The sequence below is a fragment of the Symphodus melops genome (genome assembly GCF_947650265.1).
Source record: "Symphodus melops genome assembly, chromosome: 1".
Classification (NCBI taxonomy): domain Eukaryota; kingdom Metazoa; phylum Chordata; class Actinopteri; order Labriformes; family Labridae; genus Symphodus; species Symphodus melops.
Genome location: NC_136691.1, coordinates 36,919,003 through 37,172,955, shown reverse-complemented (window position 1 = coordinate 37,172,955; position 253,953 = coordinate 36,919,003). Strand labels below are relative to the sequence as shown.

Here is a 253,953-nt window from a genome sequence, read left to right as displayed (position 1 = left end):
GAAAAACAGAATTCTTTTGACTTCACAACATTGGCTTTCTCAAAATTAACCTGAGAGAGAATTATTGTAAGTTTTACAGCGAACCAGGAAGTGACACTGAAAAATCCCTGAGTACATTTATAAATTCATAAAAAAACCTCTTAAGACAGTTCACATTCCTCTGCAATAAGCCTCACAGTTGTTAAGGAATCACCTCAGAAAGCATTTTAACCAGAGTGGTTGCTATGTTGATCTGTGCTACAATCTGCACCATTGTGCTGCATAATTTATTTTATTGCACGAGAAGTAAACCCCGATCACTCTTCCACACAATCCCAGCCTCAGTAAATGTGTTTATCTTGTTTACTCCCCCTCCCTCACTTTCTCCCTCTCTCTCCCTCTCCCTCTCCCTCTCTCTCTCTCTCTCTCTCTCTCTTTCTCTCAGGGTCTCTGGGGTCCGTGTGGCCCCTGTCTGCTTCCTGGTGGTGTCTGGGAGCCCAGGTCTGTGAGGCACCAGGATCATTTTCCCTCTGTTGCTGTTGTCACTAGCATGGACCCAGCTAATTCATCTTGCTAATGGCAGGTGGGTCAGTTGAGCGCTATAATTGTGATTTCCGCTTTTTTCCCTCTCCCTCTCTTTTGCGTCTGTAGCTCCTTGATCTAATAAAAATAGCAGAGCCAGCTTTTAAAGACATGTTAATGCTGTCGTTTCACCAAATCATTGGGGGGGAACTGTAAATTCAATTGTGTTTTCAGATAAAAGCAAAACTCTGTCAACATTCAGAGTTCAGTGTCTTTAAATGCCATACACAATTCATTGAACCAGTTTGTTTGATTCATGATAACTTCTTTAATCCAAAATTAAAATGCACTCGTGTTTTTAAGAACCTACATTTGATGAAATATGGGTTAGGATTTTAGCTGATTTAGGCCCCTCATTCTTACTTAGATTGTATTTATATACTCCTGGTTATGGGCTCAAAAATACAAGATATCCTTTTAACAGAGAGGATATGATTAAGTGTATGCTTTCTATAGAGAGGACACACTTTTTTTTTTCTTCCTCAGAATGAAGTCAGCAGTCAGTTGGAGTCACCGGGGCATGAATCTCTAGAGAGCGGCGGACATGGAATGAGCCGGGGCTGATTTCAGTCAGGAGGAAGGTCGTCACCACACAAATGAAAAACATGAGAAGTGGTTCAAGGTCTAATCAAGTCCTCAGACTGCACTCGCTGGGAGCAATTAAGTTCCTCCCTCTGCCGCAACATAGGTAACCAGATCCTCCTATTGACATTCTCAATAAAAGGTCATTTACTATATGGATAAAATGATCACCCTCCATTGCCTTAGAAGCTCAACGCTGAAAATGGGTCCTTGGAAGTGGTGGTCAAAGCTGCAAATAAATGTAGCATGTTGTTTACCAAATTGAAAATGACATAAAATCAAAGACATGATATAGAAGACAAATAATAAAACATATTTGAAATGAAAGCCTCAGCCGTGTATTCAGAATCTACATGGAGGATCTTCACTGCATGAATTTGAAAACCTTGGCACAGACTCCGACCAAACCGCAAGAATTCATTAGCATCATTGCTACTCTGACACAAATGAAGTCCTGCTACTTTCCGTCCTGCCTCTCTAACCACAATACTTCATCATAAGTCATCCTTAATTTGTATGGTTGTCGCCAGCACTTGTTGTCAAGTCTGTTAGCTCGCAGCTCCCTTTGTCAACCTGTCAGGACGGCACAGGCTGGGAGAGTGAGCACGAGCGACACAATTTCCACACTCTGATCCCACCTAAATCCCACTGAACTCCTCTGAGGAAGAATGTAAAATATAGTCTAAGGGCTTGGGTTTTTCTCTGTTCATAAACATTTTATACTCTCAATATAATTCTACACGGTGCAAACGACACAATGATGCGGTTTCAGAACAGGATTTTACTCTTAGTGAGAACATATTTCCTTCTCCATTTTTCTACCCCCTGGAGGAATCAACCTGTCTCCATTTCTTCTCCGAGCATCTGGCTTTTACAGCACAGCGTCATTTAAATTAAAAGCAACTTTGATGCTAGTAAAACTGAAGAAGGGGTAAAAATGCTAACTGCTACTGAAGAGTTGTGATTAAGCTTTTAGACGAAGAAAATGCACACACTGAGGTTCACTTTTATGTATTTTGACCAAAGAACTGATGCACTACATGCTAAACTGAAAATATTAACAGTGTAGTCTTGTGGGATCTAAAAACAACCTACACATGACAACATTCAGAGAAACCACCAGAAAGCAGCAGCACAAAAGGGACAAACTTAGGGGATGGTGAGGATCAAGTCTTTACTCCAAATTCTTCTGCTGCCATTCCTCCATCTCTGTTAATTATGTCCACAGGATTATACTACATACACAAATAATAAATGGTCGCTCACACTGCTTCACCAGTTTGCAAAAAACAAAGCAATAAAAATAACCAATTAAACAACTACAAACATTGGCCCTGGCTGTTAACACTTAAACTTCTTATAATAAGAGCATCTTACAATTGTTTAGTTTATTCATAAACATAAAATGTTAGGCATTGATAGTTGGTAGTGGTTTGTTAAATCAATAAGGTTATGTTTGAGAAAAAAACACCCTTCTTTCTCTGGATTGAGTGATGCCCCTCTCTGTTTGCATACAACAAGAAGCTACAGTACAATATGAGCAGTTGTTGAGTAGATTAGCTCAAAAAGGAGGACCAGGTAAAGTGAAGTTTTTCTATTTATAGAACATAAATATGTTCCATGGTATGTTTTAGAGGTGCTCTACAAGAAGTTTGTTACCTTTAGACAGGAACAGGTGAGCGATTTACTTTTGTGAAACAACTAAGTATCTGATAACTGTATAATAAACAAACTAAATCTCTGTGGGGGAATAGCTTTAATCTTTATAAAAAGGTCCTTTTGTAGTCTTAAAAACAGGGTTTACCCTTAATTTTAAAGTTCATTCGTTTACCAAAATGGCAATATTTCTTTAAGGTCCCAAATTATGCAGTTTTGGAGTACAAATATCTATTCTATCTGTCTCTTTAAGTACGTTCACAATCGCTAATGTTTGAAAAAAAGTGTCTGCTTTCATGATCTGCCGCTCAATGCAGCGTCTCATCTGCCTGCGTTTGCAACGCTCTGAATCCCCCATGATCAGGGTCCCCTCATTCCGCTCTGCTGCAATTGGTCAGTCGCTGAGCAGGGATGTCACATAGGTGTTCAGCACGAGCTTGGTCTGGCTACAACCTGCCAATGGGTTTGGATCAGTGATATCACACTGGCAAATTTCATTCGGGGGGTAGGGACCAAGCATTACATGCAGTTACTGCTACAGCTAACATCAGGACGCAGGAGAAGAAGAGCTTTCGAGAACTATGCATATAAAAACAGAAAAAGCCAAATATGGGCATCGTATGTGGCATGTAACCAAGTCTAGAGTCTGTAGAGGACAATTATCATGTTTTCTATACCGAGTTGCGTTTCCTCAACTGCTACTTATTATTCACTGTTTATTACTGTTTCATCTAAGAATTAGGTAATTTCATAAAGAAAACCTGAGATATTTTTTTTTACATAGCACAACACATTTTGGCACTCTGAATTGCAGTGTTCAAAATGTCACAAAGCACTTATTAGAGAAAATGGTTTCCTGAGTAATATTACAAATTCAATGTTGTATCTGTCTTCACTTTTTGAATTGTTTGCCTTCTTCACCTTAACTTGAGGAGAAAATTCACCATAATACAAACAGGCTTGATTGAACAATGAAACCAAGCAGACATACAGCCATGTAAAATCAGAGCACAAAGACCTGGGCTGTGACAGAGTTTTCTTCATTGTTTTCCGATAATTTCAAAACACAGCCAGCTGCCCAGCAGGCATTGTGTGGGGACTAATACAGAGAATATTGTGTACTTTGGTCAGTAAGTGAATTTGGTCCAACTTCAATGTGAAACACACACTGCTCTGGCTGGGTTTGCTGTGGTAGCACAGTAGCAGAGAAATGAATGCCAAGCTGTCTGTTAACAAGTTAGCGCTTATGGCCTCACATTTTCAGTCCAGTATATTAAAAAATATGACAATTGTGTTTGTGAGTTGTGAAAAACGTCAGGTCATAATGAAGGGGCATAATGTCCTGTCAGGTTTGTGATGGTAATAAAAGCAAATCTCTGGGAGAGTGCTGTGAGAGTTTTCAGCTTTAGCGAGACATGTTTTACACAACGTCCCACAGAAGCTATTTAACACGCTACTGAATCATTTATACTTTCAAAACACATCTTTACCATAAATATTTAGCTAGGGCTAGCAACTTGCTAGTTTAGCCTAGCATAAAAGCTAACAAGGTAAAACAGCTGGCCTGCCTCAGTCCACAGGTTAAAAACACCTACCAGCTGCTCTGCAACTCTTTAATATGTAACATTTTTGTCAAGCAGTAATAAAGTGTTAGATTTTTGAAGGGTGTGAAACCTCTTTTCAGAAAGAAGTTTTTTTTGTTTTCTTTTTGACTTTTTCACTGGTTGGTGGTGGGACTGTATTATTAAATTGTTAACCTTGGTAAGGTGGTAGTGGGCATATTCTGTTAAATTAAGACAAAGAAAGCTAGCCATTTTCTTCTGTTTTCTGACATTTAAAGCAAAACTAAATTACACTAAAAGTTAGCTCAACTAGTTTAGCTCAAGGTTACACCATGTAGCCATGTTGTTTATCGAACATCTACAACCCATGAACATGAATAAGCGTGTTTACCACATTTTTACCTCATGGTTCACATGTAGGCAGTCATAATGCCATGATGTCTGCTGTATTCAGCTGACAAAACAACATAGCCTGGCCTTTTACTTAGAAAAGACTAAACACATTCCTGTTGGCACTACCAGCGATGAATCACTGATGTGGTGAATGACTGTATCATTTAAGAACAGTATAGGGAAGTGAAGAGGGTAAGCAACAGTTTGAGTTTCACACATCCACCCACACACACTGAACACGTGTACGAATGTAAGAACAGCAACTAGCAAGAAATGTTTGAAAAATGATCATCCTGTAAAATTGATGGAATAATGCATTTAAAGTAATTACTAAGGTGTGCCCACTACACATGGCCGTGAGGTTTTGATGAATTTATTGTCTGCCTCAACTGGTTTGTTTTGAACGGCTGAAGTGGAAATGTGCATTTCAGCAGAAGGTGTCACCCCATACATCTTGTTATGTGGTCATAGTGCTTAGTTGCAAAGTGCCATTCTTATTCATGTCTGAGTGGGCATATGCCACATAAAGGACACCCCACACAGAGTGGAGTCTTGTGTGACTGAGGGCTCACTCTAAGTAGAAGTAAAGTAGTCGTACTGATGCATTGACATGACATCAAAGCAAACATCAACACATAGCTGGCTATCTTTGGAAAGTGATGATGATCTTAGCTGTGCCTCTCATCAACGCTGAGAAAGATTGCAATGTACAGCTGTCTGCACGCTGCACCCATTTGACATGTTGACACAGTAGGTCCTTAAAAGTGCATGTGTCAGGAACTCGGAACTAATAGTGCAACGTCTAACTTCAGAAGATTAGCCAAGCAACGGCATAAGCTGTGGCTGCTCTGGTGTTTAGGAGCCCGGTTTGAAAAATGTGCGTGGCACTCTTACGTGAGGTGAGAGAAATGAAGGAGACGGAGGAAAAAGGCTCTGCAGTCTGCAAGAGTGGAAAAAAGTGAAATGTAAGTCACAGGTAGCAATATTTTGATAAAGTAATCACGCTTCAGGAGCAAAGCTCGGACTCCGATATCAGCCTTTGGTGATTCCACAGAGCACCTGCGAACGTAGCAGCATCAGATTTACAAATTGAAAATCATTAATAATTCTAACCAGGATGTGATAAATCTGGAATCACTCCCGATGAACCTGGACACACTTTCATAAATCAAAAAGATTACTTGGAAATTTTTTAAAATCTGATGTCAAAGTGTCAGGCTTACTAATGGTTTTTGTAGATCCCGCACCGTGATATATCATTAATCTGAGATACATTTGAAGTGTGTCACCGGGCCGATATGTGATCCCTCTAATATTTGGAATATGCTGGTCTGTGTCAATATGGCAGAGAGGGAGGATAAAAGTGGGAGGGGGTTCTGTGGGTTACATTTTGATAAGGTGGTGCAATGAATATTTTAACTGACCATACAAAGAAGGAAATATGAACAGTGTGTGGTGGTGTATCATGATTACAAAGATAATAATTATTAGGGGTGGGAATCAAAAGGCAACTCACCATATGAAGCAATAGGATAAACGATATGTGGCCCACAATGATAATATCAGTGATTCTGAGTACATTGATGTATCGCAAGACAATCATATAATGATACATCACAATATAGATTTAACTGACGAATACAACTGCCATCAGCTTCTATGCTAAACCGTATTCAGTGGTGTCCCATATTATCCCACAGTCATCGTCTTTTATCCTGCTGTTTTCCTCTTCTCTTGTCAATTAACTCCAGTCACTCTCATTTGTGTCACAAACGCCACATTAGGTGCCATTAGAATTAGTGACGAGGTGAGATTTGGAAGACAAATCTGCTTAGAGTGCCAGAATTAAAAAAAAAAAAAAAAGTGAGGATAAAAGTATGGTGGCGGTTTGGCACCAGAAATGTCATTGTTGTGTCAGATGACAATATATCATGATATGGATATTATGTGCCACCGGTAACAGTTAACATCAGCAATCAAAACAGATTAGCTAGAGGAGAAATGATAAAGGAGAAACTCTGCAGTGTTTCCTTACTTAATCCTGAGAATATCCACAGTCCACTCTGTAAAAAACCGTCCTTTATTCTGAAAGCAGTATTGCTGAGACTTAGGAGTGCTATTGTGAAGAAGGAGGTATTGACCGTGATGGTGAACAGGGCACCTCTGTAATCTAAATGTCATTCCCTGAAAAGCATCTCCCACACAGCCAATGGCTTTCATCTGAATGTGCCTCCAAAAGATTCAATTACTTTTTCTCTCCTTCTATTTCTCTCGCCCTCTGATCTGCACCCTCCTTCCCATGCACTAGTTGCTTATCTGCTGTGATTATAGTCATTATGAAGCGGCTGTGTCTGTGCTAAGATTTCATCAGGAGCCGACATGCTCAGCCAGCTGCCTCTGCAACCAGCTCCTGTTTAGTAAAGGAGCGATGTAATACTGGATATTTCAACTACACTACCCAGTATACCGTAGACTTGTCTCGTCGGGGCATAACATTTGAATGAATTACTGAAATGTACGCTATGTTGTATATTCTGTAAATATCATTCACATAAACATGAGTGGTAATGCACAGCTCTGACTTTTATTTCTGTTGAGGTGAGGGAAGATGTACGGCAGCCTGAGGATAAAGGGCCGTATCAGACAACACAGCTGCTCTTTTCATGTTCAAAAATCTGCTTCACGCACGTCTCCGTCTAGGTTTCTGCCGAGGGGGTGGAGTTTAAACGTGATGGAACAAAAACTCATTTTTTGACAATGACATCAAAGGCGACGGCTGCTTTTGTGTTTGAAGTGGAGCATGTTTGAAGTGTTCTGAAGACAGTGGAGTGGTAGGGCAAGTTCATTGTTGCTTCGCTCTGGGGATGATTATCAGCTGCTATCGGCGTGAATCGCTGAAACAACTGTCAGCGTGACATGTGAATAATGATCTCCCTTTTTCACCTGCTGACGCCTAACCGACTCTGACACCCGAATACCTACAGTACTACTAGAGCTCAGACATCATTTCCTTCTTCTTTTCTTTGGCTTCACTTCGAGATAATTCTTCAAAACGACTGGAATTACACCCATTCTCCTTTGTACTCACACGCGCCTAATGAACAACTACCTGATGAAAGACTTTATAATGAAGTTATGACCAGATATAAGGAAGGGTTTTCATTGAAGTCCTGTAATCATAACTTTATCATAAAGACATGTATGACTGAGTCGTAAACAGTCAGTGCATGCTTTATAGCAAAGTGACAGTTATCACATACTATCATACGTTTGAATGGTTTATAAGTAGCTTTAATTCTGCTGTTCTTTGTTTCATTATACTGTCACAATATTAAATAAGATAATTGTATCTATGCATATATATTATGCGAGGTCCTGAACCTTGTTGGTTTGAGAAAAAATAAAAGAATCAGTACAGTCATTTATTTCTATACATTGATTTCCATGCATACTGCTTGAAGTGATGATAGTCAGCTGCTCTTTTTCCTATCTTTCAGTGTGCAGCATGCAGGTGAGCGAGTAACCATGGTGACTGTTTGTCAATCAACGATGTTCCGCCCCCTCTATGAATGAAACTCTTCTCACAGTAAAACTCTGTGTGTCGCAGAATGAACATAGAACATTTGAAGTGCACATGTTTGTAAATGAATGCTAACTGTGTGAGAATGTACCTGAACACTAAAATAGAATTAAAGACACGAAAGAGGACACAATGCTAAATCATTGTTTTAAAGTGGAGCAGAAAAGCCTCAAATTGTGCATAACAAATGATCAGAATGTAGGAAAGACATTGATTGATGTTAAAAAATGTTCTGGGGGAAACCTTCAGACCCCCTACAAAGACATTTTTAAACAAAGTAAACTTATCAGCACATTGTTTGTGCATTTAAAACAATTAGGCATGCATAGACAGAGAAGGCATTATATGGCCTCCGTATTTATGGGGTCAGCGGTGGGTTGGAAAGGGTTTGGAACCAGAAAGAAAGATGATTTTGTTTTCATGGTTATTGGAAGTCAAAATCGTGTTTGAAACTGAAACTTGATTAACTGTCCAGCACTAACAATCTACTGCTTATCAGCACTTGAAGGGACACCTCGCACAAGCCTTTAAAATGGACTTCCTGTATATTCCTTTGTTTTATATAATATACATGCACTTTCTTGTGGATGGAAGGATGACTTCTTTCACTAAGCAATGGTATGAAGGTGCTGAATAAAAAAAAAACACAAATTGGTAATTCAAAGAAACATTTGTTTGCCAAAAACAACTTAAGAGGCTTTTCAAAAGTTCAAAAAGAAGAATCGACTGTAGAAAAACAATTTAATACATTTTTATGTATGATATTGTGTACTGTATTAAACATTCAGGTTTCATTCACAAGTGCTGCAGAGTTAATAAACAGTTTAATATGTTCTTAGATTTCTAAACAGCATAATTCTATTAGTGGCAATATTGTTTTATTTTACATAATGATGCGTTTTAATTTTTAATATACTGCTCAACTAAACTATACTGGACACTGGTGGCCTAGTGGTTAGTTTACACGCTCTATGGAGCCTTAGCCCTTAAAGCAGGCAATCTGGGTTAAAATCTAATCTGTGTCTTTTTTTCTACATGTCATTCTATGCTCTCTCCCCAGTTTCCAAATGTATTCACTGTCCTGTCTGGTAGAACCATTTATACATGAGAGTGTGGTCGACATCTTTTGTTTTCTTCAGAGTTTGATCTGCTCACGCCAGTAGCATGCTTAATTGAAGGCAATTACTGTAAGACTGCAGTCAACCCTTGCTACTGATTGGTTGAAGCTCACAGCATGTAGCCGGTGCTGGATTGACTGTTTGATTGGAAGCTGTGGAGCTGCAGTCGCACACCGGTTTTTGAACGTGGTTTACATTTAGTTGATTTAAAGCTGCTTATTTTTATTTTGTATCTATAATAACAACCTGGACTGGAGTTTTTAAATGAAGCACGTGTCAGCATTATGTTTCCAGCTCTTGAGTTTGTGTGCGCATTTTTTTGGAAATAAGACGGAGCCACAGTGGTACTGTCCATCTAAAAAAGGCATAAAATTAACCCCCCAAAAAACATCCCCTTAAAACAAATCATATTCTGCTTCTGTATGAACAAACCAGTGTAACACTATCTTACTCCAACTTAAAGTAAACCATGAACGATGTACAATAAACTGGCTAACGTTTAAATAAAGACAGATAATTGTATTAAAATTGTTGTCTAAAACATGAATCATACTTTAAACATTGATATGATGACAGTACATGTCATAGTAACATACAGTAGGACATGCTATGTTTTCCTCTTCTCCACAATGGTTAAAGCCAGAGAGTAATGGCTGACACTGCCCTTGGATATAAACCAGTCTGTAATATAAGCTATCATATAACTGTGGGCTCTTAATGGTTACATTAACCTAGTAAAAGAGACAAGTTAACAGTCCTCCCAATACGTGTAGTGAGCTTTAGATTTAGTTGGGCCTCTAAAATCCTCCTCCGCTAACTATTATTGTACATGGGTTGGCAGTCTATAGTCCAGCCTGTAAAATCTTTCAGGAAGGGTCATTAAGGATATTTCATTATCTCCATATTGCCAAGGTCAGGTTGTCCATATATCCACTTTACTGCTGCTAGGGGAATATGCTGCGACTGTAGTATAATAGACCAGAAAATGTCCACACCAGGAATGATGGGAAATCAATATTGGGCCTAGCTCATCAATACAAACCCCATTTTCACAAGCAGGAAGAAGGTACTCTGGAAAAAAACGTGGAGGGAAATAGATTGAATCAGAGCGAGAAAATGAAATAAAGCAATGTTTTATTGTTAATAAAATGTTTGTTTTTCGGTGCACAGTATGCTGCCAGTCTCGTCACAGAAGAGGTTTAAACTGGTTTGGCTTGATTTTGTTTTAATCTGCCAGCAGTGGATCAGGCAGTCCATAAATGTCCCGGCACAGTCGTGTAACCACGTTAAAGCACAAAGAAACATGGCTCGTGACAATGATTTGCCCCATTTGTTACAGCACTGGCAGGGGCCCCAATCTGCCTTTGGTTTGTTAGAGGAATGTTGATGCTCTCGGTTTATTGCGGGGTAATGGCAGGAAGAAATGTAGAATGCCGACAAACAAAGGAACATTTTTATTCTTACAACCTAGAGTGGAACCCATCTATCAAACAATCCCACTATCATTCTCGACAGATTTTTATATTTCCCCTGTTTTGATTAATTATTTAAACTCAAAAACAAAATAACAAACATAGCTCTCTTCTGAGGTGTAAATATTATAAAGGTGAAATATTTATTCCATGTAGGCTATTTGTTGAATAAACGTGGCAGAGCATGGTGTGGTCCAACAAGGAATTTACAATGGGCTCTGGTGGAGAAAAGAGAAAACAGCCTGTGGTTGTTTAACCAGCCAGTGGTAGCCTTGGGCGTTGTTTGTTTATGCAGCACAGCTTCCAACAAATGAATATCACACTGGCAAACTGATGTTGGGGAAAAAAAGAACTGTGCATACAAAAGCTTGTTGGTTTCTTTTCAAATGAAAACTGGTATAATAATAAAAAAAAAGTCCAAGTCAGGCCTCAGCGTTCTTTGTCTTCGTGTTGTAAAGATGCGTGTTTGGCTTTGAATTATTGTATTGTGGCTCACTACTGTTACTGTACAGTAGAGACATCGTCTTTGTCTGAACATTATATTGTCTGCTGCATGTTAATGGCTTATTGACCATGTATGGTGTAATGAGACCTTGGGTGCAGGGGCAGCCATGATGTATGAGGGTGAAAATTGGCCTCTGCTGCACTGATGACCTAATTTCAATATTCAGGGACTTGGGGATGGGAATGACACTTTTCACATTTAAGTGCTTTGTATTAGCCCCTGGCTTTTACTGTACCCCTGCCTAATCCCAGTCCACAGACACAACCTGCACAGAGACAGTGTACACTGGCAGGTATGAACCCACCGAAATTCAACCATTCATTGCAGACACAGCAAGGTGTACGGCATGAAAGAGAGAGAGAGAGAGAGAGAGAGAGAGAGACGGCGCATTCGGCTCGCTCTAGGAGTCACCTTCATCTTTTCTGTTCAGCTGACTTGATGCATGCATTGAAGAAAATAAAGCAGAGGCAGATTCCAAAAGGGCTCCGTCTTCGGAGATAACCTTGAGGATGTATGGCATTTAGCATTCCGCTCAACCCCGGTCATGGCTTCCTGAAAGCGGTCACGGCTTCCCTTAAGCACACATTTTGATCCCCAGCCTTACGTGGGGGAACATTAATACCTTTTCATGCTAAATGGGACACTTTCCTTATATTTTTCTTCTAGGGAAGAGTGGCTTCAAAGGGAAATTTAAAGACTGTCATTGCATGTTAGGGCAAAAGGGGGATGAAGCTCAATGACCTATTTGCATTTCTGTCTGGGAGAGGAGGAGAACAGGAGGCTGAGGTGTGGAGCAGAAAGGCTGGGGAAAAATGCAGACTTATTCATCATTCAGCCTTTATTTCTCTTGTATTAGTGAGTGGAGGTGTCATGTTTGGCACGTCCAAACTCTGTGTTCTGCCAAGGAGATGTGAGGCCAAGAGAAATAGGTGTTGTTTTAACCTTGAGCCTGATTTAAGCAAACATGAATATATTACGTGCAGTATCCCTCATCCCCCAACTGACGTGCTCACACTGTATTCTTGCTCTGCTACTGTATATTAAGAGCAGTTTTTTTTTTTTTTTACTGCAGACAGGAATAGGAGGTGTCAGGTGCTACACAAAGGACAGGTGAACCGCAGCATGACAGCTTAGCTTTTCTTCACTGACAAGAGAAACTCCTGAAAGACGCTCTGTAAACTATCACACAAAGTATCGAAAGAGTGATAGAGGTAGGAATAAAGATATGTAAATTTTAAGAGATAAAAAAAAATAGAGATATAGAGAAAGAGAAACAGTGAGAGATGGAGAAGGACAGATACATAGAATAAAATCTGGAGATCAAGAGATAGAGATTATATGCAGCATAGATAGGTGGCCAAAAAGGAGGGATACTGGAGAAACAGCAGACAGAGAGAGATTATAAGAGACAGGAACAAAAATGGGGGGGGGGGGAGTATTAATAACAAATACTGAAAAAGAAAGAAATCAAAATACAAAGAGGAAAAATGGAGTTGGAAAATAGAAAGGTAAATACAGAGAGAGGTAAATAGGTGAGATAGAAATAGAGATAGATAGAGAGAGAGTGATAAAGAAAAGCAGATAAAGACACAGAGAGAGAGAGAGAGAGAGAGAGAGAGAGAGAGAGAGAGAGAGAGAGAGAGAGCGACATACAGATATGTTCCCTCACCTGTGGTTTCTTAACAGAGGAGATAGGACAGTTTTCTGGCCACCACTTCTGTTTTTAGTGTGTGTGTGTGTGTGTGTGTGTGTGTGTGTGTGTGTGTGTTTGTGTGTGTGTGTGTGTGTGTGTGGGTGTGTGTGTGTGTGTGTGTGTGTGTGTGTGTGTGTGTGTGGGTGTGTGTGTGTGTGTGTGTACGTGTGTATTTTTTGTGAGAGTGTGTTTGCATGTGCCATGGGGACAGCGCAGTAGCTCACAGCGCTCCGACAGGTCCACCGTGTGTGGCGTTCTGCAGCATCAGCAGCCGGACAGGGGCCAGACGGTGGATTTATGATGCCAGCGAGCGGAAATGACCTGCTTCTGTCATTGGGTGTGTGCCCCATCACGAGAGGCCCTAAACTATATTGGCACAGCGCTGACAGACATGTTTGTCATCCAGTCACTTTTGAAGATACCGAGCAAGGAGTATTAGTCGTTTGACAAGCCCTTCCACTCAATCTGAGTTTGTGCGTATGAGCATGTGAACGTGTGTGTGGGTTTGTTGTCTGTTGTGTCCGTCTTTCTGCTCCGTCTGCTCTTTCTGTTTTTAACATTTAGAGCTGTTGTTTAGGACACATTTTTGACCATTAGTCAGATCACACTGAAGTTATAAGGATGAGCAACATTAACACAATGACGTAAGATGTGAGCAGATCAAATCTGATGATAGCTTAAAATGCTATATTTATTTTTACATAAAGTATTGGGACACCATCTTAAAAAGTCGAGTAAGTTTTTGTTTGTTTTAACATACCAATAAAAAGGCTAATCATTTACCTCTAAACAGTGTAGCCACCAGGATTATATTCTTAACTATTCTTGTGCACAGTCTTAAACTGTTTCCAGAGGCTGCTTTGCTGTGTTGCATGAACAGTGACACCTTCTGGCTCGTTGGAAAGCTAAATATGGCTGGATTTTAAATTCCACTTATCCATTTCATCTTAAAACTCACAAAACACATGAAGTATTTAAGGACGTATGTAAGGACCATAGGTGCCGATTCCATGGGTGCTCAGACCCCGAAGCAAAGCTGAGCACTCACGTGTGCCAGCATACACTAATCCCTGATTCACTCTCCCTTACCATACGTGTGGGGAAAATAGAGAAATCAGATTGGACATATTTATGGCTTGACTTTTTTTTAATGTAAAAAAACATCTAGCAGTGTCACAGTTTCCTTCAGTGCCACTGCTTCCAATGAGTCAGCTAACACAAGTGACTTATAATAGCCTACATCTCTGTGGACTTGTTGTGTTTTCTCACTTGAGCGTTTGGCTTTAATGCGTAGCATTATTACTTGCTATGATTTTTACTTTCAATGAAGTGAAGTGTGTGTGTGTGTGTGTGTGTGCACGTTCATACTGTACAGTCTATATAAAAGGTTTCCAAATGCATGCTTTTAATTGCTTTAAAAAAAGTCACATTTTGTGTTGGACACCCACCTGCATGAACTTAAATCGTCGCCTATGGGAAGGAGCATGTGCAAAACACAACCTAACCAGCCACTTGCACCCTTCTGTTATTGCTTATTATTTTAATGGAGCGCAATTCTTATAAGCTCATCAAAGAAACTCGGACTTGTAACTGGGAACAGATTCTGTTATTTGCAATTTCAAACAACATTCATTGGCTGGTTAAAAACAAAGAGGGATGAATGCATGTCCATTTAGGTGATATAACTGGCAGTGTAGTCATGCTCTATAAAGTGGCTTTCATCATTCAGAAATAAAGTTTCACAGGTTGTTGGGACTAGAAAAATACTCCATGGTTATTACTATTATTATTTCCATGCATCTTATGGAGACCATAGTTTTTTTTATCGATAGCTTAGGATACCAAGGTGAAAATGTGCTAAAGCAATGAATTGTTGCATATCTACAGTTTTAAGCAGAGATATACTGAGGCTGCATATCCATGCCAAAAAAACAATTAGCATCCTGGACTCCTGAGAGGACAGCAGCTAATTGCCTTTGCGTTTGTGTTTTAAAACCTCATTACTCACCATTCATTTTGTCTGCCAATTATCAGATCAACAATCTGTATGGAGCCCAATTTGTTTTGTTTTTTTTTGTGTAAAATTGTAAAGGTTTAAATGGAGGAGTTAAAGCCTCTCGTGTAAGAATAGTCTATTGTTGTAAACGTGTGATCATTTCAGCTATTGCAGGGCATTTTAAGAAAGCGCCAACTATTGAGCACCACAGATCACAGACTGGCAAGTGTGTAATAAAAGATCCAGCTGTAATTTAATCATGATCATATCTTAAATCAATCTTTTGTCAGCGTGAAATGGATGAAAGATGCTGTAACAAAAGCCATCGCACCACACTAAATCACTTGATCAGCTCATTTACTTGATGCACACCATTTATTAAAGCACAAAAAAGGCTCTTTGTTTAATTCCTTGGACCAAATCTTTGATGAAAGGACTCAAATTTATAGCGTTTTTTTTTTCTTTTAAATGTCTGACCTACTTATGTGATTTACACAGCAGACACCACAGTCTTTTTTTTATACACTTGAACTTCCAAAGATTTCCTCCATCACCAAGCAACCATCTACAGAGCCCTGCCTAACCCATCCACTCCAATGAATATTTTATAAAGATGCAAAGATTTCCTTCTTCTCACTGTGTAATCAAATGCACACAGTGCTGCAGGGATTTAAAAAAGAGATATAAAGTCACATCTTAAGGAAGAAATCCATTTTTCTCGAGCCTTGCATTCATTTAGGAATCAATGCGCCTCTCAAGAGACCGGCTACTTAAATCACAAGCACGCACACACACACACACACACACACACACAGGAAATCACTTTTTGTTATTATTCTGATCTTCTGGGCTTTTAAGGCGACTAAACAATTAAACAGAATGACCCTCGCTAGTCAGCTCTAGTTACTAGTCAGTTAAACTGATTTTTAAATTTTTTATTTATTCAGGCCAGCAATGCCGGTCAAAAATGGTTCCTTAGCAGCGGCCTATTACTACTGTAGCTGGGGCTATAGCTCCAGTTAATTGCTACTGTCATACAGCCGTAATGCTCTCATACCTGGATGTAAACCAGCACAGTGGATGGATAGTGTCTTGTAGCGTGGAACTGTTTGGCACTTTGAGAGACAAAATGGAGATAAAGCTTTGGCTGGGTTAAATTTGAATGTAAACAATTGATTGTAGCAATACGTAACCAGCACAAGCATATGGAGGTAAACCTGTAAGTCTTGAGGTGCTAGCACTGATAATGTTGGCACAATCTGCAAACCAATGTGACATGTATTACCTGCAGATGCTGTGAATGCGTCTTTTGCCTTTCTAAATAAATTGTGCTCAATTCGGACAGTTTTTTTTTTTTTTGAATTTGAATTTGGCTTTCGATCAGTCTGACTTTAAAATGTATTCTTTGGAGACTTTGGAAATAGTCGCCTGAGAACTTCCCTAAGGTCAAGGAACTTAAAACCAAACTTTACAGTGAAACACTGAATCTATACACTTACATGTTTATATCATCCATAAAACAGACTACGACATGATAAATTAAACTGACTTCTGTGTTGTGTGTGATTCAATCTAACTATTGGTTTTTGTTTTACAGCTTGCGTAGAGAAACAAAGACAAAAAAGAAAATGCTGAGGAACAATTAATTCAATACACATATTCTTCTATAATTACATTTTTTTTCTGCTCAGCCACATTTTCATTAGAGTGAATTCAATGCCCTTTGAATATCTGATACAGTGTTTTCTGTGCAGCTATTGGCACAGTGTGTAATCCATTTGGGTCCTCTTGTTATTTTTATTGTCATGTTTGAAATGCTGTAAAGCTGAACTGTTTTAATTAGTACTCTGCACTTTATGGAGATCATTGTTCACGCTTGCCTAATTATGTTTGGATGGCCCAAATCTCCATCAAAGGAAGCCATTATCCTCCATCGATGGTAAAGCGACGGGATTCCATCTTCACCCCCTCGACAAGCCTATTACTGCTCTGCCTGGGCTTGGACACGCTAAATAAACACATCAATTTCATAGGTCTGGAAAGTTAGAGATTGTTGTTATCAGCTGCTTATGGCTGATGATAGAGATACAGTACTATACATCACAAGTGTTTCTCACTGGCAGGATCAACCAGCACAGAGAAGTTCCTCAATCCACTCTAAAACCCCAAAGCTGCTTTCTGATGGGAAACCACAGAAACAAATGAAATACTTTCCTTACGTACATATTCCTTTGTAATACCTTCCTAATGGTGGTGTTTAAGAGCATCGGGGGAGGGTTATGATTGCCGATGTCATTTTATTCCTCCTTTTTTTGCATGCATCCTTGCCTGAGAGCCCTGTGAACGTGATGGTTTCAGATTTGATTAGGCAGCCCAGGGGCCTCAGCAGTCCAGCCCTGCAATAGGCCAGCAGGGGCCTTGTACAGGCGTCTCATTGCTCACCATGCCTCAGTGGTGATGTACACATCGAGTGTGACCGCCCGCTTGATTTAAACAGCAGTCCAGCCTCGGTGTGGGAGTGCACTCACTCAGTGCAATATTGTGGCCCATTCATCCAGTAACCACCGGACATTGGTCTCTGCCAAATGCAGCAGGCTTGCCTCCACATTTGTGTTTGGAGTGAGAGAATCGATGGAGTACGAGCGCCTTGAGACTCTTTGCTTGTGTGCCATGTTCCCTTAACACTGCATGAAACAAATCTTAGCACATGTATTGACAAGAGCAGATTGAGTGTAGTGTCACTGTGTTAAACCCAATGAATTCAAACTTCGAAGAATAAGCTTGCTCCCCTTCTCTTTTTTTGATATTTTGCATGTTTTTGTCTTTTCATGTTTCATGTTTTTGTCTTTTCATTTGCTTCCTGTATGCCCGTATGTAGCAAATGTAAACAGCTGCAAGCATGTGAGACACTAATATTTAGTGAAACAACTACCTACTTTAGATTTTTCTGAAAAATTAAATGTCGTATTGGTAAGCAATCAAACCCACATAAGCTCACGATGCAAATAGGGAGATTTTTGGAATAAGCTTTTCTTTGTCCGTTGTCACCAGGAGATTAAGTTTGAAGTATGAGCTGATGTTTGCTGACCCTACAGTATGTAACACGGAGGGAATCACAAAAATTGACAATGAAAACCAACTGTAAAACGCGGAACATCATTTAATTTGCCAAAATGTGGGTGTGATTTATAAAAATGTAAGATATTTCCTACCATTACGTTTTGAGCGTGTTTGTTGTAGCCGCAGTGCTTTACTCCTGATCCAGTCAGTTTGACTTTTTCTCCATGCAATCTCACCATGTCTTCATTTATCAACAGTAACTTAATGATATAAATGCCTACCTCACAGCCTGCTGCAGTCTGAATTTATCCACACTGACTCTGTTGAACAGTGGTGTGTTATATCGAAACACTGAACATACAGGGCAGGCTCCCCTTCACCCTCACTTGTACTGTAAACAGGGGCGGATACAGAGGGGAACAGGGGTGGCCTGGGTACTGCTACCTACAAAAAAAGAAAAGTTAAGAAAATATATATTTTTTTCATTTCTTAATCTCCTTAATCTGATAAAAATGATCCATGACTTAAATCCAGGTCAAATTACACAATTGAAATACATGTGAAGTACATTTTGATCAAACACTGTTTCTATTTTCAGCCTGCAGTCTGTTCTTAACATGAGTTTATACCCAAGTGGTCGTCCAAGTCGTTTATATCCAAGTGGTTTTTGTAAAAGTTGTCAATGTTCACAGCTCTGTTGAAAAATGAGCCTCCTGTAGCGCCTGATAAACACTGTAGAGAAGTCAAGGTAAGTTCTGAAAAAGTTCTTTAAGGAAACTTTTTTGCAAGGCCATCCTATCAGGATATATAAACACAAGTATCCAACTGTGTTTTTTTTTCACTCTTAGTGCAAAATTATGAAGGTGTAGCCAGACCTTTCTCAACAGCTTGTTTAGTATATTTGGAGGTAAGGCTGCAAACAACATGTGTAATCAGTATAATAAATGAGTCTGCTGACTCATCGCTATGTGTGCAATATCCACACTCTGTTGTAGCATTCGCTTTTTCTCTGCAGGCCTGGACTCAGCTACCCATGTTCAGCAATGGTTACATAGTGCCAGCTTACTTTATTATTATCAACTGAGTAGTCTTAGAACAAAGATGCACTATAATACATTGAAGACCTGTACTATTCATTTAAAGTGAAAAGAGAAATTCAAAAGGGTTGCAAACTAAAAAATTCCACCACATAAAATTGTAATATTGAGATATTATACTTACATTAGAAACACTCTGGAGACTTAAGATGAAGCCACAAAGACAATATCTGTTCTGAGTCCCCTTCTACTAAATAATGCAAAACATTTATTTCACAATAAAACTTTGGCGCTCCAAGGTCCATGCAAAATGACATTCACTACAGACTGATGTGACATGGTCCTTTGCACTGAGGATCATGGGAGCTTTTCATTGTTAATATAAGACTTTGAGTGTAGACCTCTCTCAAAGTAATTAAAGTGCTAGGAAGCCCTTTGAATTGCCTTGTTGATAAAATGTGCCAAATAAAGAAACTTGCCTTGATATACACTGAAGTTAAAGTAACCTGCAAGCCAGCCCAGATCACCAGGCGTCACTTCCATATCCCTTTCCTATCCTCCCACCTGGAGAGTCATGCACAGAAGCTTGTGTTGGATTCATGAACAGGAAACGTGGAAATGCACGATTGTTTGTATTTAAACTTAAATCTCTTATTCATTGCACTTATTCAAGAAACAATTATTCTATTTGAAATGTAGTCTCCTTGTAAAGTAGCCCATCAAACTATTTCTGTATGCGAGAGCAAAGCAGCCTGTGAGCGCTGACGTTCCACTTAGAAAAACAATTCTTTACTCAGACCCTCAGCCTTAAGGCCCCCTTTATTTTTTGCACAAAATGAGCAAAGTTATTTTCATTTCCTAATGGTCACCACAGCCGAGCAGTAATAAGCAGGACCGAGGAGGATTGTTATTTTCTTAAGGACCAAATTAAAAAAAGAAAGAAGAAAAGAGAAAACCCTGAGTAGTTCCATCATTACAAAGGGAAGCCTGGAGGAGTTGTTTGCAGTTCATTAGTCTCCACGCTCTGTCCTCCTGGTCCAACAGGGTGAGGGAATATGGGTGATAAATTGTGCATCCATTCACTTCCACTATGTAAGTTGTCATTAAAGGCCCAATCTGGAGTTGGAGTATAGTGCCACCTTTGAGATCCACCTGCTGCTATGGATGTGTTTGTATTTACTCTGTAGGGCTGGAGACTTTTATAGTTCCCCCAGAGATGGCTGAGGTCCTGAAATAAAGACAACCAGCTCTGTAATGACCTTTAAAAGTATTTTGAATCTGGAGTGATTCAGATTTGTAAGGTTTATAAACACAAGGAAATGTGTTTCCTGCTACTACTGTTTATATCTGAGTAACAGGCAGATTTCTTTATATCATAAAATCTGATGTATTGTATTTATACATCCCAAGAAACTGAATACACTTTACATTCTGCTACTGGCTCTGATTCAGTGCAGTGATTCTTTGTTTTCAGATACAGCACCTCAGGTGAAGCTCATCTGTTTGCATATAAAAGGTAAAAGCTGCCAAGTACTCTCTGTAGTTTTTTTTTTTTTTTTTTTACAGTTTCAGACCCTTAACTGCATGGCTGTGATGAGGGTTGACATGTGAAGTATGACATCATGCCACTGGGCAGCTTTTTTTGAGCGCTGCACCAGTGAGGTCACCGGTCTGCTAATGACTTCCTCGGGGTTCAACTCCAGCCTCCTTCTGTGCTGCCCATGGGGTCTCCCCCCTTCACCCAGAGCACGGCTCACCCAACACGGGCAGCTCAACGCTTGGCTAGCCTCCTTGCTCATTGTTCTTAATCAAGAAATGTGAGGCATAAAGACGTAGCCCAAGTCAGTCCATGCATGCCCAGTGGGGTCCGCTTTGTCAGGCGGTCAGATGAAGCCGAGCAGAAAGCGCCGCTTATACTGTTGGAAACAGACAGAGGAAATGCTTAGGGAAACAATGGCTTCTACTGGGTGTCTTGTGTGTGAGATGATCACATGTTCAGTTTAAATGAACACAAGCTCTTTCACATCATCCCGTATTGGATACAGTTGTCCATTGTAAGATAACAACAGCACATCCTCAGATCTTCAAAGCTATGAATTTTCAGCACACTGTGTTTTTATCTTGGTCCAAGTAATGGACCACAGGCCTGGAGTGATTTTTTTTTCTTACTACTTGTGCATCTAAAGGCAGGATGAGAGGCATGTAAATCAGGCAGCCCATGTACTTCTTTAATATTTAACATAGGTTATTAGACAGGGCAAAGATTTGACCCCCGAGCGCTTTTGCACATCACATGAATAACTAATGCAGGCTGATTATGTTAATCAGCAGTGGTAGGCAGTGATGACCAGGAACGCAGCAGCACTGCTGCAGGAGAGAGCTATAATCTTAGACGCATCACAAAAACACAGCCCGAGCCCATCATTAGCTCAGAAACACAGTCACCGCTTACTGTGTGCAGCACGGGGTGATTTACACTTCACATGCTCAGCTTGAATTTTTTCCTTTAATATGTATACTGGAGATAAACATGCTGCATTCGTGAAGCTACTAGCTGTGATCTTCTTTAACAGATAATCAAATATTTGCATAATGATAAGGACAGTCAAGCAACACCAGGCAACTCGGCATGTCAGCAGACTTTGACAGCAAACAAAACAGAAAAATCTCTCACTTGTAGAAATCCTGGAATGTGACTGCTACTTAAACACTCCAGCTTATATTATTATCAGAATGAGAATCCCTTTTTATAAGCCACATTCGAAGGCTTATTTTACTAAATATTCAAGAAAAATTAAAGCTTGTATATGGAGACACACATTTTGCACTTATACACACATATTAGTTAAAAACACATGTACACATTCCCTTACATTAAATCTGACTGACCTGTCAACGATACAAGAATAAAGACCGAACACAAAAGAAAAGTTAGATTTGCACTTTTGAAACGACATTCGTTCAATTATTTAGGTAAATGTGTACAAGTACGGGGGACCGTCCTAGTGACTCATTCAGGTAGATAAAAAAACAAACATTTTAAACCACTGAAATCACCAGAGCAAGTACAGAGATCAAACAGTTAGGTATGAGTCAAACATTTGAACGTGGCTTACAGGAATTAATCTATATAAAAATGCACAAAGACCCACAAAAACCATCATGACAGCTTTTCAAACTAGTCTCGGCAGTGTGTATCTTGGGTCCAATGAAGTCAAACGATTCTTTGAAACCGTCTGTCTCGACTGCTTTAATCAGCATTTTATCTTTTCCTATGCAATTGGTGACTGTGTTTGTTGTGCTCTTCCTGCTGAATGACTACGCCCCGTTTGCTGAGTGTGTTTGTGAGGTACCTCACTACCTTAGCACTGCTCACTACCGAAGCTGATGAAACAAGTTAATTGTCCACCAGTCTGATCACTGTCTTGTACAGCTACCTGCAGGTAACATCTGTCTTTTTAAAGCCAAACCATTCTGGTGAGCCACGTCAGGCAACCAAAGCTAACGACGTTCATTCTGAGGTTGGTGTTGTGATTGACGTACTCGATATTATCATTTCGCTCATCAGTAAAATAAGAGCTAAAATATCTTATAACTTAAATATAAATATCCCACACTCCCGGTTCCAACTAGCAAAGGGCACAACGTTTGATTGTTCAGTAATCTAACCCATCCACAGCCCCAACAGGAAGCGCAGCAGCAATATCTGGGTTTTGAGCAGATACTTCTGTTAATGAATAATCAATGTGTTTCCGAGTAGATTCCCCAGCTCTTACATGTGCACTTTAGGCGGGTTAGTTCAAAACGCCTACATTTATTTTCAAATACGACAGTGCTGATTTTAAAAGCTTACTGCTGCGTCACAAAGCAAGCGCCTGTCTGCTCTCCTGTTTGCTTTGAGCCAAAGATAAAAACATACTCTTGGAAAGCCATTTAGAGGTAGAAGCAGCGTGGTCGTGGCTATATTCCAACCCCATCACCAGAGTTCTTTGGCCTCCACCATAAAGAATTCCAACGAGACAATTTTGCGCAGTGTGGGGTGAGCTGACAGCGAGTGTTATTAAAGCGCAGGGTGCTGACCGCTCTCAAAGTTATTAAAGTGCTGTGAGATTGTGTCTGTGATAGCCCTGCCGGTCGGGGTGTCCTTCACACACACAGGTACATTACGGCGGGGATGCGGTCATCGCAGGGAGACTGGGGGAGGGGAGGGTGAGGGAGGGCCTAGATAGACACAACAAGACCCACTTTGGAGCACTGTCATTTTCTTCATTTGTCCATTATTGATAGCTATAGTTAACCCCCAGCTGGACATTCTCACTGTATACCAGTGTAAACAATTAGGACTTGTAGTTGTGCAGAAATGCAGTTGACAACAGGAGACCTATTGGGAATTAAAATGGATTCACAGAAATGCCCCATATTGCATATTCATTAAGGCAAATGTACTAAATGGACAATACGTGTTGTTTTGGTCAAATGAAAGACGCAATCCTCACCACACGCTGTTAGTACATCGGATAAGACGTTTTTTGTGCTGGTGGTATAAAGTTTGCACACGTTTTAAGACACACAAACAATTAGAGTATAAAAACCTACAAATGTGCATTTTCTCTCCAGAAGCAGTAAAGACTGCAAAACATGGTTATACATTTAAAAAAACACAGTTGCATACAATATGAAAATAAAATCAATCAGATTCATGTTAAAAATGCCAATGAGTCTTCTTTTGAGGGAATATTTTAAAATTGAACTGTTCTCTTTATGTATTTGGTTGAGCACCTTAGTGAGTTTGAGATTTGAACTTGGGGGCAGCTGTCTGTGTAAAATAATAGTCAAATGGGAGGAGGGCTAATGGACTGATTCTGTGGGTTTTAAAGGAGAGGGAAGAAGCCTGCAACATCAATCTGCTGTCAGCTCCCTCTCAATCTGTTTCAGCTCCACTCTGACATGACAGCATGGGGGACTCCAGCCTGCGATTCATCACCAGGTCTGGAAATAACAGGACACCTCCAGTTTGTCATACTAGATTAGTCTGTGGCCCGTAACCACTGTCCTTAATAGAGTCTCCAGTGTTTCATCTGAGGTGTCCACTAGACCACCACTGTAGACCTTAGGGGGAACATGGGGACTGTATCGACATCCTTTGTCCTGGCTTTCATGTAGCGACTGCTACAATGTTTCTCTCTCTGACTCTATAACTGAAGGCAGGAAACCAAATCCATGTGCAGTCTCTGCCATTTGAACGAAAAAGCATTCTTTACAATGAGGATTTGAAAGGATCATATCACAACTGACCTGCATACAGCTAACCATATTTCAACTCTGCAGCTTCACGAAGAATTCTCCAGAGTCCATACCATGCACATAAAACCAATTGATTGTAATCCATAATATCTCTTAATTGGTGATTATCTGTTACTTGGTGGAGCACAGGTCCTGGCAGTGGAATTAGCTTCACTCTTTAATAAGTGCTTGACCAGCCAATGGGGGAGTATAATGGACAGTGCAGGGTTAGACTGGGACGCTGATGCAGTAGCTCCTCACTGCTTCCCCTCCTGACCTTGACTGGCAGTATGGCTCTTTGAAAATCTAAGTGCCCATCTTACAGTATGCCTGAAGCAATTTAGGAGTCCATATACATTCATATAAGTCTCACTTATTGATTCTTTTGCTGCTGTTCACACGCAGTCTGGCAATGTAGAGTTTCAATTATCGCGATGTGACCTGCCATCGTCTGTGAAAATGTGATCTATAGGCAGGGGAACTGAGAGTATGAAGAGAAAACCCAAAACAGTAAAACCTGAATGACATCTGCATGAATCAACCAAGAGATGTTATTTTTAACTTGTAGATACAATGTAATACAACGGACTGTGTTCATGTTGGTGAACCAGGTTATTAGACATCTTTGGTTTGAATCTTTGGTTCAAAATTGAAGAAAATGGAAGGCTTCAAAGGTGCTATCAATTGGCCAGCAGTGGGAGACTTCCCTTGTGCAAAAAGAAAATTGATTGCACTGAACTTCATCAGTCTCTACAAATCAGTCGGCGAGGAATACAATTTTAGTTGTTCGGCCGTGTGAAGAAGGCCATGAAACGAGCAAAAAGAGCCCCTACCTCTCAGCTGCTTCATTGCCTTTGAAAGATTTCCTAAATGTTTACAGTCTATGGCTAGCTTGAAGTCTTCGACAGTCCATCATCATGTACATTTTGTAAACAATGGACCTGTTTGAAGAGTAATTGATTAAATTAGCAGCTCAGTGTCTGTGTTTGAGAAGTAGCTACCAATGCGGGCTGTAACAGAGATTGGGGATGTGGCAAATTTGATGGAAAATCTGAGAAGGCACCAGATCCCAAATGCAATGGTTCACTTAAATTAAGTGGCCATCTCCACGTCTTTTATAAATTAGTTGCATTAAAAAAGCTAAATAGCTTAAGTTAGCGAGAAAAACCTTTATGAAACAAACATGTATCATCTGTAATCATTTCTCCATGTTTCTTTGTCAGTATTGTCTGCAGACATAATCAGGTGACAGTCAGGGCCCCTGACAGATACAGGACTTTGGGTGGGTTGCTTATTGGGCCTGGAATGATGCGTGCTGTCTCTGGCTCCAGAGGCTGCCCCTCTTCCTGTTTACCTGGGAGTCCTTTGGGGTGAGGTTTGAGCTGAAAAGCCCAGTCGCAGCCAGTCAAAGGGAGCATGGCGCAGTCTTGACCCTGGCGCTCCACTCATTGTGTAGTGCAGCGGTGTAATGAGGCCCTGTGTGGATATTGATATGACAGAACAAAAGGCCAAGGTGCAGTAAGGACAGCAATCCACACGTTTCACACCATTTGTTTTTCACACCGTATCCATCACATTAATGGGTCACCTTTCTGTGACAGCTCATGATTACCTGCTTACCCATGGAGAGAGAAGGGGGAGAGAGAGGGAAAGAGAGCCTGGTTCAAACAGAGAGAGAGAGAGAGAGAGAGAGAGAGAGAGAGAGAGAGAGAGAGAGAAAGAGAGATAGGCAGGAAGATAGGGAGCGAGGGTGCTCCAGTACTGAGGGTAAAGGGTGAGTTGGGGTGGGAAGGGGGCTCAGGGAATGGGGGAGGGGAATCTGGTGCCATTTTTTTTTATTCTTTCATGAAGATTGGCTTCGGCCCTGTCATCATCCCCACAGAGGGAATTTATGACAGGTCAGCTCTCCATGTAGTCAACTGATGGATGGAGAACATCCAAGTTTATTTGGGGCATAGTGGAAATGGCCGAACAATTCCCCCAAGCACCCACAGATTTCTTATTTCTTTCTCAGAGAGCGAAACACTTAGTATGACCAAAAGATTTCATGAAAAAAAATTCATTCAGTGTACAATCTTTTGTACTCTGTTTGTTCACCTTCCTGAAGGACCTTTTTTTTTTTAATTGTCCAGTTTATAAGGAATCATAAGAGCAGAATGCATCTATAATGTCCGGTAAGTGAATCATTACTAGCAATAAAGTCCAAGAGAGAGCCAAGCTTTTTCTCCCATTGATCACATTTCTTGATATGAAGTTCCATTAAATATGAATGTTGTTTTTTATTCTCAGTCTCTCTGTTGATTATTGCTCATGCATGGCTCGTTTGCTGTAATGTCCAGCAATTCCAAATGCAGAAACTCTCAGACTCTGGATTTTTTTTATTGCTACAACAACGAGTCTGCTGCAACAATGAGTCTGCTGCTGATACTTTGGAAGGAAGAATCCTACAAAATATGTTTTTTTTTTTTCTGATGACGGATGTTCTGGCAATCGCATTGGCCTCACTTGGACGTTATAATCAAATATAGAAGTGTACTTAGGTTTAATTTCAATAAGTCAAAGCAATGTTTGGCTTCAGAGGCTAAAATGAAAACAAATCAGCAGTTGTTTTCATCCAGCCTTATTATTTCAGTGTTTTCATTGATGTTCACATCTTGCAGAATATGCTAGGTTCTGCTTAGCTCAACAGCTATTGATGATTCCATTTCCACAGCTCCCCCACCGGTGTCATCTACGAAATCTTAAGTCACTAAAGACAAGCGTTTCAACATCCAGTCATCGCTTTGAAATAGCAAGATCCCATTTTATGATAAAATAAGACTAGAGCCATGCATCTTAGGAAAGGCCTGAGCTCAGCACATCAGGTGAGAGGAAGAGGAGAATGAAGGAGGGGAGAGAGATATCATTTTGTCCCAAATTAAAAGTCAGAGTGCCTGGAACCATTATTGGCCACTGCAAAAAAAATTGTGTCTGCATATGCATTTATTTTGTAATCCATTGATGTACGTCAAGCTGAGCGTGGTCTACGGGGCCCAAACCCCCCGGCATGCAAACATGCTCTTTTTGTATGAATGAGGGAAGGATTGCAGTGCATACTGCAGAGAGACAGTTTGCCATAAGTCATAGCACCCAGCAGATATGAGGTGATGGTGTCAATACATCTTGCGTCTGCCCAGTGGAGGCTCACTCTGCATTACACTAAAACATGAATTATACAAGTGGAACAACGCTGTGTTGGTCCGCCACGTAAATCAGAAGGGAGAGAAATTGCTGACAAGTTTTGCTATTAAAAGATAATTGTAATCAAGGTGCAAGACGAGCAATGAAGTGGTGATAGCAGATAGATAGACAGCTGCAAAAGATGGATTGTTTTAATTTGCACCAATTAAATTGAAGTTCACTGGATCATCTTCCTCAATCTTCATGAATACTTGATTTTCTGGCCGCTACAAAGCTATTAAAAAGAGTGATTGGACTTTAACACTTGCTATAGCATATTTTATGCTATACTATGATGAACCCTCAGTAATAACACTGTTTTAATAAGAGAAACTAAAAGACAAACTACTAAGCACAATGTCGTAGCTTAGAATGTGAGGATTATGTGTATTGTCTGCGAATGTATCCTGTCATAGGAACAACTGATGACTAAGACTGAATATTTCTTTTATCACTTTTTGTGTTTGGGAATTCAGTTTGACTCAGTTTTTTCTCTTTCTGGCCACAGCAAGTATCAGTCAAGTTTGATTGACATTTTGAAGTAAATACTGGGTATAAAACTGCCTCTGAGGTTATCTGGTTTTCACCATTTCTGTAAAATCTGAAAAGTTGCCAATTATAGTACTTCTAAAATGCTTTCTTTTGGTAACAAAATGTGTTCCAACCTTGAAGAACCTGGAAGAGTGCCCAGTGTGAAAACGTACAGTTGAAAAAGTGAAAGATAACATTACCTGACATAAAATGTCTAAAGACTATGTGTATAAAAAGAAAAGACAAGACAGATTTCTCGGTGTGTTTGCGTGGTGAAAATTGTGTAGTATCACATAAAATGAAAAATGGTCCAAGTTCAACCATCCACTCAATGGAAGGCATTCAGGATGTGGTCAAAATAAACTGCAATTCTCTAACTTGGTCAGATTGTGAATCTTAAGGCTCACAAAAATGAGATACATATTTATGGGTGAGTTATTGAAATTTAATAACTAGTTAATGCTTTCAAAAAATAACTTCCTGAATTCTAAAGGCAACGAGTTGCTTTGAAACTTCACTCAAACAGGACGTCCTTTCGCTTCAATACTCATTAATGTTAACATATTTAGTGGCAGTCTGCAAGGAAACAACTCAAATCCATAATACTGAGGGCATTTCCAATATGAAGGCATTTTGCTAATTAGTTCTCTGAAAGTAACAGACTCAACAGTTTATATGGCTGACAGATCGTGGAGCTGGCTGTGATTTAAAATCAAACCTCGTCTGTTGGGAAGGATCCTCCTTCGTCTGCAGAAGTTAAAGTGAACTTCAGTCATGTCTCAGTGTTTCACAGCGCCTGGCTCTCTGGCAGTTTGGTAGAAGCATGTTGTTTGTTCAGGTGCTTCGTGAGATTAAAAGGACTATTAGACAAAGTTTTCCTTCCCCTGCATTGACCCACAACTATCGTCTTCTCCTTTGCCAAGAAGAGTGAATAAATTGATGGTGGTATTTCCAAGACTTTATTATAGTCAGCCACTTTCTTCGTGTTACTTTCTTTTCCCAGGATGCTACTGGGGTGACGTTATTGTAACCTTAACTGCCCAATTGGATGTCAACAAACTTTAATCTTATGTAGTTATTGACTACTTCAGGGAAAGCAACGAGTGACAAGAGATTTTACATTTTTAATGGCGTTTAATTAGAAAAGTATCTCGATACAAAACCAGTCAGAGCAAATAGTGTAGAAGTCAGAGTCATGAATGAATAAGTAATGAGTTGCTCCAAACACTGGATATATTAACTGGATATTTTGCATTGTAATGAGTGACAAATGGAGAACTATAGACCACCAGGTTAGCTGTGTTAGTTTCAACACCATACTGAACTAATTTCAACCCTCATCAGTCTCTGAGAACATCGCTGAACGGAGAATGTAAGTGGTCACAATAATACCTTCCTTATGGCTGGAACACAGAACAACTTATTGCTGAGCACAAGCACACACATATCACATGTCATACATGATAATCACAGTACACAACTCAGAATATATGGCAGACAGTAATCTGTTGTTTCTGCCCTCTCATGAAGCTGTCGAAGACATTCATATGCCAGGGTCAAATACTTTATTATTATTATTTTTTTTTACACGTCAGTCCTTTAGTTGGTAAAGAACCCTTCTTTACATGAACAATGGTGACGTGTGTATTTCCCTGTCTGAGATGTTTCTGTGTAGGTGGATGCTGATCCTCTGCTGATGGTAATGTTGCAGTTTATAAAGGTCAGTGAGCTCCATTTTTTTCTTAGGTCTTCTATATATACAGTACACAGTCTCAGTGTGTTTTAAACTACCTCAGAGGAAGAATACAAACCCTCTAGAGCAGAAACTTGATGTATTTAAGGAAAAGATATTTGGTATTGGCAGATGTAAATTGATGTTGTAAATCACAATTTCATACACAGGACAAGCGGTGTGTGTGTGTGTGCGTGTGTGTGTGTGCGTGTGTGTGCGCGTGCGTGTGTGTGGTGAGGCGTTCAGCGGGGGCTGGGAGCGATGTTCCACAGTGTTTGCATCTGAGCCAGACTCGCTCCGAGGCAGGGGTGATTAGTGCTCGTTGGTAATTTGGCAACCTTGACCATGTAACCTTGCTAAAGCTGGATTAACATTTTAGCCTGGAAAAGCCAGAGATGCCTTAAAACATGTTCCCATTTTTTTTTTTTCCCCCCATCTTTTCTTCTGCTGCTTGTTACGAGACAACAGTCCACAGAGGCTATTCAAATAAGTGCCCACAGTGCACTGCATGGGCACTCAAGGAGAAACTCTTATTAGACTTAAGCATGCTAAGTGTCAGAAAAATGTTGACATATCCATCTGATCACTCACTGCAAACATCACATGCAGATCACTTTACATATTGTGAGCCCTTGAGTTGTTGGGGTTAACAGTGGGGATGACTAAACACAGCTTAAAGATTTATTGAACACACAGCAGAGATACACTTCGAACCATGATGATGATGCAATATGAACATCACATTTCTCCAGGTATTACCACACACACTTGCTATTCTTCTGCAGATTTCCAGGCACACTTTATTCAAGTCACTTTGAAAAGGCACTGTTAAAGAGTAACGTTTGTGAGGAGGAGGATGAGCAACTTTAAGAAAGAATTGGCATCATTTCTTTGGACGTTTTGATGATTTCACCAAAAATTGTAAAACCGTGTCGCAAATTTACAACGAATGAAGAATTAAAAAATGAAATGAAAAGAATACGTAATAGGTAAGACTTGAATTTAACCTGGATGATTTTGTATGTTTGCCTGATGTGTGGTTTTTCAATAAGCCACACCGACATATATCATTCTTTTCTAAATGTTTGTGCGGGGGGAAAAAACTGAAGTCAATGAAGTTAAAGTTATTGACTTTGTACACTGATCAAAAGTTTCACTTACTTTGACAAGGATAATATAAAGTTTGCAAAGATATAAATACTAAAAATGATTTTACCAATAACACACAGAACCTGTGAAAGAAATGGTCCCATGGTGGCAAACATAAGTCGCCCAGAGTTCCTGTCCAACACAGCGTCCGTGTGTTGTTGAACACCTCTGCCTGATAAGATGCACAATCAAAGTCAAGGTGGACACTGCTAAACCACAGAAACAAATGTTGTGCTCTCTAAACAGATTGTGTTCACTCTGACCTTCCTCCCTCTCTCCCAAAAACAGTAGACCCCCCCCTGTACTACTCTTTATTCAGTCCCCTTTAGTAACACTTTTACCACACGCCTTTTGGTATTAATTGTTCTCTATTTTGCTTACAGCCTTTCTTTTTCATTAAAATACAAGGTTGTTTGCTCATTTCTAAGTCTGCCTCCTGTGTTTAGTGACATTGGCGTATCTTTGGTAGGTGGTACATTGCCCTCCTACCAAAAGCTCAGGCTTATTATTGAGCCTCTTTATCTTTACAGTAGCTAAGTTGTTAATTAGCTAGACCTTGAATTAGATTATTTGCATGTCTGAACAAGGGCTAAGGTATTAATGCTCCCTAAGGACAAACTGTAATAACCTCTTCGGTGGCTCTGAGCTCCCTGTGGAGGGGGCTGCATGGACGCCAGGCCCTGGAAGGAGGGAGCGAGCACAGCCATTTCATCCAATTAGCTGTGGATTATACTGCTCCTCTCCCTTTGAATCCTATTTGCTGTGATAAGGTGTTCTCCTACAGGGACAGAGCTGAGCTTCGCTATCAGGAAAAATGATTAATTCACAACCCAATATTAAAATGCAGTGCCTTCCATTTCACACCGTCTGACATAGGAGGAAGAAACAGCTCAGGAATCAATACAGGCACTAAACAACCGCTCCGGAGAAGGGGAGGTTGACTTCGTGCGGAAAAAAAAAAAAAAATCCCCCCAAGAATCTGTGAAAAAGAAAGCTGCATTTCATTCAACAACATCACACTTGCACCGCTCTCCATGGTGTGGTGTGTCCTTGAATTATTCAGAAGCCGCTAAACTGTGGGAATGGTTTTAAGACTAATGTGGCACAATATCATGGTGGCTATTGTTATTGCATTGTACTGTGCAATTCTCGCCAATATTTATCTCTTTCTTCTGATCTTCCCAAGGGCATGTGTTTTAATGCTACAATCCCACGCTGCTCGCAGCTCTCTAAATAACCAACATGGTCACGTATAGGAAGGAATCAAAGGGACATTTTTTTTTCTTTTTTCTTTTTTTTTTTTACAGTTTTTAATGTCTTTCCTGGTCTGTAACTGGGATAAGTGTGGAGAATCAGGAGTCCAGATTTCTATTTTCCAAGCCCTCCGACGCCGCACAAATGATGTTTAAACACCCAGCACCTAGGGTTTAATTAAGTCCCTCTAATCGTGTTCCAATCAGAAGCTTGGACTGATGGGCTGGAATTCCTGATGTGCATTTCTGTCAGTCTTAATTGGATAATTGATTGCCAATTTGAACCTGGCCACACACTGCATACACAATAAAGCGCCTGGCCATGTTCCTCGAGGATTCATTTTCCATCCGAATAAAGATGCTGCTTCGATAGGCACAACTCCAACTATTGGTCTCTGTGAAAAATACACCCCGCCTGCTGATGGAGATTGGGAATCCACTTATGAATGCCTTTTGAATTTTCAGTGCATGGACATGGTTTTTGTTTGTGTGGATGCTGCTTGTATTGTCTCCTGCCTCTTCACACTCCCTTCTGCATGGATGTGAGCGTCGACGTCTATCTGTTCCCGTTTGTTGTTTTAAGTCTCATCAGAGTGAGGACAAACTCAACCTTCAAGTTTCATCATTTACAGCAACTTCAGAAAGATGTAAAGCTACTGTGAGGAGTTTTCGACTGGTGGTTATAAAACAGACTGAAATCAATACCGATGTCTATGTTTGACATTAAAAATAACTATGTAGGGAAAATCCATCATCTTACTAATGAGTTTTTATTAATTGTGTTTCTCTCCTGCCAACTGGTCGGTGTCAGATGAAGCGACTTACAGTGCCAAGAGCGGAAAAGCTTTTGTTTTTTATTTGCCAAGGAACAGAGCCACAGTGAGTGCTCAGTTAAACAGAGACTGTTCAAAAACAGCAGCTATGACCGACCCACTGATGTCCACACAACCGTGCACGGGCCAGCCGCCCAGGTGTGGTTGGTATGGAGTTTGGGAGTTCGCTATAGACACTCATGTGCAAGTGCACATAGGCAGATGGAAAAGGCGCTGGGCTGCTGGAGACGGGTACAAGACTGCGAGCAGAAGTTTGAAGAAGTTGCAGTTCTTTGTTGGGTCATAGTTCCTTCAGGAGTCAGACAGAATGCAGATGAAGAGAGTGAAGCAGGTTTGACTTCGTTAGAGAATGACAGATGGGTTTAGAACCTGCTGCAGTTTTGATTTTCTCTTTAATGAACGGCAAGTTTAATTTGCTGTCAATTATAATTCTTTAAAGAAAGAAAAAACAGAATCAGCCAAAAGCAGAATCAGCAGTTCAAACCTTCAGACTGTTATCAGTGCATCTTAACTATCTACACCGATATCAACAGGAAACTGAAACCCTTGACTGACGGATTTGCAAGTATAGCTTGAACATTATTGTCCAATTTGTGACAGCGTGTCATGTAAGCGTGTACCGTTGATCCTCACTGACCTCTGAACCCCCCCCCCCCCCCCCCCCCCCCAGCTGTATCACATCCTTGACTGCTCTATATCCCGTGTGTAAAGGAAGTGGAGGACGTATCATTACCACATGCAAAATGAAGACGAGAGATAAAGCGACATCAAAAGTCCAGCCTCTGTAAAGTTAACACATAATTAGAGTGAGGAAGTATTCACCGCAGGACTTCTGTGTTGCACTGCATTGCATCAGAACAGGTGTTCCTTTTTTTTTCTTTCTTTTTCTGGAGCTCAGTGTGTTTTGTTGTTGTATTTGTGTGTTTTGTTAACGTAGCAATAGCTCGGGCACAATCAAAAGGTGATGATGGAAGGGGCAATAGGTGATAAAGACAAGGATATAAATATTTATCAGGTGAATACAGGATGGCCGTGAAGGGCTTTGTGGAACCAGACATGGATATATGCCATCATTTGTCCATGCAGGCTTTTGTTAGAAAAGTTCTTTTTAACGTGAACTTTAATCTGGAGTATTTAAACAGGAAAACTCATAATTGTCTTGTGTAATAATTTATTTTTATTGGTGAGAACAAAGCAAACGTCACAAAAAGACTAGAAGGTGACAGGACAATAAACAAACATTCAAACAATAAACATTACAGTAATGGATGATGCAAGGCAGTGAGGCAATGGATCACTCTGAACAGTTTGGACCACATGTACAAATAACTGTCCAGGCGTTAAATCCCTGTGCAGACTATCAGTGGCGAGAAGGTGTGCGTATCGGTGCCATGGAGATCTGCTGCACAAATAGGAAGACAATATATTATCTTGTGTCATTTCTTGTGGATTTTCATGCTGAAAAAAAAAAAGCAGTGGTAAATTGTTGATGTCTCATTGCGTATGGCTACTTTTATTCAAACGCCGCGTTTCTCTTCACTCTCATTGTGTCGTCCGTTCATCGTGCAGGTTCATTCAAAAATGCTTAAAAACTCGAGCTTTTCCAAAGAAATGAGTCTGACCTTTGTGCTGCCTGCACATACAAAAAAGGAAGTGGCAACAACTGGAGGGGTTTTTAAATTAAATCTTTGAAACTGAAGTGTAAGAACTGTAGTTGTGATCACGAAGACGGAGCTGTTCCTTGGCTTCTGGAAACTTTCAGTTCAGTCTGAAGTGAGACCACAAGCTGAGACCGTTTAAAGTGTTCCTGATCGGTGATGTGGATCGGCGCCATAAGTCAGATATATGATCTCTAAATTAGTTCAATATTGGACCCGATACCCATGTTAAATGAGTTCTGTCCCATTTCAACAAACGTTACTGAGAGTGAGCGTGTTTTTGGTTTTACTCTGTTCATCCATGCTGTTCTGAACCAAACACATTCAAAAGCTAACTATCTGTTGAGTCGTCAGCAAATTAAAGTATTTTTTAATAAAATAAAAGTGCAAATTTTATTGTCACCCTGTTGAAGGTCAAGAAAAAAAATCCAGAGATTTTTGAGGGATTGATAATTGTGTGAGAATTGCAGTGCTTTGGTCGAGAAAGACAAAAACTGAGACACATTTGTGCGTCATATACCACCATGATTACACACTTTGGTAATGGTGAGCAGATTTCTAACTATCTTTATGCAGTTATGCACATTTTCCTTGTCAGTGGAGATTTCTCTGGAGGATCTGAAGCACAATGGTTTGATGGGAAACAGATTTGAGGAGTCTCCTCTGATCTCTCTCATCAGTGACTACAACGCTCTCTTTTGGGACATTTGGTTCCATTTAACCTTCCCTGCTCGAGTGCATGTTGGGCGGCGTCCTTCACGATCAAGATGTCACCAAACGCAGCACAATTTAATAATTTTATAGAATAACATTTTCACAGCTTTGTTCTGCGGAGAGAAATTCTTTAAGTTGAAGGTGCCAAAATGTTTTGACATGTCAAGGCTGAAGACTCTGGAGGCTTAATTTTGTTTGGACAGCACCGGCTGCCTTTGAGTCCCAGTCCTGGTGGGTTCACCGAGTCGTTCTAGTCTCCCTCATCTACTCTACATTTTCGGCTCTGTTTTCTCACAAGAAATTCCTTTTTTTCTCTCTAAATAAAAACTCTTCCACAGAACAAAAAGAGAGAATTCTCTCTTTATAAATGGCCTTTCTCAGCCCTGTAACCTCGCTGCAAGTTTTAGCTCGAAAGTGCAGCCCTTGGTGGGATTAGATATTTTGGCCACCATTTGTACAGAGTGAAGTTTCTTTGGAGTCTCCTTGAGACAAGTGACCAGTGCAGGGCTAAGTGAAGGCCTTATCAGTCACCCCACAATGGTGCCACCCCATGAATTATATTAGGGACGGATGTGGCTCGCCAAGCCACTGCATTGTAGACCATCTGGGTGACAATAAACATGTCGCCACATGGTTTCCTCCATCACTCAAGTCCAGATAGCAGATCTGGACCTTAACTATAGCTCACTATCTCCTGGATCTCGGCGTGACCTGTTAGAGAGATGGAGGTGAGGCTCAAGGATATCTCTCAGAGAGTCTGCTCCAACACCAGGAGGTTATTATAGCCATGCTGGGGGGAGCCAGTCCTTCTGTCTACTGTGTTCTCCTTCCTCTCTTTCTCTCTCTGTTTGAGTCAATATATTTCACAGAGAGAGGAAGAATGAAAACAAGTTCAAGAAATAAATGCTAGCATGACTATTTATATATATATATATATATATATATATATATATATATATATATATATATATATATATATGTATATTAATAGTCATACATATTTGCTGTTTTAATGGGAGCTTTTGGAGTGTCAGCGTACCTGCTGGCTATCTGTTAATACAAACTGATGGATCAAAAAAACATTTATTTCACAATTTATTTCACGCTTTAATAAAATCTGTTCTTTAAAGTACAAAAAAAAGAGACAAGAAAAGCTTGAACATCATGAAGCACTCTATCAATATGCAAAAACATTAGCCTGTAGGGGGCAGCATAGGAAAATAACACATTATTGTCTTTAAACGGTGTAATTAATTCAGAGCTGCCTTAAGTCCACTTCTCACTATGTTTACACTCCTTTTAAATCAGTCCTTTATCAATAACATGACTTTGTAGCCGTGAAATGCTACGTTATTTTCATCGGCTAGTTGCTAACTTTAGCAGTTGGTTGTTTTCTGCTAGCTCAGTATCAAATATATTTTTACAGCTTCTATCCTGATAAAGAAATTAGAACAGTAAGTGTTAAAGTTTAGGGCTGAAAATAGCTAAAGGATAAAGAAAGCTCAGGGATTAGCCATAAATTATTGTTTGACTGTATTTGATATAATCTGGTCAATATAACGTTTGAACACTGATATCCATGACAGAGGTACAAATGTGTAAACAATAGATCATTTATTTGATCAGTGAGTCTTTTCATGTAAAAAGAAGAATTTTTCTGATGCACAATTAAAAAGCAAAAGTTCAGACCTGAAGGCGGTAAGGTTATAATCATTGATGCTTTGCATTTAACTTCAGCAACTGGAGCTGTAAAAATAAAGTCCTCTTTTCTCTCTGCTTAAAAGTTTGTCATATGTGAGCCTACAATTGGATTGTTCTGCAGGCTTACATGAAGAGAAATTTTAAAGTACTAGTCCTTACTGTGAAAAATCCACCTGATTGAGCAAAGTTCTTTACTGGAGCTCCTTCTGCTCTGCTGTGTTTACTGATAGAGAAGCAGACTAATTAATCACACAAGCAAAAGCAAATTCAGTGGGCATAGAAAAGGCGAGGTTCCACGCATGTGGCATGAGGAAAGATTGCTTAATTTGACTGAACATGCTAACGCCTTGATGACGAAACCTGAAGTGAGACTCAAATGAAGCGTGCTAAGGGCGGACAAACCGAAGAAAAGAAAACAGACTAAAAAGAGCATAGAGGAAGTGAAAAGTGAGGCATAAACAATGGCATTTAATACGATTTCATGAAAGCACTTATAGCACATGACAGGGTCTCACATATAATCACTGTAAGTGGAGGCGAGGACGGGGGCCGCGGTGTCGTCGTCACGATGCCAGGACACTTCTCCATGACACGTCCCCTGCTTCTTCTCATTAATCCCTTAAGCTACATTCATTAACGGTCACTCCCTCCACTCCACACCCCGCTGAAGTCACACTGGCCATCACAAAAATAACCTGCTGTTGAAATGCAATAAGATCATTTGTTTAAGCTTTCCAATCTTAATACTTCCATTTTAATTAATTATTACACACCGTTACTGTTTTCATTACTACGACTGAAATGGAAATGCGTATTAAGCACGGCTGGGATACAGCTCAGTTCAGAATGAGCACTTTAGATGAGTTGGAAAAAAAAAAGTGCTGGGAGAGAAAGTTATGTCTCGGTATTTCAGCAGACAAACGGTGAAATCGGGGTAAGCGCTGACACTGAAGGACAGTTGTGTAAGGGCAGCAGTCAGCAGGGAGAGGTACAAGAGGAGATGATAAATACAGGAGATTTACAGGTCCGGGGAGTGTCAGATGCACTGTGGAAATAGTGCTGGCTGTGCTGTTATCGAGATGGGCCGGTTAGTGGCATTTGGTGAATCCCCAGTTCTGAATGGGGGCTGGAGTTTGGGAGGGCAGCCTTTATGGCTCACCAGTGCACTGACCACAGCCCATTAACTCAAAGAGCCTCCACAGGAGCACTGGAGCAGGGAAAGGGGGCCGTGACCTGCCCGAGACCATCTTATTACTTTAACACATTATGTCTCCCACTGCGATCTTTTTATTTAAGTGACTTCAGCAGAACGCATCATCTCGGGCCAAGTGCGGGACAGACAGGGGCTTCCAGACAAGAGGCGAGAGGAGGGGGTCAAATGATTTATTGGAAACGTCTGCTGTTCACTACGACCAAAAGGGAGAGCAAGGATGGACAGTGAGAAAAAAAAGTGTGAGGGGGGGGTGGGGGTGGGGGGGTGGGAACAGTAAGTGATGAACATGACTGAGAGCTGTTTATGACGCTGGAGGGGCCGAGCTGACCCCAGAACAGCTCCACAGAGGATTCTCAAGTTCTCACTGATGAGCTTTTGCAGCCCCCTGATGGCCACACGGCTCAGACAGTAAGGAGGAGGGTTGAGGGGAAAGGGGAGGTATGTGTGTGTGTGTGTGTGTGTGTGTGTGTCGGGGGGGGGGGGTCTGTGGTCGGGGTAATGATTTATTTTACCACCATGTCACTCTTTATGGGCCACACTACTAGAGATGGCCTCAAATGTTACTGTCCTCAGGAGGAAGATCAGCACGTTTTTGCGTAAGTGTTACAGCAGCTCACAGACACTCTTAATGTGCACTCCTTCTGGATTTGTGAGTTTGTGTCAGACACAGTTCACCATTTAAGGGCACAATGTGTAACAGAGATATGTATGAGGGTCGTCAAATTCTGAACTGCAAAACAGGGTGAGAAATCCTACTTACTGACGTCATGTTACTTCTTTCTTTAAAAGTACAATGTGTAGGATTTTTACAGTTCATAAAAAATAAAATAAACAATTATCTATATATATATATATATATATATATATATATATATATATTATTTATTTATTTATTTTTTGATCACTTACATTACCTAAAAATTATTCCAACAGTTATCAAAAGCCAGAGAAAGACCGCCAAGACAGACATGAATATCGTTGCCGTGGAAACACCAGATGTTCCATCAAGGACCGCTAAATAAGTAAAGGCCGGTTCACACGGCAGGATTTTAAAATTGTCGGCCGATTTCCCAAACTTCAGAGAGCACACACGGGGCGATAAATAATCGGAGGTTTTACAGTTTTGGTCGTACAGTGTGTGGTGTGCGGCCACACGGCACCATCAACACACCACACACGAACCGATTTCACTCGCGAACGTCCCCCGATCAGACAGGAAATCTCGCAAAACCTCACGAGATTAAACGTGATTCCAGAGTTCCTCTACATCACCTCGCTTTCTGATTGGCTACACATCAACCGTCAACAGGCTCGTGCTAGTTTTCTCCTCGGGGAACACCACACATGATGAGAGATCGGGCCAAAACAATCCAACATGTTGAATATCCCCGATTTGAGATCGGAGCGGTCCCGACATTCTTCCGACCAGACGAGAGCGGTCTGAACACACCACACACGGCAGGATGATCTTATAAGATTATTTTATGATGATCGGGGCGTCCTTAAGATAATCGGAAGGAGAGAATCGGGGCCAAAATCGGCGCAATTATCCTGCCGTGTGAACCAGGCTTAAGCTGAAACCACCACTGAGAGCGACTGTACTGCAGCTGTGTGTGCTGCTGTGATATATAAACATCATGTAAATTATATTTGGATACATCGTCTGTGAACATATTCTCTTCTTCAGGATCGTTTCGCCGCTTGATCTCGACTACAGTTAACTCGAAGTTCATTCTTATCGGGGTAAGAGCGGAGTAGCAGAAAGAATCACTTCCATGATTCCCCGCCATCCTCATGTGTTTGTTTAGTTATTGATTTGAGAGAGAGCTCCCTGGTGGTGAAATGTATATACTGTGAGGTTAAGTGATTGTTCATTCAACATTGATGACATACAGTTTGAAAACAGTTTAGCTTTATTAGCCTGCTATCTTTTGAAATGACTGAAGATATGTTTCTAAAACATCAAAGTCCAGTGCTTCAAGCTCAGGGCTAACGCGGGAAGGAGGGCACTCCTTTAGTATCAAAGCATATCCGACTTCTTTAAATTTACTAATGTAACCCATGACTTAACTGTAGTATATCAGCCAACCTGACATTAAGTTGGTCATATTACAACAAAAGTCACAGTTACATAGCATGTCAACAGGAGCAACTGGCTACTTCTTTTCGCTCTGTCACTAAATTCAACAGATTAGTTTTCAGAAATTGTCTTTTTGGAGACAAACTTTATTTGTACCACTGCGCTAGCATAAATGTTGACAAAAAGTCATTCACTGAAAATACTTCTCAACGAAATCCTTTTAGCTCATGTTCTGCCAGTTAAGTGTCTTTCATGTGAGGCACTAGCCGGAGGAAACATTGTGTTTAGCATTAACTTGGCACAGATTATCACAGTCGAGATTAATGCTGGAGTCATGTAATGTTAGCTATGAATCCATTCTACGTAGGTGAAAAATGTGAATCCTCTGTGGAAATGGTGGACTCCTTTTCCAACAATGTAAATAGCTTTGTCGGTAGGTTACTACTGAAATAAAATTTAGTGGATTGCTTCAAACACAAATAAATGGTGTAAAAAAAAAAGGGGAAATCAGGTTTATTCAGTTATCGAGCAGAGATATTCTAGATAGGAACCTCCTGAGTATTGATACATAAACATCTTGCTTTGAGAATATATGTTAAAAACAGCACAAACATGGCTAATTACATCGTGAGATTTCCATGATATCAAAAACGAATATTTTCACTAACGTTACTGCTACACTCCTAAAGAACATCTTCCATTATTTTCCTTTTTCTGCTCAGGATCTTACAAGGCCCCTCAGGTTCATGACATGGGTCATGGACATTCCAGCATGGCTGATTTATGTCAGCCCATTACGATTTCAGAGACAAATCTGTAATCCTCCCATTTTCAGGCGCCGTCCCCTCTTTCTCACTCAGCCTCTCCCGACAAGTCACACATCAAAAGTACCATTACGTTCTTGTTAGTTCACACTGTCGATTAGAGAAGGGCAACATAGATTCATGCCAAGGGCTAAATGTGTTTATTCTAATTCCTCCCCCGTCTCTGCTTTGTCAGAGACAGACACCCACAAACACAGAGCATCTGAGCGGCTCACATCACAAGGACTCAATCCTTCAGGAAGTGGAAGTAACCGATTAGATTATGTCATTGCCACAATCTGTTACGAAAAATAAACACTGGGCCTTTTCATTAACCTAATGAAGACGAAGCACGTTGATGAGCTCTTAAGTCAATTAACGATATTTAAAAACAGGCGGTGCAGCCCCAAGGTAAATTACCATGCAGAGAGTGAGGAGGACCCAGGTTCAAACAAATTGTGCGTGGAACCCTCTGGTTCAAGCCGCTTGACTCTCTCCCCTAATGTACACCCCCTCCTCTTCTGCTCAAACAAGCTTTCATTAGCCGTAATTAACTGCACGCTTTCTGTCTTTGCAATACCAAGAGAGTTCAAGTTGCGACCGAGGGAAAGGATGTGGAGGAGAGAAGTGAGCACAGACGCTTCTTCCTATACGAACCAAACTCTTCATTCTAAGAACGGGGAAGATACGGGGAAATGATGCACTTTTCTGTCCCTCTACGATTTTGCAGTTCTTTGATTGTTTCGCCTAAAATGAAAGAAAGAAATCGCAATGCACATACATTATGAGCCTGTTATGTGTAAAACATTTATCATCCACTCTGTGTGACTGGCTCGTTCTGTTTGTCTTGTGGTCAAGTTTCATGTCAGGATCACAAACCAGATGTGTCCCAACTGACTGAAACTAAAGGAAATAGCCATCGAATGCTAAATTTACATGATGACTCCATATTATAATTCTAGACAAATTCATGCTCTGTATTACATTAAAGCTGTTCTACTCATTATTACAGCTGCTGTGTTGCTATAAATCCATTTACAAGAGACAGGAGACGACCATCACACTAAACTCTTTTAAAACTAAAAGAATCTGCATCTGATTGGCTGACAGACTCCATCCAAGGCATTATGTGATTGCTAAGCAGCTACCTCCGGTGTTGAAAAAAAAATGAAGCAAAAGTAGAGGTGCAAAAAAACGACAGTCTCTTAAGTGTCTGCTTTAAGCTGGCTGCAAAAGACGTGGAAGTTACATAAACACCCCATTTAAAAATGCCCATCTTCACAGCAGGAGGTAATGCCTGAACAAAAAAAAAAAAAAAGATCAGACACACTGTAAGGGCATTTACTTAGAAAATCTGTAAGAGTATCAAGGGTGTCCAACTATTTGCCTGCCAGCAGCATATATTTCCTGCAAAATTATTTTGATCGTGACTAAATCTATTTTATTGTTTTTTTTGTTTTTTTTAAATCAACAACATGAAAGTCAATGACAGGAACAAACAACCAAACGAAACACTGTGTCCGTAAGCGTCATTCATTTTCGCTGTTACCACAACAGCCAGAGCTGACGTCTACTCACCTGCACTCAGTGAGTCAACGATTCAACTAAATGGTCAAAGTGGTCGGATGTTAGTGTGCGGGGAAACCTCGACACTAACTGAAAACTCACTAAAACAAATCTCTTGATGCATACCATTCTGTATTTTGTGAATGTGTCGAAGACAGTGAACACTGAGATGTGTCTTTGTGTTTTTTCTGCCTGAATGTGGGGGCTGCTGCTTTGATGTAATTGCGATGTCTACACTAAATTATACTCTATTAGAGCGAATTATGGAGTATAAAATGCATTACTCTATAATGTAGACTAAGGGGGGTTGAAAGTGGGAAGAAGTATGTTTATGATGGACATGACAAACAGCAGGGAGGATGTAGGAGGAAGTAATTATCTACATTTGTGTAAAACAAGACGAACAAATGCCAAGGTCACACAGAAGACACGTAAATAAGGTTTTTATAAATGCAATAGTGCCACTGCAACTTCCTGAAGAGAAACAAGGTTATCTTTTGGATAACAAATAACTCACAGTACATTTGAAATAAGAGCATCTTGACTCAGAGGTTTGCTTTCTTTGTTTCCATGGCTTTCCTCCTTCTTTCGTTTTCTTCCAGTAAACTTATTTGAAATCCTCCTGGGCTTTAAACCTCTCCGCCTCTCTCTCACTTGGTCTCTTAGCTGCAACAAGGTCTGAAAAGATTGCAGTTCATTTCGACCCACGCTGGATGGAGGCCTCATTTAGTGGCTGCTGGCAACTCAATCAGCCTGCCTCACACTGATGAGTGAGTGACTACTTTCAGAGCGCCAGTCAATATGTGTCTGCTGTGATAGAATGTCAGCAGCCGTGCCCTGTGTTCTCCTGACCCAATGTTATGGCTTTTTTATTTTGTCTAATCAATGATATATGAAAGAACACAGACACATTTCAACCATACATCTTTTCTTTCTTCTGTTCTCTTCACATACCAAAGTGATTTCTGTTCACCAACTGCTGTGATAAGCTTTTTATTCCTATTTGTGGAGCTTTACCCTTGTGCCTTTCTTTGAAATGTTAACAATACCTAAAGTACCGTTCAGTCCCATATATGTCCCATTACACATTCACATCATTAAACCAAACAATCTGTCAGTGACCATTCTGTGTAACCTTTTTTAGTCCAATCATTGAACACTTTTCAAATTTTAACTATCGCCATTTTCCCACCTTTAAGGCTTGATCATCTAACTCACCTCCTTAGCATAAATATTCTTCCACTAGGTGGGCCTTACTATATCAAAAGTAAGGTCCCGTGTCCACCTAGCATTTTTTTGTTGTTGTTTTCAACGGGTAGAGGGCATTTTCAGCAGAAAGCGGCCGCCTGGATGAAAAGCGCAGCGCCCAGCGTCTTTCTGCTCAGGTTAAAAAACTTTTCAAAAAGGCACTGCTGATGTCACCAGTGCTTTTTTAAACGAACCAATCACGAGGTTGAAGGGCCAGTAGTCGTCACCTTGGCAACCAAAAACAATGGAGGAGAAGTTGTTCTTGGCCGATTCAGTTTGATAAGTCGGAAACATGAGGAATGAACCAGACTTCATCCAGTAACAACTACCTGACAAGGCGGTGATATTCCCCATATTGTTGTCTCCTCATGTTGTACCCACATCCTCCTCGTTCCGAGGCAGCCATTATGAAGCTCCTCATCCAGGCAAAGTAGGAAGGCAAGACTATCCTGATTAATGCTCATAGTAAAGAGAACAATCTCAAATACAATAAAACATGCAGTAAAAAGTAACAGAGCCATGTCGTTCATACAGCGACCGTTGTCAACAAACTGTTGTCATGGAGACAGGGCTTCCTCTGTAGGCACACAAAACGCTCATGCGAGCGCTTCCAAGCGCACAGCCAGTGCTTTTGTTCCCGGTGAACACAGGGCCTTAGAAGACATTGTCAACTATATATTTTTTTTTTTTTGGCGGTGAAGCCGACCACTCTGGCGTTCTAACCATGGCTAATCAAGAACTTGACATCCAATGACTATTACTCAATTCTTCTGTGAAAACTGTTAGCCACACCATGAATCAACTCTCTAAAACCTTGTGTTGAATCAGTTGCCCAAGAGTCATCATAGAGTGACGTGGAGGACAGACTACACCTTCTTCTGTCTGTTACGATGGTCACTGTGTCAGATCAGGTGAGTGCAGGGCCGTACATTCGTGCCGTGACTTGACCAACAAACATGAAAGACTACACGGTGGTTTCCCAAATAACCACCACAGCTTCTTGAGTAGCCAACACCAAAGATGTTGTTGCTGAAAGATCAACAAACTTTTCCTCTCTCCTCATCTCCCAGCACAAACATGAGTCTTCTTACTCTTGTCACTTTTTGCACATGCATGCAGAACGCTCTGTGCTCTCATTGGTCAACACCTCTGACTCAACAGAACACGTCATAGAGACTGTAAATCACCCGTTCTCTTAACAGTTTAACACAGGCGTGATAATACAGCTTTAGTAGGATGAAAATGGTGATTTTCCATGTTCATATGGATCACATTACAATGTTTACTATGATGCCAATGAGCATTTGATGGGTATTTATTCCAGATTTTCAAATTTAATTTGTCTTTATTTGTCTACGTGGAAAGTCTCCAGCATTGATGTCAGTGATAAAACAGCTGGCTCAGCTAAGAGATGGCGCCGCGCATATTAGTCTTTGCTTATTCTGTGTTTATTGTTGATAGTTCATGTTATACCTTTGTCCGTGGAGAGCACAGTTCACCAAGGTGTAATTTCTTGGGTGTTTAAGTGCACCAGGCCAATAAAGCTGATTTCACAGCTGCTTTCTACACTGGTTTGTCATTTAAATGTTGAATGTCATAAACAAAATAAAAGCTAGAAAACATAACTCGCTTTGCATCATTTTTTTTTTAAGCAACAGTCAAAAGCCTGCTACTTCTAGGAGGGCCTGACTGTCTGTGTTAATGTAATAAGAACTACTGCATATCCTTCATCCTTTAAGACCTTTTGTCTGTTTCTTGTCGCACCAAGTGAAAAACAGTGTGTAGGTATTTTCCTCCCAGCTTTGTTTATAGTGTTTCCTGTGCTGTGAGTAAAAGAACAGCCCACATTCTGAGTGTGCTCAGATGAGCCGGGCTCTCTGTCCCCTGTGTCCTTTATTTCACACAGCTCGCTGCACATGCTCTGCAGTCTGCCGACCTCTTGACCCGCCTGTCACTGTGATGGCCTCTGTTATCTGGAAGTACTTATTTCATATAGATGCTCTCCCTCACTGCTGCTCTTTTATTGAAAATAGTCATTAGAGCGATTACCCGAGGAGGAGTTTAAGCAATGTAATATTGTGCGTTCTATAGATATGATCTCAATCAGGATCTAAACACCCTCATAAATCCATTAACGGACGATTATCACTACAGATGGACATTTGACTTTTCCTCTAAGTTTACAGACGTCATTAGATAGTCGGTGTCTTGCTTAAATGAAATCTAGCTTTTCAAGGTTTGGTCATTAATCGTTGAAAACGTTCCTGACACACAGATGATCTTTACTTCTGTGTGGTGTGATTGGCTGCTTTTAGGTCAAATATATGAAGTATGAAAAAAGTGTTTAAACTGGCTGTTAAATAAATGTATTAAATTCATGCAGGGCAGAGGTGGAAATGACATAACTTGCAGTTCAAATATCCCCCCCCCCCCCCCCCCCTTCCCTGTCTGCTTCGTCCTGTAGACCTTTAGGTTTAATTGGGTATTACCAGTGCTGGTGAGCGATGATGAGTGCAGACATGCAGGATAAATCAGAGGAGAAGTCACAGGTCAGAAAACCTGCACAAGGGAGACATATGTACAGGAAGAGAGCATAGGACCAGTGGAGCTGAGATCAATGTCCAGAGAATCTTCAGATTACAACCAAAATTAGACGTTTGGACACCGTGGACCTCTAAACGACCACAAATTGGCGTTTTATATGACTGTTTGAAAAAGTAGCACAGACACTTGACATTTAGAGGCCATCACTTGAATTATTTTAGAATGTATAAAGTGTTATATTAAAGAGCAAATAGAGTGTATAATGTGCATGTGTGAAGCAGGTTATTAAGATAGTGATTGAGAAAAAAACATTAATAGATAGTAAATCAATCAACTTCTCCACGTCCTGCCTTCCTTGCCCGTCTCCTTTAGTGTGTCTATCCGTAGATGCGTTCGGCAGAGATTTTCAATTTATTTCCAATCAAGCTTTATCTAATATTCTCCAGACAGGCAATTAAAAATTCAAACTACCCTGAACAGCCATTGCTCACTTTTCACTCTCTCCCAGTGTTCATCTAAGGATGTTATTTCATTAAAAGCTCTTGTTGATGAGTTTCATGTCATTTGTGAGCACATTTGATTATCAGATTGTTTAGCCGCCATTAGCATGATCCAGGTTTTCTTTTTCGTTTTTGTATTTTGTAAAAAAGAACTCATCGCATTTCTAATGTGCTGAATAACCTGAGCTCAAACTGCATTAAAAGGTGTAATATGTAGAATTTTCTACAGATATCTGAATTTATTAAATATTGACTAAACTTATGTTATACTTTTTTTTGGTTTGTTGAGTACTCACATTGGCTTAAATATTTTCAACAGTTAGGAAAGACATACAAATCTTTATTTGTATGCTTGTAAGGCCCTGTGTCTTTAGTGGCGGCCGACATGACAGAGCTGCCACAACAGGCACGATATTTATTGTTGCCATGGAAACACTCAATGTTACATCAATGGCCGCTACATAAAGAAGCCTGAACTACCACTAAAAGTCACAGTACTGTGCCTATATGTGCCTATATGTGCCTCTGTGCGCTTTACCACGGTCAAATTGAAGTTTATTATTATTTGTTTTCATCGAGGATGGGGGGGCGGAGTAGCAGAGAGGACTCCCATGATTCCCTGATAGCCCCCACGTCATCCCCCCCTGGTGGAGGGATCTACATCCTGTGCCTTTAAAGCATGCTGCAAGTGATTTGTAGGGTCACTAATGTTGACTCACTAGGGTCCCATGTTGTTGATTTGCTTTCTCTCTGCCTCACCAGCTTTATAGCCAACATTACAATACCTATAGATGGAGCTTTGAAAAGACAGCTACTGTAATTATTGAAAGGGTGAATTTTTTGAGTCATAATGAGATTCTCCTGCTGAGAGAGGCTTTGTGAGCTGGTGTAAGAAGCTGCTCTGTCTTAAACCCTTACAGACAAAGTGACACAATGTGCTTTTTTCTACCTTCAAACATCAGCTGTAGACGTATGTGCTCTATACATCATCCCAACTTGTTCAATTAAACAATACATGTGCTTTTGTTTCTGCTCTATGGAGTTAAATTGGTTTAACTGGATCAACAGTAAGTCTAAAGTGTTGGATTGTAATAGTAATCAGTGGATGTTAGACCAGATTTCGTAAGCTATTACTGGAGTTGTTGGATGGGCTAATAAACTTAATAACAGAGTATGTGCTATGTGCATACAGGATCCATATGTTGTCCATCTATGTTCCAAAAATACACAAACTAAATGATGTAATGATCTTCAATGAGTTATTATGTTTGCTAAATCTAGTAGGAAGCGAACCCATGAGAACGTTTACTCCTCTTCTAAATCTGAGCTTCTTGGGTTGCTACGAATAAGAGATACATTCTTCTGTTCAAGATTTTCTTCTCTGTGAGTTGATATGAAATAATGACTTCTAAGAGCAGAATGATAAGACACTGTTTGCCTGCAGTTATCAATTAAAACACATTAATTAAAGTGGAGTGTTGTTAGATGACAGAGGGTTTAAGTGGGGGGGGGGGGGGGGGGGGGAGAGAGAGAGAGATGAAATGAGGGAAAGGAGCCACAGGTGGAACTCAAACCCGGGCCACCTGCTTAGAGGAACACAGCCTCTGAGTTCACACACTGAACTCACCACTATCACACCAGGGCCACAAAATCTGATCTTTTTTCTTTTGTTTGCAGAATATGCTGCATACTGTATATAGATTTTTCTGAAAGTAGTCATTAGATTACCTTCTAATGCACATGTTTGAATATGTGTCATAGAAGGAGTTCCATAAAGACATCATGTTTGTTCAGAGGGATCATCGACACACATCCTGGTAATCATAGCTGAGTTAGCAGCATTGTGTACAATGTTTGACTTATTTGAGTTTTTAAATCATAATAATACCAGATAGTGTTTTTTTTTATATGTATACAGTTCCAATAGATCTAAAGGTGAATAGATAGATTGGAGCAGTCTTTCCACTTGGTAGCTTATAATCACTTGGCTGCTTTGGTTTTCCTGCTCTGCTCCACTCAGCTGTGATGCTGATGGTACGGGAGTGGGGGAATGTGAAATAAATGCCTGGAAGGGCCTTGATCAGTATGTGCTGGAGGTGCTTGAAAGAAGGAGAAGAAGAAAAAAAAAAACACATGGAAGACAAACCACCCTTGAGTGCTGCACGCTCTGCGCTTATTTAGGGCAGCCATGTCCAGCAGTGGATTTGAATATGCATGACGATCCCAGCTACCCTCGCAGCACTGCTCTGTGTCCAGGCACCAGCCTTTTCACAGAAAGAATACCCATGCATCACATTTGAATATGTTACAGTCCCTGTCATACACAATAAATACATGTCTGGGACTTATTTGTTTTTATTTTGGGTGTAAAAGGGGGTGAAGAACCCCTCAAAAAACAGATTCAGTGTATTTACAGCGTCCTAGTGGTTGATTGCTATGATTAACAAACACATTTTATGTCGGCTGAAGATGTCAACCACTATCTAAATATTATTAACAAGTGTCATTCTCGATAACACGTTTGCGTACTTTAAAGACATTACATAATGGTCTTGTAAGCATACAATAAATGAAGCCTAGCAGGTTAGCTTACAGTAACATGAACCTATAGTGTGGACAGGTTGCTGTTACAAGCAGTCTAAAAAAAAAGAAAAAAAAGAATGAATAGACAACTTCATTAGAAACAACATTAAGATATGTATGTCAGTTATCTTCAGACAGAGGTGCATGTTCCTTTATTTGTACCCGTAGCTAGATTTGGTTTCATTCAGAGCCAAGCTAGCTTCCTGTTTCCAAGTTAAAGCTAAGCTAAGCTAGGTGAGCCGACCAGTGCACAGTGTGCATGTTGAAATCATGTTCTACATTGTTCAAGCTCATACAAGAAATTAGAAAGAATTAGAAAATAGATTTTTGTTTTTTTGGGGGGTTTTTGCAGACTGCAACAGACATGTTATCCACAACAAAATGACGTCTGCATTGTGATTGGTTGTGCTGTTTAAAGACACAGTTATGAGTCACGGTGAAGTGAAGAGTGAAAGGATCGCATTGCACCTAACAGCTACAGAGTCTTCGTTGTCAAGCAACAAGTTTTCATGTATAATACAGGGGTGGAGAGCCATGGCAGCAGGAGACCTCCACTTTCCATGTTGGAGACTTAGAAGGTGGCAACATGGTGGATGTGCAGCTATCTTCCTTGGTCCCCATGCTAGAGCAGCTAATTAAATACTAAGGAAGGAATAAAATCTTAATGAGAAACACAAGCTTGTTGTGGTGTTTGGCACTGACCAGCTCCCTCGTATTACGTGTACTTGCCCATATGTGCTTGGGTGAAGTGCCCATTAGAGCCTTCCCTAATGGATCTTCATCCGTGGCACTGAGATGCTGGTGGAATGTACATTTCTGAACTTGGCAGACGAGCGGGGGGGGGGGGGGGCGATGAAATTTCTTCGCCACAATAAATATTTTATGCAAATGAAAATTAAATTCTTTGCTTAGTTGAAGCAATTTCTCCTGTAAGTAGTGTATCTGTGAAGGAGATTACAACATTTGCCGGTTTGTTTATAATTTAATTTTTTATGTTGTGGCTGGCGGTGGGGAAAGACAGAACACCTGTGAGTGTTTATAATGTCCCATCTCCCTCACAGCTGCTCCTTTTCAAAACACCTCACTGGTGCAATAATTTCATAAAATTTCATGATTTACCATCTGGTAGACTGAGCTATAAGCACATGCAATAAGCATTTGTATGGCGCCGGTCCCAGAAAGGTACAATAACTGTATATTTTAACTTAATGGCTTTTCGGGGCATGCAAATTTCCAGCGAGCAGATTGCAGAGATGCTACAATGTAAGTCTAGTCCCGTCTGTCTGCCTCTGTGTCCCCCCCCCCCTCTCTCTCCCTCCTATACAGTGCGTGCTTCCCCTATCTTCTGCTATAAAACATCCTCGTGCAACAGCTCTGTACTGCGTTTGTCTTCGACTGTGAAGCAGCCCATGTCACAATCTAGATATCAAACTAAGGAGAATGAGAGCCACGGTAGGAGGTACAAGCAGATTATTTCCCTTTTAGCATCTAATGTCTCCGCATTTGGGTAATTAAAATGATTACTACAACAATTACACCAAGTAATTAGAAACTAATTACACTGGCATTTTTTGTGATTACAGGAGCAGATGAAAATAGTGTTCAAAATTAAATTCATTGCATATTCATGGAAATGAAATTAAATAGTGCTGTGTGGATGAGATAATAGAAGCTATGGGAGGATGGTGTTCGGAGGGGTTTTCGGGGGAACCGTCTGTGGCTAATGCTCCAAACAGGCATTCTGTTAAATCAGTGATAATCTTTTAATGGCCTTAAAAGAAGTTCATATTTAGAATACTGTCAGAAGCACTAAAGACTGTGCAGTTATTTCTCTTTCTGCCTGCTCTCTGTACGGCTCGGGGAATGATTAAAGCTTTCAGCTGTACGGCACAAGAGAAAACATTTCATCATTATCTTCTCAAATGAAGGAAGAAGCAGGACTCTTTATGCCTCCTTTATGTTGCTTTACGCGCAATGATTAAATTAAATATCCATCCCTGAATTCGTTTTTTTTTCCTCTCTCTCCGTGCATCATCTTCTTTTCTCTGCAAACGCCTTCCTTTTCTCCCCACCCCCCCGACCCCCGCCTACCTCCCATCTATCGACAACAGTCGGGGCTTTAGCTGCTGCCATGATCGTGTAATGAGATTCTTCAGATTAAATAGATTTCCTGTTAAACTTGGGGCTTGGTAGATAGGGTGTCAGGAATGAATGGTTATTAACATTTAAATATATCACAGAATAAGAGAGAGCAGGAGGTGAGTGAGTGAGTGAGAGGAAGGGGAAAGAGGGGCAGAGACAGAGAAAGATGGGGGGGGAAACAACAATATGAATTTTTCATTGTTATCGAGTATGGATTTTCCTCTTCACCAGATTTCTGTAGTACCTGATGAAACCAAAGTAATTAGATCGACACAAGTGGGGCACCTCGGAGCCATTACAGCAAAGACAGCCCATTGTTTATGGAGGAAAGCCAATACTGGTTAGAAAAGCCAAAAGTCCGCTCTTGTTTTATCTGCCATCCCATGCCTGTGCTGTAGATCATTACACAATATTAACTATGTAAACGTCTCTCTCTGGCCTGCCTGTGAAGAGGACTCGTGGTGAAAATGGATGGTGTTGTGATCCATCACCGGCCTGTCGGCCGTTTTCATATTTCACTAATCTTCAAAGAGACGATGAACCCCGAGAAGGAAGCGAGAGTGATTGTAGTTCAGCATCAAAAACTGGACTTTGATGGAGAATGACAGCATTTGTCTTCGTTAAAGGTATAGTGGAACGCTAATCGAGATTATTACAGCTGCACAGAGTGTGGATGAATTCAAGCAGGGACACTAGACGTGACATGCCAATCATATGCTGCTTTGAATGAATGGTGGAATGTTAACAATGAAAATGAAGTGCAATACCAATAAGGCAGCTCAACCTGTGTACTCTATACTTAGAAAAACTATGGCAACAAAGTGAGCTCTGATAAGATCGAATGGATTAAAAAAAAAAAAAAAAACGATAAATAAGAGAAGCAAAGACTCCTGAGAATGTGAGTTAGCATAATTTACTTACCGAGTATATTTGACTCACTTTCATGAAGATATTTAGTTGTTATAAATTCATTTTCTCGGCTAAGCAGCCAATAGAAATCAGTATCCTTGTTAATGTTATTTGGATCTGCTTCTTGTTTTTTGGCTACAATGCTCGTTATTTGACATTTTCTAATTAAAATCCACTGTGTTCATTCTTTAATTTTTTTTTACTTCTGGGTTGACCATGTTCTTAAAACATACTACACAAAGACCAACAGCCCTGATCATTTCCATACAGTCTGGGTCTGCCTGGAAAACTCACAGATGCTCTGCTTATACAATATTTCCATCCCAAAAGGCAGATTTTCCATAAGCCGACCCGTCAGCGAGCGGACAGGTGTGCTATTTACATAACACTGTGACTGGCCACACTCTCTGTAAGTAAATGTCACATATCGGCTTTTGAGCTGAAGTCGAGCAGTCCCGGCTGACATCCATCAAAATTTAGTCCAGTCCAGTCTGTGATGTGTCCGCAGCTGCTGACATTGTTCACTGAGTAAATAGCAGGTTTTGGTATTTTTTCCAAAATGGTCAAAAGTAAATGTTGCCTCTCATATTTTCATCTGTCATCTGAACAAGGCCTTGAATTAGTTTTTTTTCTCAATAAGCAGGAAGAACTGTGTGAGGAATATCTAGTTTATTTTGTTGTTGTTAAACTGTTTACCGTGATGTCACTCAGAATAAAACTCCTGAGACCTGCAAGACTTAAAGCAGCATGGTAAAACTTACGCTGCAAGTACCAGTGCACTGAGATGAGTTTGAGTCAAATCAAGTTACATTTTTAGCTAAGTGAAGTAACTTACAACAATAGCCTTATTTAGACTGCTGTTTCCTGAGATATGTATGCCCTGGTCTGGACTCGCCTTGTTGCAGAGCCATGATGGGAGGACAAAAGGAGCAGTTACAGAGGGGTTAGAGGGCACAATGGTTTAGGCTATTTGGTAAGTATTTGTAATAATTCTGTACACTGAGATTATATAGCTAATACACTAGCTAATTGTTAAAATGTGTATGTAATGTTGTTTGTTTTACAATTTAAAATATAAAGTGTTTATATTTGTATTTTTTCTCAGAGGTTTGGTCTTAAGAGACAAATAAAGAATAATCTGAATCAGACAGCCAATAACAAAGTTAACCAATGATGTTAAGTGTCAACATTCATATAAGCATCCGTATTATGCTGCAAGCTAAAGTGTAAGAACCTCCTCATTAAGCCCCATGTTTGTGTAGTGTTGAGACTGATGAAGACAAAGCTGAATTCGGCTGGTTTTGTGCTCCTGAGCTGTACACTGTTGTCAGAAACTCTCCAATTTTCAAACAAACAAGACAAGGGAAGTGGCTGGCTTTCCCTGGAGTTCAGCACACTACAAGTCATCCTTCATGCAGGGGGCTGGCCTGGCTCTGTGAATGTGGAAGCAGGTGTGGTGGCAGGACAGTGGAAGGCCCCTCTCCGGCTTTGCCTTCACCGCTGCCCACTTGTTAATGACCGGGCTGTGGGAAGCGAGTCCTTTGTGTACACTGTTATAAAGCACTCAAAGCCTCCAGGATGGCAGCAAGCTCACTCCTTGGCCCCAGGGCACTCTATGGAGAATAAGACACACCTCATGCTTTGTTTTCCTGCTCCACGGGATCCCACACCAGAGGAGAGACAGAGTATAAAAAGGGCAGCAGCTCAGTACTTTCTATTAAAGTACACCGCTGCTTGCACAATGTCTCTCAGCTCGAGAAACTATTTTCTGTTCATGCACCGCTTTAGATGAATGAAACAATTCAATATAAAAAAGGTGATATTCAGACATTTTTAGATCAGATTTTATTAAAACATAAAAGATGATTCCCGGTAGCAGCTGCCTGTAAATGTAGATGTGCCCAGACAAGCCACAATCGATCAAATCCTTAAATAAATGATTTAGTCCTTTCCCAGAGATCCCAAAAAAGGCAGATTGTGAAGAATGTAAGTTTTGTCACATTAACTTCAGTAGTATTTTAACATTAAAGGTGCGCTAAGTGATATCTCTTTCAGTTATATTTCATAAACTGCCAACACGAGCTAGTTTTGAACATTGAGCACAAGTTAAAAAGAAAAACTAACCGCTGTTTGGCCATGACCCATCCACCAGCAACCACCCAAACAGAGTTTACACATACGAGTAAAACACTTGACAAAATTGTCCTTTGCTCTAGCTGCTTTTGGCCTGCATCGTTGTATTAGCTGACGTTAGCGCTCTTTAATTAGCTTTCAGCTTAACATAGCATGTACATATACGCAGAAAGGTCATGATCTAAAAAGTGTTTTGTGACATTAAAGTAAGCAGACAGTATGTTTTTCTTTGTTTCTCTAGTCCTTGACTAATACAGTTTTTATATGTATGGGGAGGAGCCAATGGTGTCTTTGTGAATCTGATCCAAACACAGCTGGGACAACGCAGCCAGCAGGTCCTCACAGCCCTCACTCGTTGGCAGTCATGACTCAGAGAGACATTTACAGACGATACCCTTGATTTCTGCTTCATGTATGTGTAAATGTTTCACAAACTTCTTTCACATTCAAGTTAATTTGCTAAATCAACCAACTATGCTCGAGCGCCTTTGCTATGCTAAGCTAAACATGTTAGCTCCTGATGGCCTAACATAAAAATGTAGAGGTGTGAGTCTCTTCTTGCTGATGGTGAGGGATGTTTATGTTACTGTCATACAAATCGTTGTCAGAACCAAGGACATCCAGATCAAAGACGGCAAATTTCAGGACAAACTTGGACATTGTCATGTTAGCTTGGCACCGAACAATGGAAAGTCAGCGGCTAACTGAAGTGCAGCAAGTATCTGCTTCACAGCCAAATGTTTCAACCAGGAGATGGTCGAGACCACAGCAGAGCTCAATAAATGTGAATATCTCACAGACATTTGTCATCGACTCAATCACAAACCAGAGACTGAGGTCAAAGTCTGGGAGTCCATAAGAGCAGATTACCCGACATGATGGTCGGGTAGAGTGGCTCTGTGGTGCTGGGTTTATATAAAATCTGATCCCATGTGATTTCAAAACTTCATGTGCCTCTCAAATGTTCTCATTTTCAGTGGATCGATAGGAGCTGCTGTACAAGTTCATCACATTAAGTTCTGGTTTGGTTTGTTAACCTCCCGCTTTTCCATCTCACACGGTCCATACAGAGTTTATTCAATTTATATTTAGGCTCTCAGAATTACACCCATACATTCCTTTGACATTGTTATCCATATTTATCGCATTTATCACGCCAACATACAGGATTTCACTGGTCAGTTACAGAGACAATAAGACTGCAGACCGAGAACTCATAATATTTTGGTTCCAATTACTATTGATTTTACAATTGGTTTGCAGCAGGATGTTGTTTTATTACTAATATATTTAATGTGCAAATCAATAAGAACACTTGCTTGGCTCATTCAAAGGGAAGGTTGTAAAATCAGAAATGTGGACTTCAAACAGCTGTGGACGCCTCAAGTCAAAGACTGCAGCAGACGCTTGATTCAACAGCTAACTCCTACTCTACAGCAGGTAGAAAAAAGGTGAACTTGGCTTCTGGTCGGTAAGTTTTCGCATCATTGAGAGCATTGTTACTCTATTGGCTCGTAGCTGGGGCTAACACAGAGCCAAGCTGTGCGGTTTATCCCAACAAAAGACCATCAAATGTAAGTGCAATTACTGCCACAAGCAATAAAACAGCCGCTGCATTCCAACGCAACGGTGAGAGGGCGCCCAGGAACCTTAGCGCTCTGCCGGCCTTCCCGTGTGGGCCTCACTTTGAGTGATGACAGCCCAACATGATGGAGTAAGGTACGCAGGAGCAGGCCGTGTGGACTACATTTATAATGTGTAATTGATAATGTAATGAAGACTGTGAATAGGTTTATGTGACTTCTCTCTGTTTGCAGTCTCAGTCATGGTGGAGCTCGTGTTTTTCATGCCCAGGTGGAGCTTGCTTGACAATGTTGGCTCAATTCCCCCCCAAAAAATTACCAGTGTTTCTCTCCATCCCTCCTTTGCTCTGCTTTCTGTCAGCTCGCTCCTTATCATCGACCACCTCTACCTCTTTTCTCGCTCCGCGGACTGTGTGACACGGAATTGACATGTAGGTTCTGAGGCAACGTGATGCTATTGAGCTGTGATGTAAAGGTAGCTACCAGGCTTCCTAAATGCATCCATGCTAGAGCGGGCATGCAGGAGCACGGGGGAGCAAGGGAGGCCTCACCGCTGGGTTTCAACTCAGCTGTAGGCCTGTTAGATCAAATGAGCCGCTCCGTGCTTCTACACCAGCAAGGTCAGGCCGGGGATCCGAAGTGGAGGAGGTCACGTGACCGTGAGGGATTTGAGGCTGCCGAGATGGAAGTCAACAGTTATGAAAGCTGACAATGATTAACCACACAGGGGTGTTGTCACATAGAAGAGAAAATATGGACTTTCAAAGGCTCCACTGGAGTGACACAATACATGGGGCTGTTATTGGAGACATTTGGGTAGGATGCCTGGGACATATAAATGATCATTAAAAAGAAATGGCGCACAGCTGTGAGAGTGAGTGGCACACGCTGCCAGTGGACTCTTCAGAGGCTGCTTGCTACCTGACAGTGTGTCTCGCTAAAGTGTTGGGGTTGGGGGGGGGGGGGTGTTGGCTGTGGGGCTCTAAAGTGAGATGGAGGTGCACGCTGGTCAAATGGAAGGGTAAAGTGGTGGCTTTGGCTGCACTGCTTCCCTAATGCCCTACGGCACCTCCACCATTAGCATTCCCCGTTGCGACTTGAGTTCATAAGACTAATGGAGTTGCTACCTGGGGACATTAATTGTGCGTGACACCACTCGGGGGGCTTTTGTGCACTCACACTAATATCACCGCGTCTGCCTGACAAAGCGCCCGAAAAGATTACAAACAAACCCCAAATAAATGCCAGTGTAGTGTTGCTGTTTGACAGCAGAGTGTGTGTGTGTGTGTGTGTGTGTTCATAGTGAGAGTTTTGGGGTTGGAGGAGGCTCACACGTTCACTTACAGGATGTTGTACAACCTTTGGAGCAAAGTGATACGTTAACCGAAAAATAAGTCCGTCGCAGAGTCTATGCATGACTTCATCGTCTTCACGACTCCCTGACAGTGTTACAGCTCGCGTCAGACTTCTCCTTTCTCTGTGACATGTGCATGACATCATCCAATAAAAATGCAGGAACGGGCTGTAAGCAGAGGCTGCGAGTGAAACCCCCCCCCCCAAGAGTGTCTTCAATCCACAGGGCCCAGCAGGCAGAGTGTAATGGAGGGGAAGTGCAGAGGTGTGCCTCAGTGTCTGTGAAAGTTAAAGTATATTAATGTACACACAGCTCTCAGTATATTAGGACTACCTGTACAACTTAATGCGATCCATGATGGCTGCCCTGCAATAAATCCTACTGAGCCTTTGTAATGCTGATGCTGCTATTACGTGCTGATACTCAGTCGACTCTCTGGTTTTAATGCATTCATGGCATCTTTGAACTGGAACTTTTTTTTTTGTCCTGGTGGAAAATATTTAAATGGTTTACAAGTTTACATGTTAACTGTTAATAAATAGTTTATAATGAAGTATTTATAAGAGTTTAAAACTGAAATGAAATGATTACACAAGTCTTTTTTTTTATTGCATCACCAATACAAAGTGATGTTATCAAAATAAAACGTTTTTTTAATCAGACTGGTATGATGGCATTCACATTTATAAAAGTAAAGACTGAGCATATAACTCTACACAGAATACCTACGACATGTGGAGGTGAACATTCAGCTGAAGCTACTTTCAAATGTGATGAAAAATGTCGATCATTTTACTGAGAACAAACGTCACTGCACAGAATGGTAGAAGCAGCTCTATTTGAAAAGTTACCGTCTGGTTTCGGCTTCATTTCGTTGGACTTTTGATACACTGAATGTTACCAGAGTAAAGTTTGGAGAACACTGGCATAATAACAATGGACAAAGTGTTGAACAGGGACATGTATGAATAAATGAATATCAGCCTGTTGGTGGTCTGATAGTTTTGATGTTTGAAGGTTCACGTTGACGTCTTGGACAAGAGAAATGTGAAAAAAAAGATGTGCACATGGAGCTGAATGAAATCATTCAAGTGTTGGGCGAACCTGAGGAAGCTACAGGCGGAACGCGTTGTACTGTCATTTAGAGTTGGGATTTATTCACCATGGCATGTTCTTATAACCGTGCGTACCTGAGAGCGTATAGGCTGTGCAGAGAGGACCCTGTTTAACATTTCATCGCTTACATCCATGTCTAAAGTTTCCCAGCCTCTGAACTTCTAAAAATGTAAAGACGACTTTAATCACTGAAGACAAAGATGGTGAAAGTGAACGAGTGCTGTCATAAATACAAACAGTAATGGTTGTAATTATTATTATGGGCTGGTCAAGAAGGAGTTGATGACAGTGATTAGAAAACGTTTGATTACATCTCTGCCTCTGAGAAATACAAAAATTCATCCGTTTTTCATCAGATTTCTGTAAAGTTATTTTTCCTTTGAAAAGTCACATTTGGGATGAATCTGCGGAGAAGAAAGGGACAAAGAGCAGCGGCCTCTCTCCAGAGAGTCAAAGCAATTTACACTTCCATAATTACATTTGTGTTTACATTGAGGACGCTGAGAGTTGATTTGTCATCTCTGATCCACTTCTTCTCTCTCTACATCCATTCTCTTCGTCGCTGGCACCGAAAAAAAAAAAAAATCATTATCCTCCTTTTGTCAAAGCATGTACTGGCACGCCACAATAAAGCAAGAGTCATGTAATGAGTGTCAAAACTATTTCCATCACAGATTGTGAAATATGGGTTCAGAAGAGCCATTCACAGAGATAATATGATAATTTGATTTCTCAGATAGGCTGAACGGAAATGCCTTGTCTGGACATTTTGAAACGCAGAATCCATTACTTCTTCTTAATTCAGCCTGGCATAAATTAAAGGATTTCTGCAGGCCATTAACTCATCCATTAATACCCAGGGTCAAGATTATTGAAGCCCCGGGTAAGGCAATATGAAGGGCTATTTCTTCAGGATGTGTCATCTAATGATTACAGTAGGGTTCTGAATCCTTCGCCATTAATTGTAAAATTATCTCCTGCTATCGCTGCAGATAAACAGCAGGGGAAGATAATAGTCACACGGGCAGATAATCCTGTTGCAAAAAAAAAAAAAAAAAATTAATTTCCATTTCATTTGTTTCGTTATGTTTGAGGCAATTTCAGGGCCTGCTGTTGATTGTTTGGGAGGATATGAAGTGTAAAAACAGGGGAAACTACTGAAAGGAGGTGTAAAATGAGGTTTGCGTCAGCACAAAATTGGAACCCGCTGAGCTATTTTTAATTTGGAGAGTTGGAGTGTGTGAGGAAGGTGGCAGCAGATGCAGAGGGGCATGAAGAGATATAAACAAAGAGCAGAGGCTTCGGCACGAGCACAAAATTGCCGTCCCCGCTTGCCGTTGACGTAATAAAAGCGTGCCCTAATTTGTTTCCTGCGTCCCCGCAGTGAAAGCTAATTGTGACACAACGTGCTCCTCGCTCAGAGTTTTGTGAGGATGGATCCAAACGGAAAGGGGGGGGGGGAAGGAGCTCAGGTGCTCGGCAGCTCTCTACCGATTTGGGACCGGTGTAAAAGAAGATGAAATTAACGCAAATAAAAATCATGTTAAAGAATATTACAGCCTAACAGCCATTAGTCTGTGGCTTCCTGTCAGCTTTTGATGGATTCCTCACTTAGTTCAATGAATGGTCTAATGACGTTGATAAAATCACTCGCAACCAAACAGAAAGCCGCCTAATCCACTGATGCGCGCGCGATACGGATCGCGAAATTCACTTAAAATGTCGACAATTATTCATGCTTTCCAAATTTTTACACAATATTTACATGTGAGGAGAGCATTTTAAAAGACAGCACAACCCGCACAGAAGCAGAAAGCTGCTTTAAAGCCGCTTATACCCCCCCACCCCACCACCACCAAACTGCTCAGCCACTCTCTTGACATACTAAGGGGAATTAATTTTACAAGCAGGGGAGTTCCTCCTTATTGCTTCCTGCTGGTGCTGAGGCGTCTGGCTTCAGAAATGATCCTGACACACACATGCACAATAGATGAGCTGTACGGTACGCTCACGAGCACATGAATACAAAGCCGACCTGCAGCCACAGAGCCGAGCCCCACCCCCCCTCCACCCCCCCTCCGTGCCATGAGTGGAAATTCTTCAGTATTCACTGACCTCTCCGCTGTTTCATCCTCTCGCAACTATTTTTCTAGTTTGGGGAAAACACTTTCTATCACTGTCAGCTCGTGCAAGGATAAAAACTCTTGGACGAGTGGATTAGCTGTCTGCCTGCTCTCGCCGCTGTACCGCAGCAATAAAACACTGGCTTCTTGCACCGCTCCCTTTACCTTTAGTTTGAAAGCTGAATAGGGAATTGGATTTATTCAGTTTCATAATTTTAGCAGACAATGAACCCCCCCTTGCCCCCCCTGTGATTAAGTATCACATTGTGGACAGTAGGAAAACAAGTCAGCACACGGCTGAAGACGAGATGGTCTTTTTTTTTTAGAGGTTTGAGTTTTGGATGGCTTCAGTTCTGACAGCCCGGGTTGTTGGAGTGTTTATGAGTACTCCACTCTGAGCAGTTGAAGACACATTAAAACAAGGCCTTCAGGAAACAAAGCCAAGTCTCCTTCTTTATTTATCTTTTAAGCCAAACAACTTTTCCATTTCTACACATCTCTGCTGTGTTATGGCGTTTGTCTCAGTTAAAAGAAGGCAGAGTGTAAATAGCGACTGTGGACGTGCTGTAAGACATTTCAGTAATCTAAAGTATATTTCAATGTGTTTTGTGGTTTTGAACACAGAAAGTGGTGGGAAAGTGTTGACAGTTTATCTTGTACGGTAACTCAGTTTCCAAACGCTGCCTCGTCTTCTCTCCGTTCACTCTCACCTCGTCTGCGTGGTGCAGGAAGCAGCCGGTGTGACTGCTCGTGTCAACAGTCAGAGGCTTCATGTTGCGTCGCGTCACAGCCTGCTGTCGTCTGCTTTCGTAACCTCGGACAAACTCGTCGTCGAACACGTTTAAAAGGACGTCTCCTCACTTTCATTATATGTGTGTGTATTCTGTTCCAGTGTTGTTAACTTTTTAGAGCTTAGTGATTGGATGTTTACTCAAGGGGAGGAGCTTCATTCACCCAACGCGATGACTCACAGCCAAACACAAATGCAACGCATGGAAGAGAGCTGTACGCAAAACCGAAAAATACCTCAAACTCACGTGAGCGGACAAAAGGTTCAAGATCATACTGAGAATTGTTGCGTCTCTATTACACAGATGAATTATTGTGCTAGTTCAGATCGACAGGCGGAAAGCTTCACTTTCCCTTTAATGCACGTTATCTGTGAACAAGTCTCGCCTTTTCTGTCCTCAAAAAGTTGTTGTAAAAACGTGCCGATAAGACGGCTTCTGCACCCTGTGACGTGACAGTGCAAAAAAAAAAAAAAAAAAAAAAAGGATATGAAAGCGTTCAATCTCTTTAATTAAGACAGCTTAGTAGTGGCACCCAGTTGCAGGGTGTTTAAGCTAATTACAGTATTAATTACAACATTAATTAAATGACATAATTGCCTTTCAAAACAATGACTCCTGTATCCCTGGTAAGGTAAAGGGTTAATTTACTGTGGAAAGCGGGCATGCATTATTTACATGCTCGGATGAATAATACATTGAAGAAGAGGGCTTATAAATTCAGTGGCACAAAGAAAAGCAAAGCTTAGTGGCTAAGAAAGGCTGATTTAAATATGTGTCTTAAATGAATATTTCTTTGAGTTATGGTCACAACACACGCGGGTAAATCTGTGTGCTCGCTATCTGTGGACACTCGGGGGAATAAACTTCACTGTGTGAAGAAATCAAATGTGTTATCTCATTATTCCCAATGCTGTGTGTTTACATTCTGCGTTCTGTGATACATGGAAATATAGTTTGTAGATGTAATAATAGATATAACTTCTGCTCTTCTGTCGAATTTCATTGTTTCTGACCGTGTTTCAGTTATGCCTTACCTCCATTTGTCTGATTTTCTTTTTTTTTTTTTTTTGCAAAGTATACACTTATCCAGAATCATCCTGAAGTCCCTGCAGTTTTACGTGTTTTAATTGAATTTGACACCAGGCGTCTTTGAGGTAATATACGCTGAAAATCTTCAGATGTGTGGAAGTTGAAAGCCACAGAGGCGGACTGTAGAGCTCACACAAATAAGAAGGGGGGAAAAAGAAAAAAAAGGTAGAGCTGCTGTGAAGGTGCCACGCTGAGCCACAAACACTTTCCATTTCCGTGTCACAGACATACCAAGGAAAAAAAAAATAAAAATTACATCTCAGTCTGACGAGTGACTAATCAAGGCGAGCGAAATGGTGCTGCAATAAATTACTCCAGTGTGAAATAAACCACACAAACAGACTGATGATAATAAATGTAAATTATTTCTGGGGAGAAATTTCCCTGCTACATGAGTAATATGAACCATCAGGAAGGAGTCTTCCTTAACATTAATTACAGAAAATGACAAGTGAGCTGACAAGCAGGAAGGCTCATTATCTGAAAACATATTCACAACTTCGCAATTTGCGCAAGATGGACTCCAGCTAAATTAATCTCCTTTTTTTTTGCATGAGCCCCTTCTAATTTTCATGTTATTAACAGGTTTGCAGTATCACTCAGTGCTTGTCACCCTAATCAGGTTTTTTCGGCGTGTTCGGGAAACCGTGGTGTCATTTGAAAAGGATCAGGCCTCATAATGTGCTCTCCATCACGCGTCTGCATCTACAAGGTTGCTTTTAATAAGGTTCCTTAATCATTTCTCCTTCTTCGCTCAACTTTTGGTCTGCTTGGCTGCTATTATCACTCTTTTCATGGTGAGGGGCCATTAAAAGAAGAGCAGGCTTATCTGAGAACAGCAGGACTGGAGAAGGAGCTCAATGGGTCATTATAGGATGGAAATTTCATAATAAGACCCCCTGTAAGCTGCACATACACTTCACATGCATGGCTTCATGTTGTATTGTGCTGTTCAACAAATACGCTGGATTGATTTCAGGAATACTGTAAACCAGAGAAACTCTGCTTTAAACGAGCAATAATCATCCAACGTTGTTCAAAAACATGAAGCTGCTTTAAAAACCTCGACTTTAATGAAATACATCACAGACACAAAAACACTACTGCAAAGTCAAGCTGATCCATTTGTTACACTGCGTTTGTCTAAATCCCAGTTTGTAAACTAAACTAAATGACAAATCAGTCAACATAGAGTTGGATATTTTCAACCAATGTGAAAAACAGACAAAGCTCCAGAGTATATCTGTGTATACACACACACACACACACACACACACACACACACACACGGCTCCGACCGATGTGTTCTTTTTCTGGCCTACATTGATATTGGCAAGAAGAAATATCACATCAATATGGCAGCTGATATCTGTCTTAGATCTCTGCTCACTCTGTATTCAGATCAACACATTGGTTGCAGTTCTCAAACACTTGCTCAAAGGATACGTGGTAAGGCCCTGATGGTCACCCTGTGACACTCGGGAGAGTGATCGTGCTTGTTAAATCATAAAGGCACACTCTGCTGGTGAAAGAGAACTGCTAATGTAAAACAAAGAAACTCTAATGAAATGCTCTTTGACTGGTGAATCATGTCGGCACATATCTGGGATTAAAGTTGTTGACATGAATAGTGACTGCAAATGCTGATATCGGCTGATATTATCAGCTGGATGACTAATCGGTTGGGTTCTTGTACGTTTATATATTTGAAGTTATTCTGTTGTCTTTATCAGATAGGACAGCTAAAAAAAGAGAGACAGGGAATGTTGGGAGGAGAGAACAGTGGACGACATGCATCAAAGAGAGGTTGGATTCGAACCCATGGCCGCTCTGACGGCTGTGCGACATAACCACTGGCCCCTCAAGTGCTCCATATACACTTCTTTTTAAAGTAACAGCATCAACAAAAATGTTTTGGACTGAGTAACAAACGACTTTCCCTTCAGATGAGATGATTTTAATGACATGATGAGATGTTACCATTTACCACACATGCAAAATGTCTGGTAACATTTTTCCACCATATTTTAATTGACTTCCCACAAAATTAGCATGAAATGAAATAAATCAGTCATGTTAGGCGTGTGCCCACCTTCTTCAATTCATGGAAAAGATGAATTATGTTTTGTTGTTAGAAATTAAAATATTTTTTTACTTCAAAACTGAAGGAGTGAAGATAAAAAAAAAAAAACAAGTCTAGAGTAAGAGTTGTGCACTCTATAGGCCCACCAGCTCCATACAGCAGCTTGCCTGCACTTACATGTATACATACAATGTAATACTTTCTACACAAAAGGAAAATGTTGCCAGGGAACAAGATCTACACAGCAGTGAAGATACTGAAAACTGGCGAAAGCAATTAGTGTTCTGTGCAGAAGTCAAAACTAATTATATACGTCTGATGTGCTGTGTAGTGGTCTGTAACTAAGGTGACCCGTGCACGACTTAGGTGTGCTATTTCTTTTTTTCATTAAGTGTAGGAATGACCTGGGTTTATAAATAAATGCACAGAACGTAGGAACACTTGTGTTTGGTAGATTTTTCTTGTCTGGTTGTAACAACAGATCTTCTAGCGTTAGCGTTGTAAAGTCTGTTTATTTCCTTTTTAAATGGTCATTTCTAAGGAACATGCGTTCGTGGGATAAGCAGCAGAGCCGAGTATTTGTGGTGGGGCCAAACAGCTTCTTCTGCTTTTGACTCTTGAAACAAGACTTAATAGTAATTGAACAGTTTACTAATTTAACAAACGGGAGCATGTAGCAAGTGAACGCCGTTGTATTGGTCACTCTAATCTCTGGTAGAGCCTGCTCTGTTCGGAAATGGCAGAAAAGATTTGACACATGGGCGCAACCCACATACTAAGCTCTGCTGCTTATCCCACTCATGCATGTTCCTTACAAATGTGGCTCCCTCTAAAAAAGGGAAATACATGTGCGATGTTTACTTGAAGGTAGTGAGAGACAACAAAGTAAACCTCTCATCTGGGACATTTTTGATTCTTCTCAGTGCCATATTCCTCCTGTTTGATACCGATGTATTCAATCCTAGTTCTGCTGATGCATCTGCGCAAACGAGCGCGAGACTACGCACAAAACGTGCAGTCAGTTATCACGTTTTCATTTGCATTTAAATCAAAGAAGAATATTTTCTGATTCTGAAGGAAGGTACATTTGAAACATTTTCTATTGACAGATCAGCATACTGTCTCCATCGAGCCGACACATCTTCACCTCTCTATCGCTCTCATAACAAACACACAGAGCATCTGCAATAGCTGCTGTAAGTAATATTGTGTTTTGTCTGCTTTGAATGAATAAATCGTTAAATGTGTGTGATATCTGCATGAGCCAAAACGTAAAGTGGGAAATGTGCTGTTCACAGGTAGCCTCATGATAGCTGAAGCAGAAATGTAATATGTCGTGCAAAATTAGTTCGGAGAGAATAAGTTTCACAGGGAAGCAAAAATGTTATGAGTGAGTCCATAATGGCAGAGGCAGCTTTATCTGCGCTCTCTCTCTCTCTCTCTCTCTCTTACACACACTCTAATTACATTTCACAGATTGTGCCACAATAGCTGCTGGTAACCTTTAGTGGATAGGCTTTTCAATAATGCAAAGTACACATTTTCATATCTATTTTTTCCCTCTGTGCTTCCCATTTATTAATTTGCTGAACACAATAAAACAAAGACTCGCTGTAATGTGCTCCTTTGCTCAAAAGGCACCCAACAAGATAAAAAAACACAAAGCCATCCCCCTCTGTAATGAAGAATGGGCTCGCATGCAAACCAGCAGCGTTAATGTCGGACGTTTCCAGTCTGGAGGGCCATTTGGACTGCAAGTGTAAAAAAAACAACAAAAAAACTATGTTTGGTTTGTATTTATCAGGTTCCAAATCATTAATTTTGTTTGCCTTATTTTAACATGTGAACCAGTTTGTAATATCTTCATATACAGATAATAGTCCAGCATACATTTATATTCTGAAAGAATGATTTGGTTTTAGTTTATTGATTTGTTCTACGCTGTCAAGTAGCTCTGTATTTATGAAACAGAAACTGGACACATCTGCTCACTGATAATATTCAGCAGAACTTCAGACCACTGTGCACTGTTGAAAGTCGATCATTCAAAATACAAAAGGTGATGGCTTTGAAAGACTGGACAATCTCTATTTACAGGTTTGGTATAAAAATCTAGAGTAGATCTGGATTTTCAGAGCAGGAAGTAGTCTGTCAGACATGTGAGCGCCCATCGGCAGTATTCTGATGACCATTTCTTTATTTCTTCCAACACATCTCTGCATTAAAGTGCAGTTTTAATGCAACAGTCAGCCGAGGAACAAATTCTTCATAAATGCCTTCTTCAGCCTTCTCTGTGGTAGACTGAGCGAGTCAGCCAGCAAACACGCTAATCATGTTTGTTCAGGATCGAAAATATCCAAAGCTGGGAGTATGAACGATTACTAAACTCTGGAAAAGCTCTTGGAATCAAATATTTAATGAGTTAAGTTTAAATAGATATTTGCATCCAGCATGAAATAAACTCTCTTACAGTAAGAAGTGTTCTCCATGTTTGCTTGGCCTAAGATGTAAAGCTAACTATTATGATGAGCATTTTTATTTTGCTGCATTCTGCAGGTGGACTTACACTACACTGTGCTGAAAGACCTCATTGGGGCCTTTGGTTAAACGATTTGCTCATACCACAAATAACATGTTCCCTTTGATCCAAATCAGCCGTGGCAGCTGCTACAAGGGATTTTTAATTGAATGATTATTGTATTAAATAGTTGCTTTTAATGGAGCGTGCACCTCTGCAATTATTTCCGCTTTAAGAACGTGAACCCTGGGCAGGTCTTTACAGCCACGGGCGCTCTGTTTGCTTCCAAGTGAGTGGTCGCTGTTGGTGTGAAGCCAGCCCTCCATCTACAACAGGAAACAGACAGCAGACCAACACTGACACACACAGACACACTGAGATAACCATTTCTCTATACATATACTGTACACAATCATTTATAGGCACAGTTTGTCCACAAAAGCTTGGCTGTGACTGGAGCCTGGCAGCAGCAGCAGTGAACAGATTCACAGCACAGACGGCCCCGTTCATGTTTTTTATCTTTGTCTTCTTCTTTCTACATGTTTTTTTTATTTAAAAAAAAAGAAAAAAGAATCCAATAACCACGAATAGAACAAATCTGACTAACTTTCTCTAATCCTGTGATATTTCTATCTGATAGGATCAATATTTGCCAGATGAGTTCTCTTATCCTCACAGTGTGATGAAATATTGAATGTAGAAAAGAGGTGATGATGTTAGAGTCTTTTTGTAAAGCCCAGATTATGGGATCACTGATGAGAGATTCACATGTTGTTTGAGATTATATTTCCTCTGACGTTAGAAAGATGGAAAGTCCACATGAACAAATGTTTGAAAGAGACTCTTAGACATTTCTGAAAAAGCATTAAAGGATGTTTTAGAGTTGAATTTGTCTTTATTTGGACTTTTTCCTTTATTTTATTTTTTTTAATTTCTAATTATAATTTTATTTGATTGTATTGATCCTCTAAAGGGAAATTCGGTGTTTACACACAGGCTGAAATATACTCCTGCACAAACAGGCTTCTGTAGACCTGCACTGACGGAGAGACGTCAGAGTGACGGAGCTGCCACCGGCAGGCGCTCGGTGCTTGGTTCACACCGGGACTCAAACCAGCGACCCTTCTGTTCCCAACCCTTGTCCCTGCAGATTTGAGTTGGAAAGCACACAGTCTAAAGCAGTGTGTCCGAGTACGTCTTTTTAAGAGTCCACAAGGGCAAGAGTGTCCAGGACACTTTTCTTGTCCGGGACACCCTTGAAAAAGAGATTTTTAATCTCAATGAGTTTTTTCTTCCTGGTTAAATGGAGGTTAAACAAAAAGTCAAGCTGCAGGCTGCCATGTTGTTATTTACATGGGTTTCAGTTTTCATTCTTAGACAGATAAAAAAAAAAACTCTGGCCGGCTCATGTGTGCTTTTTAGTGAGTGTAAGCTAAACTTTTGATTGGATGCTGTGATTTGCTGTGATCCTCTTCTTTTAACTGTGTTGCTTGCTGCTTGATGATGTTCCATCTGCAGAGAGCAGCAGACGAGTACAACACCTACCGGACAGTATCATTCTCACACAGGTTAGTCATGAACAATTCATGTTGCTGAACCCAAATGTACATGACTCCACAAACATCAGAAAATAAGAAGCAGTCCACAGTTGTTGGAACTGAAGTCGAATGTACTGCCAGCACTCTATGGAGCAGTGAGACGCTCAGCCTGTCTTGGTTTTTATTGTGGCAAACTTTGGACTCAATCCCCTGGACAAGAGGAAGCTCGACTTTGCAAGCTCTGTAAAATGAAAGTGAAGTTCTTCGGGAACGAGCCAAATGCCTGAGTTCAGATCATATGCCTCCACCCATGATGGAAATAAGTGATCTGCCAGCTGAATCTGAACAGAGTTTCCTTTAAAGACCTGCTTCCCCACAGCGTTGTCGACGATGAGGTTTCAGATTTAGGATCATGTCTTATTTCACTACAAGTTTCTGATAAATATTACGTCATAGTACTTAAGCCCCCCAAAAATGTATTCACATTAAAGTATTCAGTAGTAACGCACATAGGATCTTTGTTTTAGGCAAAGTTTATTTACGAGGGATGTAACCATTCACTCAATACCCGATACGATTTGTGATATTATTCTCTCTTTATTTTACAAATACGAGACTGAAGACAAATGACTAAAAAAGGTTCCTTTAATTTGTTTAAGACATCAGTTCACCTCTTAATCTCTTCGACTCTCACACTCGTTTGGGTGAGCGAGGCTATAAACCCGCTTGTCAGTGTGGTTTGGCGTTGCAGCTGCCATGGTAACGCCTGCTTTTTACAACCTGCTGACATTCACCATATCACTGTATTATAAAGGCCAAAATAACAAATTGTGTTTTACATATGACATGTAATACAATACCTTTAATTGAGAAAGCATTACGTTCAGTTGAATAAGGGCATGGACATGTGAAGGAGATGGGTATTGACTTTGGATTCTACATATAAACAGAGACCACATCATATCAAGACCAAGACGAGGAAAATACAAAGCTAACAAGGAATCTATTTTAAACACGAGGGAAAGAAGTTGATCCAGAAGATTTTGAAATTCAGATTCTAGAGATAAAAACCCCAAATATCAGATTATTTAGTTTTGAGTTTCATATTTAAATCCGGTGGCCAAGTAGCCGTGTCAGGTAGAGTGCTGGCTGGTGGAGCAGGGGGTAACGTTAAGCACAGACAATATTATTTCCTTCCTACACATCTCGGGGTGAGACAGGAACCATTTCTCATTTCACTGTCTTTGATTTCATAACGCAGCCATTCTCTGGAAAATGAGAAGCACGAGTGATCGCTTTTTTTACTTTTCTCTGAAGTTAGCTTGTCATCGCTCTCGTTCTCCTCTTTAACAGTCCTACCCAAACTTAAGTCCACCCTCTTCCCCCAGCCGCTCCAAAAATCCATCACCACACATCTCTGTCAGCGCCGCAGAGACTCCCGAGTCGGGTGCACTGAGTTGTCCACGCTCGCCCAGGCACCAGCGGACCTCCGATGTAGAAGGAGGAGGGGGGGGGGGGGGGAGCTGCAGAGAAACCTGCACGAAATTAAATTCTCCACTTGGCTGACTAGGGTGACTCGTCCTGGTCTGCCGGCCTGTTCCTTCATTATTCCTGGGCTGATAACTGACTGAACGGGATGTCTTGTCTGTTTAATGCCAGCTCAGCTGCTTCATGGGAGGAACAGGCTTGTCACTCTCCGCTATAACACACTGTATTACCATCTCCACTTCATTTATTTGACTCACATTCCCTGCGCCCGTCAAGGCCCCCCCCCCCCCAAGACACTTGCAATTCACCACTGCTCAACCTCCTGCATCTTTTAGGAAACTATTCAAAATAACCTGTCGAAAATTTTCATTAAAGTGTCATTTAGATGTCACACATGCGATTTAGATTGGAAACAATAAAGGTTACCTTAATTGTACTTTTTTCACAGCCAATCTGCCTCTCAGTGGAAAGCACGGGACGGCTGAGTGTTCCTGATGTGCACCCCGTTATTCCACACTTGTGTTATGATTTGGTGCGATATAAATAAAATTGACTTGGCTTGACCTTTTATCGGCAGATGGGAAAAACACTTTCGTCTTGCATTAAGCACAAAAGCAGAGCCGTGAAAAATACCCACTGACCACAACAAACACAGGCGCGTTGGGGGGGGGGGGGGCTTGCAGACAGGAGGCTCTGCTCGCCCGCATTTATGAGCATTGAGTTAAAGGTTTCTGCATGAGGGCCCGGCGTGATTGAACGTTGTGATATGGAAACGCAGGCAGGCAGCCACTGTCAAAGACACGACTTGCACTTGACCCCGCGAGCACTCAGCCCCCTGTCCCAGGCCCCCCCCCATGCCACTTCAAGAAATGACTCTCTCTCTTTCTCAGCCAGCTTTGTGGAATTAGCAGAATTAGAATGAAAATGTCTGGTCCTAATGCACTGGCGAGTATATTACAGCACAACCGTCATAATTCATGCGCTTGATGCAGGCTTTTAAGTCTGCACGCTGGCGTTGAGTCCTTGGTGCTCATTACGTCTAATCAATGGCTGATGCGATTGTCTTATTGGCACAAGGTCTCTCAACAAAGAGCATCGAACATAATCGAAGGCTTGCTTCAGAGCAAAAACCATCTCAGTGTGAATAGTAATAAGCGTTTGAAAAAAAAGAAAAAAGAAAGAAAGAAGGCAGTGTTTGGAAGTCATTAAACATCCAACGCCCACTCCTTCTGTGTAACCACAAAGCCAATACCACTGTGGGACAAAATGCTTTCCAATGTGACAATTGATTGCTGTTTGAGCTAGTTGTTGGTTGATTTCATAATTGGTATAATTTTTCACGAGTACATGAGTGTCATGCCATGATGGGCTTTGGAATCCTGGTAATGCAATGGCCCGTAGTTCAACCTTAAGATCAATAATGTATTAAAACGGAGAGCTCATTGAAATAATAGACGGGCTTTTTGCCAGGGAAGAAAGGCAGGGAAGAGAAAAATGCATCAAAGAAGGAGCGCTTGATTCCACGCCAGGCCTTTCGCTGTGAGGAGCATTGTTTTAATGCCAGCGCTTTTAACTCCGAGAAAGAAAAAAAAGAAAAGGACAGAGAAAGTTTTTTTGTGATGTGAAAACTCTGGACGCGGTGTTATTGACTTACAAGAACAACGTGCGAAATGACGTGAAAGGAAAAAAAAAAAAAAGCAGCACTTAACTCAAGAGTCCAAATGAACTGCAACACCAAAGCTGTGAACACAAACTGTTCTTTTTTTTTTTTTTTCTTATTTGGAAAGCAGTCGGCGTGTTGATGAAGCAAAAATGATCCCCGAGCGTTTTTTGCCTACGCAGGTCATCGTTCGCAGCGCCTGATCAATGTGTAACATTTGGCAATCTGTGGCTCCCTGCTGCTATCTCCTCCCGTTGGAGCTGCGTGTTTTGACAGTGTTGGAGAGAGGAACACTCTGTGAGATGTGTCAGGTGAAGACTATATGTGACAGATTTGGAGGGGGGGGAAAAAATCAAGAGAAGACAAACAGGCAGCTAAATGCCCGGGAAATGTCTCGGCGCTCAGACGTGAGGGCGATAAGTGCTGTTGACGTGGACATGACAAGCTAGCAACAGTAAACCTCAGGACACGCAGTCCCACCGGAGGCCTGCGAGTGGACACGATTCTCCAGGAGTGCTGAATGTGCTCAACAGATCTTATGAAGACAATTAACAAGAAGTAGGAACCCCCCCTCCCCCCAACACAGCCAAACACACCAAACTTCAACCAACCTGCCTTTCTACTGCTAGCTCTTTGATGTTTCTCTGTTCCTCCTCGACAGTCAGCGTTGGTTTTGATCAATGTTTGATTTCCTCTGACATATCTGATACTTAATATGAAAGCCAAACAAGCCCTCACAGTGAGGCAGGGTGTCTCTAAACTTTAACAGTGGCAGAGTTTGATGCCAAAACAGGGCAATGACAGAAACACATCTCCTTTCAAACGAAATCCCCAAAAAATGAAAAAAAATAAATAAATAAAATAAAGCTGCCTAAGAAGTCGTACAAAGTAATGTGAGTGTGTAAAGTTTTGTTGATTTCTTTTCAAAGTGGCTGTAGACTGTCATGAGAGCCTGACAGAGGAAGGAGAACACTGAGGCGCGCTTTCATTCTGAAACATCAGAACACCTGGCTTTTCTATTCGAAAAACACACGAGTACAATGCACAATCAGGTGCTTTCAAAGACATGAGAATATATGAAGTAGACTATCGCTTGTAAGAAGTCATCAGTGTTCAGGTCAATGTATTTCCATCAAAATGTCAACTTACTAAAAGTCATGCGTCATGCGTTTTATTGTTTGATAAAACGTACTTCATTTGACTTTACTGCATTTATCTATTCCTTGGTTGTCATTAGTGATGAACTGTTGTGTAATGAAATTGCTGTCATTGTTACTATAAGTTATACTAACACTAACATTAATATGACTAACCTGACCACCACCTGTTTAACACCGTCTTTGACTGTCTCTATCTTACATAACGCTAGTATGAATCAAGATGTTCACCAGCTGAACTTGTCGTAGACTTCTTTCCAACGACTTGTCCTACCAAGGATTTATTTGTCCAGGATCAAAATATATCCAGGTACAGGTGTTGTATTATCGTTAATGTTTCACTGTAACTGCTCTAACATAAGAACGAGGGGTGGGACTTGATTAAAAATAAATATGTTATTAACTCAGGGCTTTCTAATTAATTAATCAAAATTAATCACATCCATTTAACGAGTAAATTTGTGAGTTGGTCGAGTTTTGGCTGCAAACATCTCTTGTTTATACTGGTAGCTGTATGCTAGCTAGCCGCTAGTGCTAGTAGCTCCAGTGGTTTGTGTGCACTGAGGTGGTACCGGAGGGTTGAAATGTTTCTGTGGTTACACAGCCATGAGATGATATACTTCAGTTAATGAGTTGTAGCTGTAATACATTGGGGTCTATTGGGTAATTTAATGTTTGATCACCTTTAAGTTGATATTGCTTATTTTTAAGCAAATAGTTCCTTTAAACTGTTATGGAGCAGCATTATTATTAGTTTGGTGAAATGTTTCTGGAATAAAATCCAATGTTAACAGTCTTTTGAGCTCCGTACCACTACTAATTCAAATATCAGTGTCTTCACATGTTCCACTGAGTTCATGGTTTTATTGGAGTGAAATTAGCTCCCCAATTTGATGAGGTATTTTTCATCCTGTTTTTTTTTTTACCTTCGTTTGAAGTTTTTTTGGCGAATACTGGGAAAAAAACTTCACTCGCAAAACTTGATGAATGGGGTGTTTCATTGTTAAACTCAGGACTGGGACAAACTGACAGAGCACACATTTTGGACCAGATGTGACCAACATGTACGCTATAAGATCAAGTAACTTGTTCCAACAGTTTAAAAGTCTCCTCTGTTCTAAATCACTGACAAATAAACACACCTCATGGCAGAAAAAACATTTGTTCAAAACCAACAATTTGAACAATTTTTTTTTTCATGGAGAGCACTGCTAAAAAGAGACAGGAAGTGTTGGTTAGATAGAAATCAAGCTAACCTGGCCCCCTCCGGCTCGCGGTTTAGCATGAACTGGACAGTTGGCCTTGGCAGAGCTCTGGCCTACAGCGATCTGTTGGTTCATTAATACAACAGTGGAGCATAGTAGAGGTCAGGATATAGAATACATTATATCCACTTTAAGTAGAACTGGACGCTACAAGCTAAGACAGATCCAAGATGACTAACAGTAGTCTGATCTTGCTTAATCTGTGAGCATCCTGATCACTTTTCAATAACTTTTCAATAACGTTTATATTTGTCTCCTCAGATGCCTCCGCTCCATCCAAATAAGCAATGCCATGAACAAACAAACAAAAAAAACCGGATGCCTACTTTGGTTCAAAATGTCTGCCCAGAATTGTACGGCGAATCAAAATTGGAATAAAACATTTGAATTACAGAACACAACTGTGATTTCTGCCCTCCTGGACTGCCAGATCATGAATATATATTGCATTATGAAGATGTGATGACATTTAGCGCAATCACATTTAACCCTCTCCTCTTGTGCCTCTGTGTCTCCTCTCTCCACTAATGCATTTTGCAGCCAGGGATGCATCTTAAAAGATTCAGGGAGAAATGTCAGCCAAAGCAGACACTGCCTGAGAGCCGGGGTCATTTCGGAGCAGTTTCTGAATTCTGGAGAGCATACACAAACACGCGCACACACAAGGGTACTCTATCCTTCACGTCCCTCTTCTCCCCCCCTCACACTTTTTTTTTTTTCCCTATTCCTTCTCTGTCTCAGCCCCCTTTCCACTCTAAATATTTCTGTTTCTTGGTTTACCCTTGTCTGTGTTAGAGGGTCTGGCTGAGAGAGAGCGAGAGAGAGAGAGAGAGAGGCTTGACCAGTTGGGCGCTGTCTCCCACCTCATTACCAGATGCAAATGAAACGGGTACACATGTTTAATATTTAGTGGCAGCAGAAATGTCAGGCTGGCATAAGATGGAATTAAACAGCACTGTCAGCGCAAGTGAACTCAAGGCTTTCTCAGCTATTTCACTTCATATTGAGTTACTGTCACAATTTATTTCACAGCGGCAGGACGACTAGTGTGAAAATGTTCTGTGATGCCTTTAAGGACGGAGGGGGAATCAAGGAAGAAGTGTGAAGGGTATTGTTGGGATGAGGCTTTGTGTTGATTTCAGAGCTCTGTGACAAAGCTTTATTGTCTTAACAAAGAGCTGCTATTCATCACTTTGGGTTTTTTTTAGATCATCGAGTAGACATTTCAGTTTTTTTTTTTGTCGTTTTCACTGGATAGTATCCTGAGAAGTGGCAAACTCACAATAATGTAACGTACAGTTGTATTCTACACGTTGGACTTCTTAGCCACAGACCTCCCAAGAGAAGGCTTTGGTTTAACTAATCCTGATGATCCATACCCGCATCGAATGTGTCATCCAGGCCACACCGAGGGAAGCATGAGGGATTTAAAGCTCTGTGCTTCTGCCTTCTGCTATAACTCACAGAAATATTAATGCTCAAAAACAGCAGACACTAAAAATATGTCCAGCCTTATTTTAGCACTCTTGTCACCACGCGCAGATGCACGATATCAGACTGAGGGCTAAAGCAAGTTAATGTTCAGTCTAATCAGCATGGCAGATAACACCGGGACCCACAGGGACCTAATTAAAGATACTGTATGTGAGAGGTTTATCTGTGCAGCTCTGCTCCCCACATCATTTCATCCAGGCCTCAAAGTAGGTTTCCGGATTTGTACTGTGTGTTTTTTTTTTTAAAAATTTTTTAAAGTGATTCTTCTTCTTTGGCATGTATTTGAAGCGCTCTAAGCCAAGTTTGAATGTAATTTGTAAATTCCGCTATTGTGTTGTCTGTTTTGCTCAGGGACTACGACATGTAAAATGAGCTTATAGCTAACTCTGGGACAGCTAATAGGCTGTATACTGGGTCTATCAAAGTAAATAAATAGAATTGTAAAAAGTAGAGCTGCAAGGATGCATTAAAAAAAAAAACCTTTAAAGAAAATTAATTGCCGAAAATGTTGATTATCAATGAAAACTTTAATGTAAAGATCTGCTGCTTTTATGTGATTTTGTCAAATTTAAAGACTTTGGTTTTGAACTTTTGGTTTTATTAAAGTGGTAATTCAAGGGTGGGAGGGCTCTTTGCTTTAAGATTGTCAAATACTAAATGAGGATAAAACAACTGAACTATATCGTTCATACGATAAGTGTTTCTGTCTAACTGTTTTCATGTTAGCTTGCTGGGACAGCCAGGAATCACTTCTTAAGGAGGCTCCAAGGACAGAGGTTAGGAAGCACCGACACAGGTGATAAAGACGACATAGTGAATCACTTATTTGCACAAGTAATCAACAGATGAATTGATTATTAGATGTTGTGCTGCAGCTCTAACTTAAAGGGCTCAACAAAGAGGAGTGGGATAATACTCACGCAGCTTCAGAGTCAAGAGAAAGGGACTTTGGATTTTTAATTAACTGAAAGTATTGTACTATATTGTAAGAGTGACGGGGAAATGGAAAAGTTTTGCCGTGGACAGGCAGTCAATGAACTCCCACTGCCTTCTTATAAGAAAAAAAAAACTGCAGTGTTTCATTATTCCAAGGTGAGGGCTTTAAAACAGCATTTTAAATGTTACCCCGCTGTTCAAGATCATGAAAACCTTTAATTTCATGCAAATGAACAGCAAGGAGCAGGGAGCTTAATGTAAACGAATGCTTCTTTTGTGCCGCCACGGAAGTGAGCCGGGGAGAGCGAGAGAGAGAGAGCAAGAGAGAGAGAGGCCAGGAAGAAAATTCCCAAGGATTCTTTAATTGCTATCTGAAATTATGTAAATCCCTCTGCTAGGCTGAGTGCAATTATCCAGCGCCTCTCGCTGCCAGCTTTACTAATGTCTAACAAAATATCGGTGGCTGACATTTAGACGTGGTAATGCAAATGAGAATTAATTTTTCTTCCAAGACAAAGGGCAGTGGAAAGATCACACCATTTTATACAATAAAGGCTGCAAAAAGCAGGGTTTGCAAGATGACAAAAAAAATGTTGATCAAGAAATGAGCCAAAGCATTGAAAGCCATTTTCTCTCAGTGCATCGTGATACTGATTAAGATTGTTCTCTCTATTCTGCATTATTAATCAATTTCTATTGCCACAGAGAGGTATGCTGCAAGCACAAGACATTCATTTAGGCGCGGAATTAATTGCAGTGTGTGGCTCATTTTTAGTAATGATATGGGAAACCCCTCCCCGCTCTCCATTGTTAGAACTTGCTCCTGCCATGGCTCTGATGTTGGACTGTTTGGGTCACATTTTCTCATTCATCTCCCCAGGTACAGAGATGGATGTAGGCCAGGCGCTGCAGCCTGGTGAGACTCCCCCCCCCTATGTTCAGCGCAGAACAGCTGTCCCGCTGTGTGTGCCCCCCCCACCACCACCACCCCCACAATCTTTACCGGGCCAAGGAGGAGCACCATCTCTCTCCATAACGCTTTCCCCAAGCAAACGTCTCGTGGGAGCCTGAAGGAGCAAGAAGAGGAGGAATCTAGGGACCGGGGGTGTTGACTGGGAGATCCGCCGCCCAAAAACTGCATTTCTGCAATCAAATCACAACCTGCTGACATAGAGGGAAAAGTGGCGATTAATATGTTAGTATGGATACTGTGTGCGAGACACATGCAAGTGTGAGGAGGAGGAGGGACGAGAACATGAAGATACACCAACAAGTGTGTTTAAACCCAGCAGCAGAGTGATGGTGCACACATGGAGTGGAGCGGGTTCCATGTAGCGATGCTGCTGAGGAAGGGAAAGCCATGACTATTGTAATAACTTGTCAAAATTCATGTTTCTCCAAATGTAGTGACACTTTTTCTATTTCAGAAAACGCGTCTTGATTATACGTCCCTTCACGGATTGAGAAAATATTCCCCTCTTGTGAAGTTAAATAAGCCATTTAAATCCCCGATGGATTAGCCGAAGCATAATTTGTCACAAAGCTGAAAACAAGGCTGTTTTTCTTCACTGTAAAAAGTCACATTTTAGGGTCAGCAGAATTTCTTTTCTTTTTTTTTTACAGGAATGTGACAAATTAGCTGCTGCTAACTTTGTTTAAGAGGCTTTGCTAAAACAATTCTCTCATTTAGCCGTTAAGAACAAAGAACAGAGATAAAGTGTCCAGTGTTCCTCACACATTGATGATACTTTGGGGTCCCAGCTAGTTTCATGGCCGACGTATACTTTTTCAGAGAGAGAGAGAGAGAGACTGACTGTACATCTCCTCCAAATTCACTCATTGAGCGTTGTCTTATTTTTAAACTTTAGATTTTTAAGCCATTGTTTCAATCATTTTCTGCAGCTGTCGCGTCACACACAATATCATAAAGAAATATCCAGTGAGACCTTTTAAAACTAATGTCATGTTATTTGAGTGTCTTTAATGTTCTGTTAATGAATCTGGTCCAAAATACACAAGAAAAAACAAAGCTATGGAAGGAGGCACGCTGCTGTGTGTGTGTGTGTGTGTGGATAAGAGACGTGCAGCGATGTATAAGATGAGCAGAGTGAGTCGTTTGTTAGAGAATGAGAAAATAAAGCACAATTAACACACATTAAACCTCTTTTTAAAATATAACTCTGAGCTGGTAAAATAAAAGTTACACCTCCTGTCAGCTCTTTTTCACAGGTACTACAGTACAGAGTGATTCTGTTCTGTTAACGTGTTTTAAAGCTTCTATCTGCTTATGAAACAGACTGAAATCCACACTGACGCCTGTGACTGAGTTACAGCACAATTCCATTTTAACGTCAGAAAACCCTACGTGTTCTACACGACCTGCAAAGACACAAAAGGGACAAAAAGCTGCAACATGATGAATTGTACAGGGAAACATTCAAACTATTTGTGTTAGGAAGGATTTGACCGACACAACGTCACCGTATTCAGCCATTTGTTTCCCAATATGTCTAACCTATGTTACGTAACATCATTTGTCAACTTGATGCACAGATATTTTGTTTTCCTGTTATCATCACTCTGTTTCATATAGAGAACAAATAATCACAGGTCATAAGGAACAGGCTTTGAAAATTCACCACACAGGGCTTTTATTTTGTTTCAGAGACGGCCTGTCCAATCGAAAGCTGTATAGTGCATACTAATGCTACCTCGGGCTCTGCGCCTACTACTAATGTGCTGCCTTTGTAGGTATTTACTATAGTATATAACCACCGCCGCACCTCATATCAGCCTCCTTCACGTCCTCATCTCCAGCTTTCTAACCTCCATCTTCCCTGCCCCTCCACCACCTGTACATCCATCAGAGCGCTGTCATGGCAGAGGGGCTTCAACGCCGCTTCCTGATGCGGCCATCAAGGCCCTCCATCTAACACAAGCCGACACATCATAATAACAGTAAGAGGCCTTTCCTGTCCAGTGTCATGCTTGGAGAGATTAGTTCCCCTCCACAAAACCCAGGTAATTTGCTTTTGCTCAAACACATTTGTAGATGGTATTCTTTTCGGGTTAACTAGTTCATGAGAGGAGTACGAGACACTGGCTGCACACTGTTTGCTTCTTTTACGCCACGATTCCCCTCAGCTGTTTTATGTGCAAAGCAAACAGCATTTTTTTTGTTCTTTTTTTCTCTTGCATGTTCATGGCGTGCGTCTGTGTGGAGGTGAATGCACGTACCGCAGGTCATCCTGTGGTTGTGGATTTTATCACGTGCACAATAAGGCTGCATGATCAGAGAAAAATACATTGTTCAATAATTTGATAACAGGTTGTTTTTTTTTATTTTTCATCACACTGTGCATGAGATTTTCTGTTTCTCTTGAATCCAAAAAAAATATTTTTCAACACTAAATTGGCACCAATTAATGTAAGTGTAGCTTTAGCTTCACCTGTCTGTATCAGGAGCTCAGCCTCCATAATACAAGGCTGAGTGAGAAAGCATTGCTTCCTCACATTACATTATTTATATTTTTTTTGCAGTGCATTTATTGCTAAAGCTCATATGAGAACAATGAAAGTGCACTTTATTGTGCAGCCTTAATAACACATGCTATAACACATCCCGAGTGTAGAACAGCAAGTTGATCGATGTAAATTGTAAAAGATGACAACAACATTGTGTAGCTCTTTATTCTTCAAATATAAAACGGTCAAATCATTATAATGTTTCACTTTTTAGCATATTAGAAGATGACCACCGGTCATATTTGTTTTACAGCTGTCAATGAAGTAGCCCCTTGAATACGTCTGTGATTTGATAGGAAATAATCAGACTCTGACTCGTCATGTCAGATTCATTTAAATATATATATATATATATATATATATATGTGTGTGTGTGTGTGTGTGTGTGTGTGTGTGTGTGTGTGTGTGTAAGGGAGTTTATGTTTTGAATAAAATGTCCTGAGTTTCTAAAAGCACAAGTCTTAATTCCTGTGGGTGTAATGTCTACCTCATCCTTTATTAATCACAGAGGAGGGCTCTAAATCCCCCCCGTGTATGAATGGGCTGTGCTCTGTGTCTTCTCACATTTGCTGCATGATCATATTTCATAAACACTGCATTTGAATTTTTATGTACAGAGTATGCAATATTCATGATAAACTGAATATGTAAATAGGTAACCTTTATTTATGAGTCCCTGCCACACTCGTGCTCTTAAGTATTACTTTGGATGATAAGATGGATGGACATTAGTGTTAGTTAGGGGAATACTTGCGTGGCTGTGGGATGATTGATAATTAGCAGCTTCATCGAAACACGCTGGATTCTCTGCCTTCCCTCCCACTACTTTTCTTCTAAAGTGAATAATAAATGATATTTCACATACTGGATATAACTTCACACAATGGAGTCAAATCTACTTTTAATATTTGCACTGATAGAGGGACACAAAGATGTGCTTTTATGCTGCTTGCTGACTTCTATGAGGATGTATCGTGGGGCTGTGCCGAGCAGAGAATATCCCCACATTTATTCGCATGAATCACCCAGGAAAGAGCCCAAAACTAGTCAAGTCTGTATCCTTTAGTCACACATTTAATCCTAATGCTACATTCCATTACATTTGCAGCCTGTAAGTGCCTTAGAATTACACGTCCCGTCCTGAAGGACTCCTTTTTCCCCCCATTGTTTAGAGAGCGGTTAGCAAGCCAGGGGATGCTCCAAATACGATTTTACATCCACTTATGGAAATCCATTGTTCCTCCAACATTTCCACATACAAACCAATATATGCTTTTCTAAGAGGTCTAAGACCTCAATTACATCAAAGGCAGTTTGTCCTGCTGCTGTGCTGCCGGCTGAGGGGCTTAAACAACTGTGTCAATGCTACCCCCTTGTGACCGCACTGCGGCACCAGCTTTTTCCAACAGCTATCTCTCAGAGCAGGAAATTCAGGGGAAACGGTCCACTCAAAAACACAAATCATGAACATTATACTGAAAGACAAATCTCAAAACAACCTGTCCGATGCAAAGAGCTGTGCTGAAACATGAATGTACATGTTTCTATGTTACACACCTTTATTAGGATGGAATCTGTTTATCGGGGCAGCGGTCTGATGTCTTCACTGTGGTTTGAAATGTGAAGCGGCGTATAGCAGTGATTAAAAGAATGTGTCAGAGAACGTATTTGCACAATGGAATTGAAATGTGTCATCCCAGCACTTACTGCATTTGCTCCCACATCTCTATCATTAAAAACCAAAGACGAGGAGGAAGTCGCCTGCTGACGCGCAGACAGATGTGCGTGTCAGAGGATTGAGAGGGAATGTTTCGGAGGGCACTCCTCCCGCTGTCCTCACCACGGGAAAGAAGAAGAACAAAAAAAGAAAAAGGCGTGCAGTCTCATATTGTATAGACTTAAAAAGACATAATTAGACGCACACAGCTATATTCTTCTGCAGAGCTGCGAGGCTCGCTCATCACAAGTGGCAGATAGAAGAAGGAAGCTGAAATCTCTGAAGTGCAGTTTGCCACAGGCCGCCACTTTTATTTCCCGAGTTTGCTCTTCCTTCAAAGACACCGAACTGTTCTGGGAAGTTTGAGCACATTGGTATTTATTTTGTTACTTTAGGGGAGGTCTTGGGAAGCAGAAAATGGGATGATTGATCAAATATTAGCATTTTATTCAAATATTAGGTACTTTAAAAAAACTCATTTAATTCAGAGCTGGGGAAAATTTATTTAGTAGGCAGCTCGCTGTATTAAAGTGTAAAATATGACCCGGAATAGATTTTATTTTTTAATGATAATTTTTGATCAATTAAAAGCAGTAGAATCATAAAAAGGTTTTTAAGTACGATGTTCAATTGAAATAATTATTTCCCATTAAGATCTATGAGATCTTAAAGCCGGGTAGCTCATCATCACATGTCAGTATAAACAAGCAGTGGTCCTGCACTGTTCTTTAAAGAAGGCTCGGGGAAATGTCTCCATATAAAATGACACAAAAGAGACAATGAGACTTTATAATGTAACATTTCTCAAACATATTTTTATTCACGTTCAAATCAAATCAATTAAGGGAAGAAAAAAAAAAGCACACCCAAGTTATTGAATGCCTGTGATTGGCCCGTAAAACAACAGTAAAAGAGGTTGGGTCACGTCAGCTACTGTACACTTTCGACCGATAACTCACTGTGCTCCTATGAGGAGACGCCGACAGACGCCCTGCAGAGAGGCCGCCGCCCCCCCCAGGTTAGGCCATGTCAATCACAGGACATGTGATTGCACGAATCCCCGCCTGCCCTCTCATTGACACCTCCCATTGACTTTCCTTCACGCAGATCAGTGAGCCTAAACCATTTCACTCAGGGTGACCCACCGCCCTCCCTCACACACACACACACACACACACACACACACCCACACACTCAAACCCTCGCTGGACAGGTTGATTTGTGCCTCTCATGCTCCTCTACAGCTATAACTTTGATCCACTTAAGTATTTATATTTTACCTGACTCGATGGTTCCATTTCTCATTAATAGTCTGTGCACATCACAAAGCACTGCTCCTAGCACCATGTATGCCAAACAATGCTCACTTCAAAAGCTGTGAAATAGAGTTTGAATTATTTTCTCCCCTGACCTTAGGTCCATGTATGTAAACATGTGACCTAATATCATGCTACAGCGCTGTTATTTATGTCATATAATCATCTCGACTCCCTCAGGACGCCGTCAACACACAAACATGACCAAAATACATATTTAGATTTATTTGTCTGCAACTGTCCAATAAAACATATCCTTTGCTTTTCCATCTCTGGGCTGTGGTCCCAGTGGGAGTTTGCTGGCTGAGAAATGTTGTGCTTTCAAGCTTCAGGGAACAGCGATGTGAGCAATGTTCAGCGTGGAGAGAGAAGAAGAAAGAAAAAAAAGAAAAAAAAGTGGTACGCTGCCTAAGTGTTGTACTATAAAAGGGAGAAGAAGTAGGTTTTCACGTTCCAAAAGCCTCCAAGGGTTTTTAGCTCTGCAGAGGAATGTGGCTGCAATCATCAGACTCATCTCAGGAGAGACTCCAGCAGCCTCTCCAGCGCTCACTCACTCTCTCTTTTGTTTCATTTTGCTTTTATTTCTCCGTCTGCCGCGTCGTTTTGTGGCTCCTCCAAGTTTGTCCACCCTCTAATAGTCTCCCTCTCTTAAAATGAGCCATCTTTACGGCATGTTTTCTATCAAGGGAGAGCATTTGGAAATGCCCAAATGAGCCTTGGTCGTGTCGTTCCTACCCGTGGAAATAAAATGCACAGCTTTGTAATGAAACAAGTCGATTGTAAAAGGCCGAATGAAATATTTTATGGCGTGCTTATAAAGAAAAAAAAAAAGAAAAAAAGAAGAGGAATGTCTTGATGAGATGTGCCCTTGTGTGCATTGTTGATTTTCATCCTCATGCCACTCACATGTTTGAGGGTGTTTGCGGCAGGACAGGCATCCCCCTCTGTGACCAGAGTCTTAAATGAATTACGATAAAAAGGGTTACATAAGGACTGAATGGCTTTTACGTAATTGTGTGGCGGTGAAAGGGGGTAAGGGTGTTCCCATAAAATTTCAATAAACTGTGCATTTTCTTAATGACTTGTTGCCCCAGTGAATGCTACAGTTAGAATAGTAGACTGGGGGGAAACATGGGGTGTAAATATGCTGGCACAGGGGCGGGTCATTTTGAAATGTTAAAACTAGAGCAATATGCTTTGATTGTATGTGCGTACTTAGACTTATTTCAAATGTCGGTAGAGGTCGTCTGCATACGTGACACCTGTGTACAAATTAAGTGCTCAGTGCACTTCATACACTCAGAGAACATTACAGGGCTAAATGAAATTCATGAGCAGACGGCCAATCTCCCCCGAGTAAATCAAATGCCTTTCTTATTTAACCCGCGTTGAAGTCTAACATGGATTTAACTGTGTTCCAATAACAAGACATTTGTAGCTCAAATTCTATCGTTTAACCCTGGATATGTGTCGGTGCAAGGATTCAAGCACAGGTGGATCTGAACTCATACACAGACCTGGTCTCAGTGAAGCCACCCATTGGTTTCTGAAGCCATCGTTGAACCCCACCATATTGGAAAACGCCGTCTCAAGTCAATCTTTGGTCGGCCCACAAACGGGCAAAGAGCTGGAGGCGGAGCTTAGCCACGCCCCCTTCCTATGAATAACTCTTATCCTTTAGTAAATCAAAACTGATGACTTGAGAAAAAAAAAAAACATGAACAAGGCTGTAAACATGATTTGTTTCAGGGACTTGAGAATCTTTTGAGCCTCAGGTGGACACTCGAGGAACTGCGATTCATTACACTCCCACAAACCGCTCGCTCTGACATGACATGCGGGAAAGGAGCCACAGGCCGGACTTAAACCCTGGGCCGCCCACCCGGAGGACCACAGCCTCATACGGGACTAACCACTAGGCTATGGACGCCTCCTGGTTGATTTTATTTATTTTTTGTAAGTTGCTGTCGGATACTTCCTGTAACAATACAAAGATCATGAAGATAAAGAGCCATGTGTTTTAAAGACACAATGCATGTCATTTTTCAGTCTAACTGATCGCGTCCTTCCTCCCTGGAATGGTTGGCAGCTGCTCTCAGGCGATCTGGAATATTGGGTTCTCCCACTTTCTGTAATTAGCAATGATCAAGAGGAATTATAAGCGGCGGCTAACAACATTGGACTCCTCAATGACCCTGATAGATGGTCAATTATAATGATCAGGTCGTGTCGTTTATTGGATTTAAAGTGGCAGTGATGGGCCCTTTTGCCCTAGTGTGGGTAATTATCACATTTATGCATGATTTAAGGCGACAGTGTAGAACGAGGAAGACTTGACTTAAATTTAATCATTTTCTTATCTATGTATTTATGCAAGAGTTAACAATGGAGGGGCCATGAGTGGAATAATGCAATGAGACTGGGATTAGTGTGATATGCACGTAGTGTGAGTCTGCTGTGCAGGACATGTCATATCTGAGGCTGCACGGAAATGTAACGCCGCCGACAACTTGTGCCAAAAACAGGGTTGTTTACTGAGCATGTCATGTTCACTTTTTTTCCCCCCCACATGGCGACTGCATTAAATTTACCTCAACGTAACAGAAATCTGTTCTTTGAATATTCTAACTATGTCTCCAGCTTCGTTTTTTCCTGCATTTGATTGTGACATCCACGAGGAGCTCTGGTTCGAAAGAAAACTCGGACTGAAACAGCTCATGGTCAACAGCCTGTAGTGTAGCCAGCAGGGGGAGAATATGCCAATACACACACGCGTCAATAAATGTTTCTCCTCCTCCCCATCATCCATTATGCTCTGCTTGTTCCACAGGAGAAAAAAAAAAAAAAAAAAAAGCCTTCTTGCAGCTCTTTCTTCGGCGTCCACAGACAGCTTGGTGAATCCACACACCTGAATATGATCAAGTGAAAGGCTGCTGCTCAGCTCCTCTGGTAACGCAGGGAATACATCAGTGCCTTGTTTATTTACTTTTCCCCACATGCCAGAAAAGGTCAGAGTCTCAGGATTATACTGCACGGACCGAGTAGAACTCAATAAAAGCCCGGCAATGAAAACAATATCATCCATATTTTAAACAGCTGGCACCAAGCTGAGGGAGCCTTACACTAGGGTGCCAATTATTCTACTTCTCAGGGTTCTTTTTGCTGCAAACCACAAATGCTCAGGTGTACCTCAAAAGTAAAACCATTATTTCAAATATAGTTTGTGAAAAATCTGGGACAAGTCACCAAATGTGATAGCTATCACTTACACTTCGGTGTGTTTGAATTACAAAGCACTAAATAATACTTGCGAGCGAGGAGGAAACTGTGCAGATTTATTGGTGTTTAAATGCAGATGTTTTTCAGGCAGTGAGTGTGGTTGTTTTCATAGTCTGGGTTTGTTTTGCCTCCATGGACTTATTAAAGTCAGTGCAGCACAGTCTGTGCTCTATAATCCTGATGTATTATTAATCATGTCTTCCATTGCAACTTGGAAAAAAAAGAAGAAAAAAAAAAGTCCCTTTTTTGATTTTGAACGTGAAAGCGCACCAAATTTGAAACGGAGCCAAGTCCAGGGTGACAGGATGCTTTATTTTTCCTCCTGTGGAAGATTCCGTAAGCGAGGAAACACAATGGCAGCATTGTTTGCTGTTGGAAGTCATATTTGGCACAGTGTATAAGCCTTGTCTGTGTATAGTAGAACATGTGCATGGAGCATTGTGTTCCTAGCTTCTAGTGTTGTAAGCTCAACAGAGCTGTCATGCTATAGAGATAACTGTGACAGGTCAGAAAATATTGTGCATAAACAACAAGAATCACAGCCGATCCTTCTGCTTATGTCACCAGTTTCTAGTTTCTTTTTTATTAAACTGTCATGTAAACAAAAGTTTGCTTCTAATAAGGCCTCTCTGATTCCACAGGACTAATGACTTGTTTCATTCATATCTTGTCATATTTTCCTCATGGGAACTTTTCAAATGCCATCTGCTGTGATGCTAAAAGCCCATAGTTTGCTCCCACAATACCCTAAAGCATAGATCTTTGTGAGAGATGAAGGAAATCGTGTCTGTTTGATGCTTCAAGCTTTGTCAAAATAAAGAGAGAGCAGCGCCTTTAGAAGCGAACCACTCACAAACAGGTTTTTATACGACAGACAGTCTCAGTGACATTCTGTCAGGGAGATTTCTTCTTTTAATAAAGACTATACACTAATGATACACGTGTCAAATCTACTGAAAATATTTGGTCTGAGTGATAATTGTGTCTCCTTTTGTCATTGTTTGGTGAAATCTTTAACAACAACGGGAATGCAATCTTTTTGAACATGTGTGTGTATTAATGTTGGGATTTTAAAATTGTGTGTGTTCCCTGAAAGATGAGAAAAAAAAAATGGCTGCGAATATTTTAAACCCTTTCAAACATCTTTCGTTGTCTTTTCATCTTTAGTTTTCTAACATTTTTTTTCATTCAACACATTAAAAAGGAAGAAAGTGTGATTTCTTGATCGAGTGCGTCGCCCCTTCAGCACCAGTTTGAAACCAAAACAAGCTGTTTGGAGACCCCCCCCCCACTCTTGTGAAGCCTGCACTCTCCTCCAGTGACACACCTCCAAACCCTCATCATATAGAATGCCCCTCTATGAAGCACCGTCGAGAGCAAGCGGCCGACGAAATTCTCCTTCACTCGATCTGCTATGGCCTGTGGCCTGCACTGTTGTGTTAGCAGGCTAAAGCTAGCACGCGTTGGTTAACTCTCATAGCTTCATATAGCTCATACATTTACACGATATTACCGAGATCTTAACACACTGACACGACACCTGAATAAGCAGTTGAGTAAGCTTTGACACTCTTCTTTTCTCTGCTCCTCGACTCAATCAGCTTTATAGGCGAGGCTGGCCCGTCCACCTGAACGTGATGTAAACACAGCTCTAAGGGGACTCACACTTCTCACTCATTGAGGACAGTCAGGACTCAGACAGACACACAGAGGATGAACTGGATTTATATGTACAATGTCCTTTAACACTGAGGAAGTGTAAACGACTCAAACCGAAACCAACTCAAATCAACATTGTGAGGCCTGTTTGTTAATTTACCTTCAGATTTTTTTTTTTTTTAAAACATCAGAGTCAGTCAGAAACCAAATACAATCATTCCAGCTCATAATGATTGACGGACCACAGACAAAGGACTGGATGAGTTGAATTCACATTTTGTAGGTCAGCAGTCACTCATGTTACTCAAATAGATGCTCTCAAACTCTGTCAAAGTGGACATCTCACGATACGTCTACTTTAAGGCCCGTCCCAATGAGACACCTATCCCAAATACATAATAATAATTTTAATAATGGAAGTAAATAAAAGCCTGGGTTATTAATTGAAGTTTAAACTATTTGTCTTTGTCTTCCCAGAACTCACTTTGCTGACCTTTTGTTAAAGTCCATGTGACAGTACAACAACAGTTCTGTGACTGCACTTCTTTTAGCTTCCAATCCCAAAACTCCTGAGGCTTGGTCACTGAAAGTTAATGCTCGGTCTTAATATGACGCTTACCGCATCATGTTGTTAGCATTACAGACGGCATCATCAGGACAACTCCATGACAATCTAAACTTTACCCGGGTGTGGTCGTACTTCCTCCTTTTTTTTTCTGCTTACTCCAGAACTGTCTCTTCTCTCTGTGACGCTCACCAGATGTTTCCTCTTGGTTCATTTTGGAACCCCCGCCCCCCCAAGGGGAGGCGGCGGCGGCGGCTAACCATTTGAAAACCGCTGAATTAATGTAAAACACAAGGCAGGGTAATCAATACTCCCAATAAACAACTGTGCAACAATGTGGAAGTCATGCACACAAATACCACCCTGTCATCGTGGCAGGTGCTCATGGCATTTTTTTTCTCTCTCTCTCTTTTTTTTTGCCTCGCTTGGGTAAGATGATAATCCAAGCCTAGTCCACTGACAGACTGCAACATGATTCACTTGGACAGTGACTGACTGCACATCCAATTTGTTTCAACTCCGGAGCAGCAGCTTATTATCTGAAATGCATGAGATGTCTGTGCATGAGAGGCGTGATCAGCTGGGGCATGCGCCGGGGCTTCTGGGAAAGTAATCAATAAGGGATTGTCTCTTGTAGTTTAGGTCGACACATTATGACAGAGCTGAAAATTAAACAGGCAGATATTAATAATAATGGAAATCAGGGGCTCATGGGTGAGACCGCGGGGGGAGGGGTGAAACTCAAAATATGTATAATGTTGGGGGTGTACGGGGGGCGGCGGGAGGGGAGGGGGCGGGGCTTAGTGTACTTGGTATTTTGTTTTGAATTTTCCTCTGGAAATAAATGAAAGATGAGAGCGTGAGGACTTATCGTGTTTGTCTTTGAAAACTGGCACACCTCCTTCAATCATAACTGTTCCTGTTATGATTGAAGGAGCTGTTCCTGTTCATACAATCAAACCTTTGGGCAGCAGTTTTAAGCCCCTCGCCGGTTGGGCGTGTTATTAATCAAAAGTTTATTACTGTTTGACGTAAGTAGAAAGGAACAGCATATTGACTCCATCTGAGTGTTCTGAAGTTTAGCATCCAAAGTGGCCTCTATTTGACTTTCAGCCTCTTCCACTGGCTCATGTACGCCGGCATTCCCGAGTGGTTCAAAGCCTAAAATGATGGAAAGCAAAGAGAGAAGAGTCGTGTGCAGTCAGAGTGACAACACAGAGACATCTAAAGAGAGATCCTCCCGCCTTGTCAATTAGCCACAGCAATCCGTTTCTATTGTCTGAGCAACAAACATGCCTTCCTGGGCGAGGAGAAGAGGGGGGGGAGGGGGGCGAGGGAGGGAGAGGGGAGGGGGGGTGGCGGGGTGAAGTGGAGGAGTTAACAAACTGCATTACAGGCCATTACAGATTCAGTGTCATTGATTATTTATACCGTTATAAAATGCCCGGCTCCCCGGTGGACTGGCTTGCTTGGCTAGCTCTGATAAAATGTTGGCTCTAAATCACCACAGCAGCGCAAACAACACATTCAAATCCATGAGAGGGTTGAGTGACAGAGTCCTGTGTGTATAATACATGCGAAGATCATTGAATCAAGAAGAAGGAATAAAAGGGAACTGTTGTGGTAGCGAAAGCCTATCATAACATCTTATTAAACAAATAACTCTTGGCGGTCGCTGGTTTCTGACACGCGTCTGATACTGTGTGTGATTTAATTCTTTTTTTTTTTTTTTTTTAAACAGAGCTTCCTCCTTTTTGTACTGTAAGGAAAATAAGAAAGTGGATCACATCCCTCTTGGAGATTGGCTCACAGTGGATGTTTTGCATTAGTTGGCAGGGGAGCAGATGGTGGCCCGTGCTAGCTGTGCTCAGCCTCAGCACTTTTTTTCTTTTGAACTTTCGTGTTGTAGGTGTCCGTTCCGAGCAGGACCTTCTCCATCCAGCCCCCCCCCAACCCCTGGGAATATTACTTCTCCGATATTAATGGTCGCCCTTGCCGAGGCGACCACCTCAGCATAAAGCCCACCGGGACACAGGGGAAGCAAATGGCACGCCTCTTTAGGAGCCTAGCTTCTTAATGACACTACGCTGACATTGTGGCGCCTTCAAAAACTCCCTAACAACATCTATCCACCGCTTGGTCGACTAAAACACCGGTGTAGTAATTTGACACGCTGCCCTCTAAATACTTCTTATCAGTAAGATATATTGCTGCTTATGAAATGCCTCCTTCATCAAACAGGTTAAAGGTGCAAAAGCCAGATGTCTCACAACACAACAAGGGGGGATTAAAAAAAAAAAAAAAACACACACAAGCTCCCCTCAGGAGGATGGTGACAAACGCATGCCAACTGAATTGCAAAGAGGCAAAGTAAGTCCATATTGGACACACTTCCCAGAGCACGGAAAGTATGAAAGAGAGGACAACATCTTGTATCATCTGTCTTCCTTAACAGTGAAGCCGTGACAAAGTGGATGGAGAAATTATGATAAATGATAAGACGTATTTAGTCAATATCTGCAATTCCTTTTTCTTCACTCCACCGTAGCCGGAGCCGCGCGTTGTTTAGACAAAAAAAAAAAAAAAGACACACGTTCCATTTAAATGGCACTTTGAAGGCCAGATTGTGATCAAATTGAAATGGGCATTGTACGTGTTAATATCAATAGATTGTCAAGTGGCCTGTTTGTGAATGTATATCTTATTTAAACAGTGAGATGAGTAAATCTGGAGCTTTGTCTTGTAAAAAAAAAAAAAACACAGACTGTCTATATTGAAGAGGCTTAACCTTTTGATTCATCAGAAAAAAGTGTTGTACACACATTGACCAATCAGACACAGTCAACATGAATGAAGGGAAACTCGAGCAAGTCGCTGCACACAGACAAAAATCACAAGTCAATGCAACAAAGGACGGACATATGATCCGTCTTCACACATGTTACATGCTGTATTTGTGTCATGAAACAAAATGATTTCATACGAACGTGAGTCAGCTGTGAGTGACTTCTTTAAAGCTACAGCTTTAGAATTTCTGCAGGGCGAGATTAGAGCAGAAAAAACTCCAACTCTGCAGTCCAAATCCATGTGAAGCTGTTCACATTGATCGCGTCGTGAACACCGACTAAACAAAAAAAAGGACAAACGTTTTAGACCATCATTATGACGTTGTCCAGAAAAGGCTCACATTGGTGCAGAACAAATGATCAGGAAGCAGGAGGAGAAAAGCTTGGTGCTTTACAGAAGAGGCTCGATGATTTGACCTCAAATCCATAAAACGATTAATTAAACTTTTTACCTCGATTAGATCACTGAACCATTATTTCAAAGTTTTTTTTTTGTTTGCCCTCATAGTTTACTGACATGGTGTCTGCTGTAAATATACTCACTTAATAAAGCTGGGGTTCTAATGAAAGAGGGGATATCAGATTAACTATTTGGTGCTGAACATTTCAAACTGAAATCAAATAATTGCTAAAAATTAAAACGGCACATTTTAGTTTTTAAGTTAAAGAAATCACTTGCAGACATCGAATGTCGAACCTAAAGACAAAACGAGCTCAAATGACAGAAATTGCTTCCATTGGATTGGACGCGTCGTCACGAGACACTGCACTGAAAATAATCGACATGGGCATTGATTCTGTTGGTTAAAGATTCTGAATGTAAGTTGGAATAATTTTCCATTAGTTGACCAGTCCTACTCACAGATGCGGTTTTCACTTAAACGTTGAAAAAAAAAAGAAGTGTGCGAAAGAATGGTGATCTCAGACTGCAGATAGATATTTTGCTTTGAAGGAGTTCAAACTCCTATAAGTCTATAAAGTGAAGTTAACTCCTGAGCCTCACTTCCTTTTATTCATGGGATGAATTTAAAAGCATCAGCCCAAAGGGGAACTGAAGCTGGAGAGTTTGAGCAGGATAACGGTGTGGTAATGTCTCCACAGTCTCAGAAGGCTCCTCGAAACACGGCGCTGAATATTGTTCACATTTTCCGACTGTTGGCAGGGATCCGTCCTCTGAATTTAAGGTATATTAAATGACATCGACTCAGGCTGCGTGCAGTTTTCCCTCTGCACATTGCAGGCTGTGCTGTTGTGCTGGCCTGCTCGTTAGTTTTATCTGCTGCACCTGTGCCGAGCACCTCCAGTAAGGACGAGTTTAAACGTGTCTCTTGGTGCCTCCCAATCAAAAGTGGAGCTACCATCGCTAACTTTGATGGCCAGCGTATCAGTAACAGATCGTAGCTTCTTCCAACTTGCGGCTTAAGACGAAGTGCTCTAAGCTGGCAGCGAACTGATCGAGATGTGTGTCAGAGCACACGGCCGTGGGAACCGAGAACATGACGGGGGGGGGGGAGATGAGGGAAAGGTGCCATGCAACGCAGCGCAACGTTCCCTTTGAGGAGAAAGACGTGATGGTGGCTCATAATGTGAAAATGTCTTGTTAACCTGCACACAAACTCACACACACACACACACACACACACACCCTCAAGCACACTACTCAGAACCCGTCAAGAATCACAATTTCCAACACAGGACACCTGAGAAACATCTAAATCACACGACTGAGGCGTGATTAAAGGCTGTACTGATGGACTGAACTCTGAAGCAGTTGGTTACAAACTGTGCACTGGCTGCCATCAGTCACACTGAAGCAGGGAAACACTGCAGCAACAGGTAGCTGAGTGCACAGTCAATGGAGCCCAACCTCTATGTTCTTCACACACTACATGAGAGAATCCAAAGAGGAAAGGACGAGGACGGGGGACGAGAGAACAAGACAAGGGTATCATACTGCCCAAAAATGTTTGCAGAGTGGATATTGAACACCGTTGTTGAGGTTACTATTTATCTCATGCCAGCCAAGTTGGCACGCACATCTGGCGCTGGGTACTTAGTGCAATTATTTATGATTTCCTCCAAGATTTAAAAGCTCTTCGCCCGGCCTTGTAATGCAGTAACTGATTGCACTGCTAATGTAATTAAGGGGAGATTATGATGTCCACGTGGCACACCAGATGGTGGCATTCACAGCGATGGGGGAAGGCACAACTGGCACACCACTGCACAAGGGCAGTGAGGCGCAGTCAGTCGGAGCAGTCCAGACTCCCCACCAGACGGAGGAAAGTATACGTGTGTGTGTGTAAGTGTGTGTGTGTGTGTGTGTGTGTGTGTGTGTGTGTGTGTGTGGCGTGCACGCACCGATGCATGTGGGTGTGCGTTTAATAACAACTTAAGCACTAAAGTATAAGCTGGTAAGAGATGAGTGTATGCAGAGACATGACTTAAACTGGACTCACCATCACTGGATGATGTGGACATAAACTCTCTGAAATGCCACACATAGGTCAAATTAAGACTTTCTGTTTGATCTTGGGAGCTTAAACCTACCAGAAATCTCTTCTTCTTTTTTTTTGGATGTGATTTATTTTTAACTCCGGATATGAAGAATAACAAAATGAACTTGACAGTTCCAACATTTTCAACTTGTGCAGTTCTGTGGCACGGCCAAGAAAACAGATGGCATAAATGGAAAATTAAATCACATTTGGCCAAGCTATCAAGCTTCGCGAGATTTTTTTTCAGCCAAGGCAACAATGAGACTGCACCAAACTGACCTTTAATTAGAAAAAAAAGCATGATATTATAGAGCCCTGCAAGGCTGTATCCTATGGGGGCACTAAGGGTAGGCTTCTTAAAGCTTGTTATTATAAGCTATTCAGGAGACACAGGGACAGAAACTAGAGGGGGGCTGAGGGTCATATATGAAATGAGACCTGCAGATTTCTACACAGCCCATAATGGGTTCATGCGGGTGACGGGGACATTGGGGCGCAGTAGATTTCCCAAGTTGAGATAGGGATATTATTACTCTCGGGGTGGTAACACAGAAATCTCCATCTTCAGTCCCCAGACTAGTGTCAGCAAATTACAAAACACAGGGAATGACCTTTACACATGAAAAGAAAACCTTTGCTGGGTTTTTTTTATCATTTGGGTGCAGAGTCGCTCACCGAGGTATAATTTTGGTCCAGGGGCTCTTCTGTCATCCGCTGATTACCCATCACTACTACAACGTTGTTAAGACATACTGGGAGATATTTTAGCACACGATAGGATGAGCCAGGGTTTATGGGTCGGCTTGAACTGAGAGGTGTCATAAAGTATACATGAAACAAAGCGTGAACAAAGGAATCACAGTTTTAATGAACCTTTTCAAAATGCCAGCTGTAATGCTATGCATCCTACACGGGCTGCTCCCCCACAGAAAAACCTGCCACAGCCATCATTCATCTTCGCGCGCAACTCTCAGCGTGCGATGTGGCGCACATTAAAACACTGTAATAGCTGATGGCTTTCACAGTTAGCATGTGTTGCTGTTATCTCCAGACTCCCAACGAGTGTTTCATCACCTACTCCATAATTAGACCATTACTTTAGCAGTGTTCCTCTTCTCCGCCAGAGCATGTGTTGTTGTTGGGTTTCTTTTTCGTTTTTTTTTCCAATGAGACCTGAGATTTTATCACATCAACTTCAGCACTGCCACATATTCAAAATGAAATGAGCATGCCTGTTTTCGTGGCTTGTCAACACCTTGATGTGGAAGCATGTGTTAGTAGATGTGCGCGTGTGTGTGCGTGTGCGTGTGTGTGTGTGTGTGTGGGGGGGGGGGGGGGGGGGGGGTGTTACAGCTGACAAAGTAAGACAATTGTAAAATAAAACCCTCTAACACCATGTTCATTTATCTACTATAATTGTAGTCACTGGTATTGAACAACTGTAAGCTAGAAACACCTAAAGAATCAGCTAAAATAAATGATATAAAGACCTTCACATCACTGTGTGATTGGGTGAGGATGTGTAAGTGTGACCTGCAGTGTAAAAGCACTTCGAGGATTCAGAAGACTAGAAAAGTGTCCGAGACAAGCTCAAGTCTATTCAAATTCAAAGAGCTTTATTTGACCCCGGAGGGCATTTCAAAAGGCACACAGAGCAGTAAACAAACCACAGTGTAGCTATAGTAAAAAAGTAACCAAAGATAACGTGTGAACAAAAGAATAAAGTGTCAAGATGAAAGTACAAAGTTAATAAGTTTTTTTTTTCTTTTTTTTCTTTTTACCATATAAACTATAATTAACCATTCTCAGTTTCAGTCACTTCTTTACAGGAATAAAAAACAGTTTTACTCCAATGACTTAACATGAATACGCTCAGCTACAGCCCATACTTTGAAAAGGTTTAGTTGGTGGTCATATCCTCTATTAGCTTTAATAATGAAAATACTGAACCTTTAAGTAGGTGAAAGTCTAAATGTAGACTAACTCCAAACAAGAGTAGATCGATATTAGAAAAGAAAGCTTATCGGCCTCCTCTGTGTGAGAGTCTAGCTCCATTGTAGGTATTAAAAACATGCAACAATAACAAGCAGCAGGTCATAAAGACTGAAAATAAACATTATTATATTGTCTGAGATTAACACAAACACAGAGCTAAAAAAGGCTAACCAGCTACTTGTGAATATACTTGGTGGGTAATTAAACCTGAACTGCTGAGTGCAGGTACAAAACAAACAAACAAACACACGAGCTTCAATTAGCACGTTTAGCATGAACAACTTCAGGTCAGCAACTAATAAACAAACAAGAATACTTTAAATAAAGACAACAGCCACCACATGAAGCTCCAGCAGATTTTCAAACTCTCAGCCACTTACACAGCGAGCAGCATCGTCAAAAGTCAAAAACACACAGCATATAACCAAGGAAACATTCATTCAGCACTCAAAGCCAACTTACCATCAATGCTTTAGTTTAGGAGGTCGTCTTCATGATCCTCCATGATTAGCGTACCAGTTCGTTAGCATTCTTAATCTTCCCGTCTTTGTCTGTTTGTTTGTTTGTTTTTGCGATACAAGAAATAAAAAACTGATTCGCGTCAACAAACTCGTCTTTAAGTATCTGTATGACCATAAACTATCACTCATACTTCAGTAGTTAAAATAAGCCAAGTGCTACTGCACGGTGATGTGGCTAGCAAGCAGCCAATTAAAAACCAACAAAGTGGCACAGCAAAGTTTAAGGGTTATCAGGCCTCATAGATGACGTTAGCGTAACTTAAATTGGTGAAAATGAAATAAAGAAAATGTATTTACGTAAATGTTATTTGTCTTTATAGTTGTAAGTGGCGGTTACCTGTAATCAATGAGATCGAGACGGCTCTGTGTGGAAGTGCTGGCAGCCATTTATTTTCAACTCCTAACAAGACAATCCCCCAAGACACAAGAGGGTGCTCGAGAGTAGCGCATGGACTAAACCACTACCATAACATCCCCCTTTCTCAGGACGTTATGAGCGATAACGTTACATCAAAATTATTTCAACTTATTATGCAGTAATGTAAACATTGCATCTTATTTATGTGTATTGTTACCAATTACGGCTGTAATAACAAACTTCTTTCTTAGCTTGTAAATAGAACTACTTTTTTTTCCTTTTAAACTTGTACAGGATTAACTGTTATTACATTGTAATTGCCGTAACATTTCTTTTATCTTGAACCATGAACTAACGATGAAGGTGGGATAGACTACCCATACCTTCAGCTGAGTGAGGGGATTATTCTGCCCCGGGCTGGTCACTCAGTGTTTGAGAGAACCTTCTACATAGGTCAAAGTCCTTAAGGTACCTCGGAGGATTTCTCTCTCTGGTTGGATACCGCTTCTCTGTAGGACGGTTATTTGGAGATGTTGGGAGTCGAGGAGTAGCAGGTGCATCAAGTGGCGGGTTGTTCTGCAGGACAGAACCAGGGATGTCCTCAGGGTCAGTCTTAGACCATGTGAGAGTGACAAGATGACTCCGATTGCGTCTCAGGAGTCCTCTGGGGGTCTGAACCAGGTACAACCGTGGTGTATCCGCACTGGCTGTAACTGTCCCATTTTCTTTCATGTCTATAATCCAAACCTGATTTCCTGGGTGTATTCCCGAAAGGTCATGTGCTCGGTGTCTGCTATTGAACCATTTCCACTGCTTATCTCTCTCCCTCCGTTCTCTCTCTCTCAGTGTAGTAATGTCAGTCTACCCTGGTCTGAGGCAGGATGGAAGGATGGGCACTGTAGTGCGAAGTTTTCTTCCCATCAGGAGCTCTGCAGGGCTGTGGCCGTTAGCAAGCGGAGTGGCACGATATGCCATGAGCGCAAGATAGGGGTCGCTCTCTTTCTGCAGTAGGTTTTTCACTGTTCTCACGGCTTGTTCTGCCTCGCCATTGCTCTGGGGAAATCTTGGACTGGAGGTGGTGTGGGCAAAGTCCCATTCATAAGCAAATCTTTGGAAGTGCTCTGATGAGAACTGTGGGCCATTGTCACTCCGAAACTCCACAGGAATGCCGTGTCTTGCAAAGATGGACTTCATGTGTTCAATCACTGCAGTAGAAGTAGTGTGTGTGAGCTTGGCTACTTCTATGAATCTGCTGAAATAGTCCACTAAAAGCAGGTACTGGCTGTTATTCAATTCAAAAAGATCAACACCAACCAACTCCCACGGATGTGTTGGGAACTCTGTGGGCAGTAGTGTTTCTCAGTGGTGTGGCCTCTCTTTAGCACACGTATCACATTCAGACACTAACTTCTGCAGTTGTGCGCTGAGTCCTGGCCACCATACCGACTGCTTTGCTCTCTCTCTGGACTTTGCGATGCTCTGGTGACCTGTGTGCAGGCGGCCCAAAATGTCCTCTTGCAGTGACTTGGGAATGACTGTACGTGTCCCCTTTAACAGTAGGCCATTCTCAACTGTGAGGTCACCGGCGTGTTGCTGATAGGGAAAGCATGGCCCTGATATTTTGTGTTGTCCGGCCAGCCATTCCAGCAGTATTGTTTCACTTGTCTTAATAAGTCGTCCCTGTCTTGGTGTTCTCGGATTTGTAGTAACCTTTTCTCTGTTGCAGGAAGATTAGTGACAACCTGATGTGCATACAAGTCTATTTCTTCTCCTAATGTTTTGTCATGCACTCCCTTTTCTGGTGCTCTGGACAACACGTCCGCAGTCGCTATGCATTTACCAGGCACATGTGAAATGGAGAAACAGTACCTCATTAATCTCATTCTCAGTCTCTGTATGCGTGGTGGTAGCTCGTCAAGGTTCTTTGAGCCTAAAAGTGGCACTAAAGGTTTGTGATCCGTCTCGACATGGAACTCAATGCCTATGAGAAAATCTGAGAACCGCTCGCACGCCTAGGTTATGGCCAGGGCCTCTTTCTCAATCTGAGCATACCTTTGTTCTGTCGGGCTGAGTGCTCTTGATGCGAATGCGACTGGTTTGACTGTGCCGTCTTCTTGCTTTTGAAGCAGCACTGCTCCGAGTCCAAAGGAAGATGCGTCTGCTGATACTGTTATCTGTGCTTTTGGGTTGTAGAGTGCCAAGTTTGGTGGCCTGCTCAGTTCTGACTTGATCATGTCAAATGCTTTTTGTTGTGCATCACCCCAGCACCACACGTTTTTAGCACTCAGCAAGTCCCTCAGTGGCTGTGACTTCTCTGCGAGGTGAGGGAGGTATTTTTCCAAATGATTGACCATCCCTAGGAACCGCCTCACACCACTGACGTCTGTGGGTGCCTCCATGTTGCTGACTGCTTTCACTTTTTCTGGGTCTGCTTTCACTCCAGTACTGTCAATGATCTGTCCCAGAAACTTAATGGAGGTTTTAGAGAACTCACATTTCTCGCTTTTCAGCGTCACTCCTGACTTATCGAGCCGCTTCAGAACTGCCTCCAGTCGTGTGTCGTGTTGGGCCTGCGTTTCAGCGTACACCAGTATGTCGTCCATCTGGCAGACCACGCCATCCAGCTCCTCCAAGAGCTGGGACATCCTTTTCTGGAAATGTTCGGGAGCAGATGAGATGCCAAAACAGAGTCTATTAAAACAAAATCTCCCGAATGGTGTGATGAATGTGGTTAAGGGTGCTGAATCTCTGGACAACGGGATTTGCCAGAATCCTGAGTTTGCATCGAGTTTTGAGAAGCATCTTGAAGCTGTCCCAGGGTATGCTCGACTGATGGTGGCATGTGTCGTTCTCGTTTGACAGAGTCATTCAGCTTTGTTAGGTCGACACATACACGTACCTCCTCTTCTGATCGCATTGGAATCGGGACCATCCCGGCACACCAGTCAGTGGGCTGCTCCACTCTTGAAATGACCCCTAGCTCCTCCATGCGAGCTAGTTCCTTTTTAACTTTAGGTAACAGGGGTAGTGGGACGCGTCGGGGGGTTGTCAGAGCAAATGGCTTGGCATCTTCTTTAAGCTCGATTCTATATTCCCCCTCCATTTTGCCTAAGCCACTGAACAGTTTTGGGAAACACTGCTTCACTGCCTCTACTGATGTGAGTGACACTGCCTCCACTCTAGCCACCAATCCGAGAGCTACACTCGCTGGGCGACTAAGTAATCCCTGTATCAGATCTGCTACCACATACACTGCCTGTACTGACGAGTTATTGGCTGTGCTTAGGTTAGCTGTGAACTTCCCTTTAACTGCAAGAGGTGACATGCCCGCCCCATACAGTTTCAGTTTAGTTGGCTGTAGTTGTGGTCTCTGTGCTAGAGTATTGTACACCTTTTCAGGGAGGACAGTTACGTCTGCTCCTGTGTCAATCTTGAGCACACAGTCTAGATTGTTTACTTTGACAGTAGTAACCCATGCATCATCTGACTTATCTGAAGCCACTGAGCCTAAAAATGCAACCTCACTTTCACTGTCATCGTCATTACCTGCCTGGATTTCTCTTACTGCTCCTGACCTACACACTCGTGCATAGTGTCCTTTTTTCTTGCACTGATTGCAGAATACATCTCTGGCTGGGCAAATGTGTTTGCTGTGATAGGGTGCCTTACCACACCTGTTGCATTGTTGAGTGTTACAATTTGTGTTTCTCTCTTGGGCTTGTTTCATTGCCTTTGGTGGTTTATTGAATGTTTTAGTGAAAGTCTTTGTTTTTGCTTTGACACTGTCCACGTTGCAGGGGTTTACTTGTCTGAAGTTAGTTTTCAGAAGATCCTGCTGTTTCTTCACAAGCTCGCTTTGGCAAATTTTCATGACTGCTTTGTCCAGTGTAAGCTCAGCATCCATCTGTAGTGACTCCGAGAGCCGCTTGTCACTTATCCCGACCACGAGTCTGTCTCTGATCATTCGCTGTGAAGGGCACCATAGCCACAGCGCTCTGCCGGGGCATACAATGACGTGATAAAACTGTCTGCAGTCTCTCCTATTTCTTGTTGTCTTTGGTTAAACTTTGCACGTTCAAAAATTACATTTCTTCTCACAACAAAATGTGCCTCCAACCTGGCTACCATCGTGTTGTAATCACTCGCCTCCTCATCTGTCAGGTTCAATGAAGTGAGCCCGTCCTCTGCTTCTTCTCCCATTGTGTAAATCAACGTGTTTACCTGGTTTTCTTCTGGCTGTAGCTCGAGCCCAGAAGCTATCCTGAATCGTTCGAACCGTTTGGTCCATTTCGGCCACTCTAATGGCTTTTTGAAGTCAAATTTTGGTGGTGGTGAGATCTGAAATGCCGTTGGTGGCGCTGCGACTGCTGCCATGCTGTGTCACGATCGATGCTAACTGGCGCTACTATCGTGTTAGCTTCGGTTAGCTCAGCACTTACTGCGCTTGTTTCTTCAAGCTTACAACGTGAGTTCACTCCGGTCAGTAAGAGCATGTCCTTCTTTTGTTTTGTCGCTCCCCCAGGACTACTTCTGACACCATGTCTTGATAGTTGTAAGTGCCGGTTACATGTAATCAATGAGATCGAGACGGCTCTGTGTGGAAGTGCTGGCAGCCATTTATTTTCAACTCCTAACAAGACAATCCCCCAAGACACAAGAGGGTGCTCGAGAGTAGCGCATGGACTAAACCACTACCATAACATTATTAATAATACATTACATTTTATATTGGGTTTTTCTAAATACCCAAAGACGCTTGACAAATGTGATGATATTTCAATGATCCAGGCCTACTTATTGGGGTTAGGGTTAGGGGTTAGTTACTTTAAATGTTCAATAAAAGTATCAAAATGATAACAATGATATTTAGTTTGAAGTCTGTAAGATGTCCCAACATGAGCTCTTTCAACCATATATTTTATCACCTAGGTTTTGTTTAAAAATAGGTAAATAAATTACTGGGGAAATTTCTCAGACGTGGATAATGTAATGGTTTCAAAAAAAAATATCCTCATCCTACTCAATCAATCAATCAATCCATAAATCAATCAAACAATCTTTATTTTTAAACTGCCAATTCATAACAAAATGTTCTTTCAAGACACATTACAAAACAGCAGGTAAAACAAACTTCTATTTATTATATGATGTTACAAAGACTCTACATTGATCTATCATGAGCACAAAGCAACATTTAGCAAAGTTAAAGTGGCAAAGAAAGACAAGTGAACCATGAGGTAATATATTAAAGAGGCTTGTATCATTTGAATCGTATAATTGAATGTAAAAAAAAAAAAAAAGAAGCAGTTACATATCTGAAATCAGATAAGACATACAGAGCAGGCAGTATTACTCAGTTATTCAAGTAATTCCATTTAGAAACAAAATGCACCACTTGTCCAGGCATGATTTCTTTTATTAACATCAATAGAGGCTGCAAAACTCAGTGATCCTATCAAGTTGTGTTTTTAACATCATATCTGAATGATAAAAATGTTTTGAAATTTGATCTCATCATGTTCAGTAAGCCATAAACATAATTCACAATATCCTAAATGAAGCCAGCATGCTGGCACCATGTACAATTTGAATAATTTATGATAACAGTGTTACAATGTAATAATTTATTTTATTTGTATAATGATAGAAACAAAAAAAATAATAATAATGATGGTGATTTGAAAGCAGCTGGTCCCCTGTAATGTAGTGGACAGTCTACAAAGAGGCTTTCAGGTTTAGTAGTCTATAAGAGATCCACATCCGAATGTTGCTGCTAAATTAACCTGATTACAGTCCAGATGATTACAGATTGACAAGCAACTGTCAGAAATCGTGACACTCAATGATATAGTCATGAAGCACAACCTTCATTTTAGTTACCATAACCACATTTGAGCTCAAACATTACTGCAAAGAAATGCACAGCGAGTATATGGCAGCATTATCCATGACTTGTCTTCCTTACATCACATTGACGAGATTAATAGACAACTTTAACTTCCATATAGCATCTGCTGGTGCTGTTATAAAATAACATTTCCTGTTTAATTAATTGTGGAAAATGGTGTGCATTGCACTCATTACGCAGCATATAAATATTTTTTTCATAAAGTCATATAACTAGAAGTATAAACTTGAGAATAAAAGGATTTATTTACACTACAAAAGAGACTGTTTACTGTAGCTTTAAGGACAACTGTTATGAAGATAAAGTGGGAGACTATCAGACTCAAGATAAAACATGGATAAAGGAATAAAAAAGAATAATATCTAGAGGAAAGGTTGCTGACATGTAAGTTTGTATTTATTGGTTGTGTTTTTTTAACGTGATTCCCGGATATACATCATTTCCGGCATGTTAGCAGGGGGGCAAAGTCCGAGTTTAGAAAGGTGACAACTGACAACCAGCACACAGGAGAGAAACACTTTTCAAACAGGTAGACACAATTCTTACGCCATCAGTTTTTTTTTCTCGTCGGGACACAGTTCCCCTTCCTTCCTGCGCGGACAGTTTCTTATGAGCTTACATAAATTCATAAAGATGTTAGTAAGCAGGTTACAGAAAAAATAACGCGACATGTTTAATCGCAAAGTGCGCACAGGGAGGCTTGTTTACCAGAGAATGCACCTGCAGCCTGTCATGGACAAACACCACATTTTAATCTAAACATCTTGACGCTATTCAGCTATCCTAAAATAGGTTTACAGTCTCAGTTTGGCCTCTCTGGTTATTTGGTTGGATTTTATTATGCAAACAATGAAGGACAACGTTATGTAAACAGGCTATGCTATGTTAACACTCAAGCTCAACGAATGTGTAAGCAGAGAGGTAAAGTGCGCATGCATTACCTTACAGACATGATGCAGACTAATCTGCAGACTATAGTGGCTATGAAGCACTGAGTTAACTTTTATGGATGTTGTTTTTTTTTTTTGCAGCTCATCTGATTGAGCATCTTTTTATTAGGCTAAATTATATGAATAGTAGGTTTTTACTGAAAGCTAGAACTTGTTTGACTTCAGTGATATATCATAGATCTAACCATATTTGTTTTTAAAATCACAGTCACCAACATTATTTTCCTTTTAAGGATAATGATACACTTTATTGATAGCAAATGAGTTAGAAAAAAACCAAAACAAACAATGAGCAAGTTTAGCCTCTAAATGTTTACATCATTTAGAGGCTTATGCTAATAGATAAAACTTAATGTTTAGCCTTTATAGACCCAAAATGCTGTCTCACACAATATGTAAGCGTGTGCACTATCTGGAAACACATGGGATATTTTTCCTGAAGAGCTGGAGATCAGTTTGGATAGATGTTCTTTGGTGTGTCTGAAAGGATTTGGTAGCCTTGATGTTTTGCTGGTAAGCAAAGCTAATTTTGAACAAATGTATGTTTCAAAGAGATCCTTCATTCTATTAGCTAATTTGCTATCCTGTTTCATTTGAATAAGTACAGCTAGCTAACATTTGTTAAGGAGACAGCTGTTTCTGGAGCAAATGCCCTAATTTGATCAGCTTAATTGCAATAGATTTTGTAAACATCAAGATTGAATGCTGCAACTTTGTCAGTTAGTACAAGAATGCTTTAAAAGTAATCTAATCAAATTGGGTAAGGGAGCCATTGCAAAGCCACTTAGACTGTAAGAGGCTCACATGGCCATTAGAGGAAAATTCCCTTGGACATGAATAGATAGCAATTGATTGGGACTTCCTTGAAAATATGTGATCACTTCACTTAATTTGTGATTTGGTGAAGTCATTTGGTGGTCTCCAAACGCTGTTTGGCCATAGGTCTCACTTGTCATTCGAGCCTGGATTAGGTGCCCACGTTTTCTTTTAGATCCTAATGAGCCTCATCAAGAAGTCAATAATGTTGTCATTTTAGCCAAGAGAAGCCTTTTCAACTCTTCGTCGAGTGACCCTGAAAGGAGCTCAACTTTTTTTTTTGTGACATGTTCGCAACATTAACATGCAACAGATTTGAAAATGTTGCTTTGAATTGCATCTTGTATCTGCTGTGATTCTTCTGATTTCAAGAAAGTATGATCTTTCACAAGTTGTTTTCTCTGTTTAAAAGCCTGAAGTGTGACTATGCTCTCTTCTGTGTTCATACACAGCTTCAACATGTCTGAAGTGAACAAACAGCTGCCCTCTGAGCCCATCTCTGCAGTTGGAGTAGTCAGCTCTCTCAACAAGGCCCAAGATGACTACTATGCCGTGAGTATTCATCTTAAACTGTAAGGCACTGTGGAAACAGTTTGATTTAACAAACCTGCTTTATTCTGAACTGAAAGATGTGATTAGTAATAGGTGTGATACATTGCAGATTGTTGAATAAAAAATGATCCATATGTGCACTCATCTCTGTCTATTGTGCCTATGCAAAGGATACAAAGGAAACCAACAGTTCAAAGACCACATAGTGTAGGTTACAGTAGCATGTGGATGAACAATGGTCACCACTAGAATCAGAGATGATCGCAAATTGAACAGAAATGAAACAAATCAAGCTGCTTACCTGAAATCAGTGGTGTGCTCGCTTCCTCTTTCAAAACTAGCTCTGTGATCGACCTATAACCTCCTGTTGTATTGTATAGAGGAAAAGGAGCTGACGTTACATATGTATTACTTGCTGTCGTAGTCAGGGCTTAAAAAAAGACCCATCACAAACGTCTGTAGACACACATCATTCACTTGTGACAATGAAAAAATCTGAAGTTTACATTCTCTCTTTAATTTATTAAAACAGGAATCCCCCCCCCCCATTAAATAATTTACCATCTTGTTGATTGGAAAACATAGCAGATTCTCGTTTTTTTTCTTTTATTCACCTCACAATTCTGACAGAAACCTATTTTTAATTCAGAAATAAAAACAACACGTTTTTCTTTTTCTTTCAAGTAAATGCAGTTTGTTTCCCCTACGAAACCTCAGATCACAAGCTCAAATCCAGATGTACATCTTGGAGAATCCAAACGTTCCTGTTGTAATTCTTGAATACGCTTTACGTCTGTTATTGTGGACTCCATCAGTCTGAATGAAATGTCTCATGTGAAGGAGAATGCTTCTGTGGTGGTCAGTTGTGTCCCTTTGCTTTTGGTTCTCCTCATATTTGTTGTAACTGCTTGTGTGGCATTGCTTATAATAGGGATGTTGGCAGCCTTCCAAGATTTTTTTTTTGGGGGGAGCTGTTAGATGACTTATTCATAAAGTTGACTTTGATGATCAGGAAGATTCCCTTCCTCACATTGTTATTTGTTGCCACCAGATTTACAGGCACACCAGAGGCAACGGTTTAATGATGTTTGGTTGATGCCCGGCAGAGTCTTTGGCGGTTTACCCGCCATGTTTTCCTTACATTCAAGCAGCTACAACTTCAGCAACAGTGGGAATGGGAATGTGTGAGGGTGAAGTGCAGGAATCCGTCGAACCTCTCTTTGTGTTGTAAGGGTTGGAGGGAGTTAAAAGAAAAGAGTGTGAGTTAAACAAAGCACAAAGCAAGCTCAAGGGCAGATCTGTCTTCCTCACTTTCTCTTCCTATTTTAACTTCTTCTAGCTTAACAAACTCCCCCCCCCTCCCTCCACGCACACACACACACACACACACACACACACACACACACACACACACACACACACATCCCTGGTTGCTTTAGTTTTATGTCTTCCTGCTCCACCCCAACACACCCAGCTTGTTCTGCTCTCTGGCAGATGATGGTGGGCTGGCATCAGAACGGAGCCGCTGGCAGAGAAGCTGTGTGCACACCACACGGTAGTGACAAAGAGAGAGAAACCCCTTTAGACTTCCTCCTCTGCTGCTCCTCTGTGCCAAGACATTTCATTCATCGTGCAAATACCGTGTGTGTATTCCGCGGGGCGAGAAGCTCGTCACGTCACCGCTGTGTCTCTCAGCTGTACATGTTCAGCCGTTGCTACTGTTTAGTTAGCCAACAGGATGTAGACGAGCTGTTTGGGATTTGGAACCACCTCACACTCAATGAAATGAATATCTAAAAACTGTCAATTAAGTCAAAAAAAAGAAGAAAAAAAAAGACATTTTTTATGTTACTTCACTGAATCGCCGTATCATTTGTTTTCACAGTTGAATTATGATTAAAAACTTCCACGCTCGATAATCTCTCGATAAGTAAGGGATTTCTTTTTCAGGTGTGGCAGCAGATTTGACTGTAATAAGGTCCAGACTGAGATGTGAACACCTCATGGACTGACTTCTCCTGTAGTATCACAGTAAGGTTGGCATTAAAGTGTATCTGTGAAATATCTTGGAAACAACAGGATGGATTGCCATGAAATTTGGCGCTGATATCAATTCTGCCCAGAGAGAGCAGACCGGGAGAGTTCCTGTTGAATACCTTTTAAAAACCACGATGACATCCCTGTCTTCCCAAGCTGCACTCTCTTTTTTGAATGTGAACTAGTGATGCATGCAGACCACTAATATCCTTGTCAGTTCAACAGACTTTTAAATTCAGACTCAACAATGAGTCCGAAGGGAACAAATCACTCGGAACATTCAAACATTGAGCACATTAAACACATCGTTGTTGTCAACAACTTAAAAACCTCTCACAGGTGGAGCAAGATAAACTTTGGAACCGTCAAACACTTTGCTGTCTTCGGTCAGAAGGAGGTGTGTACCCAGCCTCTCAATGATGCATTTAAAGGGATACTTCACCCATTTGCATGAAGCTTTGTATTATTAGAAACATGGTAGTAGTGTTGAATGGTCGTGAATCCAGCCCTCATTTTGCCCTGAGACGAGAAAAATATATTTTTCTTTGTTTGAAAGTTTTATTCATGTGATGCAAAAAGCGTCATATTGCATCACATGAAGAAAACTTCCAGGCAAAGAAAAACATATTTTTCTCGTCTCAGGGCAAAATGAGGGCTGGATTCACGACCATTCAACACTACTAAAATGTTTGTAATGATACAAAGCTTCATGTAAATGGGTGAAGTATCCCTTTAAGAGAGAGTTGAAATGTAAAAAGCGTAGTGACAAAGAAAAAGTCAAGTACGAGTTAGCCTTCCAGATAACCTTCAAGCCTCTTCATATTCTGATTTGCTTTTTGAAATGCTTTCCTCCAGTCTTCAAGAACATCGTTTGAACATTACTGTGAGACTTTCATCTGTAGACAAACAAACATATCAGTGTGCTAATGCGAGCTCTAAGACGGAGAAGTCTCAGGATGTTGGGCTGGATTGATTTTTTTTCCTTTTTTTTTTTTTCTTTCTTTCACACTCGACGTCTTTTTAGAATTTCTCCTGAACACTGACTGCTCTCCATACTTCTCACGCAGCAGATCAAAGGACTGATTAACTCTTTTGCTCTCTGATTCCAGGCGCTCACATCTCTGAACTTGAGCCGGTTGTTCCAACACTAGAGAGCACAGGCCCAGATCAAACACTGCACCACTGGGATCAGGCGCTTTGCAGGAGCACCGGCAGCCACCCAACATCAAACGCCACGAGCACACTCGCGCACACTCGAGCACACTCGGCCTCTGTGCGAGGGTTTTTTGAGTGGATAGTTGCGTATTTCACAACCACCTGAGAATCTTTCACTCAGGATCTCAGGACTTTATTTAAAGAAACCTGGTGGTACAAAGTCCAAACAGCTGCTTGTGATTGTTTGAGGGAGCGTCTTTTGGAGGATGTTGTTGGACATGTTGAATGACCAAGTTGTACCGACTCGTGTTTGTAAAATAATCGGTCCTCTTTGGAGTGTCAGCACGCTGTTTGTTCTAGGTTCATTATTGATATGTTCAAATGAAATATGGATCAGAATGTGGCCTCTCCAGTTGTAGATTTTAAACTTTGGGGTGAGCTCTTGTCTGTAGCAATGCTAAGCTAAACTGAACTCATCATGCTGCAGCTCTAGTGTCAATGCACAGACACCCAGTTCTATTGTTAACTATACTATACTACTATACTATACTCAGAGCACACACTTTAGAGTCACGTATACGCAAGATTACACACGAGAACACAATGTCAAGCTCGAACTGAAAGTCAAGAATTCGTTCCTCTGTTGCAGCAGATGAAGCTCTTTACAGTCAGCAGTCGTTCCAGTTGAAAGAGATCATCTGATCCATTTTTCTATTTTCGGTCTTTCTTGCTTGCTCCCCATTCCTCTCTTATGTCTTCTCCACCTGGTGTCACTCCCCAGAGATTTCTGATTGTGTGCATTCACATCGTTTCCCCTCACAGCTGTGCCTCTCATTGCTTCATAGAAACTTGCTGGTGGCGTCTGTCTCCAGAGATCCTTCACAGGAGAAATCAGCACCCCCCAAAGACTTGTTTCATAGGTGGGCTTTTAGATCACTATAAGCTCCAGATTTCAGGAAGTGGCAGTTGAATCTGTCATTGCATTTTAAATCAAATGATACAAGCCTATTCCAGTATCAGAGCCTGACGTCTGTTATCAGACTTGTGGCGTTCTTCTGATTGAAGTTAGTGTAATGGCAGAGGCAGACTCGCAAGTTAAAGAGAAAAGCCATTGCAGCTTTATGCATGCCTCTCCTGCAGTGGCTCAGCAGTCGGCGTTTCACATTCAAGGTGCGTCGCAGCCTTGCTGCCGGCGTCTGTGGCAGGATGATGCCTGAGGTGCCTCTGAGGAAGAGCGTGCCCTCGTTACTCCTCAACTTGACTTTGGGTTTCACAAAGCGAGCCCTTTGTTTACGCTGACAGGATGCGCTGGCTACTGACCTGGAAAAAGTGGCCAAGACGGGTTGTCTTGTAAGGAAGAGGGAGGCTGGTGATGTATAGGCTCCTTCTGGGACTTTTCATGGAACTGCTGCTAGAGACGCCCCGCCATCCCTCTCTGCACTCGTCTCCTGCTTCTCTCTCTCTCTCTCTCTCATCCCGCTATCTATCTCTGTTCCCCAGTCTACTCTCTGCTCTCATCCCATCTAGTCAGTGGTGGTTTTTCATGAATCTCCCCATGCCATGTTTCCCCCATCCAGTCGCCGAGGTCATTCATCATTATTGTCATGGGGGTAATGTGTGTGGGTGGGTGCAGAGATCTATGACTTCTTCATTTGAATGAACCTCATTAGATTGACTCCTCTTTGTAAAGGATCCCTTTAGAAAATAACCCTGGCAGTTATTTAGGTGATTCTCACATGATAGCCAATGGAACATGACGCTTCAGCCGAGCGTATTTGCTCGAAGGATGGAAGAATCTCCCTGATGCACGCTGTGTTTTGGCTTATCGTTCTGCCCCGCACACCTACATTTACATAGCAATGTAATGTTGGGCCTTGAGCTTGACTTGTGGTGCCTACATGCTGTCAATATGGTGCACTTCATTTTTTTTTTTTTTTTTTTTTTTTCCCTGACTCCACTAAGAATGAACCGATTGTGCAAGGACGAGCTGCTTTGCTATTTGGGTTTAGAATTATTTATGCAGCATGTACATGAAGAGGTTTAGATCCTCTGTAATTTATTCTTGGAGGGCTTGAATCATAAAATAAAAGAAAGAAACACACAGGGAAGGTGGAGCAGTGAACGTATTTAAAGTGCATTTGCAGTGTTCTCAGTTTACCTGTGTCTTGCTCATGGGATGCTAGGTTGTTTTTTTTTGTTTTCTTTTATAAAAACAAAAATAGAGATACTTTCCACATTTCCCCTGAATATAATCCCTGCTTTCCCACAGAAACCCACTGAAGTTTGGTTTCCTTATTAGAGCAGATCCTTGTCAGGGCATCTTTAATCAGCCTGGTCCCGGGGGATGATATTTTTAGCCACCTTTTTTGGAGGCTAAGACTCCTTTACCCACGCAGAGCACTAATGAGATGGAGCGCTAGTGTTGGCAAGCGTTAATTAAGGCTAGTATGCAAGGGAAGAGGCAAAAGCAACACGCTCATGGCATACATACATTAACTTTATCCCACCTCCTGCATGTTTTTTTTTTCCTCTACTTGTTTTTTTGTTTTTTTCTCCTTCTCCTCTCTTTGTTTTTGCACGTAGGTTGCACAAACAACAGATGGCTCTGACGCCGACCTGTGGAAGGACGGCTTATTCAAATCCAAGGTCACTCGCTACCTCTGTTTCACCAGAAAAACTGTAAGTGTGAACGTAAACTTCTGCCTCCCCCTATGCACTCTGCAATCACACCTCATCTGCTGCACCTTTTGTTCTCGCCGGCATTTATTAACTCAGTCTATCCACCACCAGCAGATCTTCATGTACTTTGCACTTTGATCAGTGGAAGTCCCTCTTAAAAAAAGGGCCAGAGTTGGCAGTGCAGTTTTGAACTTTTACCTATTATACATTTGCATGCATATTCCAGATGAATAATACCTCGGTGAGATATGATTCATGTTTATTCATGAAACAACAATGAGCTGTATTTTAACTATTCCAATTTATTCAATCAGCAGCGTCCCTGTAGAGAATCTGTAACCAACCAGTGATTCTTGAAAGCCAATGCCCATACAGCTGTGAATATGGAAATACGTCTTTTTACGTAATACATTTCTTCATACCATCAGTACTATTCAGTGCTACATATTTCTATATAAAGCTCCTGATTTGAGCAGAACTGACTCTTCTGTGGCTGAAATAAATGTTTCCCATTATGCCGTTGGGTCATTTTTGGACTCATCTCCTGCCTTCATTCGGCAGCTGCGTGGCTGTCAGCTGCTCTGAGGCCATAAATATAGCTGCTTACATGTCTGCAGCATTATCAACCTGTCTAACCCTCCTCTCATAGAGCTCACTACACGCTGCCTCTTCATTAGTTTCCATGTGGAGGCAGCAGGCAGATAATGCGGACAGTAGTGAAACCAAAACCTGCATTTGTGCTGTTATTTTTGCATCAGCTCAATTATAGGACTTAATCAAGTCTCTCTCTCTTTTTCTTCTTTTTTTACAATATGTCCTCTAAATGCCAGGCAGTGTCCAGCCCCCCCCCCCCCCCCCCACCCCAAGCTCAATCTGCTCTTTAGTTTAGTATATAGCATACAGATAGCCCTCCCCAAGTTCCTGTATATCATCTTAAAATGTGTGTCCGCATTGTTTAAAAGACTTTGACACAAATAAAACATGACAGAGCCATCAACAAAGGCTATTTTGTCTGCCAGTCAATGGGGCTCCTACTGTAATTGTCTATGACAAAAACAGATTCTGTAAAATTAGCCCCTGAATTACGTGGGGGGAAGTAAATAGTTTGTGATTTATCATACTCTAGGTTGGAGGTAGAGAGCCCCTTTCGTCAGGCACTGATGGAAGAAAGATCTCCTGCAAAACAAGGGGAACACACTCCAAAAAGGTTCCATGCATAGTAATAACATTCATCCATATTCCTCCTTAAGTCGGTATAAAAACTATGAATAAAAAATGTCTCTAATGGTAATGACTGTCGGGCAACAGTAGCAGTGAAATTCAGCCTCTTCGGACGCATCCGGTCACGCCTGGCTCGCCCCACTCTCTACTGCCGCTCTGTATTATTGCAATTTATTATGGCAAAAGCTGAAAATGTAATGGGAGGCAGGGAAGAGTCATGCTTGAAAATGTCAACTACACAGTCCCTGATTGTTTTTAACCAGTCCCATTCTGTTGATTAGACTGCCTCCTCTGTCTCCCATCATCCCGCAGCATCTCACCAAAAGGTTGAGAATGATTACAAGTTCACAGATGCGTTCTCTCATAGTAACAAAAAAAAAGAAGCTATTAGAGAGCAATTACTTAAGCTATTTTGTCAACCCTTCTCTTTAGAGACTTTCTGAGCTTTTAGTAAATCGTTGACTCCTATTATCTCCACATTTTCCCTCCCCAGCTCTCCCAAAAAAAAAAAAAAACCCAAAAACTAACCTTTTCTCTTCCTCGCTCTCTGCTCTTCGCAAGATTTAAATTTGCATACATGACTGTACTTTTTTCTGCCTGCGCTCTATCTTAAAGGGGCCGGAGGTCGTTGTGGACATGAAGCTGATTGACATTAAGGATGCATTGCCACAGGGCTTTACACCTGTGGATGAAACAATGGACACAAGTAAGTAAACAGTCAATACGAACTTGCTCCTCTCCTCTCTCTCGCTCTCTCTCTCTCTCTCTCCCTCCCTCCCTCTCTCTCTCTGACCAGCTCATGCCGAGGTCCTCCGGGGCAGCTTTGCTCGAGATAGTGAATGTTTTATGGGTGCAGGTTAGCTTAATTTATGGCAGACTCTGGGAATAAAATAAACATTTTGCCCTGGAGGTACAAGAGGAGAGAATCATGAGTCATTGTTTATCTCAGCTGGAGCCGTGCTTTTCTTTATGAGGGGCTTATTTATTTATGTATTTATTTGGGGAGAGGACGAGTGGATGGGGGTTATCTAATATTAATGAAATGCATTCCCCAATGCTTTAGTGCTTTTTGAGTGCTATGTATTTCCCCCTCACTATCCATGCCTCGGAAATGTAATAATATTTTGGTGTGGGGAGTGAGGACAGCTTGTTTATTATTTTTATTATCATTGCATTTACACTGCACTTTCTAGTGTTGCAGGGGAAATAAATGAGCGGGGCAAGGATGCAATATAGGAAGGTTCAGCATGTTTTTATTTTTTATTTTTTGCCAGAATGAAGAAAAGAGATTATGTTCTGTTTGGCTACGTTGTAATTTAATGTTTTATTACTTCATGTGAATCCATGTTTAATGTATACATGTGACATTATGTATGAGTTCCTATCTGGAATATGCAGTTTAAATCCCTGCCGTGCACTAAAGCTGATGGAGGATGCACTTGCCTCTGTCATTTTACCTTCTAAAATGATCAAAATGATAATAACGCATGTTGACTTTGTGGCTTTTCCACTGTCCAGTTGTTTCCCTTTGAGCACAAGCAGAGAGACTGATATTAGCCCATCTCTTATTCTGAGAGCCCTAATGACTAAATGGTAAAAGCTAAGAGGGATTTGTGAATATATATTTATCATGGAGCTTCTATAGATTTTTTTTTGTTAGTGTGAAACTCTAGGGATGACAGAATTGGATACATGACAGAGAATTCCTGTCTGACACCCTCATGTGTGCCTGACTCATCAGAGGAAACTGCCATGAGGAAGAGGAGGCTCTGTGTGAAAATGAGCCCTCGTGCTGCTGCAGAGACGGCGGTATTTGACATCCAGATCACTGCCAAGTCCAAGTACCACCTTGTTAACTACACCTGTATGGGGTGAGCTGGGAATAAATGAATTCATGATGTTTTGTATCTTCCGTCAATCACCAGACTTTTTTTTTCTTTTTCTTCTTCACACAATAAGAGACTTTTTATAATTGCTTCATGAATTGCTCAGCCACTTTGCGCGTCTCTTTCCACAGTGAGATGAACAATATGGGGCTGTGGTATCGGATGGGAGATGTTCTGAAGCCGCTGTCTTCACAAACTATCTCTAGAACAGTGCATGAGGCTCCAACCAGCACAGCAAGGTAAACATCCTGCCATCAGACTGTGTGGTAACACAATCATCCAAATCTTTTTTTTTTTTTCTTCAGCCTATTTGTAGCGGACCTAATGGGTAGATGATATTGCCTGTAATCAACAAGATCATATATATCCACAATATATCTGTAGACGGGTAGTGACGCTGTTGGAAGGTCTTTTTTATTGAGTTATAAGTCACTGAGCGCTCACTGGGAGGCCACCTCTCGATAACGTTACTCACTTAGTGGGCAGCAAGAGCTCAGTAAACAGAATGCTACTTTTTGAATGGCCATATTATGGATTGTTTTACAGTCCTGCTGATCAAGGGCTCAGCTGACCTGTGTCCTTGCACCCTTAAAGTGATAAAAAAAATAAAAAAAAAGCTGGGGATCGAACCCCCGACCCTCTGGTTGAGAGACTCTCACAAAGCCCCATTTTTATTTATGATGGAAAAAATTATCAAGTGTCTTCTAAATATTGGGCTGTTATAATCAGACATTTGACCTTGAACAGTCGACATTGAGCATATCTGCAAAAAGACAAAACAAAAAATGTATTTCCTCCGCCGACAGAGGACCGTTTGGGGCGAGTAGACAAATGTTTTACTTCTGTGATTCTCAGTGTCCTACAGTGCTCTAACACGACATGGTACATGTGTCTGTCCACTGCTTTTAAAGTCTAAACCTGACGTACAAGGTAGACTGAAGCTGTCTTTTTACACCATCAATTGAATTTGAGGCTGAATCTCAGACCAAAGCACGTGGAAGTCCTCTAAATACACACGTAATATGTCAATCAATCAAATGTATTGACCTGTTCTGATTGGAGAATACTTAGTTGATATTTGAAAATGTGGTCTCATTCAGAGAAAAGTCTGGAATGTTTAGGGGCGTGGCCACATGTGTGATTCAGAGGTTGCTATACCACGTGACCTGTCAGCTTGAATAGAGACGTACAATTTCATATTCAGCCTCTCGACACTTCTTGCCCCCCCCCCAAAAAAAAAAAAAAAAAAAGAAGAAGAAGATGGGAACAGCTAAAATACCAAAGTAAAGGTTTTCAAGTTTTTGTTGACTTTCCTCTCCTTGCTCTACTCTTTATTTTTAACTATAGAGTGTTCCTCTGGTTCTTTACCATATGTTACAATGAAGACACAAGCCATTGATCACTCCCCGCCAACCTGCTGTAAAGGTTGTGGCCGGACATCGAGGCAGCGCGGCTGAACCGGAGAGACAGGCTAACTAGACAGGAACTCCTGAACAGGAACACGAGTTCAATGAGGGCTAAACTCCTGCTATTTGCAGTGTGTCCCAGGAGGCAGAGGCAAGCGGGTCTCTGCTCTGACTGTGCGCTGACAGGAGCGCTGTACTCTGCAGACAAAGAGGAGGAGATGTAGCCCGGAGAGCGAACGACAGCTGCAGAGGAAGGGAGAGAGAGCTCCAAGATCTGCGCCATGCCGTAGCTTGTGTGCCCCCTCCTCTGCTCGGGCTTCCTCCGCTTCAGGCCTCAGTGTGAACGGAGCAGCCCCTTTGTACTTTGTCCAGATCAAACAGCTCAATTATTTATCGCAATGAAGGATTGTGGGATTTCCACAGCTAATTGTAAATAAACAACTGAGACTCCTTGGGTGTGGAGAGTGGAGCCTTGGCATCGGGTGCTGTTGGGTTTGCCAGCTCGAAGTGCTAAGCTTTGCCATCCTGTGCTGGGCTGAGTAGAAAGCCACTTAAAAGCCACAACAGGCCAGATCTGTGAAGCCAGCAGGCAGGTTCAGAACAGACCTTCTGTTCTCATGGCCACTCAGCAGGATGAGAACAATAAAACGGGCGAGCCGTGAATTTAAAACTAAGTTCAAACCAGGTCGGGTTTTGTGAATTGTCCGTATTTTTACAAGTGGATGGTCAATAATCTTTGATGGTTTGAAGCGATGGTGTGCACTTGGGCCCGTGTGTACGCCTTCCAAACTCTTACCGGTAATCCTCGGTTCTTTTGAAGCCCACTTTCAAGTGGGAGAGGCTCAGAGGTTGGAATAAATTGCTCCTCGAAGCGACTCACACCCCCTCCTGATGCCTGCTGAGATCACAGGCTGCTGTTTTTGTATTAACATTAAAATTCATTCCACAGTCACACAGGCTTCTTTTCAGAGTATTTCCATCCATAATGCTCTGACACATAAGGACGGCACTGTGGGCAATTTAGACAGCAGCAGGTCTTTGACTATTGATCTGGCATCTTTTTTTGCGTAGTTACATGTGCTGCAGACAACCATACATACAGATCTAAATATGTCTTTAAAGTCACAGATTAGAGGCTTTGACACTGTGATATATAAAGAGCAAGTCAACACTCACTGATTGCTTAAGTACAGCACTGCAGTGTAACAGTGTGTGTAGTATCACCCCACTATACTTTATTCATATTCTGCAGAGAAAAGTCTCTCCATGCCTCCTTCGGGCGATCTATAACAACTTTATGGCCTTTGGAGAATAGCACCTCTTAAATTTAAGTGCTCTTTACAGTCAGTGGAAAAGATGTTTTAAATACAGTCAATAATGTGTAAATTTTTAATGACCCTTATAATTTTGAAAGCTGCAGTGATCCCTCTCAAACGTTGAGTTGCCTCAGGCGGCGAGAGCTTGTTAGATTTGTGTACAAACCTAAACTGCAAATCAGTTGTTTTTTTTGTTTTTTTTCTCTTGCAGCAGCAGCGCAGAGGTGCAGTACACAGTAACTGCAGGGTGTTGCATCATTATGGGATGCACACAGTTACCACATCAAGGCTGAGGCGTTGTGTTTCAACTGTTTTTGTATTGTTTTGTCAGCTGAAAACGGGGCATCTGTCTGCAGCTCTTTAAAAAGTTTTTTAAAACTTTGAATGTGTTTCCCTTAAAAAAAAAAAAAAAAAACTCTCCGCCCTGTAGTTATTAAAGAAGAGAAGGAAGTTTCCAGTTTTATTCATTCAGGTCTGATATATTGACTGTTGGCTGCTTTAGGCAGTAATGTTGCTGTTTGTGTGTCTGATTGCAGCCCATCTTGAGAATACTTATTTGCTCGAAGTTGGATGGTGGGAAGAGTCAGCTCGGCACATACGGAGCAGCTTGATTGTCCTTTCTCTGAGTTTCAGTCGTTACATACAGGGAGATGACTCACTCACGGCAGTACCTCAGTCTGTAGGGTCTTGGATTGGAAACGGTTCAGGTCCAGGTGTGGATCAAAAATACGGAAGTTGTTCTGAAGAGTTGCCAGAGCACTTCTCAAGCACTGCCGAGGTGCCCTCAAGCAAGGCACCGAACCCCAAAACTGCTCTGGTGCGCTCCTTGCATTGCAGGGCAGCCACACTCTGACATCTCCACAGGTCCTGTTTGTGCATGTGTGTGACGGGATGTTTGTGAGAAGCATGTCCCTAAAATGTGTAAACCTGAATTGCCCTCAGGGATTAATAAAGTGTTTCAAAAAATAATAAGAATTTAAAAAATACATTTACCTACACTAACTATGAAGCTCATTGTTACTTTTTGGAGGAATCCTTAATTCTCTTACTAAAGCAAAAGCTTTAGTTAGGCTGCAACTCATGGATATTTTACTTGGCTTACTTCTTTCAATCGATCATTAATTTATGCAGTGTATTACTTTTCAAAACCAAGTGAAAAAACCTCCCACAGCTCAAGGTAACATCTTCAAAGAGTTCGTTATGTCCTTTGAAGAGTCCAAAATTCAATATATCTTGTTAAATTATGAGTTATGAATTATGTTAAAACCATAATTCCTCACATTCAAAATGCTGAACCTGACCATTTTTGCTTGAAATGTAAATAAAGTGATACATCAAATATCAGAACAATTTACAATTCACTATCTTCTGATTGGCTGATTTATTATCGGCTCTAATAAAAGAAAACATCAGTTTTAACTGTTAATCTGTAACATACATGTTCTGCCACATATTTGGTCCGAGTCCCATTGATTAAATGAAACAGGAAGGTATGGCTGCCATATTCTGCTTGGAAGTGCTGAAAAACAAAATTCATTGACGAGGTATTCTCAGTGAGACTGTCTTAACTACTTCTCCAACATACTGCAAAACGTGGCAGCTGGAAGCAGGTTTAAAATAGCACCATATATGAGTAAAAAGGTCTTAAAAAGTCTTGCCGTTACCTTGGTGACCCCTGTGGAGACGCTGTAGAAAGGTATAACTAAAGGAGTGATTATTGTCTCAGTTGTAGTAGGTTTGATTAGTTCAGGCTGGATCGAGGATAAAACGCTTAATGTCAGATAGTTATTTCTTATTGGCTCAGGCTGTCACACCATATTGAGCCACTAAAAAACTGTTAAGACGCAGACCTCTTACGCCGACTGCTGTGCAAACGCATTTCAACCTTGTGTGTTTAACGCCTCTTTATCAGGTTTGTCTAAAGCGCTTCAACCAGCCACAGTGTTCCGTTTTGATTCATAGCTGCAGCTTGATGTCAACCACATCGGCTTGTTCTCTGTCAAGACCGACCGTATCAGCCGCTCCCTGACTTTATAATGTGGAAAACATGCGCCATCCGGTCAGCCTTTTAATGTGTCCAGTAAAGTATCCCCCTCCTTCCTTCTCCAGGCCAACGCTGCCATTTGTTCTCCTGATAAAACTGTCATTGCTGAGGCTGATATCTGACCTCTACACTGACTGCTAGCATAAATTAGCCTTGTCCTAATATTGCAATTTCTTCCGCTTTCACTCAGAATCAAGGTTTCTGACATTTCTCTTAGAATAATGGGCTACTGTACACAGACACTTTTTAAATCAAACTGTACAGCGATAAAAATGTCATCGCAAAGTGTCTTTTCATTTCTTGTTGCGTATCATGGTCGACTTTTCCACATGAACAGGTGAAGCCTAGAGAGTCATCAGTGTCAGGACTGACGTGCATATCCATCAGTGTTGAATTCTACCTGTGACTCTCTGCAGGAGTATTGTAATAGCTTTCATTGCTCGCTGGTTAACCAAGACTTCCCGCCACACACGACTCTGGATGGGGGAAAAAAAAAAAAAAAAAAGACAGTGTGACTGTCAGGGTGTCGCCTGACAGATCTTCGATCTGAAGCGCAGCAGAACAATCACACCAAGCTCAATCTTCCTCATTACTTTGTTGTGTTCAGAAAAAGTTGCCAAAAGTATCAGAGATCAAGCGAAGGCGTCGCCGTGCGCTGCCAGGAATGATCGAGTGATCAGCCGAGATCTGATGGGCTCCGACTCCATATTCACAGAGAAAGAAAGGGAGAGATTCCTCCTTTTCAGTACCTGACACGAAGCTTAAAGGAGGATAATGATGGGTGAGAAAGCAACCCCCACAAAGCAGCACTGTCGGCACATAGAGGAAGGTGTGGAGATGTTGTCACGGGGAAGGCTGGATGTGTGTCAAAACAAGAGCTTCCAGCGCTCTGTATCGCGGCTCGGGCTCTTCAACGATATTACTCCCATCCTCATCTTTACCTCTCCGCTGACTACTGCATGTCCCACCGCCTCCCACTTCCTCTTCTCCATCCTTTTTCCTTAAACATAGACAACTCTTTTTCTTATTCCAACATAAAGAACACCACAGACAAGAAAAAAAGTTGCCGGAGTTCACGTTGTCAATAAATCCTCTCTTGTGCGGCTTGCGTTGCAGCTCTAACACAATTTGAACTTCCTACATTTCCTGGGAGCACAAAAACTCTTGATCTGCGTCGTAATTGCGTAAATCTTCCAGGCCGTGTTCCCAGTTTTAGCATAATTTGATGAGGAACTACACTATAATTGAATATTCAAATTAGGGATATGTGTCAATATGGCTCTCCTTGCCTGAAATGAGGATTAATTGTTGTCAAAACTCCAGTGGCCAACGTAATACGAGCCCCGAACACTGGCGTTGATTAGCGAATGCACTTGCCATGTTTTTGTTTTAAGAATTAGTTGTCTAATTGATTTGCCATATGTTACCCTCTCCAATGCACCTAAAATTGTATTTAGAAATCACCAATTTGGATTGAGACAGTTTGTGTTTCAAACAGATGGGGAAAGCAACCCCGGAGTCTGCCTGTAGAGAAACATTTCACGAGCACATTTTCCTCTTTTAGCTCCGAGTATCACTTCAGGTTTTACACATTAAAGAGAGGACGTTGTTTTCTTTGTTTCCCCTCTAAGTCCTCATTTTAAAAACACAAACACAGACGCCCTAAAAAGACATTCCGCCTCAACATTTATCGGTCCCTGGGATGTCTTTGTGCTTTGAAAGATGTGTACCTTTCTTCCTCAGCAGTGGAGTCAACCTTTTGAAAGGTAAAAGAAGTCTGCGCTGAATATGGCAATCGTTCCCACAAGATTGATGCCAACCTTTTAAAAATTCACCATTGGCCTGGATTTAACATGGCCAAATGCTGATGTAAATGAGGAGGGGAAAAGTCGACCCTTTCATTGCAAATAAATCTGAGTTGCAGGCTTCAGCTCATAAATACCACGGCCTGTCAGAAGTCTTGTTTTATTGCTTGTGATAGAAATTATTGCATTTATTTATCTCATGCGAAGAGATAAGGCTTTGAACGCCACAACTCATGCACAGCAGCAGACCTGGAATATTCAGATCCGAATTCAGTCTTAAATTTGAGGAATTTTGATTTAACCCTCCTTCGAACAAGTAAAGAATTATTACATTATCCATAAACAGGAACAAACAGAACATGATGCACAACACACACACACTTCGTTATTTGTTACTTCACACCTGCTCCGCTCTCAGAATCTGTTCTTTCTTCACATAGTCCGCCTCCGTCTTTGTTTAAACTGCAAACTTTAGCGCTTGCTCATCCTCCATTCAAAGCAAACCCCCCCCCCCCTTTTTTTTCTTTTAATGATATCGCCATCTTTGCATTATCGTTATGAGTTCATTTGTTTTAAAATGCCATCCCCGAGCTCATTTTACCTTCAGAGCATGTCATGTTATGCAGCGCTCCAGAAGCCGTGCAATCTCTCCCCCCCTCTTGCTGTGGATTTATCGATCCGTAGGGGTGAGTCACAGGGTGTGATTCATGATAGCTTGATTGATGAGGATTTCAATCTTATATGGTTTGTTAACTTCAACTGCCCACAAAGTGCATTCTGTGCTGTTTTCTGTAATACAAGGCCATGAAACGGAGCAGGGGGGGGAGGGGGGGGGGGGAGGGGGGGGGGGGGGGGGGGGAGAAAACAGACTTCCCTTGAATAATGGAATCTCTTAGTTCCTCCAGAATTAACAAGATCCTGCTCCGAACCTCCTGTTAAAGGTCTGTTTGAGCCCCTGGGCAGCCGAGGCACGGTTTAACTTTTTACCATATTTCTCTTTTAATACATTCATCCTGATATTTCACTTCCCTGTTTTGCCTTCAGACACACAGATGAAGTCTCTTTGAGTGGCGAGGGAGTTTCCCTGCTTCCATGATAAATAAAGGGTCTTGCTTTATGTTTTTAGGCCGAGCGATTCGTCTGGAGGAAAAAGTTGTCCACGTCAAATAGGAAAAAAAACAGTTTTTAAAGTCTAATTAAAATAAAACAGAATTAATCAACTGTTACTTCTCTCTGCTAACAGGAGGACGACGAGCCGGCCGGACTATGAGCACCAGAGCAGTGGGACCTACACCCTGACAGGTAAACGTTACCCAAGAATAAAGTCATTTAATGGTGAATGGGTTAGTGAGTTAACCCTTTAAACCCCACCTTAGGAAGTAGAGTCCTTTAGAGTCCTCCAATGCATATGTTGAGAATATAGCTTGTGACGTCCTCCTGGAGTATGTTAACATGCTCTACGACCCAGGCTGAAATCTCATGTCAGTAAAAAAAAAACCAAAAACCCACAATGATAAGAAAGAAACATTAAGACTGAGAGTCTTTAATTCAACCAGATTTGACTTTATGAACATTTTAAAACATTTTTAACTGAAATTAAAACACTTCCTTCATCCCCAGAAAGTATCATATCTCTGTACATGTTTATGTTTTTTACACACTGTCTGCAATGTCATTTTGATGGTTTCACGTGGAATACAAACACAGTTCAGATATTGTTGTTTTTACTCATTGTGATGTCATTTTCATATTCCTCAAATCTGTCCCACCCACTGTATGAGCCATGAAAGTTGTATAAGTGATGCTCTAACGGTTATCGTTTTGATTTTAGGTTATTTTTGTTACGGTTGATTTGGTAGACAACGTGTACATCTACACTATGACGTTACCACAGTTATATAAAGGGATGAAGCGAAAGGCTCGTTTGCTTTTAGCTGCAAAAAGAATGAACACTCATCCTTTGTTTGTATTTTAGTCTGATGATGCATACTATTGTTTTGAAGGGTTAAACAGAAGATCTCTGACTTTTAACTAACTTGCTGGAAGATAAACAGAGTTTTTCAGAGGAAAAGACAAGTGCTTGTTCTTGTGCTTTCTATGTACACTGAATGCTTTGCTTCGCCTCCGTCTGTACATAAAGGCAGCTGCGGTGGTACTTGATCTACAAACGCTCTCCGCCTAGATCCCCTCACTGATGCATACTGTACAGAGCTTTGCTTATCAGAGCGAGCGTGACTTCCCAGAGGAGCGCCGCATTACACTCAAGAGAACATTTAACAGCTGTCAAAGATGATCCATCACATGCCATACTTACATATGTACCGAGCATGCACTGGACGAATTCCCCTCTCTTTGTCAGGGAGAAACTCTGCTAATAGCACAATGCTCCGGGACTAAAACAGAAGAAAGGCTAATTCTTTCGGAAGCAGAGCTTAGCCGTGACAGCCTCAGAGACATGGAGCCAGAGTTGTGCCTGAGACGCTCGAGTCTTAAAGACAGTCTGATCCGCAGGAGGTGAAGGAGGCAGGCAGGTTTTTATCCAGCTGGAGAGAGACACCATGTGGCGAGGATTCCTCCTGCTGCTCAGCTCAGGCACACCCAGCCTATGGCCACGTTACACCACCTTGTGTTTTTAACGCACAACGCCGAGGTGCACAAGACAAAGTATGCTGTTCAAAAAATGACTGTTAAGTACGGAGCTGTTACTTGTCCTCTTTGTTTTCTGAAACCTGAGATAAAAACTAACAGCCTGAAGCAATACAAAATAAAAACATAGGTTGAATGATTATTCCTCACCCTGCTTTAACTGACAGAATAATTATTCCTTCACTAATTGCCCCCCAAAAAATGATTAATACATCATTGTGTTGGTGTGACAGTCATATTATAAGTTAGTCAAGACAACTGTGCAGAGTGTGGCCCTGAAGGAGCCGACATTAACACACAGCCGAGTGCTTTGTGGCACTGGGTGTGCATTTCCTCCGCTGGGACGGTGTCTGAGTGACAGTGAAGAACATGAACATACTGTACAGGACGCTGCCAGCAGTCATCATTTATCTGCAGAAAAACTGTCCTGTATACACACACACACTTCCTCTCTCATTTACCTTCATGTGTCCCTTCAATGAGGTTTTAAAGAAAAATGCAGATAATGGAGTTAGTTGTTGGCTTTCTTTCTGGAGATTGTGTGTGCTCGTCAGCCTCACAGCACCACGCTGTGCATGTGAGAGAACACAACTTCCCTTCATTAACAATGTGATAGCCTGCAGACCAAGTGTGAGGTCGTAGCCGACAGCCTATTTGTGTTAATTGTTAGCGGTGGTAGCTCTGGTGCATGTGTGTGTGTGTTTGCGTGGGTGGCTGCATGCACCCACGTGTGTGTGTGTGTGTGTGTGTGTGTGTGTGTGTGTGTGGGCTGACAGCTGGCCAGGTTCGAGTTGGTCTAAAACCATGTGCGCTCTGTCAGGGTTGTACAGGCGCCTTCTTTAGGATTGATGAATTGCCTGCTTTCTTGATTAAACCCTCCGTCACTTCCCAACAAAACAAAAACCCTAACACACACACACACACACACACACACACACACACACACAAAGACAAAAAAGAAAGCGGGCGAGTTGAGGGGAGGAGAGGTAACATGTCTGGGAAATCTGTCATCTGCAGTCACATCATGTACACATGTGATGTGCAGGCGCTTTGACATTTATTACCAGAATATTAAAAACTAATCCACATTTATTTTGCAGCCCTCCTTCACTTGACAGTTCAAGCTCATTGGAAAAGTTATCAAGTCTTCAGCGCAGATCCAAACCCTTTTCTGCTTTTCTTCACTACGTTGCTTTGACTCACGGCAAGTCCATTCTCCAATTAGTTCTGTTATTCGTACATTGACGGGAAAACAGGATATTTTTAAAGGTAATTACACTAGCATTCATGAAATGTGCCTAAAATACATTTGATAAAAATAAATGCAAAAGTCTGGGGTGAAAAAAAAAGAAAAAGCTCTAGAATAGGCTTATGAGACGTCCAGTCCATGCAGTCTCCCTTCATCTGCTGTAGAACAACATATAGCATTCAGCAGACATCCACCTGATAAAAAGGTAAACGTAATAAAAAGTTATACATTTACATATCTATGGCATTAATCAAAAATAAATCCTGACACTGGCCCTGATCTAACGTAATATGGAGAGCAATTATTTCCCTATCCATTAGAGGAACTTCAATTAACAGCCGCGAGACAGTTCATCCTTCAGAGGAGGAGGGGAAAAATAGGAGGCTCAAAATTAACTTGGGTTTGCAAAATATCTTGGCAGAATGACAGTGATTTTTGATTTTCAGGAAACAATATTGGAATTCTTATTAAACTATGTGCATCTGCTTTTAATTTGCTGCAAATAATTGGAAAATGCAATGGAGCTTTCCAATTAAAGCTCCACTTTATGCTGTTTAATAATACCCTCATAATATTAGAGCTTATGAAATGACAGGTGAGTTGGTGTATGAATAAAACATAAAGCCCCGTAATAAGAGACAGGAAAAAAAGAGGAGACAGTTGTTGGGGGGCTTTTAAATGCTCGACATAATTTGCATATATTAATCTCCTCTTTTCAGCCTTATCAAGTATTCCACTGTATTTGAAGTTAAAATAGTCGTGACAGGCAGGGGTACGCTTCGTTTTTCCAAGGATTTATTACTTGTATAATTCTGGATCTTTAATAAGCCAATATGACTGATCCTCTGAGTTCTGTGGAATTTGGTTAATTGTTCCAGATGGTGCTCGCTGATTATGCAAAATTACTTTCTTTCTCCTCTTTTTTCCCCCCCAACTACACCATTTCTTGATTGACTAACATGGAGAAAAAAGATTATTTTTGGCGCCGCACTTTCATTAAGAGGGTTCTCATCAGGTTTCAAACAAAAGTTCCATCTTATCTCTCCGTGTAGTTCTGGGCGAGGATGTGCGGAGGGAGGAGATCAGCCCGCTCTTATCTCAAAACCTGATGGATCTCAACCGCTTGTGCACCGCCGGGGTTATATTTTAGAATAACACAATTCTTTAGGCTGAGGGATTAAAAAACACGACCTCTCGATTGGCACACAAAAAAAAGTTCTTATTAGTGTACGCTGTTCTCTTCTTTCTCTTTTCTCCACTCTTTCCCTCGCAGAGATTGATGAAATTACTAAGCAGTCGGGTTGGTCCTCCATTGCAGCTCGTTCTCCATCCACGACTCACTAACATTCTGTTTTGCATCAGCTAAACTGAGCTGAATGAATCATTTATGGAAGTGTTATGGGGGAGTATGGGGCAGATTTACTGCCGAGCTTTTACTTTAGATGGAATGGGATTTCTATGAGGCCGATCTTGATGTCTGAAGTAATGCCAAAGCTTACATCAAGACATGAAAGGAACGCTCTTAAAACCCACGTTTTGCTTCTTAATTCCCCTGGTCAGCAAAAGGCGAACAGAGAGGGAGAGGGGGGCTCAGTAGGAGAATAGTATTTACATCTCTCTCTCTCTCTCTCTCTCTCTCTCTCTCTCTCTCTCTCTCTCTCTCTCTCTCTCTCTCTCTCTCTCTCTCTCTCTCGCACACACAAACACACTCACAAAACCATCAAACTGTTTAGTGCAACTAACGATACAAAGGTTGGTTTAATTTTCTTCAATTTAATGGCCAGCATATGACAAAGTGTTTGCATTTTTCTTATCGTATTTTTTAGTTTGAGCTGAAGAAGAAAAAAGTTTTTTTTAAAGTGCCTAACTTAATTAAAACAAAAAAAGCAACAAAAAAAAATCACACCCACAAGCTTTAAACATAGACATGTGGCATAAAGACCAAAACAACCACTGTGTGAGATTTACAGTCAGTTTCCTGACATTCTCCATACTGTTGAATTCAATGAATTAGCAAAATGACGTTATTCTGAATATTGTTCTCCTCATTGTAACTCGTTCTTTTAATGGATTGAGTTAAACCTGGTAAAATGCTTTCTGGTGTTTTAAGAAACAAAACAGAGCAGATGTACATCAGTAGCATTATATAAACTACACTATTGTAGCTATCAAAATAACAACATAAACCTGCTAACAAACACTTTTCTTTAAACCCCTAACCGTCTGCTTCCCCACTGTTGTTTCCCTGAAAAGTACAATGACAGAAATGTATTTACATTAAATCAGGAAAAGAATACTTACTGTAAGTAATGAATTAGTTGTAGTTCAATAGATAAAGTGTCAAGTGGTTTCTGTCGATTCAAGACACATTTTTAATCTTCAAGGGAACCGTTAACAAAGCATTTGGAACACTGTCGTCTACAGCCAACCCCAGTATCAAAATCTGGTTTTTATTCAGTATAAAGATAGTAAATCTCCTCTGTCAAAAAATACTACGAACACCCTGTAGATAAAATCCTGTTCACATTTATCCCACGGACACTTCAGAATTCCATTTAACTGTCTTGGTTATTTTCAAAACATGATCGATCCTGTAACGGTGCCGTTAGGTATTTGAGGATCAATCCTGAATGAATCGTAATGGAATTTTTGACTGGAGCCCGTAGGCCCTCGGGCATTTTTGGACTTTTATTACAGTCAAATAAGAGACTTTAAATGGCTTTGCATTTGCAGGCCAGACTGGACTCTGGAGTCTCATCCCTCATTGCTTTCTATCCATCCCTGAGATAGAGGCAGTGCTCCATTAGTTTCAGTGTCCAGACGTGGACAGCCTCAATGGATGGGCCTGTCACTGCTCCCTCATTTGCCCCGTGTACAGCAGGGTTTGTTATCACACATCTAATTAGAACTTGATAAAAAATATTTCACAAAAATTCCAGTCATTAAATATAGTTTAAGGAGATTTATGGTGGAATATGCCTTAAAGATCTTTTAATGGCTCTGCTGACTTGTTAAGTTTGTAATTAATGATCTTCTAATACATACTGTGGTGTGATTTAGAAAGCACAATGAGTTTCTGGGAATGAAGTCGTTTTGGAAAAGGGCATCTGGGGCTCCCAGAAGCTATATTAAATAGTTCTGCTCAGACTGGTTTGCTTAGAGCCATGAAGTGTGCTGTGAAAAAGTTCAAACACATCAGCGTCTCAACACAGATGAGGCATTTTTTAAAGTCGGGGTGCAAGAAATAGCACATGATAATTGTACAGCTGCTCTGTCATTTTATAATAGTCAATTAGTGTGTACGGAAAAGTCCTGAGCTACTCTTTAGTGTGAAATGTTTTTAAGTGCATCCTAGAACAGTTTTATTAAAGTAATGGCAAGAATATTTTCAATGTCCACTAATCCACAAACAACTAATGATCAAATGCATATATATCAAACTGTAAATGCATTATACTAATAACAGTGGCTTGTTCCACCAGGAGAGTAATGGCGTCCTTATTAGCATAATTAATGACAAATGGCAGCGCTGCATTGGTGGATTGGTTCTAGGGGATGATAAATTGGTGAATGCCCAGGTTAGTGGCTGCCAAGGAGGCCTCTTTGGCTGTCATCCCTCCTGCTTCCACTCTGGCACAGTTCATTACTCACTGTGTGAGATGCCACTTTACATTGCCTGGTACTGTGAGCATGGAGAACTTAATAACGCCACCCAAAACCACACAGGGCCCTGCTGCTTTACCCGCAGTCCAGAGGGCAAGCAGCTCAGCGAGTGCGATGGGGTTTGAGGGGAGCAGGACGACCCTGGAATCGTCTCCTACAGCTGCAGCGATCAAAACAGATCTCACATCAGTCTCTACTTTAGGGGAAGCGGGGCCATACGACCCGGTCTCCAGTGCTGGTGAGTGTTTCTTGTTAGGATTTCTGGGGCTCACCACATCCCTCGCATCATTACGGGTTAGTTTGCCCACAGAACCGCTAATTAAGAGGGGATTTGTGTAATTGTGCCTTCTGCTGTGTCCCATCCGGCACATGCAATTTACTGTCAGCCCTCTGCCAGCTCTTACACTTGTCCAGAGAGGCGTACCCCATTTATACACACATTCTGCTGCACATTTACCAGCAGCCACAGCTAGGGATCAATGCCAGTGCCATAGCAATGTCTTAAAAGACTCTGTGCTGCTGATTAAAGTCTGATTGTCCATTTAATTTCATGAGAGCGCTCGATAGCGAGCAAGCAAATGAGGCTTTCCTGATTATTCTCCAGTACCGCTTTTAATAACGGTTGGGAAAGGTTTAGTAATTGCACAAAATCAACATTTTGCTACCTATATCAAAGAGCTTTTACTTACTGTGTGTGCAGAGCATTTACAGTACTGCTGATCTGATGGAAGTTATCACACATGTAGACATTTCGTCAGAGCAGTTTCTCTTATGCAGCGGTGTTTGTGGCCAACTCACTGTAGGTGTTTCTGGCTCTGCCCACTTTCTGGAAGACTGATGGACTAGCGCCCGACTGGGGCTGCCTCTTGGCTCCCGACCCACACCAGATTTCAAGGAGTGCTTGTCACAGATGGAAAAGTAAGTGGGTCATTCTACATAGGATTGCTGCTGTGCACTCCTGTGGTGACAAAAAAGGGGATGTTTTTTGTTTTTGTTTTTTTTAGTAAACCAATTTCTGTTTGAATATTTTTTTTGTTTCTGACTTTAGATAGTACATTTTTTAAATCTTTAATTTAGTATACGGACTTTAACTCTTTAGCCTGAAATGAATGAAATCTCTAAAGGATTCAGATTCAAGCAAGGTTTGAGTGGCCATTTAATACATTTTGAAAATCAGTTTGAAATCAGAGAAAAAACACCTTTGAAGTCAAAATAATGTTTAATTTTCAAAAATATGTATCAAAGTAAACAAGCTGCAAGCTTATGTAAAATAATTCAGCTTCTTTGCAGTCCCTTAGAGCTTCCCTTCTGTATTCCGTCTACAGTTTCTGTCCGTCCATAAACCATCTCCTTAAGTGTGTTTGAGTGTCGAGCAGCCCCAGACTAGCACGCAACTATCAGCACATTTATTCACTGGATGTATCGCATACTTCTCTAACCTTTCAAGAAACATTTAAATTTGTTTACTTTTTGAACTTTCGGATGAGATGAAATTAATATTTTAGTATAAACTAACTGGCTGCGTTGGGAGGGTTGCAACACGATGTCTGCACACACTCCACTGAGACTGTGGAAAGGAGCTCCGCAGAAACCGATAAAAATAAATGATCAGAAACACAACATAATTTGAGTGCGTCATCTATTAAAGAATCAATGCTGTGTGCTTTATAGAATGTTAATTCACTCTCCAGTAAACATTTAAATGATTCAAAAGTAACACTTCCACTTTTGCAAGGAAGATTTTGAATGTGTTGAAAAGTTTTTTCTTTTTCTTTTTTTTTGCTTCACTCGTCTGTCGAGAAGGCTTGAAAAAGCAGGAAAAGATAAAAGAAAAAGAATGGGTTTCATAGAGCCGTAGTCATTAAAAGAATCTGAAAATAGCAACTCGCTATCATCTGTTCTCATAGCACGGGTCAGGAGCTCTGACACCTCCAAAATTCCTCCTGTCAGGGTAGGGGGCCATTTGTATTCTCTCTCATTAGGCAATTTGACTAATGACCTGCCGCGGCTGCAGAGCTACTGAGGGACCCAGAGCCTCGCGCCCTCTCTCTAGCAGCCGCCTGAACACACACACCCTCTATTGGAATGGCACAGATGGCATGCCCGGGCGACAAAATAAACTACAATATGTCTCCGAGATGCTGTCAGGCCTGGGCACTATTCCTCATGTCAGAGTGGGGCTAAGGGCTGAGTGGGCATGGGGGGTCCTCCTCCAGCTCTCTGTTCATCTACTCACCATTATCTGCAGAGGTGACAGAGAGCGGGGTCTGCAACTAGAATAGCATCTCCATGGTCTGCATAAAGAATCCGTCTCAAATTGAGAGTCACACCGACAGGAAAAGGGATTGCACTGTCTAGCCTGGCTACACAAAGAGGAAAATGCAACATCCAATTGTTTGGAATATAGCATACAGCGGGATCGAGATAGAGCGCTCAGCTGCTTTTCAGCTGATTTGTGAATTAATTATTAAAATGTCTTATGTCTTATTGTCTTATTAACAGAAATCAATGCAATCCTGAGTAAATATTTGCATTAGATTATTGTTTGCGCTTGTAGATTATTGCCCTGACTGTGACTTTCTCACTTAAATCAGGTGCAACATAGAATCAGCCATGTAATCATCCCCGACAGAGATCGCTGCGATTCTGCTGGATTAGTGAAGTGTAAAATAAAAGTTCATCAACATTCCTAAAGTGTTACTCTTGAGTTGTGGTTCAGGTAATATGTGGTATGCTCGATCACCCACGCATATTTTTCCATCAGTCAGTGTCGAAGCACAACTCGGTGTGGTTTATGTGTATGCGTGTGTGTACGCCTGAGTGCATGGCCGTGTCTGTTAGCACCCTGGAAAATGCAATGTACGGCGTCTGCGAAGTCCTGGGTGACAGTGCATCCAACAATGGAAGAGTGAGGGATTAGTGCTCAGCCCAGCGTACGAGAGAGCCCTTCCCGCCCTGAAACAGCCATTCATCTGTGCCCAGGGGCTGCAGATGACAATGCGGCCATTGCTCATCGCACCTGACGGAGCCATTAATAAGGCAATGATCCACACGGGCCCTGTGCTGACTCCGTTCTTTACACTACAATCACTCAAGCCACAGGGTCCTCCTTACTTAATGCCACCTCTGCGTTCAGCGCCATCATCATCATCATCATCATGGGCATCGTAGTCGCTGTACCAAAATTCCAGCCAGGTGTTTTCATATTGACTGCACTCACTGGCTCCAAAGCCAAATAAGTACCCAATTCCCTGCACTGCAATACAGTCATGAGTTAATGGACTGTAGCCTGGCCATTTGAGCTGCCAGAACATGCCTCATAGTGGGATTCCTGGTCAGCAGATTGGATTTACATTATTGCTGCCCTTTACACCTTTTGTATTACTCCATGGTTTCCATTTCTTACCAACAAGTCATCTCCGGCGCTTCTCCATTTGTCTGGGTGGGAGATAGCCGCTCCAGTATAGATGGTGGAGGAATACAAAGTGAGATCTGGTTTTAAATGTAATCCTTGAGCAATAGAGAAACTCTGTGGCCTTCAGCGATGTGAATTCATCTGTCCGTGCCACGCAGATCCATCAGCAGCTACAATCTCAGCTTCCAGTAGCCAGCTCTTGGTTCTTAATGTATTCTCTCTGCCTATCTCTGCCGGGCTTTGGTGCTCCCAGCGACACAGGACTGCATGTTTATTCACTGTTTTTAGGCGCTTAAACAAGTCACTGTACTCACCCAATCACCTTGGTTTGCTTGCTGCACGAGATAGCAACACATCTCTTCGGTGATTGGAAAGGGAGCTGAGGCTAAGAATCACACACTCTGAACATTTTAAGCCATGTTTGCAGCAGTGTTACAGGATTGCTGTGCTGCTCTTAAGGTCAGTTTTTTTGTCCATTGGTTGGTTCACCACATTGACACAAACTATTATCTCAACAGCTTATTATTTTGTAAAATATGATGCAGACCTTCATGGTTCTTAGAAGATAAATTGTGTTTAAGTTGGTTGCCCAATGCCTTTTTCATTGTGCTGCAATGAGGACGACACATAATGGGCATTATAACTCTCAACTATTTGAGGGGCAGGTGTGGTCCAGATTCCTTCGACTCCCAATTGGAAAGTCGAGGGTTTGATCCCCAGCTCCTGCAGCCATAGTTTAATGATCTCTTGGGCAAGACACATAACCTGAAGTCATTCTTGCTAGCTTGTTGCAGTTTGCTTGTTTGAATGTGGACACTTTACATTGACGCCTGTGCCATCAGTGTGTGAATGGATAGGTGTGAGTAGTCAGAAGTTTAACAAGCTCATGTCCATGACTTGACTTCGGTTGTGTGCAGGAAAACATTTGAAGAGGCTACGGTCCTGCATGCTAACATGTTGGCATGTTAGCATGTTGATCCTACTATTCAGGTCACAGTGAGGCCCCAGAGAGCTGCTTGCGTGGCTGAAGACTCTTGTAATGTCAACATTTCTGCTCTGGGAGATGAATTGAAGCCAAGAAGCTAACTTTGCTTTCCTGTGGTTATGAGGGTGATGGTCACGCTTTGATGAAAAAGATGTGGAAAGTTCCAAACCATAGATTTGTGTTATAGAAGCAAAGCAGGTCACACAAGTATCAAAGTGTGGGATATTTTAGATTTTTTAAAAACCTTTTTGAGTACAGTTAAGACCGAAAAGGGTGTCTGCTCTGAAATGATGACTCATGAATAGCTCTGGCTCACATTTATGGGTCCCTTTCCCTGTGCCAGCTGCCTGAAGGACTGTGGGTAAAAGAACACCAGTTGGAAGCTTGGCCTCTTGATATTTGGGGCCCACGTTGAAGCCAGCGGCAGCAAGTTTTGTGCGTCTAGATTTGGGAGTTTTTTAATGAAGCCGAGCAGCTGCAGTTTTGCCTTCAGTCAGGAAACGAGAGGCTTTGTGTCCCTTGTCACCCTGTGTTAATTTGGGCCCTAATGTATTTTATAAACAAAGGGCTGCTCTCTAGCCTGACAGTCGTGACACCTTGATTCCAGTGCAGGATGCATGCAGCACAGGGTTACACCATTAATAATCAACTGGCAGCCATCACACCATTTTAACCACGATCATTATGATAAAGGGCATACACTTAATTACAGGCCTGCTTAATTATAGCTCTGTTGAAGCTCGTTTGTTTGGTCAAATGCTAATTATACCACCACGCTCTTGGCAAGTCCTCATTTCAATCCACTTTTTTGCCCGCTGAACAGTGTGGCTTATTTTAATGCAAATTTGATATCTGGTGAATGTTTTGTCTCTCTTCTTTCCGCTTTTCTCTGCCTAGTGTGAGTGTGTCTTTGTTTCAGAGGTGAACATCTCTCAGACAAGACAGAATCGGGAATAATCAAGAGTAATTAAACTGGAGGAGGGGTTGGGAAAGGGCTGAGCTGGAGGAGAGAGCGGAGGTGCTCAAATACAGCGGAGAATAAAAAAGCCTTTCATCTTCCCTCCATAGACGGAAGGAGGGGAGGTGTCAGGGAGGCTGGGGAGGTTGATAGCTTCGCTGTATTATAAACCCACGTTTATTCTTGTGGATATACGAAGGATCGAGAATAGGGAGTAATATTTCTTTTGTTGTTGTTATTGTTGTTGTTGAACGGAATAAACTTTAAACTGTTTTTTACTCTTTTGCAGCTCTGGATGATGTGCCCTTTGTGATCTCTGAGAAGTTCTGTGAAAGAAAACCCGATGAGGTAATCATTCTTTAAGAAGTATTGATTAGATTCTAAGTTGTTGCTTTATAACAAATATTAAAAGCCGGGCTATGATAGCTGTTGATGGTGGCAGCTGACTGGTCTGGAACCGGTGGTGTAGAAAGGACCTCATTATGGTCATCGTGTTTGTTTGAGTGTGTAGCCTTCAGTTTCTTCGTCCACCTTACTTCAACGTCCTCTCGTTTCCTTCTGTCCTTTCCTTTCCCTCCTTTCCTCATGACTGTGTGATGAATGCGTGCAGTCAGGCAGAGCTGGCTCAATGCAGTCCATTTGGCTGGCTGGCGGTGGTTGTCACTATAGCCCCGTTTGTATTGACACCAAGAGGGAGAGGATTAAAGATTTTAAGCATGCTTACTTAGCCATGAGTCTAACCGCCATGTTTCTTGTGTGTATTTTTTTTCCTTCCTCCATCCCCCCAACCCCTCCTCTCCCTGCTTTTGATTTCAGATGCAGCAAGTCAATTTAATGGGCATTACGATCAAATCCCTGGCAGAGATCGAGGAGGAAGTGAGTAGAGGCTGCAACGCTCGGCTGCCGCTGACGCCGCTGGCCCAGAATGCAAAGCAAACGGTCTTGGGGTTGTAATTAAGTGTCTGAGACAGCGAGGCCCTGTTGGCTCCACTAAGCCCCAATTGAATAAAAGCATGGCCAGGCGAGGCAGCCATTCTCTCTTAAAAGCTTCGTCTCCGGTTCCAAAACACTTGACTTTTATTCCCCAATACTTCTCTCAAACAGCTCAATCTAGCATCTACAAGGCAGTACTGGAGATCTGGAGGGGGCTTTCCTGGTCAGACACCGCATGTTTAACTTTTTCAAACAGCTTCATCTTCAGTAGGGAAAAAAAAAAAATAAAGTTAAGAGATCATAAGAGCAAATAAAAGCACAACAAAGTCCTCCTCATTCCTGATGAAACACTGTAGCCTGCAGGCATTCGCAGGGAGAAAAAAAAAACATGCATGGAGCGCCGTCATTTGAGCTCTTGTGTTTGCGAGGGAAAGAAAAAGTCTGTGCGTGCGTGTGTGTGTGTGTGTGTCTTCGTGTGTGTGCTTTAAAGAGAGTGACAACCCCCCTTCTCTCTCATTAGCACGGTATCTTGGTATCAGAACTGCCAGGAAGTGACAGACCACTGTAAAAGAACAGGTGCTGTTGGGTTTGAGATGTGTTACAGAGCAAACACTCCCTCATCAAACCGGGTGTCTGTTCTGCACTCTGCCTCTGTCTTCTGTCACATACTATCCAAATCACACCCAGTCGCCATCTTGTCATATGGTCATCTGAATGAAGCTCATTGTCAAGCGCAGGTATTAATGGCGTGTACTTGTACGTGTGTGTTTTGCCAGGAGTAAGAGACAGGCTGGCTGCTCATCCTATATGCTCCTGTCTTTTTTTCCTTCTTTTTTTTTTTTTTTTCATCCTCCTTCCTCCCCTCGTCTCGTCTCGTCTCCTCTCCTTCCTCCCTTTCTTCTCGGAGTGTGATTAGCAGCAGGACACATGGTGAGCTGAGCTGTGGAAGGGAAGGAGAGGGGGCATGAGAAATCATTAATTACAGCCGCGCATGGAGCTGATGAAGTAAATGTGAGATAGTGTAACACACAGGATTTAGTGAAGTGGACGACAGCACAAGATTAATGGTAGGGCCAGGCTGATGAGGATGAAGTCACAGCTTAGCTTGATAATTAGTTTCCAAGTGGAAACATCCCTCACCATTGTGTTATTTTTACTTCTCCGCTCTTATTATGAGACCACAATGATGTCTCCAGAACAAGAGGAGGAAACATTGTCAGAGATGTTCTCGCAAACATGTTGGACAGCAGAAGTGTTTCTTTTAGAAAAGGAGGAATATTTTTCCTCTCCTCCGTGTAGTTTTTATCCTTTTTCTCAGACTAAAAAAAAAAAAGCACTTCAAATGTCCATTTTCCTTTCAGAAGGTTTCTGCGGAAGTGGCAGCTTGTTCTTGGTGTTATGAAACAAGAAAGAAACAAAATATAGATCCATAATAAGCTGGTTTTAAATTGCATTTTAAATGCATCGTCCAGTCTGCCCAGGCATCTTATGAAGTTGCAGCAAACAAAAAGTCAGTGAATGTCACTTAAGGAAGGATGCTGTTTTTTGATAAGAATCTCTAGCGCTGATATTTCCCTCCTCCTTTTGTCCAGAAGAGGTCACTGTCTGTGCCTGACTCTTGTGCTTTTCTTCTCATCCTCAAAAACAAGAGGCACCTTCTGCCTTCGCAACCTGATCGCCTCCTTTCCAGAGCCATTCAGAATATGGATTCATGAAAGAGATGTGCTTTGTAAAATTATACATATGCACATGTAATTGAGGAAAACTGTTGTAATCACTGCCACAGTTGTAGATAAGACCATTTCCTAACAGGCATCACTTAAGCCGTGTCTCGGATGATGTTGGTTCCAGCAATTAGGCATTCTTTTCATTTCCCAAATGACTCACAAAACTTGCGGATATTATAATTGCTTTTAGCCACGCATATCTAATTTGTGTCTTTTTAAGTGTTAATTAGTAAGCGATTTAAAGTGACGTCTTTATGTAGTTTGCTCTGCTGAGAAATGTTGTTGGCGGCTGGCTAATGATTGTGTGTGAGGGTGGAGTGGAGTGTGTGTGTGTGTGTGTGTGTGCGCGCACATGACAAGATTTTCATTAGCACCTATGTATGATGGGCTTTCAGTGTTTTCAGGAAGTTATCTGTATGTGTGTGTCTGTCTGTTCCTGTGCCTGCTTATGTGAATGTATGGAGGGACAGTAGTGTATGTGTGAGGTGTGAGAAGGAGAGCTCCAAATAGAGGTGGAATTAATGAAGACAACATGTCACATATTTTTGGCAGTGCAGCGGGGACAGGAAATGAAGCCGGGCTCGTCTAGGTGACTGCCGCCCATGTTCCAGTGTGTCACTGTCCTGTCAGCCTGTGTGTAAAACTGGCAGACATTGATACATGCTCTCCCTGATAACACCCCATTCCCCCATCCATCATCCACACACACACACTCATGCATATGCACGTACACACAGGATTATTTATTTACTGTGCCAGATGTTGGCACTGGATTTTTGTGTGGTGGGGGGCTGGATTTCTTCACAACTAACTGGCTTGTGATATGTGACAGCTTTTCGGGTAACTTGCTGCTCTTCCTTCAGCAGATGAGAATCAGGGAAGGTGGTGTTTTGATGGAGAGAAGCCGGTTGGAGCCATTGTTGCTCCTCAGCCTCTGTTGGCTATTTGGAAAGCTGTTCAGTGATCAAACAGCATCACCTAGTGATACCCTGCAGTATTACAACTCTGGAACTGTGAAATGAGCTTCACTTTGTGACACACAGTTTACTGGACTTTACCCATAAAAAAAATCATTGCTGTGTCATTAGTGAAAGCAGCTTTGTTTTATTTCATACTGCACCCTTAGCATTTAGATTCATTGAATAGAATTTGGAAAATGGATTAGATTAGGTCACAGTATGCCATTAAATCATCAATATTTTTCTCTATTTGCGTTTTTTTATTCTCATCAGATGAAAAGAAAACAAGTCAGTGTAGTGTCCAATAAGATTACAATCCTATATAATTAATATGATTCTTCCCAGATAAAACATTTGAACAATTTTCTTTATAGAATTTAGGAATCTTTTTTATATAGAGCTACGTTAGCCGTGACATTGCTAAGGACCAATGAACTGATGATGAGTGTAGCTGATCACCAGATCACTGAACAGCTGCTAGTTTTGATCCATCCCATCCTGGCCTCTCGGTCTGTATCCAGGTTAAAAGTAAAGTGTTATCACTTTTGGCCTTCTAATGGTTTACATCCATTTTACCCCCCCCCCCCCCAAAAAAAAAAGACTCAATTGGCCGTTCGCTTTAACATTTCAGTTGTTTATACAGCAGTGGAACTTTGCATTTAAAAAAAAAAAAAGATACCATTGAAACAAAAAAGCTAATTTTCCTGCATTTGAAAAGTTTTCTAAAAAACAAAAACAGTAATGTCCCTGATCTGCCACAAGGGGGAGGTGTTTTTACTTCCTGATCAACATCATCATTCTGGTCTTCCATCTGTAATGTATTTTCGAGTCAACTGTTTTCCTGGAGTTTTAAAATGTGACCATAACAATATTACTTTCATAATATTTATTTCGATCTTATATATCTTAGAACGGTGAGAAACGGGTTTAAATAGTTGTGATAGCATTTTTTTACAACATTTTAAACATGTATATATTTGACTATTTTTATTGCTATAAAATGTTTGTTGTTTATTGAAGTATAGTAATCATTTGTTGTGTTTTAAATTTTAATTTGCATTTAAATGTGTTCTCTTTTTTTTCTCCTCTTACAGTTTCAGTACAACTTCAGCACAGAGTGGAGCGTTGCCGTGTAACTTTCCAACATTTACGACCAGAGACACAGATGAATAGCCACAACGTCTGAAACTCAGAAAAAACTCCAGGATGTAAAATAATGGAAGAAAATTTTATTTAAATTGTTTAGGAGTATTACCGATAATGTGCAATTATTGACATTACATTAAAAAAAATGTTTTAATTTATTTTTTGAAAGTGACTTGACTTCTTTTTCCTAATCTTAATCAGATGAGAAGTGCTGAAATGAACGGCATCATGCTTAGAGTAGATTGCTCGTAACAGGGCTGTGCTGACAGTGAGCAGCATTCATGGAGGACAAACAAGCTCCTCTGATGTTTATTTTCCAGCAGAAGCATCGTTCCGTCACGGAGTTCATCATGAGCAACGTGCAGCAACAGCAAGCAGAGCAATGAGACGCAGGAGCCTTTTACCCCAGACGCTCATTCACACCAGGTTGTTTGAAGCAGAACACAACATTCAATCTCAGCTTTTTAAATGTACTTTTCCCATTTATAGCTGTATAGTTTAAAAAAACTACTCTGCTCCCGCTTTGAAGCCAGATTCAGCAGCGAGATTTACACACACCAAAAACATCACAATTTTCTCACTCCTGCTCACATGTGTCATTTGCAGCTAATTAAATTGTCAGATTCCATTTGCACATTTTTCCTGTTGTAATTAGTACTAGAAAGTAATTAATGGGGATTAATGTGCCTGTAGTTAATTAGACTCTTCTCCTGCTAAGTTTGTGAAGTTGTGGATTGCGCTAACAGTGCAGGTATTTATTTATTTTCCTGACCAAAGTGTCTTCATGGCTCCTGGTGTTCGCAGGTGCTTAATGAAGCGAACAACAGATGACAAGCCTCTGCGAGATTTTGCGCAAACTCCTCTGTTCTGCTGCTGGAGTCAGAGCGACGGTCTGAAGCATCCTGTGCAGAGGGAGCAGCTTTCACACTCGTTCATGAAGGTGACACTTGTGTCAGTGATGCCCTGGAGCACAGTGACAGGCTGCTGCAGCACTCCTCCCCGCTGTGCCGAAAGTGCATATGAACAGTATGACATGCGTAAACAGATTCTCACACAAACAGTGGAGAAAAAAAAAAAAAAAAGGTGAAGATTTGATCCCCTTTTTAACTGGAATGTGTGAGAAAATACTTTGCGGCAACTTTACTACTGCATGTCTTCAAACTTTAACAAGATGACTAAGATGTTTTCATTTTCAAATCCCTTGCAGAGACGGAATTTATTTAAAAATATGTAGGGAAGGAATCCCCTGTAGCTTCGGGGTTAGTGCTCTCATTCCCATCAAAGCAGGCAGCCATATAACTGGGCAGCCCAGGTTCAAATCCGACCTGTGCTTCCTTTCCCGCTTGTCATTCCCCACTATCTCCTTTCATTGATTTCTGACTCTATCCACTGTCCTTTCTCTACAATAAAAGCCCCCAAAAATCTGAACAATATATACATATGTAGCAGTGGTATATGGAGTATAAAATGTAAACAAAACTTGTTGTTGAACATCACATATCCCATGAAAAGAGAAATATCACCATATATAAGGTATAAAACCCAGACACTGGTTTAATTTGGATTCATCCCACATTCTGAAGTTTTCTGCTATAAATGTGCTGTAGCTAAAAAATAGTCCTCAATAAATACTTCCCAATAAATGCATGTTAATCCTGTTAAAGTACTTCTGCTAAAAACTACATTTCCCAGCTGAATTAAGCTTTTCCTTCCCACCGAACGTGTCTGTTTTAGAGTAATCGTGCCATGAAGAGGAACAAATAGGCCTCAGATAAATGCCACAGACAGGCAGGGGGCTTAAACACTAAGTTTCTATTAAAACACTTCATTGTAGTTTTTTGCTCTTTTCATCAGAAGTGTCAACTTTTAAAATGCAGTAACATATCTCCAGCTTTACCAGTTTCAATGTGTTCCTTTTATTATCAAATCTATATATATAAATAAATATTTACTGTACCAATGATTAGATCATTTAATAGGCATCCTTTCCCCTCATCCCTTTCATGCCCTGTTTACGCTGCTCTGGAGCCATTTTGCATTCATGGTATCAGAAACTTTGCAGCCGAACTCTCCAGATGGGCAAAGAACAATCAAGCCCTCAGAACCACAACTCCCTCATGAGTCCTGCCCAGCAGCACCCATCAAAAAGGTGCCTCACATGGTTTCACTTTCCCTTTCTCCCTGCTGTATGATATGGAAAATAATGATGATTTTGAGAGACCGCACTTTCAATTAAAATGGAAACAACTACATTTTCCCTTAGCAGCTGTTTGAACTATAGTAAGAGTGAAGGGCTGCTTTGTTTCACTTATCATTTCATATGTGCTGTGTCTTTTTTTCAAGGCATCTTTTTACTTCCCTGTTATCTTTGACCTTCCGGGCCTACTTCAGACTCCTCAGTCTACTTTTTTTTTTCTCTGTTGATGTTGAGCTGAACTGCAGAGCAGCACATCAAAGCCCCACCCTCTGTGAGTCGGCCAGATGTCCCATGGTCATTTTTAAACTCACACCCCGGCACATGACATGGAGCAGTGTGTAAGCATGTAGACAGAGGTGGATGGGCCGCTTGGAAATTGGAAAAGGAAGCCTGTATTTATGAGGTGGTTTGAGGTGCTGTGTTAAGACAGGCTTAGCCTGCCACTCTCCCCCTGACAGCCCTGTTTCCCCCTGAGCTAGGGTGACCAGAGACTCAGAGAGGTGAAGTAGTGAAGGCAGGAAGCCTGTCAAAGCAGGACCAGACCAGACCTGGACCCAAACAAACTCACAGGCAGGTGATGCAGCAAATCACACTGACAGAACATGTAAAGTTACAAAACAAAACAAAACAAAAAAAAACCCAAAAAACATTTCACTGGATTTTTATTTTCTTAAATCACAACCGGCAAACAGAATCTGTGCTTCCTAAGGTTATTCTTTCATCCCGGTGCATGCTGGGAGAGGCTAAACTTTCTGTGACCTTAAAGGGGATACACTTTGTAAAACTCCTTTAAAATCAAGTGAAAATACACAAATAATTGAGGCAGTGAAACTTATAGTCAACATTTACCAGTTACCTGCTGCATTCTTTTGTCTCTTCCTTCCACACTGACGTCATCAAATGTTCGAGTGCCCCACTGAGATTTAAAGTCTGAGGTTGGACGTGTGGTCTTCTCCTTACAGCCACTTTAACAAGCCCCCAGGCTGCCCTCCGAGGGGAGCCGCACATCAAATCTGTCTCTGCGTACCTCAGCCTGAGGTAAGATGAGTGATCTCCCAGAGCAGGGATCCCCTCGCCTCCCCCACACAGCGGCTCTCCTCCCCTCTTCCTCTGCCTCGGCGGCCGGCCCATGTGAGTCAAATTACTGTAATTGAGCAGGGATGGAGCTGGGTGTGAGGTGATCTCTCTCTTCATCCCCTCGCTTGCTCTCTCGCTTTCTCTCTCTCTCTCTCTCTCTCTCTCTCTCTCTCTCAGTTTTCTCTCTCAGATATTTCTGCACATGTTGGGGAATGACCAGCAAGCATCTCTCTCTCTCTCTCTCTCTTTTTTTTTACTTCCCTCCAACACTGCCTGTAACACAGAGATCAATTAACTCCTTTCAAGTCAGATCAAAGGCCCAATACACCGTCCAGATCCGTCCACAACCTGTGGGACAATTAGCTCTCCCTTTGGACAGCAGGCAGGCCGGACAGATGAAGGGAGGCTGCTGCCACTGTTCAAATACGTGTGAATTAGTCATAAACAAACAGGGACTGATCTCCAGTCTCTCCGTTAAATCACCAGTTAAAATCAGTAAAACAGGGAGAGAGCGTTCAATGATCTGCTCGAGGGAAATTAGGATTCATGTATAAAGTCATTTACATTTTTGGGAATATATTTTAGATGTTTAGATATATGTTTTATGTTTTGACTGCTTTTGTCTAATAATCTGTCCGTGGCCATAATGAGCTCCCGAGCAGTTCATAGCACAGCTCAAAGCGCTCCTGCCCACATAAAGTGGAGAAGGGCACGGACAGAGAAACTACACACAGAATAGCTGCTTTGTAGGTGCTTTGTGGTGCTTTGTTTGTGCTTTTTCTGCAGCATTTCATTTTTTGTGTGATTTTTTGAAGTCACGTTGTTGTCACTTCTCTCTGTTTATTTTGTATTTCCTGAAGGTGTGTGCTGTTAGTCATTTTCTTGTCTCTCTATGAGGTGTCTTTGTGTTTTTTATGGGTATCTTGTGTCTTTATGGAGTTTTTTTTTTTTTTTTTTACGTCTTTGTAGTCCTTTGTCTGTAATATATATTTGTGTCTGTTTGCTTTGCTTCTCTTTGTTTGTCTCGGGGTTGTCGTTTTGTGTCTCTTTGTCGTCACTACATTTTTTTGGGGGCCTTTTTGCCTTTATTGAATGAGACAGCGGGAGAGAGACAGTTGAGTTGTTGAGAGGAGAGAGTCGAAAATGAGATGCAGCAAACGGAAGAGGTCAGATTCTAATCCGTGGTCGCTGCGCACGATGAACCTAAAAAAGACCATCTAGCACCCTGACTTTGCTATTTTGGAAAAGTTAATTTTACATTTCCTAAAAAATCTTTTTTGCATTATTTTTTTTTGTGTGACTCATTTTGTCTTCACGTTCTAGTTTTCAGTCCCATCAAATTTGTTATAAATGTCTTGATTTGTTTGAGTCTCTAAGTTGACAATTATTTGTATTTTTCACTTCTTAGTTGTTGATATTTTGAGTAACTTTTATAATCATTCTTTTTGTCCTTCTTTTCTATGTAGTCACGTTGCAGCAGTAAATGTTTTACTGTTGTTGTTTTTAATCGTCTTTATTGGCATTTTATTGTCTTCGTAGTCGTTTCTGTATCTGCGTTTGTGGTTTGTTAGCTGTTACTTGTAGTCCATTTGCATTTATTTTAATAGGCTCTCTTCTTTTGTAGTTTCTAAGTGTGTCTCTGTGGTCATCTTGTTGTTTGTTTGTGGTCCCTTTGTTTGTCTTCGTAGTTGTTTTGTGTTGCCTTGTAATTCTTGTGAGTCTCCATGAGGTCATTATAGCTCCAGCACCTTCTAACCCATTGTGTGCCTGTTTCTTCCTAAGTTACACCCCAACGCTAATGCCTCCATGGGCACGGTGGTGGCACAACTCCGGAGTGTTTGACTGTAAACTAAGTGGACAGGGGGGAGCGAGTGCAGCTTTCGTCCACAGACAGGTGCACTGACCCTGTCCACCCCCGAAGGTGCCACTTGCGTTTTATTGGACATTTAGGGCCGGCCAGCATTTTTTAACAGCCACCTGGATGCAATAAAGGCCCGACTCCTGAGCTCTGGCTGCCCAGAGGATTTCCCAGCAGCCCCCGTGGGACCTCTAGCTAGTTAAGATGTTTATTAAGCTGAAAGTGGTCCAGTGGGAAAACACAGCACTTCTGAGAGATTCGGACCAGCAGTTTTCTTGTTAGTCGGAGCGCTCCCTGGAGGATTAGGTTTCTTTTTCTTTCAAACCTCGGAGGGAGGACAGGGTCAGTTCACAGGGCATGAGGTTGACCAACTGGTAACTAGGCACATGAACCCAGGAAGGGAAATATCTAGAGACCATCAAGGTCAGCTTGGAGCAATTCCCACAGTTCCACAGAATGTTAGCTTAAGACATAGTGAGCTCCCGATTTACAGCAGTTACATAGCAACAGTATCATCTACATTTCCAGAAATAAATGATGCTGTATGCCATGACTATAAAAAAACAAGAAACAGTGAGTTCCATCTGTCTCTGAAGGATTGAATTCAGCTCAAAATATTCCCTAACAGACTTCCTTTCACTTTTAAATCGGTTAATTTCAAGTAACAAAAACGTACATTAGAACGCTTCAATGGCAATGGTTTGTCTTTAGTTTCGAAGTAGAAAGTTTTGTTGTTGTTGCAGAAAATGTTTGTCCAGAACATTCTGATGTTAGCTCTTCTCACCGTCTGACAGATCTTGACCTCACTAAGCTCTGCTGGACCTCGAGTTCAAAGCGCCGCTCTTTAGCCTCAGGCGCTCTGCTCCTAAAACTTCAGTTAGCCTGTTAGCTGTTCTTTTTTTGTTGTTGTTTTTTTTTGCTTTCCAAAAATTCAGCAGCTAGCACTCTCTGCCTAAAGAAGTAGACTTATTTAAACTTTATTTTACAGAGGAACAATGTAGATAAAATAACCCTTTTCTCTCTCCCCCCCCCCCCCCCCCCCTCCTCGTTTTCATTTTGAACTTTGTCTGCCGAGCCCGTGGCGAGCACATGCGGCCAGTGATGGGTTTTTAGTGCTCTCTGCCTAATGTTCAGGACAGATTAGAAATGTTCGCCTGTGACAGATGCTGTCTAGATCTTCACTACCAGATCCTCCCAGCTGCAAAACATCTGGAGGATTTCTACCTTTTTTCTCTGAAGTGAAGCCTATTAATGACACACCCGCAATCATATATGTGAACATACACTCACTTTGAGTACGCACAAAACATATTTAGTTGTATTTCATGGAGACTAAAGAGAATCACACATATACAGATGTCTGATGATGTGGATTTTTTTTTATTGCTGCTGTGCTGAGAATTCACATTTTCTGCATTTTTTCTTCCAAATTGAATGATTAATTCTTATTGGTTGTTTTTTTTGTCCTTGTTTTTTTTTTTTACACAGAGGAAAAAACATGTGGATTGAAACTTGAAGTAGGTTATACAGAGTTTTAAGGTTAAAAAAAAGACTATTTCCAATGTTTATCAAGATGTATTTAGAATATCTTTCACTACTTCAACCACAAAGCTTTGCAACACATGCAATTTATTCAGCAGAAAAAAGAATGTATGCCTTCCACACGAGAAGCGGGTACGCTTGTTGTTAATGGCACACATCCTAAAATCATGCTCCTGGCCTCCTGCAGCCTCTCATTCCTTGTGTCAGAGGAAACATTATTTCTGCTTAGACAAATCCACTGAATAACATGATCGTCTGATGAAAGGGCTGCAAATCTTTCCTGAGCTCAGAGGTTTTTGCTAATGATGAAAACAGTCACGTAACAACAAATTTCATGTATCCCGCTGTGGCATCACAGACTGTTCAGCATCATAAGTTTTCTCAAAGGCCAAACCAATTGTTTTGTTTCTGTGTCGCTTCTCCACTCAGCACCTCTGGGTGAGATACGAAATGGTCCTCGGTTGGAAGGAGATTTTAAGATTTCTCAGGCGCTCATCCCCAGTCAGAGAAGGTCACAGATGCTTGTGTGTGCATTTCTCTCGGGGACATTTGGAGCAGAAAGTTTAATTTAGTTAAAAATGGCCCGAGCCGTTTAAGTCGTTCCTCATGTGTCTGCACAGCTTAAGCTCACATGAAGATGTTTGGCCGTGGCCCGTGTGTGAAGTGAAACAGAAGGGAAGGGGAGATCCCCACATCACAGGATAAAGAGATTTAGTTATTGCTGCATTTCATAATGTATCATCTGTTACCATCTGGGATCCAACTTTGAAAAACTGTGTTGAATGTTTTGAAGATAATCCCTTGAAAGAAGAAAAGCATTCACTGCATTTTCGAAACCAAACATTTGGAATTACTTTTTGTGTTAAAAATTATTATCATTGTTCAACTCAACAAAAATCCCTTTAAATGAACTATTTAGCTTTGATGACAACCAAATAAAGGGAAGGAATAGTGAATAAATGCAACACATTCAAAATCATTTATCAATAATTACAATATTAAATGTTTCTGTCATTAGTTAACTGAAGGTGACGTATGAGAAATAATAAAGATTTAATGACAGAAAATCCACATGAAGAAACCTATGTAAGGATTTAGTTTGTTAATTCAGCAGTTTATTTTAAATGTTTTTTAATTCAGGATCAAACATCAATCGAACTGTGACATATATGTTCGGTATAAATGCAAAATAATGACTGAAAAGCACAAATCTGACAATGAACAAACAACCAAGAAAAACCTATGTCCCTTTCTAATTTCCAGCTGTTTACTAAAAAAAATACTAAATGAGTAAATAAACGTTGATGTTCTAATTATAACCAGAGGACAGAAGGGCTGACCAAACACTAACAGAGTCAGCTATGACACGGGAGAAAACTATAACTAAAATTATACAAATTCAACAACTACGATAAGGAAAATAAAACATGTTAAAGGAAACATTGCATTATTTTGAGTTCTTAAAATAATTTTTATTACACTTGGTGAAGTTGTTCTCACGTTCAGAAAAGATCACCTAATGGCTGAATGAAAAATATTCTCACCATTCTGAAGCTTTTTTATTTTTACACATCTTTAATGAAATAATAAGACAACATTACATTATTTAAAACATCAGAACTGAATTACCAGCATATTAAAGTCAAGTAAGTAATTATTGAATAGTTTTTTTTTTGTTTTGTTCTATTATTACTTTAATGAAAAGAAATAGTGACATGCAAATGAATCTGTTAGTAAATGATTGATCAAGAACAACAATAAACAGAAAGAATAGGATACAGAATAACTATCTACTGACATTATATACTGTATATATATATATATATATATTTGTATATATATATATATATATATATATATATATATATATATACATCAAACATGTTAATTAACATGTTTGATGTGTATATACATACATACATACATACATACATACATATATATATATATATATATATATATATATATATATATATATATATATATATATACGTTTTTTTTAAAATAAGTTTATACCTGCACCAAAACTGTATGTAAAACAACATTTTAAGTTTAATATGGACATTTATAAAACTGACTATTAAGAGAAGTTAAAGAAAAGGATTTTTTTTAGTACTTCGTTACAACTTTTTAAAAATTTTAACTGTTTAAAATTCTTTTTTTTATGTAACACGAAAGTTGTGTATTAATACTTTATGTATTTTTTTCTCCTTTATTAGCCTGTCTAAAAGTACATTAACGGAGGTTTTTTTTACGTTGTTGTTTTGATATACATTATCAAATTATGCAGTTTTGTTTGTTTTTTTGCTTTGGGACACAGAGCTAGTTGTACTGCCTGTTTTTGTCCAGTAGGGGGCAACCTTGTAATTCATATCGCAGTATTTAGGGAGGTTCTGTAAGTATATAAAACAACAATGAGGTAATGCTGTGTTGAGACTGAGTCGGAGGACATGATGCATTAATCTGACTGTATCCTGGATCACTGTCACCATGAACCTTGACTTAAAATACAACTCAGAGTTCCTCAGAGAGAGTAGCTGAGAGTGATGATGTGCAGCAATAATTCGAACCAAAATCACTGAAAATACATTACAATCATTTTAAGGAATACCAGTTTTACTTTTTACACATTGTCAATAAAATGGTTCATATTTTGGAGTTAAAAGCACAAACGTGAAATAAATGTAAATAGAGTTTAAACATGGAGATGGAGGACTGAAATGCACAACCCTGATATTTAGATGGTTTCCCTGCTATGCAAAAACACTTTCTGCACTCATGCGTTTAATTCTTCTCTAAATTACAAATGTTTATTTACAGTAAAGGTTGCAACCCCTTCATTCAATATTTACATTTTAATAGCTCAATGATTTAGCTTTCTCACATTTTTTTTCTTCCTATCTGTCTGTCTTGTTCTTTTTATTTCCTTTAATTGTATTATTTTGAACAAAGAATAGTGTGTGTCATAAAGCTACATGGATTAATTCACATAAGTACGGATTTAAGTAGTGGTGGCAGCGCAAGTTTAATAGTATTTATATTTAATAATATATTTGTTCAATTGTAATTGTATCACTGGTATGTAATAGGGCTTTATTATTAAATGTTATATTAGGTTCATTACAACTTCAGTTTTCGTCTGTATCGTACCAAACTGCACAGCTGCAGGTAAACACTTTCCAGTCGTGTCTGTCACACAGAGACTCTGTCAGACCATCTGTCAGGAACTCAATACATTTGTCAGTGAAAAAAAAAACGAAGAAAAAAACGGCAGATCCAATAAATCATAACATAAACAAATCTCAGCATGGGTTGACAGTGCTGTATTATACTTTGGCCTAATCCCCGGGGAGTTTGGATTATCCCGCAGTATCATTTTTTTGGCTGTCTCAGTTAAACGGAGAATGTTGCTTATGCGATTGGAAGCAGAAAAATGTGACTGAGGGGGAGGGGGGTGTTATCTTAGTATATCCACTCTATGTGTTGCAAAACTATATGTATTTATTGCATGCAAATAATGCCTGTAAAATAAATATAAAACGCATGTAGAAAAATCTAATTTTGGATTTAATGTAAATGTAAAAAAGGTGAAATTAAACCAGTTGAATCACAGGGCCCTCAGGCCCGTTGGGCCCTGTGAGTCATTTTCAATATTGCAGCTCTGCCTGTTTGATTCTTTGTAAATAGAACGTGATGCATTTTTTTTTTTTAGATAAGGAAGCATCTAAAAAATCTGCCGTGCACAAAGACTCAGCAGAGACAGATGAAAGTACAGTAGTTGCCGAAGTGCAAACCTTCATTCTGCTGATCCAGGAGCAGTCAGCGGATCCGTCGTCTGGACGATGAAAGTGATCTGCCCTCAAACCCTGTAACAGCAGCACGCAGGGTTTTTACAGACACTCCAGATATATAAAATGTGCATACTGTATAGAAGATAACCGAAAAAAGTTTAAGATTTTAAAAGCCTCAGAGGATGTTCTTCTGCTGCAAACTTTTTTCAGAAGCTCGAGTGAAACTGTGCAGCCAACAATTAAGGAACCAGTTTTTTTTTTTTTTTAAATTCATTCGAGCTTTTAAAAAAGCATCATGGAGAGCTTCGAAACGCTCATTAAAAGATCAAAAGGAGTTAACTATCAAAGTACTGCAGCCCTGCAATTTAGGGAGCCATGATGTCTTTGCTTTGCTGCGTTTCTCCTTGGAGCATGAGAAGTGTTCTTCCCATTTTCACAGAAGGATTTAATTTTTTGAAATGCAAATCAGTTCGCTTTGTTTTGGTTCTAATCAAAAGCACTCAAACACTACTGTAGCAACATCGAAAATAACAGATGTGCCTGTAGAAACGTGTTCCTCTCCATATATTCATTGTGATATTTGAAAGGTTTACGTTGAGGATTATTTCTGTGTGATTGATCAGCCTGAGGCTCTGAGGCCTGACTCAGGGAGAGTTGTGTGAGTTATTTTCTGAGCTCATAATGAATGGATCCTGCGTGGCTTGTAAACAGCGGGAAGTTAATGTAATTAAAGCAGATAAATTGTCTATATGTGTATATTCTAATTTGAGTGATGCACTTGTTCAGACAAGGCATAAATTAAACGGAGGAATAATTAGATTTATTTATTGCATGGAATTACTTAAGCTAAATTAGGTGTTATTCTTCGTCGATATAAACCCAAACACATATTTTTAAAGACGTTAAAGCACAATGTTGACAAGTTAAGCTAGTAACATTTTTATGTATTTTTTTCCCCAAACTGTAAATCTGTCCGTTTGAATGAAAACGCAGTCAAAACTTTGCAAACATTCACTGATTTTTCGCTTTTCTTCCGCTGGTTATTTAACTAAATAGACTAATCACATTTTCGCTTTTTCCCCCAAAACCATGTATTTGGCAATCACTCCCTGTGTCATATTTTCGTTCTAAGTATTTGAAAAAAATAATCTAAAAGTGAAGCTCTTAATCCAAATCGCAGCTGTCCGCGAGGCTGCAGGAATGTGCGCAGCTGGAAGGGCGCGTGCTCTCTTACCTTTCCGATGGACGCAACAGTTCTGCTTACTTTTAGCTAAATTACTGAACTTTAGTAGAATGTATTTCCCCGTTCTCACACCTGCTCTAATGTGTTTCCCCCCTTTCGTTCAGAGGTGAGGGGTGGGGGGGGGGGGGGGGGGGGGGGGTCATGCAGAGGCTCATTAAAAACCCGCGAGCGAAAAGTTGGCGGATTGATTTATTGAATGAATGTTTGATGTCCTCGTTCACACAAGTGACTGTGAGTGTGGGGGCTGGCGGAGGACAAGCAGGATAACACAGGCTTAATCTGTTTTTAAAAACCGTATTGATTATTTTGTATTGATATTGTTCCGCTCATAATATCGCTTATTGGTATGATCCAATATAGTGTGAGGGGGAGGGAATTGGCCCCATGCTAAACGAGAAACTGGAATTAGGAAGAAAAAAAAAAAAATCTAAGCCGGGGTAGGATGACTTCATGACTGTCAGGTATGGAGTGATCTTATCAGAGAGAAGAAGAAGCCTACATCTGTGTCCTTTCATGAAATACAAAAATAGCCCTACTGCAAAACTGCACGTCCTTTATGCTTTGCATTTATGCGATGGCTCCACCCTTTTAGAATTTGTCAATGAATGTGAAAATAAGAGATTTCTCGCCTGTTGTAGCTCCTGTGTTTATCTGCTGCAGTTCCCTGACTGAGCAGCAGAGGGCGAGGCCAGCAGCGCCAGCTCCGTCTTCAGATCTAGGCTACAGGTCATCGCTTGGATGCATCACAAAGAACATCAGAGACAAAACTGGCATAACGGAAGGTAAACACTGAGGCAGAGTTGACATCAATCTATAAATATGTTGATTTTATTATCCTCCCCATCAATTCAATTGACCTTAATACACGAGTTTTAGAAGGGCTGTTTATTCAACACATCATTTCATAATATAATTATAGATCTACCATTATTATTATTGATAGTATACTATTGTTATTTTATTATTAATCTTTAATGTCGTGTCAGTCAGATGTGTACTTGTCTTTTAGGGTTGGTCTGCCGTCTATTACATGTAAATGTATTAATTTAACCGCTAATTCAGTTGATAATCAGGCCTGTTGTTTTAAAGTGGAATCACATAAAGTCAACATATAAACCAGCATGAGCTTCTTTGAACTTGAAACATGAATCTAGTTTTCCGTGTGTCTTGTGTAGTTCAGTTGTCTTGTATAAACTAGCTTAAAAAAAAAAGATCCTCTCATGCAGGGTGTCATGGAAGCAGTGCACAATCCTGTTAACAGAGTTGTTATTTTCGACAGGTTTCAGTGCAACTTTCCTCATGTCTCTGCTTCCGTCTAAATAACGCCTTAACGAAAATATCAACTCATCATTTATCATTCCCATTCCCAGTTTTTTTTTCTTTCGCCAATGTGCCAACTTCTGCAACGCCATCATGCCACAAGCAGGTTTACATTTATTATAATTCAACAATTATTTATACGCACGCACGCATACACACACACACACACACACACACACACACACACACACACACACACACACACACAAATAATACCATGTTTTAAGAATACTCAAGACAGCAAAAAAAGAGACTGCCGCTTTGTTTCTGCAAAATAAATCAAGCACACGTCCGTCAGACGTATTTTTTATCAAAGTTATTTTACATTAGTATAATCATTGGGAATATTTTCCGACGAAGACCCGGATCTCCATGTCTCACATATTGGCCCGCTCAGTGCTGCACAGAGTGCTGTTATCACTCTGATCACCAGGTGCATCAGCTGAAAGGAGACAGCAGCTTCCACTGAAAACAATACACAAAGAGAAAAAAATGCAAGAGATCTTGGCTCATCTCGGTTTGACGATGGGCCAAATATAACAATTTATCATTAATATAAAAAAAAATCTACATGCGTGTATACGTTGTGTTTGGTTTGTTGCTGAATTATCTAAAGAATTGTGCTATTTTCCCATAACGTGCATTATATTATACTTATACTTTTATATTATATTTAAAATAAAGCATTTTATTTGTTTTATTTTCCTATCATTTTTGAATTACTTTTAACTACCGTTGTTATAATGCTGTTATGTCATTGTTTTGCTGCATCATTGTCTGTAAAATATCATTTTTCTGTCTCTCGTCTTGATGGTCTGTGTGTGTGTGCGTGTGCGTGTATATATGTGTGTGTGTGTGTGTGTGTGTGTGTGTGTTGTTATTGGACTGTGTGCAGCACACTGTACTCTGCTCCAATCGCATCCCAACGGCGGTGAATGGGGGAAAGAAAAAAGTGAAGCCATGCATGCAGGAGTGGGAGGATCCACCCGCTTCAATCTCGATCTCAGACTTTTGCAGCGACAGGAGCACAAACCAACCAACCGTCCGCGTTACTTCTAAAGAGTTACAGCCGGCTGGGACATCCACAGACACACAATCTGCTTTAGATATTTTTGGGGGGATTTGTTGTCAACTTTTTCTTCTTCGTTTCATCCTTGACTAAAGTGTTATTCCGGGAAGAAGCCCCCGCTTTCACTGGTCGGCTTGAAGATTCCTCGGTCTGTAATCATAACAGGTGACTGTTCAGAGACTTTTACACCTTTATTGTTTGCTTTCTGTCCCTCCAAGCTGCTTTCACGCATCTGGGATGTATGTAGCAGGCTCAAACTATCTCTACTTTAGAACTAGTGCGAGTTCAAAGTCGACTTTTTTGCATTTCTTCCACTAAAGCTCATTTCCCATTTTCCTCCTCCGAGCTGCAGGCAGAGTGTGTCGGAACACCAAACAGTTTCAACAGGTTTCCACCTCGTCCCGGTTTACGCTCTACCTACTCCACGCAGACAGACAGACAGGCAGGCTCTGTGGATTTTCCCGTCTCAAGTCTGACTTTATTCGTCTTCTTATGGATATTGCAACAGGTCTGGTGTCACTTGAGCGCCTCTCCGTGGGAGAACAGACCGAGACGTGCATCATGCTGGACGGCATAAAAATTGAAGATCATCCCCTGCGCTCTGGACAGGCCACGCTCGGAGTCATGCTCGGTGAGTCTTAATTCTTTTAAAAAACGTAAGCAAAAACACTTACCTGTGTGAGAGTATTTTGTATTCATACCTTGGCCTGCAAACACTTTGCATGCATGCTAACTAATGTGTTGTTTCTTGATATTTACGCACGTGTAGACCGGCAAATATTCATGTTTATGCACGTAAAGGGACAAAATAAAATACATTTAAAGGACAATTTGAGTATTATTTTTTATTTAATTTTCAAGGAAGTGCATCCATTGAAATTCAGTCATCTTAAGACTGGATGGGTGATGTAGTCAGCAGGCCTTGTTGAGAAGAAAATGCCATACCCATCTATTATAATCGCTAGTTTTTATTTAATTGAAAATAATAAAACCCCACATACATTTTTTTGAAGGAAGCCAGTGTATAGATATGTAACGCTTTGAACTAATGACACACAATTCAAGTACTCGATTTAGGCCTTCTCTCTTCCTAACTCCTGTGCTGTTTTTTTTTCCCAGGGAGCGACTGTCATCATCCCTCCGTGTGTGAAGGATGCCAGCGTCCCATCTCCGACCGTTTCCTGATGAGGGTCAACGATTCCTCATGGCATGAGGAGTGTTTGCAGTGTACCGTGTGTCAACAGCCTCTCACCACCAGCTGTTACTTCAGAGAAAGGAAACTTTACTGCAAACACGACTACCAACAGTAAGCACAATATCTGCTCCTCTCCTTTCTTTCCCTTTGTGCATATCTTCAGATGGCTCTGGTTGGTGTGCAGTGATTAGAAAAAACGACATTGTGATGGCGTTGGCTGGCCTGGAGGCCTCATGTGTAGCCTATATGCCATTGTGTGTGAGTGTGTGTGTTTCATTTACAGTCTGAAAAGTCGCTCGGTTTGAAAAGCATTGTTTGATTTGAACAGGATTTAATCAAGTGTAATATATATCTATATATATTTAAACTAACATGGAAGGGTACAATTAGTAATAGTTTCTAGTGCTGGTTTAGTCGTAGTATAATTTTGACCCTTTTTCTTCTTGTGAAATTTGAAAAGTAATCAAATATAATGAACAGGTGGAGCTGAATTTCAGCTTTTTACAAAATGTGACCTTTTTAGATGAGAGGACTGGAAATGTGTGCATTAGAGTGCTCACACTGCAGGACGCTCGAATTGATCAGCGGTCATATAGGCTACCTGCTATATTGACGTGCTTGACTTTTATTATTGTCACGGTGGTTCATGGTATTTTCCACTTTTGTTTTTGCGGAATCAGAGGGCTGATAACAAAAAAAGGATGTGATGCCAATCAGGCCTGAGAACGTGCACGCGCGCAGTCTCGGTTTTTTGTTGCGCTCTCTGACAGCTGTGCGTCTGTCTTTTTGCTGGGTGCGTCGTGTGCTCTTAATTCATCACTGACATCGGCTTAATAATCACTTCAAAATGTAAAGCTGTATTTTTTAAAATGCTTTCTTTTATATCCAAAGATAGCGTAGGCTACATTTAAGTTTCTAATCAGCACATATATTTAATTCATATTTTATTTTTAAAATAAAAATCTGATGCAACGATTTTACTCAGATTTTCTTTTTATTTCACTTCCTGTCTCCCACCGGTAAAAATGTTTCCCCATCAATTATAAGACATATTTTTATTTTCGACTCTTTTTATTCTATTTATTGTGAGACTATTTTATTTAATTTGAGACAATGCGTTTTGTCATGCGGTACAGGAGACCTTGCAATAATTTAACGATGAAATAAAAATAGTTCGCTAAAAAAGCTAACGTAGACTAGAAAAAATCAGATTATTGTTGGGTTGTTGTTTTTTTTTTAGAAGTTTAGGAATTTGCGCACGCACATATTGCGCGCATAAATAATGTCAGGAGCATTAATAATTGAATTTAAATTTGTAAAATAACTTCTAGTAATGTGATACTTCTTGTGTATAGTGTGATTACAACAGCAGACTAGTAAAGAGATTAAGTATTTTCATTTGATAATTTACTGCAGCTAAATCACTGCAGCACAATCAATAAACATAACATTATGAATATGTTATAGCTTCTAATAATAATTTTGTTAAATATAGATACATGATAATAATGTTTGAATTTCCCTCTTGTGCATATTATTTAGTAATGAATAACAATTAAGTTTATTTTTCCAAATAAGGTGTATGACAAGGAGTAAAATGTCAACTATTATCCATGGAGTGAGACAAATTAGTAAATTTAATTAGTTCATTATCACATAAAAGCAGCAGAGATCAGTCAAAGTGGGTCAAATATTGTAACAACAATGCTTAGGGTGGCTGTTTGGCCTTCGAGGACCCTGGGGTGCCCCTGTGTTTCTCATCGCATGAGCGCTTTTCATGCTTGTCACTAAATTTTCAGCTTTTTGTGTGCGGCCTTTTTAACAATTCTACTTCGATTACTGGGACATTATGGCTCTCTGCTAGATACCTTGCAAGCAACAAAGAGTTACATCTATTGCCATGCGTGCCATTCATCCGGCTCTGTGACAGGAGCGTAGTCGGCTTATAACAATGGAAAAATTCATAGCGGTAACTCTTGGATACGGAGTCACAGAGTCACGGCTCAGAGGTGGCTGGAAGCAGAGAGAAGGATCTCTTTCTCAGGCCTGTTTTCGCACTGTTGACTTGTGGTTCTTTTCACTTTCAAAGCATTTGTAAGGAGAAAATGGCAGAAATTAACACACAGAGACAGAAAAGAAATATGGATTTAGCCTTGAGTCATTTCTTTACTTTTATCAGATATATAGTAAGCTCCATATTTGGTACATATTCCCTTCTCCTCTTCTACATTTGCTTCTACTAATGCTGTGTGAATCTGTGCCGCAGCCCAGATCGCACCATCCAAACACAACAACCTGCTGGGCAGCGGCCTGCTCTCACACTCTGTTATCCATCACATCTTTTAATTCTTCACCTCCTTTTTCTCACACTTTTTCTTTTTTTCACCTCTCCCAGGTTAAATGCTAGCTGCAGGCTCACCTCCCATCGCGCAGACACAAGTATCTCTTTTTTCCTTGTTTATTCCATTTGCATTGATGGGATACTTAAGGATGTAATTGGCACCTTTTTGACTTTTATGACACCCATTTAAGATGCATTTGTCAGCCCACAAACTGCTTTGGGCTGTGAAGAGAGCTGCTAGCCTTACAGAGGTCTTCGTGCCTAATTACATTCCTACAGCAACTGATTCATGCCCCGTAATCAGCTCTCACTGGCTATAATAAATCAAGGAATTGGCAAGCAGTCTTTTTTGGCACCTTTGGAACAGGTTTAAGTGCAGACGGGGGAAACAATTGTGTACTGTGTTATTAAACCTCCCACCAACACAGTTCAATACATCCCGCTGCATACGCTGCAATTATATAGTAACAAGATTGGATTTTATTAGCCTTTATTCCATATGTTTGCCTCCTTTTTTACGCCGCACTGTTGACCCATGTTTATCCTCACTTTGTATGTGTTTTTGTGAATGAGGATTTATTTTTTTTAAATTCAAAGTCTAGAAAATAAATCAAATTTACAGATGTCTGGCATGTTTTCCAGAGGGGGCAATAAAATAAAATTTATGCTAAAAGAGAAGAAACGCTGTGGTCTAGAAGAGCCTTTTTTTTTTTTTGCGAGAATATTTCAGAGCAGGTTTGATAAAAATTGAAGGCAAAAAGGCAGAGCTGTCAGTTGGACTGGAGCCATCGCCGTAGAGGAGGAACAAGCTCGAACGAGACGGGCGGTATGTAAAAGGTAGAGTGGAATTACACCACCCCGAGAGAGTTTGTTGTGCCCTGGTGTTTGGAGGTCAATTATACATCATTAGAAAGAGGGAGATCTTTTCCCCAGGGAGAGCTCTCCTCTAACCAAGCAGATGCTTTGAAAGGAGCGGGTGTAATAAGGCCTATCACAGGACAACACCCCTGTAATGGACTGCCTTGTTAGAAACTGCCACGAGCTCCATCTATAAAAACCACAACATTAACTAAAATATATTATACTGCCTGCTTGTGGGTCTTGCTGAAGCCTTCCTCTCTGGATATTTTTCCACGCTCTATAAAGTTTTACTGTCCGGCAAAATGTTATTTTAGAATGGTTCATTTGTAACTTTTCCAAACACACCAGCATGCAGGGGTTTTTTTTCTCTGATTTTTTTTATTCACGTGTTGTAAGCAGAATGAAATCGAGGTCACGGTAGTATGAGTAGTAGAAAAACACAGCGGTGATGAAGCCATAAAAAGCAGAGCTCCCAGAAACCTGTCTCACCTCCCGAGCACGCTGCTGGACGATCCCCCGGTGTGCTGAGAGCTGCTTTTTTAGAAACTGTTTGGAGTGCCCTCCTGTGAAATTGTTGTTTTTTAATTAGCTGTGCTTGGGACGCTGCAGCAGCTATATGCGTGTGTGTGTGTGTGTGTGTGTGTGTGTGTGCTGGAGAGATGCTGACGGCTGCAGGGTTTCTGTTTTAGTTCGACAAGTGTGTGTGTGTGTGTGTGTGTGTGTATTTTACTCGCTCTGGGACACTCCCGTGTGGCCTGGCACTTTGTGAACACTCATATGCACACCAAAACAAAAAGAGAAAAAAAAAAAAGAAGTAAGGATGCATTTTGTGTTGTCAAGCCAGCCGGGCAGTTTTGCAGTTAATTAAAGGCTGTCCTCAGTCTTGCTTCAGTATTTAAAAAGCAGCTCTGTGCTGTGGGTGTGCATTTCTTTTGTGCAGAGCTTTCTAACTTTCAGCAACACTTTTTTTTTTATAATTCTCCCTAAAAAGGATAAAAACGAGTCTTTAGTGCTGCTCTTGGGTAAATAAAAGCGAACCTCTACAGAGAGACAAATCTAATGTTAGAAACACTAAGCCGGATAATATTGCTTCAGCTTGCTGGGGTTTTTTAGTGCTCGGCGAGGAGCTGGCTGGAGCCGGCCCCGCTCCTCTGTAAGGAAGTATTGGGTTTTATGTCAACATGGCTCGGCCTGTCCCTGCAGCATACGAGGATGCATCATCTGTCATCTCATGGTTTGCTAACTCTCCCCCCAGCCAGCCACCCAATGTATTTACTCATTAAAGGACCTGTTAGAGTTGTATTTATTTGCATCTGTAGCTGCATCTTCAGTCACTGTTTTTTTTTTCAGGTTTTTTTTTTCAGCTTCCATAAAGAAGTCTTTGCATGATGAATATTTGATTCAAACGTGTTGTTGAACTCGTATGAATAGTGCTGTTATAAATTTCCCACCAGATCCATGCATTAAGGCTTTACTAGTCCACTGTTTATACTCACTGCAAGAGTCCTGAGATGCTGCCAGTAAATCTGAAGTATTATCAGGTGAATTCATGAAGGTTTATTTTTGTAGAGGCATTTCCGCTGTGTGTTTAAGCAGAAATGAGTGGGTGTGAGTTAGGGAGAGGGGGGCTAGAAGCGTACTAGTGCAGCAGTTGGAGCATAAAGCACTTTGCAGGACGCTCCGGGAAGCCGCAGAGGCTCAGCCACGGTAATGCCCATCACCACTATAGAGGCCAGACTGGTGGCGAGGGATGTGGAGCGAGGTCTATGTGGCTTTGTGTGTGTGTGTGTGTGGCGGGGGGGTGGGGGGGAGCGAGCCGTAGTGCCGGGGCGGAGAAGGATCTGCACAGGGATCTGCCTGGTGTGCTCACATTACACTGGATGATAGCAGAGGAACTCAAGCATGCAATTTGTTGGTAGCCACAATTTAACCTCATCTCCTAAAGCCGGCTGTTAGGCAGCCAGTGGGACATGTCAGTCAATCGGGAATGCAAATCAGTGACGGTGGAGAGAGAGCCATCGGCCTCGGCAGCGTACTGATTTTCATTACTGGCTCCAAGTCCTCAGGCCTTCAGGTTTATTTTCACAGCATGACAACTCTTCATAACAAAAAAAAGAAGCCTACCACAAACCATTAAAGGCAATTTACAAATTAGATTTTGGCTAAATCTGCGAAATACTATAATAGGCTTCTTAAAGCAGACAGCCGAGAAATACACACACTCAGCAAATGTTTTCTATTTCAATTTGCCAGATTACAGGTTTAATTCAGGAGAGTTTAACATTTTTAGTGTCTGGAGTTTGGCTGCAATGAACCTTTTATTTCAGATTCCCTTTAATGGTGTGTCTGTGGTTGGGAAATTATTGCTTCACATTTTTCACGTTTTCTTAATCACATTTCAGATCTGTTTGTCTCGTTTTGCTGCTGTACTTTGGAAGTAGCTCACACTTGTTTCTCCAGGCGGCCCCAACTCGAACGTGCATGAGAAATTGAGACATGGCCTCTGCTGCTGGCTTGCAGTATCGCTGCTGGCCCCAACTGTGTATACGTGATCCCACTCTGGAATGTTTTTCCAACACGTAGGCTTTTCACAGATACACTAGAGAGGACTGGCATCATAGTGGCAAGTGCTGCATTCAGACTGTTGTGTGCCCAAGGCTTACTCTCACACTCACGTCACACATTCTAGCTCTACATGGGAATGGGCAGAGCCGTGTGTTTGTCTACATACACCCCAGGTTTTTGTGAGGGTGTTGGCGCATGTGTGTGTGTGTGTGTGTGTGTGTATACACTTGCTTCCTCTCTTCTTCCTTTGTCTCTAATCTAAACTCTTCCCAGTGCCTCACATTTACTCTCTCGATTGTTAAGGCACATTTCAGCACCTTATCATAATTGCGACATGTCAAATTTGGACAAATTTAAATATTTTTTGCACAGACAGAATTCTTTTGTCTTTTTTTTTTTTTTTTAACCCCTTTAATCTTCATCAAATGAGATTAGCCCCACAAATACCGGTATTCCTGCCCAAAGTGACTGACAGAGATTTGCACTTTTATCATTAAGTGTGACACTAAGCTGGTCCGAGCTTTGTCTTGAATGGAGGGTCTGACGGAAACGGGGGCTCCTAATCCTTTTATTTGTGTCAGGCCCAGAAAAGGGGGAAGAATGGGGTTGGGGTGGGATGGGGCCGCAGAATGCCACGGCCCTTAGTCCCCCTCCAGACCCCGGCCTCCACAGCCAAATGAGCATGAGACTCATCTTATGTGGTCTATGCACTCGAGCGGACGCGTACACACTCAGGCGCACACATTTGTGCATCTACAGTATGTCGAAATGTTTGCTCAAGCACATGCACACGATTACAAAACATATGCATATGTTCACCTCGTTCTGCACCCGCTCACCAAAAAAACAGGATCGTTTTAGAATGTGCACCTTCACACAGACGAGCATGAGTGTGTCTATGAGTGCAGGGGCAGGAGTCTGAGTCGAGGATGAGATTAATAAAGTTTGCCGGTTTCCCTGGTCGAGGTCCAATGCTAGGCTTTTGTCTGCAGCTCACATCGGGGTCGTGGGGCTTCAGCTCCTTTTGTGTGTGCACCCTTGTGGTAATCCATCTCCAGCGGGAGTCTCCTGGGGCACTTTATTTACTCATTCAACTGTTTGGAAGTCTGTTAGACTGCAGATCAGATGCAGTGAAACCAATGTGATTACTTTAACCAGCACTTCCAGATTCCTGCCCAGCTTCTGCTCTCACTCTGAGCTGCTGTGCTCTGCGGGAGGGAGGGGAAGGTCCGCACTGCTCATCCCTCTCTGTCGGTCCTGTTTACCGGCCTGCTTTGAGGACCAGTCCAATATTCTGTGTTATGAAAATTCTGCCGTCGCTGCTGAACCTCCTGTGCCCACACACTGTAGAGCTGCTTTGATTCTTTCATTATCCGTGTGTGTTTGACTTTGTTATTTCCTCCCTTGCGTCTCCAAAATACAAGTTCCAAATCTGGCGTCTGACTAAGTTTCTGCATTTGTCAGGTCTCTTTCCTCGCTAGATCATAATTCAGCTTCATAGCAAGTGTGGTGTCACAGTGTAAAAACTAACATCTATGTTTTATTGCAAACAATGAGAGGGATTTGGTTATCCATCCATCAACATAAACCCAGAGCTATGTATTTGGGGCTAACCCCCTGTGTTAAACCATTGCAGGCTGTCAGGCTCTCTGAATTTACTCTCCGTCTCTTCCCGCTGGTGTGGCTGGGGAATTATGGTCGAAATCAGCTGCCAGGACCGGCATCCACAGCCAGAGCTCCCTTAACTCTGTTCTGTTTAGACCCGACAGTTGATTGGTGATGGCTGTCTTGTACCCCCGTACGAAAACAGTGCAGATTGGGTTTCTACACGTCTGACTCGCCCCCGTCCTCCCTGACCAGCCCCCCCACGGCAAGCCAGCATGATTTGTGCATGAGGTCCTGTGACCCATGGAAGCTTCAAAAAGCAGCGAGGGGAAATATTTGGATGATCCTGATGGAGGGGTGGGGGGGGGGGAGTGGAAATGTGGGAGCGGAGGGGAGGTGGAGTTGATGGGGGCTTCGTAAGAGCAGGGCTAAGCGGTTTAAGGCGAGGCAGATGTGGAGAATCTGCAGCGATGACAGGTGAGTGTGTGTGTGGAGAAAACCACTGCCTTTCTTGGATTCTTACAAGACACCCACCTCCGCCGCCACCTCCACGAGTGTCCCAGAGGACAGCTGATAACACAGACATCATGTTCTGCATACAAAAGGTGGCAAACAGTAGAGCGGACTGTATACGCAGAGAGTTTGAAAGAGGCATTTAATCATCAGGTAGCATGCCATGAAACTGATCATCTGTACCTCACCCCCTGCCTAGCCCCCCCCCCCCTTTTTTTTGTACCTTTGCTCTGCTGGCTTTGTATTAATATTTCCCAGAAAGCGCCGACTATACGTCTTCTCTGGGAAATTCCGAGACTTCTGAATGCTGCAAAATGATTTGGTGTCTATGAAGGGGATGGATGGAGAAGGGGATAAAACATAAAGATTTTTCAACATGTTTTTTTTTTTTGTGCATCTCACGGTGCTCTCTGGATGGAGAGTTCTATTCGCTTGCCTTGATAAGAAAAATGTGTTGCCGCAGGTAAAGGCTGTGTTGTTTGCTCCATTCATCTACATTTTTCTCCTCCAGCCGACGGTGTTGTTTGATTCAACCTCACAGCACATTATTTATGCACAGAATCTCCCTCTAGGGCCACTTTAATGGAAACCCCACTGAACAGAAATAGCAGTAGTAGGCTGAGGCTTCATGCAAATCCAAAGTCAGCATTTAAAAAAAAAAAAAAGCAAAGCTGAAGTCTGAGGCAACCCCAATCATTCTTTGGCCTCTATGCTTTTAGCGAGCCTCCCTCTGAGAGTGGGTGGGTTGACTGACCCCCTGGGTGTCTGTCTGCCTTAGCGCTGGCCCTGCTGGCCCAGCCTCGCAGGGGGAGCGAACTGTCCCGCAGTCTGGAGTCATGCTCTGAAACCAGAGCTCCAAAGTTGTGTTGGGATCCCAGCTGGAGAGACAGCTCTGAGCGGAGCCCTCTCGCAGCGTGTGGCCGGGGTCACTGCTGGCCTCTACCTTCATCGCTCCACTGTGCCTCTGCACAGCACCGACCAAGGATGGCCTTATTTATTGACCGGCAGCATTTTTTGTCTTGTTAGACTCACAACAGCTTTCGGAGAAGTGAAGTTTTGATGAGCTCGCGTTATCAGGCTCAGAAGGTTAAACCACAAGAAAATGTTTGTTCTGCCTTTGCAATTTTCTAGATGAATGTTTCGCATGACTTGTACTGTCAGTAAAAGCACGCAGTCAGTGCAAATTCGACAATGCCGTCATCTGTTATGTCTTTGTTGGACGGTTTCACTTTTACACTTTAATCTGTAAAGTAACCAGAAAATCTGGTTTGAGGAAAAAATGCAACTTTGAGTGTCTGTGCTGTGAATGTTTCTTCATTTCTGTGTTTTTTTAGCACATCAAGTTCATCTCCTCTCTCAGAGGTTCCAGCTTTACTTTGCATTTAAGCGTGTTTTTTTGAATTCCTGTGTGAACATATTCACGTGTGTAGTCATATGTGTGTGTGTAACATGCCCACATGCATGTTTGTGTACAGTGGGTGTGTCACCCGGCCAAGCATTGGACATGCGTTTGGCAGGCGACAGTCTGTGGATTCTCCTCTTGAGGCAGAAAGCGGTGCGTGCCACCCAAACCACCAGCCACCCCCACCTCCCCCTCTCCTCCACCCCTCTCTATCATCAGCAGGCCAGCCCTCTCCCTGCTCTCCATGCTCTCCTTTTCCTGGGCCCCAGAGCCTGGGCTGTGGCCTGTGGATGAGTGCTACATCCTGGCTGTCAGCACAGGGGTTAGCTGGGGATTGGCCTGTGGTGGAAGCGCAGTATCAGGCCCTGTCTGTCAGCTCCTCGTTCCACTTCTTCCCGCCCATCAGCGCAGGCTGCAGTCAATGGCACAAACATACAGGGAGCCGAGACTGACTCAGATCTCAAGCTTGAAAATGAAAGGATCTCCCTCAGAATAGGCATATTCATAGCGATGCCAATGAAAAGAGGCTGTTTAAAACCCTTAAGTGCTCGGGTGTTGTGTTTTTAAACAGACCGCGAAAGCTTTGACAGAGGGTTTACTATTTCACCAAGTATTTCATTTCAGGTACTGTTAACTGTCACTTTCTGACTTCCGAAGAAAGACGACTCACCCACATGTATCGTGTAGACAGTTGCAGCTGCCCTAAAAGTATATTTTTTTCTGTAAAAACCCATTCCCGTTTATAAGACTGATAAATGTTTGCAAAATGTCACTCTAGATATTTTTTTTTTCTATCCTGTGAATGACTTCACCCAAACTAGAATTGATCTAGATTCAGCTTTTATCATAAAGCTCCAACAATTTGTTCCTTTAACTTTCAACTCTTCGGTCCATTGTTTTCACCTGCTTTAATTACCAGGTTTGTTTTTTTAAAGAGAGGATATCTCTGCTGATAAAAACCTTTTAAATGTTGCTCCCACATTGCTCTTTGTAGAATTACACACCAATAGAAAAGGAAAGATATTCAGAATCACTGCCAAAGTGCAAGTAGACTAAAATTAATATTTTTACTGATCATTTGAATCATCAAAAAGAGCGATACCTTCACTTTGTCAGTGGATCACATTATCTGATACACACAGGTACATACACGATTACACACAAATGGACACACATCTGTATTGCACATGGTAGCAGGCAGGCTTACACATGTCGGAGGATTTGTGACTATAATCAGATTAATTGGTCCATCTCTTCTTGGAAACATCACATACACACATGAAGGCCTCTGGTAGCTTTCAGCTGGATGCTGCTTACACTAACCAGAGGCCAGGCAGCAGGCTCAGGGTCGGCAGGGTCACAGCACGCTCCCTGGCATCCGCATCGCTTTATGGCTGACATGTTAAAAAATTATTACAGCCTCATTCTGTGTGTCAGAGAAGGAATTTCTATCTTTTCCTCCCAAGAGTTCCAGCTTATTTAAGCTGCCCTTTTGTTTTTTTGTTGAACTGGACCCGGAGAATTTTTTTCACAACCTAAACAAGAAGGTTGGTGTTGCTTGGCAGAAAACTCTGCTTCTTCAAAGACAGTGGCAAAACATACTTAGCTTTTGCAGTGTATATTATAGGTGTATTAACCATAATCCTTATTAACATTCTCCTGGCTGCATTCATGTCCAGTGACTCAGAACGCAACATTTTTCTTATTGCCCACAAGTATGTCTATGTGAGGGACTATCTACACATATGCTGGCATGTATGATTTTATCATTGTAGGTTTGAGCTTCACCACAACTGTCTTTTTCCATTTTTAAACAATATTACAATATATCTCCTATTATTTGATAATGTAACATAACCCCCCTATTAACTTTATATGCTTCTGTTTCCATGTATTTTTGTATTCCTCATGTGTTGAGAGTAACTGAAGAGCCTATATAGCTGGCAGTAAACGGTGTTAAGGGTTCATGTCATAGTGCTTTGGATCAGTGTTTCCAAACCAGATGTGGGTCTACAGCGTTGAACTTCCAAAGATACCTAAGGTTTATTTAGGTATTTTGGTGATTTTGGTGTTGTTTAAGTAATTTTATAAAATATAAACAATGTTTTGATTGCCACAAAGTATATTTAGTCAGCTACAAGAAGTGAAATAAAAAACAAAAATTAAAACATAGATTGATGCTATAGCTAGCTTGAGTAGATAGATAAATAATATAAATATTTAAATTCTGCATATTGTTAGGTAAATGGGTATACTATTAAAATAGTTAATGGATAAATGGTTAACAGAGCCGGATGAAAGAAATAGTTAAATGGTCGTAATGTGCTATTTAGCTAAAGATATAGGTTAGTTACAGGAAAAGCTAAATATTATAGATAGTGCTTGAAATATTATCCAAAAGTGATAATTAACTTTAGCGAAAAGCTGACTGGATATAAGGTTAAAACAAGTTAGCTAGCTAACAGGTAAATATTAATGGTTTAAGTTTAAAATAGTCAGCTAGAGGCTGGTGAAAAATTGTGTAAATTGCCATGCTGAGAAAGCTAAAAGAATAGATAATAGCTAGCTAACCATGACACATGGAATACAAATCTCTAGGCTAAAGAGGCTAGCTTATCAATCTCACCTTAAATGCCTTAAATCGGCTACTTCAAATGCTTGCACAAAATGCTATCTTAACCAAACTGTCCTTAAGAGGGACAGTTAAATTGGATGATCATGAGCTTTCACATATCTGCTCATATGTTCAAAGTTATGTAATACCCAGTTCAAATATGTTTAAATAAGCACATTAAGAACGTGATCTCCTGGTACTTATCGAAAAGAAATGTGAGTGTTGGGAACCACAGAGTTAAGCGGTTGGTAAAGTGATATTTCTGAACACAAGCATCAACTTCCTACCATGAAATAATGGTTGGGAATGGTTGTAAAAAGTATGTTTAGTGTCAGTTATTTTATCCATCACCAAATAGCACTGGGCTGTGGATTACTGAATCAGCAAGATTCATAGAGTGTTAGAAAAGATGTCATTCACACAAAGAGAAAATTAACCTTCACATTCTTCCTCAGAAATGTCCACATTTTTGTCTGCCTACTTTGCTTCATGTGGTAAACCTCACGTTTCTGGCACTTAAAACGAGTGAAGCAAGCCATAAAAAGTGTATTTCACGAATACTTTTCTGCACAGCTCTGGTTTTTTCACACATTCTGGCGCTAATAAGCTCTGACACACCCTAAAACAACCAGCCTCTCAAAGAGTACATGTAGTGTGGAGCGGCGGCTTGGTGTCCAGGGGAAGCCTGTGGTTCTGGAGCCAGAGTAGGAGTCGTGCCCTGCCGTCCCACAGAGATGACAGGAAGATAAGAAAGAGAGGTGGCCTCTCTGCACAAAAACATCCCACCAGGAACTAACCTAACCTGGGGGAGAAGTGGAGGGCTTCTGGAGTCTTGTCAGAATCTATCCTGACGGGAAGAAAATACACAGAAAAAAACCTCTGTTTCTGGGAATGTCGGTCCAGTAGCCATCACTATAAGATGTTGTGGTATCGGAAATATCCATATCAAGATTAGACTGCAACAACATGCCGCCGTATGTCACAACTTTGGCTTTGTGACATGGCTTCTCTTAACCAACAGCCACAGAAATAAAGAAGAGAAGAAAGGAGGGGGAATGGATTAAGTGCAAGCGACAGACTTTTGGCAGACACAGCCCCTGCAGTTACAACTCAGAAAAACACTTATAGTTTGCAATATTTGAGAAGGCGAAGTGAAAAGGTAGCCATTTCTCCCATAGATGATGCGTAATGAGGGAACCGTAGGGAGAGAGACACAGCGAGTGGTTTTGTGAAAGCGGCACTAACACGGGGATCAGCAGCATTAAAATAGATTTACACCCCTAGCTCTTAAACAGTTTTCTTTTGCTCAATGGTTCCTCTTTTACAGATATTTCAAGGAAGTAATAAACTGCACTGACAAGCGTTCGAGTGGCTTTGAAACATCCCTCATGGGCAGCAAAGCTCCATCACTTCTATCACCGTGCCTTGGCTCTGGATCATTCCTTCTGTACAAGTCAGCCTGTTTCTTTCTGTTAACAGCATTTGGCCTCGTCTTGATATTACGACCAGCTTGTTGTTGTTTATATCAAAGAAAAGTTGCGTAACTACCTTTAATACATCAAGCATTACGATATCCCTCAGGGTGACTCAGTTCAACGTTTATCTGGTTGTGAGTGTGCTGTGTGGTTTAGGCCTACAGACTGTTTTCCCTGATGGTTAAGTTCTTTTGAAGCCGACTGCATGGCTCACAGTGAGGCCCTGCACAGTGTAAGATGTCATACTCCCACTGTGCTGACCAACGTGCTCCATGGGCCCTGATGTGCCCATAACATTTAATGGTACTTTGGCAAATGCTAATGGAAAATCTTACTTTGCATAGCAATCACGTTTCGTTCTCATCTCTCTGGTTGCTCTTTTTCTTATTTACCATAATTATCCATTTGGCTCTTTGATATAATAAGTATGAACCCATGGCAAATATGCATTATCTGCTAATTATTAAGATTAAGGTTGGGATAGATAAACCAGAACGAAAGGGAACATTTGTCTTGAGTAAGGCATGGTACCCTACAGCATTGATTTTTGTTGTCTTGGTGGGAGCAGAACATCACAGAGCGTCCTTCTGGATTGGGAGCAGGGACCCAGTTGGTGAGGTACTAAAAAGGAGGATTTTGGGGGGTTGGGGACATGGAGGGATAGGTCATGCGGTGGCACATAGGCGTCTCAGTGTGAGATGAGGAAACATCTCGACCTCGCACAGGTTCAAGAAGAAACAGGCTGCTTCTGATTAGCCGCTCTGATCTGCAGTGATAAACAATTCCTGTGGTCTCTCGCTCACAGAAACATCGCTGGCAATGACTGCGTGTTCACGGGTGGTTTGTGTGTGTTTGTATGTATGCTCAGACATGCAGGGTCTGAGTGTGTGTTTAGTATCTCACCAAAAATGGCAAGAGTTTTGATTTATCTGTCTGGTTTGAGATGTGCATCATTCATATTTGTAAAAGCTTGAAATGGAAAAAATGGATGTTCCTTTGGTCATGGATAAAACTAGAGTTTCATTTTGCCTTCAAAAGTCGAACATCTGTATCAATGTAAATATAAATTGCAAGACAAGGATATGTTATAATAGCATAAACACTAAAATCCAAAACCTTCAGCCCATAACAGTTCAACAACATAACCATAAGCAATGGAGGAGTTTTTAAGCCTTTCCCTCAGAGGGTCTGTTGCGCCCTTGCTGGTAACTGGCAACTTAATGTGTTGCTTCACTTCCGTGCAGATGCCTGGCATCGAGCCTCCAGGTGATAAAAACGTCTTCTGAAGGTAAGTGTTTACAATGAGGATCCATAAGGTTAGCAGGATCAAAGCTCTGTTGAAAAGACATTAAGCAAAGACACAGGAATATGTAACAAAAGAGCCAGTTAGTTAAAGGATCAGATTTATGACATCTAGAAAGCATGTCACGAAGAGAAGGATTTCTTTATGGCTCTGAAAAACAGGCACAAAGTTTGAAAAACCAGGCCTGTTAAGTAAAAAGAACAATAGCTATGAGGAAGGCAGAGGAGTGTTTGAGATTTCACACCACAAATATACAGTGGTTCTTTTTTCTGTTATTTTCCCATCTTTGTCCAGGATGGAAAAAAAGTCGCTGATTGGATGAAAATCATGTTTGACTTTTTCATTCGTAGGGAATTTTCCGCGTTTGTGGAGGAAACGTTTCGCAGCCTTGTGTCTCTCTTATGAGGAAAAGTATTTAGCTTCAGACAAGCGGGTTTGTATACCCTTTTTGCTTTGGTTCTCTGTGGTGCTTGGCGAGCAGGGACGGCTGATAGAGTTGACCTTTTTAGCTGGATATCTTTACTAACACCCCCGGAATCCCCCCCCCCCCCCTCCAACAATTAACCTCAGCGCCAGATTATTCATTAAGAAGAATGTATTCAGAAATATATTTTCAAACCTCAGGAAGGTAAATCATATTTGCTTTGTTTTCACCCCCTAAGGTGTTTATATTCAAATTTCGCTGCTTCATGAGAACTTCCTGCAGAGGCCGAACATGTTTTTTTTCCCCAGCGTAGCCTCTAGGAATCAGTGGGAGTGGTGTACCACCCGGGCCTGCCGTACCCGTCCTGTCCACTCATTTGCTTGAGGCTGCAGCTTTAAATGGGAATTATTACTCTAGAGATAAGTGTGGAGATAAGCCGGCCTGTGCCTGCATGATATACGAGGTGTCTGGAGAGTGAGAGAGGTGCACCTGACCTGGAAATGAATGGCACAAAGGTACAAGTGCAGCGTGTCGATCTACTTTTTCATCCGGAATGGGTCTTTTAACACCACAGCACATGATGAAGGTATAAGAAGGCACAGATGAAGATTTGGGGAATTATAAAATTGTGTTAGATGTTAGAACAACAGTACTTCATGTTATGTGTAGAAATCTTAGGGACACTTTGGGATTTTATGAAAATGATTGATGTTCAAATTACGTTTAACCATCATGTGTTGCTTTATTTAAAGTAATTTCTCCCCCCCCAAAAAACACAATGTACAACATAAACGTTTATCTTGGAAACATTTTAAAGATACTTCCCAATTTCTTAAAAAAAAACAAAAACAATCAGTAACCATCCTTTTAGCAAAAACATGTTTGTTTTCCACCCCCTTCTCTGCCCAATTGTTTTTTGGGGTCCCGAAAAGCTTTCTTATTTTTTTTCACTTTAGAAAACATAAAACTGGTATCTTTAATTGTAATTTATTAAAATGCAAAGTAATAATTCCTAAACACTTTCTTTTGTCATACATCATATAAACCATTAAGATGTGATTATTTTTATTAAGGTAATTTTTTGTCATGGGCACGGGGGGGTGGGGGGTTTCGAGAAAACATTTTTTTGATCATGTTGCTGCCTCACTCAGGTGTGTGGGAGAAACATTCCTCCTGCCTGGTATGTTAATTCACAGCTCCAGGGCCTGTACCAGCCGTCATTCTTTGAAGTTTCTCCTCGCGTTGCCTTCTACCCATCAGGTGAACTTGTGGCCTCTTCGCATTTTTATTTATTAGACAATCCCTCACATGTAAAAGATGATAAAGTTGACATTTTACAGGCAGCTGACGCCTTCGCACGTTGAGCAGAGCACTTTGTTCTACACCCCAACAAATTTGAGCTTTAAATTCGCTGACACTTGCCAAAGGAGTTTGCTCATTGGACGGCTGCCAAGACGAGAAAAAAAAGAAGCTAGACCAGATCATTATGATCTTACAGTGTCAGTGAAGCAAAGTACTTACAGGATCATTTGGTATTTTCCTATCTCTATCACTTCCTTGATTTACAAATCCCTTCAATCCATTTGATTCATCGTTGAAACGTGTTTCAGTGCATGCAGAACATTTCAGCTAGTTAGCTACCTGGAACAATTCCTCTCATCTGCCAGTGTTTTTTTGTTTTCTTGTTCTTTAGCACTTGGAATCATTGTCAGGCAGCCAGCTAATGTCCCAAAAAAAGATCACCCACTGTTATGATTGAAGCAAGCATTGGTGCTTTGACCCAGCGCACAAAGAGTTATAGGTGGCTGGTCAGCTTGTCAGTCAGGTTGGGTGGTTTTTTAATCATTTCATCTTTGCTGGGGGGCTCTCCTGAGACCCCAGCAACGTTTAGCAGTCTGCGGCTCAGGACCCCGGGGCTCGTCTAAGCCTTGCCTGTATCCGTGCTGCCATTATTAGCTCTGCTCTCCAGAGCACACTGCTCATCTCTCCCCTGAGAGGGCGGCTGAGAAATGAAGCGCTGCTGCTGGCTGGGCGCGGCGAGCGGAGGGCCAATAGCCCGACATGGAACAGTAATTACTCCATTGATATTCCTCGCACAATAACACTGTCATCTCTCATTTGCATAACCTCGCTCGGGCTCGCCACAGCAGATGAATGCATATGATCTCTTCAAGAGGCTGCAGGAGTTTTTTGATGGCAGGCGAGCGGAGGGATTTTTTTCACCTCCTTGTGGGTGCCAAGTTTAGTTTCAAACATAAGGAATACACTGTTTGATTTTGACCACCTTTCTTTTCTTTGGAGCTGTGTGACTTAGCTGTCTTTGTGCTATTTGAACATAAACAACAACATAGAAAGAGGGAGGGGCTGCGGTGTATCAGGTTTGTATCAGTGTGTGCATGTATGTGTCCGCCCTGAGAGAATGAGAGTGTGTTGAGGGGGTGGGGGTGTCAGCGGATGTCATAGGGCCCTGTCTCAGTCCTTGGTTAATGGCCATTGGTCATAGGCTGTCTCCCCTTTATTTCTTTTGCTCTCCTGCTCTATCCTTCCAGGTCTCCCACTGGAGCAGCGCCCTCAGGCACCGCATCATTTATTGCTGTCAGGAGTCACAGGGGAGAGAAGAGGAAGGGAAGGGGGTGGGTGGGGGGACAGAGGGAAGATGTGCTGCAGAGAGAAGCCAACAGAGGCGATGGGGAGAGGCAGGAACGCTCGACTGTCAAATCTCAGCCGTTGAATATTTAATGGAGCCTGGAGTGTTTATTTAGTTAGCCTGTCGATTTTTACCGCTCTGTCAATAGCGGCTCCCGTGTAGCCTGCTGATGATCTTTAGTGTCTCTTCCCCCAGGAGAGGCCAGGCACTAAATGCAATTATGGATTTTCCTGCACCGCAATGTGTTTGATATTTTTACTGATCTAATTTGCAATCTGGTAGTTTATTGTTTGGCATTTTAGTGGCGCTCAAGTGGCGAGGCAAATTTGATTTCCCCTCATAATTCTTTATAACTTCATTAATGCTGTTAGCACATTGGCACAGATCTTAAATAAAGCAAGAGAATCATTGCATGGATGAATGCATTCCTCATTTTATTGTCTCCATGCCCCATTCTTTTTACTGATTCTGGTTCTAATTAAAAATCATCCTAGTGGTGTGCTGTCTTTGTGAAATATGAAATCATAATCCTATTTGAATGGCTCCCTTCACAGAGGCATGCACATTCAAACCAAACGCCCGGATCTGTTGTGGACAGAACCAAACAGAATCAAAACAACTTTCTTCCAGTGGCATTCGGCATCTTTTGAGAAAAACGAGCGTATTAGCAACAAGGCAACAAAAGTAGCAGAGGCGAAATAACGCACGTGATTGTCTCCGAGAGAGACATCTTGGTTCCACGTGTTTCTGCAGAGCCGTAGGATTTCTAGCCCTGTGACGGATGTGTTAGTTAGAGGGGCAGCATTAGCCGTAATGCTGTTAGCAGGTAGCCGTGTGAGTGATGTGCTAGTTAGATGCCCAGCAGTAGAGCTAATGGTGTTAGCGTGTTGAGCCTTCAGAGGGATGCAATCGGTTAGGCCGTGATGGATGAGTGTCGTGCCGTGGAGGCCTGCGAGCCTCCTCATTCGCCGAGCTGTCAGCTTCTTAAGTGGACGTGCACAATTAGCGCCGAAATCAGAGACCGCTTAATCTGATGGTAGGCTTCACGTTCGGCAGGAAAAATGGCTCATCTAGCCGGTGGTGAGTGAATGATGACGGCTGAAAAAAAAGAAGAGTTCAAGCAGTGAAAGAGAGAAGGCTCTGATACGCATCTCTCTCATCCAGTAAACGTACAGTAAGCAGAACAAGACTCTGAAACTTAGTCTCGGTTCAGAGGGCAATGATAGAGGAGAGCTTTATTCTGAAACACAGCTTCCTCTCCGTCTCAGGTTGCAATACTATTATCCTGAAAAAAAACCTCCTTTAAGAGATTTCAATGATCTCTTAAGCGCTGCAGATCAGTGCTGACTGACAGACACTGTCACGTGTCGTAGTAAGCAGTACTCCACCTCAGGGGTAACGGAGAGGGCACCCCTCACAGCCAACACTCACACGAGTGCGGGACATTTTCACGCATTGTTGAGTTTCCAAAACAAACAGAGGAAATATCAAAGACAGAGGTGCTGTAGCTCTGCTCCTATCACCTCCTTTAGATCAAAAACAACCTGTTGGTGTCCGCCCGGTGTGCTGCACACACACATAGCTGTCATCACAGCCCAGATTAGCAGCAACACTCCACTGTGATGAGAGCAACCGCAAACTACATTAATTTGTGTGTGTGATTTCACGTTCATTCTGCCTTGATCTGATGGTGAACTGACATCCTATAAAGGAAATCTATGGAGGAATTGTTTTGGATGATTGAATTAAAACTCTGTGGGGAACTTTATTTTCTTGATTACTCTTCCATCAATCAACGAATGACTTTCTTGCGCTTCTAAATGATAAACAAATACAATCTTGGAATTTATATGAAGAGAAATGTGATGATTTATTTGTGCAGGCAGGGTTTAAGCTGTTGTTTGAGAGCCTGGGGTTTAGATAACCTCTATAAGACAAGGGAATTTATTTGCTGACAGTGTGAAAATATTTAAAACTCTCTAAAGATTCTCCATGCACATAAAACTGTCTCAATGAACTATCAATTATGAGAGTCTTAATTCAAAATGTACTGAAATTCACTTCTTTCAAAAGCTTTCTGCTGTTTCCCCCCCCCCCCCCCCCCCCCTCATGTTCTTCACAACACATTGCTTTGGTTTGAAGTTATCCCCACTAACGCAAATTTTTACTTCGTAAAGATTTTCTTGACAGCAAAGATCCCTTCTCTAACCGAGAACTGTCATCAAATCAGCTGCAACTCTCGCCCTCCCCCTCTTGCGTCACTTGCGGTTTAGGAACAACACAAACCCTCTCGGCCACATCTTGATGGCATGAGCTGCGATGAGAGATGTTTGTACTTGGGCTGTGTATGAAATCCATCGTCCTTATCAGCTGAGATGAGAGGGGGAGCGAGGCTGAGGAGGATTCCTCTCAGAGCAGGAAATGTCATTTCTATGTAATAGTTTATGATTCATTCCTCCACCTTTGACTAAATAATGAGGGATGACAATTAGAGCGGGCCATGGGAGGAGAAATCAAAGGGCTGAGATTCCCTCTTGGCAGAGTCGGGGCCCATCTGAGTGTGCTCCCTGCAAACTGGATCCAGATGTCGGCGTCTGTGCTGCCATAGACTCTTGCTGCTGCCACACAACAGGCTCTTTCTGCCAGCTAGCTAGCTAGCCGCGGCCAATCTCTCAGCCTCCATACTCACTAACATGACAGAAGACTCTCCTGGTGAGAGGCTGGGACAGAGGCCCGGCTTTGAATAAAAGATACCCGCTCCAGGGGATACAAAAGTATCATTTCTTTGCATGCTGTGATTTATCAAACCCTCAGTTTGTGTCTCTATAGCTTCTTTGTCCTCCTTCGTCCCTTTTACTGCGGGTCTCAATTTTGACTAACGTTTGCATTAAGGAGAAAATACTGTTGCGAATATAAGCTTCAAGCTAATGTTGAATATTTCCATTCAGTTCCAACAAACACTAAATTGATATTTTTTACGTTATGATTTATCCTTCAAACTGTGTGAAATGCCGTTGCCAAATCTAACAGATTTTGGTGCCAAAAAGTCGACCGTTATCAGTAAAATCGATGATAAAAAGAAAAAACTATACTCTGACGTTCGTAGAGAGTTCACAAAAAATTCTGTGTTTTTTATTGCTGAAATACAGTATACTTTTTTTTCTAGCTGATATCAGAGGGGTTCTCTATTTCTGCTAATGTGTAATTCAAGATATCATAGATATTTTGAAAAATACTGTAATTGTAAAATCTGTCATTTGACTTTCCTTTGATTACAACTTTTGTTGCAGTAAAAGTGCAGCCCCACAGATCACTTGTCGTTTTGTGTTGACGATGGAGGCTTGAAGATGCGGGGGGTCGGCTGTTGTCACTCATCAGAGCGGCTGAATCAATGGTCCACCATGGCAGAGAAAAGGCCAGCAGCAGAAGCGGCTATTGATATGTTTAACAAATTAGCCCTGTTGACGGCAGGTGTGATTGTGAACGCCGCTTTGGGGTCAGCTCGTCATATGGCGGCTAACAGACACGATATTGCTGCATGTCCTGATCTCTCCATTCCCTCACAATGGCATTAGGGGCACCCCAGGGAAATAAAGAGTCCCACTCCCCTATCCCCAGTGCTCTTCAAATTAACTCCCCAGAAGGTTAAGCTCCCTGATTCATAATTATTCAAGCCCACCACCACCACCACCAGCAGCAGCAGCAGCAGCAGTCCTCTCCACATCCTCTCTCTCCCTCTCCCTGCCACTTCTCCTGAGTGGCACTTGGCTTTTTGTGGGAAAGCCCAGGAATTAGATTAGCTAAGCCTGACCTGAGAGCATGCAGCCAGATGACGGGAGCGGGATTGGACTTGATCTCTGCCTGTCTAGCTGTCTCTCTATTCAATCTAGCTGTCTGTCTTTCATACGCTGTGTTATTGCTTGTGAGCGTCCCTATGGATGAGACATTTTCAGCCGCAGCTATTCTGCCAATTGCATATATAGCTCTCCTAGGAGCGTCCAGTGTCAGGAGTACATCTCACTTGCATGGACATGATTTGAATGATGGGAGGTGCGATTGGCCTTCAGTTCTACCTCTGTGGCGGCGACGGTCTCAGTGCTGGTCGGCTCATTAAATAAGTGCCAGCATCAAAATAACAGAGTGAAGGAAGAGGGAGAGTCTTTCTACAGTCCGATATGCTCATATGTTGCAGTTTTAGATCGTCCTTTCTTGGAGTATTATTTTGTCTTAGTATCTGTGATCTTCAGAGGAATGTAAGCGGTCAGAAGTAATGCAACAGGCTGCTTTTAAAAGCAGGTTTTTATAAATGAAATGCAGCAGCATTATCCATGGTTTCTAAAGAATTTGCTTCTTCCTGTGCCCACTTCGACTCTGGCTTTCATTGAATGAAAGCGAACCTTTAACTGCTGAGTGTTAGAAATGAAGACAATTTAATGAAAATGCCAATTAAATCCAAAATCCAAGAAATAAAATTCATCAACTTCTCTAAATGAGCTCTTTCGAGGGATGTAAAACCGACTCCTAAACCACAACAATTAGCTGCATGGTTAGATTTTAGCCACTTAAACAACACTGGAGCCCCTCTGAGTCCATGCAAAATCACTTGGTGATAGCCATCACACTTCTCAATCAGTGCAGCTCTTCTGTGGACGAGCCACGAGCCTCTGAAGTCAATTGGGCTCCTCTGGAGGCCGGAGTAATGTAATGAGGGACCGATCTGGATGAGGGGCCGGGCTCGCCTCTCTCTCTCCCTGCAATCACATAATTAATCTCCTGATTCTACCACTCACCGTGTCATGACAGATACGTTTGTATTTGGTGCATAATGGTGCAGGGTCGTGTGCTTCCCGCGCGCCTCTGTTTTGGAAAATAGTTATAAAAGCCTGTTCCTTTACGGCCTGCAGAGGGTTACTCACAAAACAACACTCCCTTTGGGCCCTATTAGGAGACAAAGAGAAACACACACACTTCTCAAACAGGTAGCCTAATAATATGTCGGCAATTTAGATAATGACTGGGAGAGAGATAAACTGAAGTGTGTATTACAGGTAATTGGATCTGCAGTGTGTTGGCTACCTAAGCATATATGGGGTTGTGTAATGTGGGTTGGTTGTTCAGCTTACAAGGGCCTACTAGAGGATTGACTGTCAATGATAAAACATCCTAGCATATGCAGTAATGATGGCTGATTTGAGATTCTATTATCCACACATTCAAAACATCATCAGAGCTCGAAGCGTTATCAAAACCAGCCTCAGAAATCGGGCTCTCGACGAGGCAGGCTTTACTTCATTTCTCCTCAGATTCCTGTTTCTCCCAAGCACGTCCAGTTAGTCAGAGGATGACAAATACAACACCCTTGGCTGTCAGAATGATCAAGTTGAGAGAGTTTTTTCCTCCGAGGTGAAGCCTAGAAAAAGTTGGAGCCATAATGAGAGTTGTCAAGCCTGCGAGGTGAAGTGCAGCGTATTCAGCCGGCGATGGGAGCAGCGTGAGGGGGCCTTTGGGGGCCGGGTGGGCCGGATCTGCTCGGCCTTTAAAGAGATTACCTCGGTAGAGTAAGGAGCAGGTCTACCCAGAGGGTTGAGGAGGAGATAGGCCAAGTGGGCCATTACAAATACTTCAGAGGACCCTCAGAAGCTTCATTAATAATCTGATGATGAATCACTTTAATTGGGCCTTTATAGCTGCTGTCTAATCCCAGGTCCCATCTTCTCAACTCTCTTCTTAATGGGCTGGTAGTTTGTTTTTATTTCACACAATAATCATTTTTTATAATTGATTAAGTTTTGTTACTTACTTCGTGAAGGATGGGCTCCATAAACAGGAATCGTGGCTAATGGGACGACTCTTTAACCAAGCGTTTATTTCTTTTCAAAATGCTTAATTTGCGTCTTCGTTCAGATATGTCCATCTGGTTCAAAGTCTGTTTTCAAACTACACACAGGGTCAGATTTCTCCCACTCTTAATTAGATGAGGGATGGTCTAATTAAATCAAATTCATTATCCTCAGCTCCAGAAATCAAGAGGCTCTATTGGAAATAAGGTTAGGCTCCCCCTCATCCATCATGCCCTAACTAACCAATTTACAGGCCAGCCGTTTGCATGAGGCATTATTACCTTGTCATAAACACTTACCTTTAAAATCCTCGAATCAAGACGTGATATGCTAAGCTTTTATCACATTAGCTTGTGCTACTGTGTCAGCCTCTTTCTGCCTAAGATAAAGTAGGCTCCCAATAATTATATTAGCCACATAAGGCGGAGACGGTGCAAACGACGGCTATTTAAAGCCGGCTGATAATTCTGTATAATTAAGACATAGTACAGTTGCTCCCACAGAAGAGGGAATCGAGGGCTTTTAAACGGTGAAACAACGAAAAACAAAACAAGCGGCTCTGCATTTAGGCTCTTTCTTCAAGCAAAATTGGCGCGAGAGACTAAAAAATCACATTTATCTGAAGAATTTCTCTTCAGTTTTGGCAGCATGTAATTCTAAGTATTAAGTATCATTTTACCACTATGTGTCATTCCTGCAGCTGCAAGTCACTCTGCCATTGTCTAACAGACACATAAAGGGACCATCATGATTATTCAGATCTCAGCTGATCTCTGAGAGAAGAAGGGCCATTCGTCATACGACGCGTCGTTGATTTTACTGATGCTGAAAAATGATGACGACTCTGCATTCTAATAAACTGTCGCAGCACTCTTTGACAGTTTGGATCTTTGAATATGTACATGTGATTAGTGCAGGTTTAGCATGTGAATAGTGCAGTAAAGATGTGGGAATGATGTTAGTTAGAATTTATATCGGTCCACCATCAGGACACAAGCCCCTTTAAATGCGGCACGGTGTTGGAAACACATGAGGCCTGTCCTCTGATCTGTGTTGGAAAGTGAATTAGTAAGCGCCACACTAAAGCCGCTGATCGCAACGGGCTGAGGGCAGTGATTTGTTGGCGGTGTATATTACAGCCCACGGTCAGGGAGGGAGGGACCAGAGGAGTGTGTGTGAGAGGGATAGGACAGGGGGCCTTATCACTCAGTGTTTACTCCCAGTAAATTGAGTTGAAATAATAGTCTTTCTCTGAGGCCAAACAATGGAGCAGGCTGCAGGCCGAGGGCCCAGGCTGGTGCAGAGTCGGCCCGCGCCACTTCAAAATGAAAGGCTGAGGAGCCCGGGGCCATGAGGGGAGGGGGCACGGCGGAAGAGTGGGGCTTTTATGTGGACGGCTACACCAGTCGCAGAGCAGACACCCCTCTGACAAGCACCTGGGTAGGACAACGGGGAGCAGTGAGTAGCGTGAAGCTGGTGGAGTCTGGTGGGAGGGGGGGGAAGGAGTGATGAGGCCTCAGGCTCTGTCATTAGGGTCGGTGGTGGAGAGGAAGATGGCTGCCCTGAGGACGGAGCAGCCACAGGTCCCAGTGGGAAGGGGACCACAACCTTTTAGTCCCCTGGGTCTGCACGGGGACTGGTGGGATGTGTCATTCTGTTAGCCTCCCCCCCTTGCTTCAGCACGCTCACAACCTCTGGCAATGTGAGCTGCAGGAGTCTAACCTGCAGAGTGTGTGTGTGTGTGTGTGTGTGTGTGTGTTTGAGGCTGAAAGAGCGCATCCATGTAGTGCAAGGACCCTCCTCTGCCATTGTTTCAGCGTGTGTGCTTCAGCTGCAGCTCAGTTCTGCCTCCTCTCCTTCATTTATCATTCTGCAGCATAAAGTGCTGCCACAGCATTATAGAAACAGCTGCTTTTTTCAAAGAATGGGCCGCCCTCCCAGCACACAAAGACACTCCTGGACCTAAAGAGAGTGTAAAATTGGAGGGTGAATACAAACCTTTTTCCTTGCTGAGAGGGGCTGAACACGGGTGTCACTGCAGTGGGAGACATTGTCACTGATCTGAAGACAAATAAGCATCCATATCAGCCCAGTCATGTGTACAATGTGTGGCAGGGGCACCAGTGAGGTCAGCCTTGTTCAAAGCTAAATATGCATAACTACAGCTGCTGCATCACTCTCTGTAAAGAATTGATATCAGGCTGTTTAACCAGGCTTTATATGCATGACTCATCCGAGTGGAGGCACCTGTATCCCTGCACTACAATACAATTACTATTTATTGAGTCGTGAGCTCAAAGCAAAGGGAAAAACAAACCCTGTCAACACTCTGTTGGGGGGGTCAGATTGCAGTCACTAAAGGGCCACAGTCAGAGGCGAAGTTGACTCGAGGTGAAGCCACAGGGCGACGCAGACACGCTGCAGGTTTTGGGGAAACCAGACGTGCCGTGCCATGCTTCACCATTCCATTCTGTGCCTTAAAGGCTCTTCCAGGGAAAAAAAAGGGAATTTTGTCAAACCTGTTCTCTTCCAGCTGGAGAGCCGAGATTTTACACCCTGCCAACCACATGACAGAGAAACACTCGGTGTGATGCGTGTGTGTGTGTGTGTGTGTGGGAAAGACAAGAGGAGAGCACAGAAAGAAAGAGCAGAAAAGGGCAACTCCACTGCCAGACCTCCTGGGGCCAAATGCATGCTCGAATACTTAAAGACATGAACAAAATAGTTTCACAGTAACATTAGCTGCTGCAACGAGGAGAGAAATTCCCTCTCAGGAGAGAAACCACGCACACACACACACACACGCACACAAACAAAAACACACAATGCAGGTTTGAACAAGTCCAGGCAATTCTTTTATTTTTCTTTTTGGTACTGTGTGTACCATGTTTATCAGAGAAAACAATGAAGAAATCATCAACAACAGAATAGTACAGCGGTCCTTTTTGAACCTTATACTAAGAGACACAATATTTTCTTATATTCCAGATACAATTGTGACGTGAGCATGCATGACCATAGAAATAAAGAAAATATTTTTCAATAAATCAACATCAAAGGGCTTTAAATAATACATGAAGCACCATCTTTTGAGTAGTTAGTTCCTTATTTATATCAACTTTGTGCATATACAGAATAATAGAAAAATCCTTTCTCTCCAAACCAGGGAGAGAATTCGATGATAATAAAGTGGCATTTAAAGGCTTATAAGAAAAGTCAACGTTACTAGTAATGATCTAAACATTGCACGTATAATGTTTGAGTAAAAGCGTTCAGTGAAGTTCGAACAACGGCTGTTTGAAATGTGAACACAGGGTAAGCAAATCAAAATTTTGAAACAATTATTGGTCTGTGGTTTGTGAATCTGATTGGCTATAAAAATGGAAATCAGGTTTTAGTTTTGATTATTTAGTTTTGATTATTTAAAAATAAATGATAGTTCCTTGTTGCAGAATAAATGATAGTATCTCCATTTACACTTATGTGTAAGAATAAAATTCAGTGATTTGTGGCTCATTTAATTAGATCGCTTTAAACTACTTGTCTACTGTTAGTACCTTAAAGATCTCAACAATGTTTGCTATGTTTTTAAAAATCTCCCAACCGTCATTTGAAGTAACTGAGGGGGCCGTGTGGAATGAAATGAGGGGCATTTGGCATTTTGTTCAAGAGTTTTTGGAGCACAAATTCATTTTATTCTTGACCTCATTCTGACACTCTTAAATCAGACTTAATGAGAAGGAATGTATAAAGAAATAGTAATGATGATGCAAAATGACCTTTCCTTCCCTCTCGACCCAAAGATTTCTGGGATTTGTAGGTGGTCTCAATAATGTAGCCGCTGGTCTTTAGTGAAACAGCAGGTTTTTGGTTTGCTCTGCGGTGTGTGTGCGCCCCTCTGTCTGTTTGACACATTCCTACACTGCACCCCTCTGCACGGCTCCTAACTACCAGTCCGTCGCCATGGTTACAGCCATACATCCATGCCAGCCCTTCACACTCAGAGACATATTTGTTTGGCTAGTGTAGCTACGTTCCTGACAAAAAAACACAGCTTTTTAGCATAACACCTGCTAATCTCGGGATTTAGCGCTTTGAAGAGGAGTGTTGATCAGAAATTCAAATATATTATTTGAATGCTAATCTGAATGTTAATCCCTGGCCTCCGGGTCTTAAAGCATGCTGTCTTTCAATAACAATGTTTATTTTTCATTTGCTTTGCCTCTTTCTTTTTCTCACGCCCCCACCCCCGCCTCTTATTCCGCTCTGTAGTCTATTCCTTGTAGGATATTAAAGGTGGACTCGTCTTTTAAAGTATGTGGCAATTTGAGAGCATCGATGAAGTTGACGTGGGTTATTATCATTCCTTTTTTTTTTATGGGAATTGAAGGGCGAAATGATTGATGTCATCATCATAATTAATGTGTCCAGTATGGTGACATCTACCAGACGACATCATCTGAATTTTTTTGCAAGACACGAAATCAAGGTCTATGCCTTTGCTGCCTCGTTTGCCCCATAAGCACAATGATTGCCATTATTACCAGGCACAATTGATCTTTTTTCGGCACCATCTTCATTATATTCTTGTCTATTTGCCTTCCAATTTGGTTGCTCTTTTCCCTAGATGTTATCTGGCTGCTTATGTATCTGTGCTGCTAAATGTTAGCATCTGCAGGAGATCAGTGGGTGTTCTTTAAATTATGTCCTCGTTTGGATAAATAAATTCAAAGAAAAAAATGAGCAGATAATGAAAGACAAACCAGACCAAAACATATACATCCTTACAAAAACTATTTCTGATTATTGACTTACGTGAGGAGCTAACTTGGCATACATTAGTCTATAATTGCCGAGTGTACATCCTGATCCAGTGCTGTTTTTTTTTTCTTTTGATATCTTCCTCTATAGAGCTGACTTTTGTCTCGGTTGAGACGCAGACACAGAGAATCAAGGGCAGCAGGATCACAAACAAATGAATCCGGATCTTGTGAACATCGTCTAATTCCTGGTTGCCTCACATTCTCTTCCCGCAAACTAATTTTGGGCTTAGACTGAATCTCTGTTAAATAAACAGATCCCCCTCATCTAAGCAGGCTCCATCACAATGACGTCCAGATCATCTGTGCCCATTAAAACCTGCGCAAACACTTTACTCCACGCCAATATACTTAAGATCGAAGGGGAAACACACGAGGGCTTTTTTCAGCCTTTTCCCAGATTGTCTTTCTTTCTCCTTCGCTACCTATTAATCCAGTATCTTTCAGCCCTGGTAAACTCCTCAAGATGGACACTGCTTGGTTCAGGGTGGAAAGGGGTCAAGCTCCGCTGGCCCCCGCACAGAGCTGTGGAATTTTTCATTAGTGCACAGCTGGGTCACAAGTGGCTCCAAAGCCGTCTTAATATTGTGTAGGCCCACAGATTAGGAGCCGAGAAAAGAAGCCAAAGCGTGATGCTCTCCACCAGACCCTGTCTTTGCATATTTGGAGACTTGTGCTTTAGAACACCTCATATTACTGTTTGTTTTATTTCTTAGGCCCAGAAGCGCTGGGTCAATAGTAATTATAAAGCCCTCCAATCCAAATGTTGTTTTTTAACCATTCCAGCTCTGAATCTGTAAGACGATCCCATTTATTTTCATAAAATAAAGAAAGTTAAGTATTTTAGCGAAGCATTGGAACGTCTCCCACTTCATCTGCTCATGATTTTAATTTTGATTTTTTTTTTTTTTTAATTTCGCTCGACTGTTTGTATTAAATGATAGCTGTAATGATTCTCTTAATGTGATACAAGCATTGCAGCCTCTCTTTTTAGCAAACACAAATAAAAGAATAAACCTTGTGTATCTGTGTGCAGTTATAGGCAGCCATAGCTCTATAACATGTGATAGCCATTACACTTATTGTAGCCATCACTCTCTCCGCTCTCCCAGTTCTCCTTCAGAAGCGGCAATCACTCGCGATGGCTTCGAGGAGCTGGCCAAGCCCTTAATGGTGCTGCTCTGCTCCACCTCACGCAGATTAGCTTGGAAGGAAAGAACAAACTGAACCATTGATTTATTTTTATATATATATATATATATATATATATATATATATATATATATATATATATAAAATAGGTCAGGTCAGGTCATTTTACACCTGAATTTACCAGGAGCTGTCGAGGGATTTCTATTCAGCTCCTGGCGCCTTGCTTTTAGAGAGTTGTAAAGATGTCACATTTCCAGCATAGGATACAGTACAAACGGCTTCCCTTTTTTTTTTTTTTTTTTACAGAGTATACTTGGTTAATTCCCTGTCTTTTTATTTATTTGTGTAGGATCAACTCAGCTTTGAGAACAGGTAAAAAATGAGCCAAAATACAAAAAAAAAGGACACATCCCTCCAGGCCTAATTTCGTCACCAGAGTATTGTTTGTTCTAAGCTCTAAAAACTGAGCCTAAATGTGATGTTGCACTCATTTTACATACTCAGGAACACCAGCTGTCCAAACAGCATCATGTGTGTGTGCCTGCCTGCTTACTGTTGTATTTACATTTGTGTACTTAGCCTCCTCTCCTGCCCAATACACTGTCCTTTTCACTCCATGAGCTTTGTTCTACCTGTGTGGCTGGTGGGGATTATTTCCGCACTGTTTTCCTTGTGACTCATTAGCAGATGCATGTGAGGGAGAATCATCAGGTCGTCTGATGCTGAAAGACAATTCTCGACATACCGCTGTTGCCTTTGAAGCTTTGCATGAACACGTAGCTTTATCATATATATTTTTCATATGTTTTGACGCTATCAAGACCTGTCAAAAATGATAATTTATATGCACATAATTTGCATGTTTTTGCAGACAGTTAAGGCTACACATGCAACCCCATCCTCTCCAAACTGTATTTCAAGTGTTGAGTAATCTGTGAAACACACAGCCCCTGGAATGAGATCATTTGAATAACGACTTAAGGGTTAGGATTTCTTTGTGCAGCTGTGCTGTATGGCGTTATGCAGAGATCTGCCTCGGATGTCTGTCTGGCCGGGGACTCGTCTTAGGAGCCACACATTCCTGCACATAGGAGCTCATGCTGCCATAGAAATAAAGTGGCCATATTTATTTTCACAATAGCGGACGTGTGGGATAGACGATCCTGGAAGCACTTTGCTCTAGACTAACTATGAGCGGTGTCTTTTTACAGATCTAATATAGTTCTGTGCAGCAGCTTTTACTAACTGTGCTCCCTCGGAGATGTATGGCAGGTGCATGTGCATACACTAACACAACCAACACGTCTCCGCTATTATCTTTGCTATGCCAAGTGCAATCAGCTCGTCTCATCCCTCCCCTGTGAGCTTGCAGGCAACCGCTGCTGAGCTTCAGAGCCGGGAACAAGCAGAACCCTGTGGCCAGAGCCTTGTGATGAAGAAGGCACCTTTGGGCCATTAGTGGTGTACACATCTCCGGTTAATGTGTTTTACTTTTACCTGCTGGGAGTTTAATTAAAAAACAAAGAGCCTCAATTTAAAGGCCATTATTATGCTAATGTAGTAAGCACGGGATGGTGATTAAGCAGCTTTTAGAGCTGACTGGATCTGGCCCTTGGGAGCAGAAGGATGGCACTTTTTATTTGGCTTCATTACTCTCCATGAATCTATGCTCCAAAGAGAAATGCTGATACTATGAAACAAGGTCAGCTACTCAGATCTTTTATGGAGGCAGTATTATGGGTCCCACTTCTTCTTAGTGTACTACTGATGCAGGCTCTAACTTTGTTTTAACCTAATTCTCACAAAGAAAGAATGAAGCAGGAAATGCTTTAGCTGCTTTTATTTACACAAACCCATTGTGGTTAAAAAACTTTCTTCTATCATCTGTCCCCCTCTGCAAGCAATCAAATCATTGTTAGCTCAAAACAGGGTGCTATTTTTAAACCAAACACCGAGTGCATGCTGCATCTAAAGGACTACAGGTCTATACATAACAAAGTGATTTTCACGAGGTTGAGACACAGTTGAAAAGGTTTGCCGTCAACATCTGGGCATCAAATGTTTTCCTCTTTAGCTAAAGCTCTTGATACTGTTGCAAAGAACCAATTTTCACATACTGAGGCGTGTCTGAGAAGAGGCTGTTTAAAGGTTCAGAGGACTCTGTTGCCTCTATAAGACAGATATGATTGTTTTCTTTCCAAACTAAACAAGATACGACTGGAAAATAAATCAAAACCTGTCTTTGTGATTTAAAATTTGTGAAATGTGTTTTCTTGTGATGAATCTGATTAGAAGGTGAATACGCCTACCACTTATAACTATACCTGTGAAGTTGATGAAAGGTCATTACCTCTAGCTAGTTAGCTTGGCCTAGCATGAAGAAACTGGGAACAGCTAGCTAATCTCTGAGACAACAAGCTTATTGGTCATGGTCATGTTTTATTTGTGATACATTTTAATACTTTAGGACATGGCCAGGGTCACTTTTTACCCACCAGTCTTTTGGCTAAGCTAAGTGACTGCTCTTAAAAGTAGTGATAAGAGAGTGGAATCCAACTTCTACCACTAATACAAGCAGGAGATGAAAAATTGGGAAACCAAATGTGATTCACTGCTGGGAAGATAACAAAAAGCCCCTTTCCCATGATCTTAAGCGTTTGCTTACATTTTATGATTAAAGAATATGTCAGAATAGTTTTCCTACTAAATGTGTTAAAATTCCTTAAATGGATGAACAAAAATATGCATTTCAAGCTTGAAATGCTAAAAGTTCGTAAATACTGTTTTGTCCTTGTTTAAGATGTTTTGTTTCTTTAGCTTGGCTAAATTAACCTTCCAGAATCATCCACTTTAAAAGTGAAAAAAAAAGTTTAATACATTTGTCAGCTGTGCTATAGCTGTCAAGAATTGTCCTATTGAACATGCAGCCTAGGAGCTAAATCAGATAATATCAAGCAGGCATGTTCGACCGGCTGCTCCACATGCCCTTCGTCCTGCCCGGAGGCCCAAATCCGACCTGCCTCCCAGGCCTTTTCTCTCACCTCGGCAATGATTGGCGTGGCCACAGGTTTCCTGCTCAAACACAAGAGCCCATCTTCAAAGTAATAGCTTACAGCTGCTGCCTTGCTAATCCTCATCCCCTCTGTCTTTGAAGGGATGCGGTGACATAATAGCCCTGCCTATTCTTCACTAAATTGTTATGGTGTTTCTGCCAGTGTTGTTCAATAGCAAAAGGGGAGTAGGTGAGACTGTTGCACGTGTTGCTAAATGTAGCATGATTATCAAGCGCCATAAGCAGCTCCATGCTCCTTTACCCCTCCTCCCCTACCTTTTTTTTTTTTTTTATTCTTTTATCCCTCCCAGTTCTCCTGATGCTTATCACTGCGGCAGAAGCATTAAATGTAATGTCTGTAGAAGGGAAATCATTGGCAACATGTGGTGAGAGCTTAAGATGTTGTCACACTTTAAGTTGCCTATAATCTGTTCAAAGGGAGAGTGCATAGTTCTCCAAAGTGCCGGGAAAAGGGGGGAAGAAGAAGAGCAGCAGTGAGGCTGTGGTCTCTGAGCTGCACTTTGCTCTGCTGAAGTGTTCGTCAGACAAAATAACTGTCGCTCCCTGTTGATTTTTGTCTTTCTCATAATGCTCTTTTTTTCGACGCAGTCTGGGCTTTTTCTTTTCTTTTTTGTAGCGCTTTTAAAAACACACCCTGTAGCATTAAAAGCCCTCAGCAGTGTGATAATCTGTCACTGAGAGCAGGAGAAAGCCATAGATAACGTAAGAAAGAACAGACAAGGGATTACAGGTACGTGGACACAGGATTAAAAAGAGGGACGTAATGATTCCTCTGGGACGGAGCTATGTGCTGAGACAGGCTCTTTTTTCCATTTATGAGTCCAGTTCTAGGGAGGCCTGGGTAAATATTGACAGTTCTCTGTGCTTGAGATGTGGCCATTGATCCACACAGGAGGGTCTCATCGCTTGATCTGTGCGCTCAGGTGTGGGAGGAGGGGAGAAGCAAGAGCCGGGGACATGCTGGTGGTCTTTTTTGTGGTGTGTTTTAAACACAAAGCTTGGCTCTGCAACACTGGGAGTCATGTTACACAGGGGCAAGCTGAACGTCCAGAAAGTGGATTTCAGTCGGGTCAGTGGGATCAAGTAGAGTCAGAACGTGGTAAATAATCACCGAAATCACTTTAAGGCTGATTCCACTCACATCTACAGTTCTTTTATATCCCAGAAGAGCCTTACAAAGAGCTGCGAAATCTCAGTTTTTCTGCTAACACTATCATCATCCCCTGTTGATATGTTTTTCTCGATATAAAATCATAATTTACATCTCCTCCTCTGCCTCCCATTTGCTTGCTGGCCCTCTGGCCTGCTCCTCAAACCACTAATCAGGTAATGTTGGGGAGGTTGAATGGCGTGCCTCCCCCTGGTCAACCTTCACTGCTCACACAGTGGTGTTGTTTTAAAGAGCATTCTTTAGCAGCTGAACTTGGAAAGGTATTAAAGTGGGATTAGGCTCCTCCACAATCCACTGCTTGTGTCATTCAGGGAGTTTGTGTTCTCCTCTCCCCGCTGCCACCTCCCCACTCCTCCTCTGTTTGATTGTGGCTAGCCGCAGGAGTGGGACCGACTGTGCCTTTCAAAGGAGAGGGGTAGGGTTAAATCCCTAGTCCACTGCTCCCTGCTAATTCTCCTTGTTCCTTAGAGAAGGATTTACTTCTGCTGCCAGCTTCTCAAAGGCCTTCTCTGCCCATCCGAAAAGTCGCCGTTGCCTTCCTGTGGAGGTGTGGTTGCCATAGAAGGGGCGTCATGCATGGCTATTCCATCTGAACCCTGCTGAGAATGGGGACCGGGGACTGAAAACAGGCAGAAAGTCCGGATTAGACCCGAGGACAAAGCAGGACAGGAAGATTCCAGAAGGGACGAATAGGAATTACAGCAGCAAAAATAATGCAAAGTGACAGAGAGGGGAAATAGAAAAATAATGGCTTACAAGATTAGACTCGGCGAAGAGAAAGAAGAAAGGAAAGAGGGCTGAATGAGAATGTTTTCATCGAGATGAGAAGATTTGAGAGAGCGGTCGAAGGTGAATGCAGAGTCCTGGACGTATCAAAACCTCGCTAACAAGTCATTTCCTCGACTTTTTCGCCCTCATTCCTAGCTTAAGCCGGCAATCATTAGCTTCACATTAGAGTTAGAGCTGGGAACTCGTTTTGACAGATTCATCACCTCGTTTCCCTGATCCCAGCATGTTAACGCGCTAATCTCTCTTAACCGGGGAAGAAAAAAAAAATCCCTGAATATTCAGTTTATCTCAAAAGGTGTGTGTTGTCGACGTAATCTTTTTTTTTTTTTTTTTTTAAGTGTAAATGTCTTAATTTAATTTTTTTTTTATTTTATTATGCTTTTTTTGTTTTTCACCATCTCAACTTCAAGGTTTGTTTAGAAGTTAGATCCAGGTTGGCAGGTCACTAAAACTAGATCCTTGCTTGTTTGAGAAACATGCCAAAATGTCTTATTCAAGGGATTATCCTTTAGGGTTTTTCCATAGTTGAATAATAATCTTCTTAACTTGTTGTAATAAATGAAAGATTAAGGGATAGTATGAACCCTGTGAGTGCCAGTTTTCAGATATCTGTTGTTTTGCTGCTGCAAAGAAAAAAAGAAAGGTCTCTAAAGCTGCATTTTTTTTTTCGTCAGAAAGAGGTGGCGATGGATGAAACGGTACAAAAAAAAATCAACTGATGTCATGTAATGATAACATGAAGAGTAGCTCTGTTGATATGTACGTGATGAGCGTATTAATTTAAAAGGCTGCACTGAAAAACAAAAAACACTTCACCTTGTTTCCAGCATGCATGCAGCTGCTCATACAAGTGTGAACACACATGCGCACACTCATACACACACACAGCGTATCAGCACTCAATCAGCACCTATAACAACATTAGCATAACAAAACCTTCCTTTGGTTTTCCTGCACTCATATTTACACATTATATTCATCACTATCGTTCATCCCTGTCCCGAACCAGCAGATGATGTCAATCGCTCCGCTCTCTGCCTCCCTGCCTTGCACAATGAAATAGATGTTCACCACAAATAGATAGGCGGTTGCCAGCTGTCTTCCAGACCAGGGCAAACAAAGAGGCCGCTAATAAATCCAGCTTTACGGCTGGACAAGATCAACCACACTCCCTGCCTCCTTGCTCCATTTAATGTGGCTTCTTGTGAACAACAGAGGGCGAATTAAATGCCTCTCAGTCACCAATAAAACAATGCTAGCATCCTTGTGAAAGCGTATATAAGAAGATGGAGGTGTCGTCGAGGATATGGAGATAGAGGCAGTGTGGAGCCATGATATTAGACAGTAAGATGACATATGAACAGACCAGAGGGCCCAGTAGTCAGCAATGAATCACGGTCCCTGATAAGGTATCTGATGCATATAGAGTCCACGTTATGAAAGAAATGTCAGCAAAGGCTTGATAAGGATCAGGAGGATTTTCACTGCTCTAGACTTTTTAGACGAGGGTGAGGGGGTTAGGGTGCCCATGTCTGGGCTCACTTGAAATGACGAAGGGTGGGTAGACCTAACACTCAGAATTTGAACAGATGAACTGCTGCCAAATGAGTCAACTCCTTGGCTGCCCACAGGACCAGCAGGCCAACTTGACTCTGCATCAAAAAAGGGGAGAAATGGTTTATACTCATACCAGACAAAATAATTCTATAACAGCATACCCTTGAATGTGTTGAAATGAACAAGGGTGGAGAAGAGGGATGAGCTCCATGAACTCGCATTTTTGCTGTACATTTAGTTTAATTGTGCAAAATCCATTCAAATGAAAAACCTTTATAAATAATCCTATCAATAATGAATGAGCTATTTATTCTTTCAAGAGTCACAGAATATTCCTTTTAAGACGTTTATATTTCATCAGCAATAATTTTTTTTTACTTCTTCTGCAGGTTGTTTGCGACCAAGTGCAGCGGCTGCATGGAGAAAATTGCGCCCACAGAGTTTGTGATGCGAGCTCTGGAGTGCGTCTACCACCTCAACTGCTTCTGCTGCTGCGTGTGCGACCGGCAGCTGAGGAAGGGCGACGAGTTTGTCCTGAAAGAGGGCCAGCTGCTGTGCAAGATCGACTACGAGAGGGAGAAAGACTTACTCAGCTCAGTCAGCCCGGATGACTCAGACTCAGGTGAGCACCCTGCACCCTCTCACACTGGAGCGAGAACAACACCCGGGTGCTATCATCACATGGCGCCCTGGTGTTGTATTCTGAGTGCTCCGTTCCATCCCTGTGGTAGTCAACGAAGACATCCAACATGATGACCTGGTTTAAGGGCAATATTAGCAGCATTAAGAGAAAAAACTACAAATATTTTTCCTTTAACTTTGTTGCCAGGTACATGGTTTCTTCTTGGATATCTAAGATTCGGTCCCCCGTGAAACCCACACAATAAAAAACTTCTAAGATGGCTCCATCTGCAGCTTTACAATAGCTAATTTCCTAGCATTCTAATTCAAGCGTTGAGCGTAGGTTTATGATACAGTAGGAAGGGGGAAAAGGACGAAGCCAAGCTCCCCCTGTATTAATGGCCCTCCATGCGTGGGCAGGGTCTGGTGCTGGAAAGAATTAAATCACTGTATCATGGTGAGTGACAGAGGGATTTGGGGGCCTTTCTGCAGAAAGCCTGCTCCTCCGCTCTTATCAGCTCGAGTGTTGCTCGCCTGTAGCCTCCACACACTACGAGGCATCTTGCCAAGCCTCACTGTTCACCACCATCTGGCTCACATTTAGACATGCACAAAAGCGAGGGAATTTGTCAAATACATCTGTGCCTGTGTCAACTTTTGTCAACTTGTGGGAATATTTGCTCTGCGTCTTCCTCGTTGGGTCTGTGTCCCGGCGTATCGCACAGGCATGTCTTTTGTGTGATGCCTCCAGATCTTGAGTCGTAGAGAAAATGTCGACATGAGGAGAGTTAACCTCGGCATGTGGCAGATAGAGTGTAAGTTTTTTGCAGACAAGGGATGGATGAGAAATCATAATGTGTCTCTTCTTACAGAAACTGGACTCAAAAAGTCATTAGGAGTCATTACCAACACTGCTGGTTTAGATTTGGATACACTTGTATTCAGCAAAACTAAGACAGATGTTCTCTCATTCATTTATTAGTTTTTTCATGTCATGTTTGTTTAACTGTTTGGCCTTTATGATAAGTGAGCATTTGAAATTCGGCTTAAAAAAGGTTTAAAGAACTTCAATTAAAATCCTTAAATTTGCACATTTTTATTATTTCAAAGTTTAGACTTTCCCATTATGTAACAACTTTTAAGTTGGACAACATGTTTTACACTATTTTTAGTGCATACCAAATTCTGATCATAGCATCAACTGTAAGAATAACTGAAATATAACGTGGTGCTCTTCTTTCATTAAAGTTTTAAACATGTTATCTGAAAAGAAGTCGCTGCAAACAGCAAACTGGCTTTAAGGTGCAAAGATGAACTAGCAGGGATTTACTTAATGAAGAACTCAATCCAAGCTCCTATTACAGTATTTTGTAAGATAAAAGCATAAAAAATACAGAGTTGACTCTCCAAAACTGCAATATCCTGCTGCTGACAGTAGAAATTTAGCAATCCATATGAAGGATGTCATTAGTTTAGGTAGAAACGGAGCAAAAAATAAGTTGGACTTCCTTGCTGTGTCATGGGAGATGCATTTCCCCACATGTTCTCTTGTTGCCTTTTTCATGTTGCACTTGATGTAGTATTCTTATCAGAGATTGATTTAGTGTAAATCAGACAAAGCTGAGCGCCATAAATTTCATGTGACGCAGTGTCCAGCTCAATGACAAATGTGCATATTTCACTGTTCTCTCCGAGAGCAAGAGCGGCAGCCTCCTGTAAGTCTAATCGTACATGTGGCCTTTTCCTTTTGTAATAAATTGATAACAAAGTATCAGAAACACATGTGTCTCCTTTGATTATGCACTTGTGCTGTGTGAATCTTCCAGAATTGGGAAGAACCAGGATATATTTATCCTTAGTCTGTCACTGAGTAGGAGGGTGTAGTCGGTTCAAGCTTTCACTGAAAAGGATGTCTCTTTATGCAGAGAAAAGTGATGATGAGGAGTTGGATATCAAGCCAGAGAAAGGCATCGGAAGCCAGGGGAAGGGGGATGATGGGAAGGATCCCAGGAGGCCCAAAAGACCACGAACGATACTGACCACTCAGCAGAGACGGGCCTTCAAGGCCTCCTTTGAGGTGTCCTCAAAACCCTGCAGAAAGGTAAGAAAAACTTCCAATAATCAGCAGCAACATCTTTTCTTTTTTGTGTGTGTGTGTGTGTGTATTTGAAGTAGTGGATATTGAGATGCAGACCACAGGCCCTACAGTAGTTTCAGAAATAAAATTCCCAAATTAAAAAAAAAAAGTCTCCCCCACCTCAGAGCGGCTTTGAAGTGGCGAGCAGCTTTCTGTTCTGTGTTAACTGAGGCAGGCTGCTGTAACGCAGTCCGCCTGCACAAAATATCATACTGAGATAGAAGAACTGCCGCTGTAGCTCCGGCCCTGATGCAGGCGTTGCACCCAGGCCAAGGCTTTGAAGAATCAATAACCAAGGGGTCCAAAAAGACCGCTGCATTCATTCAAACCACGGAAGAAATCAAAGAGGTGCTGTGCCTGTTGGAAATGTGGCAGCTATGTTAAGGAGTCAAAGTATTACAATGTGCCGTAAAGTGTTTTGTTTTTTTATGTGGAATGATGGAACTCTTTTGTCTCTGTGGCTTCAGGTGCGGGAGACGCTGGCCGCAGAGACGGGACTAAGTGTTCGGGTGGTGCAGGTGTGGTTTCAGAACCAGAGAGCTAAGGTGAGAGCGACTATCACAGAGGATGAGTCAGATTTGGTGTCTACATACAACAGCCTTGTTTCATCTCAGAGTCCTGCTCATAAATCAGCACAACTATGTGTGTTAAACTTATCACTGCATTCCTTTCACGAATGTCCAAAAAAAAAAAAAAAAAAAAAAAAAAGAGCGCACGAGGAGTTGCAAATCTAGCTCACTCTTGCATTAAATGTCTACGCCCTCCTCTTTTCTGATGATTATCTCCTGAAAAGCTTTGATACTCGACAATGAAGTGCACTCAGATACTGATTGTGCGCGGTTCACTTGAGGGTGAACAGCAAGGAGCATCCTTTTTAAATTAAAGAGCGCATGTTAGTTTTGGGGGCTCCTCACAACTTTGACTCCTCTCGTTTCAGATGAAGAAGTTGGCAAGAAGACAGCAGCAACAACAAGAACAACAGAATTCTCAGAGACTTGGCCAAGGTATGAATCTGCACTTACCCTGCACAGATCACTGGCTCAAAGATCCATGTCTGGGAAATTACTTGGTTGCTTCTTTTTCTGTGTGTGGGGCATTTTATAGATGTGTTTCCCTTTGTTACTTTTACTTCACTTTCTGGATGTGCCGAGACCGACAGTGGAACATTTTTCACATTTTTGTTTTCATTGAAATCTCTGTTAAGTCTTGTTTTTTAAAAAAAAGCATGATTCAGTGACATCACAAATATAATGTGATCACTGTTTAGCAGGAGGAGTGTGACGTGGAAACATAGCATTCATAGATATCTTTAGAAGGGGAAAAGGAGTAGAGACAATTTTGATACTGCTGAGTAAAATAAATATTTGCATCAGAAATTGCTACATGATCTGTTACATATCTAAACATAATTATAGCTTTATATGAGCAGCAGATGTATCACAGATTGTGAGCTTCTTCTAGCTGTTGTTACATTATTGTCTAATGTGTTGTGAGAAAAGACTTCAGTGACTTTAAAAAAAAAACTTTTGTGTCATACTGAATAAACAATTGCATGTAAACAAGAGTGCTTCCTATCAAAACTAAGTTAGAAAATCTGTTTGGAAGTCAAGATATCATTTTGCAAAGCCACTGCAAAGGAAAGTGTGTGGGAGCGGGGGTGCAGTGATAAAGCCACAAGAGGGTTTTTTTTGTTTTTTTTGTGTCCCTTTTTTTTCAAGTAGATCAGCCAAAAGCTGTGTTGGTAGGGAATTGTGGGAGAAGCCACATGGAGGGAACTACTGTAGGTTTCCATGGGAATACTAACAGACGCAGGCAAACATAGCAGGCATTTGGATGTTGACGTCAGATGTAGTTAAGCTTGAGGAGAAATCAAATGACCAGGTATGAATGGGAAACTATCAGGGAGAAACATGGTACTACAGTTTTACGCCTTCATCCTCCTGGTTCCCCTCGGTCATCTATAGTGCGTGGGTTCATTTACATCCTGCAAACTCATCCCAGGTGGTTTATATGTTTGCATTTCCTGTAATAGTTTTTGCTCTCATTGTCTTGCAGAGGTGATGTCCAATAGGATGGAGGGAATGATGAACTCCTTCACACCGCTGGCTCCGCCACAGCAGCAGCTGGTCGCCATGGATCAGAACGGCTACAGCACGGACCCATTCCAACAGGGGCTCACCCCCCCACAGATGCCCGGGGACCACATGAACCCATATGGTGAGCATCCACAAACTCCCAACCCACTCCTCTCTCTACCGAATAAAAAAAAAAAAAAAAAAAAACGCCCACTAACCAACCCCCCACCCCCCCCTCACGCTTCAAAAAACACACACACATGCCTGTCCCTTGATCAACCTCATAGCTCCCCAATGTGGGACATGTGTTTTAGCCACAGCCCCCCTGATTTAAAGCTGCTTACAGAGAGGTACGATCAGCTTCTCCTCCCACATGAGATAACACCCAACTGAGTGGGTTTTTTCAAGTTCATTTTAAAATCTGTTTAATATGGTTTTAATTCCCCACCCCCTCTTCTAAAACATACCCTGTTACTGATGATGTTTTCAAATGGTGGTAAAAAACATGTGGTCAGTGTGGACAGCTCCATATAAATATAATCCAAACAGCAATAGATGTATCAGAATGTGAAAACAACACGTCTCTGATTTCTTTGTGATGCAGGACGGAATTAAAACACAAACAAGGACCGGGGGGGGGGGGGGGGAATCAGTCAATCAAGAGTTAGTCCACAGGATGTAACTGGAATAACACATTTCTAAGTGATGTCCTCAACAGGCCCCAGAGGGACCATTTCCTCAAGTTCATAACTTCTTTATAATTTGCCTCCATTTAGTTCTTCTCTGTAGTAAGAACCCAAATCCCCCGTCTCATCACTCGCCTTTGGTTTGGGGAAAAGAACAATATTGGCAAGGCATTAAAAGATATGTCTCAAATCACTGTCCCCATTTTGTGCAACACTATCATTAAGATCCAGAGTGTAATAAAGTTAACTATTCCCTCCAGAGAAATAACACGCTGAGGTTTTATGAAAGGCGGAAACAGTTGCTATTAACCAGATCTTTTAGGAGGATGCCCCTTGTTTACATGCTCCCTCTTAGACCGCAATTGTCCCAGCGAGGGCAGCAAAAAGTGAGCTTTGATGATAACTAACAAAACACTTCTCTCGATTGTGATGACACACAACAGCGATTTCTCAAAGTGACTATTAGTAATTATAATTTCCCAACGCTGCTATAAATCTAAACTACAAGATTGCATGGGTTTCATAGTCAGAGTGGGGCGTAAGTGCGTTTTTGTGATTGACATCTCCGCCACCGAATCCTGACGGCTATCTCTGTATCGCCTCTCTTTGCAGGTAATGACTCTGCTTTCCATGACATAGACAGCGACACGTCTTTAACCAGCCTCAGTGACTGCTTCATGGCATCATCAGAAGTCAACTCCATGCAGGCCCGCGTGGGAAACCCCATTGATCGCCTCTACTCAATGCAGAACTCTTACTTTGCATCATGAAAGAGAAAAAAGTGGGGAGGAAAACATCAGCACAGAATAAACTGCCCATCTCAACCCTGAAGCACGGTGGCCGGGAGTTTTTTTTTTTTTTTTCTCCACCAACACAGACTTGACAGAAGAAACACCTCCTTGCAGTGTCTCCTGGCTAAGTGCTGAAGATTACGCAAAGATAGTAAAACCACTTGTTGTAGGACGGTGAAGATCCTTGGTGAAAAAGACTTAAATATTGTTAGAGATTATCCGGTAGGAATGTTATCCGTCACAGGAGATATTACTCTTTTCTTTGTTCACTTAAAGAAAACAAGTAGATATTGGTGCCACCTATTACACAAACCAAATGACACAGTGAATTTATACAGTGCATGATCATTGTAAACTAAATCTTTTGTAAGCCCTGCCCCCCCCTGGTTAAGATGTGGTGTTTGAACAGTTTCTTCTTCACTCTACAAGGATCTCCATGTTCACTGTTAGCATTTTGATCACTTTCAATAGGTTTAGATATTGTGTTAATAGTGAATAGGTGCAGCATGTCTGCAAGAGTGACTGTACAGTTGTGTATGTATGAGAGGAAAAAAAGTGCGGAGAAGTGGAGACATGTAGGATCAGTGAAGTGTAAATACTTTCCCCAGGCAAATTGGATGTGCATGTTAAAAATGGAAAGCATTCTATTTATTTAACTATAACAGGCTCTTGAAGGTGCATATTAAAACTGAAAAGCTTTATTTAAAAAGGAGAGCATTTTTTTTGTGGAGCAATTAGTGAGTACATGAGTGTCACAACTCATCTGTATGCCTTTTTAATATGAAGATTAACCCTTCTGTTTTTGTTTATTTCCTCAGCCAAGCTGTAAATGAGCAATGTTGCTATTTATTTGGTACAGACCATATACCTTTTGTTGTCATTGTCATATGTGCATTCTCAAAAATTGTTAAAGTTGCTAATTGACCAAAGTTGACTGGTTTGATGAATAAACAATGTCTTTCTCCTGATAACATTAAATAAATACCATTCAGTGATCATTCACATGGTAACACTTTAACTCATACATTATCACCTGCTTTAGTGAAAGCTGAATCAATGTACACATACAGTAAGTGCACTCAACGTATAACATCAGGGTTTGTTCTTTTATCTTAGCAGCATGTCTCCTCATTTAATATCATAGATATGTTATCAAGACATGAGTACAATGCTGCTGCTGCTTCTGAGTTTTTCTTTTCCCTAGTGGCCACTTATGGCATTGCAGGAACATAATATATGAAAATGAAAAGCATGTTTTTTTATGGACTACCATTATGAAATAGATATTGTTTAATATATAATGTGTGTTCGATAATATTTTACAACGGTCTACAGATGAAAACTCCAAGTCAGACAAACTATCATTTATAAAACCCAGCATGTTAGCATTCTGCTTTGCCACAAGCAAAGCCTCACCAAACCATTACCATGACTCTAAAGACTCTTCGCCCTTAAAATGTACAGAGTAGATTTTTATTTACCTATCTCAACTTCAACAGCTGACCTGATACTCATCAGATTTATAACCGTTCCAATGTGTGACTCGTCTGTGAGGCACAAACATGAACATGTAGTGAGGGTGAGGTCGGAGAGAAGTTCAGGTGACATACCAGTACAGCTGCACGACGAGTGAGCAAACCCCACCTATAACCCGAGGGCTCGTCGGGCGGCTGCTTGGAAGTACCATCTGGGTGCTCCTTCATCTCTCTGACAGCTCCTCAATGTGGCCCAGCAAGCCTCCACCCTCTGTCTGTGTAGTCACGTGAGCACGCAGATAAACATCGCGTCTCTGATGTTCTTTTGGTACTATGACTCAATATTCTCCGAATGTCACAGTCGTGACAGCGTTTAATAATCCTGGCTGTTATTTTTGAGCAGAAGGAGCACATGAAGTTGTCAAATGTGTGAGGATTTAGAGTAAGAGAGCAGTGTGGTACATACAGTATAAATATCTCTGCTATCAAGTCTTCAATCTGACAGCCAGGTGTTGGACTTGTTGGCAAGGTTACACAGACATTTATCTTTACTTGTCACACAAGAAGACGAGTATCCCTGCTAGCATGATCAGTGACATCATCGGAAGCTGCAATGTGATTGGATGACATTTGTTTGAGAACAAAAATTAGATCAGAACATACTGACATGGAAATGACTTTTCTTTTTACTTGCTTTTTTACTTGAAATCACAAGATGTGACATCTAACTGTGTGTGTGTGTGTGTGTGTGTGTGTGTGTGTGTGTGTGTGTGTGTGTGTGTGTGTGTGTGTGTGTGTGTGCGTGTGCATATGCATATGCATATGCATGTGCATTACAATAAGAGAGACTTAGAAGGACAATGACCAGCTTTTGCGTCAGGTTTCTAGTACATTTCTGGATTAAAGTGTGAAAGACTGAGTACACAGACACAACAAAGGCTCCCATTTACAGTAAACATGGATGGAGCTGCCACGCACTCTTTGTGTTTGCACAGGACAGAGAGTACAATTAGCTTGAACCTCTCCCTTTTCAGGGCAGGCCAGGTGAGCTTACAGAGAGGTGTCTGGGTGTAGAGGAGCAGTAAAGGACGCGTGCTGACATTATCAGGGAACATTTGAGAGTAAACCTTCAAAAAACAAACATTATTTTACACATTTGCTGAAATGTCTTTTTCTTATTACATTTAAAACCAAAATCATGTCATAGCATGATTAAAATGTTAATTAATAAAACAAGACTGGAATCTGACATTTTGGAGAATTAGAATTTAATGAACCTTAAAGTTGGTTTTCAATCTTTGAACAGGATCAATTCAAGCAACACATGTTAAAACGTGCAAATATAAATTAAACAACCTAACAGAATAAGATGATTAATGTTGGACTACTCATTAACCTTTTCCTTACCAAAGGTTTAAACCCACATCAGGCTGCAGCGTTTTGCCTTTATTTGATAGTACAGTGGAAAGAGGGGGAGTGGGAAAGGACATTGGAGAGAGAAAGGAACCGCACGTCGGAATTGAACCGGGGTCGGCAGCTTGGAGAACTATAGCCTCCGTACATGGGCTAGGCCATCTGCGCCCCGAGGCTGCTGTTGATTTAAAGATCAGCAGGAGTGTGAATTTCAGCCACACATGGCAAAAGCAAAAGAAGAAAAATAAGCCCCATAAAGGACATTTCTATCTGTTTCTCTGAAAATCAGTGTAGCTTCAAATTAAAAATGTAAAATATTTCCTGAAAACAAAATAAATCAGTAATTTCTAGAAAAGCATTCAAGCTGAAGAAGAGAGTCTGTTGTGAAAATATTAGGAGAACAACATATATATATATATATATATATATATATATACATATATATGGCTTATAATGTAATGTTTAAAGGTAAAATGTTGTTATAGATAAATATTAAAGGAAAGCAAATGTACACGAAAACTCTGATAATTAAAGCACATGAGTTCCTCTTCATCAATATGCCAAACTGAGCTTCGTCCATAATACCTCAGAATCCAAAAGGCAGTGCTTTGCACCCTGCTTTAAAAATATCAGTGGAAGTGGGGTAGACAGGGTAAAAACAAAAAAATATTTTGCCCAGGATGCAGTCCATTTATTATTTTTACCTTCACATATTTCCTTGACTCTTTCCTCCTGACCCTGCTTTCTTCACATCAAGCTTCCAGTTTGGCAAACAGTGAAAGGCAGCGAGTGAACCCATGTCACTTCTGCTTGTTCACTGGCACTCCGACGTGAATCGGCCAAAGACGACACTCAAAGGTTGAGGTAAGTGTGGCCTGGATATGAAAACAGTCACGCTGAAACCTGATCCGAAGACACACACGCAAACCTCACGGAGAGTTAAGAGTCAGCCTTCAGTAAACTGTTCACACATTTACTCTTCTGCCACTCTGGCACCACATAGGAAATGAGTCTAGTGACAATATTTTCACTAGATAACCAAAATCCTGAAATTTTCCACCTGAGACACAATTGGAGGTTTGTGATTTGCTTTCTTTTCTTTAACTGTTCACCCCCCCCCTCTCTGGACCTGCACCATATATAACACATGGAGCTTGATTTGTTATTTGTGGTAATTCAAAGCAAGACTCTCACCAGTCGCACCATTAAAGCACAGCATGACTTTGGACAGTAGCGAAAGAGTTAGCAACATAAATCACTTCCAAATACCAATCATACAGGGAGTGGCTAATTCAGATTTTGCAACACTTTCATTGTTTTAAATGTACTGTACTTATAATTGGCTTTTCTCAACCTCACATTCACAGCAGACCAATGTAACATGTTTTCAACTGAACCAAGCCCAATTAATTGTAGCTCTGCAGTTCCAAAGACACTCAGACGTCTGTGGGTTCAGTACAGTCTAGATTTCTTCTCAAGATTTCAGAGTTCAGCAGAGTTCACACTGAGTCCCCAGTGGGAGTATGAAGGGGGGTTTGGGGTGTTTTCGTTGGGCATTTTCCATGGTGTGTGGTTAATTGTTAAAGGAGACTTTTTAAACCAGCGTCTGACACATATTCTATGAGCCTCGAGGGCTTGTGCATTATGAAAGGTAGACTATGCCCTGGTGTTGGTCAAAGAGAAGTGTGAGGGTTCACAGCCAAACATCCAAGCATGTTCTCAGTTTGTCATTTTCCCCATTTAACTGCATATAACACAAAGTGCTTTTCTCATACCGTTGTACCAGTGAAAAACCAAATATCTAAAGTATGTGTTCAAGAACTACATATCTCTATCTATCGTTGAAGGAGAACTGCATTTAGCAGCATAGCCATTCAGGTAGGCATTTAAAGGGGCACCATGTCCTCACACCATCTGTTCCTTTATTAAGTATGTCAAAAGCACGCACAAAAAAACCCTTCTGCCACATCATGACACATTGTTTTCATGCTACAGCTCCAACAAAGATGTAGTAACAGTTATTTTATTGCTGCCACAGAAGGAAACTATTTTATTGAGTTGCCACAAGTGATGCAATACATTTATTTGTCGGCTCCTTATAGAGGAGAGAGAATTGGCAATATACAAAATCTAATAGAAATACAAAAAGACATAAGCAGATCAATCGTTTATTCTTCATGTTAAAAAAAAGAAGAAATTACCATTTGAACCTCTTTGTAGACATTTTTGGGATGTGTAAACATATTGCTTCAACTGTTTCTTGACCTCCTGCCTCTGTTCCTGTGCTGAGAAAAAGATGGTGTGGGATTCACCTCTCAGCGCCCAGGGGTGCAGATAGAGCCCTGGATAGCACTGCAGTAATCCCCACCACTATTGGAGCCCATCTGTTTTGGTTTTCATTTTTCTGCATTATTGGTGCTTATTGGTACATGGTCTAGGAATGTAGGCAGGGTGTTTGAAGTCAAGGAGGAAGGTGATGCCAGGGGCATTAGTCGAAGGAATGATGACCTTAAGGGTCGAACACAAGCTAGCACCACTAACCTCCAGGAGCCTCTCCCTTCATGTTGGAATCCAAGTCCTGCACTCTCCCCTGCCTTAGACGCCCTGGACTCTGCAGTTCGGCATTTTTTTCTGGCAATTAAGAAATGTCATAGTTTTGATTTGACTCTGTCTTGGTATTTAAATTGTCATGGAAAAAAAACAATTATACATGTATATGAAAAAAAACACAATTACATAACATTTAACTTAGACTTTAGGTATAAGGAGAAAGTATTATTCAGCTGCAGATCAGTTGTTATGTTGAAGCAAACACTACATACACAATTTTAAATTGTAAAACCGATGAAATAATTACCAAAGTTAAGCCATGCTTGCTCCTCTGTGGGGATGTTATGAGGCAAAGTTGTGCTTAAAGCTAAATGCTAATAATGGCATGTAAAGGTGCCTGAATGACTACAAGGTTATCAATTTGAAAATGCTGAGGTTTAACATTTGTCGAGTTTTCAAATTTCTCCATCTTGGCTAAGCTTGTTGAGCCAAAGTTTATTACTAAATGCTAAACACACAGTACGACTGAGGCTGAAGGGAAGTGATGACTAAAGTTATTTAGCTCATTTATCATGAAGGGGGGCAAAAAAAAAATCCATCCCATAGTTGCCTTAACCCTTTCAAACTAATGTTGGTGCTATAAAAAAGTCAGGATACATCCCCTGGGATTGCTTATAAATGTACAAAATTGTATACAAAGTATTTATGATAAAAAGGTCTTGGTATATTTCACAGGATTATCATAAAAGTTAAAAAACTAAACAGTTCCAGAATATACCAAGGTGGATCCATCGATGAATATTCTTCGAAAAAAGGATCACAAAAACAAAAGATGAGGTTGATGCATAAATTATTCAGAACGTTTAGTTTGTACTAGAGTACTAATATAGCTAACTGATACTCTAAGGCCCACATAGTGAAAAGATCAAACAAATAGTGTGATGTTAGAAAATGTGTTTGATTTTATAATCTCTGTTTTTTGCTCAAGAATATGCAAACTTGTATTACCAAGGATTCAAATCATAATTCTGTCCTTTAATCGAGCTCTGCACTTTTAATTTCAGCCTTTCCTTTTGAAAAGGACTCAGTGACAACATAAATCAATCAACTTCACTTAGAGCAACTTCATATGTTGTCCTCTTTGTCTCATGCACAGCCAACTGATCACTGCTTATTATTATTAGTTTATTTTTTTTATCCTGCTGGCAAACAGAAAGCACCAGCATTGCCTAAAACACATTTTTGTCGATTAGTGTTGGATTGCATGGATTTACGTTTGTCAAACTGGAGCAGAGAACTAAATCTGTCACTGACTGAGATAAAGAAGAGCTAACATGTTAACCACAAGAGTTGGATGAGAGCAAAAGATTCAGGTTGCTCAGCAATGTAATTGTCTCCATAAAGATCCATTCGTTTCATTCCACTTCCAAAAACATGTTGGCATATGGAAATGTTATCAGAGTAATGCAACGTTAAAGTTGGAATTTACAGTTACTGTATTTTTTCTTTCTTGTTGAACTTAAAGAGGAGGCAGCTTCTCCTGGTTCAAACATTGCTTTGGGCAGAGAATCTGTTCACAGCCGCTCTTACAAACATTGCCTCTGGATGTGGGATCTGCTGCAGGACAAGGTGAGCCCTGAGCCATATATTTAAGCCCTGGATGTTTCGACAGAACTCACCTGTGAGGCTGATAAATCACTCGCAGTGTACACTCAGAGCTGAGCGTGGACAGTAAATCTGAAAGTCAACAGCCGGTGAGGGCTAAACCAAACTGTAAGGAATTCTGTATTTGGCCCTTTTCCTGCATGTATATTTATCATATACACTAATGACTGGATGCCATCAATGACTTTTAAGACATAGATTTACACTGAAAATAAAGTGTGACCTCTTGTCCTGTAGTTATAGAAGAAGTCTGTTGTAAACATAAATGAATTAGCTAAAATTAAAAGATTGTTATGAACCCGTAAATCAGTATCTCCTCATTGCTCTGTAGCAATCCTGTAATGACCACTGGGCCACTTTTGACCTCCAGCCCTAATGTGATTATTAGTATTATTAGAAGACAGAGGTCAGCACCACTGTGCCCTGATGTGACCGTTTTCATTGTGGCAAGAACCGACATGATTATCAGTTCATGATGACCATTACAATCCATAAAGTTACATATGAATATCATTTGTCAGTGTTGTCTTTCTGCCCAGTCCCCCCCAGAGATAAAGTCGTCAAACAGTGCTTTGATTTGCAGGGAATTGATTAGCCTCATGCTCTCCTCCAGTTAATAGCACACAATCAGCCTTTGTTCGCCATTCAGCCTTTTGCTGTGTTTTTGACACTTTTATTATCAGGACTACAACAGTGCCCAAATAAACCACAGATGAACAGCCTCCTCTCGCTAGCTTTTTCAAAAGGTTAGTACATTTCACCATATAGATTTTTTGGTGTCTCTTCCAAATGTCATGGCTTAATTATTAACTGTGGGGCCATTTTGGAGAGAGATTTGCACTTTTACAATATTGTTGTGCCTGGCGAGGTTAAGTGTTGAAAGTGCAAGGAAGGCCATTGTCCTCCTCCGTGTTTAATGAAGATGGATTTAGAGATGAAATGTTGGGTGTAATAAAGACAGCGTGACCTTTAAGAAGTTGTCACAAGTAGAGAAACACGCTCATGGTTTAAACAGATAAATAGTGTTGAAGATTTTGAAAATGTTAACAGGTTTTCACTGATCTTGAATTTAACCGAGTATGCTATAACTTATTTAACAGTATTGGATATTTGTTTTACAATGCTGTCCTGTGGGATCATCATTGAACACGTTGTTCTAATCGTTCAGTGATTTTTTTTTTACCTCTCCAATAGATCAGTATCTGTGAGCTCTAACTCAAGATTACTACCAGTCACGAACAGAAAAAGGTCACGACCTCCCAGCGTGGCCGTTATGAGTAAATATTGATTACACTGCAGTCAGTCAGCTAAGTGGTGCCACCAGAGCAGAACACAGCCATGTACTGTGGTGTTTTTTGAAAGGAGTAATATCTTGCCTAATCCCAGCCGCAGCCCTGCCCCTCGGTCTGGCCAGTGCACTCCTCTCTGCTGTGCATATCAGCATGTGTGGCTCTGAACCGGGCTCAGGTTTCTCAGAGCTCCTGCTTGGTGCAGTAAGACTTGCACGGCGCAGCGTCTGAATAGACTTCTGAAACTGAGAGTCCTCGTTCTCAGGCTTCCTCTTGGCACTGACTGACTGGCTCGACTCCTGAGGTTGGTACAGCGGTATCTGAGTTCACATGTTCCTCACCTCCGCCTTCATACATGTCATCAGACTGGCGTTGCCCGACTCAATGAAAGCTTTCTGTTGACTTCCTCTGCTGACAAGACAGACTTGAACAACTCCATGGCGTTGAACACGAACCACTGAGTTCTGAAAGAGTATAAGTACAACTCTGTTATGAAGTATTTTACTTTGCCAATTTTATGATTTAGCCAATACTGTAGCTTTCTGTATTACATAGGCCTCCATTTTAAAAGCAGGCAATAGTGTTTGTTTTATGTGAGACATCCTGTCAGCTATGATTGCAAGTGAGTTTTAAAGTAATAGTTTCACGTGATAGGATTCATTTGTTTACTTTCCTACCTAGATGGTACTCTTGTCTAGTAGCTAAAACACAAACACAAGTCGCACAGGATTTGACTTTCCTTTGCATATAGAGTGGAAGGCTAATGCCTGTCTTCCAATTTTGCACAAGGATTCACGGTCATCTACCAGGAGTAAGCTTACCTTAGCCTGAGGAGTGGAGGGGCTAATACAGACAAAGAATTAGCTTACTTTAGCTGCAAGTTGTAAAATTAATGAATACTACATGTCTCATCTAAATGTTCAAGACCTTCATAAAAAAAGACATATTGCAGTTTTAATGTTCACAATAAAGATTTAATCTGCTGTTAGAGCACTTCACTTTCTGACTTTGTGCTAAACTAACTTAGTAGTTTGCTTGCAGTAGTTATAAGCAATGGACAGAAAGTACAGAAATCAATCTTCTCACCTGACTCTTTAATATAGTGAAAAACATATATTTTCAAAATGCCAATCTATTGCCTTAAGTTGTTGATCCTTCTGTACATAATGATAAAATGATTTCATAATAAAAGCCAGCACAAAGAGAGGATTAGCAGCCGTGCAGCAGTGGTGTCAAACCTCAGATTGACAGATTGGCCTGATTTCCTTCTGCGGGTGTCTTAGAACTACAGGCTCAGGAAGAGGCAGCAAGCCCTGACAGAGAGCTGCCATTGCACACAGCAGAAACCTACCCAGCACCCACAAACCCTCGCCTGTGGCTTGCCCTTTGAAGGTGCATGTCTCTTCTTGACATTTCTTCTCAACTTGCCTTGGGAACATTGTATTCTGTCCTCTTGGTCCACAGTTTTTGTTGAAAGTGTCTGGGATGAGGCATAAACCACATCAGTGTCATGTAAGGGAGGTGGAGCAATGTCATTAAGCAAAAGTAAATATTAACTGTTCTCAAAAATGTATCATTGTGGCCAACAGTGTAGTCTGACAACTTGAGGTGAGGTTCAAAGTGCTTGCATGTATCATCTATCTTATGACACACCCCTGAAAAACAGAGATACATGTTTGAGAGAATGAATGGATGAAATTTCCCCCAACAAGTCTTATGTCAACCATACACATATCAACATGAACAGGATGGATGAGAGAAGAAAGTAGACACCATATTTTAGTTGCAATTATTTACAAAGAATCTGAAATGTCACACTTTGCTCTACAGTAATAGTGTAGTGTTAAGCACAAAGTATTTTAATGCTTTGTTAAAATTGAGTACTCTTTACATTCACCACACATGCTATGGAATTAACAATGCCAATATATCCTGAGCGTGAGCATGGTGAGACGGTGAGGCAGCGCAGCGCTGTGGTGCGTGCATGTTTGACTATGCATCTATATGTGGAGGAATTCAAAGACCGGGACACCAATAAGACACCATCACAAATTCAGAGTGAATGTAAAAGGACGTGACGGTGGCTGACCTTAGTTACAGCTCCCCTGCTAGAAAAGGCTAAAGCCTGAAAAGGGCTTAAACAGCCAGTGTGCTACTAATTAGCATGCTAATCAGAATCAGCTTTATTGGCCAGGTATGTTTAATACACAAGGAATTTAACTTTGGTGGACCGTGCTCTCTCCGTTCAATGTAAACATTAAATAATAACAATTAACCTAAAATTAACTAATATGTGCAAGACTAAATAAGATAATAGTGCAGTGGTGAGTAGTGCAAAAGGATGAAGGAGTAAAGATGTGGTAGTTATCTTTTAGAGTATTTACATAATAGAGTGTGCGTAGATGATCATTTAAATTAAATAATATATGTACAATAGCATACAGGGCAGCAGTAGCTGAGTCCGTGGGGACTTGGGTCGCTGGTTCATGTGTGACGTGTGAGAAGCATGTCACTAAAATAAGTGTGTGAAAAACCTGAATTTCCCTTTGGGCATTAATAAAGTATATCAAACTTTTTAGTGGTTAATATACAACAAAGGACAAAAAAACCTGAGTTTTTTAAAATCATATTACCACTTCGTATTTTAACTTGATACAGTCACACAACTTAAAAAAAATAAAATAAAATAAAATACAGATGACACAAAGCAAAAGCAATTGAAAGTTTTCATTTATATCTGACTTCTGCAGAACAGAGGACAATCCCTGCACTTTCTCAAGCCTATTGTTTGTTTTCTGCCTGAGCAGACAGTTAAACAGCAGAGCTGACGGGGAACATGGCATATTTGTGTCACTCCAGCAATTGGAACAGAACAACATTAATAGACCATGCGGGTTGTAACACAATTAAAACATAAATATGCAAAGTACACAGGGGTGCCGCTGTTGTGCTGTATCTGCAGAGACAGGTGCCAGCCATCTTTAGTGTTTACCACAAAGATCCTCCAGCAAATGGCATCACAGTGATCAGACTGGATTAATATGTGATGTCTTGGGGCTTGAATTTCAGCACGACTTCAGCTGAAAACAATCTAAAACAGAAAATGATCTCAGCAGGAGGAGCTCTGGTCTAAAACAATAAAGCATTCTCAGGCAGACATGTTGATAAAAAACTTACATGTCTAGCTCAGTAAGTATGTTGTAAACTGTCAGCACTTATCAACGCTGTATGGATGTTTTTTTTTTTTTATAAAAGATGGCAAATTATATGACACCTTCCTTCTCTGTCTTCTAAAACACCAAAAGAGATATTTTGTTTTTTGTCTTTGATATGAAAGGAGATGAAAAAAAAAAAAAAAACCTACATGTCTGAACAGAAAGCTTTGCCTGCTCCGAGGCATCTGCAACCGAAAGCCGACATGTTTGTGAGTCCTGTCTGATGAACTGATTCTGGCCCTGTGACACGTACGAGGCTTTTTGCTTTCTCTTTTATCTGCTTCATTCTTGCGGTCAATTTACCTGATTGAGAGGATGACTCCAGTTCCCGCCTTGCAATATGTACAGATGTACACAAATTGTCAGTTGAGCTGTGAGTGTTCAATAATATAGCCTTTACAGCTGATGCCCAAGGACCTGAAGGCCATTACAGGGCCATTACTAGTGAAATCCTTGTCTGGACAAGTGGAGGGAAACTAATGTGTTACTGTGACGAAAGGTTCTCATTGTGAAGGCTGCAGCAAGAGTTGAAAAGGGGAGATAGGATCAATTGCAAATTAAGCATGAGGATGTGTGTGTGTGTGTTTGTGTGCAGGGAGAATGTGCGACATCATTTGCTAACTTTATTTCCTCATATTCCTTTGAAATGCAGCTCTAGTATCCTCATATTATGTCGACAGCTGTATTTGTTCACCTATGTAACAAAAAAATCTGAATCTGCAAAAACGTTTACATGCTAATGATCTTCTCATGGTTTGCTGGTCTGTTTTACATGCACTAAGTTTAAATATGTATGTTGAACATGTTTGAGGATAAAGATTTACACAGTAGCTCATACACATTTGAGTTTGGTAAAGAAACATTCAGCCGTCTGTTGACAGCTGCTGACAGCTCGAGCCAACAGTGGAATTATGAATAAGATCATTAAAAGTGATTTTTCTTTTTGACTTAAATGACAGCAAATCAGCGCTAAATAATTCTCGTGGAGTAGATTTGATAAACTGAAGCGAACTAGGTTTTAATCACTGAATTAATGTACAGTAGGCCGTTTTTCATTGTAAAAATTAACTGTCTAGACAACTTCATTGCTGCCACTGTTCCTGTCAGGCTTAATTCTAAACTTCCACATCTGTCTTTATTTTCCTTTGGGTTTAAATTCATGTCTATCATAATGTGGCTTCCAACATTTTCTGGGTGTTTCTCAATGTGCCCACACAAATCTTTCCAACTCCAATAACAAATGTACTTGTTATTTTTTCAGTGGTTAACCATGTATACTTTTAACTCTCTTCCAGATATTCTTTCAGTAAATATCTGAATACACAAAAATGTTTGAGTTATTTTTGCGCTTTTTTTAATGTAACTACAAATGATACAGTAAGAAACAAATATAAACAGCTTCTTACTCAATCATTTAAAACTCTAAAACTAAACTGTGTTTGGCATATTCAACTTTGATTAAAAAAAAAACCTCTTGAAAAAGTCTGAGTACTTCCTTAGTGACCATGACATTAAAGTGTGTTAGGATTGGCTCCTCTGTGGAGTCAAGTCAAAATGTTTTGTACTGGGGGGGTTGTGTCTTGGATTAATTAAGCGTAGAAATTCCCAGTTTGGGGAGCTTAGCATGTGCAGGGTGATGTTTTCTTCAGAGTCTTTTCCACAGGGATAGGTTTGCACTCATCTTTGATAGTTAACCCTACGTGACCCTTCCCTAGAGCCAGTCCCACTCCCACCTTACTGCTCCTGCTTCTCATTAGAGCCTGTCCACTCGTCTGACTGGGTCTAAGCAGGCCACCACCCAGGCCACTGACGCACTGATTCCTCCAAAAGACAAGAAATACTGTGTCTGTGTGTGTGTGTGTGTGTGTGTGTATGCACGTCTGTGTGTGTGTCTGTGTACAGAATGTATGCCTGTATGTGTTACAGAGCAACTTTGTTCATGATAAGGATGTTAGTAATTCATTCAGACGGAGAAGAAAACGGACAGATTAGCATGCGTACAGACAGTATAGTAGAGTATGTTACTAAAATAGCAATGCTATTCATTGAACAGTGTTTCTAGCATACAGCAGCATCAGCATGCTAAATTTATTTTTTACTAGTTTGGTTTAATATAACATTCAGCTCATTGGTTTAGGCAGAAAAGCAGAGAATTTATTCAAATGTTTGAAATGTACTGTATAACATCGAGTATCACATAAACACACTGTCTATAACATTTAAATATCTCATAACAATAGTTAAAATAGTCAAACATCTTTTCAGTAGACATTGCAGGCAAGCTTTGATTGATTCAAATGGCGTAAATTTCTTTCGACATCACATCTCCCATTTATTCACAAACCCACAACATCTGTGTTACATAAAATATCCAGTACTTACAATAAAAGAGGCAAAATAAATCACTCGTCTGTTCAGTCTGGACATTGCATGGAAACTCCTAATTTGTTCTGAAAGCGCTTTTTTATACAAAAATTAATGATCATGAGTAACCACCCTCTCTTATCATTGAAAGTATATCTTCCTTAAAGTACAATGGTCAGAAAATTGCATTGCATTTAGAGCACAATACGTTTTAAAATTATGCAAATAAGTCCATCTAAAATGTCCTTCAATAAAAAGGATCAATATTAGCTGATCGCTCCACATGAGATAAGCTGTTTTGATGAATATTTCTTGTAGCAGAGACGACCAGGTTGAAATTGCAGCTGAGTCATTACCCTGTATCACTTCTATCTCAGTGTATGATGAGACGTGAATTTGTCTGACCTCCTCAGGGCAGCACAAAGGCCTGAATTCAAAGCGGGGCACCCAGGGGCCAAGCTGGCGGCGGGCCCAGCTGAGGAGCACCAGCCAGCCACCACCTGCATACTGCTGCTCGCCCAGTCTCCGTGGATATGAACCCCCCCCCCCCCCCCCCCCCCCCCCCCCCCACACACACACACACACACACACACACACACTTCCCCCCTCTCACCCTGTCGCCCCCTCCTCCTCCCTCCTCCTCTGACAAGCCTCATCTGCATCCCAGTCATACCCTACTCCCACTCCTAATATCTGCCCAGTGCATCTGATCTGTCCATCATTCAGACTAAAGTCAATGTGACGGTAACACTATGGCCTCAGCTGTGAAGGCTCCCTTTGTTCTGTCACAGAGCTGATCTTCAGATCCTGCAGTGACAATAATTTGTGCAAATTTTTATCTCCCTATGACCCATTTCAGTGTTTTTTCCACATGTCCCCTGAATTCCAAACGTCCTCTATAAGTCAATTAGCATTTCAGAGTGCCTTTTTGTCATTTCTGCGTGTATAATGAAACATAGTTGCCATTTATTGATAACATCTCCAATAACTGCCCCTGTCCTGTTCTATTAACCTTATGAGAGAAGGAAGCGAAATGCCAAAATACTTTTAATAGTTCCAAAAATTCGTACATTTTGTCATGCTTGTCAAACACGTTATTGTCTTATCAAGCTTGACAGCACAATTTTTGCATCACTTACAGTTGTGAAGTTGTTACACTTGTGAATTAATAAAGATTTATCTGATCAGTCTTCCCAAGTTTATACCATCACTCCCCAGATTTTACTTAGAAATGTTATGGTGTGGTATAAAAGAAAGACAGCTCTTTCTTTCATAACAGTTTTTTCGGTCAAGTGACCATTTCTTTGATATTTACCCCTCTCTCTCTCTCTCTCTCTCTCTCTCTCTCTCTCTATATATATATATATATATATATATATATATATATATATATATATACATGTACCATTTTAATTTTGTTCCCTTAAGCTTCATCGAGTTCAGGCTCCACACATCTATCGTGGTTCTTTGTGGCTTTACCAATGTCTCTTTTTCAGTTCAATAGTGCCCCCTGGAAAATAATCTGTGCACTGCAGCCAACACAGCATGATCAGGGTGTAAAAACATTACATCCTGCCTCCACTTCAGTTGTGGACAGGACATGTTTGCGATTCAGTTTTTAATTTTTGATGACAAGATGGCTGTTACAAACATTAAAAATGTGCATGTTTACCATGTATAAAAATTAATCACATATTTATGAATAATAATATTTTATTATTATCAGGAACTATATGATGTCACTGTAAAAGTTATTTTAAATAATTGTCACCGTAATTTCATTTTTTTTTTATTAGCATGCTTAAAGCAAAGCTTTTCACCTTCCATGTTGTTTTTTCTCTCACAGTCAACCGCAGTTTAAATTTTCACCTTTATTATCACCACTGTTTGAAATTCATTTCCCGTTAAACTCAGATGTCACAACCCACCTGACCCTTGCCCTTGAAAAAAAAACAATAGGGCCATTCAAAAAACAATATCAAAACATTGAGCAGGGAGAACGGCGGGGCCAGACAGGGAACACTGGGATGCCTCAGCCAGACAATAAGACTGCAAAACTGAGGATAGTAGAAATTCTCATCCCAGCTGTAGACCTTGTCGGATCTCTATCCCGAATTCCTGAGCTGTCTGGAGGAGCCCTCAGGGCTGGCAGAATGGCAGGGTGCGTGGTGGGAGTCTGTCCTGTTTCTGTAAGCCAAGGCAGGGGGTCGGAGGAGGGGACGGGTGGTGAACTGTTTGATAACGCTGCATTTTTGACCCCCTCATGCTCCTGCCGTCTCTGCTGCAGCGTCTAATTCACATGGAGGCATCGGCAGCCCTTTAGACCTGTCTCCTAGATTCATGCCAGGACTAATTCAGAGGCTTGTTGTGGGCGACAGGGTTTGACACCCTGCATCAGCTTCCAAGGTGGACTAATGGGAGAGTTCACAGAAGGTTAAAGGGTTAGTGTGCTTTACTACTGCGCTAACCTTGATCACTAAAGTAATTATAGGAGAGGGAGGGACATAGAACATGCTTGAGGCTAAGGATGGGGTAGAAGACAAGCACAATGTATGTGCCCAAATATTTAAGTGTGGATTTTCTGGGTGTGTGCACATATTTGCAGTTAGAATAGACACCTGAACACACAACTTACATTTTGTTGTACAGTAACATGTAGACATTGTATGTACCTATATTATTCATAGTCGTCCATTGCCTTGGAAGTCATGCTTAGCTTGGAAGCTCTAATGCTGGTTTAATGTTGAGCTGCTACGTTCCATGTTTTCAGTTATTTTTACCTGACATTTACTGTTTTTCGATTAATAAGCAACTTCAAACACACTTGCATTGCTTGGAAATGATACATTTCTCTATTGTTACTATTAAAAAGATTTTATTAGCTTTAAGCAACTTTCCAATATATCAGGTAGAAAGTAAATTATACATAAACATATGCTATAGCCATACTCCTAGCATATTCCTAGTGTACTTTGGCTCAGAATTAACACCAAGCACTGTTTAACACTAAAAATGAGCTTTTTAGCAACTTCCTAGCAAATAGAGAGTGATTGATTGCTAACATTAGCTATTAGTCCGAGTAAAGTTATTTGCTATCATATACTAGAAGCCTATGCTGTTTATCCTTGAAATATAGTGGTAAGTTCATCATGATGTTCATGATCATTTCTTTTTATTTGCTGATCAATCAAAAAGCTGTGAAATTACAATGATTTGTAAGACACCCTGAGGGTGCCCCCAGATGAGATGGCCACTGAGTGGATATAGTCAATAAGTACCATAGGTTCTAAGGCCATTATGTATCCAGGTGCAACCAGGACTAGTTAGATGAAACAATACTGTGAGACTACTTTTTTGCTGTGGAAGTAACTAAATTAAATTAAGTACTGAGCAGGCACAGATGTGTTGAGATTTTCTTGCAAGTTAAAGAAAAAACTCAGATGGAAACTAAATCCTGAGCATTGCTGCTTCAGCAGAAATGTCAAACAACTGCAAGAAACTGTCCAACACTTGGCAATCTGTCTTTACCTTTGAAGTTTCACACACTACAATAAAAAAGAGCTGTAAGAAAATTCATCTTGAAGGCATAATACATGTAAAGAATTAAAATAACACGTGGCAGTCACACTCTTGAAGGGAGACGCTGACGTGAAAGAATACCCTCACAGTTTGTTTGAGGCTGTCAAACTACATGAAAGTTGACATGTCATATCATGTGTGTTCATCAAGATGCCAGAGATCTGCACAGAGCGCAGACCACAGCTCCATGTGCAAGACCAGTTTGGACTCAGAGGGGGCGGTTCTGGAGGCGATCCATTATCAGTAATGGGTCAGGGTCACACAATGGGGGCACTTTGTCGGATCTGTTGGGGATGCACTGCGGTAGGCAAAGAGCTCACTTTGATCTCTGTTCGTATGTTCATCGGAGTGTGCCATGTCTGAAAGCTGATCCTCTCTCTGACATTTCCCTCCCATAACCATCTCAGGATCTGTATCTTGTCTCTAAAAAAAAAAAATCCACAATGAAAAAATAGATGACTATGGCCCATATTAAACTCTGACTTCAAGAGATAGGGATAACAACCTGTTTAACTAACAAGTGATGCAGCTAATATCTTTGTCTTTGCTATTGTCTCTCCATTGTATCAGAGATAAATGGGCCATTAACAGTTGGTGTGTGTGTGTGTGTGTGTGTGCATGTGTGCATGCAAGTGTGCATCTGTGTCTCAGATAGGAGCCAGCTCAGTGTTTGTAGTTTTTGTAGTCCTCAGGGCCCCCGGTGGGTGTGCTCACTTTAAAGGGCCCAGTGAACTGTGAGGACTTGAGACATGAGACTGTGCCGCCCAACTGGCCCCAGGACACGGGTTCATCCAGAGAATGTGAGCTGGGGAGGGGAACTGGGCCGAGACGGGCTCCCACAAACCTCCGCTCAATTCCTAAAGACAGCAATCCCATTTGAAAGACTTGTTGCTGACTTGTAAGAGAGAAGCTCTACCATTCTTTGGTCATTCATTGGAATCTGATTTATATCTAAATCTGCCATCTTTGCTCAGCTGCTGTGTTTAAAAGCTCTCCTCTTTATCCATTCTGTCATAACTCAAAGACGTCATAAAATGCCAGAATCCAGTTTACTTGTTTGTATTGTCAGAGCTTAATATAACATATACAACAGTGTCTTAGACTTGGTTGTTGTCCAAATATTAAAGCGAGAGCAATCGGCCAAAATATTCCACTAGGCGACATGTTTCTGCATTTCAGTGGAGATACGCACTTTTATTTGGACCAAGTCATTAAATGTGCTCCTTCTGACATACATTTGTATTAATGAAGCAAACAATTATTCCAATATTTGCAGCCTCAACTCCTGTGTGGCTTCAGGTCACTAAACTCTACATCGCCAAGGGGTTTAATTGAAGTTTGGATTAGCTATTGAGATTTTTGTACAAATGTAACTAATCTTGATTACTTTGGCCCGTATGTGATCATATTTTAATTACCAAAGGACTTCAGGCTTAATGCCACAACTGGGAAACAAATGATGTCACTATTAGTTTTGGTCTTTCAGTTTGATTTGTTGGATTTGATGACAGAAAATGGGAAATATTCTTAAACACTAATAAATGTTGAGGAGAGTCAAATGTATTTGTTTAGAGTACACACAGCAACACAATGTGCTTTAAGATCAGTGAAAAAGAAAATAAATGAAGGCTTACAAAAATACAAATAAAAACTAAGAACACAAGAAAAAGAGGCAAACTAGAAAAAGTCATATGTGTGAATGAAGTGAAGTGTTTTCAAATTACAATGTGTACGGTATGTTTAATGTATTGCATTTCACAGTACTAGTACACATTTCTATTTATACACAATCAGATTTTTACACCTTAAAAATGTTGGGTAGAAATACAGCTGGTTATCTTTCCTGCTTAAAGCAGTATTATGACAACATTTTCACAGGATTTCTTTTTCAACTTTTGACACCAGCTGTACTGTACGTCTGATTTATTTTTAGCCGTGGAGATAGTTTGAGGAAGCTCTTATACATTGCACCCTCCTGGGAGAGAAAAACAGAGACTGCAGAAGTGAAGCGAACCCCCGCTGAGTGTTGATATCAGGTTATGATGTTTGCTGTTTTAACATGAGCCTCTTTTCTCTTTTCTCCTGTTGTTTCTTCTGCTCTTCAAGGGTAGACAGGCAGACAGAGCCCAGGGGGCTGCAGCTCCCCAGCTGGGATCTTAGGTTAAGCTCCAAGAGAGAAAAATACCAGTGATGTTGACTTTTTTTGGTGCATTTCCTTCAGTGCAACTTGATTTGACATTAGACACTTGACAATTCCCATCATATGGTTGTGTTTTTGTAACTTGCAGTGAGGCTTTTTTACTTTAAGCACTTTTTTATTTGACGTCAGTTCATCCTCAGGTCAGAGTTTATGAAAACACTGGCAGTACAAGCTGCAAAGCTATACTTTACATTCACTCCATTTGAACCCTTCTTTTCTGTTGGATGATACCATATACAGTAAAACCATTGCATTAAAAGAACAAAGAAACAGAGCAGTGATGAACTCTTGCTTCAGATATACAATCTATGTTCCTCAAACAATAACTGAGATCGCAATAATTGAATCTCTAAAAAACTATAAGACACCGCAGCAGCAACATTTTCTTTTATGTTCACAGAGCAGCATTCAGGTAGAGCTATGGGTGAGGTCTGACAGATGTCAATTAAAGGGCTATTTAAATATTTAAGCAGCAAAGTTTGCAAATTGTCCCTCGGGTGCAGTTACTTTGGGGGGAGAGGGGTGGTAGAGAGAATAATGCAACCTCAGCTCTCCAAGGAGCAACTGAATGCCAAGCAGGCTGCATGGATAGTCGGGAGGCATCGCTGGGCCAGCTTGGGTTACAGTGTGAATTAAAGCTGACACTAAGAATCGCTCCTCACAATGACCTGCAGAAAACAGCAGACAAAAGAGCCTATTTTGAAGCGGGACAAAGGGGAGGTTAGTGGAGATACCTGAGCCTGGACGGGGCTAGTCAGCGTGTCTGTGGAAGGACGAATGGTTGGTGCCGCAAGACCACCGCAGCTCGACCTCAGCAGGAGGAGGAACACCGAAAACACATTCCTGCATAGCCATACCACCAGAAAAGACATTACACGCACACACCTACACCTACACACACACACACACACACACACACACACACACACACATAGGGATCCTCTATGCACAAACTGTAATTTGTAAGACATCATCTTTGGAAATATTATCAGTGCTGTCAGTGGTGTGACTTGTGACGTGCTGGTTTAGTGGCCACAGACACACACACACACACACACACACACACACACACACACACATACAGTACACACATTCACACACATATATACACACACACACACGCTCCATGATTTCATAAGAGTTCAAAACAGAGAGAGATTGTCAGCGATCTGTTCTGCTCCCTGGAGGACTTTGTCATCTGAAAAGCATATTTAACCTTTCAGATCTTTTCAGAAATGTAATTTTCCCCGCACCAGAACTTACTCAATCATTACTATTGACATTTTGTGATGAAATTTACATTAACAAAAAATACTTCAGAGAGCGCCCCGGCTCTCTCATAGCAACCCTCACCTCCCTCCTCCTCCCCGAACACCACTCATCTTGTGAATTCCACAAGAGTTTGCGCTATCTCCCTTCATCTGCTGTCACCATGGTCCTCATTCATGCTTTCACCTCCATCCTAATCCCCCACTTCATCTGAAAGTCAGGATGACAGCTCTGGCTCTTTCCCTCTCTCTGTGGGTTTGTGTTCACTTATTCAATTTTTAAGAGCATCCACCTGTTCCTGAATTTAAGGCTGCAGGTACACAACTGATTGAAGGAGTTAGTGGACTCTTCATGCTGTGTTCCTGCAATATGTTTTGTGTGAATGAATATCAATAAGAAAATACTGTTATCCAAACAGTTTCACATTGAATTTTTATTTTACTGTTGTTTGGGTTTTTTTCTTCTTGAGAAAATAGATCATTTGCTTCAAGCTGGGCAGACAGCATCCTGGTTGAAGTAATTGCTTTCTGCAGACATCTCCCAGGGTGCAAAGTGTCCGGACGACAGGCGCATTCTTAGACAGGCATTCGGAGGGTCGCAGCTTAGTCTGGGACCAAACTGGACTGTTCAGAATACCAGCTGAAATACAATCTTTGTATTATCAGTGTCACTTTCTCTCCAGAAGTATTCAGATAATCGTCTCAATTCCAGTTAATAGTATTGGGTACATGTGGCATAAAACCACAAAATAATCGCTCCTAATTTTAGGTTTGAATGGGTGTTTCGTGAGAGATTACCAATGACTGGATGCCTATACACATAATCAATGTTACTTGTGAATGTTGTAAACATGGCACCAGATTTTGTGAGACAAAAACTGAAATTCAAACTGTTTGTCACTGCAGACAAAAACAGGATTTATTGATTTATTGGCATTACGCTGCGCCATACTGGACATTATCATACATCATAAGTTGCATGTTGCAAACTATGTTATACTGTACTCAAATGTGTGAAAATAACATTATCACAAATGTGTAATGCATTTTTGATTGTGGTTTCATGTGATGATTTATAAAGTACATTTAGTCAGTCATATAGCTTATATATATTTATTTGTTGTGACTTCAGTGCAGTGATGATTAGATAGAGCTGCTGAATGGCCATCGACAGGAGGAATTATCACTGCAACCTATAAGTATTTCAGGGATACATTTTGGCCAAAATTTAAGCCAGAAAAATAGGTGAATATATCCTTTAATGATCGCTTAGAAATGTTTTGGTTTTGACATTTTTGTGTTTGCCTTGACTGTAGAGAAGACAGTAGACAGAATCAGAAATCAGGGAGAGAGAGAGAGAGAGAGAGAGAGAGAGAGAGAGAGAGAGAGAGTGGGGAACGACATGCAGGATAGGAGCCACAGGTCGGACTCAAACCCAGGCCACCCGCCAGGAGGACCACAGCCTGCACACATTAGAGTGTGCAAACTACCACAAGGCCAAACATGGTTTTGACATTTTTAACTGAAAAAAATGTCTTTAATAATAATGATAGAAAATAAATTAAAGCTACCTCATGTTTATCTGTAACATGGTCATTTCCTCTTTTTAATACACAGTAAAGTGTATCTCCTTCCATGTAATGTCCATATTCGAAGAAGACAATATATAAATGAGCAAAATGTTTAAGAAATGTATGCACTTAAAGTCAACTAACAGGCTTCTTTAATAGACAGACATTTGAGATGTTATAGCAGATGAAACAATTTTTACTTGTGTCATTGCAATGGCTTTTTTTGTAATGCAAGTATCACTGTTATAATGGAAGTTGCACATGTATGATTTACTTTCCCTGAATATACATCTTTAATTCAGTCATTAATAATAATTACTCTACTGCCAATGAACTTAATCATTACCATTTATAGGTTTCTGATATTATTTGCTAATTGTTATTCGCGTGATATTTAAAGGTGAGTGTGTTTTGTCACAAGTGTTAATATAAAATGCACTGCCCTGTCACAGCTCACAGTTAGACGGAGAAGCAGCAGCAGGAAACCAGCAGCTTATATGTCTCCGGTCTCCACTGATTAACATGGATAACTCTGACCCTCCGAACGGGTGAGGATTCCTGTCTAATTGAATTACTGTCAGTCTCTCAGCCTCCAAATATTGTCTTGAACTTATAACCCTGTCTATTGCCAGAAACTATTTACATTAATATATATGTTGGAGAGTTGTTGTTTTTTTTCTTTTGACTTAACTGCAATTTAATTTAACGCTCTGGTAAAAAGAATTGTTTTTATTTCATCAGCAACTAGACAATGCGTGTTAATGCATCATATCTGAAAGATTTTTTTTTATTTTGCTAAAGAAAAGCTGTGATTTTATGAAGTCATTGGAAAAGTGATGTTTTCCCACATACAAATATTAGGGTTAGTCAGCCACACTTGTAATCCAGGTTATAAAGAAATCACTTAAAATGGTTGTTATTTTTTTGACAGCAATGTATCCCTTTTTGTGTTGGTCCTGTGGGATGGGGGGTGGGGGATAAATATGTTTTATAAATGTTCAATATAGCACATGAGGGCATAAGGAACTCTCATCTGGAGCTGTGATCTAGTGGTCGTCAAAGGTCAAAGGAAAGCTCATCTTTCTGAGTGTGAGGCTCGTTCTTACATTTAGGCCAGAGTGATGTCACTTACTGCACAGCTCCAAAATGAGGTGCAAAAACATGGCTGCCAGGTCTATCCCCCCTCAGGCCCTAAAAAACCCAAAGGCAGAACTTGTGTGTCATTTAATGCATGCTATCCATTTTGCATCATTGGGAAACATATTAAAGACCCCTCTGCAATACCAGTTCCCTGTGCTTACTTGTTAGCATCCAGCAACAGCTCCCTTTATATAGGCTGCATTTGACTTGGACATGCAACTCACACCAACATGAACATTTGATTAAATATGCATATCTCAAGTGTCCATGTCTGATTCCAAAGTGGACCGTCCAAGATTTATGGTGCCATTGACCCTCATTGCTTTGCTGCTTCCTCAAGAGGAACCTGCCACAGGCTGCGTGCCAAATGCTTTAAAATTTAAAGAGGTGATGAAGAAACTATCCAGAGGAGACAAAAACACATCAGTTCTGCCACAATAAGACTTTTCTCTTTTTCTTGCTTCCAGCCTTTTCTTTCCACTTGATCCGTTTTACCCTGAACGCTCATTGGAAGCAATAGAAATGAGTTGACAACCAAGTTAACGTATAAAGAAAGTGTGGGAAAATCAGATAAACATTTCTCTGTAAAATCCCTACTGGACTGAACAAAATGAAGAAATTCTTGGCTTAGCTTCTTAAAAATGTTTAATACATGGATGTTGGAATGACCTGTACATGCCAACACTGAATATATTGGGAACTTCATCACTGTAAGTGCCATGTGAACATTTCTACAATGGCCATTTCACAGACTTGATGATTCAGTCTACTGATTGGCTGAAGAAGATTTCTTTCTTTCTTTTCTTTTTTTTTCCTTTTTTTTCCTTTTTCGTTTTTAGGCTTTTACTGCAAGCATAACACCTACATTCTTTCCAGGCTCTTTGAACGACTTTGCTGTGACCTCAGCGTTCGAGAAAAAAAAAGTATCCAACACCTTGAAATGTCAGAATGCCACATAAATCTATCGTTCGTGACATGTTCTCTCCACTGAGGCTCAGACAAAAAAACACATCTCTGAGAAGTGGCGAGGCTGACACACTTTTCAAAGAGTGATAAAGGAAAAAACAATTCCCATATTCTCAGTGCAGCTTTGTGATTTGTCCACGCTTACTGGTAAACTGATAAAGTACTGTGACAATACCTCTGGAGTGTCTCATAAATGCTTTGTGTTGACCTTAAAGCATTTGCTGACCACAAACAGAAAAACGAACAGGGGGATCATTTCTCCTGTGGGGAGGAGAAGATTTACTCCGGCAGGCACACAGGATCACTGTCTTGGTATCCCTAAGCTGACCTTCCACAGACAGCAGCACCTTCCATTGCTCCAGGCCCTCAGCCTGAAAATCTCTCCTCTCTCCTGCACAATGGATTGGGTTCCAAGACCCTCTTCTCTCCTGGGACTGACCCAACCCGGGGGAACAGGGGGCTTTCATAGGAGATCACAGGTGCTTATATACAAAATGGCAATTTTCTTCTTCCATAATTCCATGTTACTGCATTACCAGATCTTATCGTGAGGCCAGTATCTCATTCCTGAGGTTTTAGACGTTAATGAAAGATGCTTTGCCTCCGGCCACTGGGGGCTAAATCAACAAGCCTAGGATTCCTGTTGGCCTTTGTAGGGGGATACCAAAGGCAGAGAGCGGACCGAGCCGAGGTCAGAGACAAAGCACCGAGCTGAAGATGGAAATGCAGCACACAACAAGCTTGTATGCAATCTTGGCTCTAAGAATTTTTCATGGACTCTAAATCCCTGTCGAATGACCTCAAGCAGCCCCTTTAGTGACAAAAAGCTCTCATGTTTCAAAATGTATCTGTCTCAAGTGGTTTTAAACAGTTATGTTGAAACTGCTTTGTACTTCATGACTGTTCTCACATGAAACTTGCATTTTACACTGCGACAAACTGGAGACTCTTTAGGCCAACCATTCATTCCAGCTTTTAGGCTAATTATTGCTTGTTTACTTAAAGCTAACACCATCATTTGTTAGCCTTTATAAAAGCTCTCTATTATAACCTTCCAATTATTATTTATTGTTATTTAGTTCTTTGAAGCTTTCTAAATGTATAATGTAAATTTCTTTGAGCTAACTGTTTGAACCTTGTTACGTTTTGGCCTACTCCAGGCTAACAGTTTTTAAGCATTTATTCATTATTTGATCTGTTGTATTGCAACTTTTGTGCCCAAATTTGGAACATTTTACATTTCAAGCTATTTATTCTGAACTGGTATGCATCACTTTTACCTGTTTTCATTAACTGTCAATTAGCCTATTTTAAATTATCTATTTATCCCTCAAATACTACTCTGATCTTTTAGCCATTTCTATTAGCTCAAAGCTAATAGAAGCTAAGAGCCAGAATCAGTCCATATGTTTCTATTTGAATGAAAACTACTTTTAAATGTCGACTTTTGATGGTCTGATTTCCATCTTCATTTTTTTACTCAGTATTTGAACAGACAATTCTTGCTGAGCTTCTAACATTTTATCCACCACATTAGCTTACTGATACACCTCTCTGTTCACTTGAAAAAATATGTTCAATCAAATTGAATTGATTTCTTTCTTCTCCTCATATTAGTAGTGCTTCTCCACAGTTTTCACATCCTTTGCACCTGTTGAAGAACGCCCCCTCGGAGTTCCAGTATCCCTGGCTGGGAATTACTGATCTGCAAACCAACAAGTCAACTTACATATAAAACCCATCTCATCTTCTTGCCATAAGACTTTACTGGAAGTTTATACACAGTTGAATACTGAAATTGCAGGATCTATGTACTCTGTTGTATAATTGTACAGATTGATTGCCATATTTTATTTTAATTGGAGAGCTGAAGCATTGTGATGAGTACTCTTTATGCCCATAGTGTGCCCCTGCATTTAGACTGAAACTACCTCAACAATATGTGTCGAGGATATGTAATTTCAGCCACTTAGGATCATTAAAAGGAGATCATACTGAATATCCTGCCGACAGAGGGAAAGAGAAAGCGAGAAAGAAATAAAGAAGAGATTTGTTTGTCAGTCAATTTCGCCCCTCTCAATCTCCTTAGCCTCATGAAAGAGGGGGAGAAAAAGGGTCAGGGTCAGCTTTCTGTAAATCTTCTGATGAAATGTTGACAAAACAGCCAATTTTCTGTAATTTCGCTGCACCCATCTTTCAGCAGCTTACTCACTCATAACCCCTTCATTTCAAACAGCAGCACACTGCAACCTCTGACATGTATCTCGTCCCCGACTCCTTTGGCCGCGCAGAAAGACAGTAACAGTTGTGCCTTTTAGGTCAGGTGGATGCCGTTTAAGAAGCCGGCTTCATAAAGGACCCCTTTGTCTTTCAAACAGGCTCTCTTGGGCCCCAGTAAAAGGATAAGAAATGTAGTTAATAGCTCAGGAGTGGCCTAATCATCGGCTGCCATTACTGCTCCAATATCAGCAGAGATGACAGACTTATCAATAACAAAGGCCCAGCTGAAGCCTCTACCGCTCTGTCATTTTGATCTTTGCTCCACTAATCAGAGCTTTCATTTGAGCTAAGCACCAGGCAGCACACCTCTCATTCTCTTCATGCTGTGCCAGATATCACTCATCTTTACAAGCCACTCTGTATTCCCCCAACCCCAGGCCACCATTTCCACAAATTGGCTTAATTTCTCAGGCAAATCTATGACACATCTGAGAGCTCATTATCCCTGCAATGCAACTGATTATTGTACTTACCGCTAAAAACTCTCTCTGCTTTCATGGTCTTGAATGTCTTCAGTTGGAGTCCAGCTGATTTTTAAATTGAAACAAAGATATTTCAAACTGACTTACATTAAGGTATATACATATTCCATAAACTTAAGCTTTTTTCACTTTAGTATAGCACTCTTTTAAATACACAAAAGAATTTAGAGTCGTGTTGTTTCTACTCTTGGTCTGATAGAGGAAGAGGACCAATCTTAAGTAAAGTAAAACAAGAACACACATTTTAATAAAAAGCTGTCAGTCAGTTATATTGGAAAGCTATCAGTGGCATTTTTAAGTCTGATGTATACACATTTGTTGATATATACTTAAAGATTTGATTCTGAGTAGTAATACACATGATTTAATGTCAATATTCCTCTTGTTCATTCTTCAACAGAAGTTTCTTCATCAAGGAGAAACCGGAGAGGGCCAAAGAGGTGCTCCCGCACCTGCACGAGCTGGCCCTTTCATTTACAGTCCTGCTGAGGATCAGGCACTGACTGCCTCAGACACCTGCTATTGGGAAATATGTTCTCCATCAGTGAGCTATAGACTATTTCTGGACAGGAGCACTGGGGGACCATTGTTCTCCACCACACTGACAGCCAAGGTATTCTGGGACTCTTGGCACACATAAAAACAATGTGGTATTCATGTTAAGCTTAAAATTTAGGCTACTTATTTAACATTACAGAGAAAGAAAACTGTGATTAGAGTGGTATTTGTTGATTATGGCAGATTTTTATCATAGCTTTTAAAAGTGAAACAACTGTTGAACATGAGATATTACAGAAGAAGCTGAAAATTAGGGTTTTTAAATATTTGTAACTAACGCAGAAACTAATGGATCAAAATTATTTAACAAAATCAAACGTGTATTCTAGTCACCATAACACACCCAGAATCAGTCAAACCAGACAGAAATCCAGACAGAAATCTTATCTTTCATATTCAACATAATCTATGGTCCCGGGCTTAACATACAACAGTGGAGCTCCTTATTCCTTTGGTTTGATACATGATATGAGCTCTTTAAACAAATCATCTGGTCTCTACTCCTATACAGTCTTATACAGGGGCACAGGGTTTGGGGATTTTGCAATGTCATCTGGGATTAAAAAGGAGCAGCATATCAGAGCCCCGGGCCACACCACCTGGAGCCCCCTATACGATCCCTGGCCTCGCACCAATCAGAAGCAGCCCCCATTAGCCCACCACCAAATAATTCCTGGTCAACCAAATGATACTGAGCTAACAAAGCCTCATTTCAGAAAAGATTACAACTCCAACAGGAAACCCTTTGATTATGACTTTGTTTGAAATGTTATCAATACCATGATCATTCCCGCAGGCCAACAAAACCATCTCTAATCACCATACCTTGGCTGCACCTTCAGTTGTGCATCACCCCATCCCCCCCACCCCGTCCCCCCCAACCTCCAAAAAAGGTCGAGAATAGAGGAGTGATTTGTTAAACAAGAAGCACGTGCAATGACAAAGCGATTCCTTTCTCCCTGTTGATCACCCACCTGCACACAGATTAGGTCAGAAATTCACCTGAGCTGCCAACCTGTCACTCACACCCTGTAAGAAAAAAAGAAGAAAAAAAAACCACACACACAGCAGACATTCATTCCTAGCAGACAGCCGACAAGAGTTTACCTGTCTACTTTTTTATTAACTGAAAAACAAACACTCTATTACGTTATTAATCAGATACGACATCAAAAGTGAAGTGTTTGCAAGCAGCTTCTATAATCCAAAAGTAAACAAACCTGGTTGTCTGCATTGAGTGACTGCCAAAAGCTACATTCAAGTTCTGTTGTCTTAAGATACTATATGGTGGTTACACTTACAACGTTTTCTGTCATTGTTTTTTTTTTTTTGGGGGGGGGGGGGGGGGGGTCCATCTTATCAGAAATATTTGAAAAATAAATACTGACATCAGCAAGTGAGCCTATTTATGTGATGAACAATAAATACATTAATCTAGTAAGAAGTTATGTAGTAAATTGTGTATTTATCTGGTAAGGAGGAATAAGACGTTCCCATCTCATCATCAATTTAGTCTGTGGCGCCCCCTTGTGCTGACTCTGCAAAATTGTCTGGAATCATAAGAGTGGCGACACGAAATAGATAGTCACTCAAAGCAAACACTGTTAAAGCAAAAATAGTCATAGGTGCTGAGTTTCTTACCAAAAATATATACATAAATATTTGCTGAGAGTTGGTAAATGCCTCAGAAGTTGTTATTTTGATAAATAAGTGTAACCTCAAAGGGATTATATAGACTATTTATGGAGTGCAGACTGCAGGAGCTCGTTTCTGCTGTTCTCTTGGTGATAACCTCATGATACCCTTTGTAAGTAGACTGATTAGATTAAAAGAAACAGGAAACACAATCATTTTCTATAACTACGGTCATGTTAATTTAGACAATGTTTACAACAAATATAAAACGTAGCCTGTGTGTGTTTATGTATAAATAAATGCATCACAATTGTTCAGCAGTGACAGCCTACAAAGTTAAAGTAATGAAACTGATCTGATCACAAGTTATTTTCAGTATAGTCTGTGGCTAGATAAGAGCTTGAGTAAAGCTTTAATTTAAAAAAAAAAAAAAAAAAAAAACAATTTGGAAAGACGACCTGCAGGATACTTAACATGCGTGTTTATCTATATGTTCTCCATGTTGTCTTAAAATAAGAACATGATGTCTCAGTACACAACTGACATGAGCAAGGGAGGGGCTGCTGCAAAACACACTGACAGAATGAATGCAAAGAGCCAAAAGAACACTTCCTGTTGATGCAAAATTGCAGCAGCAACTGTCTGACACATCTGGACTGGAGAGGGGGGGAGGCCTGGCTGTAGTGTTAGCGAACTACTGAGGGGAATGGACAACGTTCAATGTTAATCTGCAAGACGGTGAGTTTGATGAAGTCAGTGGTCGTGTTGTGATTGGGATTATAATGCGTTTGCATTTTGAGAGCGTCGTTTCTCCTACATTGACCGTAATGGAGGGTAACTGCCTGCGAACCTACGCTAGCAACTCAGTGCTAGCTAGCGCTAGCCGCTACTTAGCACTGGTTTTCATCGTGTGGCTGCTAGCTGAGCTAGTGCTAAATGTTAGCATCGTGAAGATAGCCACTTGAAGTGACAGCCGACATAGTTTGCAACCGCTTTCGACGTTTAAACTTCAAGTATAGGACATTTAACGTTGTCATGCCTTCATTTGTTTAAACAAAGCGTGACCAAAGCGTGAAATAATTCATCCAGTGTGAAGAAAGCAAGTCGGTGGGATATTAACCCATTATTTTTTTACTAAGAAATTCCCCGACTCTTGGATAGCTAATAATGCTAGCTGGGGGTTGTGTGCTGCTTTGGTTGGCGGCTCGGCCCCGTGAATCTTTGCATTTTTGACTAATTAAAGTAACGTTAAAAAATGAGATTTAGAGGAGACGCCAAACTAAAAAAAAAGCCGGTGGACATAAACTACTGTTAATGATAGCTTAACCACTAACTAGTCCTTCACATCGGCAGCTAATTCAGGCTACTACTAAAAGAATGGTGAGGGACAAAGTTTGACACGCACTACCTCCAGTCCCTGATCTACCTGCACATCCTGCATGTTAGATGTATTAACAGCACACAGCCTCTATGCATACTCTAATATGCTCCAAGTGTGTGTCAATATTGTTTTTCAGTGATAAACACTTTTTTAATAGAGTTATTGTATCTAGTAGCACCAGGCCTGTTGGTTTGACGTATTTCAGAACCAAACCTATGAAGTGATTGAATTCTCGCAGGGCAGCAGAAAAAAAAGTACTCACAAAAATGTTCCTGGTTGCAACTAATGTAGCTGTAAAACAATGTTATGATGGTCGAGGACAAAGTGCAGACAAAGTTAAACATGACCAGTTCTTCTTTACAGCTGGGTTCACCCAGGTCAACACTCCTGTGTTTACTTCTATTTCTGTTGCATCCATTTGTATTGAAATATCCAATATGCTGCGTTCAAAGCCCAGTGTGAAACCAATACCATGTCCTATTCCTGGACAATTGCGCCAGAGACTATAGTCTAAATGGTATAACTACAAGGCGTGCCAGCACAGAGTGGAGCCAAACAAATTACGACTTTTGCATGAGCGGGCATTATGACTTTGAACCCATTCCACCCCGTTTCTTTTAGCCCCAGTCCTGTTTGGGATAAGCAGTAAAACAGAATTGGTTTAAACTGCCTGCTGGAATTAGGGATTGTGCAATTCAAGGCGTAGAGATGCTTGGCACATAAAGTAACGTCTGGTGAAAACAGGACTCTGTTTATCCTGACAATCTGGAAATCCAGAAATTATTTGTCAGAGGTTATTGTTTTTTCCTCTCAGTTTTGGGTGAATCCTCAGAAGCAAATAGCATTACATGTTCTGATTGCCTAACTGAATTACTGTACTGTGATATAAAGTATTTTCCAATGGGGACTGTCCATTGTGGTGTGGGACATTGTTTTTTTTGTTTTAAATGTCAGCAACATACAATGGCTGCCTCAGTTTTTTTTTACTTGACTATGAGACAGTCTCACAATCCATTATGATCAATGGAGGCCATTTAAAGAAGGTCTTAGTTGGATATGAGATCAAAAAGGTTAATGTAAGACAACATTTCATTGAGTTGACTATCTGATTGCCTGTCCTAGATGGCAGTAAAGATGTTGGTAATAGGAGGCTCTTTTTTGTTTTTGGCATTAAAGTCCTCCACGATTTTGTTGTGCAGTCTTCTAGCCTTGAGCGTCTCCAGGAAGAACGTGTGAGAACAGAGTGATCGCAGCAAACGTACGTCACTGCACAGTACAAATACTTTTATTTTCCAAACTGAAGTTTTGAGAATTATTATGTTCTCAGAACAGTAAAAGATAAAAGGGAGTGGCTCAAATCTTTGTCGTCTGCCGCTGCTGTTCTCCTGATAATCACATGAGAAGGCAGAGATGAAAGATGAGCATTTTCTAGTTTCCACTTATCCTCTCCAAGAACACACCCAAAGGCTAAGCATACAATATTTAGCCTTGCTTGCTGAGATTCCAGTAAGCCCCGTCTGATGATCTTCTTTTTATCATATGTGTTAAATTGCTCTCCAGACCTTCCCTTGTGAAGCATTTTCGGTCCAGTCTGCCCCACGAGCTGTTTTTTCACTACAACTGAAATGCTGCTGATGTTGAAAAAAAAAACCATTAAATGCTCGCTGGCTGACTAAGTAATGTGTTTTTCCCCCCCCTTTTTATTTGATTGACATGGCAATGGTTTGGAGGCTTAAGGTGATGTCTTACTCCCAGATTTATGCTGACCTTATAGTCTGCAAGGATATCACAATGTACTCAGCATCCTTATTTTCTTTTCTTTTCTTTTACCTACATGAAGCGGCTGTGTTAAACAGGTTTATTGCTGGGCAGAGAACATAAGCTGCAGATGGATTTTTTTTGGTCTGAGTAAAAACATTTTGGGTTTTTTTTTCCCCCCACGTGAGCTGAGCATGTGACCCTCGCCCAGCATGTGCATCTCAACTGCTAAGAATGCATTCTTTGGCTTCCCTTCAACTTGGCTCCATTTAGTATGCATGCTGTTGGCAGCCATCTCTAATATGGTTTAGTGTATGAACATGTTGCATTTGAGGGCTGGTAATGGTCCATTTGGATATAATGTAAACCTTCTTATAGCTGCTGCGCATTGCAACATCTTTTCTCTCCCATATGGTTTGTTGGACAGGTGTCTTGGCAAGCTTTGGCATCAGGAGAAAGTGTTTACGTTCCCAAAGTGCTGATGGGGACTCAATGTGCAGAACATCTCGCTGGGGGAGGGGGGGGGGGTGTATAGGGAGAGATGAGAGTAGGGCAGATGAGGTGAGAGAGAGAGAGAGAGAGAGGGGCAGGTTTAGGTTTTTCAACATGAAGAATTTGCCTTTACTGAAAGTATCAGAGTACAGTAGGAATGTATTTGCCAGTTTTCCCAAATGTCTTTTAACAGATTCTGCTGAGAAGGCAGGATCTCTGTCTGTTAATATTTTATCAATCAGCTCAAGTCAGTGTATTATGGTGCAAGGGTTGCTTGTGCGCCATTGTGCAGTGCGCCTTCCATCGGGGAACTGATCTGTCGTTTTGCCAAAATGTGTTGCAGCCAAGTCTTGAATGTTCTGGCTTGTAATTCTATCAAACTATCCTGAGGCAGCGAGGGAGAGGCAGTTATACCAGTTGCGATTATCTGTGGAAAGGAAAATATGAACTGCGTTTGCTAAAAATTAGGCGGTTACTAATGTGTTGACTTAACTCTTTCTCTATGCATATTTATTAAAGAAGCCTTTGAGGTGTTTTAACAGACTATTAAAGCGGCTCGGAGAGTACTTGCCTGCCAAGCAGAACCAGATTTTCTTCTTTCTCTGCCAAACGCTCCTTTATGGTTACCCCTATGTGACTGTTACGCCTCACGACAGACAGCTTATGTTAATGAAACACTGGGACATTGTGTTCAGTCTGTAGCAATCCTTTCATTTACCTTTACTCTCCATTTCCTCTTCAACGTGGACGGTAATGAAGGAATAATCATTTATCAAATGGTAATGAATCGTAATTGACTTGTGAACAATATGGAATTTAATCTGAAGACTGTATTGTTTTCTTCTGTTAAACATGACTCTGGTTTGTTCGGTGTTTCTGTTGGTTAAAAGGCTGTTGTTTCTTTGCTTATGTCTTAAGTGCTTTGGGTATGGTGCTCGACTGATGTTGGGTCGGTGTAAATAATAGAATTCAGAGTCGGTCTAGATCCGCTCTGTGTTTTGAGGAACTCTTGTTAGGAATTGGCGCGACACAAATAAAGATTGATTGATTTCTGGAAAAAATAAAAATAAAATAAAGACTTAATTTTAAACCATTTGTTGCTGTAAAAAAACTAATGTGTGAAGGCCCTGATACACCGAGGAGACGACCGGCTGTCTGTCCTAGTGTTGGGTAAAAGTTGCCTATTTCATCCTTTTCATAAATGTTGTAAATAGAAATCTGGCTCCTTTAAATGATTACCTCCAATCTCTCCGTGCATGCTTTTGTTGGGATGAGAGGAATGACTCTTTCAGGTTAACAGAGTTTATTAACGTGATGAATCAAGGAGTCTCTGGGTTGGAGCACTTCGTGTCCCTGACGACAGACAGATACCTGGTCCGTTCGCGAAGTCTGAGCCCCAGCTATCTTTCCCTGAACCTTTTTATACATTAGACAGAGAATAACTAACCAAATAATGCATTCAAGAATGTGCAGTTTCCTTCCTCCAATAGGCACAGCTTTCCAAATGATGCGTCTCCTGATGTTTGGTTCCCCTTCTCTCATTGGTGCATCAAACTCTTGAATCCTTTCTGCAATCTGTAGAGGAAACACTTCCTACCTGTTTCTTATCATAACCGGACATCTAGTCTAGTAACCAATTCTTTTTAAGGAGAAGATCATTTAGGTGATTAACTATTCAGGCTCACTAAACCTATATGAGAATGGGTGACTGATTAACTGTTCAGGGCTTTAAACTAAACCTATGTTAGAATTGGTGAGTGATCGACTGAAGGGCCACACTCCTGCAAGCCCTCTTCACACAAACACCTTTATGTACTGAAAAGTCAGAGGCAATTAGATTAACACACACAGACCTAAAGTAGAACATATTAACAAAGTATCAGGTGCAAATGTAAGCATAAACAAAATCCTTTATGCAGTGCATGTCAAAACATCAATACTGGGTGATCAAACCTTATCAGATTTATTCAACAACACTTGAGTAGAAGCTAAAAAAAGGCCTATTAGTCTAACACTAGTTTGACCATCGGTGAGCGATGGCAGTCGGTGACAGGAATGTCTCTGATCTCGACACAGGTTCGAGAAAGTCAATTGGGCGTGCCGCTGTACTATCCCTGCTTTCACCCATTGTTGCGGTGTCTCCTATTTGTCGCCTCCGCCTCTTCAGCTTGACAACACCAGTGCCATTTTCAACATTTTATCAGACATCGTTCTCGATTAGTGGACTGTCGAGCCAAAGAAAAATGATAATTTTTCTTTGATCTTCGGTATAATCAGAAGGTTTGACGCTCCAGTGTTTACTACGTTGGTCATCAACACTTTTTGAAGACTTTACCATAGACTGTCATTTAATAACAAACTGCTGTCAAATGGCTCTGCTGCCAGATTTAGCTTCAGATCTGGTCCCCCGTGCTAAAATCCTTTTGGGTTTGGTTCTCTTCTTTTCGATTTCCGTGAGATTGTAAATATTTTGTATTTGTTTGTTTTTATCTGTATTGTTTCTCTGCCCTTTAGATAATTTATGCTGTGACCCATATAAACATATTTTATTTGTTTTTTTTGTACATTAAACTTGCTTCAGTAAACACTTTTGTTTAATTTAGTTCAAAAGATTTGCAAAAATATGGAGGCGGGTGTGTTTACTATTGAGCAATACTCTGTTCTCAAATATGAGTGACTGCCTCTGTATTTATGAATTTAACTTTATATCTCCTGTTGATGTATTAATCTTGAGAAGCCTATATAATAAGGTAAAATCATTTTGTAATGGTGTCATAAGAAGCTTCTGCTTTGGAACGTAACGTTTCAAATCTTTCTCTTCTTTTTTTATCTTTTCAACTCAGGCCGCCGACAAACTGGAGAAACATATCCAAGAGATGGACGACGGCAGCTTCATCGAGTTCGATGTGCCGGAGTTCAGCAACACTGTTCTGAATCAGCTCAATGAGCTACGGCTGCAAGGAAAGCTGTGTGACATCATCGTTCACATACAGGGCCAGCCTTTCCGAGCCCACAAGGCCGTGCTGGCAGCGAGTTCACCCTACTTTCGTGACCACACAGCCCTCAGCACCATGAGTGGCCTTTCCATCTCGGTCATCAAAAGCCCTGAGGTGTTCGAGCAGCTTCTCGCGTTCTGCTACACAGGTCACATGTCCCTGCGCTTTAAGGATATCATCAGTTTCCTCACAGCTGCCAGCTTTCTGCAGATGCAGGCCATCATTGACAAGTGTACCCAAATCCTGGAGAGCATCCACTCAAAAATCAGCATCCCAGTTACTGTTTGCAGCCCAGAGAAGGACGACTTGCAGACCAGTCACAACGGGGTCAATGACAGTAACCTCTTTGTGAACCCTACCCAGATCTCCCCCCCTTACTACTCCCGTCAGAGTCAGGCAGCACACGAAGCACGCTTTGAGCTGGCAGGGAAAAGCCTGGGCCGGCGGCGACAGCAGCTGGAGGAAGGCCAGTCAGACAGAGGCAGCAGTGATAGTGTTTCCGAGCATGATACCCCCATGGAGGGAGAAACGGAGCAGGTGGAACTGATAGGCAAAGATGGGCAAGTAACAGATGTGCAAGTGAAGATAGAGAAGACAGACAGGCCCACCTACTCAGATAGCTCTTCAGCCGGCGATGATGGCTACCATACAGAGCTGGTAGATGGAGAACAGGTTTTGGCTGTCAGTGTGGGTTCTTACGGCCCCGTCATTCAGTCTGCCACCTATTCTTACTCAGGGCTGACTTCCCCTTGCTTCGTCAACCTTAGCAACTCCAGTCCTTCCCGCTCCATCCTCAGTGGCTTTAGAGGTGGGAGAGCCAGGGCAAAGCGGCCCCTGGCCATCCCAGCAGCAGTGCTGAGTCACATCAAACCAGGCTCCGATGAAAGCGAATCAGCAGTGGGAGCTGCAGGGCTGGAGAATGACGTGCGAGAGCGAAGCCTGCGGAGCCAGTGGTACCCCTACAACGAGAGACTGGTTTGCATTTACTGTGGAAAGACCTTCAACCAGAAGGGGAGTCTGGATCGACACATGCGTCTGCACATGGGAATCACCCCGTTCGTCTGTAAGTTCTGCGGCAAGAAGTACACGAGGAAAGACCAGCTGGAGTACCACATCCGTGGCCACACGGACAACAAGCCCTTCCACTGTCAGATCTGTGGCAAATGCTTCCCATTTCAGGGCACCCTTAACCAGCACCTGAGGAAGAAGCACATGGGAGTGACAGAGGGCAGTAATCACTTGGACTCTCCAGAGAGGACGGAGGGAAGCTCAGTTCAGAAGGACCAAGAAGACACGTCTGAGGGGATGGCCTTTGAGGCACAATATGCAGAAGAGGCACCGGGCGATGACATGGAGGAGAATTCAAAATGCAGTCCGGAGGAGGCGCAAGCATCAAGATGTGATTTTTAGCTCCTGCTTCAGGTTAAGGAAGCTTTAAGAAATGTTTATTTTAACTCAACTTAAAGGACTTTTTTTTTTTTTTTTTTTTTTTTTTTTGCTTTTCAAATCAGCCCCCTCCACTATAGACATTTCTTCAAGGGTTTCTGTCAGTTTTGTGAACGTTAGATGTTAAATGCAGAGAGCAAATGGGTGCTTTTTAGAAATTTGATTCTTTCAAGCAAAGGGAGTTACACCTTACTATTTTAATCGGAGGTCCCAATAATCAAGACCCCCTGATCGATTTCTCTTTTTATCTTTCCATGTTTTTAAAAAAACATATTTACAGAGTTATATAGGCATGTTGCAATAATTGATAATGTGAAAGCTCTGGTAAGATGCTCGTCATATCACCTTTTTACCTAACCTGTTTTTGCACATGTGACCCCAGATGGTCACTTACTCACAAGGAATGATTTTTCTGCCAGTGCAAAGCTTCGTGTGACATATCCGTTCAATACCTCATGATACAACTACATACTCATAATAGACAGTATTTTAACCTAAATGAAACTCACCAGGTTCTACCTCATAGCCAAGAACCTATCAGGCACAGAAGTGTTCACAGTTCGAAATCCGTTTTTTGGTTCTTTGTACATTATCTTATTGCCAAACCATGTAAAGTTTATCCTCTCAACACAAAGCCTTGATACTTAGAGGAAATATTCCTTGCTGATTGTATGGATTAGGGACAAAGTCCTTGTCAAATGTTTCATGGGCAGCCAGGTTAAAATGTAAATTAAGAAGGTGCTAAGTTAGGAGTGCATTAAGTTTGCTAGCTTTCTTCTATGTTTTTTTTTTCTCCACAGAGAATAGTGAGGAAATGGCCCTGTATACTCACAAGAAAAGATTTTGGTTTTAGAGAAAGGCTTTTCTCATCACTACTGGAGATCTCACTCTGTTGGCCAAGGTGTGTTTTTGAGATGCTTTCATCCATAAGATGGATGAGTAACGTCCATACAGTGAAGTCATTTGTACTCCTTTATACTCTGACTTTTACTGAATAATTATCTGTGTAAATGATTTTTTTTTTTTTTGTCCTGAGGTAGTCTTCTAAGGTAAACACTCAGCATCTGACAGAGACATGAGAACTCATTGAAAACTCAGCACAGTAGGAACAGGTGAGATCTGTTCACACAAATCTACTTAGGATACGTCTGAATAATATGCAAACAGAAAGAACAAAGGAATCTCAGCCATCCTGACATGGTTTTTCTTCCATCATTTGAAGAGCTTATGGTTTGTTTCCTTTCCTTTTCATTCTGTCTAAATCTATGGCGTTGACAAAGAGATGTTTTAGCTGGATTAAGGCTAAGAGGTCAATTTTGTTTTTCGTAGCTGGTGATCCAAAGTATTGATACCCTTAGCAGAGTTTTGGTGGGATCTTGGGTGCTGACCCAATGAAAGAAATGTGCAGATTTTTGTCTTAATTCTGGTGCAGCAGGGGAAGTATCGGCAGCAGTACAACACGTTCTAAACTTTAATGAGACTCTGAAACAACATGAATGCTCATTCTTATTCTGTTTGAACCATGGGGATCAGGGATGGGATGTTTTAAGTCTATTAAGAGACTTGGTTTTATTTCTATTGTGATTTCAAATAATCTGTATTCACCATAAATACATAAAAGGCACTTCGAAGGCCTGATGGGTTATCCTGTCATGTTAAGCAATTTTCAAGCTTTGCTGGATGGGCCTTTTCTTATTTACCAGTCGGCTGCCTTTTTTAAGTAGAGCACCTGCAATAAGACATTATTTTGCCCCGTCTGGTCCGTGCTGAATTTATGTCAAACACATTTTTCACATTTATTTTCTATTTTGTGTGCATTTGCTGGGAGAATATAATTTCTTGTTGCTTATTTCTAAGGTTACGTCATGATTGCAGTCCTTATATACCACTGAATGTGCGGTCAACATCTTCACTCATTGCGGTTAAGATAGCAAACCAAACTTTGGGGGATTTTGCAGAGATCAGTATAGCTAGCTCGTTCTCTTTTTTTTTTTTTTTTTTTTTTTTTGGTGCAAGAATTCATCACAAACACTTTTGTTGCCATAACCACACAGTCCGTTGACCTCCACATTAACCTTATAATGAATGTTTACTTAGTCATGTTGATTTCTGTCAGCCAGCGATGTGTACAGGTTTGACAGCCGATCTGACCTCAAACAAACTCAGTTGCGAGCTCATCTGAATCTAACTTGTGACGATGGTCACCCCACAGAAGGGCAGAGAAGGAGGATGAAATACATACCACCTTTTTTGCAGTATTATCAGTAATGTTTGTGAGGAATAGGTACAATCTGCTACAACAATTTTGTGCCAATAGTTCACACCAAAGACTCATCGGGGGTTTTTAAATATTGACTGTATGAAATGCTCATTAAGAAGATTAGGTGCTTGATTTAATGTAGGACGAATCCATTTCTAGTGCAAAGGAATGTATGCTTCCCAGCTATCAACAATCACTTGTATACAATTTGAACAATTTGCTAAGAAGACATTAAGCAGCAAAGTCATGAAAAAAGCCATAAAAGGTGACAATTCAAAGTTGTGCAATAGGTATTATAATTGTCTAAAGCCAATGTAATCAAATGAGACAAACTTCAGAAAAAGTGGCATCTTTAACTTAGTGCCTTGCCACAAGCTTTATATTTACAATCGGGCACTTCGATTCCTGTGCCTCCTTTTTTTTTTTTTTTTTTTTTTTTTTTTACGGATTGAATTGAACGTTTAGAGAAATATGGCCACATGATTTGTTGTAAAGTGATGATTAGAGATTAAATCATACTGTATCTGTCCATATTTAGTTTTTTTTTTTCAAGCTCAAGTCCTGCCCCTCATTGTGCTTCTGAACATTTGATTAGTCGTTTGTTATCAGATGATGACTGGTTTCAAGGTTTAACTGCCTTTGTAGCAATCAGTTACAATCAAATGAGGCAGACTTGTTCCCTTAAAAGCCATGGCCCCTTGTTCAGAGACTTCACTGTATCCCTCCTCTCTATCGACTGAGAACAATCTAAGCAATGTACTGTAGTTTGGGGCATTTCAATGAAGGAAGGAGATTCATATTCATCTACTTCCTCTCTGTTCTCTGACAGTATCTGGCACGGGAACAGCTGCCTGGGTATTCAGCAGAGAAAAAAACTGAACATTTGTTGAAAAATAAGCTTATCCTCATATACTGTAGCTTAATTGCACGTTGCTCAACCACAAAATTGTATAAACTTGCCAATTGATCATTTTTGAGCTTGAGTTTTCATGTTTTTGTGTCATCGATTGTGCACTTAATTTTCATTGATAATTAATACAAATTCCATCCGGGAAGTCTCGTTAATATCGTTTTGTTTACCCTTAAGGGACTATAATGGCCTCAATCACGTTGGTCGGGACCTTTTCCCCTTAAATGGTGCTTTTAGACTAGTCAGATTATTGTTTTGTATCAAATGAGTAAACAAGTCCATGTAATCATCATAGGTGAATGGAGGGGTAATTGTTTAATGCTTTTCATGTACTATAGTTACATATGTGATAGTACACTTGCAGAACCAACTGAACTTGACACACACACACACACACACACACACACAAACACACTCGAATCGACTCTTAAGTCAACTTTTTGTTCCACACCTCAGAGCGGAACAGGAGATGCATTATGGGCCACAAGTAATCAAAAGGAAGTGTTTACAGGGAAGGCTGTCGGACTACTTTTTGAATTGCAGCTCGTCCTATTCTTTTTTTTTTTTTTTTTTATAATAAACTCACTTCAGGTAGTTTACAAACACTGATACAGGCTTAGAAAAAAATCTTAAGTCTTCCATAGCTTTTTGTCAGTTTCTGTCCACTGTGTATGAGTAAAAAAAAAAAAAGCAATAACCTTTTTAAAAACGGCCTATTGGGATCATTAAGCCTATTGAAATATTGGCCTGTCGTTTATCAAACAAACTGAATGTCAGGGAGCTGTTGAATTGAAGTAAGACCAAGACAATTTGATACAGATTTTTATTTAAAATATTTTGGACAGGTTGACTTCCTCTCCAGAAAATTACAGTCAAAAGAACAACAGTGTCAATGGTTGCTAGTTTATTTAAAGCTCAATAAATACAGTGGTTTCGGTATACTGCAACACAAGAACTGAGCGTGTGGTTCAGTCATCCAACTCAGCGGCACTGTTCAGAGTTGCACCTCCAGCTGTGTCAAAGAATGAAAGGGATTTGGGGCCGTTTAGCCAATGTTTGGGGGAGGGTGATCTGTTGTCATGTCTACGGTTTAGAGTTCGGCTCCTCGTGCATTGAGACTGTAGTTGTAGTTGTTCAATATCAAAGGGGAAGTTTTCAGTCGTACTGTTGTTGCCTCCCTTTTTACAACTCTAAACTCTGCACTATAACGTCTCTGGCTCATTTGTATTTGGTGACAAGGCAAAAACAAAACTTAGAACTCAGGGTATATAGTGTTGAAAGTGGTCTCATTGGACATCCAAGTTCATGTCCGTAGTATAATCGTGCACTTCTCTTCAGGTGGGGAAACAATCCTCAAGTCAGTGGTTCCCAAACATTCTGCCTCAAGGTGTCAATGAGCCCATATTTTTCATGGAGCTGAAGCTCGAGGAGTACCGGAGAACCCGAACTGAAAACATGACAGCAGAAATGCCCCAACTCCTGTTTAGTCCACTCTACACACAACCTCACAACCCAACTGTGAACCTCAGAACTCTACTGTTTTGTACAACTATGAAGTAAATGAAGCTAGCTAGAGCTGATGTTGTATCTATTGCCATTTATGAATTTATTTTATAGCATGAAATAAAATATATTTATTCAAATTATATATTTTACTCATAATCATTCTGTGCTGCTTCATTTTGGTTCTTAAGCTTGTATATTGCATTTTTATTATGAAAAAATGTCAATAGAAAAATGCGTTTGTAAAATAAAGACGCTGATTTGGCTCCAATTTGTCTTTTGTGTCTCAAAAACCCTTTTGTTTTGAGTATGTATGTGTATGTTTTGTCTGAAATGATCCAGCTCTAAGCATGTACATGTAAAAAAAGGGAAAACAAACTTTAAGCCTGGGTTCTATTTAATGTCCTTGTTCACTTTGTTGAACCACTTGTTATTCACAAGGTGTTCTTAATGTGCTGCTGGCATGCACAGTCTCCATGCTGTAATATGTCATCTTGGGAAGTATCTGATGTATGTGCAGCTGTGACCCTCCAGAGGGAGCTAGGGAATAACAAACGCAGCACAAAATGTCTTTCTCCTTGAAAGCCAGAAATACCGTTTCTGGTTTTTAGATTATACCCCATTATGAAAAAGTGATTGTGACCTTAAACACAAGACTGCTAAACTGAACTAATAATTAGTTACTAATGAATAAAACCTTGAGGAAATAATAATATAAGCTGGTAGTATGAAAACTAAGTATAGTTCGTTTGGACATTAATTAGCAAACCCTGAAGAAAGCTTTTCTAGTTTTTTTTGAACACTTAAAACATTTGTCTTTTTGTTTGTTTTAAGTTTATTCACTTAAGTCATTCACAAAAGCCACTGAGGCAACATGCTACAATATAAAACGATAAATTGCTTTAGTCCCAGGTGGCTGGTAGTAAAATTAATTTATCACCGAACAGGCTTCTTTTCCGGCTGGTGAAGTTCTTTGCCTAATCCTCAGCAGTGTAGTTTCCCCTTTCTCTGTTCAAAAATGCACCCGAAGAGAGAAATCTGCTCTTAATGGCACAGCTGTACAACAGCCTCCCATGGTGTTATGTACCACTGTATGCAGGTTTTACAAAAAGTAAGAACATGAGACAGCCAAATGACCAATAAAACCACTAAATTGCCCTGCTTTGTACTTTCTCAACGTTTTCTTGAAGTGAATTATACTTTAAGGCTGCATGGGGCGAACATCATCGGCCTCAATGAGAACAAATTCCATTGTTTTGGTCATCTCTTAATCATTTGGTAATATATTGCAGCAACGAATTGTCTCAGTAAATAATGTAATACTTGGCAGCACCACTCTTTGCTGAAAGTTCTTATGAAGTGGATGATTGCTTAAACGAGAGCATGATAGGGCTGCACAGACATCTGATCCTGAAATAATAGGCTGAATTGCACTGTTCAGTGGAATATGAGCATTAAAACAACCACAAGATACAAGGCCAAGATACCGAGGTAGCTGTTTCCACATGGGAACTTAAAATGCATTCTATGGGAATGATGTATTGCGGCTCTGAAACACAAACTCCACCAGTTGGATTGACTTCAATAATTGATAGGTATAGCTGTTTCACACATTTGTTAATGTACCTTCATGGTTCCTGAAGCAGTTTTTCCTGCTGGATTTCCAACATTTAAGTTATAGTTTAATTCAGTTTGTCTCATGTACAGTCACAACACACCCATACCCATGAAAATGCAGCCCTCTCATCTTCTCCTTCTCATCTTTTAGGTCACCATGTAGTTGTTGTAAGTGGTTCCCGAGACACAGCATTTAAAATGTTCTTTATACCACTATGTGATTGTGCATTGTGTAATGGGGCTGAGTCAAACTAGTCCTTCATCACCTTTGAGTCAGACTCAGAATCTTCTATATTGAGCTCTCTGACCACGTAACAATATGGTGCAATAATGTTATTGTTAACACAGAGCCAAACAGCCCTGGTACTGCCACGCTACATGATTTGTGAGGAAAAAGTAGGCTGGTGGGATTGAAGAGGAGAATAGTGACTAAGATATAAAAAAAGAAAAAGACACAAAGGAAACCGCTGCAATTAATGGTTGTTTATTTGCAAAAAGTTACAATTCACTGAATTCAGTGAAGCTAGCTTGTGAACTCTTGGACTAAATCCCACTCCCCCACCTTAGTACGAGCAACACCAGCTGTGCACAGGTGTTTTAACGTGCTATCAGGGTCGCCACGTGGCGTGGTTTGGAAAACCTAAGTACCAATGAAAATAGGCCTAGCTAGCAGTAAAGTCACATTTCTGTCTTAATAGCTGGATATTATTGTAGCCTACCGGTGGTGCCTTTATTTCAGCTGATGAAACCAAGGAGGGACATCAAAAGTTTCTAATGTAGTTGCCTGTAAGCTAGCTGCTGTTTTCAGGCTATTGCTAACTTAAATTTTAAAACGGTTCAGGTAAACACAGGTTATTGCTTATTATTACTAGTTTAGCAAACTGCTTAATTTACGAATTTGTTGAGTTCTCAAATTATCCCTGCATCTAAGGGTTAGATTTAGGGTAGTGGACTCAAGTTGACCCTTTTCCCCCCTTATCACTCTCATTATTTAAAACTTTTTTTCACCTTTAGGATCAACTCCTTTGGAGTTATGCTCAGGAATAGCAAAGGAGAGGATTATCATCGAGAAGTGAATTGACTACCACAACAGTAATTCACTTTTCCACAAGCATCAACGTCAATCCAGGAAAAATTAGTTCTTAATCTGCTGTTGGTGAATTAAATCTCTGTTTTCAATCAATCAATCAATCAATCTTTATTTGTTTAGCGTGAATTCATAACAGGTGTTATCTCGAGACACTTTACAAAAAGCTGGTAAAGCACCTTACTCTTTTCAAACATTGTCAGTTGTCAATGGTATTTACTAGATGAAACAAGACAGCTTAATAGGTATGTGGCAAACAAGCAGGTGATCAGGAAATGCTGGAGTTAAGAAAACATTTAGATTTGAATCTGTATAAACTCTGTGTTTACAATACTTTGAAGTACCAGTGATTGAACTTAATATTAGAAAAGCCCTGGAAACATTAATGCCATTAGTGCTGTACTGTTTGCTATAAAACATAAACTTACACAAGGGAAGAAAAGTATTTTCGCCTGCCCCAACAGGAACATTATACTAGTCTGGTTAATTGTTGTTGTATTGAGTCTCAGCTTACCTTCAGCTCCTAGTGCAGATCTGAAATGCTCATTGAACATCTAACAATAATGCAAATTATTTCATTATTGAATTAAAGTTATTTTATATCGTTAATACAGTTTCCAAATGTGCAGTAAAACTACATAATATGAGCAGTATAACTAAAGTTTATAGCTAAACCCATACAGTAGTTTGCTGTTTTAAAACATCAACGTCCAGAAGCAATAGGAACATTTTGTAAGGTGAACTTATTTCCTTTTGGGTGGGAAAAAACAGGAAAAAAGGGCCTCAAAGCATGACAACTAGCAGGTAAGGTAGATCTGTGGATGAGGACAGAGCTTCAGTTCGGGTAAGAGTGTCTAACATAATAACATAAAATCCTTCAAAAGAGACACATCTGTCAGACTCTGAGAAACCACTCCATTTCCAGAAAAGGCTAATCTTTTTATTGGTCATATTTTCCTTCATCAAAACTGATTCAGTCTGTTGCATAGTAGTTCATCCACGCGCCAATAACCTTGACTCACAGTCGAGTAATAGTTTAGAGGCAATTGGTTTGCTGCCATGAGATCAAAACTGGCTTCTCACTCAGCTTCCTGGAATCTTTTTAAATGAACTGGTCAAACCAAAGCCCGATAGAAAGGGACTGACTGTTTGTCTTTGTGTCTGCAGTCTGTCGGCAAACAGTGATAACCGGGCTGAGTTAAACTCTGAAAGGATACAGGCTATATATTGAAAACAATGTTACAAGCAACAAATGAAAACCCAAGTATTGCTGTGCAGTACCCATGTAAACATTTAGAACATTTACTGTCAAAGATATTGGTGTACACTCTTACAGTAAAGATACCTAACCAAATAAAGTTTTGTGGTACGGTAAAATGCAGCAACACTGGTCACAGTTATATCTTGCAAAATACATTTTCCATTATGTAAAGGGAAATTCCCCTCGTTCATCCTTAAGAGATTTCCTGTAAGCTCCCTGCAGAGGTCTCACGGACGTTTTGGAATGACATGAAATGGTGGTCGTGGCATATGGCTGTAAAGTATAAGAAAGTCTGCACAGCTCAACATTTGGAAATCAGTTCAAGTGCTGAGCTTTTGGAAAAACAAATGCAATAGGTACACTCTGGTATAAAACAATCAGCTGACTATTACTCCAAAGAGAAGCATAGCCACTTTACTATGGTTCTATTTTTAAGAACTTTTAACAACTCCCAAGTGCATTACAATAATTTAACGGCGTTTAAATGCTATTGTTTGGTGAAATTGCTCGGAAAATAGTGTGGTTTTGTTGGATCTAGCGATACGATTTTCCAGTGTTCAGAGTTTTTGCTGACTTGCAGTGTGACAATGACAATGAGGCTTTCACCTCAGGAAAAGTTTGCATTTCATATCCTGTGACAGAGCCAGAAAAGTAATCAAGACTGAAAAGCAGCATAATTGTGGTACCTCAATAGGTTTGTAGTCTGTGGTTAGTTATTTCTGAAGGATGACGAAACATTGATGAACAGAAGAAAAAAAAAAAGAGAAGGTGACAGAAGTGGATTTGTTTCTCTGTCCTGAAACTTAGTGGGGTATAATCTCTTCCTCCAAGTATAACAGTTTCTTCAACATGAGAAAGGATTCTCCTAAAATGTCTGCTTGTATATGACAGTATCCCACAGCTGGTAATTGAACAATTAACCGGCTCCCACAGCTCTACTGAGTTCTTGCATGAAAAGATTTTACCATGACCCTTGCTCACATTTACTGGAAAATCGGAGAAAGATGCAGTGGAAAAGCCCCCCCCCCCCCCCCCACCCACCCTTCCCTCTGCAGCCCTGCTTCACATCCTGAGCACACGGGCTGCTGACACATTGAATTCAAAGATGTTACTGTGTATATAAAATTCTATTTTAAATGACTAAATTGTCTTCCTATTTGTACAGGGGAACTCCATGGTGCATGTTCACTCTAGTTAAACGCTGTACATAAACTGTGCAGGGATTAAGCCGCATTACATTACATTTCCACCATGATGATGCATTTTCATTGATCCACGGACAATGTGCAAGCTGGACCATAGGGGGTGATCTAAACAGATCACGGATCAGCTCTGATCTCTTACTCCCCAAGCTGAGACACAAAGTGGCGTGGTTATCTTCTATGGTAATGTCCAGTTCATCATCAGACTCTGCCATGAAGGCTGCTGCCCTGTGTGTATGTACTGTTATCACAAAACAGTTTTCACCTTGATGAGAAATTTAGTTACAGCTCCTCTCCAAAGAATTTTCCCATGGCTTCTTTGCCTGAGATCTGTCAGCAACTTTTACACTTCAGTACTGCGTCTTGGTGTCTCCTGGCATTCCTTCAGCCCTGACGTTACTCTGGCCTTAACATTTGGCTTGTTTTCTGCACTGATTAAGACCATCTTGAAGCTAGTTTCCAAACAGCTCGACAACTATTGAGTTGCTTCATCTTTTTCATACATGCAATTCAACATCTCTCTTTTTAATAGTGTTCTTTTAAATGCAAAATACTGCTAAGGCATCATGAATACAAAGAAGTGAAGTATTGGCTTCAAACAGGAGACACTGAAGTGATCTGCTATTTAAAGTTTATTTTTGCTTTCCAGCAGTGGGCCCAGTGATTTGCTGACAAATTCAGGGATGTCTCCACCTTCCAAGGTAGGAATTAGATGCTGCTCCTTTTCTTCCTCAGACACAACCTTGGTGCAGCAGCCCATCAACCTGTGAATGTCCTTAATCCTTCAGCAGTCCTATCTTTACACCACATATTGCTTAAAGAACTAACGATAAGTAAAGTAAGTCAGTTCTAGCTTGTTTAATGACAAGTTGTTTGTTAAGTATTTTATTTATATTACACATAGTAAAGAAGTGACAAGAACAATCAACTCCAAGATTCAGTCTTCGTCCCAAGAATTACAGTTTGCTCCACTTTTTCAGTACTCCATCTTTTGTTTCTACACAGACTTGACATTAACTTTTATCACCACTGAGATGCTTTTACTTGTATTATTTTGCAGACAGAAACTGTTCCGGTGGATGTCAACCTTAAAGTGGATTGTCCGACGAGTGTGAGGCTCTGTAGAGTGGCCGGACTTTTAGTCTATTGTTGGTGCGTAATAATACACTCGTTACCGCCATTTTCACTTCAGGTCTGCTGTTTAGGACCTCTTCACTATGACTTAACACTGGAGATTTTGTCGCTATTGACTCAAGGATCAAAGCAAGATAAATAAATAGAAATCAATATTGTCACAAACTAAAGTCTTTCAAAGTTTTGTTGTTGCAGACTTAAAATTAATTACATTTCTTTGTTGTTTCAAGAAGGGACATAAAATTATGAAAATTGTGATTTATAACATTTATTTAAATCACAACCATAAGATGGTTTTCACAAATCAGCAATGTACAATGTTCTTGTCAATCATCACAATGTTTCACAATTACTGTCTTCGCCTACATGTTTCATTAGAGGTGTAACATGTAAGTAGTTACAGTCACAAGTGAAGGCTGTGCAGTGCTTTGTCCTGTTAAAGAGTACATTTATGCTAAAGGTGGAGGGAAAGTATGTGTAGGAGCACTAGAAAGCAAACAGTGGTTCTGAAAGTTCGCAGACATGGACTTTACAGATGTGAAACAACAATGCAGGCCAGTTTCAAGGTTCAGGTTTGAAGGCTCAGGAAATGCGGTTCTCTTTATGCTGAGTGAGCGTTCTGTCAGCTCATGATTTTCCGTGTTGGTTGAGGATCGGGGGCTTCACAGGCCACCCTTACTGAAGGTTTTCCATCGTGGTGAGTCCTCAGACGTACACGGCATCCAAAGAGTCTGTCCTCTGTTTATGGAGACGTTGAAACAACGTCCTCTGTTTAACCACGATTAGGCTGATTAAGAAAGCAGACTCAAAATGGTTTTAAATGTAAATGTTATAAAAACAGTGTTTACCAATCGGGGAAGACAAAAGTACTTTTTACAGTTGATTTTACTGTCTCATCCATCTTTAGAAGAAACACGGCTGACAAGAGTGACGGTAGCAGTGATGAATGTCTTCCTTTGTCCCATCCCGAGCCTCTCTGTCATTGTGAAATAAGCTTTTTTAGTTTTGACTTATGAGCCAGGCAACCAGTGTTTGTCTGTTTAATGTAAGACAAGTGTTATGGCTTCCATCACATAAACATCCATCTTTACTTTGGCAGTAAAGACTGCTAACTTATTAGGTTTTATTCAGAGTAGGGGATTTGAATAAAAGTGTCATTTTGTGGTCTCTTTGGACATCAGGTTGTCAGTCCCACACTGTAAAAAGAGATGCATTAACTACTCAATACAATTAAGGGCAACAGATTGCACACATTATTATTAATTAAATCTAACTTTGTTAAAAGTTGAGTTAATTAAAGAGTTAACTAAAATCAGTTGCTAAAGAATAACCTGTTTAACTTGAGAAGATAAGTCCAAAAAAAACTATCAAGTAGATATCACGGTAAAGAGCTGGCAGCAGAGTCGCCACAAATGTATCAAGCATTTGTCTTCCGGATAAAACATGTCAACCAGTCGAGGGATGATAGTGGCAATAATGGTGATACCTCTCTGATTTCAGACAACTGAAACAACACATGGAGAGAGAAATATAAGAGAGCAGACTGACCTGTATGAAGTCCCATTCAGAATCAGGGTGTTTCTTCAGTAGCATGGAGACATGTTGACTGCAGGAGACTTCTTCTGGACAATAACATCTGTCTTCTTGGAAAACCTTTGAACCAAATCAACAAGACATGTTAGTTCAGATACAACAGCCAAAGTGGTCTAACTACACTTTGAGAGGACAAGGATGACACTTGTTGAATGTTTGTAAAACTCCAACAGCAATCTGGCAAAACAAAGTTAAACTTTAAAATAAGTTTACATTCTCCTATGCCACTATTGAGACACAATTATAAATACAGAAGTGTACTTCATCGTGCATACTTCATGGCAATAAACAAGGCCTTTCAAAGTACATGTTAAAAATCAACTCTGAAATGTTTAACCCTGAAATTTCATCACACTTTTGCCTACATTAAGATGATATGCATAATTTACTTTTCTGCCTCTTCTGTGTCTCTGTCTCTCTGTATTACTTTGCTTGCTAATTTCGATCTGTAATGTAGCATCATAGACTGTAAATATTACGCATAGCATACACCCACAGGTTGTCAGTAACAATACAGTACAAAATAACTCTCCTTACCTTCGTCAACCAAATGAGTTCAATCACCCACACTTTGTTTATGTCCTGTGACCAGATGAGGCTGAATTCAAGAGAAGAAGAAAAAAGGCGCAAAATAACAGTAAGTGCTCGACAAATAAAACTGGCTAATTCTATTGAATTGGATTCATTTAAAATTCTGTTGATTCAAAATTACATAAACATAAAGATTATATTTAATGCAACCAAAATAAGCAGATACTATCTCAAACATTTTTGTTTGAAAGTTACTTAAATAATCGACACAAAATCAAGGATGCATTTATATTGAATACATTTTATCAGATATATTAAGTTTTAAATGCACATGACTACAGAATCATTTATTACAGTGTAGGGACTTTTTCTAAAGTGATGCTCTCTAGACTCTTAACTCAACTCAAAATATGACGTTAATGGGGCTTGGTTCATTGCAGTTTGAAATGATTTGTGCTTCATTTTGCAGCTGTCTTTGGAAATCTGATTCACACATAGTAAAGTGAAGGTGGTTTCTGCTGTCAATGGACTGCTCTGCTGGATGCATTAGTTTTACAAGCCTGTCACATTTCATTTGTTATTTTCTGGCATGCAGACTATGCAAATGCTGTGCTCAATATGTTTGAGACATGATTTTATGAAAACAATTCTCAATACTTACTTCTTACTTACTTCTTTTAAACAACTCTTTTAATAAAGTTTTTCATGACGCAGTTATTTACTACTTTACTTAAAAAATTTAACATTTTTGGTTTTGCAAATGAAAGCAAACCGAAGCAGGTATTGCATAAAAGTACATGGAAAGAAGAAGAGTGGAAAAGTAATTTTGCATGCATGCTTCCTTTGTGTGAATTTCTAGCATCACTCATTAAATGTTACACATTTCTTTATTAACCTTTTAGAAGCTCACACTCCTCTACAAAGCTCATAGAGCTCTAGCTTTTTCGATTCAATTTATCTGCTAATGCTTTTTGAAGGCCCTTATTTGTCATTATAGATCCTATTTTACACAGTATTCATTACATTACATATGTTGAGTAATCATGTCAGAAAAGCAATGCATAAATTGCACGCACATTTTTGAGCAGATTTCTAATTTTTGTCATCTTTATCAGAAAAGTCTCCAATAAATGTATTCTCCTGTGTTGGTGAAAAACTGTAGACATAGCAAGAGCATGCTTTCCATTGGTGGATGAGTTACTGTTGTAAAGTAAATAGAAATCCTCAAAGACAACCATTCTGTACTGAAGAGTTCAAACAGTTATAAGTTATGAGTGGTTTTGCTTGAAGGTCAAACTACTGATGATATATATTTGAAGCTAAATGGGAAAAGGAAAATAAGTTTATTTTGTCATTACTTGTAAATATATGTGGTAGCCAGGGTAAAGTAGATGGAAACAGGTTAGGGACTATGTTAATACTGTTTTGAATTAAATGAGCAAATTGTTCAGTGCATGCTGGTTGTTTAACTACACCTACTTATAACATTTGTATTTTAAAAACTTATGTCCTATCACTTCTGCTCTGTATTTTTTAAAATCACATCATTTCTAAAGTTTTTAGACCTTCAAGTCAAACCATTTCATTATCTTAAACTATATATCATCAGTGTCTTTACTTGTGTTTGTAAAATAGCAATGCAGAAGTAATTGTTCTTTTGTATTAGGGATGTTACGATTTATATAATTCACGATAGTGGATTCACGATTTAATTTTACAAATTGAGACTGTAGAAAAATTATGACTAAAAAGTATTCCTGTAATTTTTTTCCAGCAAAAACTAGAATACTGTAATATTTGTCCTTTCATTGTCAAAAGAATCCCGTAATAAACTACACAAAACCATGTTATTTTTAAACAAGCCCTGAAAAAAAATAAATTAAGCAATAATACAAATGAAGAACAAGCCTGTTCTTTAAGGCTCTGCAGTTAACTATGCAAAACTGTCCATTATATTTCTTTTTATAAGTGCAAGTGACAATGTGTTTTTGCTTAACAACATTGGACTTTAAAACAAATCCCAAATCAAAGAAATAATGCATATAAAACCATACAAACTATGGCTTTCATTCTCTCTCTCTCTTTTTCTTCCTCTCCTCTCTGTGCCCCTCTTACCTCGGATTTACATGTTCTTTTGAAGAAACATTTTCAGGGAGAAGCTGATACCTCTGGGCGTTCACAATGTCCCCTGCTGTTGAAAAGACTCTCTCACTAGGGACAGAGGTGGCGGTTATGGAGAGACATGATTTTGTCAGAGGGGATTTAAGTGGGCAAAGCAGAGCCTTTCTTTCCACCACTTGAGCAAACAGATTGTGACAGGAATGGACGTTTCATCATTATTATCATCCATTTCTGCAATGCCCTCACTGGAACGTCCTGCTTTGGTGAAAGTCCCACACAGGAGGTCTTCCAAGGCCGTCCACTTGGGAGGAGGTTGTGCCAACTCCTCTTCTGCAGTGTTTGTGTGATCAACAAGCTGTTCTGCTGCAAGTGAAGGGCCACTGGCGCATGCTCTGCTGCGACAACACCAACATACCTGTGCTCCTTTGTCGGCGCGCAGCCCTTAAAACTGTACTATGTTGGTGAAAAAGAATTTCCCCTCGGGGACAAGAAAAATGAAAGTCTAAAGTCACTGGCTCCCTCCTCATCTGTTCCCTCTACATTGAAATGGGACTGTAAATAGCAGTAATAGAAAAGGAGCAACAGTTACATAGCATAATACAGGCAATAACAATAAACCAAGTTATTAAAAAATCAATGTACAGATCAGAGAAAGAGAGAACTAAATACCTGATTGTGCAACTTTGTCCTTCAGCCTGTAGAACGCTTCCATTCGCAGGTTTTTCCTCGAGGTGAGGCAGACTTTGGGATCCGGGGGCTAATCTAGTGCATCCTAACTCTAAGGTATTTGCATTCCCCTGTGTATCTGTCTGAACGGTTGTTGAGTAAAGCTCTCTTCATGTTGCCCAACAGCGAAGGAGTCTTCCTTGTTGGATGCCATGCTATGCTCAATCACATGCTTTAAGGGCACATTTAGTGGCAGTTGGGTTTATCACAGCACGGTTGTTGCTTTTTTCAGAGGTTTTAGAGGCCTAACTAGTCCTTAGCATCACTGACGTCAGAGCCATCCAGGGTTTCAATTTCACATGCTCTTCGTCGTGCATCTGGGCTGAGGAAAGAGCTGCTGCCACAGCTGCTTGCTGTTTGAGATAGAGTTCCACCATATCCAGACTGCTATTCCATTGCGTGGTGACGTCGATGATAAGCTTGTGCTGTTCAAGCTCCAGCAGCTTCTCTTTAGACATTAACACAGCGGTGGCTGTCGGGCTTCAGTGGGAGATGGCTGTTTAACATGTGGGCAAAACGCTCGATGTGAGGTGCTATCCTGGTCTCTCTAACCACAACATCCATGCTTCTTGTGTTGTCTGTAACAACAGCAATAGATAGATAGATAGATACTTTATTGATCCCGAGGGAAATTCAGCAATTGTGTGACGAGGCCTTTCTAGCTGCCATTCTGTAATCGGTGACTTTAACATTTCAGGAACGTTCATCCCTGTGTTTTTCGAATAAGGGAGCGAGTTTGAAACATAACATTAGCCATTTCCCACTGGTTAGAGATTACGTGGGCTGTGATTGTGATATAACTGTATAGACCTGGATGTCCAACCATTTGTTGTTATCGCTTTGCTAGCTGCATCTCTGAGTATCTTAGTAGTAAGCCATCTTTAATTTCCTTTTTTTTCTTGTAAAGCGCCGACATTACAGACTAACTAAAGTGTGAGCGTGATGGGATGTACTATTTGGGCCCAAGTACGTTTACCAAAAGCCGAAATCCATCATTCTCAACAACGAAAAAAGGCTTCATATTTTTTGCCATGGAAACACCAATGCATCTCGTAATCTCTTTGGCTCTTGCACTTGTTGCGAAGGTGACTGGAGCTTCTCACTCTGCTCTCGAGTTAAATGCTACATTATGTCTGTCACACTTTTTTTTGTAGTCCCGATCTTCCTGCAATATTTGCACACACTTTTGTGTTGTCCGTTATCTTCTCTCGGTGGTGTGTCCTGAATTCCAAATTCTTGCTCTGCAGCTAACATGATAATGCTTGCTTGTTACATCCACAGACTACCAGCCTCTTCTGCTCTCCAAGTACTAACGTAGGACGTCAAATAAGAGAATCATAAATAGATAGCGCCCTCTATTGTTTTAAAAAAGTAATTTGATTCCTTGATTCCTTTTTTTGTTTGACAGCTTCATTACTGACTTTGTGGCTTATTGTTTTTTAGAAACAGCTGTAACATTTCAAGATTTCTCAATAATGAAGGCTGGGATTGATTGTACTGGTGCTTGTGCTTGAGCGTGAGCAAGTGTACCTTGCCGAAGCAAACCTCTTCCAACCATGGCAGGGCAAAGGACGTTTTCAAGAGTCACTCAAAAACATAATCCAAGGACTGAGGCTTGTTATGCAACAGCACATGGACATGGAAAAACTTTGCATGGAAGAGCTGATGGCTGCTAAAACAAAATCCTCTGACATAGACAAGATAGATGGTTTCCTGATGAAGGCTCTAGCCAGTTACTTATTTTGCTAAGAGGAAAAGTAAGCTGTACTCGCTTGACCTCACTTTGCCAGATGGTACCTTGAAAGTTGGAGATTGGCAAGAAGACCTTTGTGCCAGAGCGTGCAAGATTTCCAGCAATTCTCTCAAAATGGCCCACAGCTGCTTTTCTACACTTGTATGATGTTCATGGAAATATGTGATGTAAGCACAAAGTGTTGTTGCACGCCATCAGACAACAATATCCAGGCAGCCAGTACAGCGGGTACCAAGAGACTTTTGACGATATGTATCATGATACACATTTTGGATCATGACCATATCCTCCAAAGAATTCCCTTTAACAGCTGTTATTTTGTTGAGAATAACAGCAGATACATATATTTAAGGATCCTACAAGTTAAACTCATAAATGTACGTCCTTAGGGATCCTAAAAGTAAATCAAAATATTCAGTTTATAATGCCAGAGCTATTAATACATGCTAATACAATATTCTTTCATTTTTATTTTTATCCCTATTGTCTCTCAGTTTTGTTATATAATGTTCCATATTTAGGATTCAAATGAGTCCACTTGAATTTGCAAGAATCTTATTTTGATTTACATTTGTAAAACTTCTGAAGCAGTGTAGACACTGAACGAACGAGTGGAGTTACACAGCGTGACTCCCCGAGCAGCTGTCTGGAGCCTTTCTTATCAGCTCGAGCTGCAGTTGCCTGTGGTTGGTATTGTTGTGTTAGTGGGCTAACGTTAGGTCACTAACATTCACAATAAAGATGACTGACTTAATGGTGCTTAATTATGATTCGTTCTAATTGACTCCTTCGTTCAAAAGTGGAGAGAGGTTGGAAGTGTGTTGCCAGAGGAGAGCAGAGACTTTGGAATAGTGGAAGGATCTCCAAAGAGCGTTTTGTTTTGGTTAATGATGGCAACAACTACTGGATCAAAAAGTTGCACATTTTTCCCTTAATCACTTGAAGCTTGATTCAAGTTCACTATCATGATAACAAATATATAACAAATATGAGTCATGCCAAACCTGAGAACCTAAACACAGTGATTTTTCTTTTACTTTAAAAAATGGATAACTGCTTTTCTATTCTCTGAAGATATAACCTGATGCCAGTGTGCTTTAAACCAGAGTCACAGAAAAAGACTAAGTCAAGCTGTACATTTTTTATTGCAAATTAATTGAGAAATTACACATTTAATACATTATATTACAAATACCTTTTATGTACAAATGCAATGTGTTGGATCTATTGACATCAACAAACTGCTTAATTTATACAGTAAATACAGTGCTTGATTCATACAAGCAAATTGATGGATACCTCCTCAAGCAATTCAAGATTTCTGTAACAGTATGATGAAGGAAAAGAAGCAAGACTTTGGAGAGAGTGTGTCTCCACAAAGTTTGCTGCAGAGTTAATTGTCTTTTTTAGATCCGTTAAATGTACCTAGATCTATGTGAACATCATTAACTTAAAATTTTAAAATAAACAGCCTTGATTGTTGCAAGAAAATAAAATGGCACTATTTGTAAAGTACATTAAGTATATGTAAATAGCAGAACTGGCCAGAATATTAACCCTGTATTACAAGTTAGTAAATGTTACTGTACTCATCAATACACATTTCAAAAATGTTTTTAGGATGACATAAAAAGTCACTGGAATTGTTTCCTGTGTCAATCTTATTTGCTTGTTCTAAGAAACAACTTTTCATACAAACTAAATACATCCGGTAGGATTCCTATCTTAAAGCAAAGTAAATGAATTATCATGATCTTTCCTTTAACTTAAAAAAAAGTAATAATTGTTTGTTTTTTTCACTCTGTCAACATTAGATCACTGTCAGATTAGAGACAGTGC

The 253,953-nt window shown here is 41.0% G+C and overlaps 4 protein-coding genes across 11 annotated transcripts in view; 3 read left to right on the top strand and 1 right to left on the bottom strand.

Annotated features, from left to right (window-relative positions):
- The first annotated feature begins 103,758 nt into the window (after nt 1–103,758).
- LOC306822240 (multivesicular body subunit 12B-like) lies at nt 103,759–226,779 on the top strand. Of its 4 annotated transcripts, XR_013778874.1 has the most exons (11): nt 104,743–104,854; nt 105,610–105,709; nt 111,485–111,580; nt 113,417–113,507; nt 114,543–114,672; nt 114,819–114,926; nt 122,502–122,560; nt 134,464–134,522; nt 134,991–135,050; nt 138,888–139,086; nt 226,754–226,779. XR_013778874.1 is itself a non-coding variant. In XM_079341119.1 (10 exons), the coding sequence occupies exons 2-10, from the start codon at nt 105,617–105,619 to the stop codon at nt 138,927–138,929; spliced, it is 738 nt and encodes a 245-aa protein (XP_079197245.1). In that variant the 5' UTR covers nt 103,759–103,775; nt 105,610–105,616; the 3' UTR covers nt 138,930–139,095. The 4 variants fall into 4 exon arrangements, 3 of the variants coding, with proteins under 3 accessions (XP_079197245.1, XP_079197244.1, XP_079197246.1); XM_079341119.1 differs by lacking the exons at nt 104,743–104,854; nt 226,754–226,779 and adding an exon at nt 103,759–103,775 and having other exon boundaries at nt 138,888–139,095; XM_079341118.1 differs by lacking the exon at nt 226,754–226,779 and having other exon boundaries at nt 138,888–139,095.
- On the top strand, nt 152,971–197,681 carry lmx1bb (LIM homeobox transcription factor 1, beta b). Of its 2 annotated transcripts, XM_079362139.1 has the most exons (9): nt 152,971–153,201; nt 153,545–153,667; nt 154,156–154,342; nt 190,773–191,005; nt 192,930–193,105; nt 193,609–193,686; nt 194,079–194,145; nt 195,197–195,358; nt 196,515–197,681. In XM_079362139.1, the coding sequence occupies exons 2-9, from the start codon at nt 153,598–153,600 to the stop codon at nt 196,670–196,672; spliced, it is 1,131 nt and encodes a 376-aa protein (XP_079218265.1). In that variant the 5' UTR covers nt 152,971–153,201; nt 153,545–153,597; the 3' UTR covers nt 196,673–197,681. The 2 variants fall into 2 exon arrangements, with proteins under 2 accessions (XP_079218265.1, XP_079218264.1); XM_079362138.1 differs by having other exon boundaries at nt 152,971–153,667.
- A 12-nt stretch (nt 226,780–226,791) lies between the features above and the next one.
- Nucleotides 226,792–239,355, top strand: zbtb34 (zinc finger and BTB domain containing 34). Of its 4 annotated transcripts, XR_013778870.1 has the most exons (4): nt 226,792–227,081; nt 232,818–235,317; nt 235,457–235,528; nt 237,506–239,355. XR_013778870.1 is itself a non-coding variant. In XM_079341092.1 (2 exons), exons 1-2 carry the CDS (start codon nt 227,064–227,066, stop codon nt 234,378–234,380), a joined length of 1,581 nt encoding a protein of 526 aa, XP_079197218.1. In that variant the 5' UTR covers nt 226,792–227,063; the 3' UTR covers nt 234,381–239,355. The 4 variants fall into 4 exon arrangements, 1 of the variants encoding a protein (XP_079197218.1); XR_013778871.1 differs by having other exon boundaries at nt 235,457–239,355; XR_013778872.1 differs by having other exon boundaries at nt 232,818–235,528.
- A 13,885-nt stretch (nt 239,356–253,240) lies between these two features.
- Nucleotides 253,241–253,953, bottom strand: part of angptl2b (angiopoietin-like 2b) — an 11,729-nt gene continuing 11,016 nt past the window's right edge. Inside the window, exon 5 of the mRNA XM_079355264.1 lies at nt 253,241–253,953. This exon is cut by the window's right edge and continues 455 nt beyond it. The gene's annotated coding sequence lies outside the window, so the exon portion shown is untranslated.

What these genes read in the sequence shown, in the direction of transcription:
- LOC306822240 (XM_079341118.1), top strand. An exon ending in GGATGAAACAATGGACACAA is followed by an intron (nt 113,508 to 114,542) that starts GTAAGTAAACAG and finishes CTGACTCATCAG; the next exon opens with AGGAAACTGCCATGAGGAAG. An exon ending in GCTCCAACCAGCACAGCAAG is followed by an intron (nt 114,927 to 122,501) that starts GTAAACATCCTG and finishes CTCTGCTAACAG; the next exon opens with GAGGACGACGAGCCGGCCGG.
- lmx1bb (XM_079362138.1), top strand. Translation starts at nt 153,529, where the DNA reads ATGGATATTGCAACAGGTCTGGTGTCACTTGAGCGCCTCTCCGTGGGA. An exon ending in CCCGGATGACTCAGACTCAG is followed by an intron (nt 191,006 to 192,929) that starts GTGAGCACCCTG and finishes CTCTTTATGCAG; the next exon opens with AGAAAAGTGATGATGAGGAG. An exon ending in CCTCAAAACCCTGCAGAAAG is followed by an intron (nt 193,106 to 193,608) that starts GTAAGAAAAACT and finishes CTGTGGCTTCAG; the next exon opens with GTGCGGGAGACGCTGGCCGC.